The sequence below is a fragment of the Eleutherodactylus coqui genome, chromosome 5, assembly GCF_035609145.1.
Source record: "Eleutherodactylus coqui strain aEleCoq1 chromosome 5, aEleCoq1.hap1, whole genome shotgun sequence".
NCBI lineage: Eukaryota > Metazoa > Chordata > Amphibia > Anura > Eleutherodactylidae > Eleutherodactylus > Eleutherodactylus coqui.
The window spans coordinates 238442952-238731309 of record NC_089841.1 but is presented as its reverse complement, the minus strand read 5'-3'; the positions used below and the strand labels follow the sequence as shown (position 1 = coordinate 238731309).

Below are 288358 nucleotides of genomic sequence, written 5' to 3'. Positions count from 1 at the left end.
TCTCCAACACACACAGTGAGTAACAAATGATATCTCCAGCGGTCATGTAGAGTTTGCAACAATGAAGATACTTGTGTATAACATGTTTATATACTGGGACCTTACTCTGAATTTCTTTTCTCCATCCCGCTTCATATCTACATCTCCTTATCTCCCTCTCTTCATCTCAGCTCTCTCTCTTATCTCTCCTGTCCTCTGCATCTCAGCATGTCCTCTTCTCCTTACTAGGACAGCTCACTCTCCCTGCGACAGCAGCCTCCCCTCTACTCACTGTCACAGCTGACTCTTCTTCTCTCCTGCTTCTCCCTTTCTTCTCCCCTTCTTCTTTTTCCTGCGACCGTTGTGTCCCCCTATATATTGCCTCAGTCACCTGACCAGTCTGTCTGCAGCCAATCACAACCTATTTGGTTGCTAGGCTACCTGCATCATCTGAGTCTCTAGGTATTTTCTCTATCCTGTGCAGCTGAATAAAAATGGTCTAACTGGTTGCTAAGTTACCTGCATCACCTGTGCAAAATTACTCAGATTAAACCCCTAGGGCCAGTTATTATATTACCAGCCCCCACTGCTAAACAGAGCTATGTAGTGCCCTTTTTCAGGCCACTACATCTGTATCTGTGCAGTAGCTTTGGAGAAACTTGAATTTTATTAGTAGCAGAGATACACTCAACTAGTCCTGCATATTTATGAGCTGCAGGCTAGCTACCCCCTCGGCTCACCCCCACAACCCCTCCAGGCCCTCCAGCCAATTATTGGCAGCTCTCTCTCTATGCACAGTAATAGGCAGACAACTGTCAATCAATAGCTGGAGGGCAGGGTAGGTGCCCGCACAGAAATGTCAGTAGTGATGGGCCAGCCTCACTCTGTGCTGGGCGGCAGCCGGCGCATAGCAGAGAATGAAGCCACAGGCCTCTGCAGGGGCACGGATCTGCAGCGGGATCCAATCCAGCCTTCTGCAGACAGCCATATGCTCTATCTTTTGTAGGCATTTCTTTTTAAGGGCGGAAAAACGTGCAAATTTCTGCTTGTCTGACTGAGCTTTCAGGGTGCAAAGAAATGATGGCAGTCACTTTTCGTACATGAGTGGGGCTGTCTGAAAAAGAAAGGCATCTCTCTATCTCTCTTGATGTCATTCTGCAATATTTTATGACTAATGGTTATACTCTTTTTTTCTTCTTTTTTTTCTTCTCCAACTTATATCTGTGTTTTAATTTTATTTGTTGTATGAAAGCCACATCGCTGTCAGTCCGATTCTTTTTTCAATCCATTGTTCCACCTGGGAAAAAAAGGCATTGCATTATTCATGAATAGTTCATAATTATAATCCATAGCTTTTTCAAAAGTTTTCTGGTCTTGATCAATTGTTCAAACACAGAAATGGCCCTGGATCTGCGTTGCCTTGACATGTGCGGCGCTGTCTGCTAAGAGGAATATGAAATAAGAAATAAATTATTCACCATTTAGATGCACCAATGTAAAAAGTAATGAAAAAAATGTAAAATCTACAATCAAGCTAGAAGCAATGAATCAGTCTAATCTAATAGAGAGGAGGTGAACACAGATTACCCAATCACATCCACAATATACAACTACTAGAGATGAGCAAGCATACTCGATAAGGCAAACTACTCGAGCGAGTAGTGCCTTATTCGAGTACCTGCCCGCTCGTCTCTAAAGATTCGGCTGCCGGCGCAGATGACAGGTGAGTTGTGGCGGTGAGCAGGGGGGAGCAGGGGGGAGAGAGGGAGAGAGAGATCTCCCCTCCGTTCCTCCCCGCTCTCCCCGGCCGCTCCCCGCCCCCCACCGGCACCCGAATCTTTAGAGACGAGCGGGCAGGTACTCGAATAAGGCACTACTCGATCGAGTAGTTTGCCTTATCGAGTATGCTCGCTCATCTCTAACAACTACTGCTAATATCTAGCTTCAGTCCTTCAGGATTGAGTGTCCTACGGAAATATTCATTGTCATTCTCTTTAGCAATTTCCCCCTATCACCATCACGCCTCAACTTTTGATCAATGTCCATCACTTTGAAAAGGAGTTGATTGACAGAATGCTGTGGCTGGGCAAAATATGCAGGAACAGAAAAATCCATTATCGTCTTGTATATAAGCCTCTTGTGCCTACTTATACATTCCCTAATCTCCGCAATCATCTCTCTGAGGCTTCTTTCACATGAGCATTGTATCGCAGCTATTTTGCCATGATAAAATGCCAGACGGAAACTGCGACCATCTGAAGCATTGGAATCCAATGCATTTTTCAGATCGGCGATTTTCTGGCGTGTAAAATCGGACGGCTGGAAAAGATAGCACATACGGTGCGCATTCCAGCCAACCGCTTATACATGCAGCTAGAAAAGATAGGACTTGTCCCATCTTTTGCTGGAATACACTGGCCGTTCCCACAGTGTCCTAAGGGAGCCTATGAGAGCCGTCAGAAAAGAGAAGGGGGGGGGGAGTTTAGCAGCGGCTCTTGTGGCTAAAGTCCCTCCCCCTCCCCTTGCTGGCAGCTCCCATAGGCTGGGGAGGAGGGAAGGGGAGAGAATTTAGTATGGCAAGTGCTGCTAAAGTTCCTCCCCTTTCCCTTGCCAGCAGCTCCCAGAGGCTTCTATGGGAGCTTCTATTGTTGCTATCAGCCGGAAAGCGGAGGGGGGAAAACCTTAGCAATGCTAAAGTCTCTCTCCCATCTCATGGAATTCCGGGCTGCAGCGTATATACACCACAGCTGTGTGAACAGGCAAGAAAATGGGAGATTTAGCCACAACTTGGTCACAGCTTTCTCCTGTTCATGCAATTTTTGGCTGTGATACGGACCGACGCAAATCGCAATGCTCATGTAAAAGAGGCCTACTGACTATATGTATTGCCTATATACACACGGAATGACCACTTTCTTAGAGACACCCATCTGTGAGGGTATATATATATATATTGCCATATGTGTTTTTTATGCTTTTATACCTGTATGCAAGTTTTATTCAATTCCAAATGAAAAAGACTTAAATGTCGCCTTACATCAGATATCCCAAGGTTTTGCAAGAGATGTATCTTAAATTCAGAGAAGAAGAACCAGACACAAGGCCGCATGTACTTGGCCGATTTCCCAGAAGCGCTGGAACAAGATATCAAGATGTTCAAATGTACATAATTTTCACTGTCTCAGGCCAGAAAACCGGACTGCCCATATATGGTTATAAGCCCATCACCCCTTGGTGGTGAGAGGGCAGAGGGTATAAGATCTCATGTAATCTGTAATAAAGTGCGCAGTTTTTTGTCCCGTGTGAGAAACTATACCAGACCTCTGTGTGGTGTCTATTCTTACGGCCGGCAGCGGGGCAAGTGGGGTGGGCCCGATTGGTGTTGCACTTAGAATTGTAACAGTCATAAATGGCGCAACCAACGTGCGGCGGTAAAATCGGAGCTTACAGCGCAATTCACCCGGATCCACGCCACTGAGAAACCGTCCTACTGCAAACCGAGCCTGATCAACTCACTTAGAACTCCAGCTAAGACAAACATATATTTATGTTGTGTTTTACACTGCGAGTCTTGCAGCGGGATGGACTATCTGTGGTTTGTGACCGGACGGGTTGGGTTAAGAGTTCTACACGGTAACTCGTGTGGGCTCTGGGTTTGCCGTCATGGACCACTGACCGTGATATGCGCACCAATGGCTCACCCAGAAATTAGTCTGTAGTTTATTTGTTGTTGAAGTCCGTAGTGTTTTAGCGATAGTGGAGATTGTTTGATTGTTTGTTGTATCTGCAGAATTTTTTTTCCTCTTACTTTTCATTTGGTCTCACAGACGAAGGAACCCTCCGTTTGAGTTTATTTAGTCGTTAATGGTTTAGAGGAGAGGGAAGCACTCTGTAAGACAGGTCCCATTGACGAAGGAACCCTCCGTTTTAGTGTAGTTTAGTTGTTGATGGTTTAGCTAAGGAGAGGGATGTACTCTTTGGGACTGGTTCCATAAGAAGAAGATGCCTTCGGTTGTATTGCCATATATAAGGGGCTGACAATTCGGGTCAGAAGGATTCACTCTATGGAGCGTGTTATTTTTATTATTGTTGATGTTCTAATATGCGTAAGATCTTATTAAAGAAGATAGAGCCCCTCAAGGGCTGCCGCCGTGTGGATGAATTTGTAGAATGTAAGAAAACTCTAATGAAAATGTGTGACACCGACCCGCACGGTAGATTACAAAATGGTGTCTGGGAGGAGGTCTTTAGGACCGAGAGGTGCCTTGGAAGATCAAGGTTTGCTAGAAAGAGAGAGACAGTCAGAGTAAGTTAAGTATGTACACATTATTTGTTTAAGAAAGTATCCGTAAGTGAAATGTTGAAAAGTACAGTAAGTGATCAAGAGGGCGTCACGAGAGTGTCTATTGAAGGTTATATTGGCAGTTAGGTAGGGGAGAGAAATAAGGGGAGCAGGCAAAGTCGATAAGTAAGTTACAATGCATATGATTTTTTTGGCAAAGAGATGGAAATGTGTATAATACAAGATAGATAATAGATAATATGTATAATCCATACTAGGTGGGTATATGTGTGTATATATATATATATATATATATACTGTATGTGCAAATAGTGCAAATAGTGCAAATAGTTAACTGAGCTGGCTTGTAGGGGAGAAGAGTCTGTTGACATGTAGCTGTGAGCTTGTGTTTAGTCTCCAAGGTCAGGAAGATAACAGCGAGAGAGAAAATACAATAACATCCTTGGTTAATATCTTGGCTTGCTTGCAATGAATTGAAATGAATTTAATTAGTTATACTGTCTTAGTAGGCAGGGAAAAATGGCAATTTCTATTGTATATTCTTACTTATACAGGGGTTGAAAATGAATGTTGCAAGGTCCCAGCATATGTGTTAATTATGATTTCAAAATGTTTTTTCAATAGTTTAAGCTAAAACTTATTCAGTATGTGTTTCATATTCGCGGAGAGATAACAGTCAGGGTCACAAGGGGGGCTGAAAAATACCCAGAGAAACTAAACACTTCAGCGTTTAATACAGCATATAATAGCTTCAGTAGATAAGAAATATAGAATATTTCAGTCACTCAGCAAACTTTTTCACATAATTTGTCATAGATAGCGCTCATTCACAATCTCATCTCAATAGAATTATGTATTTTATAAAAATAATAGCACTCACCTCGGTGTTTTTCAGCTGATGTATGTATGTTTGCCAAACTTTTTTTGTCCGTGCATTTGTGTGTACTGGTACACCTTAAAGGGGGGTGACGGAGCAGACTTGAGAGCATGGATGGATGAGAGTTGGTGACCCGTGTTTGGGCTGCGTGGAATGTGTGATGTGGATAATTGACTGGGTAAAAGTCCTACCCCATGCATGGGACTTTGCTTGGTTGAGATGTGGACGTGTGGACGGTTAAGCTGAAATGGAGTTGAGAAGACGGACGCAATGTGCCAATATCGAAGGGGTGGAGCTATATGATGTAATAGTACGTAATAATGTTTCATCCCTCTTGTCCACAAGGGAGGGGTGAGAATTTTGAGCAGCTAGTTTTTTTTTTTTTGTTTTTTTTTTCTCCTGTCTGAAATTTGATAAAGATATTGCAGGCAGGAACAGACTAATAATGAATTCACTTAAAGGGATATCACATTTCAAATATTAGTAGATGTTTTGTAGATTATTCTTCCCCGATGTAACTCATGTTTCTGTTATAGGTGCTAACATTTTACAGGCCTTATCTGCATCCATCAAATCTTTTTACAATGTTATAATAACTTAAACCCGGCTACTATTCTTCCAATTTGCGTACCCTGGTTTAAAGGGGGGGAGGAGAAGGCATAGGTGATCTAGGTATTGCAAGTCAGCCATTTTAGGTATTGCAAATCAGCCATTTTTAAATTTTTTTGCAAGTCATTTTTAAATTTTTAAATTTTTTGCAACAAGGTTCTGATCTTTTTGAAATAGAATACCAGCCTGATTGTCTAGCAGTGATGCAACCAGAAAATTTAAGTTTTAAAAAGTTACTGAAAGCCCTTGTTAATAATGCATATTTTGAGTTGTTTTTTATAGATGGTACCCAGGGTGATTGACGACTCCACACTGGATATACGGTGGTTACACAACAAGATGTCCTAAAAAGCAGAATGTCTCCGCATGTCGCAGTACAAGAAGCGGAATTAAAAGCACTCACGGAGGCGTGTAGAGTGGAGGAAGGTAAGACGGCAAACATTTACACTGACTCCCGGTATGCATTTGGCATAGCTCATGATTACGGCCCAATAGGGAAGGCCAGACAGTTTTTTACCACAGCAGGACAGCCAATTAAGAATGATGCAATGGTGCAGTCTCATGGAGGCCCTACTTCTACCTGACAAAGTGGAAAGCTCACACCAATTCCTACACCGAAGAAGCAAGAGGCAACGCCATCACAGACCACACAGCAAAAGCAGCGGCCCTCAAGCCGTGGAAGAAAGAAGAAAAGAAGAATTTGATAAAAATCTTGGACTTTGATAATAATTTTGGACTTTGATAAAAATCTTGGACTTTGATTTGAACTTGGACTTTGATAAAAATCTTGGACTTTGATTATAACTTTGGACTTTGACTAAAACTACAAATGGACTAAAAAGGGACGGCGTATGGTGAACAGTCAACAGCACTTGCCCACCATAGTCCCTGTGCCCAATGATGGCCCAGCTGACACACGAAAAGACACACCTCTCAAAGCAGCAATGATGACGACGCTTGAACAAGGACGGGTGGATCCTTGGTTTTCTGTAGCTGCTGCATCATTTGTCCAGTTTTGCATGATCTTTGCCGTAAGCAACAGGGCAGAAGTAAATTTGCCACATCACACTTGCCGGGGCCACTCTACCCATTTCAGGGATTGCAAATTGGCTACATTCAGATGTTAATGTTTTTCAGGTTGGAGACCTACTCTGTTACCAAAGTAAATAAGCAGGTAACCGCACAGAAGCTCATGAATGAGGTAATCCGCAGATACGGGGTACCGGAAGTGATTGAGTCAAACAAAGGTACACACTTCACAGGTGAAATAATGCAACACATCATGTCTGTTTTGGGTATATTCCAGGCTTTTCACACACCCTACCATCCGCGGAGTTGTGGGAAAGTAGATACAAAAGACAATGAGGAAACGGGTAAATTTTGAATTGAGTATCTTTCATTAGTTTTTTTTCCTTAGGAGGATACATGCCACAGTAGCAGAGTTTGGGGAATGATTTTCTTGTTAATTTTGTCATAGGTCTCTCCAAGGAATTGTTAGTAATGCATTCTGCAGTCTCTGCTTTTCTCCCAGGTCCTACAGATGAGTGTCACAATCTAAAACCAGGTGACAGGGTCTATGTGGAAAAGTTTGAGCGAGAAACCCGGTTTGAATGTCCTTACCAGATGTTGTTCACCATCCCAACTGCAGTCAAGCTCGAAGGAAAGCCCACTTGGATCCACACTTCGCACTGAAAAAATTAATGATCCTGCATATCCTTTACATGCTATAATGTGGTACAATTCCTCTAACACACACCTTTGACTACTGTACACTAGCCCCCTGTTTCAGAACAAATTAATACAATCAAATGTGCAATATGAAGCCTACACTGAGGGTGAGAATCCAACACTGCATCGTGCTAAGAGAGAAGTTGACGTTCCAGGTGGTAACTTTAATCCACATGTACACGTAGATGCAATAGGAGTGCCAAGGGGGGTGCGAGATGAATTTAATTCTAGAGATCAGGTTAAAGCAAGTTTTGAGTCCTTATTTGCTTTTGTCACTGTTAATAATAATGTAGATTAGATGAATTATATCTATTACAATCAGCAGAGGTTTGTAAACTACACTAGAGATGCTTTACAAGGGTTAATTGACCAGTTAGGGCCCACTGCATCCATGGCGTTCCGAAATAGAGTAGCCCTGGATATGATTTTAGCAGAAAGAGGTGGGGTATGTAATTTCCTGTTTGTGTATTATCCCTTTAATGTGACCAAAATTTCCCTTGTTTGAAAAAAGATGAAGAGCCAGTTCCGATAATGCCAACCACGTATGTTACCAGAAGAATGGAGAGATGGACTAGTACTGTGTCTGCCTCAGTCTCATAAGATGGACTGTCAGTGGACTTCCCATTTGCCTAGGGAAAGTGCAGAAGACCTTAGGTTCCGGCGAGGGCACACCCTGTGGGGTGTTAACTTGTACAGATAGAGGGTATGGAGGCCCGGAAATAAGCCCAGGGAATCCATGGCCTCCTTCTGAGGTTAGGTAGGGATCCCTCCCTTTTAGGAGTAGGGACTTACGGGCAGTGGAGAAACCCTGACGCAAGGGAGAGACGACCGAGGAAGAGTGCAAGGTCTGATGCTTGATCTCCATATTAAGTTTTTTAGGGGGGTTTGTGAGGGTATATATATATATTGCCATATGTGTTTTTTATGCTTTTATACCTGTATGCAAGTTTTATTCAATTCCAAATGAAAAAAACTTAAATGTCGCCTTACATCAGATATCCCAAGGTTTTGCAAGAGATGTATCTTAAATTCAGAGAAGAAGAACCAGACACAAGGCCGCATGTACTTGGCCGATTTCCCAGAAGCGCTGGAACAAGATATCAAGATGTTCAAATGTACATAATTTTCACTGTCTCAGGCCAGAAAACCGGACTGCCCATATATGGTTATAAGCCCATCACCCCTTGGTGGTGAGAGGGCAGAGGGTATAAGATCTCATGTAATCTGTAATAAAGTGCGCAGTTTTTTGTCCCGTGTGAGAAACTATACCAGACCTCTGTGTGGTGTCTATTCTTACGGCCGGCAGCGGGGCAAGTGGGGTGGGCCCGATTGGTGTTGCACTTAGAATTTTTAACCCTCATACATCTAGTAGTGCGTTGGATCTCCTTTGGTGCTCAGAACCATATTAATTCCTTGAGGGATAGATTCCACTAGGTGTTGAAATCATTCTGCATGAATATTGGCCCATGTGGACAGGAAGCTTCTTGCAGTTGTCACAAATTAGATGGAGGTATTAACATGCTATGAACAGCTTACAGGAAGGGTTCAGTGATTCATGCTGTATGTGTCAAATTCTGATCTTCCATTCGCACAGAAACCCAAAATCATCTGACCATGTAATGTGTTTCACCAGTACTTTGCAACTGTGCAACTCTCCTCCATGTAGCAGGTTGGCTGTCTACACGCTTTCTACCTGCCCTTCTATTTTGCATTAGTATATTGGTAATTATATGGTCGCTTTCTGTGACATTTTTGCATATTCCTTTTTTCAGTGTCAATAGATTCCACTAAGTGTTGAAATCATTCTGCAGGAATATTGGCCCATGCGGACTGGAAGCTTCTTGCAGTTGTCACAAATTAAATGGATGTATCGACATTTAAAAATCCCCGCCCCCTCAAAGCGCTGTCTCTGATTGGCTGAGCACTATGACCAATCAGAGGCAGAGGTCAGCTGTCATTCATTAAATGGCTGAGCTATTCAGCTGTAGTTTGTTCAACTTTGCAGAGCCTATCCATCAGATAATTCTTGACACCTTCCTCTTTCTCCTTTTGTTAGAAATTATTTACTTCCACAGGGTCGCCTTCCACTGGATGCTTTTCCTCAATCACACCTTTGTCGGTATACTCTTGATGCAGCCATTTTTTTCGATTCTCATAAATCCCTTTACACTTTTATATAACCAAGCACATTTAACTGAGCACCAAATGTAATTAAAGTTTGTTATAGGTTATGTCAAAACTTTTATGACTGAAGCCTATTTAAGCAGGGCAATGGAGGTTGTGATGACGGCGATCAGAATGCAATAAATTCTCACAAGGAACCACCGATGTAAAGTATATTATTAGCTCTTCAGTACGGAGCATGTTACGGGTGTCTCAGGATTTCACTGTTCAATAATGAAGTACATTTGCTTCTTTGTTTCAGTTCCTCCTCCATGGCAATTACTAGACTTTGGATTAAAGTCAAATCATTGTGTTAGTAATTGGATGCAATTTTCTTTTTAATGAAAACGTCTATGACACTGCATGAAGTCAGCAAACCGCATATAGTGAAGATTGTAGCCATTCTGCTTTGACATTAGACATTTTAACGTTTCTTTATATGTTCTTTAAATAGGGTTATTGTTTAACAGTCACAATTACACTGGATAGAGAAATTGGCCCTTCTGTTTGAGTATTTAAAGCAAAATATGCCTGTGTCAATGTCAGAATGGTCACTGCATGTTTTGGCACAGTCTCCACACCCAATTATTCTCTCTTTATTGTGTTGAACACTAAAAACCATGGGGAACCTGCGAGAAATGAGGCTGCATATTTGTAGTTAAACACAGTTTAATGTAGGGTACAAAAAAAACTGTAATCCCAGAATGAATGAAAATCAGATATTCTCCATGAAGTCATATAAAATTACAGGGGATTTCCAGTGACAGAAAACATCTAAAAGTATATACCTACAAGTGTTATGTTTCTTTAGAGAAAGTCATGTGTCCAGGGTAGAGATGAACCATAGAAACCCAAATCAGATCAAACTTTACGAAAAGTTAGGTGAGAAGCCAAACCTCAGGCGGTTTGTTTCATCGGAATAGGAGATTCATAATTATTGAACTGTTGAAACCTGTATTAACAAGCTGAGTGGGGTGGTGGTTGGCCACTGAGCTACATCCACTGAAGGCCAACCACTACCCCACTCAGCTTTGCAGTGCTAGGGTCCTAGGTTCAAATCTGGTTGAAGGAAAACATCTGTCCAGACTGTGCACGGCTCCTTGGAGATGTTGTCCTTGGTCAGATTTAAACCTAGGACACTAGCACTGCAAGTCAGCAGTGCTAACCACTAAACCACCATGCTTCCACTTCCTTTTCAGGAGAAGAAGAAACATAACGAGAATATGCAAACTCCACGCAGATATTGTCCTTAGCAGATGTGAAGTCCCAGAGAGGTTGTCAAAATTGGGATTATTAAGTTTAGAAAAAAGACCGCTGAGGGGGGATCTAATAACTATGTATAAATATGTCAGGGGACAATACAGAGATCTCCCCTATCCTCTATTTATACCCAGGACTGTGACTGTAAGAAAAGGGTGCCCTCTACATCTAGAGGAAAGAAGGTTTCTACACTGACATAGAAGGGGGTTGTTTACTGTAAGAGCAGTGAGACTGTGGAACTCTGTGCCTGAGGATGTGGTGATGGCAAATTCAATAAAAGAGTTCAAGAGGGGCCTGGACGCCTTACTTGAGTGTTACAATATTTTATCTTATAATTACTAATAACTTCAGAAGAGTCGGTGATCTGGAGATTGCCAGATTGAAGTCAGGAAAGAATTTTTCCCTTAAATGGGGAAAATTGGCTTCAACCTCATTGGGTTGTTTTTTTTTGCCTTCCTCTTGATCAACATTGGGGGTAATAGGCTGGATGGACATGGGGTTTTTTTTCGGCCTTACATACTATGTTGATGGAAATTGAAAGTTCTAGCTCTTAGAAGGTGGAGATGAAAAATTGACAATTAAAAAATAAAAATGGCTATGATAGGGATAAAAAAGGTAGAATTTCTGGATTACTTTATTTTTCTATTTAAAAGATTGATGAAGACCTGTTTTCAGGGATCTAGATTGACAAAAGGATAGTTTACATTGTGCACTGTGCATGACAGCGTATCTCATGTAGCTCATTTGTCGTGTGACTTGTTTCTTCTTTTAATTCCCCTTCTGTCTCTTAGCAGCGTTGTGTATTAAGCACAGCACATATGCAATGTAATTGTATATGTGCAGCGTTTTATTGCACACCCATAAAGAACAACAGGGCTTCACTGAGTGTCTATTTTTTTTCTAAAATATAACTTTTATTAGATCAAAATAAAATAAAATCAGCCCACGGCTATAGGAAGTGAACAAACACGAACACGAAAAAACGAGGACACAAGTGTCCAAAAAGTACTACGCTTGTTATCTACAGTAACAGCATAAATGATTGGCACAATAGCCAATGTATATCCCAAAAGGATGCGGTAGGGAAATAAAAACAAAAATCTCTCACTTAGAATATAAAACGCTTATCCATCAAGTGTAAAAAAAATGAGATGAATAAGCTAAGTAGTAAATGGTTCAATTGATCGGTTCTATGTGTTTCAGCTGTAGTAGTTCAGCCTCATCAGGAACTATTGATTAAAAGTTATCCAAAAACTACTGAGTGAATCTTATCAAAAATTATAAATATTCAAGTGAAAGTCAGGGGATGATGCAATGGTCCGGCCCATTGAAAATAAGCATAAGGTTCATAAGAGAAATAACCCCCAACCAAACAAACAAGCCCCTGTTCAAAGCAACTAAATAACAAACAGCCTCCCCAGCCTTGATGGTAGACCATTCAAGGAAAAAAAAGAAAAAAAGGGGCCATGTCATTAAGGGGTTAAATAATGTATTAACTTCCTTCTCTGGGTCATTACGACGCATGGATACCACATGTGTGATTGTATTTTTGATTTTTTACAAAGTAAAGGGAGACAAGTGTTTTTATTATTTTTCTTATAATTTTTTTCCTTTTTTTTTTTTTTTTAAATTTTTTTTTGTCCCTTTAGGGGACTTCCACAGGGACCCATCAGGACCCCTGATCACATTTCGGGGGTCCGATGGTGACAGCCCTTTACATGCTGCAGTCACATAGACTGCAGCATGTAAAGGGTTAACACAGCAGAGATCGGAGGTTTTCTCTGATCTCTGCTGTAAGAGCTGGTACCTAGCTGTCCTCTGACAGCCAAGCACCAAGCTCTCCCTGCCACAGAGACTATCGGCTTGCTTCTGACAAGCCGATGGTCTCTATGGCAACCTGTAAACAAAGCAGGAGATTGCCGGCAGATCGGCAATATCTTCTGCTGGTTTTTCAAAGCCCTTGCTCTGTTCTCTGTGGGTCTGTGCAGGCAGAGCACACTGTCACAGCTTGTGGCATTGTGCTCTGCAGCTCCCATAGTGATACATAGCCCGGAAATCTTCCGGGCTATATCGCTACCGGCAGTGGAGCTCGTCCCGGAAAATGCAATTTTATTCCTAGTAATATTAGTAAATAAGGGGATTTTGGAATATAATGTGTTTTTTCAACTTACAAACGTGACAATCACAAAGAGAAGAATCGGGGAGGCTTTGATTGTTTGTGTTGTCACCCAGAAAAGGGCAGATATAATGCTATATGGCAATTAAAACATAAAAGTATTTGACAGAAACATTAATGTATTGATGCAACCATGAAACACTGGCGTATTAAAATAGATGATTCAACAGCTTTGTTGAAGACAAGATGACATAAAGCACAATAAATGGTTGCGAAGAGGCGGCATCGCATTATCACCAAGTGACAAAATTGAAATGAAAAGCAAATGTTTCAGCGTGAAAGTCATAAAAGTAGTAAAAACTGTGACATTGACAATATCAGCTTTATTGATTGAAAAATATATATTTTGCTCATGAACCAAAATTAATCAAAGGATCCTAATCAAAAAGTTTACACATGTAAGCCGAAGCAGGTTTTTTGGAACATTTACAACTATTTTTGAATATTGTTAACTGTTTGCAATCCAATTTTGGATTCAGGGTTTCCTAGGGGGCTTTCTCTTTTTGCCATTATACAATGGTGCCATCTGCTGGCTAGAGCCAGTACTGCGGTATAGGACATGCTGGAGAGGCCCCCAGCAACAGAGTGGCCAGTAATATACAGTAAGAATACCCTGCTGGACGTCTTCTGACATCGGAGCTGTACAGCCTTCAATCAGAATGTCTTTAGACGTCAGACAGTGGATTGGAAAGGGTTAAACTGTAGAGGGCAAGACAAGAGATGCTCGAGGCTACAAAGTTCACCAACAGAAGATTGTTAACTTTTTAGACCATGCTTTAGTGACTGCACATACCCCAAATATGTAATCTATTGGACAAGTAGCATCAGGCATACTACTCATCCTCTGTTTGAGTTACCCTAGACACTGAAATTTTGCACTCTTGGTTGACCGATAGTCTATCTCCCCCTATGAAAACAAAGACAACACCGAGGCACTGGCTGCACCTTAGTCTGAAGGTTTTTTCAGGAGGCGTTTTTTTCAATCCAGTGCAGACTCTGGTCTGAGTTTCCATCTCTTATGCAAAAAAGTGCATAGGAACAAAATCAGGATTGAACCATAGGGGTCAATATGTGAGATGTGGACTTCTTTGGTCTCCATATTAAATATTGTCTGTCCCTGCCAGGCTCTTTTTACATCACATTTTTAAGATCCAGCGCTGGTTCCGTCCTGGTTTCCGTCTTTTATGCAGGAAATTGCATAGCGATAGAGACCAGGACAGAACGAAGGGGGAACCATTCGCTTCAACCATCTTGACCTTCAATGGTGTTTCGTGGAAATTGTTAACATTGGGCCATGAAAGTGAAATATTACAATTTTTGCAATAAGTTGAACCTACATTTTTAAAATTTTCACAAGGGATAGGAGCAGGAGGAAAAAAAACAAAAACACTCCACAATTTGCTACACAGTTTCTACAGAAATGCCCCACATGTGGATGTAAACCACTGTTTGATCAGACGACTGCGCTCAGAAGGGAAAGAGAGCCAAATGGCATTTGGAGTGCAGATTTTGCTAGAATCATTTTTGGATGTGACGCGTCCAGATTTTGACAGGCGTCTGCACAAAATGTGAGGATAACGAGATAACACACATGGGGAGAGAATATAGCGAAAATGTGTTGATGGTGACTTGGCCCTCAACAAACGGCAAACGTTGGCCGCACAAGCCATGTTACAGGCAAAGCGTCATGTAGCTATAGCTTATTATTTCCATCTCCCTCTCTGAGGCTACATTCACATGGGTGAGCCCGATATCGGGCTGAGAAACTCAATTTCCCACGCGTTTCACATGCGGATGCAAGGTATTTTTCATTCAAAAACATCTCGCATCACTTCTGTGAAATCCTCAGGCGTGTGTTGGATTTCAATGGGAAACATCACATGTGCATAGCACGGCATGTGGGTGCCATGTGATGTCCTTAGAGGTCTCATTGAAAACAATGGATGAGCCGTTGCGAGAGAACAGCAAATAATAGGACATGCAGCCATTTTTAACCTCGCGGTATCACTGTGAGGGTGAAGATCGTTCATGTGAATAAGTCCATTGAAAAGAATAGAGTTCATATTTGCACGAGTTTTGCGTATCTTGCAACACATAAAACTTTTGCAAGTTTCGCGCTTGTGTGCATGTAGCCTAAAACAGTGAGAAAAGGGGGATGGTATAAGCTATATTGAAAGGTTTTTATGTTTTTCTGGCTTTTTTACAGATATACTATTTTTCCCTCTTACTTCGGGGTCATACAAGTGTATTCTGCACACATTTATTTGCCCGTAATATGGACAAGTATTCTGGCCCGACTGGGGGTATCCTGACCCGAACTGAGAGCCTCATCCTAGACAGATACTCATCTATATAATGAAACTAGCCTTACACATCTATATTTTTTTTCTTATCCATGAACGTTTTTTATTTCCACAGATTAACTTTTATTTGGTACAGGCAAAGCTCTGTGATTGAGATAGCAGTGTTATAGAGCTTGGTTGTAAAGGAAGCATATGAATCTCAGTCTGCTTTGACTGGCTAGCAATCCCATGCCCAGAGATCAATCAGTGTGGTTTCTGGTCATGTGATTACTGGCTGTCACACAACAAAAACAAGGAGGTTTGCTTAAGTTGCCGTCCATCTTTGACAGCCAATGTCTGGCTGCAACAGTTGCGATCTAAGAGTACTCCAATCATGGCTGTTAACATTTTAAATGCTGGTATCAATTCTGACAATGGCATTTAAATATACAGAGCGGGACTGAGATGTCTTGAATGCAACCCCCCCTATGAGAATTCTGGGTGCTGTCCAGGTAGCATGGCAGTCTGGGGTCCTCTGGATACTCCATGGCTGCCATGACTGTTTTCTATTAAAACATGTTTGTGGCACATCGTAATAAAATGCTGGTTAGAATACAATATAATGCAATATTATAGTATTGCATTATACTGTATGAGCGATCAAACGATTGCAAGTTCAAATCCCCTGTGGAGATATAAAAATAAGTAGAATACATTTTTTTTAATTACTAGAAGAATGAAAAAAATATATGTTTTAAAAAATACACTTACCAGTAAATCTATCAAAAAATTAAAAGAAAACAAATTGGTATTGCTGGTCTGTTAAAATCAAGTTTCTTAAAATATCACATTATTAATCCCGTATGGCGACTGCTGTTAGGAAAAAAATTGTAATGCTAGAATTGCACTTTTTTTGGTCAGCCCAACTCAAGGAAAAATGTTAATAAAAAGCGATCAAAATGCTATTAGGTAAGAGATTCTGTCTGTTTTTGTAGCATAACCATTTACTCCAAGTCTCTAGATATCTGTCCAGATTTTCATCTTGAAGGCATCTAGTTTTTTCATAGCTGCTCATGGTATTTAGCTCATTGTACCACTCCTGAATGACGGGGGGGGGATCTGTATCAACGCATAAGCTTCCTAATGACAAACCACTCTCTCAATTGTAAGGAAAAGGGGAAGGAAGGAGGTGTGTGGGGGGGGGGGGGGGAGGGGGGAAGGAATTTTTGCTACCTGACTACATTCAGCATAGATATACTTTCTATTACAATTTAAATATTGCATGCCATTTGGATAATTAAACAGAATCGTCCACTTTTCATTAGTTATTCTAATAATGCTCTGCATGTTCGCAGAGAGACTGTTTCCTGTTTTTCTTTCCCACAGGCTTTCCAGGTTTCAATCCGGATAAGTGGATTTCCCTTTTTTCTTTCTGTATCCACTCCAAAATTTATAAATAAAGAATTTATACAAATAAAAAATGTCATAAGTGCCGCAAAATGGTATCAATAAAAACTACAGGTCACCCTGCAAAAAAATGAGCCTTCACACAGTCCTATTGATGGAAAATAAAAAGTTATGGGGACAAAGGATGGTGTCAGAATTTTATTTAAACGATGTTTAACCAGAACCGTTGCTATATGCACCGTGTAATCCAAAACCATGCATATTATATATCAAAACGTCTGAAACAAATAGAGGAACCCATTCCCCTACTTTATTTTAGCATAAATATACAAAAATATATAAAAAAAAGAATTAGAAATATTAATTATTTTTTTTTAGCATTTTACCCCAAATAAAACTAAAAAACAGAAAAAAAGCCAGCAAAAATAATTTTAGTAGCTAAAGGAAAAACATAGGGCAACATGGGCAAAATCCCTAAAACTGGTCCTTAAGATACAAAACGGCCTGGTCCTTAAGGGGTTAAACAGAACAATATGAAAAAATTATATGGATTTGATATCACAGTAATTATCTTGTCCCACAGAATAGGGATAAGAGCACTTTTACTTTACCTTAAAAGCTGTAAAAGCAAACCCTGCAAAAAGGCTCAATATCAGATTATTCTTACAGTTCTGGCCATTTAAAAATGTATAACGTTTTTTCAGTCCATTATCTTCCATATATTTGTCAATGTCTGTTTGTTTGTTGGAGCATCACTCACAAACTGCACGACCGATTGACATGAATTTTTGCACATAGTATGATCTGACCCAGAGAAGGTTATAGGCTAAAGAAAATTCAGAAATCTTGTCTCGGCAACCTTTTATGCATTTTTTTCCCTTTGCTTGAATTTTAATGCAGCAACCCCCAAATTTGCTTTCACCAATGGATTCTACGGACTCGATTTTGTATTTCCGGTTGTTTCCAACAAGTAATTCCCACTAGAAGAGTCAGACTGAGCTTTTTAGGACTCCTTTTTCACCCCAGTCTAACCCTGGTAGAGCCACCAATTATTGGCCCATTTTGTCCTTCCTAATTCCACCTTGGATGTCCATGAGGATAATGAAATGTCCCCAGACAGGAGTACATGGAGCAAATTTATGAACACCAGCCCTCATTCATCAAAACTGTCTAACAGTAAAACAACAAACAGTTAAAAACTGTTTTTGGTGCCCATAGCAACCAATCACAGAGCAGCTTTCATTTTATCTCAGCACTGAGGATTGAAAACTGTTGCCTATAGCAACCAAACACAGCACAGCTTTTATTTTACCTCAGCAGTATAATGTATAGCAACTAGAGATGAGCTTTACATATAAGCCCTTCCCTGAAAAACAAACATTTTAGTGTAAAAAAATAAATAAATAAACTTACCTCTCCTAACGCATGCGGCAGATGTTTCCTTCATCCCTGCTAGTAAAAAGAATTCCCTGCTGCTGCATCTGCCACATCTGTTACAGATGCAGCAGAGGAATTCTTCAATTCCCTACCGCAGCTGTCAGCCATGAGAGCTGCGGTAGAGAATCCTGCTGCCGGCGACCCATCATTGCTTTTCAGGGAAGGGCTTTAAACATGAGCCCTTTCCTGAAAAACAATAATTTTTGTGTTAAAAAAAAAACAAAAAAAACTGTCCGCCGCTGCCATGTCCCCGCGGGGATGAAGAACACATCTGCCGCATGCGGCAAATGTTTCCTTCGTCCCTGTGATGAAAAAGAATTACCTGCTGCACCTGCCACATCTGTGACAGATGCAGCAAAGGAATTCTTCTTCCCTGCGTGGAATAAAGCATTCCCTACCACAGCTGTCACAGATGACAGCTGTGGTGGAGGATCCTGTTGCCGGCATCCTGAAATTGTTTTTCAGGGAAGGGCTTTAAATATAAGCCTTTCCCTGAAAAACAAGTAGAAATGGTGAATAAAATAAAAAAAGAATACTCCCCTTTCTTCCGCTGCCGGGGCTCAGCTGCATCCAGCCGACTCTTCTTCCTGCACTGCTCTCAGTAGTATTTAGCAGGCGATGAATTCATGAATGGGGGAGTGCTGCCTCTGATTGGCTGAGAGCAGGGACCAATCAGAGGCAGCTCTCAGCTGTCATTCAATAGCTGAGAGCTGCCTCTGATTGGTCACATTGCTCAGTCAATCAGAGGCAGCTCATTCAGCATGAGGGGATTTTAAATCCCCGCCTGCTGAACACTACTGAGAGCAGTGCAGGAAGAAGAGTCGGCTGGACGCGGCTGAGCCCTGGCGGCTGAATAAAGGTGAGTATGGAACCATGGCTCCATTAAAAACAATGCAGAGCATGGGTCATCTTGAAAAATGCTTGAGTCTCCCATTGACTTCAATGGGGTTAATTACTTGAAATGATCTCACGAGCATTACAAAAAGAAAAGAAAAAGTTTTAGTTCTTAGAAGGTGTGACTGAAAAAAATGGCTGTGATGTAAATTGGGCAGAATGAATACAGTATTTAGCAGCGTAATGCAAGCATTATTTATATGTATAGTATATCGTAGTATTATTTGTACAGTAGGTGGAGCTATGAGTTCCAGGACCTGAGAGAGGGGCGTGGCCGGCACCCTGCATCTTGTCACCACCCACAGTTTCGGTGGCGACAAGATACACTAATAATGGGCTATTATTCATATGTCTAGTGCTTCAGACATATCCTTTATCAGTTCTATACCAGCCAATGTGATTGTAGGTTAAAATCACATAGTTTTTGAATTGGAAAAGACAATTTAAAGGATATATGATTCTTTTAGTTGTTAAAATAAAATGTAGCATCTTCTATTTGCCCACATTCCTCCCGATGGGTTGTCTGCATAAGACGAGGCTACACTGCAGCTTAGGTCCTCCTACATAAAGATTGCAGTGTTATATTGCAAGATCTTGTCATCTCCTCAAGCTAAGCTTTAGCATTGCCATTAAATCTGAATGATTCCTTGGCCATACTGTGAAATAGTCTACAGCAGCAACAAGGTAAATCTTTAATCATAAAGCTCTATTAATTTAGAAAAAGTCATTTCTCAGGGTTGCCCTAAACACTCCTTGTCAAAAAAAATCAAGCACCTAGAAGGAGATGCCGTTTTACTATAAAACTCAACATCCAATTTATAGCACTACAGAGGTATTGTCCCATCTTCCTAATTTGCATATTACCCAGAGGAGCATGCATGGCCTTATAAGTTGTAATGGCTCGGAGGGTCCTATAGGATAGCCACTAGAGATGAGCGAACGTACTCGTCCGAGCTTGATACTCGTTCGAGTATTAGCGTGCTCGAGATGCTCGTTACTCGTGATGAGTACCACGCGATGTTCGGGTTACTTTCACTTTCATCTCTGAGACGTTAGCGCGCTTTTCTGGCCAATGGAAAGACAGGGAAGGCATTACAACTTCCCCCTGCGACGTTCAAGCCCTATACCACCCCCCTGCAGTGAGTGGCTGGCGAGATCAGGTGTCACCCGAGTATAAAAATCGGCCCCTCCCGCGGCTCGCCACAGATGCCTTGTGAGATAGCTGAGGGACAGTGCTATTGGTGCCGGAGCTGCTATAGGGAGAGTGTTAGGAGTTAGTGTAGGCTTCAAGAACCCCAACGGTCCTTCTTAGGGCCACATCTAACCGTGTGCAGTACTGTGGAGGCTGTGCAGAGCATTGCGCCCTGCAGTAATTAGACATAGTGCAGGGCCAGTAGTGGTGAGGCAGGGACAGAAGACATATTATTGATTGAATATAGGCAGTGGGCCTTTGCAAAAAAATTTGTGGGAAAAAATCTATTTGGCCTGCCTGTCACTGTGCTCAGTGTTCTGGGTCTGTGCTGGGTGTAGTAGTTCTCCAAATTCATACGCAGCCAGCTAGGTGTTACAGCAGGCTTGCGCCAAATTATTTCCTGGCTCTGTCTGGGCTCTGAAATCACCGCTGTGTTGCAGTTGACAGTGCAACACTCTGTAGTTCTGTGACATACTCCAGGGACAGAAGTGCGTAGGCAGGGACACAAGACATATTATTGATTGAATATAGGCAGTGGGCCTTTGCAAAAAAATTTGTGGGAAAAAATCTATTTGGCCTGCCTGTCACTGTGCTCAGTGTTCTGGGTCTGTCTGTGCTGGGTGTAGTAGTTCTACAAAATCATACGCAGCCAGCTAAGTGTTACAGCAGTCTTGCGCCAAATTATTTCCTGGCGTTCCGTAAACGAAGTCAGCCTCCAACCACAGGCCAATAAGCGGCACATTTAATTACAGCGTTCTGTTTCTGCACTACTGGTAATACACCATGCTGAGGGGTAGGGGTAGGTCTAGAGGACGTGGACGCGGGCGAGGACGCGGAGGCCCAAGTCAGGGTGTGGGCACAGGCCGAGCCAGTGCGGTGGCCAGGGGTAGAGGCAGGGCCAGACCGAATAATCCACCAACTGTTTCCCAAAGCGCCCCCTCGCGCCATGCCACCTTGCAGAGGTCAAGGTGCTCTACGGTGTGGCAGTTTTTCACAGAGATGCCTGACGACCGACGAACAGTGGTGTGCAACCTTTGTCGCGCCAAGATCAGCTGGGGAGGCACCACCACCAGCATGCGCAGGCATATGATGGCCAAGCACCCCACAAGGTGGGACGATGCCCGTTCACCGCCTCCGGTTTGCACCACTGCCTCTCCCCCTGTGCCCCAACCTGCCACTGAGATCCAACCCCCCTCTGAGGACACAGGCACTACCGTCTCCTGGCCTGCACCCACACCCTCACCTCCGCTGTCCTCGGCCCCATCCACCAATGTCTCTCAGCGCAGTGTCCAGACGTCGCTAGCGCCACTGTTTGAGCGCAAGCGCAAGTACGCCGCCACGCATCTGCACGCTCAAGCGTTAAACGTGCACATTGCCAAATTGATCAGCCTGGAGATGCTGCCGTATAGGCTTGTGGAAACGGAGGCTTTCAAAAGCATGATGGCGGCGGCCCCGCGCTACTCGGTTCCCAGTCGCCACTACTTTTCCCGATGTGCCGTCCCAGGAGTGCACGACCACGTCTCCCGCAACATTGTACGCGCCCTCACCAACGCGGTAACTGCCAAGGTCCACAAGCACAGGCGGGCAGGGCCACTATATCTCCCTGACGGCACATTGGGTGAATTTAGTGGAGGCTGGGACAGAGTCAGAGCCTGGGACCGCTCACGTCCTACCCACCCCCCGAATTGCGTGTCCCAGGTCGGTGGTGGTATCTGCGGCGGTGTATGCTTCCTCCACTAAACCACCCTCCTCCTCCTCCTACGCAACCTCTGTCTCGCAATCAAGATGTGTCAGCAGCAGCACGTCGCCAGCAGTCGGTGTCGCGCGGCGTGGCAGCACAGCGGTGGGCAAGCGTCAGCAGGCCGTGCTGAAACTACTCAGCTTAGGAGAGAAGAGGCACACGGCCCACGAACTGCTGCAGGGTCTGACAGAGCAGACCGACCGCTGGCTTGCGCCGCTGAGCCTCCAACCGGGCATGGTCGTGTGTGACAACGGCCGTAACCTGGTGGCGGCTCTGCAGCTCGGCAGCCTCACGCACGTGCCATGCCTGGCCCATGTCTTTAATTTGGTGGTTCAGCGCTTTCTGAAAAGCTACCTACACTTGTCATACCTGCTCGGAAAGGTGCGCCAGCTCTGCGCACATTTCCGCAAGTCCCACACGCACGCTGCCACCCTGCGGACACTGCAACATCGGTTTAATCTGCCAGTGCACCGACTGCTGTGCGACGTGCCCACACAGTGGAACTCTACGCTCCACATGTTGGCCAGGCTCTATGAGCAGCGTAGAGTTATTGCGGAATACCAACTCCAACATGGGCGGCGTAGTGGGAGTCAGCCTCCTCAATTATTTACAGAAGAGTGGGCCTGGTTGGCAGCCATCTGCCAGGTCCTTGGAAACTTTGAGGAGTCTACCCAGATGCTGAGCGGGGATGCTGCAATCATTAGCGTCACCATTCCTCTGCTATGCCTCTTGAGAAGTTCCCTGCAAAGCATAAAGGCAGACGCTTTGGAATCGGAAATGGAGGCGGGGGAAGACAGTATGTCGCTGGATAGTCAGAGCAACCTCATGTCTATATCTCAGCGCGTTGAGGAGGAGGGGGAGGAGCATGAGGAGGAGGTGGAAGAGACAGCTTGGCCCACTGCTGAGGGGACAGATGCTGCTTGCCTGTCATCCTTTCAGCGTGTATGGTCAGAGGAGGAGGAGGGGGAGGAGCATGAGGAGGAGGGGGAAGAGACAACTTGGCCCACTGCTGAGGGTACAGATGCAGCTTGCCTGTCATCCTTTCAGCGTGTATGGCCAGAGGAGGAGGAGGAGGAGGAGGATCCTGAAAGTGATCTTCCGAGTGAGGACAGCCATGTGTTGCGTACAGGTACCCTGGCACACATGGCTGACTTCATGTTAGGATGCCTTTCTCGTTACACTCGCGTTACATGCATTCTGGCCACTACGGATTACTGGGTGTACACACTGCTCGACCCACGGTATAAGGAGAGCCTTTCCACTCTCATTCCCGAAGAGGAAAGGGGTTCGAGAATGATGCTATACCACAGGGCGCTGGTGGACAAACTGATGGTAAACTTCCCATCCGACAGCGCTAGTGGCCGAAGGCGCATTTCCGCGGCCCAGGTAGCAGGGGAGGCGCAGAAATCAGGCAGCATGTACAGCGCAGGCAGGGGAACATTATCCAAGGCCTTTGCCAGCTTTATGGCTCCCCAGCAAGACTGTGTCACCGGTCCCCAGTCAAGGCTGAGTTGGCGGGAGCACTGTAAAAGGATGGTGAGGGAGTACGTAGCCGATCGCACGACCATCCTCGGTGACGCCTCTGTCCCCTACAACTACTGGGTGTCGAAGCTGGACACGTGGCCTGAACTCGCGCTGTATGCCCTGGAGGTGCTGGCTTGTCCTGCGGCTAGCGTCTTGTCAGAGAGTGTGTTTAGTGTGGCTGGGGGAATCATCACGGATAAGCGTACCCACCTGTCAACCGACAGTGCCAACAGGCTTACACTCATCAAGATGAACAAAGCCTGGATTTCCCCAGACTTCTCTTCTCCACCAGCGGACAGCAGCGATACCTAAACAATACGTAGGCTGCACCCGCGGATGGAAGCATCGTTCTCTATCACCATCCAAAACGTGGACCTTTTTGCTTCATCTATCTGTGTATAACATTCCTCCTCCTCCGCCTGCTCCTCCTCCTGAAACCTCACATAATCACGCCGAACGGGCAATTTTTCTTAGGCCCACAAGGCTCAGTCATATAATTTTTCTAAACAATTTTTATACTTTTCAATGCTCATTAAAGCGTTGAAACTTTCACCTCAACCAATTTTTATTTTTACTGGGCTGCCTCCAGGCCTAGTTACGAATTAAGCCACATTAACCAAAGCGATTAATGGGTTTCACCTGCCCTCTTGGTTGGGCATGGGCAATTTTTCTCAGGTACATTAGTACTGTTGGTACACCAATTTTTGGGGGCCCTCACCTACAGTGTAATCCAATTAATGTTTTGCCCACCTGCATTACAGCTGACGTAACATCAGCTGTGTTGGGCACTGCAATGGGATATTTTTATGTACCGCCGGTGGGTTCCAGGGAGCCACCCATGCTGTGGGTCCACAGGGAGTTGTAACTGCATGTGTCCACTTCTAAAGAACCCCGGTCTGACTGGGGCATGCAGTGTGGGCCGAAGCCCACCTGCATTAAACATGACATTATTACCTCAGCTGTGATGGGCAATGCAATGGAATATATTAATGTACCGCCGGTGACTTCCTGGCACCCACCCATGCTGTCGGTCCACACGGAGTTGTAACTGCATGTGTCCACTTCTAAAGAACCCCGGTCTGACTGGGGCATGCAGTGTGGGCCGAAGCCCACCTGCATTAAGCACGACATTACATCAGCTGTGTTGGGCACTGCAATGGGATATATTTATGTACCGCCGGTGGGTTCCAGGGAGCCACCCATGCCGTGGGTGCACACGGAATTCCCATTGCGGAGTTGTACCTGCCTGTGACTATTTATAAAAAAACGCGGTCTGACTGGGGCATGCAGACACCTTGACAGAATGAATAGTGTGTGGCACATAGGTTCCCCATTGCTATGCCCACGTGTGCAGCTCCAGATGGAGGTGGCACAGGATTGGATTTCTCATTGCTTCTGTACAGCATTGTGGACTATCGCCCCGCCCCTTTTAAAGAGGGTCGCTGCCTAGCCGTGCCAACCCTCTGCAGTGTGTGCCTGCGGTTCCTCTGGCAGACGCACTTATAAATAGACATGAGGGTGGCGTGGCATGAGGGCAGCTGAAGGCTGGGCAGGGACAGTTTGGTGTGCGCTGTGGACACTGGGTCGTGGGGGGGGGGGGGTTGGGCAGCATGTTACCCAGGAGAAGTGGCAGCGGCGTGTCATGCAGGCAGTGATTGTGCTTTGTTGGAGGTAGTGTGGTGCTTAGCAAAGTTATGCATTGCTAATGAGAGCTTTTCAGAAGTAAAAGTTGTTGGGAGGGGGGGGGGGCCACTCTTGCCGCTATTGTGGCTTAATAGTGGGACCTGTGAACTTGAGATGCAGCCCAACATGTAGCCCCTCGCCTGCCCTATCCGTTGCTGTGTCGTTCCCATCACTTTCTTGAATTGCCCAGATTTTCACAAACGAAAACCTTAGCGAGCATCGGCGATATACAAAAATGCTCGGGTCGCCCATTGACTTCAATGAGGTTCGTTATTCGAAACGAACCCTCGAGCATCACGAAAAGTTTGTCTCGAGTAACGAGCACCCGAGCATTTTGGTGCTCGCTCATCTCTAATAGCCACACATTCATAAGTCCTGAATTACCTGGCTATGCACTCCTGTGGAGACATAGAAGGCATTGTACAGAGGAGAGACCCTGTCTTTCCCTTTCTTCACTGGCTAAAGCTATTCTGCCCAGCAACAACTTGCTCTTTATTGTCACATAATTCCCTGGTTAGTAGAGGGGGAGGAGTTGAGACGAGCCCGGGAATATGTGCAGGGCAAGGCAAGATGTTAAAAGGATTGTTGCAAAAAAGGGCAGCAAAGTAGCAGGAAGTGAAGGAGTAGTTGAGGAGAGTCGTTGTTGGGAGGTGGACGAGAGAAGAGGTGTGATGCAGTGCAGCCGCAGTTAACATTGCCGGAGCCCAGATTGTAAATATACAAGCTTCCAGAACAAGTGCAGAGTGGAACACAAAGATCTGAGAACCATCTACACAACAGTGAGTTGTACAAGCCCCTGTTTAATGCAAAGTCAGGGAAAGTGCAAGCAGCCATATCTGTGTAATTCCATCTTCTACTAAACAATCCTAAGGAAAACAACCCTAAGATAACTAGGACTGAGAAGATTCTCTCTGGGTAACTTTAAATAGAGAGGGTGTTGAAGGAAATGGTTTTGTGATATTCTGTGAATGAAACAACGTAAAATTCAACTGCAAAACAAGTCTGCAAATCTGTGAACTATAAGTTGTTAAAGAAGTGGTTACAAACTGCTGAGTAAACTGTGTACCTTCGGTTTATAACAAAAGCTACATGGACTCGTCTCAGTTATTTCACTACCAACCACCTGAGTTCACCTGCAAAGGTACTGGCATCACCTGACAAAACTGTTAAGTATAGCTGTTACTATTATTCTGCCTATTCCACTGCGCGCGACCGAGCTAGGCCACTTTCCGCCATTGTCAGGAGAGATGTACATACAATGTCAGAGATCAAGAAACATTTTTTTAACAAAAGACAAAAACCTGGTGAATCTCTCAGAGAGTATGCTCTATCATTATGAGAGGATATGAAAGCTGCTGAAAGAAGCTGACAATTCCGACCAAGCATTAAGGGAACAGTTTATTGAAGGAACACTAACTGAAAGCCTCCATAATCAATTAAAAAATATTATCTGTGCAGCACACTGACAGTAGCTTCATAAAATTTAAAGAATTAGCCATACAAGTACTGGGAACCGAACCCGAGCTGGCTGAAGCAGATGACTCCAGACCCTAAATTAATCTCATGGGGGAGGATAAGTTACCTTGCCCCTATAAATGAGAACAGTGCCGGCAAGTTACGCAAGTCAGTGTACCTGCTGATGAGCCTCTGCAGGAGATGCAGCGAAAAAATGTTAACCTGCAATGCAGCTGCTCAAAAGTCAGAGTTTATCACCCCAACCAGCAGTCCCGGCACGCAGACTCTTGGCTGGGTTGCCATGTCTTCCAGGATGCGTTGAATTGCCCACCAAAACAACTAATTAATATTATAGCCAGTAAAGGACTGTCATGCCCATAGTTGGGTATTGGGAGCCCACGGTTATTGCAGGAAGAGCTGAGCTGCCTAAACAGGGTGTTAGGGATTTGATGTGGATCCGCTGTATCGTCCAACCAGTAGATGGAACAGACCGACAGGGCAGACAGCCAACTCTGGAAACCCAGATGCTCAATGCTGGAAGGTGTGACTTGGAATGCAAGGTGACTAGGGGATCTAGCCCTATGCTGGAAGCAGAAGATGGAAAGTCCCTGCTATCAACAGCAGATAATTCGCCCTGACAAGGGCATCCCTGCACGGGAATCTAAGCACTGATTAACCCTGTCAAGACTGATCACCAGGAAGTTGGATAATACCACGCCATCTGCAGAACCAAGGAGTGAGCAAGTGTAGGACCAGGCTGGAAGTACTTGAGCAAACTGAAGACAAACCATAAACTGCAAACCCAGGAGCAAACAGGAGCAACTGCAACATGCACATATATGAGGGCTCATACAGCAACACTGCAGCAGGGGCTGTCAGGTCTGAGGCCTCTATTTAGTGGTAAAGAGATGACCAACAATCTGCAGCTGGGTGGAAGAGGCAGAACCAATTTAACCATGACAGTGCTGGTAAAAAATCACCGATTGAGAGCACGAAGGTCAGATTCATGTTGTAAGAGAGGTAGCTCTAGAGAAGCAGGCTGCTCTCAGCAGACACAGCATGGACTTTGGCTGTGTTAAAGGCATATTTCACACCATCCTCACGGATGGTCATGCCCCAATCAGAGAAAGGTATTGTCCTATACCTCCTTCTTCTTACCAACATATGAAAGAAATTATTAAATAAATGAAGGATAACAATAGTAAGAGTTACAGTCTTTGGGCTGCACCCATTGTGTTTGTTAAAAAGAAAGATGGCGGTATAAGATTCTGTGTGGACTACTGTAAACTAAACAATATTACCTACAAACACGCATACCCACTGCCACACATAGATTACCCAGAAAGACGCATACCCACTGGCACACATAAAAAAATCCCTAATAGCACTAGGTTCTGCTGCGTATATCTCTCTATCTTAGACCTCACTAGCGGTTATTGGCAAGTACTCATAAATGAACTAGATGGGGAAGGAATGGCCTTCACTAGCCCAATTGCATGCCGCTCGGGCGCTGTAACGCCCCCGGCTCATCCCAAAGGCTTATGGAACAATACCTTGGACACAAAAATATTGAGTCAGTCCTGCTATATTTGGATGACGTCATTGTGTATCTGAAAACCTATGAGTACTATTTGCAGCACGTGAGTAAGTAATGACAGACTACCTGTAGAAAGGATCGTCTCATCACCCAACAAGCACAAGCAGCTACAACTGTTTTGTTGTCTGCCATTCAGAGATAGGTGGCACCAGCGTAACAGGCCCCTGTGTCTGTTGAAACTGTTTACAGGTGCTTGGCTTACAGACATTACTTGTATTGCCTTTGACACCCACCCACAGTCACCTGTGTTTCCAGTGGTGTCATGAACGACAAAACTGAAATCCTATGGAGTGGAACTGGGTTGTCTTCAGTGACAAATTCAGGTTTAGTTCAGTCACTGACAATGGTGGTGTTCATATCTGGAGACTTAGGGGTGAACAATTCAATCCTGTCTTTTCGTTGGAGCTGCACACTGCCAGCACTGATAGTGTAATGGTCTGGGGAGCCATTGCATGCAGCATTCGGTCACCTCTAGTAGTTGTACGAAGGACCATGACAACTCAGCAATATTTTCATTTGTGTTCTGCTGCCACATTTGTTGCCTCTCATGGCAGGGCTTCCAAGAGGCATTTACCAGCAGAATGGTGCTAGGCCACGCATAGCAAAGTTGTCACAGGAATGTCTCTATAATATTGCCACACTCCTGTGGCCGGCCCGGTCACCAGATTTATAGCCAATAGAACATGTATAGAATCCTTTGGATTCCAACTTCAACGGTCTACAGTTTTGCATGATCTAAAGGCTAAGTTACAGCAAATGTGGAGCAATATGATGCAGGATGCTATATGGAACCTGTATGCCTCCATGTCCGCCTGTATCAAATTTTGCATCCAAGCTAGAGATGGTCCAACAGGGTACTATAGCCTCCATGCCCATCCGTATCACATCTTATATCCAAGCTAGAGGTGGACCAACAGGGTACTAGAGCCTCCGTGCCCACCCGTATCACATCTTGTATCCAGTCTAGAGGTGGTACAACAGGGTACTAAAACCTCCATGCCGTCACATATCACATCTTGTATCCAAGCTAGAAGCGGCCCAACAGGGTACCAGAGCCTCCCTACAAGTGTTCAGTTTTGCACAATAAGTTCTCCTTTTGCTCTGGTACGGTAACCACTTACTTATATCAACGTTACAATCACACAGAGAAAGTTTCATTCAATTCCGACAACTTCTAGGGGATGGATTTCTTTGTGACAATGAGTGTATAATGTGCTTTCCTTTCTGTGGTAGATCAGATGTAATGATCAAGAATAACAGTATATATATATATATATATATATATATATATATATATAAACCTTGTATAACATATGGTTTATGTTAAGCAGTCCATTAGAAGTAGTGTTTGCTATCATTTAGTGCAGCTGATTTCAATTGAAATGCTGTTTTGGAGAGAACATTATCCAATGATATCCTAACCATTGAAATGTATCCATGAAGTCACATCACAGGCATATTTAGAGAAGAATCATATATTCTACTTTAGTGGCTGAGCGAATCAAGTGCTGCACTTAAACTGAGGTACACATACAAACATTAACATTATTTAAAGGTAAACTTGGAACAAACATACTTTATTACTGAAGAAAAGACATCTTAAATCGTATTGCCTAATTTGGCAAATACTATGGGATAAAATTTGAGGGTCGTAGATGATGCCTCTGCAGTCCTGAAAGAAATGAAGAGTAGTTCTCCTTCCATTAGCCTTGCATTAGAGCAAATTGTTGGCATATAATGTAATCATTTTATCCTCAAATCGTGACAGCCACAGGATGCCATATAGCGAAAGCCAAAGCAATGACACTGGCCCCTAACTCAACATGTAGCTGCCAGAAACCTCATATATGTATTTCATCAATTCCATGTACCCACTGATGGAACCACAAAAACAGGGGTAGGAATGCAATTGGATTAAAACAGATACACTTGGTTTACAGTAACTGTATTGAAAGACAGAGGGCACCAGAGTCCTGGTTAAGACGGCACAACTGCCCCAGTGAGTGTCTCCTCAGTGAGCAGCAAATATTTTTCTAGCTTATCAATGGATCTCAGCGTTACAAGACGCTTATTTATTTCAGCCAGCACAGTAAAAGAAAGTGTTCACTAGGGCATTGTGTTCTTTGAGAATTTCAGTACCTGGGAGAGCTGGAGTCTAGCAAGTGAAATGGAATAATTTGGTCATCTACTATTGCCTGCAGTGTTCTGAGAATCGTACAAGAATTGTGTCATGGGGGAGAGCCAAAAACTTATTAGACTATTGACCCAGAAGTGGAGACCAGTGATGAACGATTATTAGAATAATCGTTTCTGGCTGGACCAGCTTGATTTTGTAAAAATAATCAGGAATTGGTATGGACGATTCGAACTCCCATGAAGGTCAATGGGAGTTAAAGTCTAGCTCACTAATTTTCCCTCCAGAAAGTCGCCAATGCAACCTAAGCCCACCAAATTGCATGAGAATACAGCCACATATCTAGGGGAACACTGTCCTCGTTAAAAAAAAAACGCAAAAATTTGTCAGGGCTCAAACCTGGAACCTTCCACACGCCAGACATCAGCACTCCTTACTGAGCTATCAGGCCTTTGTACAGCTCCCTTCTTGGATGTTAATGTTACAGTATACTGTCCTTGATACGCCAGCCCGGGTTGCCCTGATCTCACCCCCGCAACCCCTGTCCCTGCCTACTTGCCTCCACTCCTGGCTAACCCCAGGTAGGCAACTGGGCGGCGGTCCCTACTCTCGCTAGGGACCAAGAAGGGACACTGGAGTACCTGATGGCATACATCACCGAAGGGACAAAAGGTTTCAATGAAAGATCCTGTGAACCCTCCATGTAGCTGGCAAGTCCAGTTCATAGGCGAGAGTATTCACAACACATGTGACAACAAAGGGCCCCACGTAACGCGGCTCCAGCTTCAAAGCCGGGACCTTTAATTTGAGATTTTTAGAAGACAGGTATACCTTCTGCCCTATGCAGTAAGGTCCAGACACCAACAGACTCCTCCCACTACACAACTGCATACGAGCCCCCGTTGCTTCCAAGTTTTTCTGTACTTCCTTCCCTACTCCTTGCAGCGTATCTGTGGCAACGTCAGCTGCAGGGCAGACAGCCGGAGTAGAAATCACTGTAAGGAAGCGAGGATGCTGCCTGTATACACAAAAGAATGGAGACACACCAGTGGAAGAAAAAGTGCGGTTGTTCAGCGCGAACTCTGCCCACTGATGAGACCTTTCGCTAGTGAACAACCGTAGATATCGCACTAAATCTTGATTCTTCCGCTCAGTCTGACCATTGGTTTGCGAGTGGAACGCTGACGAGAAGGAAAGCGACGTTCCTAGGTTTCTGCAGAAGGCTCACCAAAACTGCGCAACAAACTGAACCCCGCGATCAGATACAAAGTTTTCGGGAACCGCATGTTGGCGAATGATTTCTTTTACAAAAATCCTAGAATATTCTATTGCCGAAGGTAGCTTCTTTAACGCCACAAAATGTGTCATCTTCGAGAACCGATCGACAACCACTAAAATCGTGGTGAACTTCTGAGATTCTGGTAGGTCGGTGATAAAATCTACTGATACCTGCGACCATGGGCAAGAAGGTACCGGTAACGGTCTCAGAGGCCCCTCCGGAGGACGCTGCTGACTTTTATTGCGTGCACAGACAGAGCATCCCTTAGCAAAGTAGCGGATCTCCTGAGCCATCCCTGGCCACAGAAGTGTCTAGAACAAAGATCCAGAGTCCTCTGTACCCCCCTGGCCTGCGAAAACCAAAGAGTGAGATTCTTCAATGACTCTGAGACATAAGGTCTCTGTCACAAACCATCTGCCCTCCGGCACCCCTGAAGGAGCGTCCTGCTGACAGTTCTATAGTTGAGGGACGAGGTTAGTTTCTACAGCTGCCACCACCACCCCAGGCGCCAAGATATTCTCAGGAGTAACTGTCTTACTTTCCAGCGACCCAAAATTCCGCGACAGGGCGTCCACCTTCACATTCTTTTCTCACGGAATATAAGTCATAAGGAAATTAAACCTGGCGAAAAACAACGCCCACTTGGCTTGACGAGCGGTGAGTCTTTTAGCATTGGTGAGATATATAAAGTTTTTGTGATCGGTATACATGATAATGGGGTGTCTAGCTCCCTTAAGATGGTCTCACCACTGTTTAAGGGCCCATTTGATCGCCAGTAACTCACTGTTACCCACGTCATAGTTACATTCGGCCGAGCTAAACTTCTGTGAAAAGAACACACATGGGCAATACCCGGATCTCCCACTGACTTCCTGAGACAACGCAGCTCCTGCTCCTACCTCAGATGCATCTACCTCAACGAAAAATGGTTGCCGTGCGTCTGGCTGTACTAACAACGGGGCAGTAGTAAATGCTCTTTCTAGATGACTAAAAGCCTCGAGGGCTTCAGGCGACCATCTTACTAAGTCGGCCCCTTTCTTAGTAAGATCCGTCAACGGTTTAGCAATAACTGAGTAATTCTTAATGAGCTTTCGGTAAAAATTTGGGAAACCCAAAAAACGCTGGAGAGCCTTAAGATAGCTGCTACGTTATTATACTCCATCTGAATGTCCGTGGGTAAAATCACATAACCCAGGAAAGATACCGTATATACCGGCGTATAAGACGACTGGGTGTATAAGACGACCCCCAACTTTTGCAGTTAAAATCTAGAGTTTGAGATATACTCGCCGTATAAGACTACCCCTCTTTCCAGGCGCACCAAAAAACATCAAATTTGATTTCAATGTGGTAATTTTAATTCAAATGCTTATGACATGCAGGTACTTAGCAGGAAAACTGTCACTTATAAACATAAGGCTGTTTGTCATCAAACATGTACGGTAAACATAAAACAGTGCAAGTGGATTAACGTAAACTTTTCATAAATCACTCTAAAGCTGAAAGGAAGGATAGGACAGTAAACCCATGGGAGCCGCCATGCTGTTTGTTTTCTAACCTGTCAACCAAACTGGAACTGATGATAACAAAGAATAGAAAGTGCCTGGCAACGCCCACCATAACTGCAAGGTATGGTATTTTTGCAGGTTTTGCTGCCGTGAGTTTCCCTTTAAAACCCTTCAAAATCCTCCTGTTCGTCATCTGATACCATAAGTACATCAATGACATCTTGTGGTACATTTGTGAGGCAGTCGTCGTATGGATCGAATTCCGTATCAGATGGTGTGGTCTCAGCTTCGGCTTCATCTTCATCTTGCCACAAGTAGTCGTCCTCCATACCATCTAATGAATTTGATATGCCACACTTCTTGAAAGACTTGATTACTGATTCTGCATCAATATCATTCCAGGCTTTTATGACAAACTCGCACAAAACATCCAACTGTGGCGCACGCATGTTTCCTCCTTTTGTGAATGATTTTTCGCCGCTAACCATCCATTCATTCCACTGTTCTCGAATGCGATCTTTAAATGGCTTGTTTAGGCACACATCCAGTGGCTGTACCAACGATGTCAATCCTGCAGGAATAACTGCCATATCTGTGTTTAGTCTTGCAAGCCTTTGCTTGGTGCTGGGAGTTAAATGAGCCCTGAACATATCCCACACCAGTAGACTACGTTTTTGAATAAGTCCACCTGGTCGCCTGCTCCATACGTTATCAAGCCATAGCTGTACCCCTTCTTCATCCATCCAGCCTTTTTCATGCACATGTACAAAACAACCAACAGGGAACTTGAGTTTTGGCATTGTTTTTCTTTTAAAAATAATCATTGGTCTCAGTTTGGCGCCATCAGCTGTGCATCCTAGTACCACTGTAAAACTGGACTTCTCATGGCCTGTTGTTTTAATTAAAATTGTTTTTTCACCTTTTTGATGGACAGTTGTATTTCCAACCATATCAAAATTCATTGGAGTTTCATCCATATTTCCAATATTACTTAACGCATAGTCATGTTTAATGCGCTGCTTTATTACGTATTGATGGAAACTATTTACTTTGCTATCAAGCTCTGGCGGTAATTTTTGCGCAATTTTCGTCTTTTGCCTCAGTACCAGATTATGCCTTCCCATGAATCTAGTACACCAGGATGCAGTGGCCTTAAATCTGTTGCTGTGATCTGGGTTAGATTTGGCCCACTGAAGTGCAAACAAACGTATTTTATTTCGGGTCACTACAAAACCGCTTTGGCGATGCTCATTCACCATGTCTTCTACATGGTTTTCAAGTTCTGGCCAATGTGGGGTGCCTCTTCTTAATGCACACTTACCCCTTGGCATACTCATTAATGCTTTTTCATTTGCTTTCCAGTCCCGAACCATCTTCTCTGTTACTCCATATTGTCTGGCAGCAGCGCAGTTATTATGTTCCATGGCAAACTTTACAACTTTAAGTTTGAAACTGGCTTCATACTTCTTTCTTCTTGCTGGTGGATCTGGAGCCATGACAGGGTTTTGACTGTTGGACATGTGTACCGTATACTGTACTGTATGTATGTACTGGATAATGGTGCTATGCTGAATAAACAGGTAGAGATAGTGGTGCTGTATGTGGTATACAACGACCAGCCAATCACAGCAAGCGATGTACGGTACCTTACCGGCGATTGGCTGGTTGTTGTATACAAAGCCTGCTTGGATTGCTCAGCTCCCTGCCTGCCCAGCCCTCCCTGTCTCTAAGACTATTGCCATATTGCTATGCATCTAAATACATTATGGGTCCAAATACGGTACCTTATAGCGCCGCGGGTCACCAGGAGCACCATGGGTCCCTCCGCATATTACCGGTAGCAGTTTCTGCTTAGGTTAAGCAGCGCTGCTGATTAGAGCCACCTGATTGGCTCTTCGGCACCACGTGACTGCACAGTGTGCACCAATCAGGTGGCTCTAATCAGCAGCGCTGCTTAACCTAAGCAGAAACTGCTGCCGGTAATATGCGGTCCCTCCACTCCGGTCACCCAGCAACCTCCGATAGCGTCCCGCCCGTCCCGCCCATCGGAAGTTCCACAAAGACCCCGGGGAGACTTACCATTAGTCCGCATCGCCTGCGCTTCCTTGCCGCGATGTTTTCGCTCTCAGCGGGGCCCCACAGAGCGGAGAGTCCAGCTGTCAAGCGCTGAGACTACAGACGAGGGGCGGGGATGAGGAGGCTGCCGGCGCACAAGAGTCAGCAGAAGTCCTCCGCGGCAACATCAGGGGGGGCTGACTGTCATTCTCTCGTGCCCGAGCCGGCTCCGTACAGCATGGTAAGTTCTGCCGTACGCCGACCGCTGATTCTACTGCAGCTTTTAGTGCAGGAATTTTTAGTACTCGCCGTATAAGACGACCCCCGGCTTTTGCAAAGATTTTGCTGGGCTCAAAAGTCGTCTTATACGGCGGTATATACGGTACTTGTTTGGTACCAAATATACATTTCTCTAACTTGACAAAAAGTTGGTACTCGCGCAAACAGGTCAGAACCAACCTCAAGTGCCGCACATGTGAATCCCAGTCTGGGGAATACACCAGAATATCATCAGGATATATGACCAGAAACACCCCCAAGAAGTCGTCGAAGACCGCGTACATAAAACTCTGAAACACAGAGGGCATTACAGAGTCCGAAGGGCATAACCAGACATTCAAAATGTCCTAATGGGGTGTTGAATGCGGTCTTCCATTCATCTCCTTCTCAAATGCGAATTAAATTGTAAGCCCCCCTTAAGTCCAGCTTGGAAAACCAGTGGGCCCCTACCACCTGAGTCAACAAGTCCGGAATCAGAGGCAAGGAGCACTGGTTCTTCACTGTAATTTTATTCAGAGCCCAATAATTCACACAAGGCCTCAATGTCCCATCCTTCTTCTTTACAAAGAAGAGACCTGCTCTGGCAGGGGACCTAGAGGGCCGGATATGTCGTTTGGCCAGAGACTCTGAGATATAGGACTTAAGGGCTTCGTGCTCACGCCCCGACAAATTGAAAATGGTTGTCTTAGAGAAGGGACTGTCAGGAATCAAATCAATACCACAGTCCCACTCCCTATGGGAGGCAAAGTCTCAGACAGTTTCTTGGAAAATATGTCCTGAAAATCAGACAAATACTCCGGGACAAGCACAGTATCTGCTGAGCACATGGATATAGTAGTTAAGTGATTATGACATGACAACCCCCAATGTGTCAATTCTCGGGTGGACCAATAAAATTGGCAGTTGTGCAGTGCTAACCAGGTCATATCAAGCACCACATCAACAGACATCCTTTCCATAACCAGGAAAGACAGATTCTCAGAATGGAGAACACCCACAGTGAACTGTAGAATAGGAGTCCTCCATTAGACAACACCTGCGGACAGAGGAGTTGAATCAATACTGGTAAAGTGTATGGGGTACTTTAGCGTGGAGAATTCGGTTATCAGGGGTCTGACAAAATTTAAATTAATCAGATTGGTGGCAGCACCCTAATCAATAAAGGCTTGACCGGACCGAATAAAATCCCGGAAGGCAACCCGACAAGGCACCAACAACTTAGGGAGTACCTGTGATCCTAGGCGATTCTCCCGATAATCGCCTAGGATCTGTAGTTTTCCGCCGGTTCAAACTGATGTTGCCGTTGCTTCTGTGGACAGGTTGCTACCCTATGTCTGGCTTCCCCACAGTAGAGGCAAAGACGGTGAGTCATACAGAACCGTCTCCATTCCTTGGGACTTAACTGGTCCACTTCCATAGGCTCGGCTCCAGGAGTTGGCATGGGAAAAGGAGGAGCTGATCTACAGGACTCCCTAGTTTTACAGGCCTGATGTTCCTTTTCGCTAGATCTCAGCCTCCTGTAAGCTTTTACTGCCAATTCCATCTCCTCACTAAGTGTTGCGAGAGCAGGATGGGAAATAAGTAAATCTTTGAGGGCACTATCATTCCAGGAGGTTTCACCAGCATACTGTCTAAACTTAGAGCAATAGTCTTCAGCACACTGCTGCCCCTGACGTAACGCCATGAGATGAGATACTGCTAACCCCTCCAGGTCTGGCTCATCAAAAATACCTCCTAGTTCCCGAAAAAACGAATCAATAGACTGCAGGCAAGCCGAGCTCTCGGGCAAGGAGTAGGCCCATATCTGGGGGGGACCCCGCAGTAGGGACATAATCAATCCCACCTTCTGGCACTCAGAACCAAAGAATCCGGGCCGCATCCGGAAATATAGTCTACATGCGTGCTGAAAAACAAAACACTTACTTCTCTCAGCGGAAAACATCTCAGGGAGAGGACACTTAGGCTCAGGAATGGCAGGTTTGGCATACTGCCCTTGATACTCCAGCCCGGGTTGCCCTGATCTTACCCGCAAGCCCTGTCCCTGCCTACTTGCCTCCACTCCTGGCTAACCCCAGGTGGGCAACTGGGCGGCGGCCCCTACTCTCGCTAGGGACCGAGAAGGGACGCTGGTGTACCTGAGGGAAAGGGCAGAATACTGACAGGAAAGGCAGATGTAATTAAACAACACAAAAATACAAAGCAGACTTGAGGCAGATGGAATAACCTGGCAGATAAAGCAAACAAGCTGACAAAGCAGGAGACCGACAGAGGCAGGCTAGCTAGCTCACTGAGGGAAACCAATAACTGGCAGTGAATGCACCTCACTGCCAGCCTTATAAACAGAATCCTCCACCCAAGGGTGGAGAGAGGGAGGCGCTACCAGGAGCTCGTACATGGATAATACAGGAGCTCGTGCACTGATCCGCAATCACAGGTGCGCACATGGTGCCTCCCGGACCCACGAGCGCATGCACTGCGCCGACCAGCTACCCGCGCCCCTGGCAGCCGGACAACAAGCCTGGGGGACACGCCCCAACCGCGGGACCCAGCGCCCGGCCGCCCTGGGAGGACCCGCAGCAGCCGCATTGTATCAGTTAACCTTGCACATAATCCTGGTCTGTTCCACTGTCCTGGCCCCGCGTTGTTGCTAATTAGTCTCATTATGAAAGCCTGACCCTGCCACTGCACCAGCAAATGATTATTGTGCTCCACAGCCTTGATCAAGCTTCACTCCTGCCTACTCCTCTGCTATTTCAACTAAGGACCTACCTTCCTGACAATGCTACCCCTTCCGCTTCCTTTATACTGTGACATAAAACCTACAGTTACTGACTCCTGAATTTCCTTGATCATTCTCCAGACCTGCAGCTACGGCTCCAATTCAGTGCCAGAAAACTACAAAATTGTGGTATGGGGTGTCACTGAAAACAAAAGGCCCACATAGAGTCTCCTAGACTAAAAAGTATGCTAAATAAGACAGCGTGTTTTTTTTTATAATAAATGTCATTTATCAAAGGACAAATTATACCAGATGAAGTGAAGACCCAAGCAAGCAGGCCTCCTCCAAAGTCAAGCAGTACAGCTACCCTACCAGCTAGCTGATTAGCTCCATGCTGAACTTTTTAAGTGGCATTATGAAGAAAGTCTATTTTCCCATGTTTTTTTCCAAAAATTGAATCAGGCTTACCCAATCCAATTGTGCGAAAATCAGTACGATTTCATCACCTGACCTATCATGATGAGCAACACTAGTGGAGACAGCTGAAAATTGGAGTAGTAAATCAAAGGAAAGATTGGCCTTATATTGAATGTTTCAACAGCGATGAAAGTCAATGCTTAAAGAACAAGAACATCTGGTGTAAGAAGTAAGATCAAAGAAAGTACAGAGACAGATATTAAGATTGCTGTTATTAGCCAAATTAATCTGTAATAGAGACAATTACTATAACCTAATGTTGGCAGTATACAGAAAGTGTTCCATTCCATATGGTATCATATATGCATTTCTACATTGCTGTGTCTGTTGCATGGCTGTATCATTGTTCTATAATCTAAAGTTGTTGACTGCAACCACTGCCTCAGTGATATTGTCACCTGTCCTGAGTCACTTACAAGTACCGGGTCTTCTAGGGTTACTGTTCTGTCTATACTAATAAATGTAAGTACTGAATAATTGCACCACTGTGACCTATGATGGTGGAATTGATGTTGGAACCAAATTCATGTAGACTTAGTGGATTTTCGCAGATTGGCTGTCATGGTTTTGTTAGAGACTGCCAGAGGTTGCACGACTCCTAGTATAAACCATTGTGAATTAATGATGAAAGTGATGAGTTTACATATAGTTTTCAGTCTTTAATAAATTAGAGTATAGTACACATATATTAATGATGTCCTTGCTGTCTACTACTTGACAATCTAGTGATGAAATATAGCCTGAAATCTTCTTCACATACTTTTTTTTCAGCATTTTAAAAGGCATTTAAAAATCACGAGTTTCAAGACTTTAGTACCACTTCTTCAAATATTTGTGGTGGGTTTTTCAATGTAACTTTTTGGACATGTGCCTTTGATGTTTTGAAAGTTTTATAAGAACCTATGGAAAAAAAATGTCAGGAAACACATGATATCTAAATCCTGCTGCATTTTTATAATCATGCACCCGCCTGGTTGCAGCTTAGGGGGATGTCAGCCCAATGGATCAATATATTTGGGGTAAGATGGTTGGCACATACATAAAGTTCACTCCAAGAAAGACAGCGGCTTCTGTTTCAAACTGGCCTGAAACCAGATTCATTGCTTCATTGCAAATTCTTCACATTCATAATGCACAATGAAATAATAGTAAAAATGGCTGTCTGGCCACTCGCTAAACACAGTGTCGCTCCTGTCAGTCGCAGGGTTCACCATCGAGAAACCTCTAAATTAGGTACAGGGTACATCTTTCCCACAAGCTTTGACATATCTTGTCTTCCCAAGGCTAGAAACATTCTGGGGCAAATACAGCAGGTCCTTTTATGGAGCTCCTCCAGCTGCCTCCAAATTACCCTCAGTAGATTAATACAAATGCAAGAAAACTCTTTCTATGTTGACCAGTCTTTGTGAAATTTGAACCTTTAGGCCTCTTTCATACAGGCAGCAGTGATATCGCAGCTGTGTTCTGTTCGATATCACTAAGTTTTCTCGCAGCAATATCGCGATTTTGTGGTGCTACAAAGTCACACAACTTTATAGCGCTCTTTTGCTGGGATAATCAGGGGGCTTGAAATATAAGCCCTACCTCGAAAATAAGCCCTGACTGCATAAAAAAACAATACATCACCTAACAGGCGCTCCGCTGCACTTTTCCTCCAGCAGTTACTCCACACCTGCTTGTAGCCTGTAGCCAGTGCTTTCTGGTCAGAGGGTTCAGAAATCCCACCTCCAGGAAGCACTGACTTTGATTGGTTCTCAAGTGCCGTGGCTCAACCAACCACTGCAGCGCTCAATGAATCATTCACAGCCATCGTATTGAATGCCTGTGATTGGTTCATCTAGCACTGCAGTGATTGGCTGAGCTATGGTGCAGGATTTTTGAACCCCCTGATCAGGAAGCGTCGGCTGAAGATTACAAGCAAGCACTGAGTAACTGTTGGAGGGGGAGTGAGGCAAAGCAGAGCGCCTGTTGGTAATGTATTGTTTTTGCTTTTTTTTATGTATCTAGGGCTTACTTTTGGGGCAGACAGTAGAACTTCCTACTGTAAAAGTTGCATCGCACCACACGAAAACTGTGTTTTCGTGTGATGCAATGCCACACAACGGAAGGCTCCATAAGTAATCATAGGCTACAAAACATAGCAAATCGCAGCAATATTCAGCATTCTGCAATTTTTCCTTTTCGCAATGAAGCAGCCTACAAAAAAATTGCTTATGTGAAGGAACCCATTGGAAAGCATGGGCTTCACATGCATGCGATTTGTAACGCTGTGGCATTGCAAGAAAATTGCGCGATTTTGTTGCCTGTGTGAAAACAGCCTTAGTGACGCAAACATGGCACTACAGCGGCCACTCTACCATATTCCAAAAACATTAGTAACCAAGACATTACAATACTATAGACTTTAAAGGAACATCTGGCTGTGACATTTTCTGCCAGTAAAATGTGCAAAAGCCAGGAAAAAATGCCACTTTAGCTGGTAGTATTTTTACTGGCTTTTACATATTTTTTGACTGCTACAGGTCCAGTTTCTGAAACCCAGTGAACATCTGAAAGAGCAGACGTCCCCCATGATGTGTATATACCCCATTAAAGGGGTTGTCTCGTGAAATCAAGTGGGGTTATACACTTCCGTATGGCCATATTAATGCACTTTGTAATATACATCGTGCATTAATTATGAGCCATACAGAAGTTATTCCACTTACCTGCTCCGTTGCTAGCGTCCTCGTCTCCATGGTTCCGTCTAAATTCGCTGGCGGCTTGCTTTTTTAGATGCGCTTGCGCAGTCCGGTCTGCTCTGAGCACGAGCCGCTTCAGTGTGCTCGCCGCTGCAGCTCTTCTGCGCATGCGCAGACGAGCTGTATCTTCTCGGGAGCGCGCTGGAGCGGCCATTCTGCTACCATCCTCTGTTAGAGGAAGGTGCAGAAACTGGAGCCGCCCAGCCGAGAAGCCCAGCCCAGCAGCCCAGCCCAGCCACCCAGGTAAGTGATGGGTGACGGACTGATGGGGGTGACGCGTGACTGACTGCCGCTGTGGCCCCGGAGCCTACCGCTGGGCCCCGGAGCCTACCGCTGGGCCCCGGGGCCTACCGCTGGGGAGCCGGGGCTAGCGTGGGGAAGCTGGGGCTAGCGCGGGGAAGCCGGGGCTAGCGCGGGGGAGCCGGGGGCTAGCGCCGGTTACCTGCTGCCTGGCGGTGGGTGACTGGTCGGCCGCGTTCAATCCCGGGGTCCGGTCGGCGGCTGCGGGGCGTCTGGTTGTCAGGGAGACACAGCTGGTAGGGTCTCGGGAGCGCGCACGTCGGGCTACAGCAAGCGACGGGAAAAGAGCCGGCGGCCATCTTGGGGAAACTTTTTATAAGTTGCTGAAACGCTGGAACTGTAAGTACAAACCAGCTAGAAAAGTCATTTACAGGGGGGCTTAGTAATGTATGCTTAATTAGGGGGACTGGGCAAAAAAAAAATTTCACTGCTTCCTCGAGACAACCCCTTTAAGGGCATATGAAAGGCTCTGAGCCTTCGACTTCAAGATATTAAAACAATTTTCACATATTAATATTTTCTTAGAGGCTTTTCTAATTCTCTTCGGATAGGTCTCCTTTAACACGGATTCTCAGAATGCGAGTGCGACAGGAGAACAGTCTCGGCACAGTCATGATGGGGATCAGTAATTGCTTAACCGCAGGCGTCCTGATAAACTGATTGTAAGAGTTACATACATTTCAAAGAAAAGCTATATTCTGCATAGAGTTATCCTTTAGTCCCTGATAAACTGGGTCAGCGTGCTGCTAGGACAGGATTGTTGAGGTGTCATGGAAGTGCAGCTTTGAATTCCTTTCATATCTAACAGTAAGTCTGACGTTATGAAATCCAGGCCTCTGTAGAAAAAGAAATGGCAATTCTTCACCTTTCAACCATCAAGACAAACGGACTAGGAGTAAATATTGCTGCTCCTTTCTAGCCCGAGGCTTACAATGATATCTTTTCAGAGACACAAATTAAGAAAGAAGGGAACTTATAAAGCAACTGCATCATTTTTTTATCATACTTTCCTACTTTCAAGATTCAACTTCAGGGAAACTTCAGATGTCGTGCATCTTGTATGATCACATAAGGACAGCTGCAATGCGCCTGTTGAAGGGGTTTTTCATCTTGCATCTGCTGGAAGAAAATGGGCGCCGGATAACAACCGCACAACCGTTTAGCGGAAGTGGTTTGAGTTTGCTGTACCACACTCGTACCCTTAGCGTTTCACTGGGGCAGTATTATTGTCTATATCTCAATCTTCCAGGCCCTTCACAGTACAGACAATTGAGAAGTATCAATTTTTATTTTTAAATGTATTAAAACTTAGGGCTGAAAAAGACAAACAAACAAGTTTATGGTGGAAGCACTCCGTCTGATTAGTTTTGACTGTACAAGAGAGGTGTGCAGGTAACAGTCTAGAGTGGGGTGTTGGTCACACCAATCTAACATAAATAAGCCTACGTGTTTTTTCTTGCCCCACACTTTGCCCCCTTTGCTGTATTTTGGTGTATGATGTTGGTGTCATTAGATGACTCACATGCTCACCGCTGCCTTAAAATCATCAGATGTGAGTTTAATACATTCAGGGACTGTCAGGCGGGGGGAAAGTTACACTGTTAAGTCTATGGGGGGCGCTGCTGTGCTTCAGGCATGCGCTGGAATGAGTGAAGCGTTGCTAAGCAACACTGCGTACACTGCTAAGCCTCACCATACACTGCCCAACCAAGAGCGGTAGAGAGACAGAGTGAAAGAGCGATAGAGAGAGAGACAGTGAGAGAAAGAGCGATAGAGAGAGAGAAAGAGAGAATGATAGAGAGACAGAGATGGTGATAGAGAGACTGAGAGAAACAGACAGGCAAAGAGAGAGCATAGAGAGACACAGAGAGTGATAGACAAAGAAATAGAGAGAGATAGCAATAGAGAGACAGAAAGAAACGGACAGAGAAAGAGTGATAGAAAGACAGAGAGAGAGCGATAGAGAGACCCATAAAAAGTGATAGAGACATAGAGAGAGTGATAGAGAGACCGAAAGAGAGAGCAATAGAGACAGAAAGTGAGAGCGAGAGACAGACAGAGAGAGGCAGAAAGAGAACGAAAGAGACAGAGAGAGAGACAGAGCGATAGAGAGACAAAAAGACTGAGATAGACAGACAGAAACAGACACAGAGAGGCAGACAATGAAAGAGACAGACAGAGAGAGAGGCAGACAGAGAGACAGACAGAAAGAAAGAGACAGAGTGAGAGACAGACAGACAGAGAGACTTGTAGGCTTTTTTATATTAAATATCTGCTCCAAATACAAATTGACCCTCTAAATAATCACCTAACCAACAGATTTAGAAGTTCACAACAACCACTTTTGAAACATTTTATGTTCGAGTAGCAAACATCGGGTCAGTCTAGTATGTTTAACAAGATCTATTTAGGCTCGTGTCCCACATTTTATTAGAATCCAATAATGGCTAGTTAGTAAATAACAGGGGGAAGAATCCACGAAATGACTTTATGGGGACACTTTGGTAGGGTGTCCAAGACAGTATCTCCCCTACATTAGGAGGAGCACATTCACCCTATAGGCCTCAAACTGCTGAATGATGAGGCAGACACCTATGTGGCAGATGTTGTGGTCATATATTGGCAAAGGAGAACAATTGGGATCAGTATCTCCTCTTATGCCGCCCGATAAATCAATGTATACAAGATACAGAGCTATTAGAAGGCTTTAAGATTCCAGTCGCAGCCTGCTAGATCAGTACAAGATTCTATAATTCATAGATATTGTAATAATTCCTGATTTTGGAATAAAAAGTACTCAGTTCAGGTACAGTAGTTCAGATTTTTAGTAGTTCAATGATTCAGGTTCAATGTGTTTCTCTGTCAATCACGACAGTTCATCAGGATCCTAGTAGAATTTGACTTATAAGAAGAATTTTGTACTGAACCTTCAAGAAACATAGAACTGAGCTAGATTTACAGTAGTGAGGATTTACAGAGCATCTCAGAAATACTGTTTCTTAGACCTCAGTTTGAACAACTTGCCTACCTCCCTCAATGGAGAGCCCGTGACAAAACAGTGAAATATAGCTGTCAGTCATGTGGCCTTCGAGGGGGTACAACAATGTAAGCTAGTTGGTCACTAAGTCCTAAAGGAATTTTCCTTTCGATGGAAAAAGAAAAACCTCCAGGATCTTGAGTAAATGTCAGTCAGTAGTTTCCTAGTTCCCAGGGAGTAATGAAAACCCCACAGGGGAGCCTGAGTATACTGACTACTATCTAAGATTACTTAAAGAGAGTATAGTAGATAATGCCCTGTCTCAACTAGAGTTCTCAGCTCAGTACAAATCATGATTCCAAAAGTAAATCAAAGAAAAAAAGATGCAATAAGACCTGTGGCCTACCATCAGGGCCACATGTCTTATTGCAGCATCTTAGATAGTGGTCAGTATACTCAGGGTACTAAAGGCCCATTTAATCCCTACGATTCTTGCTCAAAATTCGCTCAAAGCCGTCTTTTGAGCAAGAATCGTTGGGTCTAATTGCATAGACATTGTGCAGTTTTCATTAATGATTGCTGAAAGACAACGATGAGTCTTATTAAGACAGCTTGATCAGTTCTCAGCGGGACACCGCTGATACTATTGTTTCAACTGGTATCCCACTCAGAGAACACAGCAGGAGTATGCAGAAGACAGCACTTCAGCTGTATTCTGCATACCCCGCTCGGAGCGCTCAGTTGTATACCAGCTGAGCGCTCCGTGAACACAGCAAAAGTATGCAAAAGACAGCGCTCCAGCTGTGTTCTGCATACCCCGCTCGGAGCGCTCCGCTGTATACCAGCTGAGCACTCCGAGCGGGGTATGCAGAACACAGCTGGATGCAGAAGATAGCAGTCCCGCTTGTCCTCTGCATACAGAGTGAGCCTTCATTTACACACTTATGCAAAGTGAACGCTCAAAGCTATCACTCAGACTGCCGTTTGAGCGAATTTGAGCAATCATCTTGCTGTGTAAATGCACACAAAGATTATCGCTCAAAAGTTGTCTTTTCAGCGACTTTTGAGCAATAATTGTTGTGTCTAAATGGGCCTTAAATCTAGCTCAGTTCTATGTTTCTTCTCGGCAAGAAGAAGAAACTCCGGTAAGGTTGAAGAAAATGCGGCCTTGGCTAGACACCAAAGGTGTTCTGCAGCTGTTCTGGAAGTAAAAACATGACCAAATCATCACAACCTATGTGCGGATTTGGCCACCATGTGTTTTCTGGGGAATTGCTGTGGATATTCCATTGTGGGTATTTCATTGTGGAATGTCCACAGCAATTTTGGCCCATCATTACGGTTCTAACAAATACTCACTAGTTTTTGCAACTTTTCAACAACTTATATCAACTCCAAGTGTTTTTCATAGTGTTTTCTACCAGCCTTTTTGGTCACATTTTTTATTTCATAACATTTAAAATATTTCTTTTTTCTTAGATTTGTGAAATCTTACAGAGAAATCTATTGGAAAATGCTTTAAAAAAACCCTAAAATATCCTGGTGTTTTGTATCATAGAAAAAAACCAACAGAGCCCTACAAATGGCACCAGGAATTCTGCACCAAACATCGGTCCGTGGGCATTGGGCCTTAGGGAATTATTTCTGACATGTTGCATGGACAGACAGCGCAGGGACTGTTGTAGGACCACAGGGCTGTCTAACCGCACTCCCTCTTGTTAGGACTAACTTAGGTATGCCCCAACGATTGCCTGTCTGCGTTGTAATGTCTATGTACCAAAACTTGCAACCCGCATAAAGTGCAACTCATAAGGTTACATTCACATGAGCGTGAATCTTTTTGTGTGCTGCGAGACGCACAAAACACGTGCGAATATGAACTCCATTCTTTTGAATTGAGTCATACACTTAAGCGATTTTTTTTCCACTCGGAATGTACCGCCCATTTCATTTAATGGACAGTCACGCCAATGCAATGTTTTTTCCCATTGAAAACAATGGGAAACACTTGCCGACCTACCGGCGCTCCGGTAATTTCAGAGTAGTCATGCAGGTAAAATGTACTTCGACAAGCACAATATCTGGCTGGGTTTCTCAGCTCACACTTGCCTGTATACAGGTAGCCTGAAACACACAAAAAGCCTCATACAGCTATGCTAAACAAAGTATATAAAAGGTTATCATTACCTGAAAGCAAAGAGGAAAGAATTTAAGAAGTTCTGTTTCAAACGCCAGAACTAGCCTGGACCTCGAGGGGTTAATCTCCATATATGTATATAGAAATGGGTTAGGTATAGAGATGAGCGAGCATACTCTATAAGGGAAACTACTCGAGCGAGTAGTGCCTTATTCGAATACCTGCCCGCTCGTGTCTAAAGATTCGGCTGCCGGCGCGGGTTACAGGTGAATTGCGGCGGTGAGCAGGGGGGAGCGGGGGGGGGGGGGAGAGAAGGAGAGAGAGATTTCCCCTCCGTTCCTCCCTGCTGCTCCCCGCCCCCTGCTGGCACCCGAATCTTTAGAGACGAGCGGGCAGGTACTCGAATAAGGCACTACTCACTCGAGTAGTTTGCCTTATCGAGTATGCTCGCTCATCTCTAGTTAGGAAGTAAATATTGATAGGTTTGGGGATTTGGATCTACTTCATGATAACAATTCCCCTGCAGACATCAGAAGCTAACACTTTATTGGAAAGTCTCACTATTTAACCCTAAAACTTTGGGCTGCAACTTCAAGGGAGCATAAAAGTAAGATATTAAAACTCCCCCGTAAGCTAGAGCCCCTTTACGTAGGATTCTCCATTGTACCATTTCTCTGCTAGTAATGTATGACCAAACTGACAGTTCGGCATCGCCCCGATCACTTGGTGCTGACTGTGTAGGGCTATTCCAGCGCTGTTAATGAGATGGGGAATACAAGACAGCTGACAGGTCCTCGTTCATTCCGTTTAGACTATGTTAATGTACCGTATTCTAGATGATTCTTCATTTCCTTTTGATAGGACTGCATGAGATGAAAAAGAAAAATACATAGGATATTGGAGGCATTTTTGTAACCTATAGTATCACTTGCTGTAGACCCGGGCATGATTTCCATGTTAAATGTGATCACTATTGTAAAACCCTTTGAGGACATCATAATTGAAATCTTTCCAACCATGGCCAATAAAGAGTCATTGCAGCATATCCTGACTTTCAGATTTTTTGTTGCAGAGCCAAGGCACAATTACAAGCAGGCTGTGGGGAAAATACAATAATATATATAATCTCTCTCTCTCTCTCTCTCTCTCTCTCTCTCTATATATATATATATATATATATATATATATAGTGTGTGTGTATATATATATATATATACACGTATACGTATATATATATATATGGACAGATATAGATTATATATCTATATATATATATAAAATAAACATATATATACGTATATTTATGTATATAAAATTGTTTTCTAATTTCATTTATCAAAATGTATCGCCAATCATGCGTGTCACAGAATAACAACTTCAGCTTCTCCATTTGCTGATGCTAATGTGAGGATAATTTTTCAGTTCAGTGAACTTTATGCTATGTTTTCTTTTCACAGTGTGGAACAGACATTGACAAAATATAATCAGTAAGTAACTGCAGTTGATTCTAATAAATTTAATTACCATTTTATTCAAATGCCTCTCAGTTCTTTATGTACAGTAGTTTCTAATCTTGTTCTAGAGTCTGCTGCCCTCTAGTGTCCATTTTTAAAAATATATATTGTTGTATTTTATCCGGTTTGTTCTCCCCTTACGCAGCCACACATGGCAGAAAAATAATTGCGACATAGTCAGGTGTTTCTTTATATGCAGCAGTTGGTTTATTCTTTGGCCTGGCTCACATGAATGTGTGGTAACAGCATATTACGTATGCAGGATTGCATGCGCAATGATTTGATTATCAGCTGCATCCGACCCTTGGTCACACCATGGATCAATGTTCTTCACACATTCCTGTCTTTTACGGCTTCTTTCAGTTCAGCGATTGACATGTTGGTAGTGGCTTTACTTGTATCTAGCCATCTTGTTCTTTGTCATCCTGATCTTCTCTTCCCACTGACTTTGCCAAGCATCAGTATTGTTTCCAGCGAGTTCGCGCATCACATGGCCAAAAAAAGGGAGCCGCTGTTTGATGATTTTGCCCTCTAGTGATATTTTCGGTTTGACCCGATCTAACACTACCTTGTTCATTGTCATGGCGGTCCGTGGTATCCGCAGCATTCTCCTCCAGCACCAGAGTTTAAACGTGTCAATTTTCCTTCTAACTGTCTTCCTGAACGTCCAACTTTGGCACCCATACGTCGTTATGGGAAAGACGATTGCATTGACCAGTCTGGTTTTTGTTGCAATGCTAATATCCTTGCTTCTCTAGATCTTTTCCATTCCTTCCATTGCAGTCCTACCAAGTGTAATCCGTCTCTTGATCTCAGGTCCAGACTGCCCGCTGCAATCGATTTTGGATCCAAGGAAGATGAAATCTTGGACCGACTCGACTTCTTCATTGTTAGTTTTTATGTTCACTGTACCGTTGTCTCCCGCGGTCATGACTTCCATTTTCTTGCTGTTGAGGTACAGCCCCATGCGTTTGTTTTCCTTTTGCACTCGTTGGATAAGGTATTCCAGGTCCCTTTCATTTTCCGCAAGCAGGGTGCTGTTATCTGCATATCAGACGTTGTTGATATTTCTGCCACCGATTTTGACTCCAATTTCTAATTCGTCCAAATCGAAGTCAAAGTGGGTCACACAAATGTCAACAACCTTTGATATGCAGATGAAACCACCCTGCTTGCATGTGTAATACTCTGTACCAATCCCCCCTTAGCCACCATGTTGCTGCTCACACAAATTGCTTGAAACACACTTCCAAGAAAAATCACAGTGTGTTCTATCTTGGCACATATTACGTGCGCACCCACCGAGATGGTTGCATGGCAATTGCCTGCACACAGTAAGTATGCAATGTCGTAGCCCGACCTTTAACTTCTCCTCAATAATTGCCATGCAATGTTAGGCACAATCCCATTCAAATTGGAGCCCCGTTGCAGAGAGCTGTTGTACCAGGCGGAGCTGCTAAATAATGTATGGAGCTGTGCCTTATAGGCGGAGAAGGAGACATGGTACTTCCTATAGCATTATTGCCCCTTCAGTCAGCTGATCAGTGGGGTGCCTGGAGTCGGGCCCCAACAATCTGATATTGATGACTAGAGATGAGCGAGCACGCTCGGATAAGGCAGTTACTGGAGCGAGCATCGCTCTTCTCGAGAAACTGCATTCTCGTCTGAGTAGGCTCGGGGGGCGGGTGGGGTAGCGAGTAGGAGAGAGAGATCTCTCACTCTTCCCCCCACTGCCCCCTGGAGACCCCCCGAGCCTGCTCGGACGAGAATGCAGTTACTCAAGAAGAGCGATGCTCGCTCCAGTAACTGACTTATCCGAGCGTGCTCGCTCATCTCTATTGATGACCTATCCTAAGGATAAGCCATAAAATAGAAAGCCTCAGAAAACACCTTTAATCTCTTGTAATTGTGTTTTTAATCCCAATTCATAACACTTTCTGTGGTATATTTCATTTAGTGTATCTGCTTCTCTACTGTGAAGCCCCGCATTGTCTTCGTCTCAAGTATTTTACAAACCACAAATCCCACAAATAAGACATTTATTCCACATTTAAAGATAGGGGTTTAAGCCTCACAAATATTCCACCGCCCCTGGATCAAACTACTGGATGCACTATTACAAAACTGTAGGTCCAAGCCAATAAACTCTGCTCTAGCGCCCATTCAAAAACTGCCCAACCAGACACATGGCCCATGGGCAAGAGTGACAATGAAGAAGAAAAACTGCAGACCTTCTTTCTTACTAATCTCTTTTAAGTAAAAAATAACTGCAATGCTAAACATAACTGAACCCTCAGCTGTCCTCCTAGATACAATACACCCAGCTAACGATCAGTGAAGTTTTGAAAAGTTTGGTTCGGACGGTTTGCCAAAAAGTTTGGTTTGGTCCAAATTACTGGAACTTCAACAATACTCCTAAAATAAGGATCCCAGTCAAACAGTGGGGGTTCTCCTGTAGCCCAGCGGTTAGCACTGTTACTGGGATTATTCACCCTGGAAAAAAGATGGTTAAGGGGCGATCAAATAACTTTGAATATATACATTAGGGGACAATTCAGTGTCCCGTAGGATGACCCCAGACACAGGGTATACGTTAAGGAGCGGGGAGGGTAAGATGCTGGCTTGTCACGGCGGCACTTACCATGCTCCCTCCCGGAGGGACGCACGTAGCCTCAGCCAGGGCAGTGCTGGGCCTCTTCTGGACACCCCTAGGAGAGGGATGCCAAATAAATGGTAAAACAGTGATAGTAGTTGTCACGGGTGATGCCACTATTCCGATACACACTGGAATGACCTTCGGTGGAGAATAAATGAGCCACAGACAGATATAACGTACCTCAGGTCCCTGGGAATGGTCAGGGCCTGGAACAACTTTACTTGAATATAATTCTAACAGTACAAGGCAAAATAGACAATCTTCCCAGTGCAGACATTTAGACAGACTTGATTAGGAGTACCTCCACACGGTGATCCCAGACTTCAGGACGCTCGAGTGTGAACAATTGAAGAAGAGTACCTCTGCACTGGGCCTTGGGGAAAACTCCACTTACTTCTCTTTCACACTCTCTCTCCCATTGGGGCTCACTCCTCTCTCATGCTTAATCAGGCAATCCAGGGCACCTCTCCTCCTCTTCCATTCTTCACTACATGAGGGTTAAAGGTACCCCCATGTAGTTGACACTCTTCATCAGGAACCCAGAAGGCATGGACCTCTTCCTGCTCCAAAACACTCACATTTATAGCCTCACTCATACCATGTAACAGGACATAAATTGAGACATTCACAGGCAATCTGCAGGCTTTGCAAACACTTAACCCATCACACACTGCAGCTGTGCAACACATATAACAGAATGACTAGACAGGATTGCACAGTGCACCAACATAAGACATAACATGTATGACATTATGGAGGGGGCCAGGAAAGCATGTACTGGGCCACTACAACAAAACAAGGATCTTTCCCATGATCTGTATATTCCCAGGACTGTGACGGTAACAAGAGGACATCCTCTACATCTAGAAGAAAGCACGTTTCATCACAAACGCAGAAGGGGGTTCTTTACTGTAAGAGCAGTGAGACTGTGGAACTCTCTGCTTGAGGATGTGGTGACGGCAAAATTCATAGAGGAGTAGACGTCTTTCTAGAGCGCTACGATATTACAGGATATAGACATTAAAAAACCAGCGGGTTGTTGATCCGGGTCTTGGACTCAGGTAGGAACTTTTCAAACGTTGATCCAAGGATTATTCTCACTGCCATTATGGAGTCGGGAAGGAATTTTTTCCTTCAAAATGGAGGAAATTGGCTGTTGCCTCATTGGGGTTTTTTGCCTTCCTCTGGATCAACAAGGGGGGGGGGGCTGAAATGGATTTGTCTTTTTTCCACCTAGCATACTATGTTACTATCTTCATGTACAGATCCGGCATCCGCTCACACCTTCTGTAGGATATAAAACAATAGCGGTTTGAATGCGCCGGCACGGACGTGTTCACCGGAGATAACTGTGCAGCTGCAAGGTGTGTGCTGTCTGTCCAGGCGAGCAATGAAAAGCTAAAGTAATAAATCATTAGAGCTTACACACACTGGTAATGATGAAGTCATAAATATGCCCTTGTATAGCTATGGTGACGGGAAAATAAGTTATGGCTTTTGAATTAAAAAGATAGAAAAAAATTGCCACATTGCTGAGTATGAAACTGAGCCACGTCCGGAGGAAGGAAAGATAACATGAAGATGTGTAAAATGATTCATTATCTTTTTTTCCCATTTTTAATTAGCTTTGCAGTCCCCAGACTGGCAGTTCCTGGATGATTGTTTCTTTCTATTTGCACCACTACAGCAGTGCTGCCCCAACATGTGGATGCAGCAGTCCATCCCTGACTACAGGGGTTACATGTTGTTCTTACTTCCCCTTCCTACGGGTGTATTTGCATCTGTAAATACGCAGAGAATAGAACCCATTGATTTCATGTAGTACTTTTCCTGCACATTTTCTGCACCCGCAGCATGCTCTATTTTCCTGCACACCAAAATTCCCCCATAGAAGTCAATGGGGTTCATAAATGCAAGCAATACACCAGGAGATGCGTGAAACACTGCGTGATTGCACAGGAAAAAGAACACATCTGGAACTCATTAGACTAATTAGCGATTTCAACATGACTTGTGGATGCAAAACGTACAGTAAAATACGCTGGTGCATTCGCAAAAAAGCATCGTCCATTCCGCACAAATGCTACGTGTGCAAATACACATACTCTCATGTGAAGGAGGTCTTGCTGCTGCAGGTAGTAATATCCTACTGATTTGAGATATGGCTGCTCCAAGGATGCGTTCACACTTTGCAGAAACGCTGTGCTTTTTCTACAGTGGAAATGCTGTGGATTTTCTACCATTACTGAGGATTTCTGCCGACTGAGGGATTTCCGCGCTTTTGCATATTTGTCTCACGCTGCAGCCCATGTAAATGGCAGAAAATACGCGACTGAAGATCGTGACTTGATCACAGCAATTCTTCATTCATGAGGTTTTACAGCATGTACGGGTGACCGTAAAAACGCATGCGGTCATGTGAAAGAGACCAAAAGGTGCTTCTACATGGAACGATAATCATTCAAGAAATTCATTGGATCGTTTGAATTTGAACGATGATTGGTCGGTGTAAATACAGACAATGTTTGAAGAATGAACGATCATTCATTAGCTTATCGTTCATTTTATGCAAGGCATGAAAATCCTCCTTGGCTCGTTTGCTAATCGCTTGATTTAACTCCTTAGAGACCGGCTTATTGTGTGCCTTGAGGATCAAGTGATTTTCATCATCAACTTGCAGGAAACATAAGTTGTTGCCATGTTATTTTGTTTACGTTGTATTTTTTAATGACACCACATAGGGGGTAAATATAGGGTGTTCTATAACTTTTATTACTTTTTTTTGGAGGGGGGGGGGGGGAGAGTGGGATGAAAAAAACATCCAGAAATTCTGCCATTGTTTTTGGGGTTTGTTTTTACAGTGTTCACTATTTACTTAAAATGGCATGATGACTTATTCCAGCAGCGGAGCTCTGTGAGGGCTTGTTCGTTTGTGGGAAGAGTTGTAGTTTTTATTGGTAACAGTGTGACTTTTGGATTGCTTTTTATTGCATTTTTTGGGGAAGCAAATAAGAGAAAATAACAATTCTGACATTACTTTTTCAGGCCTCCCTCACCCAGATGTTTGCAGAAACGCAGCGGTTTTTTTTAAAGCTGCGTTTGCTGCGGTTTCAGCAGCGTTGGCATGCATTCTGCCAGCGTTTGCGTTGCATTTTCAACACAGCTGTAAACGCAGCCAAGGAAGCTAAAAAAAAAATCAATACTTACCTAACTGGCACTGTCCAGGTACCTGCCGCTGTTCTCCAGAGCTCCGGGCAGGCTTCCGGGCACTTCTCAGTGCTGACGGAGCATCTTTTGCTAGTGGACCCCACCTTTGGTATCCACCCATTGGGACAAAATCCCTTCTTTAAATATAGAGGTTTCTGACCGGAAGGAATTACAGGATTTAACCCTTTCCAATCCACTGTCTGACGTCTGAAGACATTATAATTTAAGGCTGTACAGCTCCAATGTTGGTAGACGTCCGTCGGGGTTCTCTTACTGTATATTGCTAGCCTCTCTGCTGTCGGAGCCTATCCAACGTGTCATCTCATGCAGTACTGGCTTCAGCCAGCATATAGCGCCGTTGTATAACGGCAGGAACAAGAGTAAGCCCCCTAGGAAAACCAGAATACAAATTGGATTAGAAAGGGTTAATATATTATGATTTTTAATTAATGCATTCCACTATGCACAGAAACCGGGCCCCAATCCGTGTTTCTATCCAGTTCAAGCCCGTACTTCAGGAATGGATTTGTTTCAGCAGCATGTATAACAAGACTTAGTTGCCCTACAACATTCATCTATTGACACCCAGTCTAATTTATCGTTTAGAGAGATACTTGCTTTACGTCAACTATGTGTTAATGCTAATATAACCATCTGCCCCTTGGATAAATGGGGTTTGTGGTTGTTTTGGATAGTTCTTTATATGGTAGAGACATAAATAACATGCTTCAGGGTGCCACTGTATAGTAGAGGATGTCTGACGATCCCACCCATAAAGTGTACATCTTTAGAAAAATTTCTAGGTAAGGCTTTGGCATTGGGAATCATTGATGCTAAACAATATCAACATCTTTTGTTCCAGCGCTCCACGACACCTATTTTTCACTCAATTCCCAAAACCCACAAAAATATTTTTCCATCCCCATTTAGACCTAAAATATTGGGCAATCATTCTTTTTGGGAAAAATTAGCTGAATTAACCCCTTAGTGACGAAGCCTGTTTGCGCCTTAGTGACGGAGCCAAATTTTGGAAATCTGACATGCGTCGTTCAACGTAGCATAACTCCGTAAAGGCTTTACTTATCCCAGTGATTCTGACATTGTTTTTTCGCCACATGTTGTACTTCATTTAGGTTGTAAAAAGAGACTGATATAATTTGTGTATATTTATTAAAAGTACCAATATTGGAAAAATTTTGAAAAAATTGTCATTTTTTCACATTTTCAACCGTAATATCTCAAATATGTCCAAACATACTGTACAAATTTTTGATAAGATACATATTTCCATCTGTTTACTTTATTCTGAATGCACACTTGAAAAACTTTTGTGTTTTTTTTAACCATTTAGAGGACGTACAAATTTAACATTACTTTTCAGCATTTTGAGGAGCACTTTGTTTTCCTGCACCAAGCCAAGTTTGCAAAGGCTCATAAGTGTCAGAATAATAGATACCCCCACAAATGACCCCATTTTAAAAACTACACCCTTTAATGTATTCACTGAGGGGTGTCATGAGTATTTTGACCCCACCAGTTTTTTTCAGGAATTAGTTCAATTTAGGGGAGAAAAAATAAAATTTCATATTTTTGCAAATATGTCATATTAAAGACATATTTTTTTCCTGTAGAGCCCATGAAAATGAGGATTTACACCCCAAAATGGATACCTCCGTTTCTTCCGTGTTCAGAAACATACCCATTGTGGCCCTAATCTTATGTCTGAATGCACAACGGGAGCCAAAATGAAAGGAGCAGTCGGTGTCTTTCAGAACATAGATTTTCCTTGAAGGCGTTTTAGGCCCCGTAGCACATTTGTAGAGCTCTTGAGCGGCCAAAATCAAAGAGAACCCCCACAAGTGACCCCATTTTGAAAACTAGACCCCTTAACGAATTTATCTAGGGGTGTACTGACCATTTTGACCCCATAGTTTTTGAATGAATTCAAGCCAAGCAAAAGGAAAAAATTGTGATTTTCGGTTTTTTGTCAATTCTGTCATTTTAAAAACAGCTTTTTTTTGTACAGCAGACACATGAATGAAGACTTGCACCCCAAAGTGGATACTCCTGTTTCTCCCGTGTTCAGAGACATACCCATTGTGGCTCTAATCTTTTGTCTGGATGCACAACGGGGCCCAAGATGAAAGGAGTAGTCGGTGGCTTTCAGAACAGAAATTTAGCATGAAGGTGATTTAGGCCCCATTGCCCACTTGTAGAGCCCTTGAGCAGCCAAAACGACAGAGAACCCCCACAAATGATCCCATTTTGAAAACTAGACCCCCTAACGAATTTATCTAGGGGTGTACTGTGTATTTTTACCCTACAATTTTTGAATAAATCTAAGCAAAGCAGTAGGAAAAAAATTACAATTTTCATTTTTTTGGCAGTTGTATCAATTTAAAAACTGTTTTTTTTGTACAGCACACATAGGAATGAAGACTTTCACCCCAAAATGGATACCCCTGTTTGTCCTGTGTTCAGAACCATACCCCTTGTGGCCCTAATCTACTTAAAGGACACATGGCTAGGCCTATAATGGAAGGAGCACCCGTTGGATTTTAGGGTACAACGGAATAAATTCCAGGCCCCATTGCCCACTTATAGAGCCATTGAGCATCCAAAACGATAAAGAACCCCCACAAATGACCCCATTTTAAAAACTAGACCCCTTAATGAATTCATCTAGGGGTGTACTGCGTATTTTGACCGCACAGTATTTGAATAAATTTAAGCAAAGCAGAAGGAAGAAAATTACGATTTTCATTTTTTGGCAATTTTGTCAATTTAAAAACTTTTTTTTTTGTACAGTGTACATAGGAATGAAGACTTTCACCCCAAAATGGGTACCCCCGTTTGTCCCGTGTTCAAGAACATACCCATTGTGGCCCTAATCTACTTACAGGAAACATGGCAAGGCCTGTAATGGAGGGAACACCCGTTGGATTGCAGGGCACAACTGAATAAATCCCAGGCTCCATTGCTCATTTGTACGGAATAAAAATTGACTCCCTAAAAATAACCCCCCACCCCCCTCCGCGCCCTTTTCGGCGTTCCCCAAATCTTAGATAAAAGTAATAATGTGAACTGTGTAGTATTTCCAAAGACGAGTAATTATGGAGGCTGGTTGGGATGGGCACATAGGGCAATAAAACCGTGTAATCCCCCCTCCTCTCATGCTTTTTGTGGGTCATTTTTTGACCTCAGTGGCGGGTATGGGGTGTAAAAAGTGGCGTTTCGTGAGTCTTCGTAAGCCTGCTGAGGTGCGGCGGTCTCACACAGAAGGCGCTCAACAAGCTGCTCCTGGAACTGCAGGAAGGTGAACGTTCCCGGGGCTTCTTGTAAATTACGTATTACAGGTAGCGGTCTGAATAACGCCGGGCTCACGCAGCCGTAGGTGGAATCCGCTTGCGGAGGCCCGCAGCGGATCCCAGCTGTGAGCCCGGCTGTGACACTGCGTACGGCCACGTAATGTACTGCGCATAACTGCCTACTCACACAGTCGGTCATTCGCAGTACACATTTTTTTTTGTTGTTGTTTATATTTCCCGCACCGTCACTTAGCGATGACAGGGGTACCCGCAGCCCGTATACAATATAGTTGCGTATGGGCAGCGGGTATATCCACGACCATGGAGCACAATGGGCCCTATGTTGCGGATATCCGCGGTAAAATAGAACCTGCTGCGTTCTCTTTTCTGCGAGTGGATTACGCAATTCCAACCCGCTAATGTGAGTGGAATTGTGTAATCCAATGCGATTGATCTGCGTATTACCGCGGATCAGACGCATGCGGAATACGTAATTCCTATCCGGTCATGTGAGACCGGCCAAAGGTAGATCGCTACCTTTTTTTCACGTGATCGGGGACCACTCAACGAGGCCACCCGCTACTACTCCAGGCTCCAATGGATAGGGGTGATCGCGGGCCCGGGGACCGCTCACAGCGGTCCCCGGTAACACCTCCTGGTTCCCGGCTACCTTCAGGAGCCGGGAGCCAGGAGATTTTAAATTTGCCGGGGACACCCGGGCTTCTGCGCGTGCGCGTGACGTCATCGTCTGGCGCGCATGCGCAGAAGGCCGCCGGCGGGTCCGGGAGGACCAGATCTCCGGGGGACACCGCCAACAAGCCGTGTGAGTATTTTCAGCTGCCGTGATAGATCCGATCCATCATAGCAGCTGAATAACTACTTTTTTACACTGTTTTATTTACTTTTTTGCGATCGGCGCTATCCATTGCATAGCGCCGATCGCAATACCGGGGGGGACTGCCCGCATCCTGGGATGACAGCTCCATTCTGTCGGCTACCTGCGGGCACCGACAGCATGGAGCTGTCACGTCCTCAGGCCAGTGGGCATTAATCCAAAGAGGATGCATAAAATTACGTCCTCTAGGATTAAAGCCCACTTACTGAGGACGTAGTTTCCCGATGGGGCGGTCGTTAAGGGGTTAATTGATGATCTCCTTCAGCCTCTGGTGTAGAGAAAATCAGGTTATATTAAAGGAGTTGTCTCACGCCGAAACGTTTTTTTTTTTTATTCAATAGGCCCCCCGTTCGGCGCGAGACAAACCCAATGCATGTGTTAAAAAAAAAAACCGGGTAGTACTTACCCGAATCCCCGCGCTGCGGCGACTTCTTCCTTCTTCTTACTTACCTAAGTAAGATGGCCGCCGGGATCTTCACTGTGAGGTCCATTGCCGATTCCAGCCTCCTGATTGGCTGGAATCGGCACACGTGACGGGGCGGAGCTACGCGATGACGCGTAGAAGGGGGGCGGAGCCCGAACTCCGCTCGTGCCGAGACCCAAGAGAAGGGAGAAGACCGGACTGCGCAAGCGCGTCTAAAATCGCCAGAAGAGGCGATTTTAGACGGATCCATGGAGACGAGGACGCCAGCAACGGAACAGGTAAGTGAATAACTTCTGTATGGCTCATAATTAATGCACGATGTATATTACAAAGTGCATTAATATGGCCATACAGAAGTGCATAACCCCACATGCTTTCATGAGACAACCCCTTTAAAGATACTAAAGAGTTACCTAAAGCTGTAGATGACTTTTCATGGTCTTCTAATTATGCCTGATTATCATGCAGTGTTTTCTCTTTCTACACTTCCATTCCCCATTTTCATTTCAAAAAGTACAGCAATTATTCTGTTGTTCTGAAACAGTTTAGAGTTTTGGATTTCTTATTGAAAAATATTTTTTCCTCTTTAATCTGGTATCTTACCTTCAAATATCTGGTTGTCCAATGGGGGTGGAATTTTCCCCCTCTTTAGCCAACCTGTACATGGCTTGGTGGCAGCAGTGTTATCTATATGCAACCACCAACCTTTTGTAGCCACTTCATACAGTTGTATGGCCGTTATATAGATAATATCCTCCTTATTTGGAAGTCTGGTGAAAACAGGGCAACTACATTTTTAGCCTATTTAAATGCCAATGAAGATAATATATCTTTTACCAGCCAATTTCCTATTTCCTCTATTTTTTCCAGACAGTCTAAAGAGGGCTTCATCAGAGAAAATAACATTACCCCGGTCCTCTGCAGTCCATTCCATGTATCGTATTTTCTATGTTGAAGTCCCCTTCAGTCCTTTGGGACATTTTGGAAGAATGATTGTCTGGAGAAGAAAAGGTAACCACTGTAGTGGATATCCGCCATATCTATATTTCATGTGTGGTGGACAGTGGACCTGTTTTTATAAATGTAGGCATCCTGTATACCAGTGATAGTATTATTCCATTTTGTGTGCTCCATACAAATATGGACATGTTCTTTGTGTATCCAATATATTTGCTTCCTTATATGTAAAATGATGAAACTTTCCATTCTCTAAACTTACTATAGATGCAAGCAGAAGCTAGCAGTTAGCAAGAATGCTCTATTTCCAGATTCTTAGTAACGTTTGCAGGGGTACATCAGACATAAATAACCGCAGTCTGAAGCAGTACCGCTTTTAGCTACCGCAATAATAACCCAAGCAGTTTTACTGAAAACGTATGCAAATAACATGGGAAATTTATGCAATTAATATTTCAAGTTGTAACCTCCAATCATATCGGAGGAACCACATGTGGGTCCAAGACAACCCACTCATCTCGTCCTGCCCTCTCCGGACTGATACCATGTGACGGGCAATAACAGATGACCGAATGATGGAAGAATTTCAAGATGCTTATACAATAATTAAACAATACGTTGTATCTATGTAATCTTTGACCTGCCCAGATGGGCAGATATGTTAAACTCTTTAAAAGAGGCTGCGCGCCCACAAATAAAGAAGGAAGTTTTCATATGCTGAACTTGTGTCAGTGTGATTGCTTCAGGCTGTGCGCACAGTCTCATAACCAATTAATTAATCTGGAAGGGTGCAAACATTTCCCATTTGAGTAGGCCGTGGACCCACAAAGGAAATCCACAACACCGCTACCATGAGTCCTGTGTCATGCTAACAGTAAAGCATCTTAAGACCCTTCATGCATGTGCTTGCTTTTCATAATTTTGCCTAAGAACACTGCTATGAATAAAGAATGGTATCAAACTCAAAGAGCAACTTCTCTTGACGATCTCGGAACAATTATGTGATGAACAGTGCCCATAAGCTGATGCTTATGCCACATTCAATATACTGGATTACGCAAGCTCATAGTTAGATACTCGGAACATGTATCGGTGCTACCTCTTGTACTACAGAGAATCAGTCTGGTGTATCCTCTCATTTTGCTTAATATCATTTAGGTAATGTAAGTTCATTAAATGTTATGGGGAGAGAAACAGTTAGTAACTGGGAAACTCTTGCCCCATGTGGCATATTTGGTTATGAAATTATGCACTTGGGTCCCCTTGTGACTGAATTCTAAATATGATCTCATGTATTTCTATTAATGGTTGCTTTGGGCATTGTAATATGGGACATCTGCAGTGAATGTTTTTGTCCATTACGTGTTTCCTTATTCCACTGGTGTCTATAATATAGGTGCTCTGTTGCAATCAAGAGTGTGTTGCTCAAAACATGTTTGCTGTTGGTTATAGCAGGGTTGTGCATCTCTTGTTTTTTTAAATGATCTAATACATTCTGAATTTTTTTATACTGGAGTTGGAGATATTGTCTCTAGTTATGTTCCTAACTCAGCCTATTGGCCAGGAAACGGCTTCATTTCATGCTTCGGGTGGATACTCGATCAAGCCAGAGACTTATACACATTGGGTAGTGAGCTGATGCCTACTTTTTTTGCATTTTGCTCAGACTGAGCTTTTTCCGTCTATATTTAAAATGTTTTTTCTTCTATATTTAAAACATTTAATAAACAATATCACTTATTTTATTACACAACATAGAAGCCCGATGTTTTGTAAGAAAAATACAAGACAAGATATATGCAAGTTAGTGGAGGAACAGAACAATGATTTACAACTAAAATGGAACATGGCAAAAACTTGAAAATGTGCCTGGTCAGGTAGGGTGGTAAGGCTTCTGATCTGGAATGGATAGGAAGCTGGCATTGTGTTGAATAACAAATTTCCTTGCATTGCGTAGAGTCAAAACTGGGAGTGAAAACTAATTTTACCTCTCACATCTCATCCAACAAGACTCTAGTAAAGTATTATCTAGATGATGCTTTGTTGGGTAAACCCATAAAAATCCGAAAAGATCCCTCTTTGGTTGACATATTTCCTTTTTTGATGCTGTATTTTTCCCTATAGAGACTTAAGACAGATTTCCGTTTTAGTCTCTGTTGTGTTAAATGGCAAAAATATTGCTCTTTAGAAAATAATGAACTTTGCTAATAAGTGAATTGTTAGACCCTTAAAACAATTTACCCATAAGTAATTATTATAAAGGGACATTCACTTATTTCATTAGTTCTAGTGAACTACACACAGCACTGTATACCAAGTGTCACACAGGTCTTGTGGAGAATGACCTTACAGCAGCACTCAGCTCAATTTGTTGGCATTTGTTACCCCAAGGATTTTCACAAAGCAATCTGATAGTCTTTTTTCTTCTTCCTTACTGTAAGCTTTACCTGTACAAGTGAAAGTTTGGATTGGGTTCAGCTTTCCATTATAAAACACTATTTGCCATTACTTTTTTTGTTTACTTACGCAGAATTGCTTCTACAGGGACTGCACTTTGACCTCATCAGTTGTCACTCCTGAAAAAGTTGCAGGACTGTTCTTACCAGGAATAATTAATATGGGTGCAAAGAAAATGCACAATAGCCACAAATTCTTAAGCATTTTTTGGAGAAGGTGGTCTAGAAGTATATTATATACCACGGCCCTCATATATAAAAACAGGCTCTAACAAAGTATCATTGGTGTCTATAGCCATCATACAATCACTTCACTTCATCAGACCACTGAATTGACCATCTTTAATCCAACTTTTTTGCATGAGACTCATTTTACTTAAGTGATCCTGCTATGCACATTATTTAGACCTTTTATTTTCCCATTGTATATGTTTGGAAACACAGAATTAACGGGGAGTGTACAATTTTAATGCACTTCTCTCTTGTGGGCATCTTAATGGCTCCAAAGAATCTAAAACAAAATTTGAAGCAAGTTTACAAAAAGTCCTGATTAAAAATATCCAACCATTTGTGTCTACAACACTTACTCAGACCTATGTGTTTCCATGTTTAAAGGCTACAAACCATCCTGTGTATCCTCTAACTGACCCTGCAGTCATGTCTTGCCATCCATCTACCTTCTCTCCTAATGTGCGCATCTTAGCAAGAAGTGGAAGCAGATGGAAACAAGTAACACATGACTTCATATTCAGACTACACATAGGGTTTGTTTGTAGTCTGTAACCATAGAGACACATTAGACTTTATAACTTCCCTAGCTTTTCACTTTTTTGGATTTGTTTTTTTTGTGATTTTTGTTATTGAGTCTGCATAGGAAATGAATACACAAAAGGGTAGGATATGAGGCTATTTGTAATAAAAACAATGGCAGACATTCCCTTTAATGTGTTATGATTGTAGGTTGAAAGGTTTATTGTCATACATTCTGTTCTTAGATGACAGCCATAGAAAATGTTATGGTTTTATTTTAGTATATGCTTTGGCTTTGTCTCTCATTGATTTCCCATGGACTATAAATGATGTATTCACCTGTTTATACTTTCACTCCAAATACAAGCCCATCAAATGAAAAAATAAAAAAAATTCTGTAGAGATTTAGCTTTAATACTTACAGTTTTATACGGCAGGAAAGTAGCGGAAGAATATAGCAAATATTTGCACAAATCTGTCAAACAATATCATTTGATCTCACTATTATGGTTAACATCTTCATAAATAATTGGCATATGCCTTGGAAAGTGTCCATACATGATATTTGCTTTTCCATTTCACATTAGTTTCTGGGTGGCCTGAATACATATTAGTTAAATATTGGCTTACTGTCAGACAACATTTCATGATCTGTAAGCTATCTTTTCTCTTAACACTTTATATACTTTACATGACTTTAATATACTAAGTATGGGTTACCGAAGAGACCATATTTCTATTATTATATCGATCTTTTGTTCTATTTATTATGCAAAACTATACATAATATTGCTCAATTGTCTTCTAACATATAAGAGAAAAATTATATGCAAGAGCATTTCATACAGGATCAGCTATATTGATAGCTGTAAGTAATGTATATGTGAATGTGCTCACCTGGGAGTGTTGTGTATATAAAAAAGGGTTCAGTACCATGTTAGTCAGTAGAGCAACATGTGGTTGTTCTCAGTAATTACAAAATCATGTAATTGCTTGAGAAACCAAGTAATCTTGTAGATATGATATCTTTTGATGGCTAACAAAAATACATGATGTTAAAACGAGCATTTAGAATCTGCATCCTTCCTCAGGTATAATGGAACAAATCTAAAGATGTATTTACTATAACACATGATCACAAGGGAGGGCAGGAACATGCTGAACTTAATTTGCACTAGATAAATACCGGAGACAGAGCGTAAGAGGGCACAGACATGTTGGGATTAATAGCATTTAGATAAATACCAGGGAGGGATGAACATAACAGTAAATAATTAGTCCAGTGATAAGGAATGTGAAAGGAATGTGAAATCTCTCCTTCAGACCTGCAAACAAAAAAGATGGAACAATACCTCTGCAGCACCACCTATTGGATGGCAGCATTCCACCCTGGTATTTATCTGAATGCTATTAATCCTAACATGTCTGTGCCTTCTTATCCTCTGTCTCTGGCATTTACCTGGTTCAAATTAAGTTTACTATGGGGTGCCCTCCCATGTGATCATGTGTTATAGTAAATACATCTTTAGATTTGTTCCATTATGACAGAGGAAGGACCCTTAGAAGTCTGAAAGCTCGCTATAACATCTTGTATTTTTGTTGGCCATTAAAAGATATAATATCTACAATTTCTTGATTTCTCTTACTGAGAACAATCACATGTTGTGCATATATGGCATATCAACCATATGGCTTATTGTCAAGAGGGTCTGCATCTTTGGATTAGGTTTTGGTCCACTTCCGTGGCTCAAAGGGCGAAACTAGAAAAGAGTAGATTAAAGTAATGTGATTGCTTCTTTGCTTAGAGCTTCACGGTTTGTAGGGAAAGAATAGTCAATTAGTCATGAGTAATTTCAATCTCCATTTAAGGCTGTTCTAGTCTCTTCTTCAAGCTTACCTTCATGTGACTCATCAGGGTACTAAACTATATAACATATTATGAATAACCAATCCAAAGTTTCACATGCACCCTGTGGCAATGGTGCAAGGAGGTGAGCAGGGTAGCATAGGGTAATATTAGGGTTATTTCCTGCTTGGGGTTGTTCCTTGGTTGAGCACCTGAAGATGGATGAGAGATACCTTGAGCCTAAAATAGAAACTTTTCTGTTCTGCAGACTGCAGGATCGGGTGCCCTGAAATTAATTGCCATTACTTGTAAATCATGGTAAGGTCATTTTTTATTACTGACTATTTTACTAAATTACATTCCAGCAGCTAAGAGCTCTCCTAATGTAGCAAGGCATCTGTTGTGCATAATTATGCTTATGGCACTTTGTGCAGATATTGTATTACTATTTTTATGCTTGGATAGTAAAGGTTAAGTTTTATTACGTATTCTGCATCCTAGCCTGATGTATATTTAGTGCAGTAGCAGCTCTAGCGATAGATGTTGGTGCTCTTCACATTTGAGTCATTCCTGTATAAGAGGCCAGCAGAGCAGCAACAGGTGTTGTTTTAGCACACATCAAGATGAAGATTGAGATTATTCATGACTCCACCGGTGCTTCCTTTACGACTGCATCAAGAGCGGCAGTGGAAAGCAAAGGCGTATCCAAAGAAAAATCAGGTTTCAATGTAAGCGTATTGGCGGAAAGGCTATTTTAAGAAAGTGATTAAAATACAGATGCACTAATATGTCATCAGAATGTTTTTATGATGATGTTACAAACATGCAAACCCAAAAAGAGGGCAATCAGTTGAGCAAGGTGTGCAATTTTCTTTCAGCTACAATGTGGGTGTCTAATGTAGTGCTTTTGGGTAAACAATGTTTTTAGTTTTACCCTTAGGTGGATATATGAAAAGATGTTTATTGTTAGCCACCCTAGCTTTCGTTTTACCTCAGCACTATAAGAAATAGCAACCAATCGCAGCGCAGCTTTCATGTTACCTCAGCACTATAAGAAATAGCAACCAATCACAGCACAGCTTTTATGTTACCTCAGCACTATAAGAAATAGCAACCAATCGCAGCGCAGCTTTCATGTTACCTCAGCACTATAAGAAATAGCAACCAATCACAGCGCAGTTTTCATTTTACCACAGCAGTATAAGAAATAGCAACCAATTACAGCGCAGCTTACATTTTACCTCAGCAGTATAAGAAATAGCAACCAATTACAGCGCAGCTTACATTTTACCTCAGCAGTATAAGAAATAGCAACCAATCACAGCGCAGCTTTCATTTTACCTCAGCAGTATAAGAAATAGCAACCAATCACAGCACAGCTTACATTTTACCTCAGCAGTATAAGAAATAGCAACCAATTACAACGCAGCTTTCATTTTACCTCAGCACTATAAGAAATAGCAACCAATCACAGCGCAGCTTTCATTTTACCTCAGCACTATAAGAAATAGCAACCAATCACAGCGCAGCTTTCATTTTACCTCAGCACTATAAGAAATAGCAACCAATCACAGCGCAGATTTCATTTTACCTCAGCAGTATAAGAAATGAAAGCTGAGCCGTGATTGGTTGCTGTTGGCAACAAAAATTACAGGGAAAGTCTGTGAGTTTTTGATTTTCAATCATGCCAGTATTCGTCACCTGGTGGTGAAGAACGCTCATGCTAAATTTTACTCAAATTGGACCAGAACTGTGGATTTGTATACGACACAAACAAATAAACAGATTTTGCATTTTATATATAAGGTTGGGCAAATATGGATCCGTGTTTGCCCAGTAAAAAAATAAAACCAATGACAATAAATACAGTGACAGATGGTAGCAAAAAGAGGTCAAAAACAATGACAATGCTGATGACATACAGTTGTCATATCACCTATACATATTAATACTACAGATGCATATTATGAGCCTAAACCTAAGAAAATAGTGATATTTTTTCTGCAATAGACCCATGTTGAAGTCTGATTATTTTGGATACATATGATACAGAGGACGCATGCACTCGGCCGGGTCAGATTCTGGCTGGGAGATGTAACAGCGAAATCCAACCCTGTGTCGGCCAGTGACCCCTGCGTACCTGTCTCGGATGCAGTGTGGATGTGCGGGCTGGCACGCCGCCGCACATGCGCAGTGCAGAGAATGACACGCCGTCACCCTCACCTATTAAACTCTGTTGGCATATGCCATTGATAACAACCCTGTTTATACGGTTTCTTAGCTATAGCAGTCTCATACATAGTAGACAATGTTGGCTTGTATTAGTGACAGTCGTAGCTGATTAGTACTAATAAAAATGATGTATACAAGCAGTAATAATGTGATATTTGTGCATTTTTACGTTTTCGCTAATAAAAATGCCTAAAAACAAAAGTAAAAGTACATTTAATGTTGTAATCCGTTCTGCTGCTTTTGTCCTTCTACTGTCTGGTTGCCAACTGTTAAAAGCATCCAATCTGCAGAACACATGGATGGATGAATTTCAGCTGATATGATTACATTAGTGTAAGTATCATGATAGTAACAGCAGAACAGTCAATAATCTCGCTTTCCATAAAAGATGTCTGCAAAAGATTGTAAGTCATTAAAAAAGGAAAATTAATTAGATTAACACAGATGGAAGTGATTTTACGTTACCAGTTGTGCTGTAGGGGGCAGTGTTGGTATGCAAAGGGAAGAATTTTACATTCCGAAATGATCACCAATTGACTATAATATATATGCGTGAAAGTCAAACTAAGTGGAATTCATGGAAGTTTTGTATTTAAGCAGAAGCATGCTAGACAGGTACTATAGCAGAAAAGTACATTTTTTAATACAATATATCATAGAAAGTACCCAACTATAGATGGTTTGTGTAACATAATGTATATAAGCTTAGATGCAGTTTAGCTCGTAAGTGGAGAGTTATATAGAGTATATTCATTCTCATTCATCTAGTATGTTACAAAACTATAGAATGTCATATCTTCAATAAGAACAGCATAAGAAAAAGGTATACACATTTTCTATATGTCGTCTGAATAGGAAAATTCCTGAATTGGACATTTTTTTTAATAAAATGTATTTAATATTAATATTAAAGATTAACTATTTCACTGATTTTACAGAAAATCTTTAATTTACTGTATAATATATTATATAAGATCAATAAAACTCATCGTCCAAATACTGTATATACTCTCAAAGAACGAAAAGGACCAATAAAGAAACTAAACAAGGGAGAAAGGGAATTCTCATCCTAATGTAGTATTATGGGAAATCCCGTCTAAAGCAGGGCGATCGCCCTGATGAGGGCAGCCCCACATTCAGAACGTGGGAGCTGCCTAAACTGTCCCTAGATAGATAAGGAAATAATCATGGACAGGGACTTAACTGAGGAAGGAAGAAAGACACCAGGGAGAAGAACTGGACCAGAATTTCACCAACAGAGGAATAACCAGTGCCCTCTGAGAGGAAGGGCCGGAATTTATATACTACAATAAATGCTGATTGGCCAGCTGGGTAAACTGTAGACCAATCAAATGACACAGCAGATGACAGATGTGAACACCTTGACACTGAGTGCCAAATGACAGGTTGCATGAGCAAACAGCGTGGTCACATGGGTTGGGCTAATGTTGTAATGACAGCCCGAACTCGCTTCTGTGTTATGGTCGTTGCACTGTGACAGTACTGCAGCATGTGCACCATGACATTGTTCACTTGCTTTGATTTTCAACAGCACAATGATGAAGGTTTTACCCTATTTACATAGAAAGTTTATATATTTAAAGTATGTCAGGGCCATCCTGTGGTAAAGCCTGTTTGGCTATACTTAAAGCTAGCGCTAACAGATACTTATGCATATTACTACAGTCTTAGGGCGCCCACCCACTGGCGTTTTTTTACCTGCGTTTTGCGTTTTGCGTTTTTCCTGCACAGGCATAGAGATAACATGTGTTCCTGTCCACTGGCGTTTTTTTTGCGTTGCGTTTGCGTTTTTAACATAGGAACTGTCAGTTGCATATGTGTCCTTATTTTTCTCATGAATGTCAATGGAAATTAACGGAAAAGCTGCGAAAACGCCGCGAAAAACGCCGCGAAAAACACGCGGAAAAATCGCGGAAAACGCGCCGAAAACACTGCGTTTTTTCCCGCGGAAAACGCAAACGCCAGTGGGTGGGCGCCCTAAGACAAACTTTTTGAATTTGAACATTGATGGCTTGTCCTTGTGAGAAGTCATCAATGTCTCCCTCACCTAAAGTAATAGGGACCCTTCCATACCCAACAAAGTGATAGTGCCCCCTTCTGTGGCTCCAGTCAGGTATAGTGACCCCCACTGTGGCTCCACTTAGGTATATTGTCTCCTTCTGTAGTTCCACTTAAAATGCAGGAATTTAAGCTTTCTGTCTTTGCACATGCCCACCGGCTGCACATCCATAATATTTTTAAGTGTTGACTGGCAGAATCTCATAGTATTCATCTGCTACAGAACCTCACAATATACACCTCTGCTGCTGCAGAACATCATAATATACATGTCCCTTGCCAGTCATTGATGTAGTCCAGCCAGACTGCTCAATTCCCCCTTTTTCTCCTCCTGCTGTGAGGTTAGAGGAGATAGTGCTAAGGATACATGTACTGATGTCAGTGATTATCTGTCACCCACAATGCTGTAGAAAGTCTGGGTGCTATACAGTGAACAATGTCTGGATTAGGAACACCTTCTTAATAACGAATTGGTCCATCTCTTTGTCGATTGCGGCTTTCAGACTTCAGGGAACAGATTCCACAAGATAACAAACATCCTCCGTACTCAACTCGATCCATGTTCACTGCAACATCTCCGTTAATCAATGGACATTTTACGGAGACGTGGGAACTAGAGATGAGCGAATGTACTCGGTAAGGGCGATTTCGCAATCGAGCACCGTGATTTTCGAGTACTTCACTACTCGGGTGAAAAGTACTCGGGTGCGCTGTGGGTGAGCGGGGGGTTGCAGCGGAGAGTGGGGGGAGAGGGAGAGGGAGAGAGAGAGGGCTCCCCCCTGCTCCCCGCTGCTACCCCCCACTCCCCTCTGCAACCCCCCGCCCCACAGCGCACCCGAGTACTTTTCACCCGAGTAGTGAAGTACTCGAAAATCGCGGTGCTCGATTGCGAAATCGCCCTTACCGAGTACGTTCGCTCATCTCTAGTGGGAACGGATCTCACAGCCCTTTCCAGCACATCCCAAACTTGTTATAAGGGGTTATAATCCTGTGACTACAAAGAAGAAAAGCCGACCCCTAAAAAAAACTTACTTTATTACTAAAAATTCATAAAATTATAAATGGTAGGTACCATGTAACACCATGTCCACGCTTTCTTGATCACAGCATTAGCTGTAATCGAAACACGTCTGAGCGTGGACATGGTGTCACACGGTACCTACCATTAATAATTTTATGCATGTTTTGTAATTAAAGAAGAATACAAGAAGTGTTTTTAAGGAGCCGGTTTTCTCCTTTGTTGTTGCTATTTAAGCCGTTTGACTCCCGGTCAGTCTGAGCACCTGACAACCTTCAAGCCAACCAGAGGTAAATACTACCTACTAACCAGATGAAGATAACGTTGGGTTATGTGTTTTGGAATCTATAATCCTGTGAGTTTGGTGGCCAGACCAGTATGGATAATTCATTATTGTGTTACTCCGACCACTCCCTAGTGATCTGAGCTCAATGATAGGGAGCGTTGTCCTTTGTGAAAGATGGCACCGTGGTCAAGGAAGATATGGGTGCAAATGGTCAGCTAACAAGTTCCTAAAGTGTTTACTATTCAAGGACTGTGATACGATGACTAATGGTTCTAAGTCATGCCAGGAAAATTCTCTCTAGAACGTGACAGCGCCACCAGTCTGTTGAACCCCAGTGGTGCACACATAGGATACAGCTTCATACTGTTTACGCTAGATACAGACTTGGCCATAAGTATAGTTCAGCAGGAAATAGGATTTATCACCCAAAATGACCTTCTGCATTTGTCCAAAGTTCATTGACATATTTCCTGTTGGTGATGATGCAGGGTCTTTAGGAACACCCTTTTTGGCCTTCAGCTACTGAACCCTAGTTGACGCAAGGTGCACTGCAAGGTCAACAAGGAAATTTGTCTAACTTTCTTGCTATTATACTGCTGGGCCAGTTGGTCCACTATGGCACATTGTTGCTAAGATATCAGACGTGCCCCCTGACACTTGCCTCTAGAATCAACCACATGTGACCTGTCGCTGTGTGATCTTCTGTTGAATGTTTGACCATAGTTCAAACAGTCTTGGTACACTCTTGATACTGTGGCTCATAAATGGACAACAAGTGCAACTGTTTCAAAAATACTTATACCACACTTCCGGGCACCAACAATCTGCTCAAGGTCAAAGTCACTCAAGTCCCCACATTTACCCATGACTGCCAAAAGTTGCCTTCTGCTGCTAGGAGGAGAGGTCAGCGCATTATTTCAGAGAAGATCATGATGCAGCCATCACATTGTACCACATTACTTATCACAAGATATCACACGCCAGTTCTTCCTAATGCAGTGATTATTCGTAAATAAGCAAAGCAAAAATGTTTTTCATATAGAAATAGAACAAAATGCACATGGTAAATCAAGTATCTATTGGAAATGTTAGTGCACAATGGACCTGAAGAGCTATTGAAATACATTGCTCTAGAATAATGCAAATAAGCATATAAAGCCGTTTTCAGTCATTTGAAAATGATTACAGATGGTAAAATCAGAAAAATTGGAGACTTGATGGAGAAGAGGATTTCTAAAGACTCACCAATTTCAATCTTTAACATTACCTAGTGATGATTTAATGGTAAAGACTAGAGATGAGCGAGCACCAAAATGCTCGGGTGCTCGTTACTCGAGTCGAACTTTCAGTGATGCTCGAGAGTTCGTTTCGAGTAACGAACCCCATTGAAGTCAAAGGGCGACTCGAGCATTTTTGTATATGACTGGTGCTCCGCTAAGGTTTTCATTCAGGAGCAACATGCCGGGCTGCATTTCGGGCTCCGAGGTCTCACTATTAAGCCACAATAGTGGCAAGAGTGAGACCCCCCCCCCCCCCCCTGCACAGTCAGCATAAAGATTGTTCTCCTGTGCAACAGCTGTAACAGCTGTGGCAGAGAAGAATGATGTTAGCCCATTGAATTCAATGGAGCCGGCAATACAGAAGCAATGAGAAATCCAATCCTGTGCCACCTCCATCAGGAGTTGCACACGTGGGCATAGCAGTGGGGAATCCATGTGCCCATCACAGCTGAGTTAACGTCAGGTTTAATGCAGGTGGGCTTCGGCCCACACTGCATGCCCCAGTCAGACTGGGGTTCTTTAGAAGTGGACACATGCAGTTACAAGTCCGTGTGTACCGACAGCATGGGTGGCTCCCTGGAACCCATCGGCGGTACATAAATGTATCCCATTGCAGTGCCCTGCTCAGCAGAGCTAACGTCACATACATTACAGGTGTGCTTCGGCCCACAGTGCATGCCCCAGTCAGAGTGGTAATATGTACCTTAACAGTAACTGCGTTGGTGGGAATGTGGTGGCAACTGCGGACCTAGTAGCGCGGTTTTATTTAGTTGGTTTTCGGAATGTGGCTTTCGGAATGAGGATTAAGTGGGCCGAGGCGGGGGGATGGTGGGGGGGGCTCTCTTGTGGTGTCGGTAAAGGTGAAATTCTTGGACTGCCACCAGACGGATCAATGCAAAGGTATTTGCCAAGAATGTTTTCATAGTTGGAGGAGGAGGGGGATGTTTTTGAGGCACTACGTGTCCTCTCCACGTGTCCGTGGTTATATGCACCTTAACAGTAACCGCGTTGGTGGGAAATGGCCTCGCCACCATCATGTCTTTGGGAAGCCTCCGTTTCCACACACCAGTGACATAGCATTAGCAGCGGTATAGGTAGAGCCCAGAATTAGTAATATTTTAGCGGTAGCATTAGGGACAGGCCACAGTAACATATCACTAGCAGCATTATAGGGGGAGCACAGTATTAGTTCCATTTCAGTAGTAGTAGCAGTCCAGACAGGCCCCAGTAACAATTCCGAAGCAGCAGTATAGGGGGAGCACAGTAATAGTTCCATTTCAGTAGTGGTAGCAGTCAAGACAGGCCACAGTAACATTCCCGTTGCAGCAGTTTAGGGAGATAACATTATTTTTCACATTTCAGCAGTTGCAGTATAGACAAGGCGCAGTTACATTTATGTTTATATAGCAAAAGTGTAGGCCAACCCCACACACCTTGCTGTACCATGAGTACAGGCGAAGCCCATAAAAATTACTAGGATTACACTGTAGGCGAGGGCCCCCAAAAATTGGTGTACCAACAGTACTAATGTACCTCAGAAAAATTGCCCATGCCCAACCAAGAGGGCAGGTGAAACCCATTAATCGCTTTGGTTAATGTGGCTTAATTTGTAACTAGGCCTGGAGGCAGCCCAGTTAAAATAAAAATTGGTTCAGGTGCAAGTTTCAATGCTTTAATGAGAATTGAAACGTATAAACATTGTTTACAAAAGTAATATGACTGAGCCTTGTGGGCCTAAGAAAAATTGCCCGTTCGGCGTGATTACGTGAGGTTTCAGGAGGAGGAGCAGGAGGAGGAGGATGAATATAATACACAGATTGATGAAGCTAAAAGGTCCCCGTTTTTAATGGTGATAGAGAGCGATGCTTCCATCCGCGGGTGCAGCCTACGTATTGTCTAGGTACCGCTGCTGTCCGCTGGTGGAGAAGAGAAGGCTGGGGAAATCCAGGCTTTGTTCATCTTTATGAGTGTAAGCATGTCGGCACTGTCAGTTGACAGGTGGGTACGCTTATCCGTGATGATTCGCCCAGCCGCACTAAACACCCTCTCTGACAAGACGCTAGCCGCAGGACAAGCAAGCACCTCCAGGGTATACAGCGCGAGTTCAGGCCACGTGTCCAGAGGCATCACGGAGGACGGTAATGCGATCGGCTACGTACTCCCTCACCATCCTTTTACAGTGCTCCCGCCTACTCAGCCTTGACTGGGGAGCGGTGACACAGTCTTGCTGGGGAGCCATAAAGCTGGCAAAGGCCTTGGAGTGTGTTCCCCTGCCTGTGCTGTACATGCTGCCTGATCTTCGTGCCTCCCCTGCTACCTGGCCCTTGGAACTGCGCCTTCTGCCACTAGCGCTGTCGGATGGGAATTTTACCATCAGTTTGTCCGCCAGGGTCCTGTGGTATAGCATCACTCTCGAACCCCTTTCCTCTTCGGGTATGAGAGTGGAAAGGTCCTCCTTATACCGTGGGTCGAGCAGTGTGTATACCCAGTAATCCGTAGTGGCCAGAATGTGTGTAACGCGAGGGTCACGAGACAGGCATCCTAACACGAAGTCCGCCATGTGTGCCAGGGTACCTGTACGCAAAACATGGCTGTCCTCACTAGGAAGATCACTTTCAGGATCCTCCTCCTCCTCCTCCTCAGGCCATACACGCTGAAAGGATGACAGGCAAGCAGCATGGGTACCCTCAGCAGTGGGCCAAGCTGTCTCTTCCCCCTCCTCCTCATGCTCCTCCTCCTCCTCCTCCTCCTCCTCCTCTTCAACGCGCCGAGATATAGACATGAGGGTGTTCTGACTATCCAGCGACATACTGTCTTCCCCCGCCTCCGTTTCCGACCGCAAAGCATCTGCCTTTATGCTTTGCAGGGAACTTCTCAAGAGGCATAGCAAAGGAATGGTGACGCTAATGATTGCAGCATCGCCGCTCACCATCTGGGTAGACTCCTCAAAGTTTCCAAGGACCTGGCAGATGTCTGCCAACCAGGCCCACTCTTCTGTAAAGAATTGCGGAGGCTGACTCCCACTACGCCGCCCATGTTGGAGTTGGTATTCCACTATAGCTCTACGCTGCTCATAGAGCCTGGCCAACATGTGGAGCGTAGAGTTCCACCGTGTGGGCACGTCGCACAGCAGTCAGTGCACTGGCAGATTAAACCGATGTTGCAGGGTCCGCAGGGTGGCAGCATCCATCTTGGACTTGCGGAAATGTGCACTGAGCCGGCGCACCTTTCTGAGCAGGTCTGACAAGCGTGGGTAGCTTTTCAGAAAGCGCTGAACCACCAAATTAAAGACATGGGCCAGGCATGGCATGTGCGTGAGGCTGCCGAGCTGCAGAGCCGCCACCAGGTTACGTCCGTTGTCACACATGACCATGCCCGGTTGGAGGCTGAGAGGCAAAAGTCAGCGGTCGGTCTGCTCTGTCAGACCCTGCAGCAGTTCGTGGGCCGTGTGCCTCTTCTCTCCTAAGCTGAGTGGTTTCAGCACGGCCTGCTGGCGCTTGCCCACCGCTGTGCTGCCACCGACTGGTGGCGACGTGCTGCTGCTGACACATCTTGATTGCAAGACAGAGGTTGCGTAGGAGGAGGAGGAGGGTGGTTTAGTGGAGGAAGCATACACCGCCGCAGATACCAGCACCGAGCTGGGGCACGCAATTCTGGAGGTGGGTAGGACGTGAGCGGTCCCAGGCTCTGACTCGGTTCCAGCCTCCACTAAATTCACCCAATGTGCCGTCAGGGAGATATGGTGGCCCTGCCCGCCTGTGCTTGTCCACGTGTCCGTTGTTAAGTGGACCTTGGCAGTAACCACGTTGGTGAGGGCGCGTACAATGTTGCGGGAGACGTGGTCGTGCAGGGCTGGGACGGCACATCGGGAAAAGTAGTGGCGACTGGGAACCGAGTAGCGCGGGGCCGCCGTCGCCATCATGTTTTTGAAAGCCTCCGTTTCCACAAGCCTATATGGCTATTTGCACGTTTAACACTTGAGCGTGCGGGTGCGTGGCGGCATACTTGCGCTTGCACTCAAACAGTTGCGCTAGCGAAGGCTGGACGCTGCGCTGAGAGACATTGCTGGATGGGGCCGAGCACAGCGGAGGTGAGGGTGTGAGTGCAGACCGGGAGACGGTCGTGCCTGTGTCCTGAGAGGGGGGTTGGATCTCAGTGGCAGGTTGGGGCACAGGGGGAGAGGCAGTGGTGCAAACCGGAGGCGGTGAACGGCCTTCGTCCCACCTTGTGGGGTGCTTGGCCATCATATGCCTGCGCATGCTGGTGGTGGTGAGGCTGGTGGTGGTGGCTCCCCGGCTGATCTTGGCGCGACAAACCTTGCACACCACAGTTCATCGGTCGTCTGCACTCTCAGTGAAAAACTGCCACACCTTTGAGCACCTCGGCCTCTGCAGGGTGGCATGGCGCGAGGGGGCGCTTTGGGAAACAGTTGGTTGATTATTCGGTCTGGCCCTGCCTCTACCCCTGGCCACCACACTGCCTCTTCCAAGCTGCCCTGCTGCTGCGCTTGCCTCCCCCTCTGAAGACCTGTCCTCAGTAGGCTTAGCAATCCAGGTGGGGTCTGTCACCTCATCGTCCAGCTGCTCTTCCTCTGAATCCTCTGTGCGCTCCTCCCTCGGACTTACTGCAATTACTACTACCTGAGTGATAGACAACTGTGTCTCATCGTCATCGTCCTCCTCACCCACTGAAAGCTCTTGAGACAGTTGCCGGAAGTCCCCAGCCTCATCCCCCGGACCCCGGGAACTTTCCAAAGGTTGGGCATCGGTCACGACAAACTCCTCAGGTGGGAGAGGAACCATTGCTGCCCATTCTGGGCAGGGGCCCGAGAACAGTTCCTGGGAGTCTGCCTGCTCCTCAGAATGTGTCATTGTAATGGAGTGAGGAGGCTGGGAGGAAGGAGGAGCAGCAGCCAGAGGATTCAGAGTTGCAGCAGTGGACGGCGTAGAAGTCTGGGTGGTCGATAGATTGCTGGATGCACTTTCTGCCATCCATGACAGGACCTGCTCACACTGCTCATTTTCTAATAAAGGTCTACCGCGTGGACCCATTAATTGTGAGATGAATCTGGGAACCCCTGAAACTTGCCTCTCTCCTAATCCCGCAGCAGTCGGCTGCAATACACCTGGATCAGGAGCTCGGCCTGTGCCCACACCCTGACTTGGGCCTCCGCGTCCTCGCCCGCGTCCACGTCCTCTAGGCCTACCCCTACCCCTCAGCATAGTGTATTATGAGTAGAGCAGAAACAGAACGCTGTAATTAAATGTGCCGCTTATTGGCCTGTGGTTGGAGGCTGACTTCGCTTACGGAACGCACAGCAGAGCCAGGAAACAATTTTGCGCACGCCTGTAGTGAGACGTAGGTGCGTAGGACTGAGCTAGTAGAATTCACAGCGCAGAGGCAGTCAAGTCGCCAAAGGGCAGTGGTACGCCTTAAGTATTTGGCTTCCCTTTTTTTAAATGGTGAGCTGAAACAGCAGACAGATTAATGTATGCAGCGTATATTATGTTTACTGTTTCCCTCTGGCGCTATGACGGCGGTGATGTAACGCACAGCAGAGCCAGGAAACAATTTTGCGCACGCCTGCAGTGAGACCTAGGTGCGTAGGACTCAGCTAGTGGAATTCACAGCGCAGAAGCAGTCAAGTCGCCAAAGGGCAGTGGTACGCCTTAAGTATTTGGCTTCCCTTTTTTTAAATGGTGAGCTGAAACAGCAGACAGATACTGTATGCAGCGTATATTATGTTTACTGTTTCCCTCTGGCGCTATGACGGCGGTGATGTAACGGAGACAGCAGAGCCAGGAAACAATTTTGCGCAAGCCTGCTGTAACGCTTAGCTACGTATTAATTAGGACTACTACCCCCAGCAGACACGCAGTACACTGAAGACGGTCGGTCACAGGCAGCCCAAATATAGTATTTTTCCCCAATTTTTTTGAAAAAGCCCACTGCCTATATAGACAGTATATCTCTTTCACCTTTCCCTCTTCCCCTGCCTCACCAGTACTGCCCCTATACTCTGTACAATGACTGCAGACTGAGGACGCAATGCTCTGCACGCCCGATATACCCCCCAAAAAAATTGTGCAATACTGCTAAAAGCAGCCTCAACAGTACTGCACACGGTCAGATGTGGCCCTAAGAAGGACCGTTGGGGTTCTTCAAGCCTAAAATAACACCTAACGCTCTCCCTATAGCAGCAGCAGCATCAGCAGCACTTTCCCTGATCTCTGTCAGCATGCATCTGTGGCGAGCCGCGGGCGGGGCAGATTTTAATACTGGGGTGTCACCTGATCTCCCCAGCCACTCACTGCAGGGGGGTGGTATAGGGCTGGAAGATCACAGGAGGAAGTTGTAATGCCTTCCATGTCTTTCTATTGGCCAGAAAAGCGCACTAATGTCTCAGAGATGAAAGTGTAAGTAAATCGAACATCGCGTGGTGCTCGTCTCGAGTAACGAGCATCTCGAACACCCTAATACTCAAACGAGTATCAAGCTCGCACGAGTACGCTCGCTCATCTCTAGGGCTGATCCCTCTGCACTGTGACAGCCCTTCAGATATTTGTAGACAGCTATTAAGTCTCCTCTCAACCTTCTTATTTGCAAGCTAAAGATTCCCAGATCCTTTAACCATTCCTCATAGGACATGATCTGCAGACTGCTCACCATCTTGCTAACTCTTCTCTGAATTTGCCCTAGTTTGTCTATTTTTTTTTTAAAGTGGGGTGCCCAGAACTGGACATAGTATTCCAGATGAGGTCTGACTAAGGAAGAGTAGAGGGGGATAATGACCTCACGTGATCTAGACTCTATGCTTCTCTTAATACATCCCAGAATTGTGTTTGCCCTTTTGGCTGCTCCATCACTCACTTGACTCATGTTCTGTCTATGATCTAGAAGTATACCCAAGTCTTTTTCACATCTGCTGCTTAGCCCAATTCCTCCTATTGTGTATTTGCTTTTGTTCATTTTTCTTGTCCAGATGTAGGACTTTGCATTTCTCCTTGTTAAATACCATTCTGTTAGTCGCCACCCACTGTTCAAGCTTTTCTAGATCTTTTAAAATACTCTCCCTCTCTTCCTTAGTTTTAGCTATCCCTCCTAGCTTTGTGTTGTCGGAAAATTTAATCAATTTCCCATTAATTGCCTCCTCCAGATTATTTATAAAAATGTTGAACCTAGGACCTAGGACAAATCCTTGTGGTACCGCACTTGATACATTCTTCCACTTGGATGTGCAGCCATTTATGACCACTATTTAAGTATGATCACTCAGCCAGTTGTGAATCCACCTAACGGTTGCCTTGTCAATCCCATATTTGGTCATTTTTTCAATAAGTATGGTATGAGATACTTTGTCAAATGCTTTTCTAAAGTCAAGATTTACTATATCCCCCGCATTTTACTGATCAACTCAGTCGGTGATTCTGTCATAGAAGGAAATTAGATTAGTCTGGCATGACTTGTTTGTTACAAACCCATGTTGGCTTGGTTAATTACTTCATTTTTATCCAATTACTTGCATACATGCTGTTTAATGATTTGTTCAAAGATCTTTCCCGATATAGAAGTCAGGCTCACAGGCCTGTAGTTTCCTGGTCGTTAATGACCTGTCACATTTACTGGTGACTAGTCGTTTAATAACTAAATCTGTCCCTACTGTGATTAGTGTCTTATCATAAGGATCAAATCTTTGAATTGTACCCTTCTTGTCCATTCTTGCTTAAGCCTTTCCATCCTGCAATAACCATTCTAATATTGAGGGAAACAAATAGTTGTATGTTTGTGTGTCAGTTTTAGCCCTGTATGTTTTAATGACTATCTAATAAAAGTGGATTATAGGGTCTATACTGTGAAGGTTGTGGTAAGGGTGCTTCTGTCTTGACGATTGGCACTGTTTAATGACAGTCCATGGTGGACATGTTGTTAACAAGGTGTCATTATCTTGTTTATTTTCATTCATAAGTTTTCTTAAATATTTATTTTCTCGGTCTCAACTTTACATACCATTTAGATCTGTCAATTACTGTATATTAGTAATGGAATGCAGTTTTATAACAGAGCAAAGTTTGTTTCACAGACTTCAAGGAAGCTTTTTTGAAATAACCACTAAGTCTCAGAAAAATGTACAATCCTGTCATTGACCTTAGAGAAATGGACAACTATAATTTTCGAACAAACAGATGAATATCTTATTTTTTTCTCAAGTGACCTTGGGGGCATTGTGGTTAGAGAAAATCCAGCTCACTCGTTGAAGTTTTATATTTGATAGCTTGACTATTTGGGAGTTTCTTGTTTCTTATTTGCCAAAGAAAAATTTCATTTGTATTAAACTTATGACCTGGTGACTCCTTATAAATCTTTGGATGAAGCTGGTGAACTTTGAAAGGTGACAGCAAAACATTGGGAAGTGTTGTTACAAGCATGTGATTATTTGTCTAAAAGGAGAAAGACACACTGTCACAGAACACAATGATATGGACAGAAACTTTAAAAGAAAGTGCAGAAAAGTATAAACATTGTAAGACTAAACTACCGCATATACTCGAGTATAAGCCGAGTTTTTCAGCACATTTTTTTGTGCCTAAAAAAGCCCCCCTCGGCTTATACTCAAGTCAGAGAAGGTTTAAAAAAAACCTCCATACTCACCTCCCAGTCGGCGTCTGTGTCCCTGGCGGCGGTTCGGCAAGCTGCTTGATTTCTCCGCGCTGTCATCCTCCGCCATCCTCTAATACTCAAGTATATACGGTAATTGCCAAAGGAATTTCTATAACCAACTTAACTGCATAAAACATCTAGCTGCAGAATCTATATTTTATATGTTGAGATTGGGGTACACTTTAGATAGTGGCAAACTTTCTATTTGTCTTTTCTGAAAGGAGTTTTCCAGACAAAATACTATTGATCATCAATAGTTGGTCAGACGGGGTCTGTTACTCGGTATTCCCACCAATCAGTGGATTGGGTGTCCGCTCTCAGCACTGCAATGCACAGGGGTACAGAGCAGAAGCTGCTGCTTCGACCCTGGTGTAGTGGTCGATGCTTCTAACTGCTGGTGTAGAGCCTATTGATTTCAATTGATGTGCAGCATCACACAATTTCTATACAAATATCGCTATACAATGCCAAGGGAAACTGAATATAAAATTGGGATAATGCCATGTGGTTATTACCTCTATGGTCCCATAAATTGTTCCTTTGTTTCCCCAAGGTGCTATGATGATGATTTATCCATTCATTCGTTGCCGACTTTGGGTCACCTTGTGGATCAGCATACGCCATGCTTCCCTGTCTTTGGCCACTTTCTTCAGAGTTTCCACAGTCATGCTCATGTCAACCTTGATTGTGTCTAGCCAGCGTGTTCTTTGGCATCCTCTTCTTCTGGACCCACTGACTGTGCCGAGCATTAATGTTGTTTCCAGAAAACTGGCTCGTGTGACATTGGGGTGGCCCAGCGGTCCTACAGAACATTCACATACACACTGTCCTGTCTCACCTGCGTATGTGCTGTCCATGGGCATAGAAGGTACCGTCTGTCAAAGAGACCCTGTTTCTCCCCTTCTCTCCTTAGCCTTATGTCAGCTGCAGCCCTATTGGCTGAAAGTCAGGTTTAATTTCACTGGTGCAGAGTTCCAAGGGCAGGAAACAAACACACCCGTCCCTATGCAAGAGTGGGAGGAGTCCAGAAAGTGCGGGAGATGGAACAGAGAAGATAAAGGAGGAGTCAGTGAGCAGTTAGGCAGACTGAGCCAGACGTCAGAGAGGAGAAGCTGCAGTCAGCTGTGTCAGAAGGGAGGGAGCATTGAAGTCTGCCCTGAGCAAATCTAACACTGTTGTACTTTCATCTGTTCAATTGTCAGCCTGGTACACAGCCCTGTGTACCATTTACAAAGTCTTGTACCTGTATACTTGCTCATCGGAAAACTAAGTAAATCTGCACACTCCCAAATTTCTAAGCATTGCTGGATTCGGCTCAGTTATTTTACCGCCGTGATATTCATTAGGGTCCAATTCGAGTGTTGGCATCACGTGACAAGGAAAGGCCTTCCTGCCGCCCAGGATATGGCCCGTTCCACGGACCATTGCAACATGACCAAAGTATGAAAGCTGTTGATTGGTGATTTTGCTTCCTATTGATACGTTTAGTCTGACACGGTCTAGGATCGCCTTATTTGTGACCCTCTCTGTCCATGGTATGCGCAGCATACCAGCCAGCTTCACAGCTCAAAGGCCTCCATCCTTCTGTCTACTTTCTTGAGTGTTCAGCTTCCGCATGCATATGAGGTTATTGGAAAAATGATTGCATTGATTATTCGGATCTTTGTTGTCATGCTGATGTCTTTGCTCTTCCATATCTTCACCATTCCTTGCATTGCACTATGGCCAAGGCTGATTCTTCGTTTGATTTCAGACCCCGATTCGCCACTGCGGTCGATTTTTGGATCCAAGAAAGGGGAAATCTTGGACTGATTTAGTTTCTTCATTGTTGATTGTCATGCATGGTACAACATTGCTTGCTGTTGTCAGCAGCTTTGTTTTCTTCATATTGAGATACAGTCCCATGTATTCACTTTCTTCTTTGATTCTTCGAATTAGGTATTCAAGGTCCTTTTCATTTTCTGCAAGTAGAGTTGTGTCGTCAGCATATCGGAGATTGTTTATGTTTCTTCCACCAATCTTCACTCCAATTGGAGACTCATTCAGATTGCATCACCTTATGAATATTTCGGCATACAAGTTGAACAGGGATGGGGATAGAATGCAGCCTTGTCGGACACCTTTCTTGATTTCAAACCAGTCAGTGTTACCAAAGATGCTATATAGTACAGTAAGAAGAAACAACATGTGAGGCACCAAATGTAACCAGAAAAGGAGAGGAAGGCTACAGCACCCAGCTAACCTGAAGGAGATAAGCATACTTTGCAGTTTTATATGCCACTTGAGAGGGCATTGTGGCTGGCAGTGAAGGGCTGTGAGTGACAATGGGGGTTTGGCTTATCCTAGGGGTGCATTGTGAATGATGTTGGAGTCATTTTATTTGGCAGGGGGCATTAAGGAATATTGTAAGTATAGTCACTATGTGGCTCTATGAACAGTACAAATATCTTTGATCATGGAATTCTTTTAGCTTGTACTATTTTTATGTTACAGTAAGAGGTAAATTATCCCCTACATTAAACTAACAGTACTGTAATCTTCATGTTGAGATGAAGCAAAATGATCCCTGCCTTTGAAGTTGGGCTACCATTGATCATTATACTACATTACATTACAATACAATTCTTACAGCATATATTAATAGCAGACAATCCTTTGTAAGTACAATAGCGAATGTTGACTTCAGAAACTTTTTCAAGGTCAAAGGCTGTGAAACGACATTTAATTCTTTAGCAAACTGTATACAAATGATCCCAGCATTCCACGGTCCCTGGAAATAAATCTGGCTGTTTACAGAACTACATATATCCGCAGATAATGCAAAGTTTTGATGGATAATAGCATATTTTTCAAGCTTGAAAAAGGCTGAATTATCTGCAAAGTTTCACATTTTATGCAGACGCTCCCTTTTTCGTTTCTTATTCATTAGAATGCTTGTTGTGGCACACAAACAAAAACAGGATACATTGTAGGTCACTTGCTGTCCAAAAAGTTATTGGAAATTGAGGTAATTGGACCAACAGGCAATTGGGTGTCTTCATACAGCTGATTTCTCTTGGCTATATAACACATCCCTGTTGTGCCATTCTCTGATGGATTGCAGTTCTCTGTCACCCTGTTTCCCTGAAAATAAGACATACCCTGAAAATAAGACATAGCATGATTTTCCAGAATTTTAGAGGATGCAAAATGATTTTTTAGGCTTTTTGAGGATGCTTGAAATATAAGCCCTACTCCAAAATTAAGCCCTGCTAACAGTTAATTAAAAAAATCTATTTAAATAGTGTCCAGGCAGCTATACATGTAAAAAAGTTAAACCTTTTTGAACAAAAATTAATATAAGACTGTCTTATTTTCGGGGAAACACAGTATTTAAGGGAATCATTAAGGCTGGGTTCACATTTGCGTTGGAACCTCCATTCGGAGGGGCCGTCACAAATCTGGCTCAAAATACTGGAAGAAAGAATATCTAAAGCTCTTTTTCTTCTATCCGAAAGCCGAGAAGCTAAGCGGAAAGCGGACGGGCCCCATTATAGTCAATGGGGTCCTTCCGGTGCTGTCTGGTTCTGTCCAGAGATGGAGTGGTTCAGCCGTGGGGATCCCTTTTTTCTGCTCCCCGAACAGAGTGGAACCCTGAGCGCAGGTGTGAAACCACCCTAACACAGTACTTTATACACAATCTAGTATACAGTGGTGGCAGACCCCCTTTGCGTATAGGGCCCCTGCACAGCTGCACATACTGTATGGCATGTCTGCCCCTCAATATATGAGCACAGACTAAATCTGACCTTTTACGCTAATTCTTGACTAATTTTTTGGTCAAGGTTTTGAAAAACAGATACACACTATATTTACTTTAGCTAGATTTCATTCCTGTAAATGCTCTTGGAAATAGTATTCATGTCTAGCTGACATCACACTTGGCAGGTTTCTTGCCGCTCTGACTTCATGCATTTTTTTCTTCACTACTCTTTTTCCTTGTTATTTTTAGAGAACATACCACGATGCCCGCACAGACCGAGTTTGACTGAAATTAGGAAGTAAAATCTTTCTTGATATATTGCATGACCAGAATTGTTATAATTCATAGAAGAAGAGTTTAAATACTTTGTTCTTCTTATAAAAAAAAAAAAAAAACAACTTTGTCAATCATATAATTTTTGGAAATGAAAATGAGGGAGTAATAGCTGTTTTAAGTGAAAATATGTGCGCCAAAATAAGTGTGGTAATATTAGATATGTGTTAAGGAGAGTATAGTATCTGTCAAAGCCTGCATATCCTTATTACTACAAGTCTTCATTTCAGAGATGTAACTAGATGCTCTTGGGCCCCGATGCAAAATCTGTAACAGGGCCATGTGCTATTTATAATACGAGTGTCTTCATATGTGATGGAGGGGCCTTAGAGCCCCCTAAGTCACCAGGACCCGGTAGTGACTGCTACCCCTGCAACCCCTATAGCTACTTCCCTGTTTCATTTCATTCTGTTTTTAAATTATCATCACTCTGGCGCAGAGCAGAAGCCATCACACTTGCAGTAGAAGTGATACTTTTTGAACACTTTGGGCCAAATAAGAAAACAGTTGTATATATTATATGATATACATGGCAATTTAGAGCAAAACAAATATGACCTACTCATAGAAACTGCAAACTCCTGTAGCTATAAGCCCAGGTTCACATCTGCGCTGGAACTTCCATTCAGAGGTTCCTTCAAAGATCCAGCACAAAATACCAGAAGAAAAAGTCCTGCATGTTGGATGGACCTTTTTGTCCGGTAAAATGATGGCCAGCTGAATGGAAACCGAATGGACCCCATTATGCTTAACGGGGTCCGGTGGGTGCTGTTCAGTTCCATCATAAGTCAGATTCGTTCGGCCAAGGCATTCCCCCTTCTTGCTCCCCGAATAGAGCAGGAAAACAGAACTCCCGACACCGATGTGAAAGCAAAAGTCATACCTTGAGTGCAGAAAAGGCAATACATACACAAAACAGATGCCTGACAACCAATAGAGAAGCACAAAATAAGAGGAAAAGCAAAATAAAAGAAGTGAAAGAATCTTATGTATGGTCTGAAAACTAAATCTTAATCTTGATTTAAAAAAAAACACTTCTAGCTATCTTTGTGCCCGGTGTTTTTTTTCCTGTCAGCTGTTCTCCTGATCTCTTCCTACTATAGCTGGGGGCAGATATCAGGCTAAGGCTGCCAGGATAACACAACACGGTCCTGGAAACACTTCTTGTTATTTAGGGCATGCTGCGTTTTTCAAAAATTATAGTATTTTTATGTAATATTCTCTCAGGACTTCTATTCAAAACTATAACTTCAGTTGTGGCAAGACTATGTTGCATTTCTTTCTTGCAGGGCTGTATTGGGTAGGTCTAGGCTGTTCATTATCATTCAGTCTGCAGGCACCACAACAAGCTGAATCTACTGTCTTCTCCAGAACATCACAGTGGGAGCTATGGGGGAAATGTACAAGCCCGGCATTTGCGATGCTGGGCCTAGTACATTTTCCCCTGGGGTTACTGAATACGTGAAGAGGCGCACAAATCTTTGCGTAAATGTGCCTTTATGTGTGCACTTCATTAGGCTGCTCCTTATTCTAGTTGACTTTGAAAAGTTGTCAGTGCAAACACATGGAGCCCTTTTGATTTTTCAGGAATTCATACATTTCATCCATAAATTGTTTCAGTATTTTAAATTTTTTTTTAAATCTAAAGAACAGTCAAAAATCACTCTTGATCTGCTGCTCCCTCAGTTGGACTATTGGTACGCAAAATCCATATTCAGCCACTGTGTATTCACAGCCTTCTATAGCTTCAGGCTTCTTTCCCGCGAATGTATGTCGGCCACCGTTTTCACGGTCAAAATAGACACAATTCAGGCCAAAACACACACAAATGTCGTACTTATTAGTAATTCCATCTGCTTGTGTGTATTTGTTCTTTGGTAAATATTTTGGCGTCTGTTATCTTTGTGGTTGTTTGTATGCACGTTCGGTTTATGTTGTTGGTATCTGAGTGCATATTATTCCTCTTTCCTTTCCAGGGTTCTATTCCGTATTTGGGTTGCGTCCGTGCTGGGCGTGGTGCTTTAACGTTCAGTATGGATGTAACAACACTGCAATATAAGAGTATTGCGTCTATTACTGAAAATCTGAAAGATTGTCTATTAAGCAGTACATTTTGCAGGGTCTAATAGGCGCCAATGCATGGCAGTCCTGAGGGTAATTGTTAGACCCCTTGCATCTTGGGGGTGATGTGAGACAAAGAGAGCCCCTCCCTCTGGTTTACCACTTACATGCCGCAGTCAGCATTGACCATGGCATCTAAAGGATTAAACAGCCAGGATCAGAGTTGTCTCACATCCTGGCCAGTAAAGCGGCTGGTCAACTGTATGATACAACTGGAACCCACAGGCATTAGTGCAGACATGACTCATGAGCCTGCATCATCACTGCACAGTTATAGTATGGTGCCTCATGGGAACTACATAGTCCCTGCGATGTACTATTATGGGTTGGGCTGGTAATGGGTTAAACAACGTTGCTCTGAAATAGAACAGCACTATAAAATGAAATTCAATCCTTCAAAAATATGTGACGAAACCTATGCAGATATGAGTAATGCACATGTGTCGCATTAATGATCTTTTGCGTAAATCATATGATTGATTGAAATAAATATGAGGAAGTGATAGCAATGTTAAGTGAGGATATTAGTGCCAAAATATGCATGGTTATATGAGATCGAGGACTCATCTCTCTTAGGTGACATTTAGGAAATGTACACATGATAACACTCAATTATGTACGCGCTGTACTTGTACTTTTGACTTCTAGACATATGAAGCCTTAAATGAATAGAACCATTGATTCGCATCTTTGTAATGTGGGGGGTATTGTTGTGCATTCTTAGGTCTGTGCAAACTTATTGTTTTATTGCATGGCAGAGAATGTATTAATATTAAAAAAATCTGAAGGTATCTTGTTAGCCTTTTAATGTTACTTTGTCTTATCTGGTGCTTTTATGCATATTACACTATGCTTGGTTACAAGTTATGTGTAACTCCAGTTGTATGTCTTTCCTTACCTGTGATTGAGACATAGACAATGACATTAGCTATGGGGATAGGATCTCCACCAAACTACAGAGAGCTGTGCCTGTTTTTAGTTGGCTTTCTAAATCTCTGCACTATGTAGACAGGGAATATAAGTAAAGTTAGACTAAACTATATATGCATTAATATCAGTTGTAGCTGCATAAATGTTGCAACAACAGGGCAGAGTATGGCAAAATGGTACCAGCCGACACTGGAGCAACACACATGGAATCAAGGCTCGTACGAAGAGTCTAACATTGATTTGCAGGATTGCTGCAGAGGTATTGTTCCATCTCCATTATTTGCATATTACCTAGAGGAACAGGAATGGCCTTATAAGTCTTCTCACTCACTTACCTTCTAGGTGCTCTCCCTAAGGAGAAAATATAGTGTTCCTTACCCACATCACAGGCCTCTCGCTAGGCGAGCTAGAAACCTACTGCACACTGATGAGGGGCAAACACCCTGAAACAGCTGTCTGTGTATGGATTCAGGCTGGGCTTTCAGTTCCTAGGAATTGTTACAAGGCTTATATAAAGAGTCTAACATTGACTTGCAGGAATGCTGCCCTCCAATAAGTGGCACTGCAGAGGTATTGTTCCATCTCCCTTATTTGCAGAAAGATGTTGACCACCTAGATAATTGTTGAAGAATACAGCAACTCCAGTTAACAGGAACAAAGAAAGAGGATATCATTAATGTAGGTCAAGAGTATGAAAATCAAAGTCAGCAAATGGGTGACAAACTCAGGTAAATGGCAATAAAAAGTCAGGAACAAGATCAGGAACTCAATTGTGGAGCAGAAAGAATGCTGGGAACTGAACATGTACCAACGCAGGTGTCAAGATCTGACTGTTCCACAAACTGGCATTTAAAAATCTGTGATCTGTGTCACCTGTGATCATGTGCACAGGGTCTTAAGACTTCGACTAGAGTTCTGATGCTTTTTAAATCTAAGTATATAAGTAATGGAAAAATTAATAATTCTTAATTTTCAACTCCTATTTAAAAGATGTCCCCAATGGTGATATTGAGTAGACCTGGAACTTGTTATATTGTGGATAAAAGATTAAAAAATAGAGCCACTAAAGTCCCACAATCCCAAAATGCTTGTTTTTCAGTACATTTCTTGTAATGAAAGAAAACAGATCATGATAGATCAGTAAACGCATTGGGGCATATTCACTGAGACTGGCTCTTCATACACCGCTCTAAGTAAACTGTGTGCTGGGGTCAGCGTAACAAATCCTCGAACCCTGCACTGACTTAGTGAATCCTGCACTGAGCAGGGGTTGGACCCGATGACCCTGGAGGTCCCTTCCAACTCTACCATTCTATGTACAAATGTATTAAGAGGGACAAGCCTCTTAATACATTTGTTGCAACTGGTGGCAACTGTGTGTGCCAGACTGAAATTCATGTCAGCTACTCAACAAGAGACCAGCAAGTTGCCGATGCTCTTGTAGGCAAACCAACGCAAGACTTATCCTTTCAGGTCATGAGTTATAGAGACTACTTCCAGATGTTAAACCTGCAGTACCCAGGGCGGAGGTAGTTAGGCAGTATTTATACTTAGAGGGGGTTGATAGTTGGAAGTTAATTACTTAAAGAATAATTGCAAAAATTGACATTTGCTCCGTGTTCAGAAAAGTTCATTTCATCGAATACTTAACTATCGGGAAATAGTGGAGTTTATTATGCAATGTTCAAGTATTTAACTGCCCTGTGGAGTGCTGAAATGTAATGAACATTTTTAGTGTGTTCAGTAAAAGTTTATTTGCTAAGCCCCTCCCCCCAAACCTGCCAGAATCTACCGAGCGAGCACTATATATTTGATATAAAAGAAACCAGAAGTGTGAAGCAGAAGATCCAGCCAGTTAAAGTGGTGGAGGACATATTAGGGGGCAGCAGCTACTGCTGGATTTTCCCATGCTGGGGGATGGCCATACCAGCAGTGAACTGAAGGAGAGAAGATGTGAGCCACAACTTGAACAGACCTGGGCCAGACAACGGGGGCCGAAAATCACAAATGCTCTTTTCCTGCCAGTTCCTGAGTCAGAGACAAAACAGCAGCGGTGGCTACATAGACGAAGAGCAAGTAAAGGACGAGTAAGTCATGGCAAGCCAAGAGATAGTGAATGCTCCCATGCGTTCCTGAGAGTTGATGTGTGCATGTCAACGAAGATAACAGAGAGAAGGTTGGAGGTCCCGACAGAACGTTTGAGTTGACAATGTTCCAGCCAGGCATGTTCCGATGAAAGACAGAGGACCCAAGAGACCTTTGAGTTGTCAGTGCCTCAGTCCTTGAACTGACGCAAGCTGTTTCCTCTCGGACCATGACCCAAGTTGTAAAGACTACTTTCACATGTTAAACCTGTGGTACCCAAGATGAAGGCACTTAGAAAGTATTTATAGATGGAGAAGATTAATACGGTAGTTGGAGCTTAATTGCAGAAATGACAATTGCCAATATGGCCATTTGCTCCATGTTGAGGCAAAGTCATTGAATGTAATGTTTAGCTATTGTGCAATAGTAGACTTTCTTGCAGAATGGTATGCAATGTTCAAGTATTTTACCCTCCTGAGCCATGCTGAAATGTAATATTATTAGTGCATTTAGTGAAAGTCAAGTTCCGGCAACTAACGGCCTCCGTTTGCCATCACTGTGCCATCACATCCCATCCACCTGCATGTTACATCTGTTCTACAGGAAAAGAACGTTGCAGTTTTAGGGCAGAAGAGCTCGCTCTACTTCATCTGGCTCCAGCTCTGGTTCTTTCAGTGCTACTGGCATGCGTTTGGCGTTACTTTAAAGCCAAGATTATTCTTTGTAGCACTAATAGCACCAATCTAAAAATATAATCCAACTTTATTTGGATATGAATTTAATGCCAAGAAAGTTACCCTTCGGAGTTTTATAAAGATCATTCTGTGAATACTACCTTTTTTTTGCTTTTACAGAAAACGCATGGATTTGCAGAATGCAAATGATTAGACCTCCATTGAGTCGGATCGCACTAGAACCATGAGTCATCCTTGTCTCCTTTGATAAACTGAGCAGTTTATTATTGTGATATTACATCGTCTTGACCTAAGCAAACCTCCACGGGGAAGCTATCACTGAGATATGATACATATACTTTTCAGCGTAACTCCAGTTGGAAGGGTAAGACGCACATTTCTGAAACTGCAGGTAGTATTTCATATCCTCTGGAATTACACAAAATTAAAAATTGCATTGATGGATGGATATATAGATGTGGTACAGATAGATAGATAGATGATAGATAGATAGATGTGAGATAGATAGATAGATATGAGATAGATAGATAGATAGATAGATAGATAGATAGATAAGAGATAGATATATAGATAGATAGATAAGAGATAGATATATAGATAGATATGAGATAGATAGATAAATAGATAGATAAGAGATAGATAGATAGATAGATAGATAAGAGATAGATAAATAGATAGACAGATAGATAGATAGATATGAGATAGATAGATAGATATGGGATAGATATGAGAGATAGATAGGAGATGGATAGATAGATATGCGATAGATAGATAGATAGATATGAGATAAATCGATAGATAGATATGAGATAGATAGATAGATAGATAGATAAATAGATAGATAAGAGATAGATAGATAGATAGATAGATATGAGATAGATAGATAGATAGATAGATGGATATGAGATAGATAGATATGGGATAGATATGAGAGATAGATAGGAGATGGATAGATAGATATGCGATAGATAGATATGAGATAAATCGATAGATAGATATGAGATAGATAGATAGATAGATAGATAGATAGATAGATAGATAGATAGATAGATAGATAGATAGGTGTAGCTAAAGGCTCATGGGCCCGGGTGCACAATTTTATCTTGTGGCCCCCCAGCTTCTCTTAACCCCTTAATGCAAAGGCGTAACTTGAAGCTGCTAGGCCCCAATGCAAAACCTGTAACAGGACTTCCAACTATAATGCTTTATTCATAGCACTGGGCTCCCTATATGCAGAATAGAGGCCTTATGGGTCCAGGTGCAACCGCAATCCCTGCATCCCCTATAGTTACGCCAGTGATGAGATAGACAGACAGATAGATAAATAGATAGATATGGGATAGATAAATAGATGGATAGATAGATAGATAAATAGATATGAGATAGATAGATAGATAGATAGATAGATAGATAGATAGATATGAGATAGATAGATATGGGATAGATAGATAGATAGATAGATAGATAGATATAAGATAGATAGATATGAGATAGATAGATAGATATTAGATAGATAGATAGATAGATATAGATATGAGATAGATAGATAAATAGATAGATAGATAGATAGATATAAGATAGATAGATATAGATATGAGATAGATAGACAGATAGATAGATATGAGATAGATAGATATTAGATAGATAGATAGATATGAGATAGATAGATATGGGATAGATAGATAGATAGATAGATAGATAGATAGATAGATAGATAGATAGATAGATAGATATAGATATAAGATAGATAGATATGAGATAGATAGATAGATATGAGATAGATAGATATTAGATAGATAGATAGATAGATATAGATATGAGATAGATAGATAAATAGATAGATAGATAGATAGATATAAGATAGATAGATATAGATATGAGATAGATAGACAGATAGATAGATATGAGATAGATAGATATTAGATAGATAGATAAATAGATAGATATAGATATGAGATAGATAGATATGAGATAGATAGATATGAGATAGATAGATATTAGATAGATAGATAGATAGATAGATAGATGGATATAGATATGAGATAGATAGATATGAGATAGATAGATAAATAGATAGATAGATAAATAGATAGATATAGATATGAGATAGATAGATATGAGATAGATAGATAGATAGATAGATAGATATGAGATAGATAGATATTAGATAGATAGATAGATAGATAGATATAGATATGAGATAGATAGATATGAGATAGATAGATAGATATGAGATAGATAGATATTAGATAGATAGATAGATATATAGATATGAGATATATAGATATGAGATAGATAGATATAGATATGAGATAGATAGATATGAGATAGATAGATATGAGATAGATAGATAGATATGAGATAGATAGATATTAGATAGATAGATAGATAGATATAGATAGATAGATAGATAGATAGATAGATAGATAGAAGATAGATAGATAGATATGAGATAGATAGATAGATAGATAGATAGATAGATAGATAGATAGAAGATAGATAGATATAGATATGAGATAGATAGATATGAGATAGATAGATGTGAGATAGATAGGAGATAGATAGATAGATAGATAGACGGACTGTACATACACTTACATTTAAATAATGAGTGTTAACATTAAATACAATATTCACTGCATAAGCATCAGCATTTTCAAAAAGAAATTCTCTCAGTCATCAACTTCAGCAAGACTTTTCCTCACTCAGCACAGAACTGTCCTTTTTGTCATTTGATTTTATAACTGAAATATCCTTGAAAGCTTCTATAAAACTTCACAGCTGTTATAAATCCAAGCTATAACGCAGATTACTGAGGACAGTCCATAAAACAGGACAAAGGGAGAATTTGCACTTTTTGCCAAAAGCAGATCGCCCCCCTGGAAAATACTTTTAAGACTATTTTTATTTATAGCAGCCTTATTATTATCATTTTTTTTTCTTACAATGCAAGGAATGCTTTACCTCTCCATATATATATATATATATATATATATATATATATATATATATATATATATATATATATATATGATGTCCATTTTCAGGCTGGCCACACATATTGAATGCTTAAAGGGGTTTTGCCATCTTTCACGGCATATCCACATTATATGCCTTGAAAGTCTAAGAAATGTGGGTCCCACCTCTAGGACTTCCAGTGATCCCTAATTTTGGCCCCCATTGTTCTCGACTGGAAGTAGTTGGGATTTACAGAAACAGCCAAATGGGCTTTACTGCAGTGTTTCTGTTACACCCGTCAAAGTCAATGAGAGTAATAGACATAGTATAGCACAGCAATCTATGCAGTTTCTGTAGATCCCAAGTTGTGGAAACAGTATAGTTTGCTGAGCTACTCTGTTTCTGTAACTCAATGACTTCTATAAGAGTCATGAAACAGTCATGCCACCGCAGTAAGCCAGGCTAGGGACAATAGGGACAAAAACAAGGGAAAGGTGCAGGTCGCAGAGATGGGACCCACATGTAACAGACTTTCATGGCATAACCTGTATATAAGCAATGAAAGTTTCAGATGGGAATACCCCTTTAAGAGAAAACTCTGCAATGGAAGTATAAAAATTACTAGCTCTTATCGTTATTTTGTACTGACACATGATAGTGTACGCATACATGGTGAGAAAAAAACGAGAGGTCAGATTTATAACTTGACTTTAATTCTCCTGTGACAAAGATTCAATTTTCAGTCCTATTCCTAAATGTTTTGGAAATAGCACAAAGTTTATTGGTTTGGCCATCATGCATATAACTTCCAATCCCAAGGCACCTGCCCCCCGATTCCCTGTTGGAAGGATATTCAGAATGCAGATGAGAACCTTAAAGCCGACCAACAAATTAAAGTGAAGCAGCAAACTTATGACAAAAGAAGCAGGGCTTGAGATCGCACCCCACAATCACTTGTATTAGGGGCTTGTGATTAATTGCTTGCCTTGTACCCACGGTAATTAGCTGATCACCAGCCCGGCTGCTATTTAAAAAGAGGTTGTTACCAGATGTCAACTATTTGAAGCAAATTACTCATTTATGTTGTCATCATTACAAATACTTAACCCATGATAGCTAGAAAGGATCCGCATAGCCAGAAGCCCCAACGTATATTTCGGCATCTCCGCCTGTGAACGCAGATCAATATTTAAATTATAACTCGCCAATAGAATTCATGGATACCAGATGTAAAGAATAAAAAATCTAATTACCCGCCCTGCATGAGCTGTTTAATGGCACATGAATCCAAAGTATAACCATTCCCATTAGCGTTATCATTAGATGACGTCATGTGACCAAAGGTGACAAATGACACATCTTGTGATAGACACCTCACTAAAAAGAGATGGGCAGGGGCCTTTTATTAGCAAAACGTATGTCAAATAAAGCTTGTTTAATAATAGCTAGGTCACATGTTATTTTTTTCCTGGTTGGAGCGGTGCCCATTCTAATTTTGGAGCACCAATGATTTCTATGTACGGCCATGGTGGACTCACTTGGTTTTTCAGCGTTTCTCCGACTCTCTGTGCCACTCTATGTGATGGTTGTTTGCCCATTTTTATTTGTTTTATTTTGCTTTTTATCTTAATTATGTTTATTTCCTAGGTTTATGGTGACCACATAGTGCTTTTAGATACCTGCTTGTTTCCATCTTGGGATAAGAAGATTATGAATATCACTTGATTTTCATGGATGGCCTCCCTCGCCTTGGATTATCGGGATATATTTTTTTAAAGTCTAAGGAAGATATTGGAACCATTTTTTACATGTTTTTTATGTGCACATATGCTTTGGATTGAACATATTGTATGTGCGGTTGACACGTGTGTGTTCATACATATTAGAGATAGCGTAATGAATATTATGCAAATTAGGTGTTTTTGTGGAGTATAGCAATATTTTTTTTTTACTGCATGCTCATTTTTTAAACATGATCAATCAATGTAGATTGTCTTAATGTCACTTTGCACTTTTTCACGTAATGTCTCTACTTAGCACGATACAAGTGTTATAATTTTTATACAATCGCCCAATTTTTTTTAACTTATTTCTGTTTTTTATATTTCTTTGTCATCTTTTTGTATTTGGATATGCTTTTTTTGTAATATATGTGTGTTATTATTATGTATGAACTTTGGTTCATTTCCAGTACTGATAAAACATGCAAAGATCCATCTACATTTATTTCAATTGCGGGATAATATTCTAGCTACGTCCCTACTTGCTCCGTGTGCATGTGACTGGGTCCGGGACCATCTCCTTGGTGAGGTGTCTATGGCATAATGTGTCAGGTGTCAAGTTTTGTCACATGACCGCCATCTGCGACGGTCACGTGAAGATGGAAACAGCAAAACCTACGTTGGGTCTTTTGGCCACACGGATTCTTTATCCTTCTATGGGTTAAGTATTTTTTTCCTATTCTATATGCACTTTATATATTTGATAATCATATGGGAATACAACACTATTTTCTTATTAACATGTATGTAGGGTTGTAATTACTTTATATGGATCCTTGTATGGCTGAAGTTTTTTGTGGCGATTTATCTCTTTTTTAGAGTTTTTAGTTGTATGTAATCAATAAATATTTATATATTTAGCATTTTGGCTTTTTTTAGTATTTCATAAATGGCCGTGTCTGAAGCTCATCTGGGCTTTTACCATAAAATTAGCTACAATTCATCACAATCTCTTTATTTTTTGCAACTTGGTATAAAATAAATATAAACCAACAAATAATTTCAGAATTATAATCCACGGATACATTAGTATTCCTTGTGAGAAAATGTAAGAGGAGAACTTTTTAATGGAGACATGGTAGCTCCAGACTCTCTCTCTCTGTTGCTCAGCAAGGGATAACATGAGCGATGCAATGTTACTGTTTCCAACTGTGGCAAGATATTTAATATGTGTGAAATCATCGTTTAAATAACAGTTGCCTGCTTGGAAAGAACAGCCAAGTTGATGGCATCAAGCAAGTAAGCATTTTAGAAAATCAAAACCATCAAACGTATCATCTGAAGAGCCTAATAAATTATACTTCACTTTAAGGAGATTAAGTATTGATTATGTCAACAGTTTTCCTCCGCTTTCCTTGCACAGTAAAATGTAAATACATTTGAATTCATAGAATGGTAATGCATGCCTAGAAACCAACATGGAAAATAAACTGTAGAAGCTAACAATACCTGAAGAGACTTCAACATCTCAAAAAAAAGATTTAGGCACTTCCTAAAAAGCAGAAAGACTAATAAATAAATTAATGACCCGAATCAGACCATGTCCATGTAACACCGGTCACAGTGTCACCATCATGGCCTATCATACAGGATCAGACAACTGTCTACTTAACAACAGTGATTCCCTCCTAATTCCCTCCTCCCCCGAGATTTAAAATCACAGCATGTTCTATTTTTGTGCAGAATCCACAAGGGCGGCTTCCATTAAAGTCAATAGAAACCGCCCGAACCCACAGCCTATCCATAATGTCAATTGCGGGTTGGCTGCCGGTACCTCATCGCCTAGCAAAAAACAAATATTTAGAAAAAAGGTGTGCACTGCGCATAGCCAATGGCGAGTGTCCATGGTCATGTGCAATACCGAATAGAGAAGGTATGTGAGGTCACCAGCCAGGGTCACATCCGGATTCCGCCGCGGTCCCGTATCTGGAATCTGGCTCGCCCGTATGCAGCCAGCCAAAGCCATTCACCAGTGTTAACGAAGAAGTCTTAGCCCCCAAAGAGTCCCACAATATGTAAACTCAGCAGTTCTGCATAGAACTAGGCTAGAATAACTCTGGAGCTGAAGTTACATACAAAATATATACAAAACATTATTTTGCATAAATACATACATAAAAATGAAAAGCCGGTGAGGTAATAAAACACTGAATAAATGAATAAAAAAATGTATTAACAACACTTAGCTGAACAATCCCAAGAAACCAAGACTCTAACCAAGCAGCATACTGTAAGGTCTACTTCTGAGGTCTGATCAATGATGTGGTGAGTAATTAGTGGTTGTCAACAGAGCATGTCTTCAAAAATGAAGCTATTGAACCTGTCGGGAAGTCTTCCTACGATAAACATAGTCTTATGAAAGGTTAATGCAAGCTATAAAGTTGTACTGACCATCTATGAAGGTCGAGTTAATGATGACTTATGGTCCTTATAGACAAATCGATTCTCCTTTGAACGAGAGAGTGATGTCAACACTAGCTCATTCGCTCTCGTGCAGCAAGTTTAGACAGGCAGACACATTGTTGGCTCCTTCAAATGAGAATCGTTCAGAATAGTTCAGTATTTCACAATCCCCATTAAAACTGAATGAGAATAGCTGAACGAGTGCTGGTTAAACCGAACGATTAGTGAACGAGCCGATGATTATTTTCATATCTGCATAAAATTGCCGACCAGCGAAAAGTAAATGATTACTGTTTGCCGTTTAGTTGTTGGCCTGTGTTTAGATGGAACGATTATCGTTCACTTTTGCACAATTATTTGAACGCTTTTTGGAAAAGTACTTTTAAAGCACCAATAGGGTAAAGAAGCAATGTAAATACTGGTTAAGGATGTAGCCTGGAGAGGAATCTCAAGGAACCCTTCCTCTCATTACAGAAATGTGGTAGGTCATCAGTTGGCCAAGCATATGTTGAGGGAAGAAGGAAAATTTTGAGTATAGTGATTTCCGGGGGAAACATAGTTGCCACAGAAAGTAATTACATAAATGACTCTCCACCCAACAGGGATCATAGAAAGTGTTAGGAATTGGGGTGCGTTCTGGAATCCCTGGGCACCAAGACAGCTGGGGCGAACTCCAGACATTTGCTCATATTGTTCATATTTGTTCGCATGAACAATGCATTTACTGTCAGACAGTCCACTTCCTGGAGACATTAGGATAAAGGTTTGCTCAACCTTCTCAGACCCTGTAGAGGAGCTGCCAATATTCCAGGGAAAATGTAACCTGAATCTCTGAAAGTTTGTGTTGAGCTCAGTGCAGTGTAAACCTTCCTGTTTTACCCTGGCACACAGATGAGTCAATATAACAGATGTCCTTCCATGAGATACATAAGGGATTTGACTTGGATCATCCTTTAGTGGATTCTAACTAAAAACCCCCTTCTAATACACACAACGTATGACAGCAGCTGCTGCTTTAAAGAACAAACGTGATTTTGGAAACAGTATACGTGTAGAAGACCTCTATTTCTTCTTTGATTTGGAATCCCAGATCATCAGTTATCAGACAAATGTTCACAGCAGAAATCAATGACATTGACATTTTTTATTTATGCCTGTCTGATTTCAATGTTTATAGTCACCATATCAGGAAAAAAAATAAAAGTGTAGAGATACGAGAAAAGGCACAAAAATCTACAAAGCAGCACTATGGAAAAAGCATCCTGCTGGGTCATGTACTGAAATCAACTTTTTGGACACCACCATAAAAATTTCAAACAACTTAATACAGACATCCCTATACCGAAAACTGATTGATCGGCCCACATACCTCAGATGGGACAGTTTCCATCCTAAACGCATCAAAAAGTCTATCGTCTACAGCCAGGCCATCAGATACAACCGGATCTGCTCTAACCCAACAGACAGAGAGGAAGATCTATATACCATCTTAAAAGGACATTTTTAAACCAGAGCTACCATCCCACCTCCATTGATGACCAAATCACCAGAGCCACCAGGATACCCAAAAATCAACTACTCCAATACACAGACCAGGAAGAAAACAATCTCGTACCTCTAGTAGTGACCTATGTTTCGCAGCTAGAAGTACTAAGGAAAACCACAAAGAAAATCCACCATACCCAACACAAGGATGACCGCCTGAAAACCATATTTCTGGACCCTCCCCTTCTGTGTTACAGGCAACCTCCAAATTTGAGGAACTTTATAATCAGGAGTGCATTGCCCTCTGACACACAAAACTGAACCTGCAATGTAAGGAGCTGCCTGACCTGCTCACATGTACTGACCACGGACAGGATACAAATCCCCAACACACAACAAGACTATAAGATCCCGGGGACATTCACATGTTCCACGTCTGATGTTGTGTACCTAATCCTGTGTAGTAAATGTCCTGTAGGACCCTTAATGTTAAAGAAACAGGGCAAAAACTGAACGCTAGAATGAGATCTAATCACTACACAATAAAAGAAAGAAAGACAAAATTACCTGTCGCCGAGCACTTTTCTAGTCATGGACACAACATGGAACATGTGAAAGTCACCATATTAAAAGGCAATTTCACATCACAAAGCCAGAGAAGAATTTGAGAGTACAAATTTATAACAACTTTTGATACTTTCAGCAAAGGCCGAAATTCTTCAAGAGGATTCATGCGTGATTGGGAAGTATGGGAAATCTATAGCAGAGATAACACTCTGGCCTGGTGACCCCCTAACACTAATTCAAAGACCACAAAACCTTCACATCTTTTTCAGTGGACTATTTAAGTATTAATTTTTTTCTCTACTCATCCTGTTTTCTTTTAAGTGCAAATTAATCACATCCATGTCTGTGCCTTGTAATAAGTATGTATATATACTATGCATATATATATATATATATATATATATATATATATATATATATATATATATATATATATTTCATAATGCCTAAGGAAGAATCCTAAGAGGTTTGAAAACTCACCATAACATCATGTATTTTTGTTAGCCATTAAGAGGTATCATATCTACAAAATTACTTGGTTTCTCTTGCTGAGAGCAATCACATTCAGAGTGTATTCACACAGATGAGATTTCCCCGAGAATAGTACATGCAACGTGCGGTGTCCCATACAGCTCACAGACGGAGGGACCATGTTGCCTGTGATACGAGTTGCACGAATTCGCTCACAGCCACGTGAATATAGCCTAAATAACAGCACATATCACAATGTATTTGTGACTGAAGGTATGTAACAAAGGGGCTCTCTGGGCTTGTGAAATAAAGGATATTAAAGAGAGTAAAAGGCATTCAAATGTATTCGATTTTTAGTTTTTGTTTAATTAAAGTTCAGCTGTTTAAAGTCCATTTTCTACTCGTAGATGTATGTAATGTCTACTGAGGGTTCATGTCATTTCAAAGCATAGGAACGTTTCAATAAATCACTGTATCCGGTTATCCTTCTGTGTCAAAATTCTCTCATAACAATCCTAAATAGTTAATGCAGAAAGTACAGTTTCATAGAGGAATTACAGAGTTTCTTATTGCTAGGGGCCATCTACTGAATAAAGAACTGTAGAAGAATGGAAGAGTGACTTCTCAAGCCAGCAGGTCAAGGGTTTGCAGCAGAGGGATCTATATCTGAAGAAAGGGCCATAAGAAGATATTGAACAGCATGCTCCTCTTATAGTATGGAGTAGGTTCTGCCTGAAGTGATTTCCTTATAGCACCAGCTGGCACAGGACACTTGAAGGAGAAGTAATGGAAAATGTAGAACAAAGTCCGCTCTTGTACATTAAACATGTCTATTTCTTTATATCTTACTTCTGTAACTTGAAGTGATAGTAAGACTGGTTTCACATCTACATCGGGGGTTCTGTTTCTCTGCTCCATTCTGGAAACAGAGAAGAGTAATCTCCTGGTCAAACAGTTCTGTCTTATGACGGAACTGAACAGCGCCGAACAGACCCCATTAACTATAATGAGGTCCGTTCCCTTTCCACTCAGCTGTCCCGCTTTTAGCCTGAAGAAAAACCGCTTTGCATGCAGCATTTTTTCTTCCGGTATTTTGTACTAAATCTACTACAGAACCTCCGACTGGAGGTCCCAATGCAGATGTGAACTCAAATTTACATTTTTTTAAATGGCCTTTTATTTAACTGCAGTAGGCCTCCCTTAGGCCTCGTTCACACGAGTGTTGTTTTGCACGTGCATATGTGCGTGCAAAACAGCACATCTATTAGAACCATTGTTTCCCTATGGTGTGTTTCCATGTCCGTGTTTTACAGGCATGCAAACTCACGCGCCTGCAAAAGATAGCACACGCATGCACTGCATAGGTCCTTGCTGTGCGTAAATATTCCCCGCAGGGAGTCGCCTCATCACTGAACACTGTGACAGCACTGTCACAGTGTTCAGTGACAAAGGGACTCCCCGCAGGGAGTAAAGAGTCTCCTGCCACAGCTGTGACAGCTGTGGCAGAGAATCGCAATGTTCTCCCATTGCTTTCAAAGGGGCCACCACTGCTGCCGGTGGCCCTGTTGAAAGCAATGGCCTGGCAGCAACCCCTGCAGTGATTTTCAAGGAAGGGGTTTAAATATAAGCTCTTCCCTGAAAAATCATCCCTAGCACGGGTAAAAAAATTAAGAAAATATATACTCACCTCTCCGTTGCTGTCAGGGCCTGGCGCGTCTCTCCGCTTGGCTTGCCGGCACTGTACTGAAGCTCTTTCATCAGGTGGGGATTTTTAATCCTCCTGAAAGGGCTGTATCTGATTGGCTGAGCGCTCAGCTAATCACATTGAATTCAATGAATGGCTGAGCGCTGCCTGTGATTGGCTGAGTGCTGTGACCAATTGCAGGCGGTGCTCAGCTGTCATTCAATTATATTTCAAGCCCTTCCCCAAAAATCAATGCAGCCCATTGAGGGGCCGTCGACAGCAGTGGCTGTTTTTTGCACAGCACAGATGCGTGCAAAATGACGCTTGTGTGAACGAGGCCTTAAGCATATTATTTTTTTTATTAAATTACATTTTTAATTAAAACAGATATCTGAAAAAATCTAAAGCCTAGGATGCCCCTTAAAATATAATTCTTTCAAATGGAAGGTAACTGGGGTAGGTTTCTAATTTCCCCTTTACATTTATTATTCTAAGTTTTATTTATTATTTTTGTAGTATTATCTTTAGAGCTCCTGCACACGGCAGAGCTGGATTCTGCATGTGGAATCCGGACGTGGGAGCAGCGGTGTCCGCACATATCTTGTCACTTTTGTTTCAATCTATACCAAGGATAGTCCGCACGGCGAGCATCATACATGTGCAGTACAGATTTTTTTTTTAACAACTGACTTTCCTGCGTCATCACTAGGTGATGACACAGAATTCACGACCTTTCCGCAATGTCATTGCGGAAGGGCCGCGGATGAGATGGCTTCCATTGACTTCAATGAGAGCTGTCCACATGGAATCCGCGGAAAAATGGAGCAAGTTGCGATTTTTTTACTGCCTGTGGAAATTGGTATCTGAGCCCTAATATGGTAGAGTGGTATTTCCTTTTTAGCAGCCTGAAAGTTTCTTTATAAATGTTTACCTACCTAATGTAATAAGTAGAAGAAAAAGTCAAGTGATTGCAGCATCTCTCCCTCAGGGCTCAGTCAGATGACACCTTTTTTGTGCACCTATGTGTGAAAAAAAATGCGCTGCATGGATGTACAATTTGCGCTACTGCCTCCCCATTGAAAGCAATAGGTACGGATCACAGCCGCAACAGGGGATTTCTTGGATGTGAAACCCCTGAATGCTGTCACATCCTGTTTCACCTCGTTGTCAATGGGGTCGGCAGCAGCAGCGCAGTTGCGGCAGAGAACCGCAATGTTCTCCCATTGCTTTCAATGGAGCCAGCACTGTTGCCACCCCATTAAAAGCAATGGAATGAAGGCAACCCCCACAGTGATTTTCGGGGAAGGACTTAAAATATAAGCCCTTCTCTGAAAATAAGCCCAAGCTGCTTGAAAAAAAAAATACAATTGCATTCAATGAATGGCTGAGCACTGCCTCTGATTGGACACAGCGCTCAGCCAATCAAACCCAGTGCTTTCTGGAGGTGGGTATTTTACAATCCCTGGCCAAGAGAACATGCTTCAGAAGAGTGTCGGGGAGCCAGGGAGAAGACGCGCCAGAGTTAAACAGCGCCAGAGAGGTGATGTATTAATTTTTTTAAAAAAATTTTCAAGCAATTTGGGCTTATTTTTTGGGAAGGGCTTATATTTCAAGCCCTTCCAAGAAAATCACTGCAGGGGTTGCCGGCATCCAATTGCTTTCAACAGGGCCGCTGGCAGCAGCGGCGGCCCCATTGAAAGCAATGGTAGAACATTGCGATCCTCTGCCACAGCTGTGACAGGGGATTCTTTCATCCCCGCTACAGTCCCCTTATCACTGAACACTGTAACAGAGCTGTTACAGTGTTCAGTGATGAGGGGACTCCCTGTAACATCACATGATGTTACACGCAGCATGGATCTTGCCCCTTGCCGGTGCATGCATGTCCTTAGGCTTGTAAAAACGGACATGTGAACACACCATTAATACACTCGCTTTTTTTGCCCCAAAAAACGCTTGACTGACTTTGGCCTTAGTATGTGTATGAGACTGCATGGTGTTAGCATCACACAACCCTTTTGATGGAAAAGTTTAAAAGTTATGGTGCTCAGAATATGGTGACAGAAGAATTTTCCCAAAACTTTTAAAAGTAGTACCACAAAGAAAAAACTATTTAAATTCGATATTACCATAATTGTACACACATTTTCCATTTCACCATATTCACATTTTTTTTTATTTCTTTCAGTGCCTTATATGGTACATTAAGTGGTACTATTGAAAAACACAACTTGTCCCATAAAACACAAACCATCAGGTGGATGTGTCGATGGAAAAGTAAAGAACTTATTTATTGAAATTGGGGAGAAAAAACCAAAAGTGAAAAAGAAAATAGCTTGCGAGTGACGAGGTTAGAAAGAGATAGATATGAATTAAATTATTATAGTTCATTCCTGACAGCTGATTACATTCTGCTTGCCTTAATTGCTATGTAAATCAAACAAGTTGTGCCTCATTGCTGTTACTGAATTTCTTCTCAAGCTGCAAACATTTAAAAAAAATCAAATATTCTAAACGCCTGTGATACATGCGAGATCTGAGAGGGGAGCATTTACAGATGAAATTCCCTGGCAACAGCAATAATGTATTTACTTGAAAGGAAAGCGTCTTGCTAATTGCATCCATGTCCCTGATATGACCTTGCTTGTTTTGTAAGTCTCCGCATGATATTGCTTGCCATAAATTCAGTGGGAAAGAAGTTTAAACATCCAGATATGCTGCGTTCTCTAAAACAACTTTATCCCACTTACACCATTGGAAATCTGCTTATATAGTAGTAATGTTTTTTTTTATTATGCCTAAACCGTCATAAGCACACCCGAAAGAAGAAGGATAGGACAATAAATACAATTGATTTTCAAATAAATTCATCTACCATAAATTCTGAAAAACAATAAAACGGGATAATAAGAAAAGGGTAATTGCCTACAAATGTAGCAGGCGATGGAAAGGCTTGATATAAGATGACATCAATGGGATGAGTTGGTTTCGACTCGCTTTAAAAAGCTTTTTTGGAAAATGTTCTTAAAGTTACATTGATTTGTCATCTTTGCACCCAACCCAAGAACATTGGATCACTCCATGTGGTTGTCAACTGGATATTGTACACAAAACACTTATAGGGGTTGTCCAATAAGTTCATAAAATGAATGCCATCCATGTGGTCTGTGGAAACCTGTCTTAGGACGGGAGAAAGCATGTGTAGATAGGGGGGTGGAGGGAGCAAGGCAAGGTTTTGGTGGAAGCAGAGCCTAATTCTACAATGTTCAGTTACGTTAAGCAGAATGGTACTGTAATTCTGAAAGGAATGAAGAGCTTAGGCTCTATCCAAGACTTAAAGGAGTTGTCCGGCCACACAGGGTAAAAATTTTTATAATGCTGCTGCTTTCCTTTCAGTAAGGATAGTAACAGACAGCATACAGGGGCTCAAACCGGCCGGCAGATCAGCTGCAATGTCAGTTTCTTACCTTAGACTCTGATGTTCATTGTAGCTTTCAAAGATGGCGCCTCTGTGTGCGCGCTCCCGATGGTAGTAAGAGACATGAACAGGCAAAATTTCATGGCCTCCCTCAGCTCACGTCCTAGCCCCGCCCATGACACGCCCACCTCTATTGAACTGCTCTACAGTCTCTCCCCGCCCAGGCCCCGCCCCCTGCTGCATACTATAATCAGAGGGGGTGTGGCCAGGGGAGACTGAGTTATACACTCATGTCAGGAGGGGGGAGGGGAGGGGAGCGAGCGGCAGTGATGTGTGTCTGTGCAATGTCAGGATGGATGGATGGATGTGTGCAAGTGGCTGTCAGAAGTCCCCGGGGGGGGGATGGATGGATGTGTGCAAGTGACAGCCACTTGCACACATCCATCCATCCTCCTCCCCCCCCCACCCCCCCACCCCCCCACCTGGACCTCTGACAGCCACTTGCACACATCCATCCATCCATCCTGACATTGCACAGACACACATCACTGCCACTGCCGCTGCCCCCCCGCCCCCCCCCCGGACCTCTGACAGCCACTTGCACACATCCATCCATCCATCCTGACATTGCACAGACACACATCACTGCCGCTGCCCCCCCTCCCCCCCCCCCCGGACCTCTGACAGCCACTTGCACACATCCATCCATCCATCCTGACATTGCACAGACACACATCACTGCCCCCCCTCCCCCCCCCCCGGACTTCTGACAGCCACTTGCACACATCCATCCTGACATTGCACAGACACACATCACTGCCACTGCCGCTGCCCCCCCCCCCCCCCGGACCTCTGACAGCCACTTGCACACATCCATCCATCCATCCTGACATTGCACAGACACACATCACTGCCACTGCCGCTGCCCCCCCCCCCCCCGGACCTCTGACAGCCACTTGCACACATCCATCCATCCATCCTGACATTGCACAGACACACATCACTGCCGCTGCCCCCCCCCCCCCCCCCGGACCTCTGACAGCCACTTGCACACATCCATCCATTCATCCATGCCGATCCCATTGAAAGCACTGCTTTCTGCCAAGCCCCGCGGAATGATTATCGAGGAAGGGCTTAAAATATAAGCCCTTCCCCGATAATCTGCCAAAAGTGTGTTAAAAAGTAAAAAAAAATATTACTCACCTCTCCTGCGCTCAGCCGCGTCCTCCTGCTGGCTCCCCTGGCACTGCTATGAAGCTCTTTCAGCAGTCGGGAATTTAAAAATCCCCGCCTCCTGAAAGGGCTGTGCAGATTGGCTGAGGGCTCTGCCAATAGCAGCTACTCCTGTAGGAGTCAGGAACAATAGTTTGGCCAACAGCTATCTCATGTGAACCGTCACCTTCAGATTATGAGGAGCAAGAATTTCAGTCATTAAAGCAGCAAGGAATCCTAAAACAAGACTTTACTTCCACAGTATGAATATAGCAAACAGAAAAAGTTGGGCAAAGCACCACTAGAGGAATAAATGTGATAAAGGAATAATGCACAATAGTGCAACGGTCTTGGAGATTAGGTGCTGACGGCCTAGTATGCCAATCAACCCGAAATCAAGACAACATGCGTTACTAGAGTAAAAGGTGCTGAAGAGAAGCTTAGCTTCTGATGCGACCTGTTGGCAGGTGGTTGTTTCAAAGATAGTGAAGTTGATAGTGAAGATTAAAATACACTTTGTTGAGATCTTGCCAACAGGTTGCACCACTTCCACAGCTTCTCTCCACCACCTCCTAGACTGGAGGCCCTGGGCTGTTTCCCAAACTTGAGATCCCCTTACCTACAGCTACCTGGATATTACTGATGTTCTATTTCCAGTACTCTGACCAAATCTGAGATAAGTAAAGCCTGCAGTTCATCGGATGTTTGTGTTCTTTTCTGATTTTCTGCATGAGATCTTGATGGGAAGAATTCTGGCCAACCTGAAACAGGGAAGAGTCATTGATCAATGCTTTCTCTATTGGCAATGATTGCTTCCACTGATGTTTGCTGAAATCAAAATGTTATTGCAACCCTTTCCAGAGTGATATATTTCACTAACATACTTGTTCCTTCCTTCAGGACTTTCTTTTGTTACAGACATAGTGACATATTGTGCTGCTTGGAGAAATGTTTAAGTACTTCTGATTGCTGAAATTTAAACGTAATGTTCACCTTAAAACTTGTGGCCACATATCACTGAGACGTAGTCAGATCTCATCAGATGACACAGGTCAGAGATCTACACACAGTCGCTCGAAGAGGTGCTTGGGGGGAAGCTACATCCCTTACTCTTCTGATGTCTTCCATTAAATAATGGCTTACAAAATCTTGAAATCATACATTTTCTGCTCCAACCAAAAAGATATTTTATCCAGTTCCTAAGAAATTTAGTCATCATTTATGAGCAGAACAAGCTGTTAGTTGGAATGTATTGAGGCACTGAATTACCTACCTTTAAACCGCCCAACATGTTAAATTTAAGTCACTGAAATCACAGAAAATAGTAATGAATATATATTTTTTAAAGAGTAGTTGCATAGAGACATGTCAAAAGTTTTGATCAGTGGGGACCCTGCTACTGAGAGCCCCGCTGATCTCTAGAATGAGGGGGCTGCAGTGCTCACCCAAGCAATGTTTTCTCTTGGCTCTCTCTTCTACTTTTCGGATCCTCTCAGCAGCACAAGACGACCTATACAGCTTCCTATACAGCTCTATGAGCAATCATCAGCTATGGGAGAAGCCAAAAAGCAGCAAAGACAGCCAAGAGGGAACACCGCTTGGCTGAGTGCTGTATATGCCTCATTCTAGTAATCAATGGGGATTTCAGCAGTGGGGTCTCCATTGATAAAAAATTTTGGCATGTCTCTATGACATGTCAAAGTTTAGTTGAAAATGCAGCTGATCTTTAAATATAATTCCTGAGGATGAATATTAAGAGGTTCAAAAGCTTGCAATAACATCATGTATTTTTGTTAGCCATTGAAAGGGATCAAATCTGCAAGATACTCAAGAGAGGATCCCGAAAAAACAACAACTTTCCTCTCCGCTGCTGCTGGGGGCTCGGCGCATCTAGCCGCTTGGGTCCCATCAAAGTAATAAAGTTCTTTCAGCAGGCGGGGATTTAAAATCCCTGCCTGTTGAAAAGGCTGCGTCTGATTGGTTGAGCGCTCAGCCAATCACAGACAGCACTCAGCCATTCATTGAATGCTCAGCTGTTATTCAATGAATGGCTGAGCGCTGCCTGTGATTGGTTGAGTGCTCACCCAATCTGATGCAGCCCTTTCAGCAGGCTGGGATTTTAAATCCCTGCCTGCTGAAAGAACTTTATTACAGTGACGAGACCCAGGCGACTAGACGCGCCTGAGCCCCAGCAGCGGCGGAGAAGTAAGTATAGATCTTTTTTTATTTTTTACTACAACTAGGGATGATTTTCTAGGGAAAATCACTGCAGCGGTGCCGGCATATACTTGAGTCAATATGTTTTCCCATTTTTTTGTGGTAAACTTAGGTGCCTCGGCTTATATTCGGGTCGGCTTATACTCAAGTATATATGGTATTTGGTTTCTCTTGCTGGGAATATCACATTTTAAATATTAAAAAATGTATACCCTAGTAACAAAGTATAAATTATGACTGAGAGGGTATTAAAGAGGTTTTCTGATCGTATAGTTGGGGTGGGTCTCAGAGATAACAGCTATTCACTGGCAGTAGAAAAGCCAGACTCCAAGCTTCTTATTAAAAAGTTATGTCTTCATGGAACGACCCAAGTACTTACATATCATGAAAAAATGTATCCTTCGAAACTTTGTTGCAGGGCAAATAGTTTGAAATTATGCATTTGGTTGAACTGCCAGAAAGTCAAATAACTTTGGTTTCAGACATATTGCTTTATAAGTGTCAGAGCCATAATAAACCTAAGACAGTTCCTGGATGAAGATTAATTGAGGTCAAGAGAAGCCGTATATAATTTGATACAGTTGCACCACAAAGTGGAGGGTGTAACCACGAAGATTGTGCTAAGTAACAGTGATCCTTGGTAAAGAAAAATGATTAAGGAATAGTAAATGGCATAATGTATTCTAATTAAAATGATCTAATTTAACTATATCTGACAACTTTTCTCATCTCCACGCAAAAAACTGTCCAAGTCATAAGTAAGGTCATTCCAGCCATACTAATGAGTACGCTGCATTATAATTATTATTCACAGTAATGACACATCTTCAAGGGTAGTCTTTCAAAACTTTATCAAATTGTAACAATCAAGAAGAATGTCTTTAAGAGCAGCACATTTGGCTAAGAATAAGTCACATAAAGTAGCTGATGAATTCACGCCATTCTAATTTTAAGCAAAATTTTTGCTGTAATTCAGATTCTGTCTTTCTAGAATTGATTTCTTTTTGTAATCTTTCCCTATTCTATGTATATAAGTACACCTTCCCAGCGTTTCACTACCTATATCCTTAAACTATATAGGAAACGCAAGAATAATTTTGAGAAATCTCAATGGTCAAACAAAGGCACCTCGAGAGCTACAGAGAAGTGATTGGAATATGTATCTACAGTTTTAGGGCTTAGTCACAGGGGCGCATCGGCACCCGTGTTACTGCAGGAAGAAGACGGCCGCACTTCAGAACGGGCGTCTCTCTGCAGCGCCGGAAGAAAGAACATGTGACCGGCTTCATTGCTGGTCATGTGTTCTTTCTTCGGTGCTGCGAGGAGTCGTCCGTCCTGAAGTGCGGCCGTCTTCTTCCTGCAGTAAGTTCTCAGCTGCCGGTGCGCCCGTGTGACTTAGCCCTCATTCAATGAGATAAGGCTGATGGGTTATATAACGGTGCTTTCACACGGAACGGAATATTCTGCCACAACATTACGGAATATGCCCTCTTGTGCAATACTTAGCACTGAAATCTAATGTGCAGATTTTGGTGCAGAATTGAAAAGGGCAGAATTACATCGGCCGAAAATCACGGCCATGTGAGCATTGGATTCCAATGCATTCAATCACATGAGCAATTTTTGGGCACATGAAAAAATTGTGCCATCAAAACATTATTATTCTGATTGCAAGGATTATTTATTTTCTATTATGTTACAAATCAAAATCATAAGCTCATTAGGAAAAATTTCGAAATACATTTTTTTTAGAAAATTTACTTCTATCTTGCTCATACTCATAATAGTTTAATTTGTTAAGAGGATAACTGATTTCACGTTTTGGAAACTTTAACATAATAATGGTGTGAAAAGAAATATTCAAATGGGACATTCCAAAAGTGGATACAGTAATTCAATAATACATTCAACAACATAGAAGGAGGTTCTTTACTGTAAGAGCAGTGAGACTATGGAACTGTTTGCCTGAGGATGTGGTGATGGTGAACTCACTAAAAGAGTACAAGAGGGTCCTGGATGCCTTTCTTGAGTGTTACAATATTATATGTTGTAATCATTAATAATTTCAGAAGGGTCGGTGATCATGGATTATTCCGATTGACAGATTGGAGTCACAAAGGAATTTTTTCCTTTAAATTGGGAAAATTGTTTTTTTTCCTCATTGGTTTTTTTTTGCCTTCCTCTGGATCAACATTGGGGGGGGGGGGGGGGATTGGCTGAACTGGATGGACATATGTATTTTTTCGGCCCTAAATATTATATTATTAGGTTATTCATACAATGGCTGATTGATACCACAATACAGTGACTGAATAGGTAGTAGAGAAACCTGTAACATAATGTCAAGAGTTGGAAGTAAATTAAATAGACAGATAGATAGATATGAGATAGATAGATAGATAGATAGATAGATAGATAGATAGATAGATAGATAGATAGATAGATAGATAGATAGATAGATAGGAGATAGATAGATAGATATGAGATAGACAGATAGATATGAGATAGATAGATAGATGAGATAGATAGATATGAGATAGATAGATAGATATGAGATAGATAGATAGATACATAGATAGATACATAGATACATAGATATGAGATAGATAGATAGATAGATAGATGAGATAGATAGATGAGATAGATAGATAGATATGAGATAAATAGATAGATAAATACATAGATATGAGATAGATAGATAGATAGATAGATAGAGAGATGAGATAGATAGATAGATAGATAGATATGAGATAGATAGATAGATAAATACATAGATATGAGATAGATAGATAGATAGAGAGATGAGATAGATAGATAGATATGAGATAGATAGATAGATAGAGAGATGAGATAGATAGATATGAGATAGATAGATAGATATGGGATAGATAGATAAATAGATAGATATGAGATAGATAGATAGATACATAGATAGATACATAGAAATGAGATAGATAGATAGATAGATATGAGATAGATAGATATAGATACATAGATATGAGACAGATAGATATTAGATAGATAGACAGATAGATATTAGATAGATGGATAGATAGATAGATAGATAGATAGATAGATAGATAGATAGATAGATAGATAGATAGATAGATAGATATGGTGGCAATGTAACTGGAGAAGAAAGCAACCCATTGCACTCTCCTTTGTTTTCTAGTAACGCACTCATGAAACATTGTATCCAATCATTGAATGAACCGCACTGTCGCTCCTGTATATCTACCATAAAATAATCCACTTGATCAGTGAAAAATCAGTATATCCCATTTGGGTTCTTTTCAGAGGTAGAAAACATGAATTGATTTTTTTTGGGGGGGGGGGGGGCGAGTGGGTCAAACCACTGATAGTAGTAACCATTTCTCTAGACCACCAGTAATTTCAGAATTAATCCCATTAATGCCTTTAACACTTTAGATCACCAGGGAAATTACCAATAATCTCCCCAAAACCACCGACCATCAGGAAAGCTGGCAAAATAGTGTAACAGCGGTGTGCTGCTACTCCTTAGCATTGTGACCTGATCACTTGAGACGTATTGGTGGTGTTACATCCGTATATTGGCAAATGCACCATTACTATCCACTGGCCTGTATGGTTGTAGCATTCAGTCATGGTGGGAAAGTATTATTCAGCTACTGTACGAAGTTACCATTTATTCACTGTGTTAGCGCAAAATTCGCTATCTCGATATACTGTGCGTTTCCAAATTAAGATAATATGTGTACAGGCCTGGAGAGCCTTTCAAAGACCACACGGCCTACATCATGTGTTCCCAAAAAGAGTCTCTTTATTCTGCGCGCGTTGAAACTTAAATAAGTTTCCACCCAGGAAGTATACAGTTACAATTATTTAGCGTGCTGATTGGTTGTCCTCAGAGGGAGGTATTTGTGAGTTAGCTTGTGGTGTCATCCATCTGGGAGGAACTTCAGTGAGCACGCTCAGTTCATTCTTGAATATGTCCTCGTGAGAAGAACATCCTGTGTTTCTCCTCTCTGCTGTCCAAGAACACCTAAAAAGGTTTGGCCAGTTAGAACTGGTTTTACCAGTTCTTGGGACAATAGGCACTGCTCCTTAAATTCTTGTGGAAGGGAGGGGGGAGGTGATGTTCCCTTCTTCCAGAAGTTCAGACCATTATAGACAAAATACAGTATATTCACAGTTGATAACAGAAAATACATACAAAATGGTGTACCTATAGGATATCTCCCACAATTCCCTCCTTTGTTGTGCGTATTTTCATTCTCCTGGATGGTTTTTCCTTCCTATTTGTGTTCTCGGGCCTTTCCCTACCGCCTACAGGGGACCCTAGCTGTCACCTTCCTTATCCCTGCCTACTGCTGGGTGATATCCAGGATAAGGAAAATACCTCACAACACTTACAGTTTCCCAACGGTATTCTAGGTAGATGGCTCCTGAAAGATTTATCTTTATTTCACGTTTTCTGCATAAGCCACCTTGTTCATAGTTTAAATGACATACAGCATGTTGAATGTGACTGGCTTTCCAAATGTGATCTCAGGTTATATTGTTTGTTACAGGTTAACATTGGTCTGATTACACAATATGGCTGAAACATTGGTACACTTACTGCTACCTTATTGTATCTGTTGACATTTTTGTACTATTTTATACACTAAAACTTGCTTAGTCATACACAAGCTTTTTAAAACCAAGATGTTATCAGTCTGAGACCCCCCACCATCTGAAGGAGCCAGTTTCATTGATCAAAGGTTCAGAATCAACAACTCAATTCCCTAGACAATGCTGTTGGTATCACAGGATTAACAAGACTCAACAGATTCCTGGCCATACAATGTATATGGACAGAGTTCAAACAAACCTATACAAATGGAACTGTAGTTAATGAAGTTAGCATTGTTTTGTCACATTTCACAGTTACATCAAAGCTTCCTACACCAAACAGGTTTGAAGTCCACATGAATGTTCATAGCTATTTGTATGTAAAATACAAAATGGAGGATGAAGGACAAAATGGAGGGCTACAAATAGGCAATTATATTTGCACCACAACGCAATATTCCTAGATTTGTCATAATCCTCTTCATCAGTAGTTATGTATTTACCACATCCCTTATGAGGAAGAAGAGAAATGACAGCCCAATGACCGCAGGGGTCCTACGTATAACAAAAGATTATGGGCCACATTTGTCTCCTTCCTTGATTATCTTTATTCAATGTCTGACATGAACCCAAATTAGCTTTTCTTGAAGTTTCACTGAGACCGTAGTGGTTAACAGCACTTGAAAGGATTCTTTGCATTTTGATCTGGAAACACGGAGAATACACATTTATGAGTGACAGATGATATAACTCCTGATGTAAGGCACTCACATGGGAGGTGAGGCCCTCCTTTTTGGCCTGTAATAAGCATAGGCCTATTACAGCAGCATTACCAAACAAAACCTTCATAGGGCCTCAACTTAGTCTTATATTTAGGCGTGGTTCTAACCAAGTAGATGACTAATAAAATGTTTACCTTTATTATTTACTATGACTTCTGCTGTATCCAAATATTCAAAATTACTTTCATAAAACATATTCTTAGGTCATATTTTTGGCGTGTTAAAATTTTTTTTTTTTTTTTTTTTTTTTTTATCAAGCCATGCCTCCAAATAACATGAAAAGAGGTCTATGCAAACCAACAACTCTAAACACCTACCTGTGGTAGCTGTATGCTATCATCCTGCAGTCACTGATACAGATAGTCTGGCTCGCACCGAGAAGGTACCTTGACCAATTGGCCTGGATTGTAACGGGCGCATATTATGCATCCCTGTACAAACCCTATTGCAGCAGTGTTGAACCCTGGGGTAAGCAAAGCAGAAGACACCATACCACACATTACCTCCTTGGATGAATGGGTTAGCTCAGGGATCAGGTGTGACATCATGGAGTACAGCGTGCAGGGGAGGCACAGGCATTTACCTTTCTGCCAGACCCCAGTAGCATTCCGCTCGCTTTTCCACTCCTCCTTTTTCTTCTTTTGAGGCCTGTTCCTGTAATTCAAGCAACAGAGAAATATCTACACCTGTTTCAGGTGCAAGCAGGTTACCAGCCGTTACCTCATTCTATGGAAGTCAGGCTGCTGCGGTGCCTACTCTCTGGTTCCTTCCAGCCTCAGTGGTTGTCTCTGTGGCATAAGCCTGGACTCTGATGATAAGTCACCTGTGCGGAAAGAGCTAAAACCTTGTAGAACAAAAGACACTTCTTCTGCGTTCTGGATTGGCTTACTCAAGGACCCCATGAAACTTCCACTGTGCCCCATAAGATGTGAAATCGTGTACGATTCCCAATGTGTACCTTAAGTCGGTGCAGACACAAACAGTCTTACCTGCAGCCAGCTTACATATTTCAGTGAGCGCCATCACCTCTATTTCCTGAGTAACTGAGTCTCTCAGGAGGAAAAGAGTGGTTTTTGTATAATTACCTCTTTCTGTCGGTTACCACTGCATAGCCTGTTTTACTTGTCCATTTCACCGATATTTGGAATCATCTATGGGTAAACTCAAGATTTACATTAATCATGGCAGTTACAACATTATTGTTAGGACCCCTAGTTTCTCCTTTCATTAATCTTCCGACAATCATTATCATGTGCTTGCTATTTAATGTCATGGTCTGCGCCTGCTGCCCCTCCTCTCAACCTTCTGAATTCAGTAAAAGACATGAAACGGCATTTGGAACTATACCCCTCTTGATTGCGATATGTGAGGGTGCTAGCAGGGCAGTCTCATACATAGCCTGGAAGCTGAAAGATGTTTAATTTGCACTCTATACAGTATTTTATTACCCCTTGAGGGAGCATGACGTTACGGGGCCCCACACCATCTCTGGTACCTGCACTAAAACATACTGCAAACAGGAGAGGAAATATTGTTATTACAATCTGCAACCATGACAACTGCACCAATGATGGTTAACTACTGGTTTACTAAGGGACTAGTATCCCTGATACCATTTGGGATATACTCAAATTCTGTCATTCAAAATTTTCTTATTTTTCAAATGTAACTATCTTCATGTTAAATACTGTTGTTAATTGAAAATGAGATAGACTCTAGAATAGAACTTTTGTTATTAATTTGACTAAAGTACTTATCAGATGTCTCAAGTACACAATTTCCTCATTTTAGTATCTTAATTGAATAATATTCAAATTAACACGACTCAATATTTTTAAATTCTCCACATACTCAAAGAACCTATATATATATATAAATATACTGTGGTAATCCTGGACTGTTATCTCACACAACTACCCTCAGAAATAAATTAGATGCCCCTCCTTTGGCCACCTACATTTGTTCAAGTGAGAGACTTAACATGGAGTCTAAGAGTGACCTTCCCTCTATACATTACCACAATATACATATATATACCAACATCCACTTAAATGGAGACACACTTCTCTCCTAGGCTGGTCTGTGTGGAGGGTGGAGCAAGACCTCTTCCTATTGTTCTTCCCTCCCATCTCCTTACATCACCTAGCTCCACCCCCTGTGGTCTGGCTCAGCGTTTGGTCTTTCTTGCCTCATTTCATTTCTAGCCATCGGACAGTATATACCATATAACACAATCTAACTCTCATACGGGCCCTTCATTTATACACACAAATTCACACTCACTGGGGTTTTAACTCACTCGTATACAGACTAAGTATCTCATGTGAAGTAGAAACTGGGATTGTATTTACTGTACATAGAACTTCCCATATTGAACAAAGTATATATATAAGAAAACTCTTATGTACCGCGGTTTTTACATATTTTGTTCAGAATAGGCTATCCAATGACAAACATAATACAACTTATGCCCATTTCCACCCGCATGCTTATATTCACCACTCCAGATAGCAACCATTATCATCGTTCATTGTTAAACCTTCTCCCTTTCTCTTAACTCATTGACTTGCTTTTTCCTTCACCCATTTTTGTGTGTCCATTTATGTTTACAAACATCATCTCACTGAATTTGCTTGCGAGTCATATTTTACGATTTTTCCCACAACTCACAACACAGGTCTGGCTTATCTTTTAATAAGCACTTACAATTTCACCCCTGCCCATCTTGTTGTAATTGGAAAAATCCTTAATTAATTGAGATTCTCTACTCCAGCACCTCATGGCACAGATCTGCATTTTTGGCACCACATTGTGGAACCTCAACAGTCCGTTTGGCCTGCCATAATCGGAGCAGAATCTCTGGCTAGCCCACATCTTTACTCCAAGCCAAAATTCCCTTGAGTTGATGTATGCAGACATGGCAAATGCAAGCATTCCATGTGCACCCCTCCCCCCACATAACAAAGGGAGACCTCTTCAGCCACATGTTGAACAATGGAAACTCACCGCATGGACACTCTCAGCAACTTTACTCACTACTATAACCTTCAGCTAAAATTGCTTATATCAACTTTCCTTTTTGCTTTCTTTTAACAAGTTATACTGCACTTTCTTTGTTCCTTATTAACCTGCACAGTCTGTTCACACCATTTACTTCTACAGAGACAATACAAAAACCCCCCATAGCTCACACCTTCTTACACTCAGAACATTTCTTCACAGACTTTCATAAAAACCACACAGTATATCTACTTGATTGTTCTTTTGATACAGACTTATAATATTTCAACTCACCCGGCCTGGGGCGGATCATAGCAGAGAGGGAGAGATGGTACAGGTACAAGAATAACTTATTACCTTGTTTGAGCTCATTATCTGTCCGTCTCTGCTTCGAAGTCCCCTTGTGTCCGGATAACGATGAAATATCTTCATATCTCTGTATCTTCATTATCCCAGCGGTGCCTCCAAATTTGTTAGCGCAAAATTCGCTATCTCGATATACTGTGCGTTTCCAAATTAAGATAATATGTGTACAGGCCTGGAGAGCCTTTCAAAGACCACACGGCCTACATCATGTGTTCCCAAAAAGAGTCTCTTTATTCTGCGCGCGTTGAAACTTAAATAAGTTTCCACCCAGGAAGTATACAGTTACAATTATTTAGCGTGCTGATTGGTTGTCCTCAGAGGGAGGTATTTGTGAGTTAGCTTGTGGTGTCATCCATCTGGGAGGAACTTCAGTGAGCACGCTCAGTTCATTCTTGAATATGTCCTCGTGAGAAGAACATCCTGTGTTTCTCCTCTCTGCTGTCCAAGAACACCTAAAAAGGTTTGGCCAGTTAGAACTGGTTTTACCAGTTCTTGGGACAATAGGCACTGCTCCTTAAATTCTTGTGGAAGGGAGGGGGGAGGTGATGTTCCCTTCTTCCAGAAGTTCAGACCATTATAGACAAAATACAGTATATTCACAGTTGATAACAGAAAATACATACAAAATGGTGTACCTATAGGATATCTCCCACAACTGTATGACGGTGTTATTCTCTAGAAATGGCCATAATAATCTAGACAGACCAATACACTCACAGTTAGATAGATTCTAAACTAGAATTGTATTTTCCAGTTTTCTCTGGTATTTATACCCTCACAGACCGGGGTGGATTGGGAATCCAGGTGGGTTAAATAGCCAATCCGCCCCTCATCACAGATGAAGAAAGCCGGACTACCACAGCTAAAATCATGAGGGATTTCTGGATCTTCCACTGCCGATTACTGAAGCTTCAACACAATAAGACAAGTTGGAAAGTCATACAGCTGTCTGCTTTGAGATTGGCACTTGAACACCAGATATGTCCCAGATTTTCAGATTAAGGGGCAATCCCGAGATGCGATACATCCTCTTTAGAATCCTCATCAAGTTTGGAGTTATAAATGAAAGCTTTAAAATGGATTTACAAGTTATCTGTTACAAATCCAGCTGTTGTCATTGAGAGATTGTGCTGAGGGGGTATTCTGCATTCTGAAGGCTGGTCTGGTAGGCATAGGCTTCACTTTATTCTGCGAAGTAACAGTGAAAATGTCCATAAACTTTACTAAATAACAAGTTTACTTACAGGAAATCTCACAATTAAAGTATGTATACAGCGATGATATGAGGTATATAACTCCAGGATAATCTAAAGCGAACTTGTCAGCTTCAACATACTGTCTAAACTGCAGACGTCATGTTGTACGAGCAGAAGGAGTGGAACACAACTCATATTTTATTCATTTATATCTCTGCTCATTCTGAGCTTAAAGGTCCAGTGGGCGGAGCCATGAGTGAGGGTCAGCTATCTGGGTATGAATGTATATACAGAAAAAGCTATCAGTAACTGATAGAAGTCCAGGGGGCGGTCCCATCAGTGAGTGGTAGATATCTGGGTATGAATGTATATACAGAAAAAGCTATCAGTAACTGATAGAAGTCCAGTGGGCGGTCCCATCAGTGAGTGGTAGATATCTGGGTAAGAATGTATATACAGAAAAAGCTATCAGTAACTGATAGAAGTCCAGTGAGCGGTCCCATCAGTGAGTGGTAGATATCTGGGTATGAATGTATATACAGAAAAAGCTATCAGTAACTGACAGAAGTCCAGTGGGCGGTCCCATCAGTGAGTGGTAGATATCTGGGTATGAATGTATATACAGAAAAAGCTATCAGTAACTGATAGAAGTCCAGTGGGCGGTCCTATCAGCGAGTAGTAGATATCTGGGTAAGAATGTATATACAGAAAAAGCTATCAGTAACTGATAGAAGTCCAGTGGGCGGTCCCATCAGTGAGTGGTAGATATCTGGGTAAGAATGTATATACAGAAAAAGCTATCAGTAACTGATAGAAGTCCAGTGAGCGGTCCCATCAGTGAGTGGTAGATATCTGGGTATGAATGTATATACAGAAAAAGCTATCAGTAACTGACAGAAGTCCAGTGGGCGGTCCCATCAGTGAGTGGTAGATATCTGGGTATGAATGTATATACAGAAAAAGCTATCAGTAACTGATAGAAGTCCAGTGGGCGGTCCTATCAGCGAGTAGTAGATATCTGGGTAAGAATGTATATACATAAAAAGCTATCAGTAACTGATAGAAGTCCAGTGGGCGGTCCTATCAGCGAGTAGTAGATATCTGGGTAAGAATGTATATACATAAAAAGCTATGAGTAACTGATAGAAGTCCAGTGGGCGGTCCTATTAGTGATTGGCAGCTATCTGGGTGTGAATGTGTATACAGAAAAAGCTATCAGTCACTGATAGCTCCGCCCACTGGACTTCTAAACTCAGGATAAGCAGAGATTTTAATGAATAACACAAGTTATACTGAATCTTTACCCATAAAACTATATATCAATGTGTTTCACTCCTTCTGATCCACATCATGCCGCCTGCAGTTTGGACAGACGTTAGAGCTGAAGGTTTCCTTGTCACTCAAACACAAGGGAGATCCCCTTCCTTTCACAAAGACTGTAAAGCTAGGCAGATCTAGTGTCGCTTCTGCATTATTGAACAACTTTGCAAGATATTTTGATTAAAGTCTCATGTCCATGGCCGTGTTTTCACTGTATATTACGTGTTCGTTGCACGATCGTGTGATATGTGGTGAATGGAGTCAATGAAAGTCAATGGGCGTTCATTGATCCATGCACAAGAATGCGTACGCATTTCTACATATGCCTGCATGCACCATATATTTGCATGAATTAATTTTTGACACGATTGACTTCTGATCTTAATTGGCATTTTTAAAGCCATTCACGTGGGGCGCTGCAACACGCAGTAAAAAAAACGGTGAAGCGATGGCAAGCAATGCTCAGAAGAAATACTCAGAATGGCAGTGGAATCCCTAATTAGGTTGAGCTGTCTTTTTTTCCCAGTGTTGTACGCAGGGTAACTCCCTCAAACTCCCTTTTTTCCAGTTGCCATAGAAATCTATTGGAGCTTGCTGAGTAATATGGCAAAAGATAGGGCAAGTCCTATCTCTTCATGCCCGTATAAACGATACGGCTGTGAAAAATAGAGCATGGTCGTATTTTTTCCTGCACTAATATCTTGTGCGAAAAAAACACATTTGTGTCAACGATGCCATTGAAATGAATATGTCTTTGTATTTTTTGCCATTCCTATCCTTCTTACTGATGTTTCCATGTTATTATTTTTGCATATGCATCGCTAGGGTATGCCGCCAAAATCTGATTGTCGGGATTGACCATGCAGCGTCTTAAGAAAGCTGAGTCTACAGGAGGCTTTCCTAACACAACTACCTCTTAGGGCTCCTTCACACGGGCTTATGTGATTTTACGCATGTCTCAACTCAACATATTTGCACTATGAATGAGCGACTTTTGAATGCGTGTCTGTGCATTGTACTGTCCTTCTTTACACATGCAGAGCGTGTTCATATGTGCGCGCAACACACCCTCTTTCTGAATTAAAGGGCTATTTAACCTAATGAGATCCAGATGTGTTCTTTTTCCCTCATGGCTTTGCACTGTTTTTCGCGCATCTCCTTGCATATTTGTGCACCACCATAGACTTCTATGGGGCTCTTTGGTGTGCAAATGTGCACAAAGTGGAGCATGTCCTAATTTATTTGTGCGCGAGAAATGCACACGCAAAAAAGGATATGTGAATGAACCCGTTGAAATCAAAGGGTCCTATTCTCTGCATATTGTACGTGCAAATGTTGTGCACACAAATACTTGTGCAAATATACCCGTGGGAAGGAGCCTTTAGTTGAAGCAATCACCAAGAGGCCACAACAGTTGCATTCTGGCCAATTAGACATTGGGGAAATATCCTAGCTAGAGATGAGCGAGCCTACTCGCTAAGGCAAATTACTCGAGCGAGTATTGCCTCTTGCGAGCACCTGCCCGCTCGTCTCTAAAGATTCAGGTGTCGGAAGGGGAGAGCGGGGGGGGGGGGGGGAATGGGGGGGAAGGGGAGATCTCTCTCCCCCCCCCCCCCCTCCGCTCCCACCTGCTCACTCCCGCAACTCACCACTCACCCCCGCCGGCAGCCGAATCAGATACTCGGCTAAGGCACTGCTCGCTCGAGTAGTTTGCCTCATCTCTAATCCTAGCATATGCTGACGCCGCACCTATAACCTTACATTGACCTTCTTTGCCTCTCGTAAAATAACTTGTATTTATTCTTCGCATGTCTCGCTTACTATTTGCTCCATTTTTGTTCATTAACTTCCAGAATAGTTTCAGAGACATAAAGTGGACCGATATTATATTCTGTTACAAACCATTACAATCTATACTCTAATATTAGACATCATTAACACCTCAACCAAAATGTACACTTTCGAGCCCACCCATATTGCCTAAATATTTTTAAACCTGCTATCGCCTCCTCTTAAACCAGTTGCCCCACTGCTGGGCATACGAGGGGCTTGCAAGCATCTTACTGTTATCCTTAGCCTGCCAGTATGGTATATCACAATGTTCCACTAAAAAGGATTCTAGGCGGATTTGCTTTCTCTTGTTTCCTGAGCCCTGCGTACTTGCATTGACCTAAGTAGATGTAGACCAGCTGGCCATGTCCATCACTCCAGCCAAGTCACAGAATTCCTGAGTATACTTAGATCCGGCAGGGCCTGTCGCACAAACACTCATTTGCAGTACTTGAGCAAACCGGGGCTTAAAATGAAAGAAGCTTGGAATTTCCCTCTGTTTCTCTGAAGACGCCAATTTTTTGGAAATTAATCATGAAAGATTTACCGCACATTCCACTTCTTTCTGTCTTCACTGTGGCTGCGTTTGGCTTGGCTGAGAGGCTCCCCAAAGGTTTGAGCAACTTCATCTTGTAGCTTGGTCACGGCTATGCATTTTAAGAGGGATGAGGGAGGGTTGGAAGTCTTAAATATCCAGCTAGGTTATTTGTTAGGTAGTGCTCTATTGTTGCCTTGTTACCGAGTTCATTGCTATTATGTGCCGTACCTGTCCATAGTCTGAGAAACTAACTTTGAGTTATATGTAGCTGCAATTAGATACAATTGTTGGTTACCCCGCTGTATAGCCTTGAAAGAAAGTGAATATTTACAAAGTGTGTATGTGTATATATCTATCCACTTATCCATATATATATATATCTAAATATATAGATATGTTTACCCACACTCATATAATTGACTACTGTAGTGGTCTATATTATTACTTCTTTCTCTCCCCATTCCCAAATAATTTCCCCATTGTCCTGTTCTTCATCTCTGGTATAGATACAGTTGTAGAGGAGCTCGGTGATGACCGAGCGATAAGTGTATGAGCCAACGATGACGTTTATGCCGCATAAAATGAATGACGAAGAAAAAGAGAATGATTCTCATTCGTCATTCGGTCGTTGGCTCACATTTAGACCGAACAGCTATTGTTCACTTGATTTTTTTTTATTATTATTATAATTGTTCTGTCTACAAGCACCTTTAACCCTTTGTTCATTGTGATGAATCTGGGTAGATAATGTATAACATATACACGCGGCTTTACAGTAACACTGCGTCACTATGCATCACTACTTGTATCGATGGTCTTAAGAGACATAGATGATAGGTTACATTTGTTTTTTCATACTTAATATTCTTTCTTTAGCATCGTATTAATATTTTGCAGTCATCTCTTTCTTGTACTATCCAACATAACTTACATTTGAAGTCATTTCTGATGGTTTAATGCCGCTGTGCAGTTTTGTAATAATTATATTGTTAAATCATGGTCATGGCAAAGAGGGAGGCTGGTGAGTAGCAAACTGAATGCCCTGGATGTAGGATCGCGCAGCTATGACTGTGCATTGAATACTATATATTTGAAGAAGAAAAAAAATGGCACAACCCTTTGATATGACACACCCTTCCTGTAGCATGCATCTGTACTTGAGCCCTTTGTCTGACGAGACCCAATATTCATATGTAGGCATGTATTTATTCGTTTGCGGTTTCAATTGTTTCACTGCCTAGTACATAATACCATCTGTATAAAAACACAATCTGGTTTTAGTAATATTCCTCATGCATAGTAATACTAAATGGTAATATGTATAGAAATTGGGAAAAACTCATTTCTATATGTCCATATACAGTATTTTCAAGTGCTTAGATTATTATTGAGCACACTAGAAACAAAGGCAGGGGTCCGCTTTCTTGTAGCAAAGAAAATCCAAAAGAAGCTTTTACTAGGATGTTCCTTATATAGACAGAAAGGTTGGGGTCCTAAGAATGGACTCCAGGCCTGTATAACCATTGCATCTTGTTTGGGTGCATTATCTATCTCATATCTATCTATCTAATATTTATCTATCTATCTCATATCTATCTATCTATCTATCTATCTCATATCTATCTATCTATCTATCTCATATCTATCTATCTATCTATCTATCTATCTATCTTATATCTATCTATCTATCTATCTCATATCTATCTATCTATCTCATATCTATCTATCTATCTATCTCATATCTATCTATCTAATATTTATCTATCTATCTCATATCTATCTATCTATCTATCTATCTCATATCTATCTATCTATCTATCTATCTCATATCTATCTAATATTTATCTATCTATCTCATATCTATCTATCTATCTATCTATCTATCTCATATCTATCTATCTCATATCTATCTATCTATCTATCTCATATCTATCTATCTATCTCATATCTATCTATCTATCTATCTATCTCATATCTATCTATCTATCTCATATCTATCTATCTATCTATCTATCTCATATCTATCTATCTATCTATCTATCTATCTATCTATCTATCTATCTATCTATCTATCTATCTCATATCTATCTGTGTGTGTGCAACATATTGCTTCTTCACCTAGATGGCATATAAAAATCTACATTGGGTGATCTGCATGTACTTTAGGCCCATTTAATGAGTCTAATCCAAGTGCTGACCCACAGCAGGCACCCGCATTCAAGCAACACGGATATTTCCTAAAGGATGGAACAAATCAATGCATATACTTCAAATCAAAGTTGATTGTGTTCTTAAAGGTGTTCAACGGGACTTACATGTTGATGACTTATCTGCAGAATAGGCCATTTATATCTGATCGGTATGGGTCCAAATCCTGGGACACCCAACAATCAGCAGAATGAAAGGGTTAAAATCCTGCCTATTATAGCTTCATTCACCTCATGAATTAAATACAACTTTTATATATGTCCTATAAATAAATCAAACATTGGACCCAGGGGTATAGTGAAAAGCTAATGATTACTCGTGGAAAAGTTCAGCTTGACCCCCAACCCTCACAGACAAAGCTTGTCTTTACAGCTGCTGGTTGCTGTTCTCTAATAGTCCTAAAAGATCAGGGGCACAATGTCAAGATATGTGTCCATCGGCCCTCCCCCAACAAACAATTCAAAGGCCTACAGGGAAATGCAATAACATTTTAAGTAAAAAAAAAACATCCAAGTTAAAAGAACCACTATAAAAAGCCAATATTACCCCCATACAGTGACCAAATAGCAGTAGATACCAGCTCTAAACAGACACTTTGCAGATACTACAAGCGATTACAATACCATTGTATCTAGTGATCATAGGTGGAAATTCCACTTACTCAAGTTGTTCACATTCCCTTTTCTTTTGCATCTGGTTCAGACTGCCATGATGACTTCTCCCATTCAAAACTTGTCTCTGTAGAATTTAAAATGGCAAACTTTTTGGCCCCTTGCTTTTCCAGGACCCTTTCTACTTTGTCCACACCTGTACAAAATCTCCCCATTCATAGTGCCCAAAATAGTCATTAGGGCAGTAACTGCCACTTTTAGTACCCTCCATACAATAAAAAAAAAAACCCTTAGTAATAATGTCCCATTATGCCTCTTTATGCTGTAAAATAAGAAAATGCTATACTTATCTCTCTTGCTTCCCCTGCTGATCTATTCTACCTCAGTTTTTCTTCTGTTCTGGGTTGTATGGTATACATGACAAGAAATGTGACCACTGGTCCAATCCCTGGCCTTGGACACTGAGGTCAGAGATAGGCCATAGTGGTCACGTGCTGTTCAGCATGTGATTGATCTACCCAAAAGAGGAAGGAATGAAGTGGAGCAGATCATCAAGTGGATTGAGAGAGGGAAGCGGAGCATTTTTTTTTATTTTTGTACTCTTGTATTGTCTTGGTGCCCACTGGGGGAATTAAATGGGTTTCTGGTGGGCCCATCCGAGCCTGCCCTCACCTCGCCAATCATTCGAATCCCTCCCTGACCAAGTCTTTTCCAATCTGGTACATCAGAACACTAGCTAGGAGGAGACAGAGACAGGCAAAATAATACATTGACAGGCTCTGTTATCAAACTTCTGCAGCTACAAGGAGGGTGTGAATGATCAGAGGGGTGAAGCACTAATAACACTTTCCTAGTGTAGTGAGTGGAGCCCAGTCACAACTGCAAAACCTGCCCCTCATATAGCTAGGAGACTGATTGGACTTTGTATATGAAAACTATTGCAGGCAAAAACAGCAGAGTCTTCCTGCTTCTAATTAGATTCCAAGTCTAATTTTTTTCAGTTCAGAAATAGTTTGATGGCAGTGCCAAAGAAGGTGATTATAGGATATGTATGGAATAAATTGGACTCACCTGGTGTGAGCAGCCCGTTAATAGACCGCCTCCCACACTGCTGATCCTTGTTCTCCTATAGCTACAATAATGGTCGTCCACTTCACCAGTGAATCCCTATCGATGTTCAAAGTGACCGGGAGAGCATCTAGAGAATACCTAAGGCCTCAACCACAGAGTCGAGGATATAAGAGGTTACAAAAAAATTCCACACTCTGTAGTGTTTATAAAGAGTATAAGCTAACTTCATTGAGGGGTTCATGATGACTAATGAACCTCCTTGAAAATCCAGGTTGGCCTTCGCAATAAATGCACATTCCATCCAGATTTCTTTTAAGAGAGTGGATGCTCTTCCCTTCTTTATTCCAAATATGTTAAGAAATAGACGTAGAATTTGTGAAAGTACGTATAAGGCCCAATGTCCCTGGGCAAATTTGAATTGCGGAATCTGCGCGTGGCACCTGATTGACAATTTAAGCTGCCCGTAGGGGGACATGGGTATCTGCAGTTAAATTAAAGCATGTGGATTTGTTTTGCGGACCTTCTGGTGTGGAAAGGAAATTGCAGCATGCTCCATTTTGTTGCGGTTCCCACACGGACAGCTTCCATTGCAGTCAATGGAAGCCATCCGATCCACAGCCTGTCTGCAATTCCGCGGGGAAAGCAGGAGATTAAAAAAAGATCTGTACCATGCATGTGCAGTGGTGCCTCGACTATATCTGCAGTGAAGACCTGGACAGGTAAGCACGGTCGTTGGCCGCAGCAGAGTCGGATTCCACTGTGGGCTCCCATATGCGGAATCTGAGCCGCCCGTGGACATGAGGCCTAAGAGAGTCATCTTCTGTTTGGAGACCTTATCACAAAAGGGACCCAATGAAGCATTTGAACACATCTAACTCTATTTTATGTCTTTTAAACAGCTTCTGGTTCTCCTGATCCTCCCCAGGCCCTTTTTACATGTATGTTATAATTTTTATCATTATTTTTATATTCTTTAACATTTTTATAACTTTTATCTGATATTAATTTTTAGCCGTTTCTTAAATATATGAAACACTTATATGTGTACATTTTATTCATATACTTCATTCCATTTTATACTTAATTAAAAGTGTTTTAACTGAATTTTTAATATTTGATATTTATGAGATTTCTAATGATTACATATATACATATTTTTAATACTGTCAAACTGTTAAGATTCCTTTCGGTTTAATTCCATTATTTTATCCTATTTTATTATTTTTATTACTAATTTATTTCACTTAGCATTATCTGACCTTAATCACCCTCTGCGACGTTACCCTGGTTCTAGTCTCTAAGGTTATATTCTTTATTGCTATACTTTAATGTTCACATTTTTATTATAAGTTCATTTTTTATGTTTTATTTCTCTAATCTAATCTATTTCTTATGCAACACATTCTTGGCAATTTTTCTTGTAAACAACTGACTTCTTGCTAAACATTATATTTAAAATTATCAGTAGGGCCAAGTATAACCAATTGCAATATCATTGTATGAACATACCACAGAACTTCAAAACCAGCAAACTTTATTAGACAATACACACAGAACTGTATCATAAAGGTTTATACTTCCGATCAGGTGACCATCTTCTTCTGACCACGTGTGTTCTTTGGTGCACACTCTCTCACATGTGCGCTCTCATGGTTTGTGCTTGATAATGGAGGCAGGCATGTTATAAAACCTCCGAAATGCGTTGCACTTCCCATACTGTACTTTACTCTCCTAATGTATTTGGAATAAAGAAGGGAAGAGCATCTACTCTCCCAAAAGAAGTCTGGATGGAAAGTGCATTTATTGTGAAGGCTAACCTGGATTTTTGAGGAGGTTCATTGGTCATATATATAGACATATAATAATTAGCACAGTGTTTCTGCAGCTCTACTCTTTTGGCTTCTGTCCCTAATCTTGCGTAATCCAGCCCAGTCCCTTTTGTGTCCCCCACATAGCAATAGTGCCCTCCTTTGTCTAGTCCACCATAATGATGCTCTATACAGCAATAAGTCCCCATTTTAGCCCAACACACTTTCATAGTAGGGTCATATTTGCCACTAGATACTGGAGGCAGGAGGGGCGGTCCTAGGAGCAGTCCGGGAGGTTTTATTTAATTTTTAATAAACATATCTACTGGTGGACCCTTTGCCTCCTGCCAGACTGGTGGTGAAAAGAGAGATGGGTCAGGCATACACAAATCAAAGGATGCCACTTTCAGAGGCAGGGATGCGGAAAGGAACTGCCAGGCACTTTCTCCTCCCTCCCCTGTCCTGAAAGAGTGAAAACTTCATTAATTGGTGGAGCAGAAGTCAATATGCTGCTCCACCAGAGATACATAACTTCTATCTCATGGGTTCCTCTGTAGTCTGCAGAGTAAGCTTGTGACTAAGTCCATAGAGGAAGCCTGGAAGGTGTAGGGGAAAGAGTATCAGCCTACCTGACATCAGCATTAATGGGGATAGCGCAGGTAGCAGCGATCCTACTTGGTTTTAGTGACTCAAGCATCAGTTGTTAGCGCTGTTGCTTTGCGGCACTGGAGTTCTAGGTTCAAAACTGATGACGGGCAACATCTGGATAGGATTTTTCTGTTCTCTTTGTGTTTATTCTTGCTGTTTTTCTCCTCCTCCTGAGCAGAACAGACAGGTGTGAGTTGTTAGCGCTGCTACGTTGCAGTGCTGGAGTTATAGGATCCAGTCACACAATGTGGTGAAGAATTGTAGAGTTATTAGGGCATTCCATATTAAGAAACAACTTTTCTTATTGATTTCAATAGCTTAAAATCTTGGTATTAGAAATCTCCTAGAACTGCTGCTTCAGAATAAAAAGCAGAGAAGCAAATCTAAAACTCCATATTTAACAGTTGTGCTTACATTTCTTCATGGCCATTAAAGCCGACCATATAGTATGTAGTGAGTTGTTTGATGCAACACTTGACCTCTGTTACAACTTTGTGTAAAGATTCAGATGATTTATGGCACTAGAAGAAAATATAGCGATTCGTCCTATTTTGCTATTAATTTAGTGCATACGTATTGAACTGTCTTCATTTACGGAAAGTGACTGTTCCCAGTAAGAGAAACCAAGTAATTTTGTAGATATGATACCTTTAGCAAAAAACACATGATGTTAGTGGAGGCTTTCAATCCTATGCAGGGTTCTGCTTCAGGCTTAAATAAAATAGATCTGAAGAGGCATGCGTATTTATACACACATACTTATGACAAGGCACAGACATGGATGTGATTAATTTGCACTTAAAAGAATACTACAACAGAAATACAAACATCTTTAAATAGTCACTGATAAAGATATGACGGTTTTATGGTCCCTGAATTAGTGTTAGGGGGTCACCAGGTCAGTGTTATTTGTGCTATAGATTTCTCATACTTACCCGTCACACATGAACCCTCTTGAGCAATTTAACTCTCTGTTAAAAGTGTAAAAAGTTGTTATAAATTTATATTCCCAAATTCTTCTATGGCTTTGTGATTTGAAACTACCTTTCAGTCTAATAACTTTCATATCTTCTATGTTGTGTCCGTGACTAGAAAAGTGCTCCACCACAGGTAGTTCTGTCTTTTTCTGTTTAATTGTGTAGGGATGAGACCTCATTCTTGCTTTATGTTTTTGTCCTATTTCTCCAACATAACGAGCCCAACAGGACATTTCCTGCACAGGATCAGGTACGCAACATTGGATGTGGAACATGTGAATGTCCCCAGGATCTTGTAGTCCTGCTGTGTTGGGGATTTGTATCCTGTCCACGGTCCGTACATGTAAGCAGGTCTTGCAGCTCCTTGCCTTGCAGGGATAAGTTCCTTTTTTGTGTGTCAAAGGGCAATGCACTCCTGATTGTAAAGTTCCTCAAATTTGGAGGATGCCTGTAACACAAAAGGGGGGTCCGGGAATATGGTTTTCAGACGGTCATCCTTGTGTAGGGTATGATGGAGTTTCTTTGCAGTTTTTCTTAGTACCTCTAGCTGTGAATTGTAGGTCACTATTAGAGGCAAAAAGTTGTTTCCTTCCTTCTCTGTGTATTGGAGTAGCTGATTTCTGGGTATTCTGGGACTCTGGTGATTTGGGCACCATTTGAGGTGGGATGGTAGCCCGGATTTAAAAATGTCCTTTTAAGATGGTTCCTCTCTGTCTGTTGGGTTGGAGCAGATCTGGTTGTATCTGATAGTCTGGCTGTAAACAATCGTCTTTTTGATGTGTTTAGGATGGGAATTGTCCTATTTGAGGTATGTGAGATGATCATTCAGTTTCCGGTACAGGGATGCATGTATTGAGTTGTTTGAAATTTTGATGGTGGTGTCCAAAAAGCTGATTTTGGTATATAAGTAGCTTGATGTTAGGTTTATGGTGGGGTGGGATGCATTGAATCTCTTATAGAATTTTATTTGTTTTTGATGGTGTTGGTCCAGTTGATGTCAGCAATGTAGCAGTAGTAGGTCAATGGTTTGCTGGAGCAGAAGGCCAGAAAGTCACTCTCCAGATTTGCCATGAAAAGGTTGGCATATTGTGGTGCCATTTTACTGCCCATGGCGGTTCCGGTGAGTTGCAGGAATATCTCTTTGCCAAAGGAGAAATAGTTGTGTATGAGGATGAATTTCATGAGTTATAACATGGATTCAGAGGCAACCCCATTGGCTTAAGGTCAGTCCATCTTTGTGTGGGATGTTGGAATATGTGTGGGAGTGTACACCAAGCATCCACCCCCCTCATTATCAGGAGGCAGTGTGAGTGGGTGTTTCATCGGTGTCCTGCACAGGTGTTATTGGCTCCTCCATTTGGTAGTCAGCTACCTGCATGGGGAGAGGAGGATGCATCTATATGCACTTCTCAGTCAGTAAGTAACGGCCATTTTCTGTGATTGGATGTTGGAATATAAGGATTCCACGTTCAGGGTGGCCAGGATGGTGCCATCGGGGAGGGAATCTATGGTTGATAGTTTGTTCAGTAGGTCCATGGTGTCTTGCAAGTAGCTGGTTATGTTTCCCACCAGTGGTTTAAGTATACCTTCTACCCAACCTGAGATTCCTTCAGTGAGGGTTCCCACACCTATGATAATTGGCCTCTCTGGGTTACCAGCGTTGTGTACTTTTGGAAGCATGTAGAATGTTCCAACCCTGGTGTTCTCCAGCATCAAGTCCAAAAGTTTCCATTTACAGAATAACATAATGTTATACTAGTATAACATGGGATTCTTGAGCTCATCTCTTTACCTACTCGCTCTTAAGAAATGTGATTGTTAGTGTTGCAATAAAACAGCATTGTGTGCATAGCCTAAGGATCTACTCATACTGGCATCACTATAGGTCTATTCTGACATTTTTAACAGAGAAACATAAGGAAACATTTCCCTATGATTTTCAATGGATCTTTTCTAATTGGAAATACTATCAGTTGGCATCAGTTGTTTGTGTTGTCTTGTGTAATCCTAACAGTAACACAGAGAGCCCTGATGGGTCCCATTCAAGTCAATGATATCCATTGGAATCCATTAAGCTTCCATTTCAACCAGCTAAAAATAAATCTATCAGAAACTGAAGCCTTGGTGCAGATATGAGCAGAACCTAAAATATTGTTTCCTATTAAATTCTGCACATATCTTTCTTTTAACTTATATATGTATATAAGGAGATTCCAAAGCCAGGGCCACTTGGTAGATCTTCTGAACGAAAAGAGATATAGGTTGGAAACTTTGTAGAACACCTAGATGGGTCAGGGGAAAACTTTTTGGCACTATAGTGGTACCTGTTGGCAATCTTGGTGGCAACCATACTGGATACAGTCCAAGAAACTTCAACAGAAAGGGGTCATGGGACACATGATTTAAGGATAGAATTTCATCAGAAATTGATAGGTGCGGTCATATTTTCAAAACAGTATCTACAAATATTTTTGAGTTATGGATGATGTTATGTTAAGTATTAATTATTTTATGTTGAATTATGGGGTATGGAAAACACTAATCACATGCCCTTTCATGTACCAGAAGATACTGTTAACAATCCAAGACAGAATTGAGATAATCCTGATGGTCAGAAGTTCATGTGAGGTTGCAGAGGCTTTCAATCAAAAACACCCAGAAAGATAGTTAGTCAGTACATAAAATATAAGGAAACTGATTCAGAAGTTCAGGGAGACTGGAAGTGTCCAGGACAAAGTGAGAACTGGTGGTTGGAGCAGTGTCTCCAATCCTCAGATGTAAACAGCTGTGCTAGCTGTTTTCATGAAGAGTCCACATAAAAGCACCAGAAGACTAGTATTGGGGCATAGTGTGTGTCATGTTCTCTTGTTCTCAGTTAGTCCTGAACATTTCCAGTTTCCCTGACTTCTGAATAAGTTTCCTGATAGTTTGTACAGTCACTGTCTATCTTACTGGGTGTTCTTGAATGAAAGCCTTGGCCACATGAACTTTTGTTACTGACCATCAAAATGATCTCACTTCTGTCCTGTATTGTTAATGGCATCTTCTGGTACCTGAGAAGACATGTGATCAGTATTTTCCATACCGCATAATGCAACATAACAACATTATTAATACTGAATGTAATGTCATCCACAACTCTAAAATGGTTAGAGGTATTGAAAATATGATTGCACCTGTGAATTTCTGATGAAATTCTATCCTTAAATCATGTATCCCATGGCCCTCTTTTTTTATTGAAGTTTCTTGGGCTGAATTCAAGATGGCTTCCACCAAAATAGCTGACAGGCACTGCCATAGTGCCAAAAAGTTCTCCCCCACACATCTAAAAGTGTTCTACAAAGTTTCCTACTACTATCTTGTTTCATTCAGAAGATATTCTTGGTGGCCCTGGCATTTGAATCACCTTGCATTATTCACATATTGTTAATAGCCAAGTTCTTATATGATGCTGTTGTACTATACTAGTGCCGAATGCTATTCTAAGCTGCCACTTTGTAGACTAAAATGTATTAGATCATTGGCACTGCTGCTTTTATAGTCTCTGTAAAATGCTTTGATGAAAATTCATTGTTACTAAATTCAAGATTGTCATCTTTTATTTTGGGAAATTTGAGCATAAAATTAGGAATAGAAACATTACAGTGTCCTACAGAGAGGCGGGAATGGCACTGCCTGATTTTAAATTATATTATATAGCAGGTCAAATGCGATATTTAAAACATTGGATCGGATGGACCCTTACTAAATGCTGAACACCACCTGATGTACTGCTGCTCTTCTACTTTGTGGTGGATGGTTCTGGAAAATCACAGAATATATTCTAATTATTTATTACCAATTCATAAATTAGCCATTTGAATATAGGATCTAGTCAAGGGAGTGATATGGTATAGGGACCTCCCTTCTGAGACTCCTTTATGGGATAACAGAGGACTCTCACATCTTTATAAACTTCCTGATTCTAAATATTGGATAGAGCATGAAATAAGATCGCTATCACATCTATTGGTTAATGGGATTTTTATATCTTTTGAGCAACTACAGACACATGACATACCCCGATTGAGCTTTTATAGGTTTCTTCAGCTGCATCATGCAGTATGTGCCCAGTATCCTCAGCCTTGTCCAACCACATCGGCCTATCCTTTGATTGGGATACTATGTATGCAAGGGCCTAAGGCCGCCTGCAGACGGGCGGAAATCCCGCAGCGGGATTTCCGCCACTGAAAGTCTGCATAGGAGTGCATTACAATACGCACTCCTATGCAGACGGACGCGTTTTGGCCGCGCGAAATCTCGCGCGGCAAACAAACCGCGGCATGTCCTATTTTTGTGCGGGTCTCGCACTCACCCGGCCGCCGGCTCCGGTCTGCGCATGCGCCGGCTGCGCGGCAGCCGGCACATGAAAGAGCCGTGGCCGCCAGGCGCGGGTGAGTACGCGCTCGTCCCTGCAGGCTCTCGGGTCGGGTCCCGCGGCAAGAATTCTCGCCGCTGGATCCGACCCGCTCGTCTGCAGGCAGCCTAAAGGGTTAATTTCCTTTTTATATACTCATCTGAAAATTTTCACATTGAAAGTCACATCTCATTTTCCATTTTGAATAAGATCGAGGGGAGAGGGAAGAGGAAAAAAGGAAGGGGAAGAGGTTATACAGAATGCACTAGATGTCTCCCTCATCATAAGGGAGACTATACAGTTAGTAATATAGGCGGGAAAACCATAACATTGTATCATAGTAGTGCTAATAATGATACATAGGAGATAAAAATAATTGAACCAGTACTTCCAGGGTGCATTGAATGAGGAAATTATGTTCCTTCTCAGAGTAAATAGCTTTTCATAAGAACAGTGTTCTGATACCACATCAATCACATTCTGTTTCGCATGGATGTCAGGAGACCTCCAATGTTTTACTATTTGGAATTTCACTGATAGTAGAATATGAGATATGATTTTCCTTTAAACATCCATAATATCAGCAGTTGTGGGTTAGGAGTGAGTTGCAACCTCGTAATCTTTTGTATCAACGAAAACACTGCTAACTAGAGATGAGCGAACGCGTTCGTCCGAGCTTGATATTCGTGCGAATATTAGGGTGTTCGGGATGTTCGTTATTCGTGACGAACACCATGCGGTGTTCTGGTTACTTTCACTTCCTTCCCTGAGACGTTAGCGCGCTTTTCTGGCCAATTGAAAGACAGGGAAGGCATTACAACTTCCCCCTGCAACGTTTAAGCCCTATACCACCCCCCTGCTGTGAGTGGCTGGCGAGATCAGGTGTTCGCCTAATATAAAAGTCGGCCCCTCCCGCGGCTCGCCTCAGATGCGGTGTGAGTTAGATGAGGGACAGTGCTGTTTATACCGGAGCTGCTGTAGGGAAAGAATTGGTAGTTAGTGTAGGCTTCAAGACCCCCCAAAGGTCCTTATTAGGGCCACTGATAGCTGTGTGTTGGCTGCTGTTAGCAGTGGCATTTTTTTTTTTTCTCAAAATCGCCTCTGCAGACCGTTGCACCCGGCATTAGGGACAGAAGTGCTGCATAGGCAGGGAGAGTGTTAGGAGTGAGTGTAGCCTTCAAGAACCTCAACGGTCCTTTCTAGGGCCATATTTATCCGTGTGCAGTACTGTCCAGGCTGCTGTTAGCTGTGCTGCATTTTTTTTGGGCTTCTCAAAATCGCCTCTGCAGAGCATTCCACCCTCCATTGATACTGCAGGGAAAGAATTGTATAGGCAGGGCCACAACACAGTTATTATTCATAGAATATACGCAGTGCTGCCTGTTGGTGGGAAAAAACTGAAAACAAATCTATTTGTCCAGCCTCTGTCCGTCCTTACGGGCGGTGGAGACGTGTGAGCTGCGTGAAAAACATTGCTAAATCATACGCACCCAGCTACGCTTTACTGCTGGCTTCGCCATTTGCTTTCCTTAATTGGGAAAAAAAATACCTGCTCTGCCAGAGTTATAATAACTCTGCTACCCTCACGTTCTGTGACACATAAGCAGGGACACAGCACAGTTATTAAACTTCTCAGGTTCATTGAATATACGCAGTGCTGCCTGTTGGTGGGAAAAAACTGAAAACAAATCTATTTGTCCAGCCTCTGTCCGTCCTTACGCCTGTGGAGACGTGTGAGCTGCGTGAAAAACATTGCTAAATCATACGCACCCAGCTACGCTTTACTGCTGGCTTCGCCATTTGCTTTCCTTAATTGGGAAAAAAAATACCTGCTCTGCCAGAGTTATAATAACTCTGCTACCCTCACGTTCTGTGACACATAAGCAGGGACACAGCACAGTTATTAAACTTCTCATGTTCATTGAATATACGCAGTGCTGCCTGTTGGTGGGAAAAAACTGAAAACAAATCTATTTGTCCAGCCTCTGTCCGTCCTTACGCCTGTGGAGACGTGTGAGCTGCGTGAAAAACATTGCTAAATCATACGCACCCAGCTACGCTTTACTGCTGGCTTCGCCATTTGCTTTCCTTAATTGGGAAAAAAAATACCTGCTCTGCCAGAGTTATAATAACTCTGCTACCCTCACGTTCTGTGACACATAAGCAGGGACACAGCACAGTTATTAAACTTAGATAATTCATTCACTAGAGGCAGTGGGGCCTGTTGGTGGGAAAAAACTGAAAACAAATCTATTTGTCCAGCCTCTGTCCGTCCTTACGCCTGTGGAGACGTGTGAGCTGCGTGAAAAACATTGCTAAATCATACGCACCCAGCTACGCTTTACTGCTGGCTTCGCCATTTGCTTTCCTTAATTGGGAAAAAAAATACCTGCTCTGCCAGAGTTATAATAACTCTGCTACCCTCACGTTCTGTGACACATAAGCAGGGACACAGCACAGTTATTAAACTTCTCAGGTTCATTGAATATACGCAGTGCTGCCTGTTGGTGGGAAAAAACTGAAAACAAATCTATTTGTCCAGCCTCTGTCCGTCCTTACGCCTGTGGAGACGTGTGAGCTGCGTGAAAAACATTGCTAAATCATACGCACCCAGCTACGCTTTACTGCTGGCTTCGCCATTTGCTTTCCTTAATTGGGAAAAAAAATACCTGCTCTCCAAGAGTTATAATAACTCTGCTACCCTCACGTTCTGTGACACATAAGCAGGGACACAGCACAGTTATTAAACTTAGATAATTCATTCACTAGAGGCAGTGGGGCCTTTCGTTTTCCAAAAAGGGCAAAAATTATATTTGGCCTGCAGTCTTGCGCCAATTTATTTCCTGCCTGTGAAATCAAATCACTGGTAATACAGCATGCTGAGGGGTAGGGGTAGGCCTAGAGGACGTGGACGCGGCCGAGGACGCGGAGGGCCAAGTCAGGGTGTGGGCACAGCCCGAGCTCCTGATCCCGGTGTGTCGCAGCCGACTGCTGCGCGATTAGGAGAGAGGCACGTTTCTGGCGTCCCCACATTCATCGCCCAATTAATGGGTCCACGCGGGAGACGGTTATTAGAAAATGAGCAGTGTGAGCAGGTCCTGTCCTGGATGGCAGAAAGTGCTTCGAGCAACCTATCGTCTACCCGCAGTTCTGCGCCGTCCACTGCTGCCAATCCGAATCCTCTGTCTGCTGCTCCTCCTTCCTCCCAGCCTCCTCACTCCACTACAATAACACCTGCTCAGGAGCGGGAACACTCCCAGGAACTGTTCTCGGGCCCCTGCTTAGATTGGGCAGCAGCGGTTCCTCTCCCACCAGAGGAGTTTATAGTCACTGATGCCCAACCATTCGAAAGTTCCCGGGGTCCGGGGGAAGAGGCTGGGGACTTCCGCCAACTGTCTCAACAACTTTCTGTGGGTGAGGAGGACGATGACGATCAGACACAGTTGTCTTGCAGTGAGGTAGTAGTAAGGGCAGTAAGTCCCAGGGAGCAGCGCACAGAGGATTCGGAGGAAGAGCAGCAGGACGATGAGGTGACTGACCCCACCTGGTGTGCAACGCTTACTCAGGAGGACAGGTCTTCAGAGGGGGAGTCAAGGGCATCAGCAGGGCAGGTTGCAAGAGGCAGTGCAGTGGCCAGGGGTAGAGGCAGGGCCAGACCGAATAATCCACCAAGTGTTTCCCAAAGCGCCCCCTCGCGCCATGCCACCCTGCGGAGGCCGAGGTGCTCTAAGGTCTGGCAGTTTTTCACAGAGACGCCTGACGACCGACGAACAGTGGTGTGCAACCTTTGTCGCGCAAAGCTCAGCCGGGGAGCCAACACCAACAGCCTCACCACCACCACCATGCGCAGACATATGATGGCCAAGCACCCCGCAAGGTGGGACAAAGGCCGTTCACCGCCTCCGGTTTGCACCCCTGCCTCTCCCCCTGTGCCCCAACCTGCCACTGAGATGCAACCCCCCTCTCAGGACACAGGCACTACCGCCTCATGGCCTGCACCCACACCCTCATCTCCACTGTCCTCGGCCCCATCCAGCAGTGTAGTTCAGCGCACCGTTCAGCCGTCGCTTGCGCAAGTGTTCGAGCGCAAGCGCAAGTACGCCGCCACGCACCCGCACGCTCAAACGTTAACCGTCCGCATCGCAAAATTCATCAGCCTTGAGATGCTGCCGTATAGGGTTGTGGAAACGGAGTCCTTCAAAAGTATCATGGAGGCGGCGGCCCCGCGCTACTCAGTTCCCAGTCGCCACTACTTTTCCCGATGTGCCGTCCCAGCCCTGCACGACCACGTCTCCCGCAACATTGTGCGCGCCCTCACCAACGCGGTTACTGCCACGGTCCACTTAACTACGGACACGTGGACAAGCACAGGCGGGCAGGGCCACTACATCTCCCTGACGGCACATTGGGTGAATTTAGTGGAGGCTGGGACAGAGTCAGAGCCTGGGACCGCTCACGTCCTACCCACCCCCAGAATTGCGGGCCCCAGCTCGGTGCTGGTATCTGCGGAGGTGTATGCTTCCTCCACTAAAGCACCCTCCTCCTCCTCCTCCTCCTCTGTCTCACAATCAAGATGTGTTAGCAGCAGCATGTCGCCAGCAGTCGGTGTCGCGCGGTGTGGCAGCACAGCGGTGGGCAAGCGTCAGCAGGCCGTGCTGAAACTACTCAGCTTAGGCGATAAGAGGCACACGGCCCACGAACTGCTGCAGGGTCTGACAGAGCAGACCGACCGCTGGCTTGCGCCGCTGAGCCTCCAACCGGGCATGGTCGTGTGTGACAACGGCCGTAACCTGGTGGCGGCTCTGCAGCTCGGCAGCCTCACGCACGTGCCATGCCTGGCCCACGTCTTTAATTTGGTGGTTCAGCGGTTTCTGAAAAGCTACCCACGCTTGTCAGACCTGCTCATAAAGGCGCGCCGGCTATGCGCACATTTCCGCAAGTCCCACACGGACGCTGCCACCCTGCGCACCCTGCAACATCACTTTAAGCTGCCAGTGCACCGACTGCTGTGCGACGTGCCCACACGGTGGAACTCTACGCTCCACATGTTGGCCAGGCTCTATGAACAGCGTAGAGCTATAGTCGAATACCAACTCCAACATGGGCGGCGCAGTGGGAGTCAGCCTCCTCAATTCCTTTCAGAAGAGTGGGCCTGGTTGGCAGACATCTGCCATGTCCTTGGTAATTTTGAGGAGTCTACCCAGGTGGTGAGCGGCGATGCTACAATCATTAGCGTCACCATTCCTCTGCTATGCATCTTGAGAAATTCCCTGCAAACCATAAAGGCAGCTGCTTTGCGCTCGGAAACGGGGGCGGGGGAAGACAGTATGCCGCTGGATAGTCAGGGCACCCTCCTGTCTATTTATCAGCGCGTACAGGAGGAGGAGGAGGAGGAGCATGAGGAGGATGAGGAGGAGGGGGAAGAGACAGCTTGGGCCGCTGCTGACGGTACACCGGCTGATTGCCTGTCATCCTTTCAGCGTGTATGGCCTGAGGAGGAGGAGGAGGAGGAGGAGGATCCTGAAAGTGATCTTCCTAGTGAAGACAGCCATGTGTTGCGTACAGGTACCCTGGCACACATGGCTGACTTCATGTTAGGATGCCTTTCTCGTGACCCTCGCGTTGCACGCATTCTGGCCACTACGGATTACTGGGTGTACACACTGCTCGATCCACGGTATAAGGAGAACCTGCCCACTCTGATTCCCGAAGAGGAAAGGGGTTCGAGAGTGTTGCTATACCACAGGACCCTTGCGGACAAGCTGATGGTAAAATTCCCAGCCGACAGCGCTAGTGGCAGAAGGCGCAGTTCCGAGGGCCATGTTGCAGGGGATGTGCGTAGATCGAGCAGCATGTACATCCCAGGCAGTGCAACAGTCTTTAAGGGCCTGGCCAGCTTTATGGCTCCCCACCAAGACTGTGTCACCGCTCCCCAGTCACGGCTGAGTCGGCGGGAGCACTGCAAAAGGATGGTGAGGGAGTACGTAGCGGATCGCACGACCATCCTTGGTGACGCCTCTGCCCCCTACAACTACTGGGTGTCGAAGCTGGACACGTGGCCTGAACTAGCCCTGTATGCCCTTGAGGTGCTTGCTTGTCCTGCGGCTAGCGTGTTGTCGGAGAGGGTGTTTAGTGCGGCTGGGGGAATCATCACAGATAAGCGTAGCCGCCTGTCAACCGACAGTGCCGACAGGCTAACACTCATCAAGATGAACAAAGGCTGGATTTCCCCAGACTTCTGTTCTCCACCAGCGGACAGCAGCGATACGTAAGCAATACGTAGGCTGCACCCGCGGATGGAAGCTACGTTCTCTCTCACCATCCAAAACGGGGACATTTCTGCTTCATCAATCTGTGTCTAATATTCCTCCTCCTCCTCCTCCTGCTCCTCCTCCTGAAACCTCACGTAATCACGCTGAACGGGCAATTTTTCTTAGGGCCACAAGGCTCACTCAAATAATTTTTCTGAACAATTTTTATAAGTTTCAATGCGCTTAAAAGCATTGGAACTTTAACTTGAACCAATTTTTCGTTACACTGGGCTGCCTCCAGGCCTAGTTACCACTTAAGCCACATTAACCAAAGCGATTAATGGGTTTCACCTGCCCTCTTGGCTGGCCATGGCCAATTTTTGGGATGTACATTAGTACTGTTGATACAGCAATTTTTGTGGGCCCTCGCCTACAGTGTAATCAAATTAATTTTTAGCCCACCTGCATTACAGCTGACGTTACCTCAGCTGTGTTGGGCAATGCAATGGGATATTTTTGTGTACCGCCGGTGGCTTCCTGGCACCCACCCAGGCAGTGGGTCCACAGGGAGTTAAACCTACATGTGTCCACTTGTAAAGAACCCCAGTCTGACTGGGGCATGCAGTGTGGGCCGAAGCCCACCTGCATTACGCACGACATTACTACCTCAGCTGTGTTGGGCAATGCAATGGGATATTTTTGTGTACCGCCGGTGGGTTCCAGGGAGCCACCCATGCTGTAGGTGCACACTGAGTTTTTAATACTTCTGTACACTTCTAAAGAACCCGTCTGACTGGGGCATGCAGTGTGGGCCGAAGCCCACCTGTATTACGCACGACATTACTACCTCAGCTGTGTTGGGCAATGCAATGGGATATTTCTATGTACCGCCGGTGGCTTCCTGGCACCCACCCAGGCAGTGGGTCCACAGGGAGTTAAACCTACATGTGTCCACTTGTAAAGAACCCCAGTCTGACTGGGGCATGCAGTGTGGGCCGAAACCCACCTGCATTAACCCTTTCCAGTCCACTGTGTGACCTGTGAAGACATTAGGGTTTAAGGCTGTACAGCTCCGTTGTTGGTAGACGTCTGTCGGGGTTCTCTTACTGTATATTGCCAGCCTCTCTGCTGTCGGAGCCTATCCTACGTGTCAGCTCATGCAGTACTGGCTTTAGCCAGCATATAGCGCCGTTGTATAACAGCAGAAAAAGAGTAAGCCCCCTAGGAAAACCATATACAAATTGGATTGGAAAGGGTTAAGCACAACATTACTACCTCAGCTGTGTTGGGCAATGCAATGGGATATTTCTATGTACCGCCGGTGGCTTCCTGGCACCCACCCATGCTGTAGGTGCACACGGAGTTTTTACTACATCTGTACACTTATAAAGAACCCCAGTCAGACTGGGGCATGCAGTGTGGGCCGAAGCCCACCTGCATTAAGCACGACATTACTACCTCAGCTGTGTTGGGCAATGCAATGGGATATTTCTGTGTACCGCCGGTGGGTTCCAGGGAGCCACCCATGCTGTGGGTCGACAGGGACTTCACAATAGGGAGTTGTACCTGCCTGTGTCTATGAATTAAAAAGCCCGGTCTGACTGGGGCATGCAGACACCTTGACAGAATGAATAGTGTGTGGCACATAGGTTCCCCATTGCTATGCCCACGTGTGCAGCTCCTGATGGCGGTGGCACAGGATTCTATTTCTCATTGCTTCTGTACAGCATTGTGGGCTATCGCTCCGCCACTTTTAAAGAGGGTCGCTGCCTAGCCGTGCCAACCTCTGCAGTGTGTGCCTGCGGTCCCTCGTCATGGCAGACGCAATTCTAAATAGACATGAGCGTGGTGTGGCATGAGGGCAGCTGAAGGCTGCGCAGGGACACTTTGGTGTGCGCTGTGGGGGGGAGGGGGGGCGGTTGGGCAGCATGTAACCCAGGAGAAGTGTCAGTGGAGTGTCATGCAGGCAGTGATTGTGCTTTGTTGGAGGTAGTGTGGTGCTTAGCAAAGGTATGCCATGCTAATGAGGGCTTTTCAGAAGTAAAAGTTGTTGGGAGGGGGGGGGCCCACTCTTGCCGGTATTGTGGCTTAATAGTGGGACCTGGGAACTTGAGATGCAGCCCAACATGTAGCCCCTCGCCTGCCCTATCCGTCACTGTGTCATTCCCATCACTTTCCTGAATTGCCCAGATTTTCACACATGAAAACCTTAGCGAGCATCGGCGAAATACAAAAATGTTCTGGTCGCCCATTGACTTCAATGGGGTTCGTTGTTCGAAACGAACCCTCGAGCATCACGGGAAGTTCGTTACGAATAACGAACACCCGAACATTTTGGTGTTCGCTCATCTCTACTGCTAACCATAAGGGACGTATGTTCAAGGGTCCCCAGAAAACATGGATGATAGAGCTAAAGTCTCCTTAAGCTCTCTGGCACAAATTGGAGGTTTCCAGAAAAAATCTAGCCAATCTTATAGGGAAATAGTACTAGTGGGTAGTGTATTTACAATAAACTAGCACAAGAAGACCCACTATGAGCCCAGGAGATAGTTTTACTCCATAGTAATAAAGTGAATGCATTATTAAAATCCCAATCCCAATTGAGTTGTACTTTTTTATAGGTTATATTTCCCTCCTTTAAATATTTCATAGAAATATCCTGTACTGAGAGGGATTCAACGAGCAGTTATATAGATATAGGGGGAGGAAGTGTTCTAGAGGGCTATGGACTGCTATGTAGTTCTTAATCTGAAGATACTTAAAAGGATCTTGAGTTGAAGAAGCAATAACCATGAGCTAGTTCAAAATGTTCAAGTGTTTCCAAATTGTTTCCAGTAAATAAATCTAAGAAAAGGGACAGCCCCCTCTCCTACCAGTTTTAAATTGAGGGGTTAGGAATAAGAAATTTCAAAACCTCTATTGGGAGGGGAACTTTTTTTTACGTGAAGGTGGAAATTGGAATATTGTAGAAGATGTATCCATGTTATTGTTGTTGTTAGCGATATAGTCGTTCACGACCCTCGGCGACACTAAAGCCAAGCTCACGCCATGATTTTCGGATCCATGCTATTACAGAAGCTTTAGTCTTGGGACAAAAGGGTAATGGACGTATTGGGTTTCGGGGCGCTGCCAATATTAATGCAAAAAGGGAACAGCCTCTGATTAATTCTTGTTTAGTAACTGGCCAATTAAGGTTGTGTGAATAGGAGCACCCAAATTCTAATTTGATCAGTTAAAATAGCCTTGTAGCAGCCTTTAAGCTGGGTACTCCTAATTCCCCACTACTCCTTGGGGAATAGAGTAAGGAAGCCGTAACCAGTGGTTTCTTGTTGTTCCAAATGAAGGATAGTAATTGGCTTTGTAGAGATTTTTAAAAATGCAAAGGATAAGGGACCGTCGCCATGTGAAAGATATATAATATTTTGGGTAATATCATCATTTTATATGGGTCAATACATTCCAACAAAGTTTTCGCCATTGGAATTTTGTCCAGGGGAGGGCATATTTTAATACCTAAGTATGGAAGATCTATCCTCTCCCATGAGTATGAAAACTCATGTTGGATCATTTCTAGTAAGTAGTGTGAGATATTAAGGCCCCAAATCTGTGATTTTTTGATATTCACTTTATAATATAAGGCTTGTCCAAAACTTTCTATAATGCGAAATATGGCACAGAGAGCATTTAAAAGGTCGGTTAGCGTGAGTATTACATCACCAGCAAAATGTCCCAGTTTATGTTAACGAAAAAGTAATAGAACCTTTTATTAAAGCAGATAGACTCAGCAAATGGCTCCATACCCAAAACAAATAAAAGAGGGGTGAGGGGGCATCCTTGACGAGTTCATTAATAATGCCAAAAGGGCTGGATAGAACCCCTATTGACTAGCACTCTAACAGAAGTCAAAAAGTAAAGGGGTTGGATCGCTCTCAAAATGTTGCTGCTGAATCCAAATTTTATCAGTGTAGAGAAAGTATATCCACAATGGTCCTATCAAACACTTTCTCTGTATCCAGGGTGAGGAGCAGAGAAGGCTTTAACCCTTTCCAATCCAATTTGTATCCTTGTTTTCCTACTGGGCTCTCTCTTTTTCTGCCCTTATACAATGGCGCTATATGCTGGCTAAAGCCAGTATTGCATGAGGTGACATGTTGGATAGGCTCCGACAGCAGAGAGGCTGGCAATATACAGTAAGAATACCCTGACGGATGTCTTCCAACATCTGAGCTGTACAGCCTTAATTCATAATGTCTTCAGACGTCAGACAGTGGATTGGAAAGGGTTAAAGGTCTCCAATCCTGGACATCAAATCAGTGATATGCCTAGTCCCATCTGAAGCCTGTATTTCCTTCATAAAACCCACTTGATCACTATAAGCTATACTAGGAATAATCTGGAGAAGGCGATGGGCTAGGCTTTTGGCATAAAGTTTGGCATCACTATTAAGTAGGGAGATGGTCTTATCGTTTGCTGGGATGTAGGAAATTTGTCTGTCTTGGGGACTGCAAGTATTGTAGCTTGGAGCATTTCTGCAGTGTGTTGACATCGGATCAAAGTCTGGTTCAAAATCTTAACGAGGAAAGGGATGAAATATGAGCTAAAAAACTAGGTAATACTCATTAGACCAACTGTCTGGCCCAGGGCCCTACCTTTTTTAGTTTTTTTATACATTTAAAAACATCTTGTAGTGTGGTGGGAGAGTTGAGAAAATCTATTTGGGAAGAGTTGAGAAAAGGTAGGATAATATTATTGAGGACGTCCTCTCCTATAATATCAGTGGGTTCAATTATCGTAGAGTTCCCTTCAAGGTTATAAAGTTTTGCATAAAATTTACTAAAGGCCTCTGCTATATCTTGGGGGTTGTAGTTGGAATCTGGCACTGACAAACATGAAACTCTAGACTGACATGTTTTATGTTTTATCTTAGGCACCATGAGTTTGCTATACTTATTGTTGGCTATATAATAAGTCATTCCAAGTTATTCATCCATTTTGTGATGTTCAAAAGATCTCCAAATAGGGGTCTCCCCTTTAATAGAGCTACACGAGTTGAGTCTGAGGGAGTTTTACGCATTTTAGTTTCTAAATCCTTAATCTCGGGTAAAAGAGTGCTTCAAGTTATTTGTTTTCTTCCTTATATAAATAGATTTCTGTTGAATCCTGACCCGTCTTATAACCGATTTGTCAGCATTCCAGAATTCCTTCCTGGGCCATCAGTGTTGGGAAAATATTCCTGTAAAGTCCTCTGAACAATATTCCGATAATAGGGAAGCTTAATTAGAAAAGTGTTTTTGCGCCAAATCTTAGTAATATGGAGAGGTGGGGACAGCGGCAGGGTCAGGTATACAGGTGCGTGATCCAACCATGAGGTCGGCCAATCCGTAGCTTGTTTAATCTAAGAGAGTAAAGAATAATCTTCCAAAAACATCAATTCTGGAAATAGTTCTATGTCTTGCAGAGTAGAATCTATGTTCTCTGGAGAAAGCATTTCGAGTCGAAGAGTTCCTCTCTGATCATCCTTAGAGATTAAGTGGGTGCAGACTTCCTGCCCTGGCTACTGGTATCTAATCCGCAATTAGGGATGATATTCAAATCTCTACACATTATCAAATTTCCTGTTTGAATATTTCTTGTTTTCCTCAGAACTTTATTAACCCCTTAGTGACCAAGCCTAAATGACCAACTAATTTTTCAGTTTTTTTCATCATCGCATTCCCGGAGCCATACCTTTTTCATTTTTCCATCGGCAGCCATATGAGAACTGGTTTTTTGCAAGATAAATTGTATTTTCTAATTATATGATTTGTAAGCACATTTAATGTACTGAATAACTTTTATTAATTTTTCGGTGGGATTGGGGGAAAAAAATGAAATTGTCATTTTGTTTTTTGGATTTCATGTTTACAGCTTCCAGTGTGCAAAATAAATCATGTGATAATATTATTTTCCGAGTCAGCAAGATTCCGGCGACACCCAACTTATAAAGTTTATTATGTTTTGCTATTTTTGTACACAAAAACACTTTTTAAAATCTTATTTTAAAGACTAGCTTTTGTGTCGCCCCATTCCAAGAGCTATAGCATTTTTATTTTCCCATAAATGGAGCTCTATGGGGGCTCGTTGTTTGCGAGATGAACTCTAGTTAGAGATGAGCGAGCGTAATCGCTAAGGCAAATTACTCGAGCGAGTATTGCCATTTTCGAGTACATGCCTGCTCGTCCCAAAAGATTCGTGGGCCGGCGGGGGTGAGCGGTGAGTTGCGGGAGTAAGCAGGGGTGAGCTGGGGGGATAGAGAGAGATCTCCCCCCCTGTTCCTCCCCGCTCTCCCCCGCCGTCCCCCGCCAGCCCCTGAATCTTTTGAGATGAGTGGGCATGTACTTGAAAATGGCAATACTCACTAGAGTAATTTGCCTTAGTAATGCTGCAGGCCAGTATGATTACACCAATATCAAATTTATATAGGTATTTTTTTTAATTTGCAAGTTTTTCACACTTTTTTTAAAATTGTTTTTTGTTTATCGCCGTATTGAAAGATCTCTAACCTTTTTTTTTTTTTGTCAGCGGTGTTATGGAAGATTTCCTTTGCAAGATGAGTTGTACTTTATAACAGTACCATTTGTTAATCCATGCCACGTTTTAATCACTTTCTGTTCTGTTTTTTGTAAAGCGAGATAGACAAAATTAGATATTTTTGCCACATTTTTTGTTTTTTTTTGTTAATAGTGTGTACTATGCAGGTTAAATAATGTACTAACTTTTCTCTCTGGATCATTATGAATGCAGCAATACCACATCTTTGATTTTTTAATCATTTTTTTATCACATAGTAAAGAAGGAAAGGTGGGGTTTGGACGTATCTATTTTTTCAGGGAAAATACTGTCAAAAGAGCGTTACAAAGTCACACGACTTTGTAGCGTCACAAAATCGTGATATTGCCGCAAGAAAACAGCAATATCGCACAGAACACAGCTGCGATATTGCTGCGATTTTCTCACGTCAATATCCCTGTAGCCCTTGTCAAAGAGGCCTAAAAGTGAGGTAATAGAGTGCAATTTTTTCCTAGCTTGCATTGTCACCTGCGATAGGTCAGAGTAGAGATAGATGTCCTCATATAGAGCCAGAAGCTCCTGTAGCTTTCTTACTGCAAACGTCAACGACTCCTTAAAGTGGAAAAAATGGATGTGCACATCTCTTGGAGAGTTGTCTGGAATCATTTTTGGACAAGGTAACCTATGCACTCTGTCTAATCAATCTTTCCTCTGGACTGGAGTTAAGAAGAAGTAGCTTAATCAATTGTTGCACATGTCCGGTTAATGCAGAAGAAGGGACAGACTCCGGAATCCCTCTCAGTTTGACGTTGTTTTGTCTGTTTCTGTCTTCTAAGTTTGCCCTTTGGATCTTGATAAGTTCTATTTCCTCCACCACATTGTAGGAAGCATCAATTAGTTCATAATGTGAGCCAGTAATCTCGCTCATCTTATTTTCTAGGTGATCTACCCAGTTAAGGAGAATCTAAGTGAGGCTGTTATTATTGAAAAGTCCTTGTAGATTGAGCACCTTAGTGCTAGGACGATTTTCTTAATAAAGGATTCAGATGCAGCCTGGTCAGTGTAGGATATATCCAAGATAGGATCACTGGTGTTTCCAGCAGCAGCATCCAACTCCCACTGTACTGCTAATGGGGCATTCTTCATCCTAGGCCTTTGCTTCTCTGGGCTGCTACATAGAGAGAGGGCCTCTGCTGCGGGAGTCGTGGTGTTCCTCCATGTTGGACGCTCCCACTGATCCCTTACTTCTAGAGCCTAAAGCGGGACTCCCCTCCCATGGGGCATGTTGAAGATCCACTTTGCTTGAGGCAAAGAGAAGTCTGCTTACCTGTTTCACATTGGAGGTCACCAAACCTGCTGCTCCCCTCGATGTTTCTTCCGGATGGACAAAGCCTCAAGCTTGTTTTTCCACCTCATCTCTGGCGTCATGGGCAGAAAAGAAGTCTGTCAATTTTTGCTGCTCTTTTCTCATCATGAGAGAGCAAGGATAGAGCAATGGATTGTCCCCCCAAAAGTGCTGCTTTAGAGGTCTTTTATGCGGAGCTCACAAAACCATAGCCACCCACATTTAGGCCACACCCCCTTCAATTGAACATTTTGCATCAATGATACATTACTCCCAAAAGACTGTACCTGATGAGTAGTTGATCCAATTCTAATGTTATAAATATCTTGCTCCTGATGCTGACTTGTAATGCGGGGATGCACTGGGATTCAAGACTTGGCGTGAAGTGACTGATTTGCTTAGAAAGGTTGTGGTGATTCTGGTACCAAGAGTCCAAGAGATTTATTTACTCAGACTTCTGGACCTCGAACACTGGCAACAACATGTACAGATTTTATTTTGCAAAACACTTTTTTTACCATGCACAGTGGTGGCAATGGAATGATTGGATAGACGGCCTCCAACTACGGATCATTGGAGACATATGGTAACAATATCATCCCCTATGAAAACATTAGCTTTAAAAATAGAAAAAGTGTCCTGAAAGTTTTCATAAGGTTTGGGATACATGCTGCAATTCTTCTAGTATGATTTTTACACAAAAGGCTTTTCAATTCCTAACAGACCAACTACACAGTTATGTCAGGTAGGAACAATGATTATTATAGCGATACGGCTCTTTGTGTTTTCTTATCACCCTCCTGTGTAGTCTTACTTTCCTGTGATTTATGAATCTTATATGAAGGCAACTATAGTCCCACCAAAAATGTCAGTCCCACATGTCTACCAATATAGCAAGCACTAAACAGCTAAGACAGGACTGCAGAGATTGTCATTAAAAAATGTTTATTGAAAACTACATATATAATAAAAGCATAAAAAAAACAGAACATGAAGGAAATGCAACATCAATACAAGGGAAATATATCACCCCAGGCCTCACATATAGGAAGTTCCCAAAGAAAATCATACTCAATAGGTACAATAGGAGCAACCAAGCTCAATGTCATGCACATAATTGGGGATCTGAAAAACTCTGCGCCCCTGTGATTTATCAGCATGTGTGCTAGAAATTCATTGTTTATAAACAGTAATTCATCACAACACAAACTTTCAATGTTCTATAAATATTTAATGTATGAAGCAAAATATTGATACAGCCATTGTTGCAACAGAGCAGTCCCCAACCATGAAGCTCCCTCAACCAGGCTTCACAGTTGGGATGAGGTTTTGGTGTAGCTGTACAGTGTTCGGGTGATCGTTCTCAGTGAGAGAAACCAAGTAATCTTGTAGATATACCTTTTAATGGCTAACAAAAATACATGATGTCATAGCGAGCTTTTGTGGATATCTCGCCCCCTTCTTCGGGCTTGAATAAAAATAGTTTGGGTGGCACATAATTATAACATACAGATGCAGAGGGAAGCGGAACACACTCCTCTTGATCTAAAAAATGAAATTTGAGACTGTTTTGGACTAAAAACTTAAAACAACAGACAAACTGAGCTGAGACATAAATCGTTAATCAGTCCACTGAGCTCAGGGCAGTTTTATGATGTGTCTCATCTCTCCTTCGACCTGCACATGGAAGGAGATGCATCAGCACTAGAGATGAGCGAGCACCCAAATGCTCGAGTCCGCGTTATTCGAGTTGAGCTTTTCATAAAATTCGAGAGCTCTACTCGAGTAACGAACCCCATTGACTACGATGGGAGAATCAAGCATTTTTGTATGTGGGATGCCGGATGCTGAGCTTTTTTTTTTCTCCTAGGTTCTCTCTTGACCTCCTTCAGACCTTTTATATTTTCAGTGCTTTTCATCTTTTCATCTTCCAAAACAAGGCATCGTTCATTGGTGATTAAAAGTTCCACCTTTATTTCATTTGTCCTTAAAACATTTTTCCCAGAAAAACGGTGGAATAGTCAGGTGGTCTGTGACAATCTTGAGATGGGCTGCATTGGGTTTTTTAAACTTTTTTTTAGTAGTGTCTTCCTTCATGTTGTCCTTCCATGAACCACATTCTTGCTCACTGTTTTTCTAATAGTGGACACATGAACAGAGGATTTTATAGCTTGGAGCATCTTCTGTAGGTCGTTACTATCATTCTTAGATTATTTCTATCCTCATTCAGGATGGCCTGTTGTGCTCTCGGAGTGATCATACCCAGATGCCCACTTCTAGGGAGAGTAGCTAGAGTTCTGAAGTTGTTTGTGTTGAGGCAGGTAAGTATGTCTGACATCCCCAAATTTAGGTTCCTGTTACATCAGACGATTATCATTCTCCCGGGAGATTTTGAACGATAATTGTCCTGTGTAACAGCCTGCAGAAAGTGAATGACTGGACGATTCATGTGCAGTCATTCACTTTCAAGCAGTTTAAAAGATGGATGACTTTCGTTCTGCGTAAGCAGCAGCTGCTCAGTACTGAACAGCCGCTGCTTACAGTGAATGGAGAGAAGTGGGGGGAGCTGACAGAGAACTCTGCTTCAGCCGCCCCCCCCCCTCCCTGCTGGCCGCGCTGTGAGCGATCCAACGATGCTCACTCCTGTATTGAGAGAGCATCACAGGGACGAGTGTCGGGCATCGTTTGCCCTTAGCTGTTCTGAACCCATGATTTTACCTTACAGGGTTCATAGAAGCTGAAAGATGCCCATTAAGTAGGAGGTGAGAATTACAGGGAATGTCTGTTGTGAGCCAACCCCTATGAACATTACCAATGTGTTTGAATGAGTGACCCGAGCAAGGCTACATTTATTCGAGTGTATGCGTATTTGCGGCGCGTTTTTTCACAATAGGAATTGCGTATTTGTGTGTGCATTTTTAACTGTACTTTTTGCATACGTACGTCGTGCACAACTGCGTGTAAAAAAAAAACACGTATCGGTGCTCTTAGCAATTGAAATGGTCATAGTAGTTTAATGAGTTCATGATGTGTTCTTTTCCTGAAAATCGAACATGCTGTATGATGGAATTGCGCACGACAAATACGCACATGTGAACCAACCCATTGAAATCAGTGGGTTCTATTTTCGGTGTATTGCACGCACAAGTAAAAACGGTTGTGTGAATAAGACCTTGAGGCCGGTTTCACACGAGCGACAAAATTGTAAGATTTTCTCGCAATGCGACAGTTCTACAAATCGCATGTATGTGAAGCCCATGCTTTCCAATGGGTTCCTTCACATTAGCGATGTTTTGTAGGCTGCTACATTTTGAGAGCACAAATACAGCCGTGATTTGCAGTGTTTTGTAGCCCATGTTTCCCTACGTTGCATCATGTTGCATTGCACGAAAACACGGTTTTCTTGCGGTGCGATGCAATATTTATAGTAGCATCACACTGATGGTTGTGATTGTGATTCAGCCAATATTTTTATATGGACTTGTTTACTGTTGGTATGGTCACCCGTTTACTGAACTGTCACTCTTCAGATGTGGAGAAGTGACATAGTGGTGCCCAATATGTGATCTTGTGCGACCTGAAAGATTTACGCCAGAAACGGAAGTAAGGTGGATCATCTCACTACTCCTCTGTATCATCTCTCCACCTCACAATCATCTCTCTTCTACCTCTATCATCATCACTATTATCATCTCCTCCCATAGTATCACCAATCTTCCCAGCAGTACTATATCTCCCTTCAGAGTATAAATCCCCTATAGTATAAATCTCCCTCCTGTACTATCGTCATCACTCATAGTATATAGTATATACCCAGTTGTATGTCCCCACAGCATAACTCCCCCATAATATATAGTATATACCCAGTAGTATGTCCCCACACAGTATAAATCCCCATAGGATATACCCAGTACTATGTCCCCCCACAGTATAACTCCCGGGTAGTATATAGTATATACCCAGTAGTATGTCCCCCCGCAGTATAACTCCCCCATAGTATATAGTATATACCCATTAGTATGTCTCCCCACAGTATAACTCCCCCATAGTATATTGTATATACCCATTAGTATGTCTCCCCACAGTATAATTCCCCCATAGTATATTGTATATACCCAGCAGTATGTCCGCCCACAGTATAACTCCCCCATAGTATATAGTATATAGCCATTAATATGTCTCTCCACAGTATAACTCCCCCATAGTATATTGTATATACCCAGCAGTATATCCCCCCACAGTATATATCCCCCATAGTATATAGTATATACCCATTAGTATGTCTCCCCACAGTATAACTCCCCCATAGTATATTGTATATACCCAGCAGTATGTCCCCCCACAGTATAACTCCCCCATAGTATATAGTATATACCCATTAGTATGTCTCCCCACAGTATAACTTCCCCATAGTATATTGTATATACCCAGCAGTATGTCCCCCCACAGTATAACTCCCCCATAGTATATAGTATATACCCAGCAGTATGTTCCCCCACAGTATAACTCCCCCATAGTATATAGTATATACCCAGCAGTATGTCCCCCCACAGTATAACTCCCCCATAGTATATAGTATATACCCATTAGTATGTCTCCCCACAGTATAACTCCCCCATAGTATATTGTATATACCCAGCAGTATGTCCCCCCACAGTATAACTCCCCCATAGTATATAGTATATACCCATTAGTATGTCTCCCCACAGTATAACTCCCCCATAGTATATAGTATATACCCAGCAGTATGTCCCCCCACAGTATAACTCCCCCATAGTATATAGTATGTCCCCCCATAGTATAGATTCCACTATTGCTTTTTTTCACTTCACTTTTATGGCATTTAGGATGCAGAATAAATGAAGTGATAACATTATTCTTTGGATCAGCAGATTTCCAGCGATACCAAGTTTATAACATTTTTTAGATTTTGCTATTTTTGTACACTAAAACCCCTTTTTTGAAAAAAAAGATTTGTTTTTGTGTCTCTACATTCTAGGAGCCGTAACATTTTCATTATTCCTTCGACGCGGCTCAATGAGGGCTTGTTTTTATTGGATGAATTCTGGTCTTAATTATTCCCATTTTTTGGAACATTTAACATTTTGATCACTTTTTATTCCTTTTTTTTCTAGGGCAATTTTGTTATTTATTTTATTTTTTTAAGGATGTTAATCGTGCGGCATAAATTATATGTTCAATTCATTCTGCGTGTCAGAAGGATTACATCAATACCAAATTGATATAGTTTTTTTTAATACCTTGCTACTTTTTCACACTTTTTTTTCTAAAAAAATGTGTTGGGTTTTTTTATCATTGCATTCTGAGACCCCCAGCAATTTTTTTCTCTCAACTGTGCTGTTTGAGGTTCTCCATTTTTATGGTGCAAATTCTACTTTTTACTGATATCATTTGGTAATCTATATAACTTTTTGATTGCTTTCTTGTCAATTGTTTGTGAGGCAAGCGATACAAAATTAGCTATTTTCGCTATGCATTTTTTCTTTCTCAAGACATGCACCATGTGTGTTAAATGATGTGCTAACATTCTGGGGATCATTACAAAGGCGGTGATAGCAGATTTGTGAGGATTTAAAAAAAAAAAAAAAATATATATATATATATATATATATATATATATATATATATATATATATATATATATATAAACAGTAAGGGGGAAAGTTGGAGTTTTAATTTATTAGGTCACATGGCAGACCCAGAGGCCATCTTCAAGTCTCCAGATACCCTGGCAACCCATGGGGACCCTATGATTAACAATGATCGCAGCATGTAAGGGTTTAACAGCAGATATTGGTATTCTCACTGCTCCCCGCTGTTGCAGAAGGAGGCCAGCTGTCAATCACAGTCAGCTCCTCCTGCATATGGTGCAGGTTCAGCTTCTGAGCCCATGCCATCCATAGGATGCAAATTTATGTCGATTTGCGGGAACACCTTCCTAGCCGGGACATAAACGTACGTTCTGTAATGGAAAGGGGCTAAATATTGTAAGTTGTAAGGCATGTCCTCCTTGGATCAGGCTTGTTTCTCAAGCACATCACATATTTGATTGGATTGAGATCTGGGGAATTTAGAGACCAAGTCATCACCCTGAACTCTTCTTCATGTCCCTCAAACCATTCCAGAACACTATCTGCGGTGAGGTAGGGCGCTTTATCCTGCTGAAAGACACCACTGCCATTGGAGAAATCCGCTGCCATGTAGGGGTCTACATGAAGTGTAACAATGTTTAAGTAGGAGGTAAATTCAAAGTAGCATCTTCTGTGTAACTTCTGTATATTTCTCTAACTTGTTCTCTAATTGAAAAGTTCTGATTTTGATGTCAGGATAAAATAACATATTGATAAACAGCCTATTAACAGGATGCGGTAATGACCAGACTCATAATACAATTTCTAAGCAGGCTAGTAAAATGAAATCGTGCTTTATACATACTATCACACCGCAGTTTCTTGCCAGGAGTCATAATTATATAGTTGATATGATTTCATTGAATGCCAGCCAGTCTTCTTCTATGACTCTGATAAGTAATTTACCAAGAGGCATATATAAGAAGTAACAGAAGCTTCTGAATATCTTAATGCTAAAAATGGGAATAACCCCTACATAACATCTAGCTATACAAATACTTTACTTCTGTATGGTATGTAAATGGCATACATTGATACAAACAAATAGTGGATCCTGGTACAGCTTTGACACCTGAGCCAAAATGTTCACATGCGTTTGAAGCAGCATCCAGTTTCCTAATGAAGATTTCACTCACGTCATCCGGTATAGATCATCTTTATTGTGCCCAAATATAATGACAACGTTTCGACCACATTGTCGGTGGTCTGTATCAAGCCCATACATACACAGATACTACTCCCCATAAATACAAAACAGACATGCCCATAAAACCAATATAAAATAGGCATAGCTCCAGAACAACCGTCCTGCTTGGTGGAACCGGATAACGGATGCAGGTGTCCCTGTTTACACAAATTGTCCACATCCCGACCAAGGCACCACTCTACCTGTTGACAGCGTCTGTTACTTCTCTGGGCACATGCGAGAGTTCAGGCAACCCTCTTGCGTTGTCCGTCCAAGTCGCGTCACCACTACATCTACTACACATGTGCCGGCCTCGCTCGAACTTCACCCAACTGCTTACGTAGCCCGGGAATCCCCGGACGGCCCCTGACGCGACGGGTCAATTGTGCATGCTCACACCCAGTGTATCAGGTACAATAACCCTTCACTGACTGTATTTATGGGGGGTAGTATCTGTGTATGTATGGACTTGACAAAGACCACAGACAATGTGGTCGAAACGTTGGCATTACATTTGGGTACTATAAAGATGATCTATACCGGATGACATGAGTCATTAGGAAACACCCTTGGATGCTGCTTCAAACGTATGTGGACTGCTTGTATCTACTGGTTCAGGATCCAGAACCAGGTCAGAAGCGTGCATCTCTGATCGTATAGAAGACACCTCCCTGGCTTATGAGGTGTGTGTGTGTGTGCTGCTGTCAACCCTACATTTGCATTTGAGCCAAAATGTTCAATATTTAAATTAAAGTCTTTCTTATTGTGTTTATTCACATCATTAAGTTTACAAAAGCCAACTAGTACAATTAGTACAGATGTCTCAAGTGACCGGTTTTGGTGCCTAAAAGTCTTAAAATGGAGAAAAAGTGTTATCAACTTATTGAAATAAAACAAATATTTTACAGATTTTGTTTTCTACAGATACTTCTACGGAAAATTCTTGGGAATGTTAGATCAGTCTGATTTACTCTTGAATTCATTACAGCTGGAAATAATCCCAGTTATGTAACAAGATTACAGAAATCAGACATGGAGTTTATCAGCAGTAGGTGTTTGCTACGGTGTTAAAATGTATTCAGCTTTAAATCAGATTTGTTTGGGGCTTTTTCCTTGACCCGAAAATAAAACCAATTGGTCCTAATCACAAGTAAACATGTAGCTATTTACTCATTCCAGATGCACCTTTAACGATATAACTCCTCCATAACCGACTCCAGGCTGAGAAAGCTTTTGGTGTAAACATGTGCAAATGTTTAATCTTGAAGTAAGATGCTTTTAGAAACGTAGATCATTGAAACTTGCCCTTACATGGATCTCCCAGTCTATAGTAGACTAACATAAATATGTTGGGGAAAAACTAATTAGATAATTACATATGATGTCAAAGTGAACAGATTGATCTCATGTGTTGGTGGATAGCAAATGTGGTGCCTATATTCAAAAAGGGGTCAAAAAGTGAATACAGAAACTACAGACCTGTAAGTCTGACTACTATTGGGAGTAAATTGTTTGAGGGGTTTCTAAAAGATGATATACTGGAGAACCTCAAGGAAAATAGCTGTATAACTCCATATCAGCATGGAAGATTGCTCCTGTCAAACCAATCTGATTAGCTTCTACAAGGAGGTAAGTTCTAGATTGGACTAGGGAGAGTCATTGGATCTTGTGTATCAGGACTTTTTCAAAGCGTTTTATACTGTGCCACATAAAAGGTTGGTATATAAAATGAGAATGCTTGGTCTGCACGAGAGTGTGTGTAAATGGGTAAGTAACTGGTGAGTGATAGAAAGCAGGGGGTGGTTATAAATGGTACATACTCTGACTGGGTCACCGTTACCAATGGGGCATCACAGAGGGCAGTACTGGAGGGGTTACTAGTGGGGTACCACAGAGGGCAGTACTGGAGGGGTTACTTGTGGGGTACCACGGGGGGTGGGTGGGGGGCAGTATTGGGCCTATTCTTTTTAATATATTAATGACCTGATAGAAGGAGTGTGCAGTAAAATATCAATATTTGTAGATGATACAAAAGTATGTAGAGTAATTAACACAAGAGAGGACAGAATAGCAGCATTGCTTAGAGGAAAAAAGATCACAACATGTTCTACCTTTGCATGTTCCCTCAGAATGCTTCACCCATGGGACCTTGAAAGACATTGCATGGTTCTCATATGTCGTGTGATGTGCATGCGAGTGTGATGCAATGTTTCCCATTGAAGTCAGTGAGAAACACTTGCAATCCTTACACACACAGGGGGATCACAATTTCATAGAAGCAATGCAAATTTTAATCAAAATGCTTCTCCCCTCAGTGAAAGTCACACATTGGCAAGCATGATATCTCGGCCCGATATCACGCTCGCCCGTGTGAATGTAGCCTAATTAAGGGCAAAAATACATTGCCATAGGTGCAACTACATTCGCCAGTATGGAGTGTAGTTACACCTGAACAAGGAACATTTCTTCCCCCCTACGCCAGTATCAAAAAAGCTGCGGGAAGATCGGTGCTACCCGTTCTTCCCCGCACGATGCATTCACTTCGGGCGGGTAACATAGGGCATGTTTAATTTTTTTCTCAACCGTAGTTCTCATGGCCGAGAAATCACAATAGTGAAAATGAAAACACTGAAATCCTATCACTGCTGTACAAGGGGAGAAAAACACGTTCATGGCATAGCTAACAAGTAAATGCTGTTGCTAAAAAATATTGGGTGTAGTATACAAGGTATCAAAACTTTATAACATTTAGGCTACATTCACATGGGTGAGCGCAATATCGCAAGTGTTCAACATTAATTTCAATGGAAAACTGTTAGGTATAGGGTCACCACTGGAGGGCGCTGGCAGCCGGCGGTCGCGGTCTGCTCCTTCTGGCGCCACGGGTGTCAGTGCGGGCGGCTCCGGTCGGGGTCCCCTCGTGTTGGTGGTTGCCCACTCCCACAGGCGGTCTGTGCAGCTCTCTGTATTGTACACTGCCCCGGGGAGAGCCGGTCTTATCATCTCCCCTATCGGTGTGTCACCTTTCCCCGCCCTGTCTGGGTTGGGACTCTCACATATCAGGCTGCTGAGTGCTAGCAGAGGTTACCGGTGTTTGGTTAGACTTAGCTCTGCTAGCTCCTGCTTATACTGTTCCCGACTGTTTTGTTCCTTGACCCATTTTTGCCTTGGACTCCGCTCCTGTCTTAGTCCTTGGTACTGCGCACGTGCCTCCCCGGCTTAACTCGGTTTCCCCTGACTACTCTCTTTGTTACCCCCTGTCATTTGCTCTCGGTAGGTTTTGACCCGGCTTGTTTGACCATCCGCCTCCTGTACCTCTCCCTTGGGATCCCTGTCACTAGGTCAGAGCAGGGACCGCCGCCCTATTGTTGCTCTGGGACTTAGCCCAGGCGGGCAAGTAGGTAGGGATATGGGAATGGGATGGTGTAGGGACCCCCCCTGACCATCTGTCCCCTACCAGCCATAACAGAAACATTGCATTCGCATGTACATCGCACGACATGCGAGTGCCATACAATATCTTTGAAGATGCACTTGAAAACAATGAGCAAGGCATTCCAAGAGAATGACCAAAGGTAGAACATGCTGCAATTTGTTTGCAAAGTGTGAGTGAATCCATTCAAAAGAATGGATTTCATATTGGTGAGACTTTTTATTGTTCATGTGAGTGCGCCCTGATACTGTCGTAAAGTATAGCTTCTTCCTTTCATCCATACTGTAATTGCTCTTACTATTCTACATATAGTATTACAGATCATCTTGTGTAATTATATTTGCACTGAGCGGGGTGAACCAGGGAACAAATCGATGTTATTGATGGAACAATAAGTCTAATGTTGATGAAATTCTAAGTCTAATATAAATAAGCCTACAGGCTTTTCTTGCACCACACTTTGACCCCTTTGCCTGACCTTTGGTGGATGATTTTGGTGTCATTAGATTAGTGACATGCTCACCACTGCCGTAAAATCCTAAAATTTGAGTTTGATTCATCAAGTGACCTGTGAGGGCAGCTCAAAGTTGCAATGTTAAGTCTATGGGCACATGCCTCTAGGGAGAGTCAACCACTGCTAAGCGACGTTCATAGGAAGCCACGGACAGCAAACATTTGAAGCGGAATGCTCGTTGAGCCACAGAAGTCGGGGACTGAAGAACGTGCGGTCCCAACTATTGGGGAAGAATATAGGGTGTCTGAAGAAAGACCATGGATGAATGATAGATAATTACAGAAAGGAGGTAGAGAACAAGATGACAACCGGACACATGGTGGATCAGACAAGAGGTGGGGAAGAAGGCCATAGGCAGGGGCGGACGAGAGATAGATGTGTAGGGAAATAAGAAGGAGGATGAAGAAGGGCTGGAGAAAGAGGTAATTGTGAGCAGCGGGATGGCTGCGAGTGGTAGCGGTCCTTATACAGCAGGTGCCCGGGGTGAGACAGAAGCCGCTGTTCTGACCCCCATGTAAAGGCTGGCTTAGCAGCCTCTGCTCCCACCCCAGTGTATGCTGGCGGGCGCTATCTGGAAGCCCCTACATGACAGGAGCTTACATGAGGAAGGTGCAGTGATTATTTCAAATATCCCGCTAGAAACAGGTGTGTGGAGCGATTGCTTGGTGTGGGGAATCAGCCTGATTGGGAAGGAGAGGTAAGGGGCGGACCAAAATTCAAACTTGTGCAGTGATCAGCTATGTCAGAGGATAAGCCTGATTGTGCGGAGTGGATAAGCAGGGGTATGGGCAGGAATTTTACACTGAAGGGGAAATCAGTGGCTGGGAACAAAGTGGAGGGGAGCAATAATAATGGGAATATGGATAGGAAGAAAAGTTGATGGATGGTGCGGATTAGGGACAGCATCAAAATATATGTGCAACTGTACATGGTAGAGAAGAGGGGCAAATAGATGAAAAGAATGGGGGGGGAAGGGGGAAGGTTTTGAGCAGTATATGATCAGTTTGAAGTAGGGGGAATAAAAGAGAAACATTATATATATATATATATATATATATATATATATATATATATATATAAGAGAGAGGGAAGGGAGAGAGAGAGTGGGGAGAGAGGATAAGTGGGGAGAGAGTGGGGAGGGAGAGAGTGGGGGGAGAGAGAGAAAGGGAAAGAGAAGGGAAAGAGAGAGGGGGAGAGAGGAGGGGTAGAGAGGAGGGGAGGGAGAGAGTGGGGAGGACAGAGAGGGAGGGAGAAAGAGAGGTGGAGAGGGAAGGAGAGAGAGACTTTTCACAACATTTTATGTTCACAAACATCGAGTCAACCTAGCAATTGTCATGTCTGCTCCACAGTATGATTTCCTCTTCTAACAGTGTAACCGTCATGTATTCCAACTACTGGATGCACAATTTGGTGTCCCTCCCTTTCTGATGCTTCCTTTTCCAGGATATCTAATATATTTATGTCCGTGATATTAATTATTGTTTGTTCTCCTATTTAGCTCCTTTCATTACAACTCCCCTTGAAACACTTGATGCATTGGTGGAAGATGTCGCCACTTTCATATGTACAGTTGATTCATATCCGCAGTCGGAAATCATATGGACACGCAATAACATTCCTATCAGGTCTGTAAAAGCCTTTCATATACGGAAACTCAATTATGTTTATACGCTTTATTGTGATTAATAATTACAGTCTATCAGGTAACGATATCCCACATACTTATAGGAAAACAGAACACTAGGCCTAATACTGGGGACCAAACCTTGTTTATTACAATTAAATCTGATATATCAGAATGGGTGCCATATTTCTGGGCTGACTTTTAAAACTTAATACATGCAATACAAAGTGTCTTTAAGGGTAGTTGACTTTTCCGATCAATTTTCAGTATGAGCTGCCATGTCTGTATGCATTAGTAATAACACTATGCTGGTCAGTGGTAAACCCATTCTCAATGGGAATGTCATCATTGTGGAATGTGTGTTCCATTTCAACTGAGATCCTCCACTGCCCTCCATAAGTAAAGGCCCATTTAGACACAACGATTATCGCTCAAAATTCGCTCAAAAGCCGTGTTTTGAGTGATAATCGTTGTGTGTGACTGCACTTACATCGTGCAGTTTTCATTATCCCATCGCTCATCGTCGTCTTTCAGCGTGCTGGATGACAATGAGCCTTATCAGGGATTCACAGAGGGATACAGCTGATACTATTGTTTCAGCTGTATCCCACTCCCTGATGACAGGCTGGGTGGGAAGAACAGAGCGGTCCAGCTCTGTTCTCCATACCCGCCATGGAGCACTCGGCTGTATAACAGCCGGTCGCTCCGTGCAGAAAACAGCTGGATGCAGAAGACAAGCAGGGACACCCCGCTTGTCTTCTGCATCCTCTGCACGGAGCACCCGGGTGTTATACAGCCAAGCGCTCCATGCAGAAAACAGCTGGATGCAGAAGGCAAGCGGGGAAACCCCGCTTGTTTTCTGCATCCTCTGCTCCGAACACTCGGCTGTATAACAGCCGAGCACTCGGGGCAGTGAACAGTTGGATGCAGAAGACAAGTGGGGACACCCCGCTTGTCTTCTGCATCCTCCAGTCCGAGCGCTCGGCTGTATAATAGCTTGGGGCTCGGAGCGAAGAACAGCTATATGCAGAAGACAAGTGGGGACACCCCGTTTGTCTTCTGCATCCTCAGCTGGCAGTGCAAGATGATCATCTTGAGTGATCATCTTGCACTTTAAATAACATTACGATTATCGCTCAAAAGTCACTTGAGCGACATCTTTTGAGCGATAATCGTTGTGTCTAAATGGGCCTTTAGACTTACTACTGAAATATTGGTCATTACTTATAAGAAGCCAAAAAGACTGTTTGACTTGCAAAGGACAGTTCCTTGTAAGTCATCCTTCAATATAGGAGGCCTATCTCAAGTGATCCTTGCAACGTACTGTAGAGAGGTTTTCCGGGGGAAATACTATTTCTGACCTATCCTCAGGATAAGAAGTTTATTGGCCAGAGCCTACTGCTTGGTACCCCATCCGATCAGCTGTTTGTGCACCCACTGACAGTGCTACAAATACACAGGGGTCGAAGCGAAAGCTGCTGCTCTGACCTGTTAAGGTTATGCATCTGTGACCTGTGGGTCTAGAGGCTTCCTTGTGCACACCTTCACAGGTAGGAGTTAATTGAGCTGGTTGGGTGTGGTATTCTCCACTAGCCAATCCCCCTTGTCTGCAGCACATAAATACTAGCAAACTCTTGGGAGAGATTGCTGGTCATTCTAGTGCTTTAGTGTTGTACCCTGTGTTGAGTACACTCAGAGCTGGTGTGTGCATGCTTGTCTGTAGTGTGTCTCTCTCCTCCCCTGAAGACGGTCTGGACACCTGCTGTCCCTCCCCTCCTTGCGTTCTGGGGTGCGTGCATTATGTAGTGTGGAGTACAATGACTGCACAGGTGCAGGCAGCCCGCAGTTTTCTCCCTTTCCCTGGGCAGGTGTGGCCTCCAAATGTCTGATGTCCTATTGGATAACGGCGATCACATGACTGGCAAACGCGTACCATGGCACCGCATGAAATCTCCAGGCTCTTGGCTACATTTAGTAGCCAGGTGCGGAGAGATTTTAAATTCCCCTGCCAATCTGCGGCTTTTGCGCCTGCATCCACCATTTTGGCGACGGACACGTGCACAAAAGCCGGGCAACGTCCGCGAAAAAATCTGGGGGCTTTAGGTACCTAATTTCATCTCCCCTTATGGATATGATCCATGAGGGGAGATGAAGCAAACTTTTTTTTTATTTTTCAACTTTTTTTTAAACTTTTACATGATCGCTGCTATCCATTGGATAGCAGTGATCATGTGACCAGGAACCGCATACAGAGGCTCTCGGTGACAGCTCACTCCTCTCGGTTTTAGACTCTTCAAATTTTATGACAGAATACAAATTAAAGGAAAAGAGCTACGATTTTATAAAGTCAAGAATAGAGTTCTACAGGTTTCACTGACAACTTCACGGTGATGTAAGGTCTTTGCTGTATGTCCGAAGTGTCAAACAGGGTAACCGATTCTTAATCCGATCCACCTTTACATAAAGTGCACAAATCTGCCAACTCTTCTATTTATAAATATCCCAACAATAGACGTTCCGCTCATGGATTACTCCAAACAGCCGCTGGATTATTTATGTAATGGATGAACATTTGGCAACAAATCCTTCAACCCTTGCACTCTGTGTTATATTGTTATAGCACATTACCACTGATCTGTCATGGATCATATTTTGGATGATTCTGAAAATGTGAAGCTTTTAATGTTTTCTTTAGTGATTTCAAAATGCTTTACAATGTTTTGCAGTCTTTAAAGCAGACATTTCTGGTGATGTAATGCCAAATGCTGGCTCCACTTAGCAATCCGCGGAATGAAAATGTGGAAAGGGTAATGACTAGCTCCAAGGACACAGAATTGTTTCAAATGAAATGAACTCATAATTCTGTTTTTGTAAAATAAAAAACTAAATTGACATTTTTCTCAGTCAAGTCTGAGAAATAGACTTTGAGACTTAATAAGCTTAATAAGGGAATATTTGTGCTCCCTTATAATGGTTGAAAATCTACTTCTAAAAGCAGTTCTAACGACCCAAACTGACAATATTATAGGCATGTGAGTTACCTTCATACTAGAAGTTAGTAAGGGGGCGAATATACTGGGTGGGGGGGCTACATTGGGGAACTGAAGGATCTATAGAAGCTGTATTTTCACAATACCCTAACACCACCGGCTGGACACAAGACAGTAGATCTGGGCTCCACTGATAGCAGTCACCTTTTCTGGGTGCTAACAGTGTCTATCGGTACTTAAATACTCCCAGGAGTTATAGTAGAGCTGAATATTGTAACAGCTTGACAGTAAAGTGAGCAATAATACGAAGCACATATCAACAGTAGTAGGTAACAAACATGCAAGAATAATAATTCACCAATAGATGACAGGAACACATTGGTGATAGGAATCAGACAATGGCACAAATGAATGATGTTGGTGGTAGGGAGATAATGGAGCAGACAGATAATGGTGATGGATACCAGCTAATGGAACAGATGAGTGATGGTGAGCAGATAATAAAAAACTTATAATAACCATCCCTAACTGTAGCCTAAACTTAGTTTTCCCCTAATCTATCTGTGGACCTAAATACAAAAACCCCTTTCCATAGGTATCCCTAAATGTAACCCTAATGGAAATTCTATCTTAAACCCTGACTCAGATAAACAATGAGAGGATATTAAGATCCAGAGACAAAAAAAAAATCAAACTGAGCAGAGTAAGTTGCAAGACACAGACAAAAACAAACAGGAAAAAGCCAAGCAACACACTTCAAAGCTAAAAAGCCAGGACTGAACTAGAATAACCACAGCAACAAACGCTCAAAGCCAAGAACAAAGAAAGATCATGATACTAGAAGCATACAGGGAATACTAGCTTTAAATGCAGATAGCTTACGCTATAACCAGCAGCACAGTGCAGAGGCCAGAAATATTTAAAGAGAGGCTAGCAAGTCACGCTAGAGGAGGGAAGATGATGAAAAGCAGGATAATTCCTGCTGTTCATTAAAGATACTAGTCAAACACTTCTAAGACCTAAGAACTGGGTAAAGCTTCCTCAGAAGAACAAGCTGAAGAATGAATTCAATGTAGAAGTAAATCTAGCAAGGGAGTAGGACCTGTCTGCCAAAAACAGTGTGAAAGTGTAGCACAAATTTTCACAATAAAATAGTAGCCACTTAGGGGTCAATTCTGAGAGAAGTACTATCCTGACAGCAAAAGAGTTGTAGAATACTTCCCCACAACATCAATATGCGATAAGAAAAATACACCAAACTGGTAATGGTGAAAAAACCCTTTAAATAAATTATTCATTTAGATATAGCATTTTGTAATCACAGTGGGTGGACTGTTCTGGAATCCCTGGGCAGAAACTAATGACATCACCTGTAGTATGGGGTCATCTATCGTGAGGCATCTGAGTGTCAAATGCTGTAAGAAGAGCTGAAAACCATTTTGCTGGCAACCCTAAAAGGTGTTTCACAGCAGAGCCTTCTGGCCTGAATGGAGTGTAATGAGGGTCAACCATCTGCAAAGTGTTTTTGCAACTTTTTATTTAGCTCCGCCCCCATCCTGCCCACTCCCATTGCAAGACGCTCGGGGTGGAGAAGAGAGGAAGAGAGCCAGTGAGGTAGAGGGAAGGGGGGAACTGCTTAGATGGAAGCGTATATCGGCCGGCTGTGAAAACGCCGGCTGATATACGCTCGTGTAAATAAGCCCTAAAACAGGTTTTTGTGTGGAAAAATACATATATTTTTTAAACTGGATTTTTTCCCTTTAAATTAAACATTATTGAATTTTCCATCACTATTTTTTTAGTGCCTGAAGGGGACTTGAAGATGCGATTGTTCGATTGCTTTTATAGTACACTGCATTACTTATGTAGTGCATTCTACTAAGCCTATGACAGCAGTCTACTAGACTCTGCAGAAGGCGAAGCCTAATAGGCTGAGCTACATGGCAGACATGGAGGTCTTTATCAAGCTTCCAGCTGCCCAGGGATCCCATCGGTACTTTCCGATCGCATTGCGGAGTGCTGATGGGTTGCAAAAGAAGCCCCTTTCCCTTGTAATCTGCTTACATATTGATTGTGAAGGGTTAAGCTGCCAGGATCTGAGGTCTCTCTGCTACTGGCTGTTACAGCAGGAGCCTGGCTGTCAGTACTCAGCCAATCCACTGCCTTAAAAAGATGCATTTGCAAGTTTAAAGCCCATTGGTGGTCAGTAAAAAGGTACATTAGCCGTCACTAAGGGGTTAAGCCCTAAAAGAGACTACATATTAGATACATTTTATTTAATACTGAAGTGATAGAAACCTACAATAAGGTAGTAATGTAATGATAGCGGTGATGATAACAGATGTATAGATACAAATTGGATGCATTTTAATGTTTTGTGTGTATTTTGCTACATCTCAAATAAGTTAATCAAACACATTTTTGGCGCTTGTCGGCGCGTTCGTGAGTCTCCAATGAGGTTATCTAAATTGTGCTTGCACAGAACAGCTGAGCAGAACATTTTCCGTTTGCTCACCTTCTACCTGTCAAAACAAAGCAGAAGTGTCCATATCACTAGGAGCTGAAGGATGTGAAGACATCCTATTCTAGTTTACTGCTTCTGAACACAATATGGTATACAGACAGATGAAACATCGCTTGTGTAATACTGAGATGTGTAATGATGGAGCTTATGCACAAAACAAAGGATAATTAAACCTGGTGCAGCCTGGGAAACCAAAAGAATACCTATTCAATACTTTACCATACTGGGAAACATTAAAGTATTCGATTCTTCACACTTTCAGATGACTTAGCTATCAAGTGGGTATACAGGTATACATCAGGAGGAGCACTATTTCTGATCACTAAATGAGTTGTATCCTCAATTTCTAGTAGTTTCCCTCTCTGTAGGCTCCATCTCTAATTGTCAGTTATCCCTGAGCTGGTGAGAGGAGACTAGGTGTTATGATGGCTCCCATACACAGCACACAGAAAGTAATGGATATCCTGCACCCCTCTCTCTATCTCTCATACCCTCAAAAGCAGTATGGAGGATGTTACACTGCAGTACTGAGCAGTGTAGCTGTAAATAAAGCACTGAGGTGAGATAAAACTAGAAGTAGCACCCATGTTTCTGTGTGAGTCACTCTGTCTACCTCCTGCCGCTTTTACTACTCTGCCCTCTCATTTTCATAGACTTTTATGGGCAGAATGAGACAGCAATAAGCAAAGACCCCACACACACAGACACACATATATACTCACAATTCTTGTAAACTGTCTTTGTGTATCTGCTGCTAAAGATTAATTTTACATGATAATAAGCAGTGGACAGAAAATTAGAGGGAGGAGAGCCCCCCTCCCCCCACCCGGCCCATCCCCCCTCCCCAGTAGCCAACACTTTAGAGCAATTTTTCCAGCACCAAAATGTAATTTGGGGTAAATAAAGTGATTTTGAGTTTTGCTAGTTATCATAGTGGCTATCACATAAGCACAAGTTTGTTGAAAGTTCAATGCCTCTTTAAAGGGTTTGTCTGAGTCATTTTATTATGCGTCTAAACAATCTCCTATCTTGCCAGCTTGATGCTTGTAATTTACTTCCTGTCTCCCAAATGCGCCAGTTCTTCGATCGCTACACAGGTCACATGCTCAATCATGTTACTAGTTGATATGGGACAGTGATGTCTAGTAAACCTGTGACATGGGATAGGAGACTATAGTCCCACCCATGTTAATGGGACGTCACTGCTTACTGTATTGTTTCAGGTTCGTAATGGAGCTGCAATGACCACTCATGCGCAATCCTCTCAAGTCACAATGACCGTGCATGCGCAATTGCATGAGTCTCCATCTTTCTGTTGCTCATCTTCTGGCAGCAAGGAGGGGGGGGCGCGTGACAAGCGGAGGGGTCCTTTGACAATTGTGGCCCTAGGGGGTCCTATAATAGGAGGGAGTCCTATGTCAATTGTGGCCCTATGACAATGGAAATTGAGGCCACGGGGTGGGGGTCCTATGACAATTGTATTCCAGAAAGGTCATATGCTTCTGTAGGAGCAGTATCCATAGGAGTCGTAATTACAGGAGAAAGCATCCCCACTAGCAATGCTGATCTGCATCTGTTAGGACCCTGCAGCTCTGCTGTGGCAGGGGGCACTCGGTAGTCACATGATCGCCTGGTCAAATAGTAGAAATGGCACTTCCACTTCCTCTCTTCACTACATTGCACTCATTTGTATAAGGACCTAACATCCACACTCTCTCTATCTAATAGCTTTTATACTGTTCACCATGCTCTTACTCATATTTGTGTCATCATGGATTAATTATGGAAACATGCTGGCTGAATACAATGTATCTAGGTATTAACCAATAGCATTTACACTATTATCAACAGGTTGTTTGACACACGTTACAGCATTCGAGAAAATGGGCAACTCTTGACCATTCTCAGTGTGGAGGAAGGCGATGACGGCATTTATTGTTGCCTGGCTAAAAATGGCGTTGGAGATCCAGCAAAAAGCTGTGGAGCTTTACAAGTGAAAATGAGTAAGTGTCAATGATAATAAGTTGAGTCGGTGCCAACACTTGTTCACTCCTCAGTCCTTGAACGCTTTCGCAACATCTGAAACTGTTCCAGCACTACAGATATGTGAATCAAGCAAGAACGGATTTTGTGCTTGATTTTTAGTGGTTTCATTGTTTTAATAGATTATTTGGCAAAATTAAAGGAAATACATTCGTAATGTAATTTGAGTTCAATTCATTCGATTAAAAGGGGTTACCATGTTTTTGCATTTTGCATTAGGTAGTGTCTGTCACACTGATTACAGCAATATATCCGCTGAGTGGATCTGTGCAGTAGTTTTGGAGAAACATGCTTTTGATTAATAGCAGTAAATGCATGGAGGATTATTAAAAGTAGTCCTGGATATTTACTAGCTACACCCACTCCACCCTCCAGCCACTGATTGACTGCTCACTGCTTATTACTGTGCCTAGAGAGCTGCCAATCATTGGCTGGAGGGTGTGGTGGGTGTGGCCAGTCTGTAGCTCATGAATATGCAGTAATAGTTCTGTATCTTTGTGCTACTAATAAAATGCAAGTTTCTCCAAGACTACTGCACAGATACACACAGCAGGCATATCACTGCAATCAGTGTGTCAGGCACTACTTTATACCACTCTGAAAACTGAAAAAAGATGGTGACAGAGGCTCTTTAAGTGCAGAGAAATATATATAGGTTATATAAATATTATAAATTATAAATATTAATATAAATTATATATAAATTATAAATATAAATTATAAATATATATTTGGTTCTATGTGCTTAAAGGGCCTCTGTCACAATTTTTTGTAGTCCATTTCTTCCTTTTCAATCGGGAAGATGGAACAGTACCTCTACAGCGCCACATATTGGAAGGCAGCATTCCTGCAAGTCAATGTTAAACTTTTTAAACAAGTCTTATAACAATAACTGGGAATTGTAAGCCAAAGCCAGAATAACCATGCACAGACGGCTATTTCAGGGTGATTGCCCATCATCAGTGTGCAGTAGGCTTCTGGCTAGTGAAAGCCCTATAGGCCTGGGTCAGGAGGGGTAATGTTTCTCCTTTTCAATTGTATGTTCTGGATGAGGCCTCATTCAGACAGACATATATTGACATTTTCACGGCTGTCCGATATACGCCACCCATCTGATGCATTGGTTTCCAATGCATGTGTTTTAATGAGCGATGTTTCACTATGTAAAAGCGCTCAGCCGGCCAAGATAGCACATACGGTGGACATTTCAGCCAGGTGCTTTTACGCCGTCCAGAAAAGATAATTCTGGAACGATCTTTTCTGGCTGGAATGCGGCCGCTGCCATAGACTCTGGTATATATATTTTCTTTAAGAAATCTGAACCCCATTCCCCACCTAATATACTGTACACACCAACTTTTATTGGATTATGCCCTCTATATACACACATGCACAAACTGTGTGGGTATTCCAATATAGGAAAATAGAAGGTGTTGCTAAGATATGCAAATGATCAAATTGTCAAGCACCTACCTTCAATCTGGGGCATTTGAGAGGGGCTTCAATGGTATTAAGGGCAGATTGAAAGCAAATGTTTTCAGCCACATGAAAGCTCAAAAATTGGATAAAGACTATTAGTATTATTTTGGATGCCCTGTGCTCATCAACGTGCCAGTTATTGCCACTTGTTGCAAACTGAGTGGGACAGACATCTTGAACTCAGACCTTTGCAGTGGCCAAGGTCAAACCTTTGGTGAGGGAGACAGCTGGGAACAAAATGGTGGGTCATAAGGGCTTTACTGTCTCCTCTTGTCACATCCCAAAACACGGTCTGACCCGGCAGCATGCAAGGGTGAAAGCTAGCTGCTACTCCAGTAGAGAAATGATAACTTAACTATTCACGTGACACCAGTGCCCCTTTCCATTAACGAGTCAATGAAACAAAATAAAGTGTCCACAGTCAAAGTGTAGTTTTAAAACCAGAGGCACACGGCTTTTACTGGATGTTTCCAACTTTGATTTTCCAAGTACATTACTGCAACAGTCTTAAGTACAATACTACTGGCACTTTTTTCTTTCCCTACCCTCTGACACACTTGTATTAGACGAACACTCATTTCCAGAGATACAGGTGTCATCAGTCTCAGTTATCTGATAGCAGGTTCTGTAAAGAGTGCTCCTGACATGGACAGACAAACACGAGTAGTCCTTTCTTACTTTCCTCACCCTTTCCTCGTTGACCTAGCAACATTTATGGGGTACAACACTCACGCCAGACTTGTCCTCCCACTTGCAGTAGTGGAGTCGGTAATGTCCCTCTACTCCGTAGTTAAGCAGGGGAGTGTGTAGCATTCTCTGCCAACTCCCACTCCAAGAGTTTATGGTCACTTAAGGTCCCCTGAGGGGATGCATCTCCAGTTGAAATAAGACAAGTCCGGGCCTAACCCAGATGGAAGTGTTAGAGCCTCAGCCTCCTGCTCACATGTCCTCCTTCTCCAACTACTTCTCTCCTTTTCCTTTTCTCACTCACCAACTCCGCCCCCAACCGCTCTACCAATCACATCACACAGAGCAGGTTAGGGAGACAGTCACGTGGACACCACCAAGATTGGTGACACTAACACAAGACATTAACCCCAAAAGGTTACCTCAAATGACACAAAAACCAATGACCACATAGACACAAACACACACGAATGCACAAGGACAAATCCATTCGGGATGGATAAGCAGAGAACTAGAGGGTCCCTAACTCTGGGCCATTACACCTTGGTTTATCAGTATGGTAGATTGCTACATGCCTAAGCCAAGATATCAGCATTGATCAGCGTTGCATGTCCCAGTGGTTAGGAGAACAACTATGAACTGGTATGATAGCAAGAGGTGCACAGAGGAGAACCTCTGCACAGATAGATCATTAGACTAGAAGAATGGTGCATAGTCATCCATTCTGTACTTAAACTGAAATTAGACATCACATCCCAAGTCTAGGGCAATGAACACTGTCTGCAGAAACCATCAGAAGGCGCTTGCACAACATTGGGCTATGAGCCAGATGTCTAGCAATAGGTGTTCAATTTGTAAGGGACTAGCCCTGAAAGGGTTGCCTGGACAATGGACAGAAATGTACAAAAACCTGCACCAAATTCACCACATGCTCCAAATATTGCACCAAAATGCCCAGTGAGGACTTCAGAAAAGGATGACATCAGGACTATAAGAGGCTTTGTAACTGCACCACAAAGTCAGTCCAGAGAGTTCGGTTGTAAACGAGAAAGGTTCTGGAGAGGCCATCCAAAAATGCCATTTTCTGCAGGGTCTGACTGTTAGAGAAAAGTAAACTGTTCCAGACATTGCCCCAGAGGACTAAGGAACTCAGTGTTTGAGCAGGAGAGGCGTTGGGTGCTGCAAAGCAGAGAAGGTGACAGTCTGCAGATAAGACAGATACTGCCAGGGCTGGTTCAAGTGGGCTACAAGAATCACAGCCCAGCCAGTCATTATATAATAACAAGACAATCTTTATCAAACTATTTAAAAAATAACCAGGAAGATATAAAGCCATAATAAAAACCAGACTAAAGGTGCACATGCATGAATAAAGTGCAAATAACAGATACATGGCTGCCAAAAGACACATTAGAATTAGTAAAAAAAACTCTCATACTAAAAACAATATTAAAATGGAAGTGCAACTGTACTTAGAGAGAAAACAATGTGTTCTATAAAGTTTAACACAAATAGCCCCCCAAAAGTTATTACATTATATCAAATAGCCAAATAATACAATAGCAGCATTTATGATAGCCAACCTGAAGTCTGGTGCCCCCACCTACGCTCCTTCAAGAGATGCTGTCTTTTGTTCAGCCATTGATGTCCATTGTGCTTCTTAATTTTGTAGGTGTTTCTATTTATTATCACCTGCTTTTATTTATGATTTTAGAACCAAAAATTACCCGTCCTCCAATGAATGTAAAGCTTATAGAAGGAGTAAAAGCCGTCCTTCCCTGCAATAACCTGGGAAATCCAAAACCATCTGTTTCATGGATGAAAGGAGAAAATGCTGTTAAGGTAAACAACAGAATTGCAAAAAGATGAATATATTTTAATGGAAAATGTGGAATTACTAAATATTTTATTAAACCTTATTAGAACTTAGGTTCACCTTTGTCGAAATCAAACTCCATGTTGATACTTTTGAGTATCAGGGCAAAAACACACAGATGTACGTGTAACTATGCTGACCGCTATGGAAGTGTAGTTGCGCATGAACATTTTTTTTCCTCTCGGAGTATTCAAACTCTGCGTTATAGTGCGTGAGTTTCAATAAAACAGTTAGAAGATAGGTCCCGCCCTATCTTTCCCGCAAGTAATATTAACTATGTGCAGGAGAGATTGGGCAAGTCCTATCTTTTGTTGTCCATGCCTCCATGTTCCAACAGATAAGCATCCTGATAGTAAAAACTAAACTATTGATTATCACAGCCCCATAATGGGACGAAAACACGCCCATGTGAAGAAGCCCTCAGTCTGCAAATATTTCTGTTCATGGTAGCGTATAGGGAAAGTCGGCAACAACTAAATGCTGACAATGAAGCTGCTCAAAAATGTTTTAACAGGTATAACAGTTTATTTTTGTAGGAGAAAAGGGAACCGGAACTTCAAAGTATAAAATTGCCGTATATAGATAATGCAAAGGCTATAGGGATACCCAAGGTTTGGTAACTATGCCTCTAAGTCCCGGCTGTCTTCTATTAAGACCAAACATACTACATGTGTTTGAAAGGGACATTCAGTAAATTTCACGATGAGGCAACTTCCTGTGATGATCTCCGCCCCTCAACGGTTTGTTAATCTCCCTAACTCCTTGTACAATTAAAGTGGAACTGTTACCACTATGGATCCGAGTAAAATGGGTTGGAACTGCAGATGTGTTTCTGCAGCCAAGATAACGTTGGTCAGAATGGTGGACCTCCCTTTTTATTTGCTTTTTTTAAAAGTTAGGCACAATTTTAATAAAAGGCTGCATGGCTTGTTTGGTGATGGCATGACCGCCCCGGCCCAATAGATATATGTATAATTTACACTAGAAACTGGCGTAGAAATTATACCAGAAAAATACTCCAGTTTATGGCTGGCATAGATTTTTTTTTTCAGTGGACGGATGGCCTGAAATGCACCAAATGTATGAAATGGCGTGCACTTTGAATTCTAGTTTTAAAGGGAACCTGTCACCAAGATCATGCTGCCCAAAACATGGGCAACATGAACCCAGGATGGATATGCACAGTGTCCCAATGTAAGTGCTATTCTGAGTTGCTGTGGCAATTCAGAATAAGCACACTTTGAAGTTTGGCTTGTTTGACTCAGGAACAGAGCTCTTGAGTCAAAGAGGAGGGTGGCACTGGTTCTCCCCACTTGCAGTATATTGACTGACAGTTCTCTCCCTATATACAAGCAGGGAGAGCAGCTGTCAGTCAACATGCTGCAGGTGGAGAGAGGCCGGCATAGCCCACCTCTCTGCCTCAAGAGCTCCGTTCCTGAGTCAAACTGGCGTACTTCAAAGGCCACCTGCAGACGGGCGGGTCGGATCCGCCGGCGAGGATTCTCGCAGCGGGACCCGACCCGAGCGCCTGCAGAGAGCAGTGCGTACTCACCCACGCCCGCGGCTCCGGCTGTTTGATGTGCCGGCTTGCCAGGCAGCCGCATGCGCAGACCGGAGCCGGCGGCAGGTGAGTGACGTTTCTGTGCGGGGCACTGCGAGCTCCGCACAGAAATAGAGCATGCCGCGACTTCTTTGCCGCGCAAGATTTCGCACGGCCAAATCACGGCCGTCTGCGTTTGTTAACGCAATCCTATGGATGCTTTCAGCGGCGGAAATTCTGCGGGAAATCCCGCCGCGGACTTTCCGCTCGTGTGCAGGCACCCAAAGTGTGTTTATTTTGAAACATCACAGCATTTCAAAATAGGGGTCCTTCTACACAGCAAGATCTGTCGGGCACAGACGCCCGACAGGTCATCCCATGGAAAGTTATTCCTGTTCTATTACACAGGAACGATCATCGCTAGTGAACAGAGGCAGAGCATTCTGGCCCACCCGCCTCCGTTTACAGTGAGCAGGCAGTCATTTATAAATGAACAACCGCCTGTTTACACGGGACAATCTAAAGTTCGGAAACTGAATGATGAATGAGAAGCGAATGAGTTCTTCTTCATCGTTCAGACAGGGCATGCATTTACACTGAGTGATAATCATTCAGGTTCCCGCTGGATGCGAGAATATGAACGGTTTGTACGTGGGGGCATAGTGCATATCTGTCCTGGGGCTTGGATAACATGAACCCCGTGACAGGTTACTTTTAACCCTTTCCAATCCACTGTCTGACGTCTAAAGACCTTATGATTTAAGGCTGTACAGCTCCGATGTTTGAAGACGCCCGTCGTGGTTCTCTTACTGTATATTGCTAGCCTCTCTGCTGTCGGAGCCTATCCAACGTGTCACCTCATGCAGTATTGGCTTTAGCCAGTATATAGCGCTGCTGTATAACAGCAGAAAAAGGGTAGGCCCTCTAGGAAAACAAGGATACAAATTGGATTGGAAAGGGTTAATAAATCTCCTCCTATACATCTTACAAAGACTTTTCTGTTCACTGATGATTAATTATCATACAAAGACGAGCTCAACACCATATGATAGGATGTGTTGTTGAAATTCTCCCCCTATACATATTCACAATCCTTATCATATCTTCTATGTACTCTCTTTGTCTTTGATCTATGACTAGTAACAAGATGTCTCCATTGTACTATTGGATATATCCATTCTTACTGGTTGGTTACATATTGGTTTATTGTTCATTTTCATTCTCTGAAAAACTTTGTTTCATTTATAATCGCCCACGTTCCTTAATGTAACAGTGTTAAGGATTTGATGTGGATCCGCTGTGTCACCCAACCAGTCAACAGAACAGACTGGCAGAGCAGACAGCCGACTCTGGAAACCCAAATGCTCACCGCTGGAAGATGTGACTTGGAATGCAAGGTGACCAGGGGATCTAGCCAATGCTGGAAGCAGGAGATGGAAAGTCCCTGCCTATCAACAACAGAGAATTCGCGCTGACAAGGGCGGCCCTGCACAGGAACCTAAGCACTGATTAACCCTGCCAGGACTGGTTACCAGGGAGCCAAGAAGTTGGATAACACCACGCCATCTACAGAACCAAGGAGTGAGCAAGTTCAGGACAAAGCTGGAATACTTTGGCAAACTGTAGACCAAGCATAAACTGCCAACACAGGAACAAACAGGAGTAGCTGCGACACGTGCATATATGAGGCCTCTATATACTGGTAAAGAAATGATCAACAATCTGCAGCTGGGTGGAAGAGGCAGAACCAATTTAACCATGACAGTGCTGGAAATAAGGCAATCACAGATTCAGAGAACGATGCCCACATCTGCCAGACCTAACAAACAGTAGTTTATATTAGTTTAAAGCAGACATTGCAGAAGAAATTTCTAAAATAATATATATATATCAAATGGCAGCACATAATATAGTATTGCTATGCAACGATTACCCTTCATCTCTTCTTGAATTTTACCTAGTGAGTAGTGACCATGCAAAAGGTAACCTGAGGATGAACACAGCAGAATATTTTTTTGTTAGGCTCCACAATTTCCTTCAACTACTAATAATTAAAATTATCGGTAATCACTGTTGAGTTACGGAGATGTTATATTAATCAATATTCACTGTATAAAAATGACTGAGCTCACAGAATAATTGAAGGGTGAATTATTGCTATATTTGCAGGAGAATGCTCGTATCTCCATTTTAGATTCTGGAAGCCTGAGAATTCAGAAAGTACAAAGAGAAGATGTTGGTCAGTACCGTTGTATAGCTAAGAACAGCCTTGGAACTGCAATTTCCAAACCCGCACTGCTGGAAGTGGAAGGTAAGAGATATGTTATTTAGCAGAAATATAGATCTACGTAGAGAAAAATGCAACATGGAAATAAGCTGCCTGTACGACCAAGGAGTGTCTGACAGGAATGACAGGATGGCTGCATGGCAGCTAAAGTGTGTTATTAGAAATCCTGTGTTCTTACTTAATTTGTAGTTTCAAACCTCTCCAAATTTCTTTCTTTCCATCATGCAAATATTAGATAGTGTGGAAGTATTCATTTAATTTAGATGATACTCAAGGTATGTTGTAGCCTTATCAATCAGGTATGCTTATTTATTATTTGATGCATTGGAGAAGAAAACAATGAGAAACACTCAAGTGATGATGTATCCAAGCTCTTCTGTTTTATTGTTTCCAACACAAGAGGTTGTATAGTGTGGCATCCCCCACAAAGTCAACAGTTCAAAGTCTACAGCTTGTGTGATACTTTTCTCTTAGGCCTCGTTCAGACGAGCGTGTTTATGAGCGCACATATGTGTGCACAAAGCCATGCGTCTATTAGAACCATTGGTTTCCTATGATGTGTTTACATATCTGTGTTTTACAGGCATGCAAATGTGCGCGCTTGAAAAAGATAGGACATGCGTGAACCGCATAGGTCCGTGAACACTGTCACAGTGTTCTGTAATGATGGCACTCCCTGTGGGGAATAAAAAATCCCCTACCACAGCTGTGACAGCTGTGGCAGAGGATCACAATGTTCTCCCATTACTTTCAATGGGGCCACTGCTGCTGCCAGAGGCCCCATTGAAAGCAATGGGTTTCTAGCAACCCTTGCAGTGATTTTCAGTGAAGGGTTTTAAATGTAAGCCCTTCCCTGAAAATCATCCCTAGTGTGTGTAAAAAAATAAGAAAAATATATGCTCACCTCTCCACCGCTGTTGAGGTTCGGCGTGTCTAGCTGCTTGGTCCCCCTGAGGTGCTCTGAAGCTCTTTCAGCAGGCATGGATTTAAAATCTCCGCCTGCTGAAAGTGCTGTGTCTGATTGATTGAGCGCTCAGCCAATCACAAGCAGCACTCAGCCAATCACAGGCAGCACTCAGCCATTCATAATTCAATGATTGGCTGAACGCTGCCTGTGATTGGCTGAGCGCTGTGACCTATCACAGGCAGCACTCAGCTGTCATTCAATAATTGGCTGAGCACTGCTTGCGATTGGTCACAGCCCTCAGCCAATCAGACACAGCCCTTTTAGCTTTTAAATCCCCTTCTGCTGAAAGAGCTTCAGGGTAGTGCAGAGGGACCAAGCGGCTACATGCACCTGAGCCCCGACAGTGGTGGAGAGGTTAGTATATATTTTGTATATTTTTTTACACATGCTAGGGATGATTTTATGGGATGGGCTTATATTTAAAGCCATTCCCCCCAAATCACTGTGGGGGTGCCTGCAACCTATTGCTTTCAACAGGGATGCCGGCAGTAGCCCCTTTGAAAGCAATTGGCACGGAGCTTCAATTACATGTTTTTCTGCACATCCGTGCAGCGCTGCGTTTTGTGCAGTACGGATGTGTGCAAAACAACGCTCATGTGAACGAGGCCTTAGTAAAACATTACAAAGGTTAATTATGACAAAGCTGCATGCTCATTATGTGACACTGTTAATAAAACTTCGCCTACAATGTGTGTATTTTGCACACATACTTCTTGCAATGCTCACAGTACAAATATTATCCACACTACACTACTGTATGGATGCCCCAGCTACAGTGGGAAAGTGTCAAATTAAAAAAAACAAAAAGCATGTGAATGTCCCCCAGAGGTTTTATATGATATCATGGAGGACATAGATAGTAAAAAAAAACATAGTTACATACATCAGTAAATAAAAATTACAGAATAAAATAACAATATATACATAAGAAAGAAAATAACCCAAAGCCGATGCTAACCAAAACTGTCACCGTATGTGCCCTGTAAACCAAAACCATACATACTATATATCAGAACATCCAAAACAAAATGAGGAACCCGTTCCCATACTTTATTTTAGCGTAAATATACAAATTTTAAAGCCCTATATGTCATGGGAAAAAAAAGCAGCAAAAGTAGTTTTGATAGCTTAAAGGGGTTGTCCCGCGCCGAAACGGGTTTTTGTTTTTTTTCAATAGCCCCCCCGTTCGGCGCGAGACAAACCCGATGCATGTGTTGAAAAAAAAAAACGGATAGTACTTACCCGAATCCCCGCGCTCCGGTGACTTCTTACTTACCTTGCGAAGATGGCCGCCGGGATCTTCACCCTCGGTGGACCGCAGGTCTTCTGTGCGGTCCATTGCCGATTCCAGCCTCCTGATTGGCTGGAATCGGCACACGTGACGGGGCGGAGCTACGAGGAGCAGCTCTCCAGCACGAGCAGCCCCATTCAACACGGAGAAGACCGGACTGCGCAAGCGCGTCTAATCGGGCGATTAGATGCTGAAAATTAGACGGCACCATGGAGACGGGGACGCCAGCAACGGAACAGGTAAGTGTATAACTTCTGTATGGCGCATAATTAATGCACAATGTACATTACAAAGTGCATTAATATGGCCATACAGAAGGGGACGCCAGCAACGGAACAGGTAAGTGTATAACTTCTGTATGGCGCATAATTAATGCACAATGTACATTACAAAGTGCATTAATATGGCCATACAGAAGTGTATACCCCAACTTTGTTTCGCGGGACAACCCCTTTAAGAAAAATAAATAGGGCAGTAAAACCACCACATGGGTAAAATTCCTAAAAAGGTACAAAACAGCCTGGTCCTTAAAGGGGTGGTCTCGCGAAACCAAGTGGGGTTATACACTTCCGTATGGCCATATTAATGCACTTTGTAATATACATCGTGCATTAAATATGAGCCATACAGAAGTTATTCCACTTACCTGCTCCGTTGCTAGCGTCCTCGTCTCCATGGTTCCGTCTAAATTCGCCGACAGCTTGCTTTTTTAGACGCGCTTGCGCAGTCCGGTCTTCTCCTTTCAGCACGAGCCGCTTCAGTGTGCTCCCCGCTACAGCTCTTCTGCGCATGCGCAGATGAGCTGTCACTGATCGGGAGCGCGCTGGAGCGGCCATTCTGTACCATCCTCTGTTAGAGGAAGGTGCAGAGCCGCCCAGCTGTCCGGAGAAGCCGCCCAGCTGTCCTGCCGTCCAGCTGTCCTGCCGTCCAGGTAAGTGATGGGCCGGGGGGGCTGCCGCTGCGCCGGGGGGGGGCTGTCGTCGCTGTCGCTGCGATGGGGGGGGCTGCCGCTGCGATGGGGGGGCTGTCGCTAGGCCGGGGGGGGCTGTCGCTGCGATGGGGGGGCTGTCGCTAGGCCGGGGGGGGCTGTCGCTAGGCCGGGGGAACTAGCGCTGGGCTCCGGGGCCTTCACCTGGGCTCCGGAACCTAGCGCTGGGCTCCGGAACCTAGCGCTGGGCTCCGGAACCTAGCGCTGGGCTCCGGAACCTAGCGCTGGGCTCCGGGGCCTTCACCTGGGCTGAGGGTCTAGCGCTGGGGAGCCGGGAGCGTAGCGCTGGGGAGCCGGGGGCTAGCGCCGGTTACCTGCTGCCTGGCGGTGGGTGACTGGTCGGCGGCTGCGGTGGGTCCGGTCGGCGGCTGCGGGGCGTCCGGTTGCCATGGAGACACAGCTGGCAGCGTCTCGGGAGCGCGCACGTCGGGCTGCAGCGAGCGACGGGGAAAGAGCCGGCAGCCATCTTGGGGAAACTTTTATAAGTTGCTGAAACGCTGGAACGGTAAGTACAAACCAGCTAGGAAAGTCATTTACAGGGGTAATTAGTAATGTATGCTTAATTAGGGGGACTGGGCAAAAAAAAAAAATCACTGCTTCCTCGAGACATCTCCTTTAAGGGGTTAAATGTTTTTATGGTATCTGTCTTTGGTGCATGTTTTAAAAAACTTTTTTGAAATTTTTGATATGTAATCGTGCATAGTGCTATGGCTATGTGCTGTCTCACTCGTTTGTTTTTGAAGTTTGTATGTATACATGTGGGTTCCATTTGAGCACCCTGAGGCCGGCTTCACACGGCCGTGACGGACTCCGCCACGGAATTCCACGGCGGAGCCCGTCACGGCGTCAGATGACGCGGCTGGCGGCAGGTGGGGAAGCGGTTTCACGGTATCTTCCGCGGAATTCCACCGGAATTCAATAGAACCTAATAGCTGCAAGCAACGCAGCGGATTTCCGCCGCGTATCACGCAGCGGAAATCCGTCCGTGGGAAGGAGTCCTTATTATAGTAAATTGAATTGACAATGGTGCCAGCCACAGTTTAATTTCCTAAAGAGACACACTGCTAGTCTTTAATGTAAAGGGGAAGATAACATTAGATGGATCCCCTGGACCACAACCATGATCTCACAGACCAGAATAGAGAGTATGGTTAGCATGTAAATGATGTTAATCTAAAGAAGCACTAATTGAAAAATCTAAAAGGTATTTTAAATCACTTGAGGTCTCATTCCCAGTAGGCATTCTGATCTACTTTTGCTACAACCATGTATGGGAAGCAGTAGAGGGCTGCTGTGCTGAGAGCTGTTTACACAAGCCCTACACTGCCAAGGCTAATAAAGTAGCTTTGTCAAAGGACTGAATGATCTCCATCTATTGTTTTGGTTTCTTTAAAGCAGTAATGAAAATGCAAATGCCTTAATTACTTCTTTCACAGTTTCCTAGTTTCTCAGGGCTTCATCCATTCCAGAATGTCAGAGAAGCACAATGGAGCAGCATCCACTTGGAGCCTTACCTTTCTCAGTCTAGGAAATACACTTTCTCAGCCCATTATTTACAGACAGCTCACCTCCTGTAACACAAATGGAAACAACAACTTTGTTTTCTGCTTGTGGAGTGAAAAATACTGTTACACGATAACAAACTCATTCAATTATACATTTTGCATCAATGTTACATTACTCCCAGCAGACTAAAGTGTGGTTGTTCTCAGTTAGAGAAACCAAGTCATCCTGTAGATATGATACCTTGTAGAGATAAGCGAGTATACTCACTAAGGCACATTACTCGAGCGAGTAGTGCCTTAGCTGAGTATCTCCCCACTCGTCTCTAAAGATTCGGGGGCCGGCGGGGAGCGGGGAGTGGCGGGGGAGAGCGGGGAGGAACGGAGGGGAGATCTCTCTCTCCCTCTCTCCCCCCCTCGCTCCCCGCCACAACTCACCAGTCACCCGCGCCGGCCCCCGAATCTTTAGAGACGAGCGGGGAGATACTCGGCTAAGGCACTACTCGCTCATCTCTAATACCTTTTAATGGCTACCAAAAATACATGATGTTATAGTGAGTTTTCAGACCTATAAAGGGAACCCTTTGTTCCCTGCGCAGGTTCGAAAGCTTGCTATAACATCACCTATTTTTGGCACCATGTTAGCTCTACAGGCTAACACGGTACCAAACTTTTTTCGCTTTCCCTGTAAACTGTACCGAATGGGTAGAGGAACCAATTCCTAATGTCAGAGATGTTTTGCACCTGATGCTGATTTTATATATTTGATGCTGGAATGCACTGAGATTCAAAATGTTTGATGCAAAGTGCGATGCACAGAGAATTGCAGAGATTTGTTTATTGGGCCTTCTGGACACGGAACAATGGCAACACCACGTATTTTTTTGGAACGCAAATCAGTGACAATGAAATAGATAGACAGATGACCTCCAACTATGGCCCAATGGAGACATATGGTTAACAATATCATTCCCTATGAAAACATTATCTTTAAAAATAGAGAGTCCTGAAAGCTTTCATAAAATTTGGGATATATGGTACAATTTTTCTAGTACGATTTTTACACGAAAAGCTTTTCAATTCCCAGCAGACCAACTACACAGTTATGAGAAAATAGAATGGTGGTGACAGCATAATAGGTGCAATAAAAATGTATTCTTTATTCCTCCTCAGTCAGCAATGTTTCGACTCAAAAGTGTCTTTTCCAAGCATAAAGACATAAGATACACATACACATTTATATACAGACTAAATGTTAATAATCCACAAATCAGAATGTTACCTCCCCTCATTGCTCCACCTGGGTCTGGGATTGTCATGGCGTCTGGTTCCTCTATCCGCGCATTCCAGCAGCACCAATGCGCATGCGTGGATCCCCATATCGTCTAAGGGGGCTTACTTTGGATCAGGCCCTCCAAGGTGACTTTGCATTCAGTACCAGGGGCGTAACTAAAGGCTCAGGGACCCTGATACAAAACGTGAGCTGGGCCCCCCCTCTATCTGTATCTGTACCCGTACCCATACCTAAGCCATGCTGCACAGAGACATAACTTGAAGCTTCTGGGCCCCAATGCCAAACCTGTAACAGGGCCCCCAACTATAATGCTTTATTCATAGTACTGGGCTCCCTATATGGAGAAGAGAGGCCTTATGGGCCCCCTAAAGCTCCTGGGCCAGGGTGCAACCGCATCCCCTGCACCCTCTATAGTTACGCCCATGTTCAGTACCCGTCCTGCCACATCCCGGAGAAAAGTTGCGCTGTTGGCAGTCCTGCTTTTTCTATCAACTACACAGTTATGTCAGGTAGGAACAGCGATTATAGTGATACGGCTCTTTGTGTTTTCTTATCACCCTCTGTTGGTGCGTTTAGATAGAACGATTATCGTTCACAAAATCGTTCAAAGGAACTAAAAGTGAATGATAATTGTTCCGTTTTATTGCAAGACAGCCATTGAACAACAAGTGAGAATCTTGAGGTTCTCATTCATCGTTCAGTTTCAGCATAAAAATCAGCGCCGGCTCGTTTACTTGTCTGGCAGTTTAAACACGGAACAAGAAGTAAACGAGAACTGTACGATTCTCAACTAGAATCTTGTAGTCTGAACAGGCTGCCCGAGCGCGAAGAAAGTGGTGATGACGTCACTAGCTTGTTTGCTTGGACAAATGAGATTTGTGAGATTCTAGTTCTGTCTAAGGCCGGCTGCACATGATTAAGTCGGATTCCGCATGTGGGAGCCCACAGCGGAATTCATTCAACTGTGAAGCATTGTGGAAGGAGCATCATAGTTTGGGACTGCTTTGCTGCCTCAGAGCCTGGACACCTTGTGATTATTGAGGGGAAAATGTATTCTAAGATATAGCAAATAACATTTTACAGGAAAATTAAGAGCAGCAGTCCATGACCTCCAACTGAGGATACTTGGGTGATGCAGCGAAACAATGACCCAAACCACACATGTAAATCAACTGGAGAATGGTTGAAAAAGAAGATGTGTGTTGTGGAATGGCCAAGGGAATAACCCCTTGGTGACATACAGTGAACATGAATGTTTGAGCTGCCAAGGTATTAGTACAAATTGCTGCAGATGTATATCACTCGCGCTATGAAGACCCAGGAACAATGCAGACAGCGGCTTCCATGGGGTTTGGGGAGGGGGCTCCCTCCTTCACCCCATTGGTGAAGTACGTAGTTTAGACTTGGATCATAAAGTATTCACTAAATAACCAAAGAAGACTCTGGAGTGTAGTGGGTACATCTATAGTATAATTTCTTTGTTTTTGTTTACTGCCTATGGGTGTATACATGATCAGTACATACCTCCTTGGTGTTTAAATAGACTTATTATGAAAGTTACAACAGCCCACTCACTGAGAAAGAACCTTTAAAATATAACTATTATTAAACTAGATTAAAAATGAAAGTACTGAGCAGATAATCATATAAATGTTAGATACAATAATATAGTAACATAGTTCGTTAGGCCGAATGAAGACAATGTCCATCTAGTCCAGCCTGTTTATCCTCCTGTGTTGATCCAGAGGAAGGCAAAAAACCCCAAGAGCAGAAGCCAATTAGCCCTTTTGGGGAAAAAATTCCTTCCTGACTCCCTAATGGCAATCAGACTGTTCCCTGGATGAACCCTAAGATTAATATATCTGCAGGAAAGATACCTATACTGCAGATACATGATCCCCCTACAAAGGGGGTAGACAAAAAAAGAGAAAAAACACCCAATTCAGGTCAAAAATGATGTATTGGTCACTCCTAATCTTCAAATGCAAAGATCACAGTGAGAGGAACATAATTAATTAACTAAACCCCCAAGGTCCATAGGGTAGCAATATACAAATAATGGTGCCAGTTGGGACTCCCCTATACTACAACTAAAGATACCACCAATCTGACTAAACTTACAAAAGTCTTACTGATAATCTTAAATAAAGATACAATGGAAGAAGGAGCTACACACTAAAACCGGACTTGCCAGACTCAAGCTGGATCATCCTTAGTTCTAATCTCCCTTACACGGCTCTACAAGGTTCCCTGGTCGTATCGATACCGGATCATCAGGAGATTAGGAGAGAAAATATAAGGCAGACGAAAGGCCACCCGGCACTGATACCTGACCGGCGGCTAGTCAATTGGGTGGGTATAATTCAGTGACAGGTACCATAAAGTAATGCTTTATTCAGTTCAAAATGTGTACTTTAATTGAGGAGAGCAGAAATAGGGGAATATTTGTCATAGGGGCAATTTGAATGCAATTTAAGGGTAAAGTAGGCACCTGAATTTGGTCCTGATCACCTTTATTTAGGTAGTTACCTGGTTTCTGGGCTCTTAGTCATTTGAACCAGAAGTTGTTTAGGAGTTGAACTTAGGGATAGGGCCTTTCTAACATTCAGCATTGATGCTCGTTGCTGAACATATTTATTTCTGCTAGAACAGAAGGTCTCTATTGGACTCTATAGTGAAACAGCAGTTCTCATCCAAAATCACTTTTTAGTTTATTGTAACTCTATGCATGGCTCTATTGTGGCACTTTGGTAACTAGTCTGCATAATACAGCTAGGGCTCTTTACTCACCATGAGGGTGCATGCTAAACCAGCTCTATAGGTGCTAGCTATATATCACAATGTCAGCTAGGAAACATTATGTATAAGGTTCCTGATGAAACGATATTTAACTAATTCCAGTAGTGGAATTTGGACACTGCCATTTGTGCATCTGAGCTATATGAATCATATGGTAGACCAATTGTTGTTCTGCCTACTAGTTCTCAGTATGACTTACTTTACGGCTCGTGTCATTTTACAGTGATTTGGTCTCCTCTATTGAGTCTTCACTATATTGACTGGTATACATGAGGCCAGCCCCTCTAATTCTTGTTTACTGAAGCCTATCGCAAATATGATCCAGTAACAATGAGAAACTGCATGTTGCATGTTGTTTTGTTTATGTTAAGCCCTAGTCTAATTTTAATTTAATCCTAATAAATATCATTATTTTAATGTGTCTATAACTGTGAAGGGCTTCTTGATACTCAACACAGACAATTCCTACCCTGTTTTCTTGAAAATAAGACAGTGTCTTATATTAATTTTTGCTCCAAAAGAGTTCACTTTTTTACATGTATAGCTGCCTGGACACTATTTAAATTGCTTTTTTTTTCATTACCTGTAACTAGGGCTTTATTTTGGAGCAGGGCTTATATTTCAAGCATTCTCAAAAATCTTGAAAAATCATTCTGCATCCTCAAAAAGCCTGAAAAATCATGCTAGGTCTTATTTTCAGGGTAGTTCTTATTTTCAGGGAAACAGGGTACCTCGGTGAAGTGAATTTGGTCCTCTCTCTTGAATCACCCTGTATAATATAACGAGTCTTGAGAGCAGTGCCTTATATTAGACTGCAGTTCCACAGTGAAAGTGGTACCATACTGGGCAATTTATGGCACTACGTGGGTCAACGATGCCTGACTAGGAAGCCCCTTGTATGGAACTGTACATGCTCATGATGCACACTTTTCTCTGTTAGCTCTCAGCAATTATAAAAAAAATCCTGAGAAATGCCATAAAAGGTAAAAATAATGCTGAAGTGTTAACCCTTTCCATTTATTTGGTCTAAATTAGAAAAAGAAGTAAGAAACTATGTTGAAGGTCTTTCTCAAGTGTCATTGTAACAACTTGTCAAGAATGTATGGCAATAAATAATGTCAGTGTTACTACATGAAAATGATGTTATTAATCTTTGGATGTTGTTAGTATTTGGAAAATTTCATAGTTACATAATCCAGAAACTTCCAGGCAGTTCTGGTTTCCTAAGAACAAAAATGGTATGAGCCTATTGATGCTCATAGAAAAAAGTGCAGAAGCTTTCAAGTCATATCTGAAATCTAGAGGCCTGAAATAATGATAATCACCTTTATTTACACCACTTGATATTGGGTTCTGTCCCAACTGGAGCTCACAAGCTAAAGTCACCTATCTTTATGTTTTGGAGTCCGGGAGAGAACATATATGCAGATGTTGTCCTTGGTAGGATTTGAACCCAGGACCCCAGCGATGAAAAGTCTAATTAGTAAGCCACTGTGCTGAAAGCTGCAACGGTATAAGGCAGTGGTTGAAGTCAACTGTGCAGCATATACAACAATACAGCAGAGCAGAGGATCATCTGATCGTCCTACAAGCACAAGCAGCTTCAAATGCCTTGTTGTCCGTCATCCAGAGACAAGTTGCACCATCGTTACCGGCTCTTGTGTCTGTCGAAACCATTTCCAGGCACTGAAGGACATTTGGTCTCATAGTGTCCATTACATGTACTGTCTTTGACACCCACCATCACATCCGTATACAGTAGTGTCGTGAACTATGAAACTGGATTGCTTCTGAGTGGAACCGGATTATCTTTAGTGACAAATCCAGGTTTAGTTTGGGCACTGACGATGGCCATGTTCATGTCTGGAGAGCTAGGGATGAGCACCTTAATCCTGTCTTTGCTGTGAAGCAGCACACTGCCCCCTGCTGGTGTGATGGTCTGGGGGCCATTGCATATGACAGTCAGTCACCCCTAGTAGTGGTACGAGAGACAATGACAGCTCAGCGATATGTTCAGGATATCCTGCAGCCACATGTGTTCCTCTCATGGCGGCTTCCAAGAGGCTTCCAGTAGGGTAATGCTCGGCCGCACACACAAGGGGGTCACAGGAATGTCTCAACTACATTGCCACACTTACGTGGTGGTACAACAGGATACTAGAGCCTCCATGCCCGCCTGTATCACATTTTGCATCCAAGCTAGAGGTGGTACAACACGGTACTAGACCCTCCATTCCCGCCTGTATCACTTCTTGTATCCAAGCTAGAGGTGATAGATACAACAGGGTACTAGAGCCTCCATGCCCCCATATCACATCTTGTATCCAAGCTAGAGGCGGTACAACAGGGTACTAGAGCCTCCTTACAAGGGGTCAGTTTTCCACAATAAATTCTCCTTTTGCTCTGATATTGTAATCTCTTATATCAATGCTACAACCACACAGAGAAAGTTTCATTCAATTCTGACAACTTCTTCTAGGTGATGGATTTTTTTGACAATGAGTGTGGAGCCAGCACCTCGAAAACCCTGTTTTTCCCCCTTCATCTCTCCAAATTGGATACGGTCTTTGCTGCATGGTATCCAAGCCATTACTTGCACAGATATTCCTTGTGTTGTGGTGGCTGATGCTACACAGGGGGGAGACATCTAGTGGCACAGATGCAGAAACAAGGTCCAGACAGAGGGTAAAGGCTGACAGTGAGCAATAGCCCAGTCATATAAACAAAACTGGGTTCAGGGAGCACAGTGGCTTTGTCATTATGGCTAGTATGGACTGATTTGCTAAGGCATTTTCCATTGGGGAAAGGATGCCTAATAGAGGCAGAGGTCTGCATGGATTGGTGGGGATGGAATTTAGGAGCATGTGCTGACCCTTTAAGACAGAGACAGCACTCATCTGCCCTAACTGATGGTGGCCTCCAGTATCAGTTCGGCTTACTATCTGTAGTATTACTTTTTCCTGTGACTTTTGCTCCTGCGCTACACTATTCCAAGTACGGGTAGTCCCTTTGCTGGTGAGACAGTTCTGCAGGGGCGTAACTATAGGGGATGCAGGGGATATGGTTGCACCCGGGCTCAGGAGCCTTCGGGGGCCCATAAGGCCTATCTTCTCCATATAGGGAGCCCAGTACTATGAATAAAGCACAACAGTTGGAGGCTCTGTTACAGATTTTGCATTGGGGCCCAGGAGCTTCAAGTTACGCCTCCGAGCTCTGGTGCTTCAGTCAGGATGCAGTAGAAGACACTTGGTGGTTGGATCACACCAACGCAATCGGCAGACCTTGGATCTCTTTCCTTCTGCTCGGCACACACTATCCATCTCTTTCCTTTCCAGGCTAGAACCCCATCGCTGGGAAGAGCCTACATATGACACCTAGACTATAAAATGGCATCATAGTTGGGGGCATCATGGTCCAGGAGCTTCATGTTACCCCTTCCGCTGCCTCCTTGGCTTCCAGCCATCTCACAAAAAATAGGGGCTGCAGTCTCATTGGTTGTTATGGTTATTTGTTACAGGTTGTATTCTTAACGGTAATATAGAATATTAGGTTGGTTTTTTTTGTAAGTTAACTTTTCCCAAGCAACTTGTTCTGCTCCATTTCCTGCAGGAATGTTCTGATCATAATGATACTGTGTTCCCTCTTATGTGAGCTTCATAACTAAATGCAGCATGGCATCTCCTGATATAGAGGAATACATCAGCATATTCCTTTGCTTGCTGGATTTACGAGCATGAGGTAGCGTTTTTCTGACTGCGTGTAATCAGCTTCAAGACTAAAAAAAGAGGTCAAGTGGTGTGCTGGTATTCACAGCCAAAATCATTACTGAGAGTATTTGACATTTCAGGCGAGAATAAAGTTTCACTAAAGGTGGAACGGAAAGAGACAGAAGATGCCACTCTGTCCTGGAATGACTTGACCTTCCGTTTTGCTTTGGAATGTTAGTTTGCTCAGTATAGACCATAGGCCAATATTTGTTCTGAATATAGAAATGGTTCATCCAGTGCCTCCGGATACAAACTATCTACTTTTATATCACTGCTGGTTCACGGAAGAAAAAACTTCTTTTTCAAATCTCTTTTTAGAATGTTGTGTTAGTGAAGAAGCACAAATAATAACTCGCTGCATGTAATTACCTTCAGCCATTACTGTAAGGTAAAGTTAAAGTTTCCTGGTACGAGCACAGAGTAATGGCGTCACATCGTGACGTTTGCTTGGCAGACTGTTTTTTCGGGGTGATTTATTGCCTTCCCCAGTCATCTTTACATCCCACCCCTCATTTTACTGACCTTGGAAGGATGGAAGGCTGAGTAAACCTTGAGCCGGCTACATGAACCACATGGGGGTTGAACCCACAACCTTCAGGTCGTGAGCGAGAGTTAGGTCTGCATTTCTGCTGCCTTAACACTCTATGCCACACAAGGCTCTATGCATTACTGTATGGTAGCTAAATAAATTATTATATAACTATTGTGGCAGGACCAGGTTTACATCTCATGAGCCTTTAGGTAGAGACTGGTGCCACACCATGAGGGTGGCTTTAGACGACTGTATGCACAATTGCGCACTTTTCAGCACTATGTATTAGCGCAGTGAACAAGGTTGATGAGGTAGATTAGCATGCATATCAGCGCATATTAATGTACATTTTGTGCATGCAGGGCCTGTTCACGTGCACAATACACCTCCGCACTGATTTAAAAGGCTATTTAGCCCAATCAGGTCTGTTTTTCATAGAATTGCGCAGCGTATTGTGCATGTACCTGTACTTTGCGCACTCATTTGCACACCTGCCGTAGACTTCTATGGGGGCATTTGCAGCTCAATACGCATAGAGTTAGAGCAGAACCTATACAGCAGGAATGCATGCAGCAAAAAGGTTCATAAGAATGAACCCATTGACGATAATTCCATTGTCTGTGCGCTGTGTGCATATATTTAATGTGCAAAAAAATGGTTCTCTGAAGCCGCTCTAAGGAAGACCTGGACCGATCTTAGCTAAATCTAAGGCCACTCGTACTTGGGTATATAGTCATTGCGGGTCGCACGTGACACACAATGCCATTGATTTGTACTGGGCTGCTCAAAGCTGGGTTTTATCTGCAAAAAAAATCGCAGCATGTTCTATCTCGCCATGTATCACTCGTGCTTACACGCTAAGATAGTGCATAGGGAATGGCGGCACACAGCAAGTATGGGTGTCATTGTGTACTTGGCATTGATGCATGGCACGCTGGCACTCATCGTTGTGTGAGCCCGGTCTAAGACCCATCTTCAAAAGTTAGTAGCAAGCAAAAAAACAGCAAAACGGTAAGGCGCGATTTTCTTGCAATGCAGCAGTGCTACAAATCGCATGTATGTGAAGTCCATGCTCTCCAATCGGTTCCTTCACATTAGCGATGTTTTGTAGCCTGCGACATTGCGAGAGAAAAAAATCGCAGCATGCTCTGTACATCCGCAATTTGCAATGTTTTGTAGCCCATGATTCCCTATTAAGCCTTCCTTTGTGTTGCATCGCATTGCACGAAATCGCGTTTTTCGAGCAGTGTGATGCAACTTTTTTTTAGCTGGAAGTCCCACTGTTTGTCCTTACAATAAGCCCTAGCTGTATTAAAAAAATAAAATAAAATCACCTAACAGCCGCTGTCTGCTCTGCTGTACCTCTCCTCCGGCAGTTCCGCGGCACTTATTTGTAGTCTTTAGCCACCGCTTCCTGGTCAGGGGGTTCAAAAATCCTGCCTCCCGGAAGTGCTGGCTTTGATTGGTTCTCGAGCTCTGTGGCTCAGCCAATCACTGCAGCTCTCAATGAACCGATCACACCCATTACATTGAATGGCTGTGATTGGTTCATCAAGTGCTGCAGTGAGTGGCTGAGCCGTGGCGCTCAAGAACCAATCAGAGCCAGCACTTCCTGGAGGCAGGATTTTTGAACTCCCTGACCAGGAAGCGCTGGGTGAAGATTGCACACAAGTGTACCAGAGCTGCAGAGTTGAGGAGCAACAGAGCAGACAGCGCCTGTTAGGTAATGTATTGTTTTTTGTTTTATTTTTATGCAGCTAGAGCTTATTTTCGGTGTGGGGCTTATATTTCAAGTCCCCAGAAAATCCTGGCAAAAGAGCGCTACAAAGACGCACAACTTTGTAGCGCTACGCACAACTTTGTAGCGCTACGCACAACTTTGTAGCTCCACTAAATTGCGATATCACCATGAGAAAATGTAGCAATACCGCACAGAACACAGCTGCAATATCGCTGCGATTTTCTCACTGTCATCCGTGTGAAAGAGGCCTAGACCCTATTGCTTTACATTACGTATATTCTCATATTAAGGTCTATTTCTACAATTGATCATTTTCTCTTTGTTAGAGGTATATTCATCATTTTGGTCCTGGGTTAGAAGAATATTTATGGTGGCCCGTTCGTTGATGGCTAGAGGTACTTCAAGCATCTTGTACCTAGAGACTTATTAGGATCTGTCCCAGTGTATAATGACTTGCACATGGCAGCGGACCAGTATAGCAGCTGCATGTTATGTCTTTTGTTGTCCGCTCTATTCTAAGAAAACTTCAACAACTGTGACTCTTGCACCAGTGCTTCGCCCACAATTATTCAACATTCCAAGTTTGTGAGATCACATAGTTTACTCATTATGCCTTCCAAGTGATCTGGTCTCAGCAATCTCCGTGCACTAACCACATTACATTAAATGGCTACCTGGTCATAATAAATTGCCCAACGCATGTATATCATATAGTGTTATATTATATATTATTATTTCATTGGTGGCTGACGTACCGGAGCCAGAACAATCGAAAGTCAATAGTCAGGAGCCTAAATCATGGAAGCATTAAAGCATGTGCACAATTTATTTTAGAAGCATACCCCAGTCTAACCCCATCCCATATTATCCTGCTCTCGTCTCCAAAACCAACCCTGGTTATATAACAATAAGTGTATGGAAAGTGCTCCAATCAATGGATATTTTATTGGAAGGGGGACTCAGATGACAGGCGTCCACACCGCCGGTCCAACGAGGCCTTGTTGTGTATCTAATCCCCCAATCCCTTGTGCTCTAAGCCTGACTGCCCAGAGCCAGTGATATAAATGATGTTACAGGTATTGTTGATTCCTTCCATCTAACTATCCAATCTTACTCCAATTAAAATAAAGATGCAACAGAATGAATTCACCTCTGCTGCCATTTTATTAAGAATAGGGTACTTTGGTTGTAAAGGACCAGATAATTTTTAGGGATTTTACCCATGTGGTGGTTTTACTGTTTTTTGTTTTTTCCTTCAGCTACCAAAATTATTTTTTATTCATGAAGCCCCAGTTACAGGAGAAAACATTCCCCTGTAGTGGCTATAGTCACTGATAGAGCTGGTCTGGGTCTGCTGGGACCCTGCAGCTCTGCCATGGCAGGAGGGATCTGGCGGTCATGTGATTGCTGGGTTGAATATTGTATATAGTATATTGTATTGTATGTAGTGACATTTCCCCTATCTCTCTTCACTACATAGCCCTTATTTAGCACTATGTAGTCTGGAAGAGAAAAGTCAGAAGCGGTTAAAAAAACACTTCTGCCTTCTCCTCTGGGTCCTCGGCTGTGGCTAATATTGAAATAGCTTTATTCCCAGGCCATATTTTTACCTTCGGCTAAAATTAAAACAGAGGACCAAGGGCCATAAATTTACAGTTCTTGGTCCTAAAGGGATTAAAATAAATAACATTTCAAATCCTTGACCCAATCTCAATGAGATAATAATTCGCCAAATCATAATCTCCAACATACATAAATACATAACATTGCATTATATCCCAAAACAAATAAAATCCTGCAGAAAACCATTCTTCTGCCACCAAAATTTGCTACACACCACTATTTTACCTCTAATTTCATCTTGAAGGTACTTAATGCCAAAAGGTGTATGTTATATTGTTGTAGCATCCTCAGGGACCTGGGCATCAACTGCAAGCAGATCAAATCCATTAAATGGATTGGTCCACAAAAACAGTTATTCTTATCCACAGGACAAGTGATCAGTGTTTGATCACAGGTGGTTTGACCGCTGTAGACCCCAACAATCACTGGAACAGGAGTTCAAAACCCACATTCCAGAGGAATTAAAATGGAATGGTGGTCACACATGCAACTACTACTCCGTTCAATGTCTATGATTCACAGAGGCAGAGGGATATAGAAGAAAGGCTTTCTCAAAATATTCACTGGGTATATCCCTTAAAATATAACTTTTATTAATCAATAAATATAAAATGATTGGGCCTCACAAAAAACAGACAAACTGGAACTAACAAACACAGAGCAAGAATTTTAAACCCTGGAAAAGGACCAGAGAAAATACATGCAATTGACACCTCTATTACAATGCAGAAGTATCCTGCAACGTGAGACACTCTAATGCACTCTTTTTCAGTCACCATTGGGGATGGATGTCACCCAATAAAGATTAGAGGACCATATTAGGATGCGTCCTTCACAAAAAGATGAAAGGAGGATGATCGTTCCATCAAGGTAAGTGGTTTACGGAACACCTCCAATGGTGACGTACATTCGGGCTCCTATTGTGTCTCATCAACAAGGATCAAAATTATTAGAAGTGAAATGACAAGAGGCCACCAGGCCTATGTCTTCTTAGTACACAAACCCTCTTAAATAAGAGATAAAATCTGGTTCTTGACCAGGTAACTGCCCTATCTGGATAATAGCACCGGGCTAAAGATGCTGAAACAGTAGGACACCAGCAGCAGCCTATGATAGGTCCTTGTCCGTGATGAAAAAAGAACTGTATATAGTTTCGTTTAGAATGGACAAACCACAAGCAAAGCTTCTGCTGATGCCCCCCGAGAAAAAATACACAAGTGGCTGATAGATTATCAACCACAGGTTATCAATCAATGAAGAATCAAATTCTGCTAGAAATAACCAGAGAACCACCATTAAGGTACTGATGCGTTCTCGTGCAGAATATAGCTTCAATGACCATTCAGGACGAGATTCAGAAAAACCTTCTGAGAGAATTATTAATGCAGAAATGGTTCGTACTGGTTCAACGCGTTTCTGTCATACACAGACTCATCAGGAACCGTAATCTATGATGGTGTCATCAAACACGAAATTGTCCTTGGTAGTTTTAACCTTCATATTAATGGAGGCCACTGTTCTCATGTGTATTACTAATTGAAATGCTATGTTCTGCTTAGCCACACTTATTAATAATCATCCATATGCTTACTAACATCATCTACTGCTGCTGTGCATCTTCTATCGTATAGTCATAAGCACCGAATAACGAACGAGCATATCTCTCCGGTCTCCATGACTACGGACTGCTGTTTGTTTACCTACTAGCCACAAGCACATGTGCCATCCTGCGGCTTAACCCCTCCCTCTCACGTCAGCAGGCCCCCGCCCTGTCCACAACATTGCAAGGGGGTGGTTTTCCTTTTTTTTTTTTTTTTTTTATTATGGATGGTCACTCATTGGCTTACAGGGACGTGCCCCCAAGTGGGGCGTTAGCCTCCTTTCCTCATTTAAGACACACAACTCCTGTGCAGTCATCATTTCCCTCCTGTCTACCATCAAGACAGGAGCTGCTGTTCTCACTCTTTTCTTCCAACTTTTTGCTCTGTCTCCTACCGGATTAGGGTTTACCTTTGTGTTAGAAGCTTTCTCCACATATCGTGGGGTTGCTGGTTTTCTGTGGATATTGTTCCCAGTTTGTCATTTCTATCCCAAAACTCCCCTTTTTTAGGGGTTTAATCAATTTTTGGGTTATTTGGGACGCGTTATCTTCTATTTTAGTGTCCCGTTTTAATCTGGTTAGGTTTATCTAGAGGAGCGAATTCCTCCTTTTCTCATCTAGGAGGACTTAACTACTTAGGGAAGTTCAGGGTTTCATATTCATTGCCTGATAACAGCATTATTTTCAGTGTATGGCACCTTTGTATCATAGATTAGAGAAACGTTAAAACTACCAAGGACAATTTCGTGTTTGATGACACCATCATAGATTACGGTTCCTGATGAGTCTGTGTATGACAGAAACGCGTTGAACCAGTACGAACCATTTCTGCATTAATAATTCTCTCAGAAGGTTTTTCTGAATCTCGTCCTGAATGGTCATTGAAGCTATATTCTGCATGAGAACGCATCAGTACCTTAATGGTGGTTCTCTGGTTATTTCTAGCAGAATTTGATTCTTCATTGATTGATAACCTGTGGTTGATAATCTATCAGCCACTTGTGTATTTTTTCTCGGGGGGCATCAGCAGAAGCTTTGCTTGTGGTTTGTCCATTCTAAACGAAACTATATACAGTTCTTTTTTCATCACGGACAAGGACCTATCATAGGCTGCTGCTGGTGTCCTACTGTTTCAGCATCTTTAGCCCGGTGCTATTATCCAGATAGGGCAGTTACCTGGTCAAGAACCAGATTTTATCTCTTATTTAAGAGGGTTTGTGTACTAAGAAGACATAGGCCTGGTGGCCTCTTGTCATTTCACCTCTAATAATTTTGATCCTTGTTGATGAGACACAATAGGAGCCCGAATGTACGTCACCATTGGAGGTGTTCCGTAAACCACTCACCTTGATGGAACGATCATCCTCCTTTCATCTTTTTGTGAAGGACGCATCCTAATATGGTCCTCTAATCTTTATTGGGTGACATCCATCCCCAATGGTGACTGAAAAAGAGTGCATTAGAGTGTCTCACGTTGCAGGATACTTCTGCATTGTAATAGAGGTGTCAATTGCATGTATTTTCTCTGGTCCTTTTCCAGGGTTTAAAATTCTTGCTCTGTGTTTGTTAGTTCCAGTTTGTCTGTTTTTTGTGAGGCCCAATCATTTTATATTTATTGATTAATAAAAGTTATATTTTAAGGGATATACCCAGTGAATAGTTCAATGTCTATGGGACTAACAGAGAGTTTAGTGCTGTCCCAGGGATTCAAGAACTTTTTGGCTCCCTCCACAACATCCTCAGCGAGGAAGGGGACTGTAATGTAATATTATAATTTAATCTTCTCATCCTGTTGCCACAGACTTGTAATAGTGTATTCTGCGGACACTCTGAGTTCAGATGCTTGTTTCAGTTCACATTGGCAATTGGCAATCATAACTAGTGATTCTGCAAGGAGATAATACAGTGGCTAATACTTGCCTAAGAAGCATGCAGTTGGGATATAGTCATAGTTAGCAGCAGATAGGATAGGGACTGCCTTTTGTAATTACATTTTATAGTTCATGACGAATATTAAATAATCTAATAAACCTTACATTTTAATACTGTATAGGGTGAATGCAAGAATTTGTAAGGCAGATTGGTGATAACTCAGTTTAGCAACCCAGACCCCCCCCCCCCCCCCCATGGAGATATGCAGTATGAAATTCTCAACATCCAACATCATCCATTATCTGGCCAGGATTCCCCACTACTAACACTCCCACCACAGCTCTTCCCCAAACCCACCCTACATAACTCTCACACCAACAACCACCATATCGATAGAGAAGGGTGGAAGAATAATGCCAACAGGTCTGTCAATGCAAAATAGCTCCAGAGGCTCCTACTCCTCCTTTCATCCCCATTTCACCCTCTCACTGTTACCTCTCACCTTCTCTCCCTCATCTAGCTCCACTTAGGGCTCTTTTAGGCTACATACATACAAGCAAGAATCTGGCATGAGTTTTGTGGGTTGCAAGATGCACAAAACTCGAACAATTTGAACCCCAATCTTTTGAAGTTATTGACATGAACAATTTTTTCCTTCACAGCGATTCTGAGAGGTTAAAAATTTCTGCATGTCTTATCTTTTGACGTTCTTTCGAAACACATCGCCCACTGTTATTAATGGGACCTTTAAAGACATGTTATAGTCACTAATTACTTCAGAAGGGTCGTTGTTCAGGGATTATTCCAATTGCCGTATTGGAGTTGGGAAGGATTTTTTTCTTCTTTTAGCCCATTGTTTTTTTTTTACCTTCTTCTGGATCAACATTGGGGGGTGGGGGGTAATAGGCTGAACTGGATGGACATATGTCTTTTTTCAGCCATGTTACTAGGAATAGGGCACTTTAACTATGGATGTATAGGCCAAGAATTGAATGAATGGGATATAAGATTCGTTTCACCACCTCATCAGTATAAGCAGACTCTGATATGATCGGTATAATGTTCAGTGAATTATAGGTCTGATTTCACATTTATTGCCAATATTCCCATTGGGATGTGCATAGCTACTTCTAAAGGCTGTCTTGATATGATATCAATTCATCGCACTAATGGCTTGTGACCAAAAGCAACCATTGCCTACTATGAACAGGAGTTCTCCTAAAAAATAATAATAATATAGCAAGAAAAACAGAATAAATTCCAGTAGGAATTCAAGCATAAACCTTTGTAACACTGCCATCATAGCACTTGGCCAGTGAAGGCTTTCCAGAAATTCAAGACTACTAGGCTGTAAACCTTGTGTGAACCCCTGTCTGTCAGAACTGTCTGAACAATCCAAAGAAAACATTTTACCTCAAGGCTAGAATAAAGTTTAAGAAAAGTATGGAAAATGTCCTAATCTAATAACAATAACATGTGGCGATCTCTCACATTAATACGTCTATAGTACAGCTGGTTCTGATTGTATCTGTTACGCCCAATGATCTTACTAATTCGGTCATGCATATTATTATTTATACAGATAAACTGTTATGCTCTAGTGAAAAGTTCTCATCACCGCTCTTCAAGTTTCACAAATATTTTAGATTTGGCTAAAGACGACCAATAAGATAAAACACGACTCCGGAGCATAAAGTGTAGTGATCTATCTAATGTAGGAAACATAAGGACTAGAGATGAGCGAGCATACTCGTCCAAGCTTGATGCTCGTTCGAGTATTAGGGTGCTCGAGATGCTCGTTACTCGAGACGAGCACCACGCGGTACTCGTCTCGATTAAACGAGCGCTGACCATTGAATTCAATGGAGCCGGCAATAAAGCCGGCTCCATTGAAAGCAATGGGCTGCCGGCGATCTCAGGATGAATTTTCGGGAAGGGCTTAAAAATATAAGCCCTTCCCTGAAAATCATCCAAAACTGTGTAAAAATTAAAAAAAATATATATACTCACCTGGTCCCGGCAGCCGGAGTTCAGCCGCGTCTGGCCGGCAGTTCTCCTGAACTGCTTTCTGTAGTATTCAGCAGGCTGAATGACAGCTGAGAGCTGCCCCTGATTGGTCCCTGCGCTGAGCCAATCAGAGGCAGCACTCACTCACCCATTCATGAATTCATGAATGGGTAAGTGAGAGCTGCCTCTGATTGGTGAGGCTGTGACCAATCAGAGGCAGCTCATTCAGCAGGCGGGGATTTTAAATCCCCACCTGCTGAATACTACAGAAAGCAGTTCAGGAGAACTGCCGGCCAGACGCGGCTGAACTCCGGCTGCAGCGGAAAGGTGAGCATACATTTTTTTTTTATTTTTACACATTTTAGGATGATTTTCAGGTATATTTTTAAGCCGGCTGTATTGCTGGCTCCAGGAGAACCATCGTTATGCTGACAGTGGGGGTGGGGGGGTCTCACTCTTGCCACTATTGTGGCTTAATAGTGAGACCTCGGAGCCCGAAATGCAGCCCTGCATGTTGCTCCTCGCCTGCCCTATCCATTTCTGTGTTTTTTACATGACTTTGGTGATTTACTAAGATTGCTAAGATTTTCACAAATGAAAACCTTAGCGGAGCACCAGTCATATACAAAAATGCTCGAGTCGCCCATTGACTTCAATGGGGTTCGTTACTCGAAACGAACTCTCAAGCATCACTGAAAGTTCGACTCCAGTAACGAGCACCCGAGCATTTTGGTGCTCGCTCATCTCTAATAAGGACCACCATTGTCCAGATCTGAAGTCAGGAAGGGTATCGGTTCTCCTTAAGGAGACTTATAAGGCCATGCATGCTCCTCTGGGAAATTTGCAAATAAGGTAGATGGAACAATACCTCTGCAGCGCCACTTATTGGAAGCTAATATTAGACTCTTTATACAAGCTGTATAACGATAGGTGGCACTGCAAGGTATTGTTCCATCTTCCTTATTTCCAAATCTGAAGTTCATGCTGCAGTAGATGAAATGAGACACTTACCTGAGTGCCATCAGATTTACCTCTACAATGATGACAGAGGAGCTTTAGGCATCCTCCATGAAGATTAGTTTTTTTTCACAAGGTTAAAAAATGTACCTCTAAAATAGTCCTGTTGCATCCTGTTGCCATTGACTTCTTATTTTCAAAAAACAGGATCCATCTGGCTCCTGTTCTTAAAAGGGTCATAAAGAGGAACTTGCTTCATTTTTGTGTCCTCTTTCATCTTGTTTCTATATTAAATGTGACCAACAAGGCAAACAGTAACTTTCAACAGGATGCAAAAATCTAGTGTGAACAGGGACTTATTATTCATATATATGACTACATTACCTTCTGGCTTCCCTCAGTGTGAAGACGTATGTATACATACGAGGACCATTAGTCTATCTAAGGCCCCCTTCTGATGAACATATTTGCACATGCAATGCGCAAAGAATAGAACCCATTCATTTCTATGGGTTTGTTCTCACTATCCTTTTTCGTGGGCGCATTTCGCACATGCGGAAAAAAACGCAGCATGCTCTATTTTTGTGCTAAGCAAAAGTCCCCATAGAAGTCTATGGGAGATACGCAAATGTGCAATACGCTACGCAATTCTGTGAAAAAAGAACACATCTGTACCTCACTATATTAAATGGCTTTTTAAATAATGGTGGGGAATATCCCGTGCCGATGTGAACATGCCCTGCGAGCGTGAAATGTACAGTAAAATGCGCCGTTATGTGCACAAAAGCACCTTGTTCACTTAGGCGCAGCCCATTGCACTTCCGTCCGTGTGAGGGAGCCCTGCAGGTGCTTTTAGGGTGCATTCACATGAACGTATATCGGCTCGGTTTTCACGCCGAGCCGATTTACGTCGTTCTCATCTGCAGGGGGGGGGGATGGAAGAGCCCAGGAGCAGGAACTGAGCTCCCGTCCCCTCTCTGCCTCCTCTCCACCCCTCTGCACTATTTGCAATTAAGAGAGGCGGGGCGGGGGCTGGACTAATTCGCGGACCTTAGCCCCGCCCCACCTTCTCTCATTGAAAATAGTGCAGAGGGGCGGAGAGGAGGCAGAGAGGGGGCGGGAGCCTCAGTTCCTGCTTCTGGCTCTTCCAGGCTCCCCCCCTGCAGATGAGGAGGACGTATATCGGCTCGGCGTGAAAACCGAGCCGATATACGCTCTTGTGAACGCACCCTTAGATGAAACGATTATCATTCAAAAAAATTGTTAAAACAAGCAAAAGTGAACAATAATCGTTCGGTCAAACTTCAGCCAACGACTAAACAACGAGCGATAATCAATTACTTTTCACTCATCGCTCATTCTACACAGGTATAAAAGTCATCGTTGGCTCGTTGACTTATCATTCGGTTTCAGCAGCAATCATTCAGTCCCTCTCATTCACTTATACAGTGAATGTGGATGGCTGAACGGTGCTGAATGATGTTCTTTTGAATGAGCCAAAGATGTGTTCGCCAGTCTAAATAAGTGGATGGGTAGTGGTGACGTCACTCGTTCGTTCACTCGCTCAAATGAGAATGGGCTCATCTAAAAAGACCCCCAAATCAGGGCCACTCATAGACTTTCTACAGCCCGACCGCTCTAGCTCAGCTGTAGAGTAAAAAGTTCTGAATAGACATCCTCATTAACTACAATAAACTTTATGCAGAGTTTTACGAGAGAAGAGCCGTTGTTAATACATATGTATCTACTAGACTCTCTGTATATATAAATATATAAGTATGTATGTTTGTAGAACTTTAGGTAAATCTTAAAAAACAATATACCAATTGCTTCAGTACCAAAATGATAAAGGAAGCACATGTATCTTCAGGGTGGTGAGGACCTGCAGATCGCCTGGCTTTCCTTCTGACTGCGCTCCAGATGGTTTATTCATGTGCCTTGCAGGAAATGACTTTGGACAGCTACATACAACCAGCTGACCTCATAGAACGATTACACGGGGCGGGCGCAGATCAGATTCTGCACTGGTGTACAGGGGAATTAATAAGCTGCTTTCCCTTTAGCAATGCAATTTTCAATAAAGTGAAAACAAAGTAAATTAAATGTTCATGCTACACACAAGACAGTAATTGTATTAAAATATTAATATCTGTGATTTAACTACTTTTCGAGGTTATGTAAAAAAGGACACTTTCATTGATGGGATTCCTGAATTCAGAATACATTTAGTCCCTGAATAAGGGCTCTTTCACACGAGCGTCGTTGTAAAGCTCAGATAGCTGCGCTAAAGCTGCGCTAAAACAGCACGGCTATCTGAACAAATAGCAGCCAGGGGCACATCGTGGCTGCTATTAGCGAGTCTGCCCCTTCCTTTGCCGGACAGCTCCTATAGCAGTCTATGGAGCCGCTGGCGCTGTGCTGTCTAAGGATAGGACACGTCTTATCTTTTGACGGAGAGAAATCTCAGCTTTTCACGTGCAATTTTTTCAAGACATCAAAAAATCGTTCATCTGCAAGAATCCACAGGAAACCACGGGTTCTTTTAGATGCGATTTTTTGGCGCACCTACTCAGGGTCTAATCAACGCTCGTGTAAAAGACCCCTTAATATGCAACTTTTTAAATTGATGTGTCCTTGGGCTTATGGCTTAGAGAGATACTCATTTCTGAGCTTCTTTACACCAAGGATCGACACTTCCACTAACTTGTATGTTGGGACTGTTAGGCACATGCTGATGGGAACAGTATCATAATGAGCCTTATGAGACAACTCCCGGCTCAAGTACCCCAGTAATGTAAGGGCTTCTTCAGATGACCATGTTTTACATGACCAATACATGGAGAATAGCATGCACTGATGTCAATGGGTTCATTCTCATTAACGATTTTTGCTCATGCACTTCATTGGGTATCAGAAAGACTGTTGATCTGAATGGACATCATAGAGTCTTAGGCCATATTCACACAGGACGTATTTGCGAATGTAAAATTTGCATGTACAATATGCAGAGAATGCACGTATTTTCCCTGCCAGTTTCAGTCATGGGAAAAAAACACAGCGTGCTATATTTTCCTGCCCCTCAAACTCCCCACAGAAGTCAATGGGGATGTGCAAATGTACGCAAATTATGCTAGGAGATGCGTGAAACACTGCGTAATTGTGCAGGAAGAAGAACACATCTGGAACTCATCAGACTAATTAGCCAATTCAATCGGTGGGTATTTTTTGCCACTTGCAAAGAAAAAGTACAGTAAACTACTCCGATGTGCGTGCAGAAAAATGTAGTTTGTTCCGCAAAAACACTACGGTTACATTTGTGCAAATACATTTGCACCTCTGTGAATGTGGTCTTAGCTATAAGATATAACTTAAGTGTCAAAACTTTGGAAAAAAGGAAAAAAAAACAAGAATGTAAGAGACCCCTGATGGCAAGTAGTAGCAAAATATGTTGGGTGGGCTTTTGTGTTTTCTTTTAATTGTAAGAAGCGGTTCCATGGAGTCGGCACAACTAGTGATGTGATCTACAATGGAAGATTGGTGTTACAAGCTTTAGGGATCTTTGACTAGAACTACTTGCTGGTGGATTCTGTAAACTCAATACAGATCAACACATCAGAATCCCCTCTGTATTTAATGTTTGGGCTCAGAAAAAACATTTTGTATACAATTAGTTATATTACTTCTCACACAATCCTTCTATGTGGCAATTTGGGAATCATTTTATGCTAGTGGCAATTTCCTTAGAATGAATCTATTTTTTGATACATGATGCCTAAATAATGGACCCACTTTGCATCTATACTGACATTGCCTATAACATTGTTTGTGCAAACAACATGCATTGGATTGGAAAAAAATGGCACAATTGTACATATGACAGAGGGTCTGAGCCAGTCTACCTGCCCACAGCATGTGCTGAGCCCAATGCCCATGTGTGACAAAAGAAAAGTAATACCTTAAAGACCATACCTGGGATTCTCATTATCCCAGGTATGGCCTTAATGATCTGGAGATTCAGCCACTTAAGTTCTCTCAAGCAACAGGACTGGGGGTCTTTGGGAAACTAAGAACTCACCACAGTTATTAATATGTCTTCCACATGTTTGATATCAATTGGTAAAACTAGGTTCTGAATCATGACGGTCATGATCCTGTGCCTTGGAAGTTCCTACAGGGAGCTATAATGGAAGTAAAAATTATGTCTTCAACCCTGTGTTATCAGGCATGCCATTAACCCTTTCCATCTCACATGACTTGGAGAAGAGGCGGGGCATGGCTTGGATACTTGATAATCCTATACTCAACCATCAATAAGTGTCAGAGCCAACAGATCTCAATACACATAATTGCCTGAGACTTCTTCAGCATATCTTCTCTGCCTGGATCTTAACCAATCTAACTATTGAAAGGCCGTATACTCTTTATTCCCTCTTATTGTGTAACTGTTTTGTCCTGTACAGTATTAATGTATTATTTATTTTATATTTTTATAACTTTTTATAAGCAATGCACCTAAAGCTTAAAACTTTAATAAGTCTGGTCTTCGTATGTTCACAAAGCCTATAGACCTTTATAGAGTGCTAACTCTTTTGACTGCTGGAGTGCAATCAGTGCCATTGTGCATTAGTACAGTACCATTTTAGATTGTGTAAGGTGTGATTTATGCTTCACCCTACGAGTGTGATATTGAAGATGGGGACGTAAATCAACCTTTTGCAGTCGTTATATGTTGGGAAAGTGCACTATGTGACAATCATATCCATATATACTGTACAATGGTGTCTTTTAATACCAATAGAAGGATTTATGAAAAAAGTGAGACTTCCAAAAAACATGAATCTAATTGCAAAGTGCTACCATGGATCTCTAAATGACACTTAAGAAGACAAATTTGTTGTGACCTTGTGAAACAACCCTTTCTTCGCAGTGCTTGCCAGGATCATAAAAGCTCCAGAATCCCAGAATATAACGTTTGGTTCAGAAGTATCTCTGAGGTGTACGGCTTCTGGCATTCCTGTCCCATCTATCCGGTGGTTTGAAAATGGAAAAGCAGTGAGTATACTTCATCTACTCAAAATTTTTTAAAGTTTTTATATTATGGATCCATAGGCATGTGCGCTTCCATATAAAATGAGAGGCTATGGAGATCCGGTATGATTCCATAGCACTGTAAGGGCACTGTATCATAGATCTGTACAACACAGGTCCATCCTATGTCTGTGTGCATGGACTATGACGTTAGGTACACAAGAAAAAGCACCAAGTTCCCCAACAAAAAATTAGATGCATGTTTTTGTTTATACACTTGGGATTTTTTTGTGTCATAAACAACATGAGCAATAAGACAAGATACTGTATAAGTGAAAAGCGCTTACAGCAGAAGACTATTCTTAATAATATGTCATCCCGCTACGTGCAATAAGCTGATTGCAGCCACTGCAGGGGAGATATGTTATTACATGCTGGTCTTTCAATTATTGACTGATCATATAATACATAAGGCTTGTGGAAAGGGATTCTTATTAAGATATACCTTTAAAGTACAGGACCTAAAGATAGCTTGGAATGTATCTCCTCATATATGTCCTATTCTATGGTCAGGGATCTGTTGCTTATTTGCAGCAGATAAGATCTCAATGCTGAAATAATGCAAACAAAAATAGTATAGTTTCATTCTCCAGTTCTACTTACAACCGCTGGGAATAGTAGCCATCTGCTAATACACTTTGTCAAAATAAAAAAATCTGCCCCCAGAAGAAGTTGTCGTTTTGCTGTAAACTCGTCCTGCAGTTCCATCTCAGGCAGATCTGTAATAATGAGAGTTGTGGTGATTAAATGAATGGTCTTGTCATCTGAGACCCTAGAAGTGGTTTCCCCCTTGGTCTATGAAAGGCTCTCGGAGGCTCCTTGTGTGTAGTGACCTCTTCTTCCACTTGTGTGGAGCTTGTTGATCACTAGACGCCTCTACGACTCAGTGAAGAGATTTCACCCCGTTACCAGAATCTGAGAGGGGCGCATTATTGGGATGTGAGAAGTTGGATGGTCGTATCAAAGAATTGACCCCACCGGTCGTTCTGACCAGACTGTTAGGGGCTGTTGGGACCAGAGGATGTGTGAGGGCACACAAGGTGTCCGGGCTCAGGATGCCCCTTACAGACCACCAGTAGAGAAGAGGGTCTGTCCAGACTGTTAGGAGGTATTGGGACCAGTGGATAGGGGCACACAAGGTGACCACGCTCAGGACCCCCCAACAGACCACCAGTAGACAGGAGCATCTGACTAGACTGTTAGGGGGTGTTGAGACCAGTGGATGTGTGAGGGCACACAAGGCGACCAGGCTCAGGACGCCCCCTACAGACCACCAGTAGAGAGGAGAGTCTGACAGACTTTTAGGAGGTGTTGGGACCAGTGGATGTGTGAGGGCACACAGGGCAACCGGGCTCAGGATGCCCTCAACAGACTACCAGTAGAGAGGAGCATCTGATCAGACTGATAGGAGGTGTTGGGACCAGTGGATGGGGGCACATAAGGTGACCGGCCTCAGGATGCCCCCTACAGACCACCAGTAGAGAGGAGTGTCTGACCAGACTGTTAGGAGGTTTTGGGACTTATGGATGTGTGAGGGCGCAAAGGGCGACCGGGCTCAGGACCCCTAACAGACCACCAGTGGAGAGGGGCGTCTGACAGACTGTTAGGAGGTGTTGGGACCAGTGAATGTGTGAGGGCACACAGGGTGACCGGGCTCAGGACGCCCCCTACAGACCACCAGTAGAGAGGAGTGTCTGACCAGACTATTAGTGGGTTTTGGGACCAGTGGATGTGTGAGGGCACACAAGGTGACCGTTCTCAGGACCCCCGACAGACCAACAATAGAGAGGAGTGTCTGACCAGACTGTTAGGAGGTGTTGGGACCAGTGGATGTGTGAGGGCACACAAGGTGACCGGGCTCAGGACGCCCCCTACAGACCACCAGTAGAGAGGACCGTCTGATCAGACTGTTAGGAGGTGTTGGCACCAGTGGATGTGTGAGGGCACACAAGGTGACCGGGCTCAGGACCCCCCTACAAACCACCAGTCTGTAGGGGGCTCCAACTGTTTTGTTGTCCGCCATCCAGAGACAGGTTGCTCTGATATTGTAATCACTTACTTAATCAAAATTTTTATACGATTCTGACAGCTTCTTCTAGGGGAGCGATTTTTTTTTTGTACAATTAGTCTAGTAATGAAAAATCAAAATCTGTAAGTTATTGTATTTTCTTTTATCCAGGTTTCCCCAGAATCTGTGGAAGAAAATGTCAAAGATGGCATCATTTTCTCCAAGTTGCATATTGTAGCCACCAGACCAGGCCTGTTTACTTGTATGGCAGATAACAAGCATAGTGGCAGCTTTGGCACAGCGAAAGCAGCAGCAACAATCAGTATATCAGGTTTGTCCAGAAGTGATTGTCTAATGTACGTGTAGCCTAATTCTGTGCCTGGATTCACCCATGTGGCTTGTTTGTTTAGTCAAAGCCAAATCTTGTGTGTGCGATACACAAAGAATAATGCCCGTTTATTTCAATAGATTTATTCACATTTCTGTATTTTCAGTTGCCCCCCCCCCCCCAAAAGAACATGCTGTATTTTTCTATGTATTTACGCAGCAAAGGTCCTCATAGAAATCAATAGGTAGCTATGCAAGTATGTGCGCAATACGCAAGGAGAAGCGTGCAACACTGTGTGAGGGCTCCTTCACACGAGCGCATGTGCTTTTACGGTTGCCCGCACGCACCATAAAATAGCGAGAATGAAGAAAAGACACGATCAAGTCCCAAGATTAATTACCATTTTCTCGTCCATTTACATGGCTGGGTGCGACATATTAGCAAAAAATATGCCGCAGCTCGGAAATCCCTCGCTTGGCATAAATCCTCAGAATGACTTCTAATGCCTGAATTGATGCACCTGTAAGCTTTTCTCTGCGCTGGACGCTGTAAAAGTCCATCCCCCTTTTCCAGCTCCCATAGGAGTCTATGGGAGCCGGCAGTATATATCTGTTGAAAGATAGAGCAAGACCTGTCTTTTCACACAGTGTATAATAGCAGTCACTGTTTTCGGTTCCGTATGTTCTATTTTTTCCAGTGCGACGGTTTTACACGCCCCAAAATCGCCCATGTGAACGAATGCATTGGAATGCAATGCCTCAGATGGTTGCCTTTTTTGGCCGGGGCACGAAAACATGGCTACATAGCTGCATAAAAACACTTGTGTGAATAAAGCCTAAGAGCTTATTATCATAACCGTATATCGGCCGTACATGAAAACGCTTCTACCTAAGCAGTCCCCCCCTTCCCTCCCCCTCGACGCCTCTCTGGTCAGATGGTCAGACTGATCACATGGAAGCGTATATCGGTAGGCTGTGAAAACAGCAGCCTATATACGTTTGTGTAAATAAGCCCTAATTCTGCTGGAAAAAGAACACATCTGGAACTCATTAGACTAATTAGCCATTTCAATTGAGGTGTCTTTGTTTGCAAATGAACATGCCTTGTGGGCGCAAAAAGTACACTAAAATGCACTGATGCGCACGCAAAAAAGCATTGATTATTCCACAAATACGCAGCACATACGCCCGCGTGAAGCTTGGCAAAGTATAAAGGAAAGATTTCGACTCCTCCAGCCTTATGCATGAACTCCTATATTTGGTTAAATATATAAATCATATTAAGAAATTTAACCTAAGCGGACTAGAGAAAAATCTTCTTGCCATGGTGCCCTGTAAGAGTGTCTCATTCGGAGGGCGGGGGGGAATGGGGGTGGGGATGATTGATTAAAGTGCGGTTACAGTAATATCCTGGGTTTGTACTGCTGTCATGTTGGAAGAAGAAGGCAAAGTCTGAATTGAACTTTCACTGAGTCTTTTTACAGGACAGAAACTAAATTCTAATTGGTATAACAAACTTTTTCTGCATAGTTCACGGAAAAGCTGTTTCTATTCTGACCACTAGATGGTGCCATTTTATTATAACAGGGTCCCACTTTGCGGATCCTAGTTGGCATATTGCCAGGATAAATCTGTAGCAGTTTATCTGTAAATGGCAACATGCAAAAAAAAAAAATAGTGTCATTCTTACTTTCTTCTGTTTTCTTTTAGATTGTAACAAAGTATATTTATAAATAGACAGGAACTTTCTAGATTCTATTGTTATTTCCAAGAAAAACTTTAGTATTCACTTCTACAGGATCTAACATTCTGTCCCCCTGTACAGCTGGGTCAGTTTGCTCTGCTGTCTGTTAGGGTGGCAGTACTGGTGCAGGTTTTCATCAGCTGTTGGTGCAGTTTTTGAAGCCAACATCAGGTGTAGATCTTAGAAGTCCGTATGAGGGACCTTTCACACAGGCCGGAATAAACCGCACAATGTACTGCAGGCCGTGACCACTTTGATGCAGAATTGAAAATGGCTGATAACCTGCCTGCAATTCCGCATCATAAACTGCAGTTAGACCAGCGGATTTTGGTGTGGAATTCCACAACTGCGGATTTGGCTGCGTTATGCTCCGTAATTCCGTCCCGTGCGAAAGGTCCCTTAGGACAGATGCTACTTCTGTTTTTTAATCTACTTCTGGTTTTGACTTTAAAAACTGCAAAAAAAACCCTGAACAGATCCTGATCAAAATGCACACATGTACGGGAAGCATATGCGTATTTGCGTGCGTATGAGCGCAGCATTTTTGCGGAATGCATGATGCTTTTTTGAGCGCATTTGCGAGGGTCAAAAAAAGACGCACCAATTGAAATGACTAATTAGTCTAATGAGTTCCAGATGTGTTCTTTTTCCTGCACAATTATGCAGTACTTTACGCATCTCCTAGTGCAGGGGTCCCCAACTCCAGTCCTCAGGGACCACCAACAGGTCATGTTTTCAGGATATCCTTTGGTAAGAACCCCTGTGGCAATGTCTGAGGCACCGACAATAATTACATCACCTGTGCAATACTGAGGAAATCCTGAAAACATGACCTGTTGGCGGTCCCTGAGGACTGGAGTTGGGGAACACTGTCCTAGTGCATGCAAGGTTTCACATCCCCATTGACTTCTGTGGGGATTTTTGGTGCGCAAATGTGCAGGAAAGGAGTAACTGAAATGCGCAGGAAAAAATGTGCATGTGAATAATCCTATTGAAATTAATGGGTTCTATTCACTGTATATTACACACGCAAATACACACATGTGAATCTGGCCGTATGGCACTGCACTGTAATGTAATATACAGCGAGTAAAAACTAGTAGGAGCCTCAGACTGAAGTCATGGAGCTTAACATGACCGGGTTATGTGTTAGCGCTTCTCCAATGTTAGCTGCCCCAAAGGATGTGGAAAGAATAACAGTCTTGGGTCTGATGGAGCCATCCATCCATATGTTGCTAACCACATCTTTTCTTTTCCTCCCAATATCATTTCTCTACAACTGGATGACAATTACTTCGGGAAGAATGGAGGTAGGATGTTTTCTATGTAAATGAATGTAAAGTAAAAACTTTTCGGTAACTCTTAGCAGTTGATTGTAAACTGGTGGAGCAGCCAATCATATGGCAAGAATACATCTCTACAGGGGAGAAGTTATTTTGCTACAGCCCAAGACTCTAGTACTATAAGGATACATAGCAGATGGGGGTCCTGTTACAGATCTGGCATAGGGGTCTTGGAACTTCAAGTTACACCCGCTGTGGGATCTGTGCTAGTTTTGCATTCCATAAGGACAGATATATATATATATATATATATATATATATATATATATATATATATATATATATATATATATTTATATATATATATATATATATATATATATATATATATATATATATGCAGAAGGATAGCCTGTGACTTTTAGTTGTGTGTGTTACTTTAGAAGATTTCCACTTTCTTCTTTCATGTCACCTCAAGCTATTGGAATGATAAATAAAGGTGGAACCATTAACCATTAACATTAGTTGTCAATCTACTAAGTACCTACAAGGCTTAACCCCTTAGTGACAGTCAATACGACTTTTGATGGCCTGTATTGGCGGTCTATGTATGAAGAGAGATCGCGCGGCGATGTCCCTCCATACAACGCAAGTGCTGGCTGTTTCTTACAGCCGACACCCGGCGGCAACAGCTCTGATCAGCCACGTGGAGAATGGAGCTGTTAATCCTTTAAATGCTGCTGTCAATTCTGACAGTGGCATTCTTAATCCCCTGAACAATGTTTGGGGGTTTTGTACGGCTCTCACAATGAGATCGCAGGGAGCCGTGCAGGTGTCATGGCAGCCGGGGGCCTTCTGAAAGGCTCCAGGGCTGTCTTTGCAGAATGTCTATCAAGCCATCCCCGTGGGGTGGCTTAATAGACTGCCTAGTCGATTGCAGTATGATGTAATGCTATGACATTATATCATACTGCTGGAGCGATCAAAGCATTGCATGTTGTGGTCCCCTTTGGGGACTAAAAAAAGTAAAAATAAGAACAATAGAGTTTTACTAATTATTAAAGAAAAAAAGTAATAAAAGTTAAAAAAAAAAAACTTTTGCCATATTTATAATAGAAGAATCTAAATAATAAAACAAAAACCCATATTTGGTAAGGCTGCACCGCTAAATATCCGATCTATCAAAGTAATGGGTTATTTACCCCGCACGGTGAACGTCGTCAGATAAAAATATAAAGAGCTTTTTTGCTCATCCTGTCTCCAAGTAAAAATGCAATACAAAGTGATCAAAAAGTCATATGCATTCCAAAATGATACCAACGCAAACTACTGGACGTCCCGCAAAATATGAGCCCTCGCACAACTATGTCAACATAAAAATAAAAAAGGTTATTGCGCGCAGAAGATGGCGGCAGAAATTAGTTTAAATAAGGGAAATATCTTTGAAAAAAAAATACAAGTAGTACAGCAAAAAAAAATTACATTTGGTATCTTAGTAATCGTACTGACCCATAGAATAAAGTTATCAGGTCATATTTGTTGCAGTTTGTGCGCCGTAGAAAGAAGACGCACCAAAAATGGCAGAATTTCATTTTTCTCCATTTCTCTCCACTTAGAATTATTTTACAAACTTTTCAATACATTATATGGTTCATTATATAGTACCATTGAAAAATACAACTTGCCCCGCAAAAAAAAGCCCTCATACAGCGACGTCGATGGTTAAATAAAGGAGTTACGATTTTTTAAAAGGGGGAGGAAATAACGAAAATGGAAAGCAAAAAAAAGCTCCGTCACTAAGGGGTTAAGTACTGTTTCTGGTCTCTATTTATTTTTGTCTCTCTCTGTATAATGAGGTTTTAGGAAAAGTTCTAATTGTATTGAATCACGGAACAGACAGTGCCGTGTAGACATGGGAGGAAGCGATGGGGGGGGGGGGGTTATGACAGAAAAGCTTGAGTTTGCACCAGTTAGGCCCAGCGGTTTTCTAGTTTGATACGTTGCTGTTTATTTGCCGTGACACGACAACCTCTCTTTAACTCTGTTCTTAGGCTTTATAAAGGTGATGTAGGCTACTGCAGCACCTACAGAGGGGACATATGTAATGCAGTTCTCACAAAGGACTCCTTGGTTTTCTTCAATGCATCTAATGCTGAACCAGAAGAAAGTCAGGAGATGCTTGCTCAAATAGCTTGGACTGAACTCAAAACCGTGAGCCCGTTCTGTCGACCTGCAGCTGAAGCTCTGCTCTGCAACTACTATTTCCAAGAGTGCAACCCAACTGGAGAAGGTCCAGCTCCAAAACCATTATGCAGGTACTAACTAAAAATCAGTGTTCACACCTAAATGATCGAAATCCTAAACTGGTAAGCTTGAATATATACATACATTAGTAATTGCTTTTAAAGGCGTTTTCCAGGCAACGCTGGCTGTCAGTGCTGGGATACACCCGGGTTGGAGCGGAATCCACTGCTCTGACCACTGCATAGTGGCAGGCACTTGTAACTACAGGCATGGCTCCTATTGATTTCAGTAAGAGCTGCACCTGCAATTACAAGCAACAGCCACAACACAGAGGTCGGAGCAGTGGCTTCCACTTCAACCCTGGCGTTTCCCAGCACTGACAGCTGACGTTGCCTGGAAAATACTTTTAACTTACAAAATTTAAGGCGGGCAGTATTATAAAAGCACAGCTTATCTATTGTGTAAGAACTTTCCAGTTTACACTAATTGACCAAAGTAAGGCAGACACCAGTTCTAAACATTGAGCTAAGGTGTTTCAGCGATGTCCACTGCAAACAGGTACATAAAATTAGGGCACATGGCCACACAATATTCATAGACAAACTTTGGCAGTAGTATGGGTACTAAAGAACTGGGTGACTTAATGTGACATCATTGAATGCTACCTTTGCCAGAAGTCAATATGTAAAATTTATGATCTACTCGATCAACGGTAAGTGATATTATTGTAAAGTAGAAGCATCTTAGAGTAACAATAGCTTAGTCTTTAAATGGTAGACCAGAATGGGGCTCCAAATACTGAAGCCTGGCTTCACTCACGACAAATTTCCTCAATGCCTTTAGAACTGTCATCAACACAAGAACTCTTCATTGGAAGCATCTTGATATGCTTTTCCATGGTCACGTAGTTACAAGCCTAAGATTACCATGTGCAATGCCAAGTGTTCCCTGAGAGGTAGAAAGTCTGACACCATTGGACTCCAGAGGGATGAATCCCATTTCACTATCTAGTAATCTGGTGGGCAAATTTGTGTTTGGTGAATGTCTGGAGAACATTATCCACCGGAGTGCCTAGTGTCTACAGTAAACTTTGGTGGAAGAGCGATGAGGCTGTTTTTCTAGTGAAGGGTAATGTTAATGCTACAGAGTACAATAACATTTTAGACAGTTGTATGTTTCCAGTTTCTGGGAAAGCCCTTCCATGTTTCAGCATGCCCCTCTGCATGCCCCATAAAGACAGTTTAACATGTTTGTGTGGAGGAACATGAGTACCTGCACAGAACCGTGGCCACAATCCCATTGAACACATTTGGGATGAATTGGAACGCTATTGAGCTAGGCCTTATCATCCATCACCAGTGGTTGACCTCACAAAGGCTTTTTTGGCTGAATGGACAAAAATGTCCACAGACAAACTCCAAAATCTTCAGCAAAGCTTTCCCAGAAGAGCGGAGGCTCAACTCCATATTAGCACCAATGGTTTTGGAATGTGATGTCCAAAAAGCTCATTTAGGTGTGATATTGGGTGTTTGTGTACTTTTGACCACGTAGAGTACATTGTGATTCACTTTCAAGATTTCTGCTTGTTGTCACTTGGTTTAAACTAAATACGTCTTGAACATGTCAACTGGCTCAGGTGTGCAGCTCATTACAAGAGAGAGCACTCTGATATATAGTATCTACAGTGAAGGCAATCTCTTTGAGAAGACCATCTCTTTATAGAGACCAGATTTCCTGCGACAAATTTGCAGAGTAGTAAAACAAAAAAAGGGGAAAAAAAACGGCTTTCAGAGGTGTAACTACAATAACAAATATAAATAAACTTACTTCACAAGGGAGGAAGTTAACCTTCCACTTACCCCCTCCAAGGATGCTTGTGATATACAGTACTTGTAGAGACACAACGAAGACCTCAGCTGCGATACGTGTGTAATTCTTAGCGTTACCACGGGGGAAGCTTTAGAGGATGACACAATATCTTTGAGTATGCTACAGGCCAGGGGCGTAAGTATAGAGGATGCAGGGGATGCGGTTGCACCCGGGCCCAGGAGCCTTTGGGGGCCCATAAGGCCTCTCTTCTCCATATAGGGAGCCCAGTACTATGAATAAAGCATTATAGTTGGGGGCCCTGTTACAGGTTTTGCATTGGGGCCCAGGAGCTTTAAGTTATGCCTCTGCTACAAGCATCCTTGGAGAGGGTAAGTAGAAGGTTCCATTAATCCCCTGTGGAGTACGCTTATGTTAAATAACCCTGTAGTTAGTGTAACCGCACCCCAGAGATGTGACAGAGACTTCTAGTGTATATCACCAAAACACTAGGAGAGTTTATTCAAACCCCGTCCGTATTGAACTTTTATCAGTCTGGACTTAGAGCGCTGCCTATTTTAAAATTGATTGTGGTACTATGCATATTGGTCATCTTTTTTTTAGATGACTTCAACTTTTTGAAGACTTCGAATATAACAAGGGGGCGCCCTCTACATCTAAAGGGAAGAAGGTTTCTGCATTGAGATAGAAGGGGGTTCTTTACTCTAAGAGCAATGAGGCTATGGAACTCTCTGCCTGAAGACATGGGGGTGGCGAACTCGATAAGAGAGTTTAAGTTAGGCCTGGAGACCTTTCTTGAGTGATACAATATTACATGTTACAGTCACTGATTACTTCAGAAGGATCGGTGATCCAGGGATGATTCTGATTGCCAGATTGGATTCGGGAAGGAATTTCTTTACCTTAAATGAGAAAAATTGACTTCTACCATATTGTTTTTTTTTGTTTTCCTCTGGATCAACATGGGGGGGGATAATAGGCTGAACTGGATGGACATGTGTCTTTTTTCGGCCTATTAGACCCATTTAAATGCTGGCTAAAATCTCCAGTTCACAAGTAGATATGTTAGATGCATTATTCTTCTACAGAGTTAAAATGTGGCTTGTTAGGATTCTGTTTTCCTTAGTTGGATATAAAGCTTGCATGAAATGTTCAGACTGATAAAGCAGCCGTTGAAGCATTTCAACCCTAAAGTAAAAGTGAACCGTTTCTCAAGGTTCCTCTGAGACTCATCCCTTTTCATCAGTTCTGGAACTTCTCCTTATGGCATTAAAGGAGCTATTTGAAGTATCATAAGTAGCCAAAACAAGAAGCCTTAGATTAATGTGATGGTGAGTGCATTTATATTTTCTTGTTGACAGCTGCCGTTTGACCTTCATGAAATGAGGTGTTGATGTCAATCAATTGACCAGTGGGCTGAGTTCCATGACTGCATAAGTCAGACACAGGTCTTTCTAGCATATTCCAGATACTTTAAGCAAGTCTTTTAATGTTTCATTTGCACTAATGGAAAAGTACTTCCTGTTGCTTCTGGTATATATTACGTATTAGTGTGCAGAGATTGTCACCATGCACATCAGTCCCTGTTCCCAATAGGCTAATACACCCACTGTTCATAGCCAATTAATGTATCACTATGTTTTTGGAGGACCTCAGAAACTACTGTACTCTTCTATGTTGTTCTGGTCTTCATACAAATACAGTTCAACCCCTTTAAGTATCTACAAGTCTATACTATGGATCTATAGAGGCTCTGAGTGTTGTCATGGCATAGACCAGCTTTGCTGTGTGCATGGGCCCTTATGGAACAGCTAAAGCTGAAGTATTTGAAAATTGCCTGACGTCTATCATGGTAATGGTAATGTGACTCTCTATCTTCTGGCTCTGGTAGGAGTGGTATTAGGTGAGAGAGGCTTGGACTCACCTGAGGATATTTATCAGGACTATTTGTTCTGGCCTGGTGCTAAGCTCAAGCGCTATTTAATTTTCAGTCTTTCTCTGGCTTTGATGGAAGTCCGAGCTTGCAGCTAGATGTCCTGTTTGCGTAAGCATTCTCAAGCTAAGTACAGTGGTTATTACCTTGTTCATCTTGTTTGTTGTGGTTTTCTTCTATCCCACGTAAGGTCTGCTAGTGGCCTAAGTAGGTGGTCAGGTTTGCCCTTCTCAGGGCGGTTACCTTTCCTGGGTTAGGTTATTTAGGGTCAGTGTTTTCCTTGTTGCGGTTGTCTGTATAATTTACCACTGTTTGGTGTACTTTTGCTTAACTATTTCAGGTTACAGATCCAGTGTGTCCAGTCTGAACGTGACAGTTTGCTATTCTATGTCTATCATGGGAATGTCTCCTTGAAATGAGAGATCTTGCAGTTGATTTCATCTGATTGGGGTTAAGAATTTCTATACAAATGATCAGTTTCTTATACGGGCAGAATAAAATTATATATAGATTTCACGAAGTTATTATTTGTCGGCATATTATGATTCTGGTTACTTGTCAGTTAATAAAATAGCGGGTTCCACTTTTTAAGTGCAAGTGTATTAAACAGGATCACTTTAAAAGTAGACCTCAGGAATTGTAATAGTTCTTTCCACTCGAGAGCCTGCCCTGTAGTAGATAAATCTTGGCGTCAGAGTCTTCCTTGGCAGGAACCACAAATTGTAACAGAGGAAGTGAAAGCAGAACAGATAAAATCCATCACAAAATTCATATAGCAAACAGTGACAGAATCAATATTTTTGTCAGTACATATTTCTAAGTAGAATTCATGATGATTGTTCTTGACCTTTTGGGGCATGTAATATTGTTGGTATTGTGAGCATTCAGTCACTGTGTCCTAAAGTTGGAAGCCACCTGCAGCATGAATATAATGCTGCTTACCACGGAAGCTGGCACAGTACAGCCGGTACATTAATAAGATCAACAAATCTTTATGTAACAGTTTATTCTTGTTGTCAGGATGATGATCCTGGTTTGCTGCTGTCACTCAGGTCAGGTCTACCGGAGGGTGATAAATGGGACTCTTGGGCGTGAATAATGTATGAGTGCAGTTTGTTCAGCACAAGATTAACAGGTACTACTTGCTTCCTAAACTTTATTGCAGCGCATAGGCAAGAAGAAAGATTTCTTTGAAATGATGAGAATGCGGTAGAGTTATCCTTAAGGTCCTTCTGAAGATTTGTCTCAAGTGAAAGTCATTAAGGATCAGAGTTCCCTAATCGTTTTCTATCTTGTGAGCCACCATTATGATCCCCAAAGCTGTTCTGTCCTCTGTGTGCCAAATACCCTTCCTTTAGAAGTAGTTTTCCTCATTCGCAAACTAGATAAACGGCTATGAACTCCAAAAATCTAATTATGTGGATGAAAGAGTGCAGCCAACGTGCCCCAAACTAACAATGTAAGTAGAAAAGAAAAGCAGTAGAACAAAGTATCACAGAGCGCACATTCACAAGTGAGTGAGGAGTGAAAGAGATACTTGCTGAGATCATAGCTAAAACCCCTAAATCTGTGTACAGAAAAAGTCATGTGATATCCGTGATGAGATAATCCACATACGTAGTGTACTGCCCAAATAGTATTTTAGCTGGATTTTAAGCATAATACAAGTCAAACCTTTAGTTTTATTTTCTTCTAGTTTAGCCGGTTTCCAGTTTCACTGATTTTTCAAGGCAGAATTTCGCCTCTAGTTTCACTGGCAGCCGCCGGCCCACGTGACCTTGCTGCTGACGCAGCCCATGTGATCTCCTGCTCAGCGTCTCCTCCTCCTGATAGCTGAAACACTACCCACCCTTCTCCAGCGCCGCTGTGGGTGCTAGTAAGACAGTACTGTAGTGTAATGTAAGTGGCCATGTTTACCCAGATAACACAGTGATAACTCTGAGGACAGATAATGTCACCTGCAGTCCTAAGCTATTGACTGACAGCTGAGAGCTGCCTCTGATTGGTCATAGTGCTCAGCCAATCAGAGGCAGCCCTTTCAGCAGGCGGGGATTTTAAATCCCCACCTGCTGTAAGCACTTCAGAGCAGTGCAGGGAGAAGACCCAGCTGGATGCACCTGAGCCCAGGCAGCTGCGAAGTGGTGAGTATATATATATTTTTTAATTTCTTTACACATTGTAGGGATAATTTTCAGGGAAGGGCTTATATTTAAAGCCCTTCCCCGGAAATCACTGCAAGGCTTGCCAGCAGCCCATTGCTTTCAATGGGATAGCATTGCGGTCCTCTGCCACCGCTGTAATAGAGGATTTCTTCATCTCTGCGGGGAGTCTCCTTGTCACTGGACACTGTGAAAATGCTGTCACAGTGTTCAATGATGAGGGGACTCCCCGTGGAGATGAAGAAATCCTCTGCTGCAGCTGTGGCAGAAGATCGCGATCTTCTCTGTATGTCAACGGGGCCGCCGCTGCTGCTGCCGGCCCCATTTACCAAAGGTGAAACCCCTGAATGTGACAGCATCCAGTGGTTTCACATCCAAAGAATTCTCTGCTGCAGCTGTCACAGCCGCAGAAGGGGATAGCGGACAGCTTCGGTCAAGTATTTTTTTAAGCATGCATTTTGGTTTTGGATGTGGTTGTTACGGATGTGGTGATACCAACTATATATCTATTTTGTTCCTTTTTTTTTTTTTTTTTTCAATATTTAAAGCCTTGTGTAAGAGGGGAAAAAAACTACAAATTTTCTGTTAAACGATTTGGATGCCGTGATCAGTAAGTCCTCATCTTTAGCTCCTTTTCTGTAAATTAAGACCCCATAAGTGACAGTGAAAGAGCAAATATGTTTTCTTATGTGATGGAGGGGCATTTGGGCCTCCTAAGGCTACAGGGCTTGGTATCGACTGCTACCCCTGTATCCCCCATAGCTACGCCCCTGCTTCTCATATATATTCTTAGCAATATTGGTAACACTCTTCAAACAACAAATAGGCAGTATTTGGCAATTTATTTGAGGTTTTGGTTTGCTCTTATGGTGATTTTTCCTTTTTCAATTATCAGGGTTAGTGAGTGGTACAGGCATGAGGGTGGATGCGTCCTTATCAGGGCGGGCCATCCACTTGTAGGTAGGGGTTGTCACACACTAGTTTTCCTTTTGTTTATTTTTTTGCTCGTACTGCAGGGAGGACCTGGTAGTGTGATGTGAACTTTGCCTGAAGGAATATATTTTGGTTTGCAGCTATTACACGCACCAAGTGGATGTCTCACCACCCTTGCGCATAACGTTTGTAGGCTTATGCAAGAAGTGTTATTTTCTTTTAATTATTTTTCCTAAAAAAAAGAAAGAAAAGAAAATCACTTGAATGTTGTTAATCCAGAATCACAGTAATGGCGTTTGCTTTGAACCAAGTCTATCCTGTGCTATGTATTTTTAGGGAACACTGCCTTGCAGTAAGGGATCTGTACTGCTTTAAAGAGTGGTTGTCAATAGAGGAAAATTCACGGAGGGGAATTTATAAACCTGGATTAATGCTGTTGACACTTCCTGATTGTGAAAAGCTTCCCAGCCTGCAAAAGAGCCCAGAAGCTTGCATCAAGATTCCATACTTTGGTAAGATGACGATTTATGAAGGGTAATTGGGATAATAATGTGACATTTTGATTTTTTTTTACAGTCTAGGACTGACATAAAAATAATTCTAAAAACATTTAGAAGTCATCAAAGTAGATTTAATAGTAGAGATAAAAAGTACTATGTATGATGATACCTCGGTTCCTATGCAGAGAACCAGTCATAAATATCTGCCATGTGAACCGTTTCATCACATCTGATTGAGGGCTCATTCAGGGACATTTGCATGCCGCACCGGAAATCATAGTTTGGCAGCTATAGAAGCACCTATGTATTTAATTTTTGTAGCCGATCTCATAGAAGTTCTAACCAGGAGGGCCTGCCTGGTCACAGATGCACTTTAAAATGGACATTAGGACCACAAATTTAACCTTAATGTTAACTCTTTTTCATGTAAATGTCAATGTAGATAGTGAAACAAAGCAGTGACTACTAGCTCATTTTTCTGCAGAAATCGCTTTAAAACAAATTGCAGACGGACGCTCCTCAACCCAGAATTGTTTCTTACATGGCATTAGAATACTCAGGAAATATTGGGCAAGCTAGGATGATGGTTTGGTGTCCCTTAATAGCACAACTTATGAATGGCATAATATCATTAATTGACAATAGTCAAGCTATGCTTCTGTCTGTGGCAGTCACATTCATATTTATGTAAAACATTAATTTAGGTGAAGAACCTCCTTAGCCCCATAAGGACCAGGGTATGTTGGCTCAATGGTGGTTTGGTTCAGATGGCAACAGTTTAGGTTGGCATTGGCGGTGGGTCATTTTCTTTTTATATGTATATATTGTGGCAAGATGAGGCCACTTGCCTGCGAATTGCTGACCTCTCAGACAGAAAATTGGTGCACCACACGTGTAGAAATGCTTCATGAGACGTAGATTCTCTTTAAGACTGGCACCTGCCAGCATTTATTTCACAGCAAACAGCATACACAAACACAGTCAATGTGCAATCCTGGGTTCACAACCCACAGGGTTCTGTAACTAACCCCTCCTGGGGTATCGAGAGGGCGTCTTCCTCTGTCCGACCGGGTGACAGACCCAACTAGTCTAATGCAAAGGCCATAAACACCCCACCTGGGTGTGAGGTTAGGGTTGTCGTCCCTGTCAACCTCAGGACCTTTGCTGGTCCTCACTGGACCCCAGCTTGCAGGCTGTCCGGCACTGCCAAGCTGTAACTTCCCCCTTGCTTCTGGCAGGACCTGGCTTTTATGCAACCATTTCCTTCTACACCCATCAGGCCTCAACCCTATCTTTTACCCTCCAGGTATCAGACTGCCTGACTAGCACACTCTGCAGGTCATTCTGATACTGCACCACTACATACTCCATCCCCCTCTTTTAATATAGACCGTATCACATTTCTTTTGGCCCTCCAGGGTCAAAACTCCAGGCTCAGGGGTCTCTCTCCCTAACTGGAACTTTTTCAAGCTCAATTTCTTTATGTTCTCCAACACCAAGAACCTTTCCATTTGCTTGAGCCTAAACTACTTTCACATTTTCTTCCCTGTTTACATCATTTGCAGTAGGAACTTCACCCTGGTCCTCACCTACAGCAGCACTGGCTTTTCCCTTATTCTGCATCTCAACTGAAACAGCAACCTTCTCAGCTTCAATATTAGATACTTCACATTGTACAACACTCATCTGTTCAACTGTTGCAGGTGCCATTTCTTCAGTCTGCCCTTCAGTAGTGGCATGTGCACTTATTTCCATCTGTGTGCCCACTATCACAGAGATACTTCCATTCATTTGCACAACTTACTTATCCAGGACCTTATTTCTGAGGCCTTTTCCCCAGTCTCTGCCAACTTAGTGGCCTTCTCTGCTTCAGCCGTTTCACCTTCTGCCTTCTCTTTGGTCACTTGAACTTCAGAGGATTGCTCACCCCCCATCAGTAGCTCAGCTTTCGCTTTCTCAATGACTTTCACAATTTTTATCTCCTTTTTAGAATTCAACAGGATCTTCTTTCTAGTCTAGTTTCTGAACCTTCTTTTTTTCAGCAATATGACCCTTTGCCTCCCAGAGCTTCACCTTTGTATTTAACTTCTTAGCGGGCTTTTGCAATACTTCTTTTTCTTCTGACACGACCCTCAGGGTGCGCGTCAAGGTTAGCGCTTCAGTCTCTTTCTTAATATTCTCCAACAGGGTCTCTATTCCTTCCACTGGTTGTTGGAACACACCTTTTAGCTTTCCCCGTATCAAGGTCCTCTTTTCAGTGTCTGTCTTGGCGCTAATCCAGTGTTGCATTTCAGTGCGCACCAGCTTGTTAAGTCGTTCTTTTGTGTCTTTAAGAGACACTGATTTCTCCTCAGTATGTCACTGTTCATACCTATTCTGTTTCTTCTCCCAGTTGGACACCATCTGACATTGGTAACCAGGCTCCACACTAATGTCTTCTACTTCCTGCTGAAGACTCACTGTAAACTTCTCATATTCATCATAAAAATCAGTTTGAAGGCAAAACAGCTGATTTATACTTCCACTCCTAGGATTTCACTGTCTTGCTCTTCAACCATAACCCAGTATGCAGGGTTCTCATCCAGTTTCTCTTGCATCTCTGACACCTGAAGTGTTACAATCTGTTCTGACAGATTCCTCTTAGTTTCTGCATCTTCCTCTAACTGCTTGAGGAACACATCTCTCTCATCTTGCATTATCTTCAGATGTGCACTAAGACAAGCCTCTGCTGCGTCTCTTCTTGCACCAGTCTCTGAGACTCTTCAGTCTGCACTTCCAGCTCCACCTGGAGTCTCTTCACCTGCTCAGACAATGCTGTCTGCACTCTGTCACCTTCAGTAACTTTTACTTGTAGGTCTTGAAGCTGCTTTTCTACTGCATTTCTCTTGCATTCAGATGCATGCTTGTTTTCCAACAACCCCTTCACCTTTTGGGTCAGCTCAATACACTCACTTTTCAACGTTTCTTTCACTTTTTCAATTTTCTCCAACTGCTTGGACAATTTTCCCACAACTACAGCATGACTCCGTTCCAGCTCCTGGATCTGGGTTCTCTGTAATTCAGCTTTCTCATCCAAGCTCATCTGTAGCTGGGACACCAGTCCCTCATGCAGTGCCTCCTGGTTTTCCTTGTAACCCAGTCTGCCTTTCAAAATCTCTGTTGCTTCTCAGCCTGGCTGCAAGCAGCTTTCTCCATTTCCAGCTCTTCCTTGAGCTGACTTATTTGGCACTCCAAGTCACCATTTTTCTTTGCTAGCTGCATTTTCAACTCTGCAACTTGATTCTGCAAACCTGTAGTTTGATTCTGTGCATCTGTAGAAGCTCTTTCTAACTTGCAACACTACATCTCTAACTCTTGGGTTTTCATTTGCAGTTTCTTACAGTCCTGTTCATACTGCACAGATTGTGCCTCCAGACATACTCTGTGATCAGCCTCATCTCTGGCTACATCTCTGAGGTCTTGTATCTCTTCATGGGCTGTTGAAAGATATCCCTCATATTTCTTTTTCTCACTTCTCATCTCTTCTAAGCTCTGTTCACACTGAACATTCTTCTGTTCCAGCAACATTCTTCTTCCTCCTTAGCCAATCTCCCAAGGTGCTCATTCAGCTTTAAAAGAGCTGCATTCTCTGCTTTCAGCTGCTCAGCTTCCTAGAGAATACTTTCCTTTTCTTTTAGGAATTTATCTGTCTGCTCCTCTGTTAACATCCTTTGCCTCTTGGCCTGTTCTCCGAGCAGACACAAGTTGGCCCTTTCTTTTTCCAACTGCGCATCATATCTTTTATTAGTAGTTTGCAATGCTTCCTCAGGAAACTTTATGTAAGCTTGCGTTGGTGCAAATCCCTCCTGAATTTTAAACAAGCGTTCTCTTGCTGTCTCACCCTGGACCTCAGGATCGGCACTGACAACCTCACTTGTCTCACTAGCAGCAGCCTTTTTCTTCTTTGCAACTTTAGTACTATCTGTGGTCTCTCTCTCTCTCTCTCTAAACGCATAGTACTACTAACTTCAGCATGGGCGTTGGCTGCACTTCCTACAGCAACCTGTTCACACCCTGACTTCATTTGGGGAACATTTCTACACATATCATACACAGAAAACAATCCCACACGCATTTCAGGGTTAATTAAACTTGTCTGCAGTATATTATCCACAATACGGTTTTTGGACTTCTTTCCACCCAATGCAGACACTGCAGTTTTCCCGCTACCCTCCTGCAAGGGAAACATTTGGTTATGCAACACTTTCCACACATCATCTGCAATAGAGTCCTTGGACAAATCCTCACCAAATGTCGAGTTACATTGTGCAGCTTTTGCTGAGCCACCCTGCACATAAGACATTCTATTAGTCTTTTTAGTGGCCTCATCACTCCATGGAGTCTTCTCCGAATGTTTGACACAGTCCTTTGGTGGGGATACCTCCGGTTGTGCCCTCAAAGCCTTGCAGTTAGCCTCCAACATAGACCACTGGGGTTTTACTGGCCACTTTGCCACTGGACATCCATACATGCCCCAGTCCATCTGTAAACACCCTCAGCATGGCTCTTTTTGGTTGCCTCCCGCACCACCCACCATCTAGACTTTTGAGTCAAAAATTAAACACTGCAACACGTTCACCAACTTGCCTCGCAGACGTTCTCTGTTGCCCTCCAAGGCAACTGCATCCAGCAACAACTGCACACTTTGCCTCCTGGCCCTTTAAACTGCATCCAGCAACATCCGCACACTTGGCCTCCTGGCCCTTTATATGCTGCATGCAGCAGCACTGCTCCCAGCAGACACCCACTTCAAGTGTTGCTCCTGCACCTTTGTGAGCCACTCCAGATCGTGCCCACATCCTCCACCATATGTGGAAAGTTGGGGTCACTCACCTGCGGATTGCTGACCTCTCAGAAAATTGTCACACCACACGTGTAGAAATGCTTCTTGAGACGTGGATTCTCTTTAAGACTGGCACCTGCCAGCATTTATTTCACAGCAAACAGCATACACAAACACAGTCAATGTGCAATCCTGGGTTCACAACTCACAGGGTTCTGTCACTAACCCCTCCTGGGGCGTCGGGAGAGCATCTTCCTCCGTCAGACCGGGTGACAGACCCAACTAGTCCAATGCAAAGGCCATAAACACCCCACCTGGGTGTGAGGTTAGGGTTGTTGTCCCTGTCAACCTCAGGACCTTTGCTTGTCCTCATTGGACCTCTGCTTGCAGCCTGTCTGGCACTGCCAAGCTGTAACTTCCCCCTTGCTTCTGGCAGGAACTGGCTTTTATTCAACCATTCCCTGCTACACCCATCAGGTCTCAACCCTATCTTTTACCCTCCAGGTATCAGACTGCCTGACTAGCACACTCTGCAGGTCATTCTGATACTGCCCCACTACAATATATATATATGATCTTTTTTTATGTTAGACTGTCTTATTTGTGACTTATTTTCGTAACTATTTTTTTTTTTTACATCTATGTCCCCCATGACCTCTGGAGAACATTCACATTGTCTTTTTTTTATTTTTTATTTTATTCCATACTTTTCCACTGTAGCTGGGACATCCATAGGAGCAGCATCTGCGGCAGCCCCAGTTACAGGGGAAGACATCCCCCTAGTGTGACAGCAGTCACTAACAGAGCTGATCTGTGTCTGCTAGGACTCTGCAGCTCTGTTGTGGCAGGGGGCACTCGGCAGTCACGTAATTGCCAGGTCGAATAGTGAAAATAACACTTCCGCTTTCTCTCTTCACTACATAGCACTCATTGTTTTTAACTTCTTCTCCCTTCACCTCCGAGTCTCCAGCTGTGTCTAACAGCCAAAGACCCATCCTCCACATGAAATTGCCCCCTGATATTTGTATCTGAAAAAAATGCCCGCTTTCCCCTCCCCCTTGGTTTTATTCTTGTTACATGTTCTGATATAGTGTGTCCCCAGCAAATACTGAGGAAGGGCTGCCATAAACCCGAAACGTGTCTACTTATGCTGGTTTCAATAAAACAGAAGTTGAGCTAATCCCATGAAGAATGATAGAGGAAGACCACAATACAGAGTTATGAAAGAAGATGCTCCTGACTTGTAATGTCATGGGGAACACAATTCTTATCGAAAACAGAAATGTCAGAATGAGCAAAAGGGGCTCTTTAAATGTAGCATTTAAGTTTTACAGATAAAATGTCTGAGTTTTTCAGACTAAACATTACAATACTCGACATATTCCGTACTCTGTAAATATTATAGATACTGGAAGATGATAGCTGATACTGCTCAGTGCATCTGAGGATAAGGGTGATAGTGCTAACATTTGATTTCTCCACTTAAGCACGAATAAGACGCGCACTTCCATTTCCACTGTTATTTTTTAATTCAGACATTATTTTCTGCATCATGAAGTGATTGACCATTTAATGCCACAATTTAGAAATTCCATGTAAAATGGGCACGTCTTGAAATGTCTTCTCTTTTCTTTTCCAGAGTTACATAAGGAAAATATTACCAGTAAGTTCTAATAATGTACATACTTATTCAGAATGAAAAATTATATTTTGTTATACTGGGTGACTAATATTGAGTGAATCTCGGATTTTCAAGGTTTTTTATGTTCCAGCAAACTTAAATCGTGTACAAGAATAAATATCCACTGGACTCTATGGGGAGTTTCAGGCCTTGCATCTCCTTCTATTAGCTAAACATTCCTACTGGAGAAAATGATATTACAGACCCTGCATTTTTTAGAAACCAAAGACCACCATTACTGCTGCTTAATGCGTTCAGATAAATTTATTTATTGCACTTGGAACTCACATGTATCAAATAATCGAGTAAGACTGAATATAGATGACTAAAAGTAACAAAAGTCTTCTAACAAAATCCTCACACATATATCAAGATTGTTTGCCTGGACTGTTGGATGGCAACTCATGGTTCCCTATATTGAAGCTGTAGTTACTAGAGATGAGCGAGCATGCTCGAATAAGGCAGTTACTCAAGCAGGCTCGGGGGGGCAGCGCAGTGGAGCTGAGGGGGAGAATGAGAGAGATCTCTCTCTCTCCCCCCCTCGCTCACCCCCGCCCCCCCCCCCAATCCTGCTCAGACGAGAATCCAGTTGCTTAGCTCGCTCGAGTAACTGCCTTATCCGAGCATGCTCACTCATCTCTAGTAGTTACTAAGTGTGCTTTTATACAACTCCATCAAGTTCATAACTATAGGGGATGCAGGGGATGCGATTGCACCCAGGCCCAGGAGCCTTAGGGGGCCCATAATGCCTCCTTTCTCCATATAGGGAGCCCAGTACTATGAATAAAGCCTTCTAGTTGGGGGCACTGTTACAGGTTTTGCACTGGGGCCCAGAAGCTTTAAGTTATGCCTCCAAACTCCACAATATTAAAGTAATGGGACATGCCATGCTATGTTTTTTTTTCAATTTCCCAGAATTATAGAGGCAAGTGTAGGTACAATATGGACCTGTAGATTCCTGCAGGTATTGTATGCATTGTAGACCTGTACAACACATCTATAATCTTGCCATCTGCAAGAGCTGTAAAGTAGCCCCCATATTTTTCCTACAACTCTGGGTTCTCAACTGGTAATCAATGAACCGATCATCAGATTGAAGAAAAATTGTTTAGATTTTTTGTTCGAAACAGAATAAAATCACTTGTACAGCCCATATTGAGCATGGAGTAGTAAAACAGTTATTTCAAGAATACCAAACATTTATAATTTGCTTCACTCAGGATTTCTATCATTCATCCAGTGGATTCAGGAAAGCTATGGCTATGTCTTGAAAGTCTATATTCCACTCAACTGAAGAGAGTACATTAAATTATTCTTTTCATGTGCCATAATAGAGCAAATTGATGTTAAAGAGGAACTCTTTTATGAGCCTGAGCATGTAAAGGTGACACAAGCAGTAGAATCATAGAATGGTAGAGTTGGAAGGGACCTCCAGGGTCATCAGGTCGAACCCCCTGCTCAATGTAGAATTCCAGTGTTATATATGAACACCGAAACCAGGCAGGTGACAGAGAATATCAGTCTCTGCGGATATCCATAAATTACAGATGCCGGCCTGTTCTCAGCTCCCATCTACCACAGACCAGTGAGAACAGCCTATGCAGCCACTTTGGTGCTTGACTCCCATCTCAGCCTCCTCATGTCTCTTCAGATGCTGCCATCCTTGTAGACTCTTCTCTTAGAGGGTGTTTCTCCACTCTCCTCTCAGTGGTCTGTTTTGCAATCTCTACAGACCCTACCAAGCCTCATCCCTTTTGCTGTTGGGTTGATGGAAACTTTCTACTAAAATTAGGACTGTTGGCAAGTATGATATTGATCTATGGCCAGACAAGGCCTCACTCAGTTATAACAGCTGATCATCAAGGGTTAGAAAATGAAATACTCAGGGGTTCATCAGATGGCTTTTCTTCACTGCAAAAGCTCATTAACAATTTTGAAAATGTATCACTAAGCCATATAGGTTTTAATTAGAGGGTCAGTCTCTCCTTACGACAGTAAATTCAACTAATTTCTGCTCAAAAGTGTTGCTATATTAGTCGGTTTTGCCACAGTAGAGGTCCTGCCTACAACAATGGAAGCTTACCATAGTGATGGACTTTCTGCTACTTTGACCTCTGATCTATTTTACATTATTTATGCATTGAATTATTTCATTTTATCATGCTGGGTAATGTTTTTGTCATGTGATATATTAGAAGCAATATTTAATAAAGACAATCTTGTCCATTCCAGAAATTTGTTATAAAGGTAGCGGCAGACATTACCAGGGGACTGTCAACATGACAGCATCAGGGATTCCTTGTCAAAAATGGAGTCAACAGGTAATAATATATCTGAAATTGTAATAAATATTACATTATGCAGCCCGGGAAACCAAAAGAACTCATCAAGAACAGGTCACAAGTTGTGATATGAACATTTGTTGAATTCTTCCTTGCTGCTCTCCGGAGGGATGTCAGGTTTCAAACGTGTTATCTTAATATGGGAAAGGAGCTAATAAAATAAATTCTTATTCAGCTGAGACCTTTGAAAAGTATTTACTATTCCATTCAGGCACCTGTATTTTCCTCTGCCAAACCAGAGCCAGATTTCCAAATGCTTTATTTGGTTTTAAAATGAGAAACTTGAGATATAAACAAAATCTTTTCGAGAGCTGTGAGAACGGAGAAGTCAGTCGAGCTATGGTGTCTGAAAACACTTTCTGAGGGAAATACCCCAGATATATAATATTCTAAACTCTTAACTTTTGCATTAGGTTGCTTAAACCCCTTTTCCAGTGTTAGAAGAAAGGGTTGGCCTTTCTTCCGGAAACAGCAGCACTCTTGCCCATGGAGATGTTAAAAAAAGAAAACTACTGGTGGCTTGGCACAATGCTCCACGAGTAGTCAAATCTTAGAACGATTAGGTTCAAACCTCTCCTTCATTTGGTAATAGAAATAACCGGTATTGGAAAACATGTTTTGGGGCGAAACCCTTTCATCAGTTCAGTTGGATTACATACAGTCGGAGACCTGAAGAGCAAAAGGTTCCAACTGCCGGGAAAGAATACGGGGATATCGGTGGAGGGTGCAGCTATCGGAGCACCTTGTACAAGAGTGGTGCCAATTTACAAGGACATATTAAGCAGCTAATATTTGTATACACATCACAACATAAAAACATGCATTTATGAATGTGGATGCTCACGGCAACAGAATTGTCATTGGCCTGGGGACATTAATCTGGCAGGTTAGAAAATTAAAGAAGTCACCTGATTGTTTGACTTTCTATTGATAACTCCATCTCTTGTATTTACAGATAGTTTTATAATGTCCCCATTAATATTATCTAATTATTTGACAACACTGGTTGAGCGTTGGCATATATATGTGTTTGTTAAGGAACTGGGGTCCGGGTACTGGACGTCCCTAAAAATTACCCGCAACCCCTGTCCCTACCTACTTGTCCCCAGGGCGACAACTGGGCAACAGTCCCTATACTCACTAGGGAAGCGGGGCAGGGGGTCAGACTTACAAACAAATACAGAGACAAACAGACACAGAGGCAAGTCAGGAAGTCCGGGTCGACAACAGGAGAATACGCGGTACCAGGGATTAGGCGAGGTCAAAGTCAGTTCCAAAAGGAAATCAGATCAGAAATATGCGGGTGTAGCCTGGAGACAAACATACACTGGCAATGCTGGAAGGAAAAAGGCATGTATAGTGCTGTCAGAACTCCCGCCCCAGCAGCTGATTGGGGGGGAGCCTGCCAGCAGCCAGACCCAGACCTAAGTCAGCAAGTGCAGAGACCCAGACATCCAGCAACGAGTGCAGAACATGCTAATAGAATGTCAAAGCAACAGGGACAGCATCGCCGCATCCCCAGCAACCCGATTACCCAGGCGCTGCCTCTTGAGCACAGGAGCGTGCGACCGGAGCCAATGTCCGGGACCCCGGCGGCCAGGGGAGGTCACCAAGACCGGGGCTCCCCTGTGCCGCACCCGATCAGCTCGGGTGATAGGATAGGTGGCGCGGGCACGGAGACCCCGAGAGCAGGCGGTACTAACAGTGTTATGCCCTAATGGCATAGTGGTCAGTTGATGTTGCGTTAGAGTGTTAAGTTAATTATTATTCGTTTGGTAATATATATGTAATACTGATATACTTTGTGCACAGAATATATGCACTTACATCAACCTCTGTGTCTAGTGGGAATCACAATCTAATTTTGAACACACCTTCATAAGAAGCCATTTTGCCCATGAGTATGTTTTATGAGTAACATTCCCATGAAATCTATACATTTTTAGATTCACGCCCTGTGCTATAAGCCAGTGTTGCTGAAAGCAAGTCTTTCCCATAGTTTCTGAGTAGGGCACAATGTACACCTGGTTTTATGTTCACATTGTGGTGGTTGCTCCTAATCACAGTCCAAAAATTGTGTGCATGTTTGTGTGTATATATATACTAGCGTACCCGTCGCGCGTTGCTGCGAAGACAGACATACATACATACTTCGTTTTTATATATCTAGATGACGGCAGCAGCGACCACTGAGGTTTTGTAGGCCGCTGCTTCCCCCTTGCAGGCTGAATAAAATAGCCGTTGTGTGAGAATCGCTGGGGGGGGAGACATTCTTACTGCTGGGAGAATTGCTGGGGGGGGGAGGGGGAGACATTCTGACTGCTGGGAGAATTGCTGGGGGGGGGATGGGAGACATTCTGACTGCTGGGAGAATCGCTGGGGGGGGGGATGGGAGACATTCTGACTGCTGGGAGAATCGCTTGGGGGGGGATCGGAGACATTCTGACTGCTGGGAGAATCGCTGGGGGGGGATGGGAGACATTCTGACTGCTGGGAGAATCGCTGGGGGGTGGGAGACATTCTGACTGCTGGGAGAATCGCTGGCGGGGGAGCGGAGGCATGACTGCTGGGAGAATCGTTGGGGGGAGGGGGGGCATGGTGACTGCCAAGAAAATCTCTGTGGGGGAAGGGGGGCATGATGACTGCCAGGAGAACCGCTGGTGGGGAGCCATTATGACTGCTGGGGGAACCGCTTGGGGGGAGGGGGGCATTATTATTGCTGGCGGACAGCTGGGGGTGGCATTGTGACTGCTGGTGGACCACTGGGGGGGGGGGGTATTATGACTGCTGGGGGAACCGCTGGGGGGGGGGAGCGGGCATTATTACTGCTGGGGGACCGCTGGGGTATGTCACTCTTATTACTAATGGGGGGAGTGTCACTATTATTACTGCTGTGGGATGTCACTATTATCGCTGGGGAGAAGGTGTCACTATTACCGCTGGGGTATGTGTACATGTGGCAGAAATGGGCAGGGCTCTTTCAGAATAGACCGGGTGCAGATTTTGACTGCTTTTTAGATGCGGAAATGCTGCAGAATTTTCCACAGAAATCTCCGCTGAGGACATTCTGCAGTATTTCCGCGTCCAAAAAGCAGTCAGAATCTGCACCCGGTCTATTCTGAAAGAGCCCTGCCCATTTCTGCCACATGTACACATACCCCAGCGGTAATAGTGACACCTTCACCCCAGCGATAATAGTGACATCCCACAGCAGTAATAATAATATTCTGAAACAGCCTTGTCCTTTTTAGAACGACGGGGGTAAAATCATACGTTGTGATAAGCCCCGCCCCCTGACGTGTTGGCACTTTGCGATACATAAGTGGGTTTTGGGTTGTAGTTTGGGCACTCGGTCCCTAAAAGGTTCGCCATCACTGGCCTAGTACATGTTTGCCCACTTCCAACTCCAATGGAGACTGACTGTAAATGGCTGGCATGCTCTAGTATTTATGGTTTCAAGCTGTACGTGTCATTGCATACAGTCTATCTATCTATCTATCAGGGTTATTGCATACAGTCTATCTATCTATCTATCTATCTATCTATCTATCTATCTATCTATCTATCTATCTATCTATGACATCAGGAAATGAGAGAATTAGATTTTGTAGGCCGCTGCTTCCCCCTTGCGGGCTGAATAAAATAGCCGTTGGGTGGAACATACAATTTATCCGGCTGCTGTGGCTTCTTAGGAAGATATCCTAGTACTTGTTTACCCACTTCCAACTCCAATGGTAATTGGCTGGCGTGCTCTAGTGGTTCCAAGCTGTACGTGTCATAATAGAGCCTTAATGACATCACAATGCAGCTTTATAGAACATGTTGGGGCATGTTCAAGGGCTTCCGATGTTGATGACATCAGTGATGACATCACAATAGCAGGTGGCTTACTTATTCGATCTACGTGGGGGGGGGCGTAACTTTCGACGACGCTCGCGCGCCATTTATCGTAGGATATTTGTACTATGCCTATAATCTTCCCAGGAGTGTACTTAACAACTTCCCAAAGTTTCATGGCGATCGGATGAATGGTGTAGTAGCGCATAAAGGACAAACAGACACGCACGCAGACACGCACGCACGCAGACAGACATACATTCAATTTTATATATATAGATTATCTGTCACACATGCACAAGATGTAACGTGGGTGCAGCTGTGAGGGGTTGCAAATCAAATATAAGTCACACTTCAACACAATCCATATACTCTGTGGCGTAGCAGGGTCAGGTGGTAACCGGTGTGGGAAACTTTTTTGTCCCCCCACCCCCGCCCAATTTAGAAAATATTAAAAGCAGGAGAAACAAGATACTCAATAATAATTTACTTAATAGATAGATAGATAGATAGATAGATAGATAGATAGATAGACATAGTTACATAGACAGATAGATAGATAAATAGATAGATAGATAAATAGATAGATAGATAGATAGATAGATAGATAGATAGATAGATAGATAGATAGATAGACAGTCACATGTACAGTCACATACATGGTCACTAGAGATGAGCGAGTATACTCGCTAAGGCACATTACTCGAGCGAGTAGTGCCTTAGCCGAGTATCCTCCCGCTCATCTCTAAAGATTCAGGGGCTGGCGGGGGGTGGAGAGCGGCGGAGAAGAGCGGGGAAGAACGGAGGGGAGATCTCTCTCTACCTTTCCCCCCTCCCCCCCCCCCCCCCCCCGCTCCCCGCCACAACTCACCTGTCACCCGCGCCGCCCCCGAATCTTTAGAGACAAGCGGGGAGATACTCGGCTAAGGCACTACTCGCTCGAGTAATGTGCCTTAGCGAGTATACTCGCTCATCTCTAATGCTCACACAGGCCCAAAATATGGTCAGGACAGTGCCTCTGTTCATTTTACCTGGGATATTGGCGAAGTGAACATATAGCAGTTTATTGCATAAAGGCCGAAGAGTGTGAGAAGAGGATGTGTCATAGGTGCGGGAAACCCTATCCCAAACGGGCATCCAAGGAGAGCATGCAGAGAGAAAGGCTGTGGTGTGACACCCCCCAGAGGAAAGAACTCCTGCGCTCGGGGAACCAAGAACACACCAGAGAACACCAACAAATAAACACAATAGGAGGGGCTACCAGAAGTAGACCTCCTGTGTAATCAATGTAAAGCGGTCATCATGAATAATGGGACCTTGGTGGTAAAGTCAAAAACTAGGTATTTTATTTGTCACAACAGTAAAAGATTGTCATCACACTATCTATTAAAAAGGAAAGAGAAAATTGTTGTACGCACTACTCTGGGTGGTCGCGTTCTCTCCGCAGCACTTCTGGGTTTTTCCCAATTATGTAGAGTACAGATACTTTGAAACTTTTGATAATGTTCAATGAAATATTTAACTTTTTTCCAGGTACCTCAACTCCACATAAAGATGCCTCCTGCTTTCCAACAGCTGTCCAATGCGGACAATTATTGTCGAAATCCTGGAGGAGAGCATGAGCGTCCATGGTGTTATACCACAGATCCTAATGTTAGATGGGAATATTGCAACATTCCAGCGTGTACAGCAGGTACTATAGAATGGGTCATTGTTTGGAATTAATAGTATTATAAATTGTGATACTAATAATTTTATTCCATGTCATCAAATTGAATCTAAACAAATCCTCAGGTGTTGTCGGTGATTTCATTTTTCAAGGTGTGCCCTTAGGTAGGCCTCCTGCCTAAATGCCTATTTCTCTTCCCTATTACGTATAGCTTTGGGTTGCTCATCACTCTTCTGTTATAGGCAGTCTTAATGTTTGTTTAAAAATGTTTGGTGATTTATTTTTCAAGTTTCAACTTTTTATTCTGTATTTTAAAAAAATCTAAAATCCTTCAGTTTTCACACTGGCCACTGAGCCTAATAATAGCTTTTCAGCAGCCATCTTATAATCAAAACACAAAGGATTACACTAAAAAGTGAGAAAGAGAAACCACAATAATGTCAGAGGCTCGATTCCCAGATGAATATCCAGAATTCGGAAGCCTTAGAAAGGATTGCGAAAAATAGATAATGGAGGTGCTGCCAACCAGATGGACCCACCAAATGGTGGGTGAGCTAGATATGTGAAGACAAGAAAACTTCTGGTGTTCCCAGCCCTGGTCCTCTCTGCTCTTGGTGCCACCAGCACTTTTAGGTCAATATCCCTCCAGTCCCAAGAGTGATGCCCTACCCAACTTGACCGATAAAGAGGTTCATCCCAGGACACGAATCTTCTTTTGGTTTTTAATTCATCCAATAAAAGAGAAGTTAGATATTTCATCCCATTCTCTTATGACTTTTATTGGAGAGTGGTGCAGAGAGATCTCTCTCACTCCCCCCCCCCCCCCCCAAATCTTTTGGGATGAGCAGGCATGTACTCGAAAATGGTAATACTCGCTCGAGTAATTTGCCTTAGTGAGTACGCTCGCTCCTCTCTAGTCTCCACCTCTCCATTGTGTGAATGGCGCATGATTTTTGTCAGTAGCATAACTCTGCTGCTCAGGTAGATGGCAGGTCGTGGTGTACAGACAGCAGCATTAAAAATCTTTACTTAGAAAATAAAAAAACATTAGAAAAATGGATAACATTTCACTAGATGGTTTTAATTAGTAAAAAAAAATATATATATAGTTGGTACAATCCCTTTGGGGTCAACCCTTTGAGTGGGTCATCTTACAGTAGCTCATGTGGACTTTTTAAATTTCATTTATCGTAGAGTTAGAGAACATAAGCCTATACATAGTAGCACAGGAGTCATCACCCAACATAGTGATGGATAGAATTGATATAGTTGCTGTTTGGCATGTTAAATGCCACCTTCTTACAACAATGACTTTCTTGTTTCTCTAAAGGTGCACCAAATTTACCAACAACAATAAAAACTGCACACGAGGCGCCTGTTATGCCATCAACATCCTCATCGTTCTCTCCAACGCACTCTATGACGGTCATCATATCCACCATCTGCAGTTTTGCTGGCTTGACGCTACTAATCATTATTGCCCTGGTCTGTTGTCGCAGGCAGAAGAAAATGAAAAACATAAACAGGTTAGTACATGGACGCCTTTCTTGAGTGTCCCAATATTACATCTTATAGCCGGTGATTACTTTAGAAGGGTTGTTGATCCAGAGAATATTTTGATTGCCAGATTTGGAGTCCAGAAGGAATTTTCTCCCTAAAACAAAGAAATTTTGCTTCTTACTCCCCAATGCAAATCCTGTAACAGGGCCCCCAAATATAATGTTTTCTTCCTAGTACTGGGCTTCCTATATGGAGAGGAGAGGCCTTATGGGCCCCCTAAGGTTCGTTTGCCGGATGTGACCGCATCCTCTGCATCCCCTATAGTTACACTCCTGGACATGGCATATTTTGGCGTTGAGGACGCAACCATTTTGGGGGGATTTTCATTTCCACTTTTCAGAAGCGATAACTCTTTTATTTTTCAGTCGACGCGGCCGTACAAGGGCTTGTTTTTTGCGTGGTGAACTATAGTTCTTATTGGTACCTTTTTGGGGTGCATATAAGGTTTTGTTACACTTTTATTATTATTTTTTGGAGAGAAAATACATCAATTATGGCATTGTTTTATATTTTATTTTTTTACAGCGTCAGCATAAGTTACACAATACAATTTTTCTGCAGGTCGGTACGATTATAACGATACCAAAAATATTATAATTTTTTTAGGTTTTTCCACTTTTTTAAAAAATTATATTTATTTTTACATTGCTGCATTCAAAGTCCCATAACTTTTTATTTTTTCATGGACAGAGTTCTGTAAGGGCTTGTTTTTTTCTGTGAGGAGCTGTAGTTTTTATGTGTACAATATTGGGGTACATACAGCTTTTTGATCACGTTTACTGCATTTTTTGGGAAGGCAAAATGAGCATAAGCATTTTGCCTCACTTTTTTAGTTTTTTTTTTGTCTTTGTTTTTTATCATGCAGGATAAAAAGTGTATTCAATTTATTGTACAAGCTGTTATGAATATGATGATACCAAATATGTGGGATTTAAATTTTGATATTAATAGGGGGAAAAGCACAAAAAAATAGTTTTTTCTAACTTTTTTTGGCGTTAAGGGGTTAAAGGTGTATTTCTAATCATAGCCATGACGAGAATACTCCTCTGTGTGATGTGGAATATAGAAACAGATGAGCAGACTGCGCTACACTGTGTCTGTAACTCACATAGAAGTGAATAGAAGTTCCAGAAACAGTGTGGCACAGAAAGTTACTGTAACCCTGGAGCTGAAAATAGAACCTGGATGATAATTAGTTGTTGTTTCTTGTTATCGCTAATAGTTTATGAATATAACTTTAGCAAAGTAATTTACCGCTAACCTTAAAAGAGTTGTATTAGCTTGGAAAAACTTGGCTGCTTTCTTTGTCCTGTACTGCAGCTCAGCAACATTCAAACAAATGAATCTCAAATGTAGTACCACACACAACCCATGGACTAGAGTGGCGCTGTTTCTGGAAGAAAGCTGACATGTTTTTCTAATCTGATACAAACACCCTAAAGGGAATTTATCATTAATATAAAACCTTTTTCAGCAGCTTGATCCATTATAAAATAAAAAATGGATAATACTCATTTCTCCATTGACTCCTAATCAAAGCTGAGTGTCTCACACTCCCCCAGAGCTGGCTTCCGGGTAAATGGCCAGGCGGAAGTACATGACCACTGTGGCCAATCAGAGGCCACAATGTCACCGCCGACACTCCTGGCATCAGCGCACATATACTGGGCATCATGATGTCAAGAATTTGGGGATGTGACGCTGCAGCCTCTGATTGGCCACCGCTGTCATGTGCTCCTGTCTGCCTATCTAGCTAGAAGCCGGTTCCGGGCACTGTAAGCAGCTCAGCTTTGCTTCGGCAGTCCGAGGACAGGTGAGTATTATATTTTTTTTTCATTTTAGAACTGGCCCAGCTGCTGGGAAATTTTTCCTTATATTAATGATAAAACCCCTTTAACCCTTTGCAATCCAATTTTGGATGCAGGTTTTCTAGGGGGCTTTCTCTTTCTGCCATTATACAATGGCGCCATCTGCTGGCTAGAGCCAGTACTGCGGTATGTGACATACTGGAGAGGCCCCCGACAACAGAGCGTCCAGTAATATACAGTAAGAATACCCTGCCGGACGTCTTCCGACATCAGCACTGTACAGCCTTCAATCAGAATGTCTCTAGACGTCAGACAGTGGATTGGAAAGGGCTAAGTAGCATTCTACATATTCTCATTGATTAACAGGTATGAATGTAATATTTTTCTTACATGTGGCAAATGGATTAATAGTGTAGCATTTGTATTATCTATTCCAGAGAAACTACTGCCCCAACACTTACCGCTCTTCCATCAGAGCTCGTCCTGGACAGATTACATCCAAACCCCATGTATCAGAGAATGCCTCTGCTCCTCAACCCTAAGCTCATAAGCCTTGAATACCCCCGGAATAATATTGAGTATGTTAGGGACATTGGAGAAGGAGCCTTTGGACGGGTCTTTCAAGCCAGGTAAGCAAATGCTATTTTTCTCTCGATGGTTCCCTACAATGTTTGTTATCCAGAATATATGATAAATGCCCTGTACATTACCATCAGTCACTAACCATTGGAAGAGCGGAATGACATAGATCCCCATCCTCTGCTGAGTGTTCGGTACTGAGCCTTTGATTCATGGTTTAGCACTGCTCTACCATATGTTCATCTCCATGAAACGTGACATTTATCAACACAAGTTGAAACATCTCCTTCTGCTCTTATTAAAATATTTGTCTTGTCGTATGTTATACACATGCCTTATCCTAAACTTAGCAACCTCCTTCTCTCCCCCATCGCTATATTTCAGCTCTTAAGACATCATTCTCTGTTTAGTGCCAATAATATGTCAACTAACAGCATTCTGTTTATTCTGTTTATGTTCTAAGCCTGCATGCAGGGAAGAAGATTGTCAGTGCAGGAAATGAGGGTCATGCCATTAGTGAGCCTATGTGTGGGGGGATAGTAATATGTTCAGTATATTGTATGGATATGGTTGGATATTCGACGCTCATTAGGGAAAATGGAATGTGAACTGATCTAGTTTACGAATACACCCATGTAGGCAATTCTAGCACAACTCAAGGCATTATAACTTTCTGTGTTGCAGTTTATTTGTCCTTTCAGTTGCGTTACAATTAGAGATGAGCGAGCACCAAAATGCTCGGGTGCTCGTTACTCGAGACGAACTTTCCGCGATGCTCGAGGGTTCGTTTCGAATAACGAACCCCATTGAAGTCAATGGGCGACCCGAGCATTTTTGTATATCGCCGATGCTCGCTAAGGTTTTCGTTTGTGAAAATCTGGGCAATTCAAGAAAGTGATGGGAACGACACAGCAACGGATAGGGCAGGCGAGGGGCTACATGTTGGGCTGCATCTCAAGTTCCCAGGTCCCACTATTAAGCCACAATAGTGGCAAGAGTGCCCCCCCCCTCCCAACAACTTTTACTTCTGAAAAGCCCTCATTAGCAATGCATACCTTAGCTAAGCACCACACTACCCCCAACAAAGCACAATCACTGCCTGCATGACACTCCGCTGCCACTTCTCCTGGGTTACATGCTGACCAACCCCCCCCCCCCCCCACACGACCCAGTGTCCACAGCGCACACCAAACTGTCTCTGCCCAGCCTTCAGCTGCCCTCATGCCACGCCACACTCATGTCTATTTATAAGTGCGTCTGCCATGAGGAGGAACCGCAGGCACACACTGCAGAGGGTTGGCACGGCTAGGCAGCGACCCTCTTTAAAAGGGGCGGGGCGATAGCCCACAATGCTGTACAGAAGCAATGAGAAATCCAATCCTGTGCCACCTCCATCTGGAGCTGCACACGTGGGCATAGCAATGGGGAACCTATGTGCCACACACTATTCATTCTGTCAAGGTGTCTGCATGCCCCAGTCAGACCGCGTTTTTTTATAAATAGTCACAGGCAGGTACAACTCCGCAATGGGAATTCCGTGTGCACCCACAGCATGGGTGGCTCCCTGGAACCCACTGGCTGTACATAAATGTATCCCATTGCAGTGCCCATCACAGCTGAGGTAACGTCCGATTAAAAGCAGGTGGGCTTCGGCCCACACTGCATGCCCCAACCTGACCGGGCTTTTTAATTCATAGACACAGGCAGGTACAACTCCCTATTGTGAAGTCCCTGTGGACCGACAGCATGGGTGGGTGCCAGGAAGCCACCGGCAGTACATAAATATATCCCATTGCATTGCCCATCACAGCTGAGGTAATTTCATGTTTAATGCAGGTGGGCTTCGACCCACACTGCATGCCCCAGTCAGACTGGGGTTCTTTAGAAGTGGACACATGGAGTTACAACTCCCTGTGGACCCACAGCATGGGTGGGTGCTAGGAAGCCACCGGCGGTACATAAATATATCCCATTGCATTGCCCATCACAGCTGAGGTAATAATGTCATGTTTAATGCAGGTGGGCTTCGGCCCACACTGCATGCCCCAGTCAGACTGGGGTTCTTTAGAAGTGGACACATGTAGTTACAACTCCGTGTGGACCGACAGCATGGGTGGCTCCCTGGAACCCACCGGCGGTACATAAATATATCCCATTGCATTGCCCATCACAGCTGAGGTAATGTCATGTTTAATGCAGGTGGGCAAAAAATTAATTGGATTACACTGTAGGCGAGGGCCCCCAAAAATTGGTGTACCAACAGTACTAATGTACCTGAGAAAAATTGCCCATGCCCAACCAAGAGGGCAGGTGAAACCCATTAATCGCTTTGGTTAATGTGGCTTAATTGGTAACTAGGCCTGGAGGCAGCCCAGTTAAAATAAAAATTGGTTCAGGTGAAAGTTTCAATGCTTTAATGAGCATTGAAACGTATAAAAATTGTTTACAAAAATTATATGACTGAGCCTTGTGGGCCTAAGAAAAATTGCCCGTTCGGCGTGATTATGTGAGGTTTCAGGAGGAGGAGCAGGAGGAGGAGGAATATTATACACAGATTGATGAAGCAAAAAGGTCCCCGTTTTGGATGGTGATAGAGAACGATGCTTCCATCCGCGGGTGCAGCCTACGTATTGTTTAGGTATCGCTGCTGTCCGCTGGTGGAGAAGAGAAGTCGGGAAATCCAGGCTTTGTTCATCTTGATGAGTGTAAGCCTGTCGGCACTGTCGGTTGACAGGTGGGTACGCTTATCCGTGATGATTCCCCCAGCCACACTAAACACACTCTCTGACAAGACGCTAGCCGCAGGACAAGCAAGCACCTCCAGGGCATACAGCGCGAGTTCAGGCCACGTGTCCAGCTTCGACACCCAGTAGTTGTAGGGGGCAGAGGCGTCACCGAGGACGTTCGTGCGATCGGCTACGTACTCCCTCACCATCCTTTTACAGTGCTCCCGCCAACTCAGCCTTGACTGGGGACCGGTGACACAGTCTTGCTGGGGAGCCATAAAGCTGGCAAAGGCCTTGGATAATGTTCCCCTGCCTGTGCTGTACATGCTGCCTGATCTCTGCGCCTTCCCTGCTACCTGGGCCGCGGAAATGCGCCTTCGGCCACTAGCGCTGTCGGATGGGAAGTTTACCATCAGTTTGTCCACCAGCGCCCTGTGGTATAGCATCATTCTCGAACCCCTTTCCTCTTCGGGAATGAGAGTGGAAAGGCTCTCCTTATACCGTGGGTCGAGCAGTGTGTACACCCAGTAATCCGTAGTGGCCAGAATGCGTGTAACGCGAGGGTCACGAGAAAGGCATCCTAACATGAAGTCAGCAATGTGTGCCAGGGTACCTGTACGCAACACATGGCTGTCCTCACTCGGAAGATCACTTTCAGGATCCTCCTCCTCCTCCTCTGGTCATACACGCTGAAAGGATGACAGGCAAGCAGCATCTGTACCCTCAGCAGTGGGCCAAGCTGTCTCTTCCCCCTCCTCCTAATGCTCCTCCCCCTCCTCCTCAACGCGCTGAGATATAGACATGAGGGTGCTCTGACTATCCAGCGACATACTGTCTTCCCCCGCCTCCGTTTCCGATTGCAAAGCGTCTGCCTTTATGCTTTGCAGGGAACTTCTCAAGAGGCATAGTAGAGGAATGGTGACGCTAATGATTGCAGCATCCCCGCTCACCATCTGGGTAGACTCCTCAAAGTTTCCAAGGACCTGGCAGATGGCTGCCAACCAGGCCCACTCTTCTGTAAATAATTGAGGAGGCTGACTCCCACTACGCCGCCCATGTTGGAGTTGGTATTCCGCAATAGCTCTACGCTGCACATAGAGCCTGGCCAACATGTGGAGCGTAGAGTTCCACTGTGTGGGCACGTCGCACAGCAATCGGTGCACTGGCAGATGAAACCGATGTTGCAGGGTCCGCAGGGTGGCAGCGTCCGTCTTGGAGTTGCGGAAATGTGCGCAGAGCTGGCGCACCTTTCCGAGCAGGTATGACAAGTGTGGGTAGCTTTTCAGAAAGCGCTGAACCACCAAATTAAAGACATGGGCCAGGCATGGCACGTGCGTGAGACTGCCGAGCTGCAGAGCCGCCACCAGGTTACGGCCGTTGTCACACACGACCATGCCCGGTTGGAGGCTCAGCGGCGCAAGCCAGCGGTCGGTCTGCTCTGTCAGACCCTGCAGCAGTTCGTGGGCCGTCTGACTCTTCTCTCCTAAGCTGAGTAGTTTCATCACGGCCTGCTGACGCTTGCCCACCGCTGTGCTGCCATGCCGCGCGACACCAACTGCTGGCGACGTGCTGCTGCTGACACATCTTGATTGCGAGGCAGAGGTTGCGTAGGAGGAGGAGGAGGAGGGTGGTTTAGTGGAGGAAGCATACACCGCCGCAGATACCACCACCCAGCTGGGGCACGCAATTCGGGGGGTGGGTAGGACGTGAGCGGTCCCAGGCTCTGACTCTGTCCCAGCCTGCACTAAATTCACCCAATGTGCCGTCAAGGAGATATAGTGGCCCTGCCCGCCTGTGCTTGTCCACGTGTCCGTTGTTAAGTGGACCTTGGCAGTAACCGCGTTGGTGAGGGCGCGTACAATGTTGCGGGAGACGTGGTCGTGCAGGGCTGGGACGGCACATCGGGAAAAGTAGTGGCGACTGGGAACTGAGTAGCGCGGGGCCGCCGCCGCCATCATGCTTTTGAAAGCCTCCGTTTCCACAAGCCTATACGGCAGCATCTCCAGGCTGATCAATTTGGCAATGTGCACGTTTAACGCTTGAGCGTGCGGGTGCGTGGCGGCATACTTGCGCTCGCACTCAAACAGTGGCGCTAGCGACGGCTGGACGGTGCGCTGAGAGACATTGCTGGATTGGGCCGCGGACAGCGGAGGTGAGGGTGTGGGTGCAGGCCAGGAGACGGTAGTGCCTGTGTCCTCAGAGGGGGGTTGGATCTCAGTGGCAGGTTGGGGCACAGGGGGAGAGGCTGTGGTGCAAACCGGAGGCGGTGAACGGCCTTCGTCCCACCTTGTGGGGTGCTTGGCCATCATATGCCTGCGCATGCTGGTGCCTCCCCAGCTGATCTTGGCGCGACAAAGGTTGCACACCACTGTTCGTCGGTCGTCAGGCGTCTCTGTGAAAAACTGCCACACCATAGAGCACCTTGACCTCTGCAGGGTGGCATGGCGCGAGGGGGCGCTTTGGGAAACAGTTGGTGGATTATTCGGTCTGGCCCTGCCTCTACCCCTGGCCACCGCACTGACTCGGCCTGTGCCCACACTCTGACTTGGGCCTCCGCGTCCTCGCCCGCGTCCACCTCCTCTAGGCCTACCCCTACCCCTCAGCATGGTGTATTACCAGTAGTGCAGAAGCAGAACGCTGTAATTAAATGTGCCATTTATTGGCCTGTGGTTGGAGGCTGACTTCGCTTACAGAACCCCAGGAAATAATTTTGCGCAAGCCTGCTGTAACACTTAGCTGGCTGCGTATGAATTTGGAGAACTACTACACCCAGCACAGACCCAGAACACTGAGGACAGTCACAGGCAGCCCAGATAGATTTTTTTCCCAAAATTTTTTTGCAAAGGCCCACTGCCTATATTCAATCAATATGTCTTCTGTCCCTGCCTAAGCGCTTCTGGCCCTAGGGTATGTCACAGAACTGCAGAGTGTTGCACTGTGAACTGCAATACAGCGGTGATTTCACAGCCCAGACAGAGCCAGGAAATAATTTTGTGCAAGCCTGCTGTAACACTTAGCTGGCTGCGTATGAATTTGGAGAACTACTACACCCAGCACAGACCCAGAACACTGAGGACACTCACAGGCAGCCCAGATAGATTTTTTTCCCCAAATTTTTTTGCAAAGGCCCACTGCCTATATTCAATCAATATGTCTTCTGTCCCTGCCTAAGCGCTTCTGGCCCTGGAGTATTACTGCAGGACGCAATGCTCTGCACGGCCGATATACCAAAAAAAAAAAATGTGCAACACTGCAAAAAGCAGCCTCCTCAGTACTGCACACGGTTAGATGTGGCCCTAAGAAGGACCGTTGGGGTTCTTGAGGCCTAAAATACTCCTAACGCTCTCCCTATAGCAGCTCCAACAAGACAGCACTTTCCCTCCTCTATGTCAGAACGCATCTGAGGCGAGCCGCGGGAGGGGCCGATTTATATACTCGGGTGACACCTGATCTCGCCAGCCACTCACTGCAGGGGGGTGGTATAGGGCTTGAACGTCCCAGGGGGAAGTTGTAATGCCTTCCCTGTCTTTCAATTGGCCAGAAAAGCGCGCTAACGTCTCAGAGATGAAAGTGAAAGTAACCCGAACATCGCGTGGTGCTCACCTCGAGTAACGAGCATCTCGAACACGCTAATACTCGAACGAGTATCAAGCTCGGACGAGCACGTTCGCTCATCTCTAGTTACAATGGGTCCTATTGTGTTATGATAAGATAACAATAGCTTTTAAATGACTCAAGATATGATAACATCTCAGTTATATGAAGGCCCATTTAGATGGGACGAATGTTGGGCAAATGATGCCCGACACTCATCCCCGCACATACTCGCTCTGGTGCTGCTACGCTGGAGGGAGTATTGCTGGCTCACAGCGGGGAGGCTGGAGGAGATTTCTTTCCTCACGCTCCCCCACCCCTCTTCATTGCCTTAACATAGCAGCCATTCAATACTGAACGGCTGCTATTTGTACTGAACGATCAGCTCATCGTCTATCGTTTATGCAGCATAAATGATGGACGATGAACTGAACAATCAACGATCAGTGTAAATAGCAGCCGTACAGTTAAGTGAATAGATAAGGGCGGGGGAGCAAGAGGAGAGAAATCTCCTGCAGCCTGCCCGCCCCCCTTGTGGCCGTTCTGTGAGCGAGCCAGCGATACTAGCTCTCATGCAACAGCATGGGAGTGAGTGTATGTAGGGACAAGTGTTGGACATCATTCGTCCCGTCTAAATGGGCTCCTAGACTTGTCTACATCAGTATAGTGAGATACATCCATTTTTAGGGTGTCTTTACACATCGCTGACTTAAGGCCCATTCAGACGCAACAATTATCGCTCAAAATTCACTCAAAGGCAATCTTTTGAGCGATAATCTTTGTGTGCATTTACGCGCTCCAAGAACTGCTGTGTTCTCGGAGTGCTTAGCTGGTATACAGCTGAGTACTCCGAGCGGAGGATGCAGAACACAGCTGGAGCGCTGTCTTCTGTATCCTCCTGCTGTGTTCTCAGAGCGCTCAGCTGGTATACAGCTGAGCACTCCGAGTGGTGTATGCAGAACACAGCTAATAAACATATATTACACAACTTGCATAGTTAAATTAGGGACTGACTGATAATCTTTCTACAATGTTGAATACTTTAGTGGTAAATAGTCAACTGAAATTAGATAAATATAATTGCAATTTACAAAGATATGATTGTGGCGGACATTTTTGCAAAAGTAAAAACAGCATGTGCGGCTATATTGGTATTCACTTTTAATCAGACTCCTAGTACCTCAATGCCACACTCCAGGGCACCCACAATATGCGGAGTCGTTTGGCAGGAACCTCCCATATCTCAGCTTATTGAATCTTCTCGAAGTTTGATATAAAGAAGCAAGTGAGATACTAAAGTTAAGGCTCCTTTTTGGATAAACCAATTCTCGCTTGCACCACTGACTCTTTTGGACCGGCTGACTAATAAGCTTAAAATTAAAATTTAACTTTTATTTATTCACTTAAAAAGTATGAAATAGACAAACAAACATACACATATATGTAGTGGATACTGTCTCACTTAGAGATCTCAATTCCTCAATTGAAGATTTCGGACAACTAGTGTGTCCAATTACTAGCAAGCTAATATAGTGCGTATATTTTACGCGTGCCCTTGGGTAGAGTAGCAATTTTGAATAATTCACAGGCTCTCCCTGCCAAAAACACACCAGTGGCGGTCGATTTGTATGATATATTTTTTGACCGCAACAAGTGTTTAATAAGTGCCCTACGCGTTTCACCCCCAACCACACAGGGGCTCCTCAATTTTCGCTTGCATGAGCGAACAAGCAGGTGACGCTACCCCCAGCTCGTACATTCAAGTGCAGCCTGTTTAACAGGCAGATTCATCATTGACTTGTTCAACGAGAATCGTTCAGTCTTTCACATTTAATGAATATGAAAGACTTAACAACTACTGCTTTAAATGGAACGACAAGTGAATGAGCCAACAATGATTTTTATGTCTGCATAAAATGAACGATGAGCCAGGCAGGCGATTTTTGTTTGTCGTTTAGTCGTTCGCTTTAGACTGAATGATTATCATTCACTTTTGCTTGTTTGGTTTTTTTTTCTTGAACAATAATCGTTCCATCTAAAAGCCCCCAAACTGCTGTCAAGCCTGAATTTGCAGATACATTTTGCCTTTCTGATGTTTAAATTTCAATGTTCGCACTTGTGTTTGTTGCATTTTTTTGACTTGTCTGTAATTTTTGTTCCTGTAGTTTATAATTACTGCTTAATCTTCTGCATAATTCCCCTTTCCTTTTTAGAAAAAAAAATCTAAATGAATGAATGTCATATCTAGTTGGGAGCTCCAAACCTTGAAAATACAGAGTTGTGACAAATACTTTTTCACCTTGATGATGAGAAGTATAATATTCTTCTGTTGCTTCTCAGGGCGCCGGGGTTGCTTCCTTACGAACCTTTCACAATGGTAGCAGTAAAGATGCTAAAAGAAGAAGCCTCTGCTGATATGCAGGCCGACTTCCAAAGGGAGGCAGCGCTTATGGCAGAGTTTGATCATCCCAACATTGTAAAGCTTCTAGGTAAGAAATTGCAATTTAGGAGATAACGAGGGAAATAACATGAAGCCAAGATGGTGGTCTTCTTTATTCCAAGGTCGTATTTCTAAAGGTCATCTCTGTGATGTTTTTATATTTTAACAAAGAGGCCGCATTGTCTGTAAATGAGACTGTATGAATTATCTTCAACATGCTTCTTAAGTTCAGTGATGTACATCTTTGAACCCACTTCAGACATTATTAGTCAGTTAGTTTTAATAGTGTTATTTCACCCTTGAGTTCAGTGAGACTAAATTGCAAACATCACCAAGATAAAAAAACATAAAGATTATCCGAGGACATAGTTTTTTTCAAAAACTTCTTCACTTTACAGTAGTTCATACTCACCCTTCCACACTCCCCCAACGCTGGCTTTCCGGTCACCTCTGGACTTCAGTGGAGCACCAAGACAGCGGTCCGGCATCATGGTGAGTAGACTATTTTTATATAGTTTTGGGCATGGGGGCCCAAAACTATATAAAAGTAATACCTTGGAAAAGCCATTTAAGGATAAACTGCATTTACATGGCAGACTGACTCTCGAACCCTTTCTATCCTTGCTGAATAAATAATACTTTCCTTTTTTCGAGAGTTCAGGGTATAGTTTTGTGGGCACTCACTGAGTTCTATATGCTATCTTTTGTTTGTTGTTATTTAAAGGGATCTGTTGTGTGATCAATTCCTTTAAATGGGATACCTTTCGTGCAGTGCATGGTGTCTAGAATTATAATATGCAATTTCAATACTGACTTAGACTGGTGTCACACGACTGGATTTCTATTGCGTAATCCGCAATCTTCGCCAGCCTGGACAATCTACTGTATTCCCCACACATTGAAAGAATAGAACATTCACATATTCACTCAGTTGAGCAAATAGCGATTGTGATTTCCGCAAGTGGATTTAAAATCGCAGCATGTTCTATTTTTTTGTGGAATACACATGGACGGCTTCTATTGATGTCAATGGAAGCTGTCCAACCCGCGGCCCATCCACAATTGACACTGCGGATAGGCCACGGGTACCCGCGTCATCGCCTTGCGACTGCCCAGGGAAAACAAATATTTTTTTAAAAAGTTGTACTGCGCATGACCACCTCGACCTACAGTACCACAGTCATCCACAGTACAGGAAAACAAGGTACGTTGGGTCGCTGGCAGCGGTCAGAGCCGGATCCCGCTGCGGGCTCCCGCATGTGGAATCAGACCCGTCCGTGTGAGATGGGCCTTAATCACATAATTAGGTCAATATCAGCATTACACTTTATAACAATCCTTTATCTCAGCCATCCTGCTGTCCTAGGAAATGCAGAACTAGTCTGATGACTATAATAATAATAATCTTTATTTGTATAGCGCCAACTTATTCCGCAGCGCTTTCAAGCATGGGATAAATGCAAACAATACAACAATTACATGTGAAATACAATCAGTTTGAAACAAAATGGGGTAGGGGTGATACAGGAGGTACAAGGAGGGGGGAGATAAGGCATAGGGGAACACAGTCAATATGAGAATTGCATGTGGAAATCAGTTATTAGAAAGCAAATAGGGCGTGGGTGGTAAAGAGGTGCAGGGGTAGAGGTCGTGTGCGATAGGCAAGGTGGAAGGTCTGGGGAGCCATAGGAAGGGGCGGGGGACTAGGTCAGGGGATTTGGTATGCCTCCTTGAAGAGGTGAGTTTTTAAGGTGCATTTGAAATTCGTGCATCAGGAATTGTTCGGATGCCTTGGGGTAGAGCGTTCCAAAGGATGGGTGCTGCTCTAGTGAAGTCCTGTAGGTGAGCATGTGAGGTTCGTATTACAGGGGTGTTTAGTCTGAGTGTTTTAGTGGATCAGAGTGTGTGGGTCGGGTGGTGTATGGTCTGGAGGGAGGCAATGTATGTTGGCGCAGCGCCGTGCAGAGCTTTGTGGATGAGAAATTTAAATTCAATTCTGCAGTGGATAGGCAGCCAGTGCAGCGACTGGCATAGTGCAGAGGCATCTGAGTAACGGCTGGATAAAAAAATTAGTCTAGCTACTGCATTTAGTATGGAATGGAGTGGAGCAAGTCTGGTGTAGGGAAGGTCAATGAATAGCTAGTTGCAGTAGTAGAGTCGGGAGTGGATGAGGGTGACCACGAATGTCTTTAGCATGTCCGTAGTAAGGAATGGACAGATTTTAGCAATATTTCTGAGGTGCATATGGCATGTTTTGGCCAGAGATTGGATGTGGGGGGGTAAAGGAGAGGTCATAGCCCAGCGTGACCCCAAGGCAGCAGGTATGCTGTCTGGGGGTTATGATGGTGCCAGACACTGGAATGGAGATGTTGAGGGAAGGTCGGTTGGAAGGCAGAAAGATGAGAAGGTCAGTTTTAGAGACATTAAGTTTGAGAAAAAGGGAGGACACAGTGTTAGAGACAGCTGACAGACAGTTGGTGATATTTTGGAGGAACGGTTCAGAGATCTCACTGGAAGAAGTGTATAGTTGGGTGTCATCAGCATAGAGATGGTATTGGAGGCCAAATTTGAGAATGGTTTGTCCAATTGGAGCTGTGTAGATAGAGAAAAGAAGGGGACCGAAGACCGAGCCAAGGGTACCCCGACAGCAAGAAGTGTACAGGAGACATTGAAAGAGCGTTCAGAGAGGTAGGAGGAGTACCAGGAGGGAGCAGTGTCCTTTAGGCCTATAGAGTGGAGCATAGTGAGAAGGAGGTCATGGTCAACAGTGTCAAATGCAGCAGAGAGGTCAAGGTGAATTTGTTAGGGACGCCTCTCGACTTTGCTGTCACCAGGTCATTTGATAATTTTGTGGGGGCGGTTTCGGTTGACTGTAGAGAGCAGAAACCAGAATGGAGGGGGCCAAGGAGAGAGTTGTCAGAGAGAAAACATGTGAAGCGGAAGTAGACCAGGCATTCTAGTAATTTGGAGATGAAGGGGAGCTTTGAGACTGGTCGGTAGTTGGCAGCATTAGTCGGGTCAAGGGTAGGTTTTTTAAGCAGCGGGGATATGATGGAGTGTTTAAATGTGGAGGGGAAGGTGCCAGAGGTTAGAGAGAGGTTGCAGATTGTGGTGAGGTGGGTAATGAGAGCTGGGATAAGGGACTGGAGGAGGTGAGAGGGTCGCTACCTCAGGTGGTGGGGCAAGCAGCGGACAGCAGCCTGGAGACTTCTTCCTCTGTCATTGGTTTCTAACTTTGAAAGTGAGTAGGTGCTGGGTGCAGTGCTGAGGAGGCTGGGATTGGTGCTAGCCGTGTAGTTTTCGAAGATTTCTTTTCGGATGTTGTCGATTTTTTTTTAAATAGGTGGCTAGTTCTCCAGCACTGACATTCATCATGGAGGCCTGTTCTTTGGGGCTGAGGAGGGAGTGGAAGGTGTCGAAGAGTTGTTTGGGGATGTGGGATAGTGAGGAGACAAGGGAGGTGAAATAAACTTGTTTGGTGTGGTGAAGTGCTAGGTTATCAGTTTTAAGCATGAATTTGAAGTGGAGGATGAAGCACATTTGGGACATGAGCCAAGATTGCCGTGGTCTGCAGTTTTCAGCTCGGGTCAGGGGCAGTGCCGCTTCATCTAGGGCACGGCTCAGGGTGGTGTGGTAGTGTTTAGCTGCTGGGTTAGGGCAGGGCAGGAGAGAGATAGGGGACAGGGAGCACTCAATGGTCTCGACGAACTGTTGGGTGCGGATGGACTGGAGGTTCCTAGAGATGCGATTGATAGGAGGGTCATGGGAGATGCTAGGGTGCATAATGGAGAAAGAGAGGAGGCTGTGATCTGAGAGTGGAATGGGGGAGTTATAAAGTGAGAGGCAGAGTAGAGATGGAAGAAAGATTAAATCGAGAGTGTTTCCGTATCTGTCAGTGAGGGAGTCAGAGATTTGTGATAGGCTGAGGGAAGAGGTAAGCATTAAAAGCCGGGAGGCAGATGAGGAGCTAAGGGCCGTTAGTAGGGATGTTGAAATCACTAAGGATAAGGGTTGGGATTTCACAGGATAGGAAATGGGGGAGCAAGGTGGCGAAGTGGTCTAGGAGCAGGTGAGTGCGACCTGGGGGCCGGTAAATAACTGTGACATGCAGGGACAATGAGCAGAAGAGTCTTAGGGTGTGGACTTCGAATGACTAGAAGGTTGTACAGTTCAGCGAGAGGAGAACACCTACTCCTCCGCCATGCCTGTCGTCCGATCTGGGGGTGTGAGAAAACTGCAGGCCATCATAGGACAATGCAGCGTGGGAGGTAGAATCAGACTGCTGTATCCTGGTTTTGGTGAGGGCAAGCAGGTTAAAATATTTGGTAGTTTGTTGCATGCGGATTGGGAGTTCCATAGGGCGCATTTGAATAGGGGAGAGGGGGCATTTTGGTAAGGAGCAGTACAGCGTAGGCCTGGCTTGGAGGATATATCCCCTGTGGCTAGGAGTAGCAGGGTAGGGAGGATGAGCACGTGGTTAAAGGATTTGTGTGGGTGGATGAGGTGTTTCTTGGTGGTATGGGGGGGGTTGGAGGCGTCTGAGGAAGGTGATAAGTGCATGGGAGCTGTGTATGGGTGAGGAGAGGAGGGAGGGGCTGATGTGAAGGGAGTGTTGGGGCTGGGCATAGGAAGAAAGTGTTAAGGCTTGAAAGGAGAATAGCAGTGGAGGTTGATGCAAATGAGCAAAGCTTTAGCGATAATCGTCCAGTGTAAATGGGCCTTAAGATAAGACAGAGGAGAGGGAAAATGCTATTGGGGGAGGTGATGGTGGAAAAATTACATGTGGTAACAAATAGAGACAATTCAGTTAAAATGAAGCAGTAGAACATACCATTTCACACAGATTATGACATTAAATGAAAGATTGCACGGCAGACAAGCAGAGGGGAGGCAGATCAGTCAAATTCAGATTGAATGGAGCAATGGATGAGTGGAACATACCATTTCACACTATAAAGTCAAACGACACAAAACCCTCATTATCCAATATTAATGCAGTTCTTTCTCAGTATTTGACACAATTATGGTAAGTGCCGCCAATATCTGGGATATTTCTACAGTTTATTAATTTGTTCTTTTTGATTGTACTAGTTCCTAAGAACAGACATCAGCTCGTTTAAGCTAAGCTTTCCCTTCCCTCGTTAAAAAGCTCGAACATCTCTTTTAACCACATACTTCCATAAATTCCTCTTGAGATGACATTGTACTGTATTCCTCAGTGTACAGCTCAGAACAATCTGTTCAGAATACTTCATTTGGCAGAGTGAACTTTGGCATAATTTCTGGATTTTGTAAAAAGGCCAAAGTTTAGTATTTATCAATCCTTTTACGCTCTAATCAAGATATATTTTGTTTAGTTTACAATTGCATTTGCATTTGGAACTTTAAATTGAACTTCACTGCACTGATTGAGTGGACAAAGTTCAAGAAACTATTTTTATTTCTTCCAGTTCCACCTTAGTATATTCCTAAGGACGTGTAAGTATACCATGCCTAGCAACTTCTTCTATTGCTGTCAGGGTGACCATCTTTCAAAGGGATTTTTCGAGTTATTTAATGTATATAGTTTTGGGTCCCGGGTGCCGAAAACATACTCACCACAGTGGTTTCAGCAGTCCAACGCATGACATCTAACGATCACCTGGCCAGAAGGCCCGGTGACGTCCCGTAAACCTTTCACATGGAGAAGCCCCCAGCAGGGACATCATGAGTGACATCCCTGTCAGGGTCACGGGACTGCTACAGCGCTTGTCAACAGAAGATCGGAGGGATGAGGGAGCATTGTGACAATGAGAGGTAAGTAATGTTTTTGTTTTTTTCTCTGGACCTTGCATTCCCCCATTGTCACCTGTTACCCCCTGAAAACCCCTTTAACGTGGTCATAGGAAGTCTAATTTTGTAGAATGGGCAGGAAGTCTCTTGTATACCAAACTTGATTAGGTCCTTTAGAGAATGTTGGCCACCAAAACATGCCCTCGATCATACAATAGATAACATGTTGGTTTCTTCTGAGCTCCAGAAAGTTTATTTTCTTCAATTATATTCTTCTGTATTCTCATCTTCTTGGGGCAGAATACCTGTTCTTTGTATTTCTTTCTTCTTCCAGGATACACATAGTAATTTACTGCCTTGGGTTTTCCAACCAGAGATATCTTAAGTTGACTTTAGTTGCAACTTTTGTTCTTCTTTAAAACAATCCTATTTTTATTAACCTTATTCAGAGAATAAACAAAAAGAAAAGCTTCAAAAATGAGAGGGATAACGAGAAACTACAAAAAGGAGAGGGAATGGAATATGTAATATAAACAATTAATAAGACCTGATGCAGACAATAGTAACATAGTATGCAAGGCCCAAAAAAGACATATGTCTATCCAGTTCCGCCTATCCCCCACTACCCCTATGTTGATCCAGAGGAAGGCAAAAAAACCCAATGAGATAGAAGCCAATGAAGCATGCATTTTCATAAGATAAAGTATGTTTAAAGGTGATTCTCTAAAGTAATTCTCGAAAATAAGGGGGGAAAAACAGGACAACTAGGTAACTAAATACAAGAGAATTAACTTATTGATTAGTCACAACTTTTTTAACCCCAGAATAGTATATATGGTTGCCAACAGCACTCACATTCAGCTGTATCCAGCGGGGGTGGGGAGGGAACTTGTCCAAATTAAAAAGGAAAGGTAGTAGCAACATCAAAGGTGAATTTTTAAAAAGAGAGCTTTATTCATTCCATCTTAAAAAAACGATGTTTCAGCCATAAATTGGCCTGCTTGAAAATGGCCATTTTATGGCTAAAAATGTCGCTTTTTAAGATGGGATGAATAAAGCTCTTTTTTTAAAAATTCACCATTGATGCTGCCACTAGAGATGAGCGAGTATATTCACTAAGGCACATTACTTGAGCGAGTAGTGCCTTAGCTGAGTATCTCCCTGCTCGTCTCTAAAGATTCGGGGGCCGGCGGGAGGCTGGGATCGGTGGGGGAGAGCGGGGAGGAACGGAGGGGAGATCTCCCTCTCTCCCGCCCGCTCCCCGCCGCAACTCACATGTCACCGCGCCGGCCCCCGAATCTTTAGAGACGAGTGGGGAGATACTCGGCAAAGGCACTACTCGCTCGAGTAATGTGCCTTAGCGAGTATACTCGCTCATCTCTAGCTGCCATTACCTTAACTTTTTTAACCCCTTCATCCTTTTCAATAATATCTTTGGGGTTGAGTAAATTTGCAAGCACATGTATAGGTCAAATACCTGAAACAACTAGCTTGGCATTATGAAAATGTGTGACAGCGAGAAAATTCCCAATAAACCCTGATAAATATTCAGCTGTCACCTTTATCATAATAACTCATAGGAAAAGGTCAGAGATTTGTATTGCTCTGCAATTTGATCATGCACATTCCATTGTTTGTGGTCAGCTGTCCTAGTAATCACTTTGTTATCATCGTCATTCCCCTGGAGCCGTAAACAGCAGCTGGAAATGCGTGTCTTGTATTGCTTTGGTAATTCTACAAAAAGGAGATTAGAACAAACTGCTCTCACCTAGGCTAATGGAGAATATTAAGGACAATTGTACTAGAGACGTAAAGCATGAGTGTATTATTTAATGGATAGTGAAGCAGAAGGCTTTGGTTGGAAGTGTCTGAAGCACAAAGAGCTAGAAGGAACTAAAGAGGTCAATGCACAGATTAATATTGACTAATTGTGACTTTTACTAATAGTACCTTATCCTCAGGATAGGTCTATCATTAGTTGATTGACGGGGGTCTGCCGCTCGAGAGCCCCACCTATCCTATCATCTCTGCACCCATTGTCAGTGTTGGAAGTTACTGTGAAGGCTGTTACAGAATTTTTCAAGACTGCTTCTTTAACCAAGCCTTGGTGGACTTTGAGGTATACTTGGGATCCTTGGCCTATTGGAAGATCCGATGAGACCCAAGCTTCAGCTTCACAGAAGGCATGATCTTTTCTCCAGATACTTGATTGAATTCATCTTGCCCTCCACAAGCTGAAGATTATCCAGTTCCAGAGGAAACAAAGCAGCCCCAGACCATCACTAAACCACCGCCATGCTTCAATGTAGGCAGGGTGTTCTTTTCAGAGTATGCTTTGTTCTTCCTCCTCCAGACATGCCAATGATTCATAGGCTCAAAAAGGTCCAGTTTTATTTCCGAGCTTCACAGAACATAATCCCCAAACGTCTGTGGCTTATTTGATTTGAAACATATTGGAGTCAACTTTTCTTGTGCTTTTGGCTTAGTAGAGGTGTACGTCTTGGAATTCACCATGAAGACTTTCAACATTTAGTATGGGCCTTATTGTACAAGTAGAAACCTCAGCATCTACTGCCCTTACTGACTACAGTGATCATTAAAAGTGTCATTTTATGTTGAATTTGTAGAAGCTTCTAGTTATATCAATTGTGTTGAGCAATTTAAATTGTTCCTGTTTCATTATTTTGAGCTTTTTTGCAAACATGAAAACAGCTAATAGTTTGTAAATTTAGCAAATTGAACCGAATTTGCAATGGGATTAAACCAAAGACAATGTGGCAGAAGGGAATAACCTATACAAAAGCTACTCATTGGGAAAAGGTCTAAAACTTAACCTTTAATATTTACTCGATATTGAAAACTGGGCCGATAGAACAAAACAAACAAAAATGCAAAAAACATCCCAAAGTGGCTTTGGACCTTTAATCCTCAACAGTTCTACACCACTGGGACACCAACAGAGATGGATCAATGAAAAACGTTGGCTAATATACAATTACAAATTAATATATCATCACGTCTCAGGAAAGTATAAAATGATTATATCCCTCCTAAAAAATAAAAAATGTGTAAAAAGTCCCTAAACCAAGAAATACGAATAAAGGACACCAGTTAATACCCCCTCTGAAAGAAGGCACACCAGTATAGAATCAACTGGATATATAAATATACATTAAAGGCTATATCAGATATTGATAAAAAGTCCCTTCTGTTACTCATCTAAGAACAATATAAGAAGGATGGGGAGCGATACTAGATGTCCCTGCAGTCTATGTAAATACATAGTCTGTAGATCAATAACTAAAACACTAAGCTGCACTGCCAGTATTATATTGCTCAACGTGCTTCTCTAGTGATAGAAACTAGATCATCAATAGCACTGTCCCTATTTCAAAATGAAGCAGCCCTCTATATTAGGTCTCATAAATACAGCTGTACCCCGAGGCCCTGATAATAGACACACAGTGGTAGAACTAACAACGGACTAAGTTAGAGAAACCCTGGTATCCGAATGTTGTAGAAGTATAGAGCATTAGAAGTCCTTAGCCACTTTGGGGTGGTTTTTGTCATTTTTGTTTGTGTGTTCTATTGGGCCCAGTTTTTAATATTTAGTGAATAATAAAGGTTAAGTTTTAGGGGTTTCTCCATATAGTATAGTTTGAAATGGGGATTGAATCATTTTGATTGCAACTGTAAACATAGGGAATAAGTATAGTCTATGAAGTAGCACTGACAGTGTCTTCCTTTGCTTCCTTTCAGGTGTGTGTGCTGTTGGAAAACCAATGTGTCTACTTTTTGAATATATGGCTCATGGAGACTTAAATGAATACTTGAGACATAGATCACCAAGAGCTTTAAGCAGCTTAAGTCACAGTAGTCTTGCTACTAGAGTAAGACTCTCAGACCTCAACCCGGCACCACTGTCTTGCACTGACCAGCTCCACATTGCCCGCCAGATATCAGCAGGGATGGCCTACCTCTCAGAGCGGAAGTTTGTCCATCGGGACCTGGCCACCAGGAACTGTTTGGTGGGTGAAAACATGGTGGTTAAAATAGCTGATTTTGGTCTTTCTAGGAACATATACTCAGCAGATTACTACAAAGCAAATGAAAATGATGCCATACCAATCCGTTGGATGCCTCCTGAGTCCATATTTTACAACCGCTATACAACAGAGTCTGACGTTTGGGCTTACGGCGTTGTCTTGTGGGAAATATTCTCTTACGGCATGCAACCTTATTACGGCATGGCTCACGAAGAAGTCATATATTTTGTTAGAGATGGTAATATTTTGTCATGCCCTGAAAACTGTCCACTAGAATTATACAATCTTATGCGTCTATGTTGGAGCAAGATGCCTACTGATCGTCCAAGTTTTGCGTGTATTCACCGCATTCTGGAACGCATGTATGACAGAGCTGACTCCGCTCAAGTTTGAGGGATATATCATTCAGTGTGACATTGCAACTTGATATATCCTTTGAAAATAGACCTTGCATTTCTACAGAACATGGCTTGTGTTATATGGAAGCAAGGAATGGCTTAAACCCATTCATGGACAAACAATGGTCCTACAGCACCAGCAGTTGAGTGGATATTATCCCTAAACGTTTGCTTAGTGGAGAAAAAACTGTAAAATATTTATTTAATTTTAAAAAAGTGAATGAAAATGAGAGCAAAGCAGCTTTCCGAAGTGTTCTAACATTATCAATGACTAACAACATGCAAATGAACATGTGGCTCTGAAGGACATTTACATTAATGAATACATTTCATTGGAGACATGTCAAGTAGCTCCATAATAATAATAGCAAAATCTAGTGCACGTCTATCATGTTTTTCATCACTGAAGGTTTACAGGAACAAAACTAAGTTGCTTGTTTAGCCAAATCTTCTACAATACATCATTCATTCCGAAATTCGTGGATTTACTAAGCCTTGTGAATCAAAACAGATCAAAGATAGCATTGTATAAGCTCATAAACCCGCGGCTGACTTCTTCTAGGATTAGCACCACTCTTGTCTATGGGATGTGTCTGGTAGTCAGATGATTATGGCTAGGCTGTCATACCAGGAACAACCCATGGACAAGAGTGGAGCTGTTTCTAAAAGAAAGCAGCCATGTTTTTCTAATCTAATACAACTCCTTTAAGAATGAACTATAGATTACTTGCAGTAGCTTAGGGTGATGTATTTTAATGAAAGAATCTGGAGATCTTTCTAAATCTTTAAATAGCAGCTTATTGACTACAATATACAAAAGCATCCTAAGGTTATTATATTACATGATATGTAAGAAGCTTACCACAAATGTACAACACTTACCATCCTTGCCTCTTCCCATCACATTCAACCATCTGTGTCTTCACTCCTGCCCCTTTATAGTCACATCTTAAAGAGTATCTATTACCAATTTTCGAGAATGTAATCGGTATAAGTTTATGATACTTTCACTTGTGGACATTTAGTTTGTTGATCTCTTCAACTTTTTTTAGGGTTCGTTAGGACCATTTTTAAGTGCCTTTCACACACTTGATCAGTCTGAATGGTTGGCTTTTGTTCGAATAAGTCTAAATACGGGAGCCACAGTGAAAGCTCTGACTGATCAGATATTGAAGAGTTTGTCAAGTGACATGATCAACCAATCAGTGGCTAAGTCATGTGTTTTAAGAGTGCTGGACAAGGGAAGAGCTCTAATGGATTTTCATGACCAGTTACAGTACTGTGGAAAAGTTTTAGGCAGGTGTAACAAAAAATGCTGGAAAGTAAGAATTCTTTCAAAAATACAAGTGTAATTTTTTTTCTCAATTAACAAAATGCAAAGGGAATGATCAAAAGAGAAATCTAAATCAAATCAATATTTGGTGTGACCGTCCATGGCCTTTAGAACAGCATCGATTCTTCTAGGTACCTGTACTACATTTTGAAGGAACTCGAGATCTTGGGAAAATAACCACAGATCTTTTGTGGATGTACACTTGCTCAAATCTTCTGGTCTCTTCATTTAATCCCACAGAGACTGTATGATGATGAGATCAGGGCTCTGTGTGGCCAAATCATCACTTCCAGGACTCCTTGTTCTTCTTTATGCTGAAGGCAGTTCTTAATGACGTTGGTTTTATGTTTGGGGTCGTTGTCCTGCTGCAGAATACATTTGGAGTCAATCAGATTCTTTCTATTTTTCGTAAGCATTCTTACGTTGCAGTATTTTATCCACACCTGCCTAAAACATTTAGGGTACATGCACACAGGCGTTTTAAAAGTTGCGTCCAAGATTCTCGGGCGCAATTTGCCTTGGACATATATTGAACATCCTATCCTTGTGCTGTTCGATGTGCTGAACACCGCACGTTGACATGTGCTATTCTTGTCCGAAAATTGGATGAGAATAGGACTTACCTCAATTTTTTTTAGTATTGGTGACATTTTAGTCTGTATTATAATCTCATGATGTAGTTTCCATTTCTTATGGTCATATTTAGCAGATCATTTCATTTCATAGTGAGAACTATTGTTCTATATTAACTGGACAGTAATATTATAAGAATTTACTGTATTTTATTTCAATTTTTGCAATTTTTATTTCAGCTCATTTGAGACTTTGTCACTTTTAACAATCATTTTTTAATAAACAGTTGTAATGACATGAAATGCATTTTGCCATTATTACTTTATTCTCTGTTAATATTTCAGCCACAGTACTTATTCTGCAATAATAATTTTGTTGTATGTAACCAATTGCAATAATAAAATATATCTTAAAGGAATGCTGAAATACCAGGGGTGAAAGGTTTAAAGAGGACCCATGTCCTTTTTAGTATATATTAGTATGTATAATAAAACAGTTCTGAGGCATCTTTTCTTAAAAGTCTGCACTGTGCCGTCCCTCGGTCATTCCTGCTACAAATGTATATGTAAAATACCAACTGGATGTTTCCATTCTCCTTGTCAGTAGGATGTGTCCATACACAGTCTAACATTGTGAATGAGTGTTAACTAGAGATAAGCGAGCACGCTCCGATAAGGCAGTTACTCGAGCGAGCCTCGCTCTTCTCGAATAACTGCATTCTCGTCCGAGCAGGCTCAGGGGGACGGCGGGGGGTGAGCAGGGGGCGGCGGGGGGAAGAAAGAGAGATCTCCCCCCACCGCCGCCCCGCCCCCAAGCCTGCTCAGATGAGAATGCAGTTACTCGAGAAGAGCGAGGCTCACTCGAGTAACTACCTTATCTGAGCAGGCTCGCTCATCTCTAGTGTTAAACCCTTTTATATATGATAGGATGTCCTTGGAGCCACAAAGGCTTCCAATTATACACCCGGCTTGGAGACACCACTAGCACCCCCCAAAAGGCCATCCGGGATCCCTTCCCTGGCCTTACCCAAAGCACCAGACCCAACCACAAAAACATAAAAAGGAGAGGGAGTCTTGAAAATGAGGTTGTACCCACCAAACTCCCTCCACCCAATATAAAAATCCCCCTTCAAGAACGCCCCACCTGCCACAGGCTGCTATGACAGGAAAGAAACACATTTCCCATAAACCACCCTATCTACTGTAATCTATAACCTTGCTATACTGATTTTACTAGCACTTAATCCTCTCTAAAAAGGGGAAGGTGGGTGAGATGCTCTTTTACTTCTTCTCCCTAAAATGGCGCTCCTGCTCAACCCCGCCCCCTAATTACCATATCCCGATCTCCACCCATCCCTCTTTTCCCCTTGTTCATCCCCAATTCCCCCCTTTTCCATCCAACTCTGCCTCAACACTTTCCTCTACGCCTGATCCCTAGCCACCCTGTCATGTAGGGCCTCCCCTTAGGGCCCCCTGGGCCCCTGATCAATAGCTTGAGGTTATATATGTATGGAAAATTGGTAAATTGAGCCAAAGCAACCAAAATGTCAACCACCCACCCCTCCCCACCAAAAATATATGATTAAAGAAAAGTATGCACCTAATACAGTAACACTGAAACAACATTGGATCCCCACAAGAGTTATGTCACCCCTCGTTCACACGTTTTGCTACAAATAAGTAATCAAAATATATTAGGCTTCTACTAAAAGAACAGTGTGGCTAAAAACTTGCTCTTTAGTGGCCTTTAAAGACTACCTAATGAATATGTGCAATGGTAAGCTATTCTTTTATGTTCTATTTTATATACATGCAAAAGTCTCTGTTGTAATTATATTTTCTTTCTAATGACTAGCAAATATCTATTTTAAGAGGGGAATTAGCCAACAAAAGTGCTGAAGACACAAATATGTGTTTACTCTCTAAGTCAATTTAATTAATAGACACTTTGAGTAAAACGGGTGTGTTAAAATGTCTTTAACAATGTAAAAAGGGTGCATAACAAAGATACATGATTGTAAAATCTTACAGCCACACTCAATAAATACTTGCTTTCTTTGGCAGACTAGAATTGTTTAGAAGCGCTCCAACACAAATCTATTCTCTTAAATGGCCACGACAGCAAAAACACATTTGCCATTCCTGCCCCCCTTACCTGATTGTCTATCAGAGTCTGAATGTCTGCTATGTACACTACTGATCAAAAGTTTTAGAACACCTCTAGTTTTCCAGTGCTTATTGATATTTACATGGTTTAATGGCCCAAATGTACTTTGAAATGAAAGCATAGAACAAATGAGGAAGTTAAGATGAATAAAAATAATCCATTACCTTTGTTTAAGCAAATTAAATCTAAATTTTTGCCTCTTCAAAGTAGCCCTTCTAGCCAATATAACAGCTTTATACCATTGAAGCATTCTTTCTAAAATTGTATTCAGATATTGTTCAGAAATTTCTTCCCAACATTGTTGCAGAAGTTCCCACAAATGTGCTGCACTGGTAGATTGCTTTGCTTTCTTCCTTCTGTCCAGTTCACCCCAAACAAGCTCAATGGGGTTTAAGTCTGGAGATTGTGCAGGCCATTCCATTCTGTGAAGCCTACTGGTTTCTTGTCTTCATAAGTAGTTTTGAGGCCAGTTTCACATCTGCGTTGGAATCTGTCACAGATCCATCTCAAAGTACCAGAAGAGAAAGCACTGCATGCAGCTTAGCGGAAACCGAACAGACTTCATTATAGTCAATGGGGTCTGTTTAGCGTTGCTCAGTTCGGTCCTGAGGCGGAGCTGTTTGGCTGCGTGGATTCCCCTTCCCTGCTCCCTGAACTAAGCAGGAAACCAGGTGTGAAACCACCCTTACATAACCTAGAATTATGTTTTGGATCATTGTCTTGCTGTAATATGAACTCCTGACCAACTAGGTGGACAGCAGAGAGTATTGCATAGCAAATCAAAATACTGTAGTAGCCCTTTTTTTGCTATGTGCAAGTTGCCAACTCAGGATCTAGCAAAGAAGCCCTAGACCAAGCTTCCTCCTGCGTGTTTGTCAGTTGGTGTCACACTCAGGAGCCATCGCTTCACCTACTTGATGGCGTACAAAAACCCTGCATGATGTACCAAAGATGTCAAATTTTGATTCATTAGTCCATAAGATCTTCTTTCACTCTTCAATAGTCCACTGGGGTGCCGCTTGGCCCAGGGAAGTGGGTTTTTTAAATTTTGAAATCTTACTAGTGCTTTCTTACTGATACTCAACCTGTCAAACCTGCAATCTCCTCTTCACAGTTGAAATAGAAACTTGCTTTGAGGGGCTGATCACACAAACTGTTGACTCTCATCAACTCTTATCTGATTTTGTAGTGGCCTCTGGTCTGTCAGACCTCTTGCTGTCAGAGTTTTTCCCAGTTTTCAAGTGCTTTTTGATGGTACAGCAAACTGTACTGACTGCCTCCTTGGCTTTCTTGGAAATTTCTCTGTAGGGCAGACCTACACTTCTACAGGTTATATTTGTCTGTTTCTTTGGTTAATTGTCTTTTTCTTACCATTATGATAGCAATATGCTCTGTCCTGAAAAGCAAAACTGTCTGAATCTTGCGGTAGAACATGTAGTAATGCAGTCTGTTCCAACACTGGTTATATAGAAACTGAGGGTTTGAAAGTAATCTACAAAAGTTGAGACACCGGTAGGAATTGTTTACATCCTATGTCAAACCATAATTTGCTTTCTGTGCTGTAGAACAGCTGTCCTTGATGTGTTCTCTGAAAAAAGCCCTATGGTTATCATAAATTCAGACTACTCATGCATTTCAGGTTAAAATTTTATAATATTTTTATGGTTTTAACTTACTTTTGAATCTTTTAATGATTTTACATTATGTGCTGGACTTGAACTGTGCTAATGTCAAAAATAACCGGAAAAATTGAGGTTCTAAAACTTTTGGCCGTTAGTGTATATTGCACTCACTTCCATAGAGTGCAGCCCTGCAGTCTGATACATATCAGACACCATCTTTAGATTTCTCGCCCTTCTGTAGTGCTAGCAATTCCATAATGCATCAGTACAGCATCTCATAACCAGCAAAAGGCAGTACCATCTCTGCCTGCTGGCATGACACTGTAAGTAATAATAACTTCTATATTCTCCTAAATAAGCTAAAGACCAGTTTATAACCATATGAGAGCTTTTAATCATCAGCAGTAGAGATGAGCGAACACCAAAATGTTCGGGTGTTCGTTATTCGGAACAAACTTCCCGCGATGCTCGAGGGTTCGTTTCGAACAACGAACCCCATTGAAGTCAATGGGCGACCAGAGCATTTTTGTATTTCGCCGATGCTCGCTAAGGTTTTCATGTGTGAAAATCTGGGCAATTCAACAAAGTGATGGGAATGACACAAAAAATAGGGCAGGCGAGGGGCTACATGTTGGGCTGCATCTCAAGTTCACAGGTCCCACTATTAAGCCACAATACCGGCAAGAGTGCCCCCCCCCCCCCCTCCCAACAACTTTTACTTCTGAAAAGCCCTCATTAGCATGGCATACCTTTGCCAAGCACCACACTAGCTACAACAAAGCACAATCACTGCCTGGATGACACTCCGCTGCCACTTCTCCTGGGTTACATGCTGCCCAACCGCCCCCCCTCCCCCCCACAGCGCACACCAAAGTGTCCCTGCGCAGCCTTCAGCTGCCCTCATGCCACGCCACACTCATGTCTATTTAGAAGTGCGTCTGCCATGAGGAGAAACCGCAGGCACACACTGCAGAGGGTTGGCACGGCTAGGCAGCGACCCTCTTTAATAGGGGCGGGGCGATAGCCCACAATGCTGTACAGAAGCAATGAGAAATAGAATCCTGTGCCACCGCCATCAGGAGCTGCACACGTGGGCATAGCAATGGGGAAGCTATGTGCCACACACTATTCATTCTGTCAAGGTGTCTGCATGCCCCAGTCAGACTGGTTATATGCACCTTAACAGTAACCGCGTTGGTGGTAATGTGGTGGTGACTGCGGACCTAGTAGCACGGTTGTATTTTGTTGGTTTTCGGAATGTGGCCAGGATTAAGTGGGCCGTGGCGGGGGGATGGTGTGGGGGCTCTCTTGTTGTGTCGGTAAAGGTGAAATTCTTGGACTGCCACCAGACGAACCAATGCAAAGGCATTTGCCAACAATGTTTTCCCTGTTGGAGGGGGATGTTTTTGAGGCACTACGTGTCCTCTCCACGTGTCCGTGGTTATATGCACCTTAACAGTAACCGCGTTGGTGGTAATGTGGTGGTGACTGCGGACCTAGTAGCACGGTTGTATTTTGTTGGTTTTCGGAATGTGGCCAGGATTAAGTGGGCCGTGGCGGGGGGATGGTGTGGGGGCTCTCTTGTTGTGTCGGTAAAGGTGAAATTCTTGGACTGCCACCAGACGAACCAATGCAAAGGCATTTGCCAACAATGTTTTCCCTGTTGGAGGGGGATGTTTTTGAGGCACTACGTGTCCTCTCCACGTGTCCGTGGTTATATGCACCTTAACAGTAACCGCGTTGGTGGTAATGTGGTGGTGACTGCGGACCTAGTAGCACGGTTGTATTTTGTTGGTTTTCGGAATGTGGCCAGGATTAAGTGGGCCGTGGCGGGGGGATGGTGTGGGGGCTCTCTTGTTGTGTCGGTAAAGGTGAAATTCTTGGACTGCCACCAGACGAACCAATGCAAAGGCATTTGCCAACAATGTTTTCCCTGTTGGAGGGGGATGTTTTTGAGGCACTACGTGTCCTCTCCACGTGTCCGTTCCATGTCAGCAATAGTAGCACTCAGGACAGGCCCCATTAACAATTCTGAAGCAGCAGTATAGCGGGAGCGCAGTCTTCGTTCCATGTAAGCAATAGTAGCACTCAGGACAGGCCCCATTAACAATTCTGAAGCAGCAGTATAGCGGGAGCGCAGTCTTCGTTCCATGTAAGCAATAGTAGCACTCAGGACAGGCCCCATTAACAATTCTGAAGCAGCAGTATAGCGGGAGCGCAGTCTTCGTTCCATGTAAGCAATAGTAGCACTCAGGACAGGCCCCATTAACAATTCTGAAGCAGCAGTATAGCGGGAGCGCAGTCTTCGTTCCATTTCAGTAGCCTTAGTATAGCCAAGGCACAAGTTACATTTATGTAGCTAAACTGTAGGCCAACCCCACACACCTTTCTGTACCATGAGTGCAGGCGAAGAACATAGAAATTACTATGATTACACTGTAGGTGAGGGCCCCAAAAAATTGGTGTACCAACAGTACTAATGTACCTCAGTAAAAATTGTCCATGCCCAACCAAGATGGCAGGTGAATCGCTTTGGTTAATGTGGCTTAAGTGGTAACTAGGCCTGGAGGCAGCCCAGTGTAACGAAAAATTGGTTCAAGTTAAAGTTCCAACGCTTTTAAGCGCATTGAAACTTATAAAAATTGTTCTGAAAAATTATTTGAGTGAGCCTTGTGGCCCTAAGAAAAATTGCCCGTTCAGCGTGATTACGTGAGGTTTCAGGAGGAGGAGCAGGAGGAGGAGGAGGAGGAGGAATATTAGATACAGATTGATGAAACAGAAATGTCCCCGTTTTGGATGGTGAGAGAGAACGTAGCTTCCATCCGCGGGTGCAGCCTACGTATTGCTTACGTATCGCTGCTGTCCGCTGGTGGAGAACAGAAGTCTGGGGAAATCCAGCCTTTGTTCATCTTAATGAGTGTTAGCCTGTCGGCACTGTCGGTTGACAAGCGGCTACGCTTATCTGTGATGATTCCCCCAGCCACACTAAACACCCTCTCCGACAAGACGCTAGCCGCAGGACAAGCAAGCACCTCCAGGGCATACAGCGCTAGTTCAGGCCACGTGTCCAGCTTCGACACCCAGTAGTTGTAGGGGGCAGAGGCGTCACCAAGGATGGTCGTGCGATCCGCTACGTACTCCCTCACCATCCTTTTACAGTGCTCCCGCCGACTCAGCCTTGACTGGGGAGCGGTGACACAGTCTTGGTGGGGAGCCATAAAGCTGGCCAGGCCCTTAAAGACTGTTGCACTGCCTGGGATGTACATGCTGCTCGATCTACGCACATCCCCTGCTACCTTGCCCTCGGTACTGCGCCTTCTGCCACTAGCGCTGTCGGCTGGGAATTTTACCATCAGCTTGTCCGCAAGGGTCCTGTGGTATAGCAACACTCTCGAACCCCTTTCCTCTTCGGGAATCAGAGTGGGCAGGTTCTCCTTATACCGTGGATCGAGCAGTGTGTACACCCAGTAATCCGTCGTGGCCAGAATGCGTGCAACGCGAGGGTCACGAGAAAGGCATCCTAACATGAAGTCAGCCATGTGTGCCAGGGTACCTGTACGCAACACATGGCTGTCGTCACTAGGAAGATCACTTTCAGGATCCTCCTCCTCCTCCTCCTCCTCCTCCTCCTCAGGCCATACACGCTGAAAGGATGACAGGCAATCAGCCGGTGTACCGTCAGCAGCGGCCCAAGCTGTCTCTTCCCCCTCCTCCTCATCCTCCTCATGCTCCTCCTCCTCCTCCTGTACGCGCTGAGAAATAGACAGGAGGGTGCCCTGACTATCCAGCGGCATACTGTCTTCCCCCGCCCCCGTTTCCGAGCGCAAAGCAGCTGCCTTTATGGTTTGCAGGGAATTTCTCAAGATGCATAGCAGAGGAATGGTGACGCTAATGATTGTAGCATCGCCGCTCACCACCTGGGTAGACTCCTCAAAATTACCAAGGACATGGCAGATGTCTGCCAACCAGGCCCACTCTTCTGAAAGGAATTGAGGAGGCTGACTCCCACTGCGCCGCCCATGTTGGAGTTGGTATTCGACTATAGCTCTACGTTGTTCATAGAGCCTGGCCAACATGTGGAGCGTAGAGTTCCACCGTGTGGGCACGTCGCACAGCAGTCGGTGCACTGGCAGTTTAAAGTGATGTTGCAGGGTGTGCAGGGTGGCAGCGTCCGTGTGGGACTTGCGGAAATGTGCGCAGAGCCGGCGCGCCTTTACGAGCAGGTCTGACAAGCGTGGGTAGCTTTTCAGAAACCGCTGAACCACCAAATTAAAGACGTGGGCCAGGCATGGCACGTGCGTGAGGCTGCCGAGCTGCAGAGCCGCCACCAGGTTACGCCCGTTGTCACACACGACCATGCCCGGTTGGAGGCTCAGCGGCGCAAGCCAGCGGTCGGTCTGCTGTGTCAGACCCTGCAGCAGTTCGTGGGCCGTGTGCCTCTTATCGCCTAAGCTGAGTAGTTTCAGCACGGCTTGCTGACGCTTGCCCACCGCTGTGCTGCCACACCGCGCGACACCGACTGCTGGCGACATGCTGCTGCTAACACATCTTGATTGCGAGACAGAGGAGGAGGAGGAGGAGGAGGAGGGTGCTTTAGTGGAGGAAGCATACACCTCCGCAGATACCAGCACCGAGCTGGGGCCCGCAATTCTGGGGGTGGGTAGGACGTGAGCGGTCCCAGGCTCTGACTCTGTCCCAGCCTCCACTAAATTCACCCAATGTGCCGTCAGGGAGATGTAGTGGCCCTGCCCGCCTGTGCTTGTCCACGTGTCCGTAGTTAAGTGGACCGTGGCAGTAACCGCGTTGGTGAGGGCGTGCACAATGTTGCGGGAGACGTGGTCGTGCAGGGCTGGGACGGCACATCGGGAAAAGTAGTGGCGACTGGGAACTGAGTAGCGCGGGGCCGCCGCCTCCATGATACTTTTGAAGGACTCCGTTTCCACAACCCTATACGGCAGCATCTCAAGGCTGATGAATTTTGCTATGCGGACGGTTAACGTTTGAGCGTGCGGGTGCGTGGCGGCGTACTTGCGCTTGCGCTCCAACAGTTGCGCAAGCGACGGCTGGACGGTGCGCTGAACTACACTGCTGGATGGGGCCGAGGACAGCGGAGGTGAGGGTGTGGGTGCAGGCCAGGAGACGGTAGTGCCTGTGTCCTGTGTCCTCAGTGGCAGGTTGGGGCACAGGGGGAGAGGCAGGGGTGCAAACCGGAGGCGCTGAACGGCCTTCGTCCCACCTTGCGGGGTGCTTGGCCATCATATGTCTGCGCATGGTGGTGGTGGTGAGGCTGTTGGTGTTGGCTCCCCGGCTGAGCTTTGCGCGACAAAGGTTGCACACCACTGTTCGTCGGTCGTCAGGCGTCTCTGTGAAAAACTGCCAGACCTTAGAGCACCTCGGCCTCTGCAGGGTGGCATGGCGCGAGGGGGCGCTTTGGGAAACACTTGGTGGATTATTCGGTCTGGCCCTGCCTCTACCCCTGGCCACCGCACTGCCTCTTGCAACCTGCCCTGCTGATGCCCTTGACTCCCCCTCTGAAGACCTGTCCTCCTGAGTAAGCGTTGCACACCAGGTGGGGTCAGTCACCTCATCATCCTGCTGCTCTTCCTCCGAATCCTCTGTGCGCTGCTCCCTCGGACTTACTGCCCTTACTACTACCTCACTGCAAGACAACTGTGTCTGATCGTCATCGTCCTCCTCACCCACAGAAAGTTGTTGAGACAGTTGGCGGAAGTCCCCAGCCTCTTCCCCCGGACCCCGGGAACTTTCGAATGGTTGGGCATCAGTGACGATAAACTCCTCTGGTGGGAGAGGAACCGCTGCTGCCCAATCTAAGCAGGGGCCCGAGAACAGTTTCTGGGAGTGTTCCCGCTCCTGAGCAGGTGTTATTGTAGTGGAGTGAGGAGGCTGGGAGGAAGGAGGAGCAGCAGACAGAGGATTCGGATTGGCAGCAGTGGACGGCGCAGAACTGCGGGTAGACGATAGGTTGCTCGAAGCACTTTCTGCCATCCAGGACAGGACCTGCTCACACTGCTCATTTTCTAATAACCGTCTCCCGCGTGGACCCATTAATTGGGCGATGAATGTGGGGACGCCAGAAACGTGCCTCTCTCCTAATCGCGCAGCAGTCGGCTGCGACACACCGGGATCAGGAGCTCGGGCTGTGCCCACACCCTGACTTGGCCGCGTCCACGTCCTCTAGGCCTACCCCTACCCCTCAGCATGCTGTATTACCAGTGATTTGATTTCACAGGCAGGAAATAAATTGGCGCAAGACTGCAGGCCAAATATAATTTTTGCCCTTTTTGGAAAACGAAAGGCCCCACTGCCTCTAGTGAATGAATTATCTAAGTTTAATAACTGTGCTGTGTCCCTGCTAATGTGTCACAGAACGTGAAGGTAGCAGAGTTATTATAACTCTTGGAGAGCAGGTATTTTTTTCCCAATTAAGGAAAGCAAATGGCGACGCCAGCAGTAAAGCGTAGCTGGGTGCGTCTGATTTAGCAATGTTGTTCACGCAGCTCACACGTGTCCACCGCCCTTAGGACGGACAGAGGCTGGACAAATAGATTTGTTTTCAGTTTTTTTCCACCAAAAGGCAGCACTGCGTATATTCAATGAACATGAGAAGTTTAATAACTGTGCTGTGTCCCTGCTTATGTGTCACAGAACGTGAGGGTAGCAGAGTTATTATAACTCTTGGAGAGCAGGTATTTTTTTCCCAATTAAGGAAAGCAAATGGCGACGCCAGCAGTAAAGCGTAGCTGGGTGCGTCTGATTTAGCAATGTTGTTCACGCAGCTCACACGTGTCCACCGCCCTTAGGACGGACAGAGGCTGGACAAATAGATTTGTTTTCAGTTTTTTTCCACCAAAAGGCAGCACTGCGTATATTCAATGAACATGAGAAGTTTAATAACTGTGCTGTGTCCCTGCTTATGTGTCACAGAACGTGAGGGTAGCAGAGTTATTATAACTCTTGGAGAGCAGGTATTTTTTTCCCAATTAAGGAAAGCAAATGGCGAAGCCAGCAGTAAAGCGTAGCTGGGTGCGTCTGATTTAGCAATGTTGTTCACGCAGCTCACACGTCTCCACCGCCCTTAGGACGGACAGAGGCTGGACAAATAGATTTGTTTTCAGTTTTTTGGCACCAAAAGGCAGCACTGCGTATATTCAATGAATAACAACTGTGTTGTCGCCCTGCCTATACAATTCTTTCCCTGCAGTATCAATGGAGGGTGCAATGGTCTGCAGAGGCGATTTTGAGAAGCAAAAAAAAATGCAGCACAGCTAACAGCAGCCTGGACAGTACTGCACACGGATAAATATGGCCCTAGAAAGGACCGTTGAGGTTCTTGAAGGCTACACTCACTCCTAACACTCTCCCTGCCTATGCAGCACTTCTGTCCCTAATGCCAGGTGCAACGGTCTGCAGAGGCGATTTTGAGAAAAAAAAATTTGCCACTGCTAACAGCAGCCAACACACAGCTATCAGTGGCCCTAATAAGGACCTTTGGGGGGTCTTGAAGCCTACACTAACTACCAATTCTTTCCCTACAGCAGCTCCGGTACAAACAGCACTGTCCCTCATCTAACTCACACCGCATCTGAGGCGAACCGCGGGAGGGGCCGACTTTTATGTTCGGGTGACACCTGATCTTCCCAGCCACTCACAGCAGGGGGGTGGTATATGGCTTGAACGTCACAGGGGGAAGTTGTAATGCCTTCCCTGTCTTTCAATTGGCCAGAAAAGCGCGCTAACGTCTCAGGGAAGGAAGTGAAAATAACCAGAACACCGCATGGTGTTCGTTACGAATAACGAACATCCCGAACACCCTAATATTCGCACGAATATCAAGCTCGGAAGAACACGTTCGCTCATCTCTAATCAGCAGTAATGTGATAGGAATTTTTGTCCTCACCCAGCCCAGTGAAGAGCTTGTGTGGTACAGTCCATATAATATCATTAAACAGGAATTATGCTAATTGAAAAACTGACTTCTTCAGAGAGCACAAAGCTTAGTAATTTTCCAATGGCCACAATTAGATCACAGCTTTCATTTTCAAGAGCAGAATACAAAATGGACTGGACTGTGATTGGTTGATATGGGCAAAAAAAGTAGCTAGTGTACTTGACACTTGACATAATGTTGACCCATTAGCTTGAAGGACACAGAGTGACCAGAGCTGCTGGTCATGTTACCTGGAGGCTAGAAGAAAAGTGTAAAATACAGCCTGGAGAAGAAGAGCTTCAGAACTGTATCCTTCATAGCAGAGGTCAGTGATATTATCATGGACATCCCTCACCACCACCAAAACCACCCAAAAATAAATAAAATAGAGTGTTTCTTTAATTGCAACTTGGCTTGAGTAAGAACTGCATAAATTTTCAAGGAAGAAAATTAAAAGTTGCAACGCGCTTGTATGAAACTCGCATGTACATGCGAGCACGATGTGTTATTGCACTCGAAGGGTTTAAATACATGGGCATATTTTAGTCCCATTATGCAGCAGATTTTCAAATCACAGCTGCATAACGGGACAAAACAAAACCATTGATTTAATGGTTTTGTTTTCACTATCCCGATGTGACAGCTGTGAAAGAATCTGGAGGTACCACAGTGAACATTATTCTGCCTACAACATCATCCAGCGTGACTGGCTTGGCAGTGGGTCAGTGATTGTCTGGCGAGGCATATACAGTACTTGGAGAGTTGCACAAACCTTCATGTGATAACTAATGGTACTATGATTGTTGTCAGGTAGCAGAATCAAATCTTAGGAGCGTTACGTTGGTGCAGTGGGCCCTGGGTTCTTCTTAGTGCAAGACAATACCCAGCTTCTTGTGACAAGATAGTGTAGGCAGCTCTTGGATGATGAAATCAACTGATGCCATTGAATGCCCCCAATGTTCCTCAGATCTGAATCTAATTGAGATCCTCTGGAACATTCTGTATCAATATAGCTGATGCCACCACAAACTGTCCAGGAGCAAACTGATGCCTTGGTCTAATTCTTGGAGTAGATCCCCAGGACACCATCCATTGTCTCATGAAGAGCATGCCCAAATGTAGTTGTGAATGCATACAGGCATGTGGGGTCCATGCAAACTACTGAGTCGCATTATGAGTTACCGTGATGAAATTCACTGAAATTGATTTTCTGAGTGATTTGGAATCCAGTTGGTTGATGATTTTGGTTTTCACTGACCATTGATACCTCATTCTCTTTTAAACGAATCACATCGGCTCTCAATGAACAAAGTTTCTTCAAGCAGAAAAGCTTTAGTGATGTAAATTGTGAAAATTCTTTAGTGGTATAAATTATGTGATTAGTTGAAAATAGACAGAGGTATCGATGGTCAGTGGAAACCAAAATCATCAACCAGCTGAGGGCTGAAATCCAAATCACCCCGAAAATCAATTTCCATGAATTGCATCATGGCAATGTGACTCAGCATATATATCTAGCTGTATGTGTACAGTCTTGTGGAATATGTATTTTTATACCTAAACTTTAAAAATGTACTTTACATATATCATCATTATTACCTATCTCTTAGTAGCAGCAACATTGAAGGCAATTAGAAAAGCTGGAGAGGCCCTATGACCCTGTTCCTCAAAACACATAAGCAGAGAGGTTCACACTTAATCACTCTTGTGTATTTGACTTTCTTGTAAGACGCTTTTTCCATTAACTCAGTGGATAGTGGTTTGGAGTTTATGCTCAGGGAGGGGGACAAGACTCAGTTTTCAAACATATAGCCAAACATGTTTGCAATCAGTAAAAATTGTAATGGTTTTTATTACCTCCCTTGGTATGAGTTATTGCTGCAGAACCTCATGATTCATCGACAGATGGTAAAAGTTACTGGACAGGGACAACAATTTATCTTTAACTATTTGGTCAAATGGTGTGAAAAAAAATTAGGAATTATTAAGAGATATTTCCTGTATGTTACAGTCAAAAACATACTACGTGTAAAATAGCAGGAAAGCCTAAAGAACAATTGACTGATTGCTCAATTAGAGAGCCTGTCAGGTCTTCTGTCAAGCAGAACTGGCTACAAAGCTTTCCAGTCATTTTCCTGCTGATTTTATTGTCAGTTTCATTTTTCATCAAAATCTCCCCATTCATCTGCAATGGCTCCCATTATTTATGGAGCCTGATACAAGTTGACTCTTGAGTGGGTGGTCCTCCCTGCCTAGTGTTAATGACTGACATGGTGTTTGTTTGATGCTGGGTGGTGTGGACTGCTCACTTGACATTGGTCTAGTGTCAGGCTTTGTAAGTAGTGGGAGCCATTGCAGCCAAATGAGAGGGTTTCAAGAAAGAAAAATGGCCATGGAATCAATGGGGATACTGAAGTATGCAAATCACACTACAAATGTTCAGTAAGTCCCTCTTAGTTTTCAACAAGGCTCTCCATTTGCAAAACAATGTTTTCCACCGCAGTGAGTCAGCTTTAATTGCTACAACATGCCAACGAATGTTCTCCTACATATCAGACATGAAGCAGGTCTGTCCCGGTAGTCCTAGACCACTAAAGTTCCACCTATCAGTGGCTTTTTAAAAAAATTTTCTTAAATGGTCATCACACTGTCTGAAATGGCCATTGTCTGAATTCCGTCTCAGTTGGACCAGCAGAATGCCCTGCAGAGGCCTCTGAGTTGGGGAAGTTTAATTTTGCTAACCCACTGCTATTCACAGTTTCAAAGTATATAAGATCGAAAAAAGACATATGTCCATCTAGTTCATCCCCACCTCCCCCAATGTTGATCCAGAGGAAGGCAAAAAAAAGCCAATTAGGTAGAAGCCAATTTTCCCCATTTAAGGAAAAAAAAAATCCTTCCTGACCCCAATCTGACAATGAGAATAATCCCTGGGTCACCAACCCTTTTGAAGTTATTAATGATTATAACATGTAATATTGCCCCTCTTGTAGTCGCCATCACCACGTTCTCAGGCAGAGAGTTCCACAGTCTCACTGCTCCTACAGTAAAGAACCCCCTTATATGTTGGTGTAGAAACCTTTTTTCCTCCAGACGTAGAGAGCGCCTCCTTGCTACAGTCCTGGGTATAAATAGATGATTGGGGAGATCTCTGTATTGTCCCTGATATATTTATACCTAGTCATTAGGTCGCTCCTCAGCGGTCTTTATTCTAAACTAAATCATCTCAATTCTGGATTCACATTATTTATCTGATCTAATGCATTTAAAAAATTCCTGAAAAAGTGTAATTAAAAATATTTTATTCTGGCAAAACAAAATGACCATGTATAACGGGAATGTACAATACTTGTCTTGATATGTCATGTGATAGCCATAAAGGTCAATACAAACACAGACCAGGAAACTAGACTCTAGCTGGACAATTGTAGTAAATCATTGTCAGCTTTGTTTACCTTAAAAGATATACTTGTCTTTGAACATAAGTTTACCCTTTACCTATAGAATCAATCTACATACAAATCAGGTTAACCCCTTAGGAACACGGCCTATTTTCGTCATAAAGATGTGACAATTTTGGGGGGATTTTCATCTCTACTTTTCAAAAGCTGTCACTTTTTTCCATGACAAGGCCGTATGAGGGCTTGTTTTTTTTGTGTGTGCTCAAGTAGTTGTTTTTGGTACCATTTTTGGGTGCATATGATGTATTGTAAATATTTTATAAATTTTTTAAGAGTGCATGGAGAAAACATCAATTCTGCCATAGTTTTTTTTGTATTTTTACAGTGTTAAGGACATCACAAATTATATTCTGTAGGCTGATATGATTACTACGATACTAAAATTTGTTTATAAATTTTTTTAGGTTTTTACACAATAAAATACCTGTTTTGGACATTTTTTTGGGTTAACAGTGTTGCATTCAAAGTACCATGACATTTTAATTTTTCCACATGTGGAGTTCTGTGAGGGTGGATATGTGCATACATATGTGCGCACCCCTGACCGTGCAAAAACACGTGTGTATGAAGATCCATACGAAAAAGGCAATGATCTGCCGGCATCCCTGAATTGATTTTCAGGGAAGAGCTTTTAAGTATAAGCTCTTCCCTGAAAATCATCTTTTAGTGTAAAAAAAAAAAAAATATATATATATATATACTTACCTGTCCGCCGCTGCCGTTTCCTCCGCAGGGATGAATATCACCCTGCGGGGAATAAAGAATTCCCTGTTGCACCTGTCACAGATGTGTCAAGGGAGTTCTTCCTCCTCGTGGGGAAAAAAAAATTCCCTAGCACAGCTGTCACAGATAAGAGCTGTGGTAGGGGATCCAGCTGCCAGCACCCATTAATCGTTTTTCAGGGAAGGGCTTTAAATATAAACTTTTTCCTGAAAAACCAAGCAAACTAGTGTGTAAAAAAAAACACATACTCACCTTTCTTCAGCTGCTTGGGCTCAGCCGTATCCTGTCTCAGCTGTCCCTGGCTCTGCAATGAAGTTCTTTCAGCAGGCGGGGAATTAAAATCCCCGCCTGCTGAAAGAACTGCTTCTGATTTGCTGAGGCATTCAGCCAATCACAGGCAGCTCTCGTCTGTCATTCATTTAGCGATTGTGGCATGTGAGGGCTTAGCAGCAGGATTCACTGTCCTCATTGATCTCTGTTGTTGCAGCGAGAGGCTGGCTATCAGTCACAGTTGGCTGCCACTGCAGTATGGCATAGACTCAGCTACTGAGCCTGCGCCATCCACAGAGTGTAGGTTCACGTCCTGCTGCATTACCTACCACCCTGCCAGGACATAAACTTACATCCTGTGGCATTAAGACGTTGACATTGCAGGTAAGGTATTATTGCATTATATATTTTGTTCTGATCACAAGTATAGTCATTCAATATTCTGCAAGCTTCAGGGCTACAATCTCCCAGCATGCTCTGCTGGCTTAATGTGTGCACAGAAATTGCTTTGGTAATTTGCTTTTGAGAAAAGGAAGCTTGCTGCCCCGTTGTATTATATGAACTGAGAAAATGAGCTTTATACACTGAACGATCACTACATTAGTAACAGCTGATATGTGACCTCTTGTGAGCTGTGACACGGTACCATGTGATGGCCACTTCACGCTGACCTTTCCTCTGCGCAGCAGAAGGTAACATTTGGCAGTCATGGAGAGACATTTCTTCTGATCCTGTCAGGTGAGCGGCGAGACCATAGTTACGATCGGCCATGACAGGAAGTGACATGAGGAGGACGTCCCTCCTTGTTGGCTTGAGGAACAAGGCGGGAACGGTGGGGTGACGCTTGTGAGGTCATGCATGCCAGCTTTTCACTATGCTACTGCCTGACACCGTGGGGTGTTTGTAGCGTTTTTCTCACCGGGGACTTCAGGGTGATTGAAATCATTTGTTTTCCCCGACCTGATATGGTTGCTCTATATTATGTAACTGCATTGACAGCTTTTTTAAGTGTTTCATCCCTCTATCGAAGGACGTCTTGATAAGGGGTCATCCTTATCAAGACATCCCTTGAGAGAGAGGAATGAAACACGTAGGAACGAAGATTTAATAGACTCATGTAGGTCATTGTTACTACAAGGGACAGGTTCTGGATGGGTCCATCCTTATGACGGTTACTAGAGATGAGCGAACGTGTTCTTCCGAGCTTGATATTCGTGCGAATATTAGGGTGTTCGGGATGTTCGTTATTCGTAACGAACACCATGCGGTGTTCTGGTTATTTTCACTTCCTTCCCTGAGACGTTAGCGCGCTTTTCTGGCCAATTGAAAGACAGGGAAGGCATTACAACTTCCCCCTGTGACGTTCAAGCCCTATACCACCCCCCTGCTGTGAGTGGCTGGGAAGATCAGGTGTCACCCGAACATAAAAGTCGGCCCCTCCCGCGGTTCGCCTCAGATGCGGTGTGAGTTAGATGAGGGACAGTGCTGTTTGTACCGGAGCTGCTGTAGGGAAAGAATTGGTAGTTAGTGTAGGCTTCAAGACCCCCCAAAGGTCCTTATTAGGGCCACTGATAGCTGTGTGTTGGCTGCTGTTAGCAGTGGCAAATTTTTTTTTCTCAAAATCGCCTCTGCAGACCGTTGCACCCGGCATTAGGGACAGAAGTGCTGCATAAGCAGGGAGAGTGTTAGGAGTGAGTGTAGCCTTCAAGAACCTCAACGGTCCTTTCTAGGGCCATATTTATCCGTGTGCAGTACTGTCCAGGCTGCTGTTAGCTGTGCTGCATTTTTTTTTTCTTCTCAAAATCGACTCTGCAGACCATTGCACCCTCCATTGATACTGCAGGGAAAGAATTGTATAGGCAGGGCGACAACACAGTTGTTATTCATTGAATATACGCAGTGCTGCCTTTTGGTGCCAAAAAACTGAAAACAAATCTATTTGTCTCGCCTCTGTCCGTCCTTACGGGCGGTGGACACGTGTGAGCTGCGTGAACAACATTGCTAAATCAGACGCACCCAGCTACGCTTTACTGCTGGCTTCGCCATTTGCTTTCCTTAATTGGGAAAAAAATACCTGCTCTCCAAGAGTTATAATAACTCTGCTACCCTCACGTTCTGTGACACATAAGCAGGGACACAGCACAGTTATTAAACTTCTCATGTTCATTGAATATACGCAGTGCTGCCTTTTGGTGGAAAAAAACTGAAAACAAATCTATTTGTCCAGCCTCTGTCTGTCCTAAGGGCGGTGGACACGTGTGAGCTGCGTGAACAACATTGCTAAATCAGACGCACCCAGCTACGCTTTACTGCTGGCTTTGCCATTTGCTTTCCTTAATTGGGAAAAAAATACCTGCTCTCCAAGAGTTATAATAACTCTGCTACCCTCACGTTCTGTGACACATAAGCAGGGACACAGCACAGTTATTAAACTTCTCATGTTCATTGAATATACGCAGTGCTGCCTTTTGGTGGAAAAAAACTGAAAACAAATCTATTTGTCCAGCCTCTGTCCGTCCTAAGGGCGGTGGACACGTGTGAGCTGCGTGAACAACATTGCTAAATCAGACGCACCCAGCTACGCTTTACTGCTGGCTTCGCCATTTGCTTTCCTTAATTGGGTAAAAAATACCTGCTCTCCAAGAGTTATAATAACTCTGCTACCCTCACGTTCTGTGACACATAAGCAGGGACACAGCACAGTTATTAAACTTCTCATGTTCATTGAATATACGTAGTGCTGCCTTTTGGTGGAAAAAAACTGAAAACAAATCTATTTGTCCAGCCTCTGTCCGTCCTAAGGGCGGTGGACACGTGTGAGCTGCGTGAACAACATTGCTAAATCAGACGCACCCAGCTACGCTTTACTGCTGGCTTTGCCATTTGCTTTCCTTAATTGGGAAAAAAATACCTGCTCTCCAAGAGTTATAATAACTCTGCTACCCTCACATTCTGTGACACATAAGCAGGGACACAGCACAGTTATTAAACTTCTCATGTTCATTGAATATACGCAGTGCTGCCTTTTGGTGGAAAAAAACTGAAAACAAATCTATTTGTCCAGCCTCTGTCCGTCCTAAGGGCGGTGGAGACGTGTGAGCTGCGTGAACAACATTGCTAAATCATACGCACCCAGCTACGCTTTACTGCTGGCTTCGCCATTTGCTTTCCTTAATTGGGAAAAAAATACCTGCTCTCCAAGAGTTATAATAACTCTGCTACCCTCACGTTCTGTGACACATAAGCAGGGACACAGCACAGTTATTAAACTTCTCATGTTCATTGAATATACGCAGTGCTGCCTTTTGGTGGAAAAAAACTGAAAACAAATCTATTTGTCCAGCCTCTGTCCGTCCTAAGGGCGGTGGACACGTGTGAGCTGCGTGAACAACATTGCTAAATCATACGCACCCAGCTACGCTTTACTGCTGGCTTCGCCATTTGCTTTCCTTAATTGGGAAAAAAATACCTGCTCTCCAAGAGTTATAATAACTCTGCTACCCTCACGTTCTGTGACACATAAGCAGGGACACAGCACAGTTATTAAACTTCTCATGTTCATTGAATATACGTAGTGCTGCCTTTTGGTGGAAAAAAACTGAAAACAAATCTATTTGTCCAGCCTCTGTCCGTCCTAAGGGCGGTGGAGACGTGTGAGCTGCGTGAACAACATTGCTAAATCAGACGCACCCAGCTACGCTTTACTGCTGGCTTCGCCATTTGCTTTCCTTAATTGGGAAAAAAATACCTGCTCTCCAAGAGTTATAATAACTCTGCTACCCTCACGTTCTGTGACACATAAGCAGGGACACAGCACAGTTATTAAACTTCTCATGTTCATTGAATATACGCAGTGCTGCCTTTTGGTGGAAAAAAACTGAAAACAAATCTATTTGTCCAGCCTCTGTCCGTCCTAAGGGCGGTGGACACGTGTGAGCTGCGTGAACAACATTGCTAAATCAGACGCACCCAGCTACGCTTTACTGCTGGCTTCGCCATTTGCTTTCCTTAATTGGGAAAAAAATACCTGCTCTCCAAGAGTTATAATAACTCTGCTACCCTCACGTTCTGTGACACATAAGCAGGGACACAGCACAGTTATTAAACTTCTCATGTTCATTGAATATACGCAGTGCTGCCTTTTGGTGGAAAAAAACTGAAAACAAATCTATTTGTCCAGCCTCTGTCCGTCCTAAGGGCGGTGGAGACGTGTGAGCTGCGTGAACAACATTGCTAAATCAGACACACCCAGCTACGCTTTACTGCTGGCTTCGCCATTTGCTTTCCTTAATTGGGAAAAAAATACCTGCTCTCCAAGAGTTATAATAACTCTGCTACCCTCACGTTCTGTGACACATAAGCAGGGACACAGCACAGTTATTAAACTTCTCATGTTCATAGAATATACGCAGTGCTGCCTTTTGGTGGAAAAAAACTGAAAACAAATCTATTTGTCCAGCCTCTGTCCGTCCTAAGGGCGGTGGACACGTGTGAGCTGCGTGAACAACATTGCTAAATCAGACGAACCCAGCTACGCTTTACTGCTGGCTTCGCCATTTGCTTTCCTTAATTGGGAAAAAAATACCTGCTCTCCAAGAGTTATAATAACTCTGCTACCTTCACGTTCTGTGACACATTAGCAGGGACACAGCACAGTTATTAAACTTAGATAATTCATTCACTAGAGGCAGTGGGGCCTTTCGTTTTCCAAAAAGGGCAAAAATTATATTTGGCCTGCAGTCTTGCGCCAATTTATTTCCTGCCTGTGAAATCAAATCACTGGTAATACAGCATGCTGAGGGGTAGGGGTAGGCCTAGAGGACGTGGACGCGGCCGAGGACGCGGAGGGCCAAGTCAGGGTGTGGGCACAGCCCGAGCTCCTGATCCCGGTGTGTCACAGCCGACTGCTGCGCGATTAGGAGAGAGGCACGTTTCTGGCGTCCCCACATTCATCGCCCAATTAATGGGTCCACGCGGGAGACGGTTATTAGAAAATGAGCAGTGTGAGCAGGTCCTGTCCTGGATGGCAGAAAGTGCTTCGAGCAACCTATCGTCTACCCGCAGTTCTGCGCCGTCCACTGCTGCCAATCCGAATCCTCTGTCTGCTGCTCCTCCTTCCTCCCAGCCTCCTCACTCCACTACAATAACACCTGCTCAGGAGCGGGAACACTCCCAGGAACTGTTCTCGGGCCCCTGCTTAGATTGGGCAGCAGCGGTTCCTCTCCCACCAGAGGAGTTTATCGTCACTGATGCCCAACCATTCGAAAGTTCCCGGGGTCCGGGGGAAGAGGCTGGGGACTTCCGCCAACTATCTCAACAACTTTCTGTGGGTGAGGAGGACGATGACGATCAGACACAGTTGTCTTGCAGTGAGGTAGTAGTAAGGGCAGTAAGTCCGAGGGAGCAGCGCACAGAGGATTCGGAGGAAGAGCAGCAGGACGATGAGGTGACTGACCCCACCTGGTGTGCAACGCTTACTCAGGAGGACAGGTCTTCAGAGGGGGAGTCAAGGGCATCAGCAGGGCAGGTTGCAAGAGGCAGTGCGGTGGCCAGGGGTAGAGGCAGGGCCAGACCGAATAATCCACCAAGTGTTTCCCAAAGCGCCCCCTCGCGCCATGCCACCCTGCAGAGGCCGAGGTGCTCTAAGGTCTGGCAGTTTTTCACAGAGACGCCTGACGACCGACGAACAGTGGTGTGCAACCTTTGTTGCGCAAAGCTCAGCCGGGGAGCCAACACCAACAGCCTCACCACCACCACCATGCGCAGACATATGATGGCCAAGCACCCCACAAGGTGGGACGAAGGCCGTTCACCGCCTCCGGTTTGCACCCCTGCCTCTCCCCCTGTGCCCCAACCTGCCACTGAGATGCAACCCCCCTCTCAGGACACAGGCACTACCGCCTCATGGCCTGCACCCACACCCTCATCTCCGCTGTCCTCGGCCCCATCCAGCAGTGTAGTTCAGCGCACCGTTCAGCCGTCGCTTGCGCAAGTGTTCGAGCGCAAGCGCAAGTACGCCGCCACGCACCCGCACGCTCAAACGTTAACCGTCCGCATAGCAAAATTCATCAGCCTTGAGATGCTGCCGTATAGGGTTGTGGAAACTGAGTCCTTCAAAAGTATCATGGAGGCGGCGGCCCCGCGCTACTCAGTTCCCAGTCGCCACTACTTTTCCCGATGTGCCGTCCCAGCCCTGCACGACCACGTCTCCCGCAACATTGTGCGCGCCCTCACCAACGCGGTTACTGCCACGGTCCACTTAACTACGGACACGTGGACAAGCACAGGCGGGCAGGGCCACTACATCTCCCTGACGGCACATTGGGTGAATTTAGTGGAGGCTGGGACAGAGTCAGAGCCTGGGACCGCTCACGTCCTACCCACCCCCAGAATTGCGGGCCCCAGCTCGGTGGTGGTATGTTCGGAGGTGTATGCTTCCTCCACTAAAGCACCCTCCTCCTCCTCCTCCTCCTCTGTCTCGCAATCAAGATGTGTTAGCAGCAGCATGTCGCCAGCAGTTGGTGTCGCGCGGTGTGGCAGCACAGCGGTGGGCAAGCGTCAGCAGGCCGTGCTGAAACTACTCAGCTTAGGCGATAAGAGGCACACGGCCCACGAACTGCTGCAGGGTCTGACAGAGCAGACCGACCGCTGGCTTGCGCCGCTGAGCCTCCAACCGGGCATGGTCGTGTGTGACAACGGGCGTAACCTGGTGGCGGCTCTGCAGCTCGGCAGCCTCACGCACGTGCCATGCCTGGCCCACGTCTTTAATTTGGTGGTTCAGCGGTTTCTGAAAAGCTACCCACGCTTGTCAGACCTGCTCGTAAAGGCGCGCCGGCTCTGCGCACATTTCCGCAAGTCCCACAGGGACGCTGCCACCCTGCGCACCCTGCAACATCACTTTAAGCTGCCAGTGCACCGACTGCTGTGCGACGTGCCCACACGGTGGAACTCTACGCTCCACATGTTGGCCAGGCTCTATGAACAACGTAGAGCTATAGTCGAATACCAACTCCAACATGGGCGGCGCAGTGGGAGTCAGCCTCCTCAATTCCTTTCAGAAGAGTGGGCCTGGTTGGCAGACATCTGCCATGTCCTTGGTAATTTTGAGGAGTCTACCCAGGTGGTGAGCGGCGATGCTACAATCATTAGCGTCACCATTCCTCTGCTATGCATCTTGAGAAATTCCCTGCAAACCATAAAGGCAGCTGCTTTGCGCTCGGAAACGGGGGCGGGGGAAGACAGTATGCCGCTGGATAGTCAGGGCACCCTCCTGTCTATTTCTCAGCGCGTACAGGAGGAGGAGGAGGAGCATGAGGAGGATGAGGAGGAGGGGGAAGAGACAGCTTGGCCCGCTGCTGACGGTACACCGGCTGATTGCCTGTCATCCTTTCAGCGTGTATGGCCTGAGGAGGAGGAGGAGGAGGATCCTGATAGTGATCTTCCTAGTGAAGACAGCCATGTGTTGCGTACAGGTACCCTGGCACACATGGCTGACTTCATGTTAGGATGCCTTTCTCGTGACCCTCGCGTTGCACGCATTCTGGCCACGACGGATTACTGGGTGTACACACTGCTCGATCCACGGTATAAGGAGAACCTGCCCACTCTGATTCCCGAAGAGGAAAGGGGTTCGAGAGTGTTGCTATACCACAGGACCCTTGCGGACAAGCTGATGGTAAAATTCCCAGCCGACAGCGCTAGTGGCAGAAGGCGCAGTACCGAGGGCAAGGTAGCAGGGGATGTGCGTAGATCGAGCAGCATGTACATCCCAGGCAGTGCAACAGTCTTTAAGGGCCTGGCCAGCTTTATGGCTCCCCACCAAGACTGTGTCACCGCTCCCCAGTCACGGCTGAGTCGGCGGGAGCACTGTAAAAGGATGGTGAGGGAATACGTAGCGGATCGCACGACCATCCTTGGTGACGCCTCTGCCCCCTACAACTACTGGGTGTCGAAGCTGGACATGTGGCCTGAACTAGCGCTGTATGCCCTGGAGGTGCTTGCTTGTCCTGCGGCTAGCGTCTTGTCGGAGAGGGTGTTTAGTGCGGCTGGGGGAATCATCACAGATAAGCGTAGCCGCTTGTCAACCGACAGTGCCGACAGGCTAACACTCATCAAGATGAACAAAGGCTGGATTTCCCCAGACTTCTGTTCTCCACCAGCGGACAGCAGCGATACGTAAGCAATACGTAGGCTGCACCCGCGGATGGAAGCTACGTTCTCTCTCACCATCCAAAACGGGGACATTTCTGCTTCATCAATCTGTGTCTAATATTCCTCCTCCTCCTCCTCCTGCTCCTCCTCCTGAAACCTCACGTAATCACGCTGAACGGGCAATTTTTCTTAGGGCCACAAGGCTCACTCAAATAATTTTTCAGAACAATTTTTATAAGTTTCAATGCGCTTAAAAGCATTGGAACTTTAACTTGAACCAATTTTTCGTTACACTGGGCTGCCTCCAGGCCTAGTTACCACTTAAGCCACATTAACCAAAGCGATTAATGGGTTTCACCTGCCCTCTTGGCTGGCCATGGCCAATTTTTGGGATGTACATTAGTACTGTTGATACAGCAATTTTTGTGGGCCCTCGCCTACAGTGTAATCAAATTAATTTTTAGCCCACCTGCATTACAGCTGACGTTACCTCAGCTGTGTTGGGCAATGCAATGGGATATTTTTATGTACCGCCGGTGGGTTCCAGGGAGCCACCCATGCTATAGGTGCACACTGAGTTTTTAATACATCTGTACACTTCTAAAGAACCCGTCTGACTGGGGCATGCAGTGTGGGCCGAAGCCCACCTGTATTACGCACGACATTACTACCTCAGCTGTGTTGGGCAATGCAATGGGATATTTCTATGTACCGCCGGTGGCTTCCTGGCACCCACCCAGGCAGTGGGTCCACAGGGAGTTTAACCTACATGTGTCCACTTGTAAAGAACCCCAGTCTGACTGGGGCATGCAGTGTGGGCCGAAGCCCACCTGCATTAAGCACGACATTACTACCTCAGCTGTGTTGGGCAATGCAATGGGATATTTTTATGTACCGCCGGTGGGTTCCAGGGAGCCACCCATGCTGTAGGTGCACACTGAGTTTTTAATACATCTGTACACTTCTAAAGAACCCGTCTGACTGGGGCATGCAGTGTGGGCCGAAGCCCACCTGTATTACGCACGACATTACTACCTCAGCTGTGTTGGGCAATGCAATGGGATATTTCTGTGTACCGCCGGTGGCTTCCTGGCACCCACCCAGGCAGTGGGTCCACAGGGAGTTTAACCTACATGTGTCCACTTGTAAAGAACCCCAGTCTGACTGGGGCATGCAGTGTGGGCCGAAACCCACCTGCATTAACCCTTTCCAGTCCACTGTGTGACCTGTGAAGACATTAGGGTTTAAGGCTGTACAGCTCCGTTGTTGGTAGACGTCCGTCGGGGTTCTCTTACTGTATATTGCCAGCCTCTCTGCTGTCGGAGCCTATCCTACGTGTCAGCTCATGCAGTACTGGCTTTAGCCAGCATATAGCGCCATTGTATAACAGCAGAAAAAGAGTAAGCCCCCTAGGAAAACCATATACAAATTGGATTGGAAAGGGTTAAGCACAACATTACTACCTCAGCTGTGTTGGGCAATGCAATGGGATATTTCTATGTACCGCCGGTGGCTTCCTGGCACCCACCCATGCTGTAGGTGCACACTGAGTTTTTACTACATCTGTACACTTATAAAGAACCCCAGTCAGACTGGGGCATGCAGTGTGGGCCGAAGCCCACCTGCATTAAGCACGACATTACTACCTCAGGTGTGTTGGGCAATGCAATGGGATATTTCTGTGTACCGCCGGTGGGTTCCAGGGAGCCACCCATGCTGTGGGTCGACAGGGACTTCACAATAGGGAGTTGTACCTGCCTGTGTCTATGAATTAAAAAGCCCGGTCTGACTGGGGCATGCAGACACCTTGACAGAATGAATAGTGTGTGGCACATAGGTTCCCCATTGCTATGCCCACGTGTGCAGCTCCTGATGGCGGTGGCACAGGATTCTATTTCTCATTGCTTCTGTACAGCATTGTGGGCTATCGCTCCGCCACTTTTAAAGAGGGTCGCTGCCTAGCCGTGCCAACCTCTGCAGTGTGTGCCTGCGGTCCCTCGTCATGGCAGACGCAATTCTAAATAGACATGAGCGTGGTGTGGCATGAGGGCAGCTGAAGGCTGCCCAGGGACACTTTGGTGTGCGCTGTGGGGGGGGAGGGGGGGCGGTTGGGCAGCATGTAACCCAGGAGAAGTGTCAGTGGAGTGTCATGCAGGCAGTGATTGTGCTTTGTTGGAGGTAGTGTGGTGCTTAGCAAAGGTATGCCATGCTAATGAGGGCTTTTCAGAAGTAAAAGTTGTTGGGAGGGGGGGGGGGGCACTCTTGCCGGTATTGTGGCTTAATAGTGGGACCTGGGAACTTGAGATGCAGCCCAACACGTAGCCCCTCGCCTGCCCTATCCGTCACTGTGTCATTCCCATCACTTTGTTGAATTGCCCAGATTTTCACACATGAAAACCTTAGCGAGCATCGGCGAAATACAAAAATGCTCTGGTCGCCCATTGACTTCAATGGGGTTCGTTGTTCGAAACGAACCCTCGAGCATCGCGGGAAGTTCGTTCCGAATAACGAACACCCGAACATTTTGGTGTTCGCTCATCTCTAACGGTTACCCTGCAGTAGGTGACTGAAGTCTTTAAAGGCTTTTTAATAGGGCATGATAGGGTGAGAGGTGAATTACCTTGTGCCTTTGTGGACATTCTGGGACCTTTTTGAACCTATGGATCTATGAATTTGCCTCTATCTGGCATTGGATACATGGATGGAACTAATACTTTGGATTGATGAAATTATTCCAGTTCATAATTGTAATTTCATATATATGTTCCCCTTTTTTGCTATTTATGCCCGATATTTTAAAAATATTTAGAAAAGGTTAAGTTTTAACTACTATTGGGCCAGAAATTATAATATTTGGTCATTTGGCTGCACTTTATTTAATTATATGCATGGGATTGGCAACTCTTTAGATGCATGGGGCCTATTTTATATTGCTTGCTTCATAATATTAGATCATAGCATAACATGGGTCATGTTGGGATTGCGGTGGACAGGGGGCAACACTCCAGATGTTAATACATTTGTTTGCCCTTACACAAATAGCATTTGTTGGCAGCACAACTTCTTGTTTACTTGGTTACTTGTTCTGCCAACAAGCAACTGTTTTTATGTCTGTGTAAAATATTCGACCAGCCGATGAATGAGTGTTTGCTCTTTGGCAGGGTACATACTTTGGATCACGGGTATATCCCCACAAAAAACAAACCTTCATCTGAACATTCATGCCTGATTATTTGCCCGTGTAGAAGGGCCTTAACTGGAAGTTTCATGTTAATTCCATAAGTAAATGTTACATTTATTTATAGGTAGGCCGACACTTTAAATCCATTTTTATTCTCCCCCATGGGGGAATATTTTTTTCCTATATTTAATGAAACGTAGGCATAAAATAAGTAGAAAATGTTTCACTCGAAGCACTTAGTATACCATCAACAGTCTTGTACCCTATTTTTCCGGGCCTCACCAACACAAGCTAAGTCATTGGCCAGCTACCAATAACTCATTCTGGCAGTCATCCTGTTACTACAGAAGTCTCTCCTCTCTCAGCTTTTGATACAGATTCAGAAGGAAGGTCCAGAATAGAGATGAGCGAGTATACTCGGTAAAGGCAATTGCTCAAGCGAGCATTACCCTTAGCGAGTACCTGCCTGCTCCAGGCAAAAGGTTCGGGTGCCGGCGGCGGGCAGGGAGCTGCGGGGGAGAGCTGGGCGGAACGGAGGGGAGATCTCTCTCTCCCTCTCTCCCCCTCGCTCCCTCCTGCTGATTGCCGCTACTCATCGCTCCCCCGCACCGGCACCCGAACCTTTCGTCTCGAGCAGGCAGGTACTCGCTAAGGGCAATGCTCGCTCAAGCAATTGCCTTTAGCGAATATACTCGCTTATCTCTAGTCCAGAACTAAATTCTTTCCCCTAAGGGCGGCCTCACACGGGCATAAGCGCATATACATTCGCTATTGTGAGGTGTGTATGCGCTATGCAGGGCTCACAGTCCCAGACTATTGGCGAATTTTATTGTACTTCATTGTGGTGCCGGGACTGCTCGCATGGGTGCAGTCCCAACAGTGCCATATATGAGTAGGCCGGACAGCTGACTCGGTAAGTGGGTCAGCTGACCTAGTAGGTCTACGTGGTATTTTTTGTAACCCTGCAAAATCGCACGTTTCCACAATTGCACACAAAAATAGAGCATGTCACGTTTTTTCCCCCATGCTCAAAATTCACGTGGAAAAAAACACGTATGAATGAACACAACATTCTCTATTTTCCTGCACATTTGCGCACCAAATGTCCCCATAGGAGTCAATAGGAATGCGCAAATGCACGCAAAATAGGAAATGTGTGAAAGACTGCGTAATGGCGCAGGAAAAAGAACCCATCTGGAACTCATTAGACTAATCATGGCTGGGAGCAATGATGCATATTTTTTCACACATGCAATTGTGCACGACTTGTGCACGCAAATAGTACATTGAATTACGCCAAAAAAACCACTTTGGTTCAGTAAAAACGCCAGGCTCATGCACGCAAATACGCATATGCTCGTGTGAATCTGGCCTAAGTCACAGTTTGGTGCCACTGATGAGGTTTGACAGGTGGCAGGTGAATATATTGCATCTTGAAGGATTAGCGCTGTTCTGAACATATGTGAGTCCTCATTACGATCAAAGATGGCGGAAGTGTCTGCATTAGTTATAAAGAGACCCTCAATCTCTGAGCATATTTTAACTTGAAGTGTTATATTACGACTTTGTAAATATTAATGATGATGGGCTTTAACGGTTTTTATATTCGCTAATTTGAAGTAAACAACATATTTCAGCATAAAAGCAGCTGGGCGCTTTGTTATGGAGGCGATATGTGATAAGGATTGGGAATATTATGATGACAAACTGCTTGCATGAGAACAGCTGCCGCACGCCTCGCTATGGATATATTCTGCTTGCTTTTTATAGGTTTTTCTATATTTTTGTGACTCAATCTGAACAATAAGATGAAACAACGGCAGCTCTGGAAGAACATGGACAATTCAGCAATAAATGCTCTGGAAGAACATTCTAAGGCCTTTTTCACGGGTGACAGTGATATCACCGTGAGAGAATCACATTTTCTCTAGCGATATTGCGATTTTGTGGCGCTACAAAGTCAAGCAACTATGTAGCGCTTTTTTGTCAGGATTTTTTTGGGGGGCTTGAAATATAAGCCCTACCCCGCAAATAAGCCCATTACAAAATAAAAACAAAATTGGAGGTTCAAAAACCCCGCCTCCAGGAAGCGCTGGGTCTGATTGGTTCTCAAGCGCCGCAGCTCAGCCAATCACTGCAGAACTTGATGAACCAATCAGAGCCAGCGCTTCCTAGAGGCAGGGTTTTTGTACCTCCAATCCAGAAGGTGCTGAGAGAAGACTGCAAACAAGTGCCTGGGACCTGACAGGGGAAATGCGGTGGAGCGGACAGTGGCTGTTAAGTGATGTATTATGTTTTTTTGTTTTTTTTATTGCAGCCAGGGCTTAGTTTAGGGACAAACAGTAGGACTTCCTACAGTAAAAGTTGCAACAGAAAGGAAGGCTGTATAGGGAAACATGGGCTACAAAACATAACAAATCGTGGCTGTATAGAGCATGCCGAGATTTTGTATTCTCGCAATGTAGCAGCCTACAAAACATGGCTAATGTGAAGGAACCCATAGGAAAGCATGGGCTTCACATACATGTGTTTTGTAGTGATGTCGCAACGCTACAAAATCATTAGCGTTATTAACCAATCTGTAAACAATAGTTAGACTATTCTGATAGTTCCCCGGGAGTAGATAGACAACATAGGTTGATGTTTTTGAAGAATTTGTGTAACTATTCTGTAAATTATATTGTTTGAATTCCGAAACTTTTTTCTATAGAAGAATAATTATAGTTTAAGAAAATCTAAAGTTTAGATAACTGACAAACACAA

The 288358-nt window shown here is 43.5% G+C and overlaps 1 protein-coding gene across 1 annotated transcript; it reads left to right on the top strand.

Moving 5' to 3' along the window:
* Window positions 1-122044: 122044 nt before the first annotated feature.
* Window positions 122045-258354, top strand: MUSK (muscle associated receptor tyrosine kinase). Its single transcript, XM_066604382.1, has 17 exons — window positions 122045-122284; window positions 160356-160482; window positions 167847-167998; window positions 171919-172046; window positions 175790-175931; window positions 203775-203899; window positions 206115-206274; window positions 209318-209324; window positions 211349-211612; window positions 218730-218905; window positions 225355-225378; window positions 227629-227717; window positions 233109-233268; window positions 234575-234770; window positions 237050-237241; window positions 245852-246000; window positions 255483-258354. The coding sequence occupies exons 1-17, from the start codon at window positions 122206-122208 to the stop codon at window positions 256160-256162; spliced, it is 2850 nt and encodes a 949-aa protein (XP_066460479.1). The 5' UTR covers window positions 122045-122205; the 3' UTR covers window positions 256163-258354.
* The last annotated feature ends 30004 nt before the right edge of the window (window positions 258355-288358 follow it).

Coding starts and splice junctions, on each gene's coding strand:
- MUSK (XM_066604382.1), top strand. CDS start 122,206: ATGAAAGATTTACCGCACATTCCACTTCTTTCTGTCTTCACTGTGGCT. Junction 122,285..160,355: donor GGCTGAGAGGCTCCCCAAAG/GTTTGAGCAACT, acceptor TCTCCTATTTAG/CTCCTTTCATTACAACTCCC. Junction 234,771..237,049: donor AAAATGAAAAACATAAACAG/GTTAGTACATGG, acceptor TATCTATTCCAG/AGAAACTACTGCCCCAACAC.